General features: G+C 29.7%; 10 protein-coding genes across 17 annotated transcripts; 1 reads left to right on the forward strand and 9 right to left on the reverse strand.

The window, feature by feature from the left end:
* Positions 1-64,411: 64,411 nt before the first annotated feature.
* LOC119599558 (ras-interacting protein RIP3) lies at positions 64,412-65,510 on the reverse strand. Its single transcript, XM_037949359.1, has one exon. The coding sequence runs from the start codon at positions 65,508-65,510 to the stop codon at positions 64,440-64,442; it is 1,071 nt and encodes a 356-aa protein (XP_037805287.1). The 3' UTR covers positions 64,412-64,439.
* Positions 65,511-118,020: 52,510 nt separating this feature from the next.
* Positions 118,021-136,305, forward strand: LOC119599583 (bromodomain-containing protein DDB_G0280777). Its single transcript, XM_037949395.1, has 2 exons — positions 118,021-118,202; positions 134,598-136,305. The coding sequence occupies exon 2, from the start codon at positions 134,680-134,682 to the stop codon at positions 136,063-136,065; it is 1,386 nt and encodes a 461-aa protein (XP_037805323.1). The 5' UTR covers positions 118,021-118,202; positions 134,598-134,679; the 3' UTR covers positions 136,066-136,305.
* A 1,523-nt stretch (positions 136,306-137,828) lies between these two features.
* Positions 137,829-147,377, reverse strand: LOC119599574 (beta-mannosidase). The gene is made up of 11 exons (XM_037949384.1): positions 146,983-147,377; positions 142,143-142,280; positions 141,572-142,085; positions 141,422-141,506; positions 141,178-141,358; positions 140,999-141,109; positions 139,321-139,800; positions 138,846-139,267; positions 138,592-138,789; positions 138,355-138,531; positions 137,829-138,290 (listed from the first exon to the last, which is right to left on the reverse strand). Exons 1-11 carry the CDS (start codon positions 147,125-147,127, stop codon positions 138,015-138,017), a joined length of 2,727 nt encoding a protein of 908 aa, XP_037805312.1. The 5' UTR covers positions 147,128-147,377; the 3' UTR covers positions 137,829-138,014.
* Positions 147,378-150,882: 3,505 nt separating this feature from the next.
* On the reverse strand, positions 150,883-158,078 carry LOC119599578 (beta-mannosidase-like). Its single transcript, XM_037949389.1, has 11 exons — positions 157,776-158,078; positions 154,296-154,439; positions 153,728-154,232; positions 153,581-153,665; positions 153,309-153,483; positions 152,961-153,246; positions 152,591-152,901; positions 152,105-152,523; positions 151,827-152,033; positions 151,588-151,767; positions 150,883-151,516 (listed from the first exon to the last, which is right to left on the reverse strand). Exons 1-11 carry the CDS (start codon positions 157,894-157,896, stop codon positions 151,079-151,081), a joined length of 2,871 nt encoding a protein of 956 aa, XP_037805317.1. The 5' UTR covers positions 157,897-158,078; the 3' UTR covers positions 150,883-151,078.
* A 2,073-nt stretch (positions 158,079-160,151) lies between these two features.
* On the reverse strand, positions 160,152-160,845 carry LOC119599573. The gene is made up of 2 exons (XM_037949383.1): positions 160,578-160,845; positions 160,152-160,509 (listed from the first exon to the last, which is right to left on the reverse strand). Exons 1-2 carry the CDS (start codon positions 160,789-160,791, stop codon positions 160,259-160,261), a joined length of 465 nt encoding a protein of 154 aa, XP_037805311.1. The 5' UTR covers positions 160,792-160,845; the 3' UTR covers positions 160,152-160,258.
* Positions 160,846-161,460: 615 nt separating this feature from the next.
* On the reverse strand, positions 161,461-162,165 carry LOC119599584. The gene is made up of 2 exons (XM_037949396.1): positions 161,873-162,165; positions 161,461-161,803 (listed from the first exon to the last, which is right to left on the reverse strand). The coding sequence occupies exons 1-2, from the start codon at positions 162,087-162,089 to the stop codon at positions 161,553-161,555; spliced, it is 468 nt and encodes a 155-aa protein (XP_037805324.1). The 5' UTR covers positions 162,090-162,165; the 3' UTR covers positions 161,461-161,552.
* Positions 162,166-170,541: 8,376 nt separating this feature from the next.
* LOC119599559 lies at positions 170,542-171,053 on the reverse strand. Its single transcript, XM_037949360.1, has one exon. The coding sequence runs from the start codon at positions 171,051-171,053 to the stop codon at positions 170,760-170,762; it is 294 nt and encodes a 97-aa protein (XP_037805288.1). The 3' UTR covers positions 170,542-170,759.
* Positions 171,054-172,502: 1,449 nt separating this feature from the next.
* Positions 172,503-173,346, reverse strand: LOC119599567. Its single transcript, XM_037949374.1, has 2 exons — positions 173,050-173,346; positions 172,503-172,980 (listed from the first exon to the last, which is right to left on the reverse strand). The coding sequence occupies exons 1-2, from the start codon at positions 173,264-173,266 to the stop codon at positions 172,721-172,723; spliced, it is 477 nt and encodes a 158-aa protein (XP_037805302.1). The 5' UTR covers positions 173,267-173,346; the 3' UTR covers positions 172,503-172,720.
* A 1,274-nt stretch (positions 173,347-174,620) lies between these two features.
* On the reverse strand, positions 174,621-194,014 carry LOC119599566 (xaa-Pro aminopeptidase 2). 5 transcript variants are annotated; one of them, XM_037949369.1, is made up of 11 exons: positions 193,829-194,014; positions 184,210-184,612; positions 178,979-179,052; positions 178,584-178,907; positions 178,171-178,518; positions 177,988-178,100; positions 176,277-176,544; positions 175,763-176,207; positions 175,629-175,697; positions 175,392-175,564; positions 174,621-175,325 (listed from the first exon to the last, which is right to left on the reverse strand). In XM_037949369.1, exons 2-11 carry the CDS (start codon positions 184,253-184,255, stop codon positions 175,074-175,076), a joined length of 2,112 nt encoding a protein of 703 aa, XP_037805297.1. In that variant the 5' UTR covers positions 184,256-184,612; positions 193,829-194,014; the 3' UTR covers positions 174,621-175,073. The 5 variants fall into 5 exon arrangements, with proteins under 5 accessions (XP_037805297.1, XP_037805301.1, XP_037805299.1 ...); XM_037949373.1 differs by having other exon boundaries at positions 174,650-175,325; positions 184,210-184,567; XM_037949371.1 differs by having other exon boundaries at positions 174,650-175,325; positions 193,969-193,987.
* A 12,086-nt stretch (positions 194,015-206,100) lies between these two features.
* Positions 206,101-240,806, reverse strand: LOC119599585 (DEP domain-containing protein DDB_G0279099). 4 transcript variants are annotated; one of them, XM_037949400.1, is made up of 8 exons: positions 239,867-240,804; positions 220,493-221,682; positions 214,277-215,238; positions 213,595-214,123; positions 213,344-213,515; positions 208,298-211,150; positions 206,995-207,342; positions 206,101-206,929 (listed from the first exon to the last, which is right to left on the reverse strand). In XM_037949400.1, the coding sequence occupies exons 2-8, from the start codon at positions 221,178-221,180 to the stop codon at positions 206,908-206,910; spliced, it is 5,574 nt and encodes a 1,857-aa protein (XP_037805328.1). In that variant the 5' UTR covers positions 221,181-221,682; positions 239,867-240,804; the 3' UTR covers positions 206,101-206,907. The 4 variants fall into 4 exon arrangements, with proteins under 4 accessions (XP_037805328.1, XP_037805325.1, XP_037805326.1 ...); XM_037949397.1 differs by having other exon boundaries at positions 213,595-215,238; positions 239,867-240,806; XM_037949398.1 differs by having other exon boundaries at positions 208,298-211,117; positions 213,595-215,238; positions 239,867-240,805.
* Positions 240,807-255,339: the final 14,533 nt, after the last annotated feature.

Genomic DNA, 255,339 nt, shown 5'->3' on the forward strand with positions numbered 1-255,339 from the left:
TCTTTTAATTTTATACATTTTTCCATTTCATTTGTAAATTAAGGATGTCTTATATGTATGTAAGTAATTTGCCAGGCTGTTTGGCCTGGCCAACCCCAGCATCTAACTCATCCAACCGTAAATCTAACAACAATGGCAACTCATTAAAATCAAATCATTTTTGGTATTTTTTTTATGAAGCAAATTATACGTTTTTACTGACAGTATAAAAGTATTTCATTATTTCTGTTTCTACTTCATGTACAAGTATTTACAGCTTATAATTAATCTTATTAATTACAGTTTCGTTTTGCCGTTTCTCTTATACATATTTACATTTACAGTTATTTCTTTTAGAAGTATTTATGTATTGAGTTGTATTTATTAATTATACCAAAAGTATGCTATGAAAATATGTTTGTTGTTCAATGAAAATTTATGCAAAATCTCTTAAGAAATACAAAACATAAATTAAAAACAACCAAAATTAATAGATTTAATTTAACATTTGTATAATATTTGTTCAAAATTTCATAGGAAAGTAAAAAAAAGTATGTATATAAATTATTGCAGTGGTTTTGGCATTGTTTCGATAAGTACATATCGATCATTTACTACAAAACTGTCATAACTTAAAATTTGCGTATTGTAATTGTTTATAAAATATAGAAAACATGGATTGTTTTAAAGTATTTCATATAATTTTATCGATTTTCAAAATAGTAAAATGTAAAATAGTAAAATGTGTTAAGCGATTTCACAGTATTGTAGATGGACAATATAGTAGAGAAACATTTTAAACTATTTTAGGCAGACACTTTACAAAGTCACAAAAAAACTTTCCAGCGCATTAAGAAAATAATGGACTAAGTTGGTGCTATACAAAGTCCTAAAAAGAAACCACAGCGGAATATACTTTACAGCGTCTTAAAAGGACATATTACAGCTTTTTATAGGGACATTTTACAGCATCTTAAGACGACACTGCACCCTAAGAGGCACCGCGTTATTATACCTTGATGAACCTCCCCATCATCTTGATGTGACAGGAAACCGACTAGAACCTCTAATTTGCAGGGACTATAAAACGGGTGGTGTCAAATTTATCCTCTGCTTTTCCTTGGAATGTTCTGATCTGGGGTCGAACCAAAGAACCTACCTTTTCTGCCACCACGGAGACCGGTAGCTCGTTAGGCAGAGTTTTAGACCTTGTCTTGTCCCGGTTATTGGAGAGGTCCCTCCGGGGTGCACGTGGTGGCAGTGGTTTAAACCCAATAGCGCGGGATGTTAATTTTGATTAAAAGACTGATACATAGTGAAATCTATATTTCTGGATAAATTATCGGTGCTGTTGCTGAAAATTGAACAGATATCCCTTAGAGAACTGACTGTAGGGCTAAGCGTTAGGAATGGGACAAATTATATAAATAAATACGGAATGGATGAAGGTGTATGAGGGCCTCACTCCACCAACGAATCTTATACAAGTAACATCGGGATATGTTCAGAGTTTACTTTGTTCATACCAGACATACCTCAGTGTGTTCACTTGACTTGTCTTTGGATTATTAAACCTATTACGTCTCTAGGTGCTGTTGCCGAATCAACAGAGACCATCTCAACTGTGTGGTTGTAAGTGGAAGTAATGTTTTCGCATTTCGGTAGTTAAGTACCTGGAAAGTAATGGTAAGAGATTAGACCGTGGTCAGAGATCTGATCGTGGACCGGTGGAGCCATGTACAAAAATTGCCACCTGCGTGAGTCACCCTTTGGTTGAAAATGTAACATCGGGAAATATAGCGTCTGTCAAGTGTTCTCGTAGAGAACTCTACTTATACTTCTGATTTGTTTTACTGAGTCTTCAAAAGGTACTTTAGCGTTCTAAGAAGACAATTTAAAACATATTAGTAAAACATTAAAGAGTTTTAGGTGAGCTGTTTATAGCTTCTTGGAAAGAAGTATTAGAATACAGTTTATACTTAAAATTATACTTTTTAGCGTTCTAAGAAGACACTTTACACAGCCATAGGAAGAAAATTTACAGTGTCTTAAGGCACTGTACATTTTAATTGATACAAATGTAAAATCTCCATAAATGTTTAATAACTATAAAAATTAGATATTTTTTGCCCTAAATAATAATATTCATTTGTTTTTATTTCAGGTATGTTTCTCAACTTATTAACTTGCATACATTTTGGGGTAAGTGATCACTAAATAATTTTGCACCAGTTAAAATACAAATAATGCTCTTAATATTTAATATATAAAACATTATACTGTAATTAACAATATATTTATTGCACTATTACACATTTTCATCTAATAATTATAATGAATCAAATGGGTCCAGGTGTTTTAAATCTATTCTAAATTGACCATAGATAAAAGTACATAAAATATAATATAACATTAAATTATAAGCACAACCTATGCTTAAAAAAAAAACTTTTCGAAATTTGTCCAAAACCTTTTTAGTCAGAAAAAAATAGCAAAAACTTTCAATTGTTGAAAATTTCCAAAAACAAAAGCACATACATATTAGTACCAAATACTTATACAAAAATATAATAAAAGATTAGATATATTCAGCAGAACTTTTTACCTACACAACACCCTTACAACACTGCTTCCTCTTCTAATTCTGCAGGCAATTTAGGAAGCAAACACTAACCTACAGATTATATTCACTCTACACTTAAATATAAAACGAAAGGATTTTAAACAAACACAAACATAGTAGTATATATACATGTACTTATGTAAGTGTTTGCTAATACATGTGAACCATTAAAAATATTTGTTCATTTGGGTTGTATGTAGTAAAAATAATGATAATGTTTTTTCTGCTTTTGTCACTATTTGTATAAGCAGGATCCATACTACTCCCACATTTTTATACATACATACTTACAAATATTTAAAATTTACTTAAAACTAGACATACATACATATAATCATATGTATGTATGAGCATGTTTTTGAGAGCACAGAAATTGCTTAGTAACACTTTAAGATTCTCTTTTCCTTTTTTTGCCCAAAACTGAAACCACTTTAATGGCAATTATACGCTTGAATACTTGTTCATGTGAAGTTGAAAACAACAAAATTAAAAAAGAAAAATATGAAAAAATTAAAACTGATCCTGCATGCTGCCCCTGCATTAAGTTTAGCAAATTTTATTAAATCTCATGTTTTTTACTAAAAACAGCCACCATCAATTCAAAAAATCCTTGTATCACTATAACTTTCTAAACTGAGGTAGCCTTTTTCATATTTTGTTTTCTTTTTTTTTTTTAATTTGGCAAACTAAGGCTGGTATACATACTATGTGATTGTTGAAAAATAAGAGAGGTATTCCCAGTATTTGGATGAGAATTAAAAAAAAAGTTATTAAAAAAATTAAATTAAAAAATAAAATTAAATTAAATTAAATTAATTTCTTTTTGGAAACATAGAAGAAATAGCTATCTAAAGTCCTTTGGACATTTTTTTCTAGGACCAATAGGTGAAAAATTACACTCATTTCAATAAAACCCTGTATGACTAAAATGTCCAACTTTGACCCCATCCAACTCCGATAGCACTAAATTATACCCAAGTCGATGTAACATATGTTACAAAAGTTTTGGAGATGTTAAAGTCTATTTTTGGAATTTTTTAGGAAGGAGTATTAAGGGACTTAAAGTAAAATCTAATAGTTTCCCATATACACGAAATATTGTATTTAATTCATATGGGAGGTGCCAAGCCCCCCATTGAAAGTGTGCCCGTTATCTCTAAATGTTCTCAGATATACGAATTTTTCTATTTAAATTATATGGCGGCTCCAAGCCCCCAGATGAATGTCCGCCCTGTTTTCTACAAAATATTCAGATGAATATTAAAGTTTTTCATGCAAAATTTTAAGAATTTAGTTCTAAAAGTTTCCCGATTAACGAATTTTTGAATTTAATTCATATGGAAGGTGCCGCTTCCCTCATTGTTTCATGGATGTTAAAGTTCTTTGTGCAAAATTTTAAGATTCTTACTGCAATAGTTTTCAAAATAAACGAATTTTTTTATTTGATTTATATGGATGGTGCCACGTCCTCTGCTGCTAGTCCGCCTACTTTTTGTCATAAATAATCATATTGATACTAAAGTGGCTCCGACAAAATTTTCCCTTAATATGGGCGTGGCTCCTCGCCCACTTGAAATTTCAAATAAAAAGTAGACTGAAAATTTCAAGAAAGTTGGTTCAGCCGTTTAGTAGTCTATAAACTTCAAATATACAAACATACAAACACACATTCTTTTTACATACATAAATGAACAAAAATTCTTAATATGAAGGGTTTTGCGATAAGCTTATGTTGATCTTAAAATCACGCAAAGTGGGCGGGAGTCAAAAAATTACAACTGTATTTCAACCTCAAATACTAAAATTTGTATATCTGGGACACTACATATATCAATAAATCACGAAAATTTAGTGGAACTAAACAAAAACCGCTTATAGGACGGTAGTTTAAAATTAAACAATTGCCATCAAATCGGATAACTTCTCTTCCAAAAGTACATATTTGTTCATCATCAACATCATCATATAAAGGCTTATTCATTTTTAGATATATTAAAGGTAACATTAGACATACACATTCACACTTACCAAAGTAAATACTTAAAAATTCTCACAGACAAAAACTTAAGCATAAAGGGTATCCCAAAATTTACAGAAGTTTTAAAGTTGCCTAGAGCTGTGCAGAAAAGTATTGATAAAAATATTCAATAACTGAAAATTTATAATCAAAAATAATGTCCCAAATAAAGTCAGTGAGATAAATGGAATGGTCATAACTTTAATATAGCATCGAATGTTGAAAATTCTCCTATAAAAATTTTGATAATTTGATGCCAAATTATCAAATACAGCGCAATGGTGTTTTCAGTCATAAATTCTTTTAATTCTGTGGTACCCTTTTATTGTACACAAGCAAAAAGACTTATGCCTGTATGTGTATGGGGTAAACGGATACTATTCCATCTTTTATGGTTTAAGCTTTCATATTATAACTATGACTTGCCATAAATCTCTGTAACTTTTCTTCACATAAAAGTGAAATTATACATGACTCACAATTTCCCCAAACTCTCTACCGCCACCACCATCACTTCATAATTGTAACTATTTTCACTAACACTATTCTACAACATTTTCCTATAATAATTTTTTTATTAGATTTTATAGTCTGTTTTATATACATATGTATGTATATAACATACACATATTTTGACTTGACTATGGCTTCCTGCATGTGTTCGTTCCAAATACTCCTTCAAATGCTGGGAAAAGATATCAACATTTTAGGATTTTATTTTCAAAAAAAAAAAAATGTTTCATATGACAAACATTACTTTGATTAAATAAGTGTGTATGTGTGCGTGTGTTTATTTACAGGTGTTTGTAATTGTTATAGTCAAGCCTTTTATACAGATTACTGAAATATAATATATGTATAATACTTCTAGTATTTATGTTTGTTTATAGTAAAAATTATCAGCAAATAGTTTATGCCATAAACTATTATCATAAAAATTGTTGAAAATCTTTCTAAATACGTTTAGTTTGTTTATTTCCCTACCCCTGCTTCTGTATTTAATGTCCTCAAGTTTTATGAGAACCAATTTATGTAAAGACTTTAGAAACATTTAGACATTAGACAGAAAAACAATAAAGAAAAAATCTCTTGGAAGTTTTAGATTTACTGCAATTTTATTCATTATACTCGTATATAAAGATTTATCCATAAAATGGAAAAGATTATTTAAGGATTTTATGCAAAAAAAAAACTTGTATGTAATTAAATAATTTTACTAAAATTTTTGGAGAAAGTGTATATAAAACCAAGTAAGAATGTATAGTCGACCATGGTCGACCACATGATACCCCACACCTGTGATTATGTTAAAAATTTGGATTATTTTTTTAGTAAAATGGAAAAGATTATTTAAGGATTTTATGTAAAAAAAACGTGTATGTAATTAAATATTTTTTCTAAAATCTTTGGAGAAAGTGAAAAAAAAAACACATGTAAGAATGTATAGTCGAGCATGGCCGACCATATGATACTCTACACCTGTGATTATGTTAAGAATGTGGATTATTTTTTTAATAATAAAGCATTAGTTTAGAATTTTATCTTAATTCAGATATATTATAACAATTTTCCTTCCTAAACGAGGGGTTATATGGGCCTATACCTATAAATTTCGGTAGAGGGACTTACGTTTGCATTAAAGTTATTTATGCAGAATTTCATCATAATTTTTATGGAATAAATGAATCCCGATCATTAAGAAAATTGGAAGTATCATTTATATTTATGTAGAACTTTGCCGAAAAATACAAGAACATTTATGAGCACGAAAGCGCTATTCGGGAGATACGGTAGTATGGGTTAGTTAGTTAGTTGGTTAGTTAGTAGTTAGTTAGTTAGTTAGTTAGTTAGTAGTAGTTAGTTAGTTAGTTAGTTAGTTAGTTAGTTAGTAGTTAGTTAGTTAGTTAGTTAGTTAGTTAGTTAGTTAGTAGTTAGTTAGTTAGTTAGTAGTTAGTTAGTTAGTTAGTTAGTTAGTTAGTAGTTAGTTTAGTTAGTTAGTTAGTTAGTTAGTTAGTAGTTAGTTAGTTAGTTAGTTAGTTAGTAGTTAGTAGTTAGTTAGTTAGGTTAGTTAGTTAGTTAGTTAGTTAGTTAGTTAGTTAGTTAGTTAGTAGTTAGTTAGTTAGTTAGTTAGTTAGTTAGTTAGTTAGTTAGTGTTAGTTAGTTAGTTAGTTAGTTAGTTAGTTAGTTAGTTAGTTAGTTAGTTAGTAGTTAGTTAGTTAGTTAGTTAGTTAGTTAGTTAGTTAGTTAGTTAGTTAGTTAGTTAGTAGTTAGTTAGTAGTTAGTTAGTTAGTTAGTTAGTTAGTTAGTTAGTTAGTAGTTAGTTAGTTAGTTAGTTAGTTAGTTAGTTAGTTAGTTAGTTCGTTAGTTAGTAGTTAGTTAGTTAGTTAGTTAGTTAGTTAGTTAGTTAGTTAGTAGTTAGTTAGTTAGTTAGTTAGTTAGTTAGTTAGTTAGTTAGTAGTTAGTTAGTAGTTAGTTAGTTAGTTAGTTAGTTAGTTAGTTAGTAGTTAGTTAGTTAGTTAGTTAGTTAGTTAGTTAGTTAGTTAGTTAGTTAGTTAGTTAGTTAGTTAGTAGTTAGTTAGTTAGTAGTTAGTTAGTAGTTAGTTAGTTAGTTAGTTAGTTAGTTAGTTAGTTAGTTAGTTAGTTAGTTAGTTAGTAGTTAGTTAGTTAGTTAGTTAGTAGTAGTTAGTTAGTTAGTAGTAGTTAGTTAGTTAGTTAGTTAGTTAGTTAGTTAGTTAGTTAGTAGTTAGTTAGTTAGTTAGTTAGTTAGTTAGTAGTTAGTTAGTTAGTTAGTTAGTTAGTTAGTAGTTAGTAGTTAGTTAGTAGTTAGTTAGTTAGTTAGTTAGTTAGTTAGTTAGTTAGTTAGTTAGTTAGTTAGTAGTTAGTTAGTTAGTTAGTTAGTTAGTTCGTTAGTTAGTTAGTAGTTAGTTAGTTAGTTAGTTAGTTAGTTAGTTAGTTAGTTAGTTAGTTAGTTAGTTAGTTAGTAGTTAGTTAGTTAGTTAGTTAGTTAGTTAGTTAGTTAGTTAGTTAGTTAGTTAGTTAGTTAGTTAGTTAGTTAGTTAGTTAGTAGTTAGTTAGTTAGTTAGTTAGTTAGTTAGTTAGTTAGTTAGTTAGTTAGTTAGTTAGTTAGTTAGTTAGTTAGTTAGTTAGTTAGTTAGTTAGTTAGTTAGTTAGTTAGTTAGTTAGTTAGTTAGTTAGTTAGTAGTTAGTTAGTTAGTTAGTTAGTTAGTTAGTTAGTTAGTGAGTTAGTTAGTTAGTTAGTTAGTTCGTTAAGTTAGTTATTAGTTAGTTAGTTAGTTAGTGTTAGTTAGTTAGTTAGTTAGTTAGTTTAGTTAGTAGTAGTTCGTTAGTTAGTTAGTTTAGTTAGTTAGTTAGTTAGTTAGTTCGTTAGTTAGTTAGTTAGTTAGTTAGTTAGTGTTAGTTAGTTAGTTAGTTAGTTCGTTAGTTAGTTAGACCTTAGTTAGTTTAGTAGTTAGTTAGTTAGTTATGTTAGTTAGTTAGTAGTTAGTTAGTTAGTTAGTTAGTTAGTTAGTTAGTTAGTTAGTTAGTTAGTTGAGTTAGTTAAGTTAGTTAGTTAGTTAGTTAGTTAGTTTAGTTAGTTAGTTAGTTAGTTAGTTTAGTTAGTTAGTTAGTTAGTTAGTTAGTTAGTTTAGTTAGTTTAGTTAGTTTAGTTAGTTAATTAATTCAAGTATGTTTCAGCGTTCACTACAGTACTTTTAAGCATTTATAATAAATACTTACTTACCACCAAATTTACGTAATATTGTAGAAGCCCAAAAATTAATAATTTTATTTCATCAAATTGTATCTTAATAAGCAAATTCAGCATTTAAACTATTTACTAAAAAATCAAGCAAACTTTCAAACCAAACTAATAAGCAGCTAAATGGAAATGTTGACATTTTCAAAAATAAACAGTTTTCCCCTTTTTTTACTGATGTTTAGTTACATGTGGTTTTGATAGAAAAACCTACAATTATATAATTAAAATATAGAAAAAAGTACAGTGATTTATATTTATACAATTATTTTATTTTTTTTTACGAAAGAACCGCTTGTTTAAAAACATCAACATGACTAAAAATGTTCGCTTTTTATTGCGCTAATGACATTTGAAATGTATATGATTTTTGCATTGTAATTTATTATTTGATATAATGACTCCTTGTTTGTTTTAATAAAATATGCTTCCCTTACAAAACTAACAATTTAATTTAATTTTTATATTTTTTCATAACAATTTTTTAAGTTTTTTATAACTGCACTTTTTTTAAGTTGGCATAAAAAGCGTACTTTGTAAAAATTTAAATAGTTTATACAACGCATACATTTGCCATACACAATAATAACAAAGTCAGCAAATTTTGAATAGTTACCATTAGCATTAATTGAATATGGTAATAATAATTTAGTTAATTAAATTTTCTCCGATTTTAGATCAAAGCTTTGAACTTCTAGTGTCGATATCCACTGGAAGAGGTTTATGGCTCTGATTAATATATATTTGACTCCAAAATGTGAAAATTCTGACAAGAATGCAGGTTCATGTATTTTTCTCTTTTTAGGAAGAATAGGTCATTAATAGGTGTGTTAATTTTCCCATTAGGTAGCAACAATCAAACATTCAGTCAAAAGAAAAAAATCTCAATTAAAATTGTTTCCGCACACCTGTTATCAGTTTCTTTTGCTGTCTAAATATTTTGTTATTAATTATATTTTTCTGAGTGTATTTTGCCATAAACATGTGCAGACAGAAAAAAGAAAAAAAATTTGCAATATTTTTTTTTATAAATAGAATAACACGCACATACATACAAATGTATATAGATAGATACAGACAGACACATTAATACATAGATAGATCTACACAATAAGGTATAAAAATAACAGTAGTAAAATGTAATGAAATTTAAATTGTCTGTCGACAATAAACTAACAACCTGTTAAAATTCCCATTGCAGCCGCAGTAAGTTAAACAATACCACAATTATGCAATTAAATGCCATGGAACGCACACCGGCAGATATACACACGTGTTAAAATATTATTTTAGATATAGGTATGTACATTAGGATTGTCCCTTTTTGTATGAAAAAAAAATAAGGTATTGATGTTTCCAACGATAACACAGGCCAACAATGAAAAAACTTTTTAAATAATTTTGCACTAATCCCAGTTTCATATGGTGTGCTGATTCAGAATATGGAAATTAAAAAGTCGTATCATCCACATATTTTCTACATTTTCATCTTTTAGTCCTTCTGACGGTATACTTAAGTCCTAAATATTATATTCTGTAATTTTACAGAAGTTGCGAATAGAGGTGGTCTGATTCAGAATATGGAAATTAAAAAGTCGTATCACCCATATATTTTCCACATTTTCATCTTTTAGTCCTTCTGACGGTATACTTAAGTCCTAAATATTGTATTCTGTAATTTTACAGAAGTTGCGAATAGTGGTGGTCTCTGCCTCTTGACTTATACTTAAAGTTATAGAAATGTATTCTGGAACAATTTAGGACCACGTTAACTGATGGCATCACGGCTCTGAAGGGAAAAATGATTTTTACAAACATTTTACAAAAAACTTTTAAAGAATATATAATTTAAGATAATAGGAAACATATGTACGTACATCTGAAGTTTTAGTAAAATCGAATAATATTAACCCATAAACTGTGAGGGTCAAACTCAAGCTATACAATATTGGGAAATTCTCTTTCTTGTGAACATCAGCTACTTCTATTTTAGGGCGACCCTAATGTATGTATATTTTCTCATATATAATGTACATATGAATTTATAATGTCCTAGCAGTACGGTATGTTCCAAACTACTGATTTTCACTATTTTTTATTTCGTTCCGATTAGAAATACACAATTGGAACTGTAATAGATTACTTGTAATGGGATGAATGGCTACTTTCGATGTAAATGCACATTTTCTGATTATTTTTTCACTCAAGCCTCCAGATTATCTGAGAAGTTTATATTACCATATGTAAAATCGAATTAACCAAATAATTGGAAACATTTGAAATAAATACTCTCTAAAAGGAATACATTGGCGTCGTCTAAAACTGCAAGGCTATGAAATTATGTATATACAACATTTTATAAATTCCACTTTTATATCTGCGTGCTTGTGTAATTTAGCAAACATTAATTTAGTTTTATTATTATTATTATTTTTTTTATTTCATACGAAGTATTTATTTTAAATTTGCATTAGTATTTGTTGAATACCATTAACAAATAAATGGTGATAATATTGCTGAACTTTGTGTGTCCTTATAGTTTTGCCGAGTTTTTATTTCCTCCATCTGTTCGGTATGTGCATTATTTTAACAATATTATTTTAATACGCACACACATTCAGGTATAAAATAAATTCTATTTAGCAACTTGCAATGAGGGTTTGTTTTTAAATATAAATTTTATTTAAATAAATATTTGCAGTTTGCAAAATTTTACATCTACAAAATAAATATTGTAGAAATATTATTTTGAACATGCAAAACACGACAGCATTGAAAAGTTTCAGAGTGTTTAACTGATTTTCTATTTATGCAATAGTATTGCGGATACATATAACAAGGTGTGACAAAATTACAAAAAGTGTATATACTCTCCACATGACCTAGTGCAGTTTGTATGTACTAGAGTAGTTCACAACATCATATTTTTGATATAACCTCGAAAATCGGGAGTACCTATATTAAGCACTTCTATATTCTGTACGAACATAAGTGAGTAATTAGGAACTGAATCCAAATTTTATATATTTTCTACCCATTTTTTAACTTTGACAGATATTTCTCCCGTATAACTTATAATACCTAATCCAGCATACCTCTCTTTTTAAGGCTGAAATTTCATCCTAGAGGATGACGAGTAAGTCTTCTTTAATAGATAAATCATTTGTTAATGCAAAATTGTGGAATTGATGCCTCTCAAGACGACTTGACCAAATTTTCCATGAACTGGCAGTGTTCTGCCTAGGTGGATTTGTCAAGAACCCTCCATCGGACAAGCGATCCATACTTTAGAATAGGCTTGGTTGATGACTTGTTAAAAAGCCAGTTCTAGTTTGGTTTTCCCAGGATTGACTTATATTAGAGCGCCACAGACTTAATTGGTTAACAACTAGTCCTTCCAGAGATGATTAGATGGTCTTCGATAAAACATTGTTGAAGGGCCCCTCAATATTTTAAAAGACCACTGTTGCATAATCATTGTGAAAAAAAGAGAAAACGAATTTATTGCGCATTATGTATGAAAACTTTTTCTTTTTTACTACCAAATAATTTAATGATTTTTTAGTTTTTACTTTAACAATTCACCGTTACAAACTTTTGTTAATTCTACCCCTTGTAATTGCTACTACTCACAGTAACTATTCGAAAGTTTTTACGTTAATTCCCATTAACTGTAGTCATCATCTTTAGTAATACCTAGAAAATAGGCTTTTCAATAACATCATAAAAAAAGTAACTACTATTTTCTTTGTTTCCATTCCTTTGCTCTTTTTCTTACCAAAAAGAAACTTTAACACTTTCACAATTGTCTACACCTCATTTCGGTGAGTGATTAACACCTGCTACTTAAATAATCAGCAACTTACATCAAGTAAAGCTAAGGCAACCCTTTTAGTTGCTTTTTATTCTCGTTTTTGCCTTTTTGTGCTCTTGAAAGCAAATTAACACTTTAAAAAAATGTTCAAAGTTTAGTTAATCTTAACTACTTTTACCAATTACGCACAGACACACTCTCAAACAGTTTTTACGAGGATTTAAGAGAAAACTGGTCATAAAGTATTTAAACCCCTTCCTTTGTTAATGAAAAAATGAAACTTTAAACTTTTTTTTTTGAGGGGTACTTAGCTCAGGTGACTAACATGATGGACATTTTGGTATGTTTAACAAAAAAAAAAAATGGAAGAAAAAAGTTTCAAATAATGGTTTCAACTAAATGACGTTTGTGTTTTTTTAGGGAGTGTTTCCTTTTTTTAATGTAATGATTAAATTTTAATTTTTATTACTTTAAACCCTAAAATAAATATTAACTGAAAATTAGTTTGTTTAAGTTTCAACTAATTTACATTTATAGCTCATTGTTAGCAATTATTTACTGTTCCCTCTATTTTATTTATTTTTCTTTTTTGTCACATTATCATTATCACAAACAGAATTTTGAAAGAGCTCAGTTGTTTAATACCTAATAATGATTTTGTTTTACTTATATTATATGAAAATAATGTTGTGGATAAAAGGATACGGTAATTAAGAGAAACATTTATTTTGATTAAAAAACTTGTCACAATGTGTATGGATATGATTATGGATGTTTTCAACACGGTCTCAATTTTATTTCATAATTCACGTATCATTCTCTTACATCACTTCAGTGCTATTGAACAATTCAGAACTATATTCGAAATGATTTCCAGAAAATTCAGTAAAAAAAAGCTGGTTTAAATAGACAACTAAAGGCCATATAAAATTGTATTAGTTTCACAATTAGTCCATACTCCACATGATTCTACCCCTTACTCGTTCTACTTTGGAGTTAATACTAATAATGTTTTTCGAACTTGTCACCTTTGAGACTGGTTCTGCGGATGCTTTGTGGATTCGATACCCGGCTTATGGATCGTTTCTAAGCCAGTTATTAAGTCAATTACCTATTTTTGTTCCCGAATTTGTTACCTTTAGAACTAATTCTCGGGAAGTTATAGAGAGCATATACAACTTCTTTAGAAGAGTTCTGAAAATAGAATACAAAGAAAAATATACATAACTGGAATAAATTTTTTATAAATAGTATGAATAGGATATGATTTTCTTGGTCTCATATATTGCAAATCGTTCGGAATTTTGATTTACTCTCTGAGGCAAAGTTCAAAATTAACTGAAGAGGACTTTATATGAGAAATTGGGTTAATAATTGACCGTTTTTCATAAATTTTTTTTTAGACCAATTTTGGTTCATACAAAACATATTTACATTGAATATCACTTCCCGACACTTTCCGCATTAAATTCGGTGGGAAGATTTACGTTCCTATAAATGTTTCTTATATAAAATTTCGTAACTGTTCACGTATTTTTAGTCAGCAAAGATCGTCAAAGTAATTTTCTTATGGACCGATCCTCAATACATTTCGTAGAGAGGTTTTAACTCGTATAAAAAATATGTGTGTCGAATTTCATCGCTTTTCTGCATTTTTAAGCCATTAATGATCGTTTAAGTAATTTTTTGAATCCAATAATGAGCGTTAAAGTCATATTCTAAGAGGGACCTTATATGGGGGGTAGGGTCAATTATGGATCGATCAACATAAAATTTGGTAGAGAGGTTTTGGATCATAAGAGACTTACTTATGTCAAATTTCATATTTTTAAGCCAGTAATGAGCGTTGAGCTAATTTTCTGAATGGGGCCTTATATGGAGGGTAGGGTCAATTATGGACCGATCCATATAAAATTTAGTAGGGTGATTTTGGATCATATGAAACTTATTTATGTCGAATTTCATCGTTGTACTCGTACTTTTGAAACAGATATGCCCATTAAAGCATATGGGGACTATCCGAAAACGTGGACCGATATTGCCCATTTTCAATACCAAATAAACCTTACCTATCGAGAATATTTGTGGAAAAGTTCAATCCACTATCGCGTTCCGTTCGGACTCAATCGTGCTTTCAACAGACAGACGGACGGACAGACATAGCTAGATCGTCTTAGAATTTAATAAGGACCAAGAATATATAGACTTTTGTGGGTCTATGACCAATATTTCGATGTGTTACAAACGGAATGACAAAATCAATATACCCCCCATCTTTTTTGATGGTGGGTATAAAAATATTTCAAGTGCTTCCTCAACTAGGCGTATACTTAATATTTGTAATATATCAATAAATCATTAACACTTATACGTACAGGTGTCGTTATTAAAAGCAGTGCAATTTCACAATGTAAAACTTTCCGTTTGATATGTAAAAGTGAAGATGAAGTTTTTTTTTATTTTTAGTCTTTATGACAAGATCTGTAACTATGCGTCAGAAAGAAAATCAAACGGTTTGCAAAACGACACCGATGCCCAAATCTGAAGACCTTGCATGACATGAGCAAAATTGGGAGACACGGTGTCAATACGTAAAGGCTAGTAAGTTCGAATCATAGATGGGCACTTTGCAGTACCAGTAAAAATGCAGTAAAAATAGAATTTTACTAATTACTGAAAAAATTTTCAGTATTCAGTAAAGTTTTACTGATTACTGGAAAAAATTCAGTAATAAGTAAATTTTTACTGAATATATGAAATATAAGTAAATTGTCGATTTTTAGACAATAAGTACATATTTAAATTTCAAATGACAGATATTTTCTTCTAAAAAATAAACGCAAAACATATTTTAGTTTTGTCACCAGCATCAGCAGTATCACTGACATCTCAAATACAAATTTTCCACCAACTAAAACAATCTAGAATTGCTCTTCCTCCTCATTGCATTTTTCCCCTTCGTATTGCTGGCAATTGGCCAAAATTTGTAAATTTTCAATAGTATGTATTTATTGTTTTAGTCGTTGCTGTTACAGTAATTGTTTATTTTCATTTATTGCTCACATTCATATGAAAAAGGAAATTATTAGCGGATTTGATAGACAGCATTATACCCTAAATAGCGTTAGAGTGATTTTGGAATTATTATGTGTAGAATTTAACACTGTGTAATGTACATAAAATGTATAGATATTACTAAGTATATTTATTAATTCACTCATGGAATAATTAGAAGCCAATTCGTACGAAATTCAATACAAATTCTTTGTTGTAGGGTATAACGATACATGTGTATAAGTAAATTGTATATGATGTTTGTTAAAGTATTTGGTCCTTTGTTTACTATTGTTTGCAATAGAGTTAGTTTGTGAATATGTATGTATGTGTATATTTAACACTGAAATCGACACAATGTGCAGGCGTGCCTTTTTGACCTGTTTTTAAGGGGGAAATCAAATTGTGAAAGTTGCCAAAAAATCAATTTTTTTCTATTCATACTCTGTTTGTTTTCAATTTAATGGGTCATCATTGTGTTGCTTTCAGCATAATTTTAAATTCAATATTGTTTATAATTATGCTTAATAGTGTTTCCTTTCCCAACTCCTTTTTTTTGGATCATAAATATAGCAAAAAATCAAATGTTATAAATAATTTCACAGGGAGTAGTTGTAAGGTTTTATAAACTTTAAATAATAGCTATTGCTAACTATGTTTAATGATTTATTAGATTGCTAAAGTACTAAATTCAAAATTTATTTTATCAAATTTAAATTTTTTTTATCTGCTATATAATTATGAAAGATTTATAAATAACACAAGTAAATTTTATATTTTCTGTATCACTTTAAATAATATAACACATAATTTTGTTATTTATCCGATTCAGATAATTTTAAAAAAATTTGCAATATTTTGATTTTTAACAATATACACAATTTTGTTGTTGTTGTGTTGATTTTATAATTTCCGCATTTTATTGAAAACTAAAAAAGCTAAAATGTTTTTCTACAAAATATCCATCAGCACAGTTTTTTACGTATAAAATTCAATTAATATATTCATTGTATTTATTAAATCAAAACATATTATTTTAATTTTTTTGTTATTTTAAACATCTGTTTCTATTTTAATATAATATTTAAAAAAAATCTATAATACAAATACCTAACCTGCAGCGTTTAAGTTAATAACATATTATTTAGTTTATACATTACTAATTAACATTTGATTTTAAATCAAAATATGTATTTTAATAAATTATTGTACAATTGCATATTTTTTATAAAAATATTGTTTTTACAAATAACGATAAAATTATAAATTTAAATAAGCTAGCATAATAAATGAATTAAATAATATTTTAACAATTCATATGGTAAAATTATAATTTTAAACAATTTTACATCCTTTTAAATTTTTTAAATGCCGCAAAATTAATACCTGCATTTATTTAAATTTTTAATTTATAGATATAGTTAAATTTATTTCTTAAATATAAATATATCTGTATATCGATAGAAAGTGGTACTGAGTTTTATACAAACCTTGATGACCTTGCTAAATTTCATAAAGATCGGCCCTCATTTGACCCTAGCTCCCATACAAAGTCCCCTTCAGAAAATTACTTGAATGTCCAAAATTAACTTATAAACATAAATATCGCGATGAAATTCAGCACAAATATATATTATATAAATATAAATATATTCACTAAATTTTATCGGACTTGGCCCATATTCGCCTCCAGCCCCCATATTAAACCTATTTCAGAAAATTAGTTTTTCATCCATAAATTGCTTATATGTATCGGCACAAGGTAATATTAAAGATAAATGACTTATTATGTAAAATAAATCACATTTAATATTAATAAATGGTGTAGGGTATCATATGGTCGGTCACGCCCGACTATACTTTCTTACCTGTTTTTCTTTAATTCATATGAGAGGTTTGAAGCCCCTCTAATTACATTCCGCCCATTTTCACCATAAAGTACAGATGGATGTTAAAGTTCTTCGTGCACACTTTGATTCTAGCTCTAATAGTTGCTCAGATAAACGAATTTATGTATATAATTCATATGGAAGGTTCCACTCCCCCTTTTTGCTAGTCCGCTAATTCGTGCAAAATTTGAAGATTTTAGGTCTATTAGTTTCCTAGACAAAAGAATTTGTGTATTTAATTCACATGGATGTTACTACGCCCTCTATTTCTAGTCCGCCAATGTATTACCCAAATGTTCAGAAGTCAAAGTTTTTCTTACAAAATTTGAGGATTTTAGCTCTAATAGTTTCTCAAATATACGAATTATTCTATGTAACTCGCATGGTGGTGGGTTCCAAGCCCCCCTGATGAAGGTCCGCTCTTTTCCCCCCAAATGTTTAAATGGATGTGAAACTTTTGTTTACATGGATGTTAAATAAATAATAGTTTATAATTCTAATAGTTTCCTTGATAAATTTTTTTTTATTTAATTCATATGGGACGTGCCACGCCTCCTACTGCTAATTCGCCCACTTTTTGTTTTAAATACATACTTATCTTGAGGATAATATTTTAATTTATGATTTAATATTTTTTTCATATCAAAGGTATCACGCCCACTCTAGCCATTCCGCCCATTTTGTCCACAACTATTCTTATGGATGTTAGTTGTTCTTAAACAAATTTAGAACTCTAGCTGTTACAGTTTCTGAGATATACAACGAGTTAAATGTTTAAGAACTTTTTTGGCTAAAGTTAAGAAAAAAGTTAGTATCCGATTTTTGTTTCAGAGTAACTCCTGTATTTTGTATAGGAGTTATTACCCAGCAAAAGCTCGGTAATGGGTTGTACTGCTATGACTTCTTACTTTTCAATGACTACTACTTATCGTCTGCATTACTTAGAAGTACTCTGGTAATGACTTTCTTATAATCTGATATCAAACTCATTTTTATCGGCTTTGTTACTTTGTTTGCACATTTTATTTGATTGCAACTTCAAAATTGTGTTTTACAAAAAAGAAAACAAAATTAAATTTGTATGTGAAAACCATTATTTGACGCTCAATAAAATAGCTAAGCAGTGGTGCAGTGAGTAGAACATTTCACTAACAAACCGAAGTCCCTGGTTCGTATTCTAGCTGGATCTTTTTATTATTAAAAAATAAAACAACTTACTAAACAACTTCTTTGTAAGAGAAATTGCAAGTACTTCTTTAACTCCCTATTTGTAAGCGAGCGTGGAAGTACTTGCCTCCAATGACATCACCGTGTTAAAATAATGACTTAAAATGCTAATAAAGAAGTAGTGAAAAGAGGTTTTATTAGCTTTTTAACTCATTACTTTTCAATATAAGTTTTTCCTGGGTATGTACAATCATATTCGAATATCGTTTTTAACATACATATAAATATAAATAAAGAACTAACTCGTACCCTGCAAAAATTATTGGAGTACATGATCCATTTAGTAGCACTATGTAATGCAGGCATGGATCATGTTCAAGATTCTATTATTTTAATTAAATTGAGTTTATAACAAAATTTCGGTTTTTTTCTGAACCGTTTTGTTTATGGTTTCATTCACTATTTTTAAAGAATGCTAGCAAAACCTGCACTTTGGCTTTTTTATATTTTATCTTAGAAAAATACATGATATAATACACAATCCTTATCTCAAAAAGAAAGGATTGTCACATATTTAAAGGTACTTTTTTGTATACACAATGAAAATCTTTTTTATACTATATTTTTAAATTTTATATTAATTTTAATATTTGTTTCATTATAAATGACTTTTTAAATTAAATTTCAAATAAAACCTTCCTTTCTCAACAGAAAAAAAATAACAAAGGACAAACCAAATTATGTTACTGTCACTTAATTTGACATAATTTTTCATTTTCATAAATTTATTCGCTTGTAACGATGATTTGTTTGTCGTTGTATTGTAAACCACGTCAGTACAGTAACAACTAAAAAACAACAACAATAACAACATCATGAGCAATAAAAATAACAATCATAATTACATAAACCTCAAAAACCACTTATTTAACGTTTTAAAACTACAAGCGTCTGACTGAACTGAACTGGCTTCAACAGAACAACTAAACGTATTAGCAACGTACGAAGGACTATTTGACAACTTCATTTTTATTGCACACAATTTTATAAACATATGTATGTATGTATGTATGTATCTGCGTTATGCCACAAAAACATATCAGTCTGCGTATGTTTGTTATGTGACAAGTAAAGAGTGAGGGTTTGTTTTTGTAAAAACTTGTATTCATATGATTATGAACTCATAATGTCACATTCAAATTCAAAATTATTACTTTTTTTATTAATGAAAATTTATTTATAAAAATAAATTAATTTTTATATTAATTATGATGTATGTATGTTAATTTGTGTTTGTAGTATTTAAAACAAATATGACAAACAAAATATCACGTATTTTCGTTTTTTGACTCTATTCTAGACTATTTTAGGTTTTCTTTCAAAAGACATATTTGTCGTAGGTAATATACCCCTATGGCGTGTGAATATACCCCTATGGCGTGTGATCATCTACCCTGTACCCAGCAAAAATAAAACGAAGTATGTACTTCCAAAAGAATAACATTTATCACCACTTCAAAAGTAGTACTAAGTGAAGTTTTTTACCTTCAGAGGAAGTAATGTTTAAAGGCTTCCGAAGAAGCGAAAATAATTTTATTTTTTCAATGCTGAAGATATATTTTTTGTTCTCACATTTTTATGAGATAATAAATGTTACTCTTATCTATATATATCAAAGAGTAGCGTTACTGACTGACTGATTCATCATCGCACAGTCCAAACGGCTGAACAAAAATGAAATTTGTACAAAAAAACGGGTAAAACAGGTTTTCTTAATTATCTTACCAAATATTAGTCATAAAAGAAAAATTTTAAATGCACATGTATCTACTCTTAAAATAAGCAGATGTGTGTCTGGCACTTTTTTGAAATTCGTACTTTTAAGGGGTGAAAATGTGTAACTAAGATGATTTTGGTACCTTTTTTGGCCCTTTATAACTTTTTAAATAATAAACAAAATAACATTTTTCTAAATATTTTGAATATATCCCCAAAATTAGGAGACACCTGTTTCGTACTTTTTTAAAATTCAGCCCTTTTTTGGTGTAAAAGGGAGAAAACTGTATTTTTGGTACTTTTTTTTAGCACATTTTGAAGTATTTTTTTATTGAAGTATTCCTATTAAATTACGGACTAACTCTGCAATATTTATTGAAACATAATGTTTGCTATTTCACAGGGGAAAAAGTACCAAAAAGGGAAAAAAACGGGAAATTTAATTTTATTCAAACTCATTGAGCCAATTTTTATAAAATTTTAAAAAGTAGTTTATTTACTCACATAAAATAAGCTATTGGTATATTATTTTGGAATTCGAGTACCAAGGCCCATATAGGACCGAATTCGAGTAAATTGTTTGGTACCTTTTTGAAAGCACAATTTTTCTGGAACAAAAGAATGCGGATTTGAATCGTTAGAGTTTTATCTGTGAAATATAGATTTAAATACGGAACATTTTGTAATCTTAATTCTCAAAAAAGTATATTTCTTAGCGAAAAGGGGAAAAATTGTACTATTTTTATTAGAACTTTCCACTAAGGTAGAATTTATTCCACTTTTGGTACTTTTTCTTTCTTTAAATGATACTCTGTATGTTTTATAATATGAATTCAAAACACATGATTATTAAACATACACGGTCCTCATTGAATAAGATTCTATAAGAGAGAACATTTTAGTACTTTTTATCTCATAAATGGCACTTTTTGAATATTCTAAAGTATTCAACCTAGGAACATAAATATTAACATACATGGGCTTGACTGAATAATATTCTGTAAGTGGGTACTCTTTGGTACTTTTCCATTCTTCAAATGGTACCTTTTGGTTTCTCTATAATGGTTAACCGGAACACATCCTTATTAAATGTGAATTTATTGTACTTTTTCGTTTTTCCGATGGTACTTTTTGATATTTTTACGATATTGAACATAGAAATATAAAATTTAAAATATAGGGACCTTAGTGAATGAGAATCTACTTAAAGGGACTTTTGGTACTTTTTCATTCATCAAATTATATTTTTTGAATTGTCTATAATATTGAACAAAGAAACATAAAATTTTTTATTGAAATAGTAATTTCGAAATTTTTTATAATGTGGGAGCTAAACGATATATATACAGAATTCGACATAAATAAAGTTATTTTTATTTATAATCCTATGTTCAACAAAGTATGAAGAACATCGGACCATATTTTACCTTAGCCTCCATATTTTTGAGGTATTAAGAATACTTTTAAACTTCTTTAAATTACAAAGCATAGAAATTATACTCGTATTTATCACAAAGCAATACAAAAGTCAAAAATTTTCAAATAGTCATAAATACAAACTTCCCCTGTTTATAAAGGACCTCAAAAGTAGGTAACAACTGCAAAAAAAAAATCCACTGCCACACAACCACTACCAATGTTGCAATTTAAACTTGTTGTTATGAAAAATGAACTACAAAACAGAAGTAAAAGAAGAAAACTTCAACATGCAATTACACCTAAACATTGACACAAGTTAAGAATTGGATAAAAAAACAAGTTAGAATGCTATATTCGGCTACGCCGAATCTTAAATACCCTCCACCAGCAAGCTACATTTTATTGAAACCCATTTAACTTTCTAATTTTTAGATAACTTGGCAAAATTTTTGTTTGCTTATTGATGGTACTAACATTTATGCATATGTCAAACTAATTTTAATTAGGTCGAGAAAAATGTATATTAATAGGCCAGTTTGAAAACACTTTAATATAATGGTTTATCTGTACACAGAACATACTCATTTTGAGTTTTATATGGATATAATTATTTAATTACGAATTAAGTGGTATTGAGTGATTTTCAGAAGTATACCTTATATGGGAGCTAAGACAACCTATGGACCGATCCGGAAGAAAAAATCCGTAGAATGATTTATATATACAAAATACACATTTATGTCGAACTTTATCCCGATAACGTTGATTGTTAATGTGCATTTGAGCAATTTTCAGAAATGAAATGATTTAAATGTACACAAAACGTATTTTTGTCGAATTTTATCCCAATAGCTTTAGAATTCAATGAAATATATGTGTATAAGTGATTTTCGGAAGTGGACCTTATATGGGAGCTAAGACCAATTATGGGCCTATCCGGAAAAAATTTTGTAGAATAATTCATATTTATACGAAATATATTTATGTTGAATTTTATCACGATAGCTTTATTTGACAATGAAATATGTGTTTTTAAGTGATTTTCGGAAGTGGGCCTTATATGGGAGCTATGACCAATAATGGACCGATCCGTAAAAAAATTGTAAAATGATTTGTACGTATTCAAAACATATTTGTGTCGAATTTTATCCCAATAGCTTTATAATTCATTGAAATATATGCGTTTAAGTGATTTTCGGAAGTGGACTTTATATGGGAGCTATGACCAATTATTGGCCTATCCGGAAAAAATTTCGTAGAGTGATTCATATTTAAACTAAACATATTTGTGTCGAATTTTATCAATATAGCTTTGTTTGACAATGATATATGAGCTTTTAAATGATTTTCGGAAGTGGGCCTTATATGGGAGCTATGACCAATAATGCACCGATCCGTAAAAAATTTGGTAGAATGATTTATATGTACACAAAACATATTTAACTCGACTTTTATCACAATAGCTTTACTAATCAAAGAAATATGTGCGTTTAGGTGATTTTCGGAAGTGGACCTTATATGAGAGCTATGACCAATTGTGGACCGACTGAGATCTACGTTGATAGTATGATTTCTGTTCATATTATATTTGCATGTACAAAATTTTGTGTTGATACCGATATATTTGAGGGAGTTATTAACGATAAACTAATTTCCGGGAATATATACCTTTGTATGGGGGCTATGGGAAATACTGGATCGATTGTAAAGATTTTGAACATAATTAATTACTGCCCTGAAAAAATAATGTGTGACAAAATTTATCGAAATATCTTTGATAGTTTCCGAGAAAACTTCAAAAGAATTATGAAAAAACCGTAATTTTTTTCGAGGTAGTCTGAAATTTTTACTTATAACTTTTTACATTGTGAACCGATTTTGCTGATTTTCAATACCAAACTGCTTAGGACAATAATAAATATTCTTAGTGAATTTGGCTGATTTCTTTTGCTTAGTGTTAACTTGAGCGTGTTTTAACCAGACAGACAGACAGACAGACAGACGGACAGACGGACATAGCTAAATCGACTCAGAATTTCATAGGGACCCAGAATATATATACTTTGTTGGGTCTCAGATGAATATTTCTTGGTGTTACACACGGAATGACAAACTTATATATACCCTCTATCACCACTGATGGTGGTGGAGGGTATAAAAACAAGAAAACTTTAAATATGAGATACTACAATGAGAAACGAACAAAATACTGTTTTATATGTATTTGTATTGCAGTAGGACCGAGTACAACTGCAGCAAACATTAATGATTGCTTGTTATATTCGGTTACTTACTGCCAGTTACTTAACAAAATGAAGAAAAAGAACTAAATAGAATCGAGTGCAGGTGTATTCTAAGAATGAATAATAAAAGTTGGTTAGAAAAACTATTGAGTTCTGTAGGTGGCCCACAAAATATCAATTTTTGTATGAAGTTGTGTCTGTAGTTTATAGACACAAAAACACGTTCAAGGCATAAATGTACAACACGAACGGAAAAACTGCATGCGTACGTGTTTTATGAAATTCATGTCTTTTAACTTACATACATACATTCATATACTTATACATTAATACATACATATACATATATATGCATGTATAAAAACCGACTTACTAACTGAACAAAATATGTGACTTTAAATTCGGGCTAAACAGTGAAACGGATTTCTAGTGGGCCACTTGCATGGGAGGTATGTAAAGTCGTGAACCGATATAGCATCAAAGAATGTAAAATATTAAATTTATCCCAAAATGGGCTTGATTTGAGCTCGATTTTTGAATTCAGAACATTTCAACAAAAAAGTTCATTATAAAAAATTTGTTAAATTAATTAAAAATTAAATATGGTGATAGTTATCACTTTGGTGATTTATGTAATAATTAGCAAATATGAATATATAAAATCAATTTGTTGTGGGCTACAGATATTTGCTTCAATATCGTTATATATTTCTCTCTCAGTGTTTATCAACTTTCACGTACATATGCATTTTTGTATGCGTTAAAATAGTGTATGTATGTATACATGTATTTATACAGCTACTTAACTTTGGCAAGTTTAAGTTTAAATTGTATAAAGTTCGTTGAACACACATAAACTACATAAAACTGTAGAAAACAGGAAAAATCCCACACAGTCATACAAAATAAAGAAAACTCGCATACATACATATGTATACAAATGTGTAAAATACACTTACTTACATATCCATAAAATTGATGCAGGCTCTATCCTTTATATAGAGAAAAAATTATATTATCCTCCCAGCAAAAATTTAAAACGGACTTTCAATTTGTTTACACTAACCTAAAAAATACCGTCTTCATTATATGGAAGTAGTGTAATAATGCCTTATTAAATATGTTATTTAATAACGATTTCCTTTATGCCACGATAAAGCAGAGGACAGTGATTTCCACTAACCACCTGGTTGGCTCTAATTCGTCACGAAGCAGTACGTTCGTAAACGAGAAGTTTCTCACTTTAATGCCCCATTTGTAAGCGAGAGCTGAGATAATTGCCACTTGATTGTCCCCAAGTATTCTAAAGAGTAAACACTTAAAATAACCTTAAGCGAAAATTCCACCTTCTTTGGCTAGCTTTCCGGCTAAGTTGTTCTGGAAATTTTGCATTTTAACACCTAACATTATAATGAAAATATTTACTGGGTTACTATCCACACATACAAACTTTTTATATATGGATATGCCTTTAAGACACATAGGTAAACGACAGACCAACATTTTTGACTTTAACTGACGACAGTAGCACTTCAACGGAAGTGCGGTGCATATAAACAGTTGCAAATATGAATGAATGCAAACAAACAAAATTTAAGTAAACAGTGGGATACTGATCGATTATTAGATCTTTCGGAAAATTTGACATTCTAAAATCAAAATAATGAAAAACTATGATCACTATTAAAAATGTATCTCATCCTACAAAAGCCTAGACAGAAATTTAGGAAAAACTATTAGTATAAAAGCCTTAAGTTAAGTTAATAAATATGAACTATTTTGAAACAGCTTAGACCCACAGTGACAAATAAAGTATATCAAACATATATATGGACTCGTTATTAACTCACATACTACAAAACAGTAAAGATCGAACTTTTTCTTCATGTGTTCATGGCGTGTTGGTGGTTGTTTCGTGTTACTTGTTTTATACACCTTTCTTCATATATTGTTGCAAAACTTTGCTGTATATTTATTACTTTGTATGTGTATGTCGTCGTTGTGTTAGAGTGTTTGCATTTTTCTGCTTCTGCCGTGTCCTACTCGTATGCAACCTAATTTATTAATAACGGAAATTTCTTCGTTCATGTTTATGTACAGGTACATGTATGACAACTAACTGCCGTAACCAGTGTTGCCAGTTTAGCCTTTTGGGGCTTAATTAGGACTTTATCTTTATTCTTTTTTATTTGGGGAGGATATATATTGTCTTTTAACTCCTGTGCAATACTAGTTGTAGCTGCTAACATAAGTGTACATACTGTACGTTTCGAGTAGCTATCCCAAACTGGTGATCAGCAGTTTAAGAAATCCTATATTTGGCCCTTTGTTGAATATCATCCACATCCTCTTTTTCAATTGGTTTAAACTGTTTTCTTTCTAGATTACTTAGTGACCCTGTATCCTTATAAAACTTCTGGAATGTAAAATGTGCATTTGTAGCGTTTTTTATTTCTTTTACAATGTGATTTTCAAGGAATTCTTTTGTTGGGGTGTGCGTGGCTTGTTGAGTTCTTCTTAAATAATTCATTTGATGAGAAAAAAAAACCTGTTTAAAGTTAAACATATTCACAAGGTATTTTTTCGTGCGTATATTTTTCTTACTTTCCAGCAGTTGCCATTAATGCCTTTAACCACCGGGTTTACTCTTACTCATATATATTATATCATTCAGCACTAATGAACTTCTTATAATATAGACAGTCGTCACTTTAGTGTCTCCAGATAATGCAAAGCCACGATAGTTGTAACTTTACTGTATAGTAGTATAACTTTACTGTCCCCTAAAGAGATTGGATTTTTAAAATAAATTAGTCGAATATATTGTCAGTTGTCCGTCTGTAGTCGAAGAAAAGCGTAATTACTGTCCAAAGAGTCAATTCACTTTATCATAAGACAAGTCCATGTTAAAATTACTAGTCACTTAGCTCATTCTGTAGCTATGTCGTAGTAAACCGAAATAGTATGTTAATTTACTAGTTCCGGGATGCCACACCATACTGCAGGGGATTTAATAAATAAATATTATTTTGTAAATGTGTACGTAAAGGCATTTCTATGTGTACATATGTATGTATGTATCTGTATGTTTGTGTAATTCTGATATTTAACGGTTAAGTGATTTCCTTGAATGTTGATTTCATTATGTTTAAAAAAAAACTCCACCTCTGCAAATAATTATAATGCAATTTAATACAAAGTAAATATGTTTGTAGGTTTAAATAAATTTAAAAAGAATTCATAAATATTTTAATGATTTCTGAGTAATTCTAGATATTATGTTTTAATAATTATACTTGTGTTTTATGTTCTTTCTTATTAAATGGGTCATTGATACAAATATGAAGTAGGATTTTAAATTAGTTTTTTTTTTTTAAATTAAGTGAAATAGGAAATTAAATATTTTTTTAAGCGAAATTTTACAAATTGTTCTCACAACTCATGGAATTAATATTTATACAACTAGAATGATTATTAGAACATGCAAGTCTAAATATAGACCCAGAAATTTAAGAAATGAAACATGTGCATATTCCACTAAACACTAAAACCTCAATGAAATAAAACTTTCTCAAAGGAGAAATAGAAAAAAACAAAAACTAAAAACATAAACCAATGACCAGTCAGTTCATTCTCATCTCTCAATGTAACATCTGTTCATACACAATCCAATATTGTAGACTTTTGGGCCTAAATGTTTAAAAACAATTTACACAACAATACACCACACCGAACTAAATCAAAATGACCCACTAAATTTTTCCTATCGACATGCCAGTACAGAATATGAAAACATATAAGAATTATGGTATCACTTTGATTTTTGACTGAAAACATAAAAGACAATTTTCTGGCTAAACGGGAAACTTTTGTTTCCCACCAAAATTCGATTTTTTAGCGAAAATATAAAATTATTAAAATAAAATGATTAAAATATGTGATCACTTTTGTTTCCCATCAAAATTCAATCTTTTAGTGAAAATATAAAAGTCCATTTTCTAGCTAAACGGAAGGACCTAGGGCAAAAAGGATTAAAATCTGTGATCACTTTTATTTCCTACCAACATAAAAGCCAATTTTCTGGCCAAACGGAAGGCACTAGGGCAAAAAGGATTAAAATCTGTAATCACTTTTGTTTCCCACATAAAATAAATTTTTAGTGAAATCATAAAAGTCCATTTTCAGGCTAAACGGAAGGCCCTAGGGCAAAAAGGACTAAAATCTGTGATCACTTTTGTTTCCCACCAATATTCGATTTTTTAGTGAAAACATAAAAGTCCATTTTCTGGCTAAACGGAAGGCCCTAGGGCAAAAAGGATTAAAATCTGTGATCACTTTTGTTTCCCACCAATATTCGATTTTTTAGTGAAAACATAAAAGTCCATTTTCTGGCTAAACGGAAGGCCCTAGGGCAGAAAGGATTAAAATCTGTGATCACTTTTGTTCCTCACCAAAATTCAATTTTTTAGTGAAATTATAAAAGTCAATTTTCTGGCTAAACGGAAGGCCCTAGGGCAAAAAGGATTATAATCTGTGATCACTTTTGTTTTTCACCAAAATTCGATTTTTTAGTGAAAACATAAAAGTCAATTTTCTGGCTAAACGGAAGGCCCTAGGGCAAAAAGGATTAAAATCTGTGATTACTTTTGTTTCCCACCAAAATTCAGTTTTTTAGTGAAATCATAAAAGTCAATTTTCTGGCTAAACGGAAGGCCCTAGGGCAAAAAGGATTAAAATCTGTGATCACTTTTGTTTCCATTTCCCCACAAAAAATGGAAGGCCCTAGGGCAAAAAGGATTAAAATATGTGATCACTTTTGTTTCCATTTCCCCACAAATATTCAATTTTTTTGTGAAATCATAAAAGTCCATTTTCTGGCTAAACGGGCCTTCTGTGATCTGTGATCACTTTTGTTTCCCACCAATATTCGATTTTTTAGTGAAAACATAAAGCTCCATTTTCTGGCTAAACGGAAGGCCCTAGGGCAAAAAGGATTAAAATCTGTGATCACTTTTGTTTCTCACCAAAATTTGCTTTTTTATTGAAAACATAAAAGTCCATTTTCTAGCTAAACGGAAGGCCCTAGGGCAGAAAGGATTAAAATCTGTGATCACTTTTGTTTCTCACCAAAATTCAAAGGCCCTAGGGCAGAAAGGATTAAAATCTGTGATCACTTTTGTTTCTCACCAAAATTCAATTTTTTAGTGAAATCATAAAAGTCTATTTTCTGGCTAAACGGAAGGCCCTAGGGCAAAAAGGATTATAATCTGTGATCACTTTTGTTTTTCACCAAAATTCGATTTTTTAGTGAAAACATAAAAGTCAATTTTCTGGCTAAACGGAAGGCCCTAGGGCAAAAAGGATTAAAATCTGTGATTACTTTTGTTTCCCACCAAAATTCAATTTTTTAGTGAAATCATAAAAGTCAATTTTCTGGCTAAACGGAAGGCCCTAGGGCAAAAAGGATTATAATCTGTGATCACTTTTGTTTTTCACCAAAATTCGATTTTTTAGTGAAAACATAAAAGTCAATTTTCTGGCTAAACGGAAGGCCCTAGGGCAAAAAGGATTAAAATCTGTGATTACTTTTGTTTCCCACCAAAATTCAATTTTTTAGTGAAATCATAAAAGTCAATTTTCTGGCTAAACGGAAGGCCCTAGGGCAAAAAGGATTAAAATCTGTGATCACTTTTGTTTCCGTTTCCCCACAAAAAATGGAACGGAAGGCCCTAGGGCAAAAAGGATTAAAATCTGTGATCACTTTTGTTTCCCACCAAAATTCAATTTTTTAGTGAAAACATAAAAGTCCATTTTCTGGTTAAACGGAAGGACCTAGGGCAAAAAGGATTAAAATCTGTGATCACTTTTGTTTCTCACCAAAATTAAATTTTTTAGTGAAAACATAAAAGTCCATTTTCTGGCTAAACGGAAGGACCTAGGGCAAAAAGGATTAAAATCTGTGATCTCTTTTGTTTCTCACCAAGATTCGATTTTTTAGTGAAAACATAAAAGTCCATTTTCTGGCTAAACGGAAGGTCCTAGGGCAAAAAGGATTAAAATCTGTGATTACTTTTGTTTCTCACCAAAATTCAGTTTTTTAGTGAAATTTTTTAGCTGAACGGAGGGACCTAGGGCAAAAAGGATTAAAATCTGTGATCACTTTTGTTTCTCACCAAAATTAAATTTTTTAGTGAAAACATAAAAGTCCATTTTCTGGCTAAACGGAAGGACCTAGAGCAAAAAGGATTAAAATCTGTGATTACTTTTGTTTCTCACCAAAATTCAGTTTTTTAGTGAAATTTTTTAGCTGAACGGAGGGACCTAGGGCAAAAAGGATTAAAATCTGTGATCACTTTTGTTTCTCACCAAAATTAAATTTTTTAGTGAAAACATAAAAGTCCATTTTCTGGCTAAACGGAAGGACCTAGAGCAAAAAGGATTAAAATCTGTGATCACTTTTGTTTCTCACCAAAATTCAATTTTTTGGTGAAATCATAAAAGTCCATTTTCTGGCTAAACGGAAGGCCCTAGGGCAAAAAGGATTAAAATCTGTGATCACTTTTGTTTCTCAATAAAATTCGGTTTTTTAGTGAAAACAAAAGTCCATTTTCTGGCTAAACGGAAGGCCCTAGGGCAAAAAGGATTAAAATCTGTGATCACTTTTGTTTCTCTCCAAAATTCAATTTTTTAGTGAAATCATAAAAGTCCATTTTCTGGCTAAACGGAAGGACCTAGGGCAAAAAGGATTAAAATCTGTGATCACTTTTGTTTCTCTCCAAAATTCAATTTTTTAGTGAAATCATAAAAGTCCATTTTCTGGCTAAACGGAAGGCCCTAGGGCAAAAAGGATTAAAATCTGTGATCACTTTTGTTTCTCTCCAAAATTCCATTTTTTAGTGAAATCATAAAAGTCCATTTTCTGGCTAAACGGAAGGACCTAGGGCAAAAAGGATTAAAATCTGTGATCACTTTTGTTTCTCTCCAAAATTCAATTTTTTAGTGAAATCATAAAGGTCCATTTTTTGGCTGAACGGAAGCACCTAGGGAAAAAAGGATTAAAATCTGTGATCACTTTTGTTTCCCACCAAAATTAGATTTTTAAGTGAAAACATAAAAGTCCATTTTCTGGCTAAATGGAACCCCCCGGGGGCAAAAAGGATTAAAATCTGTGATCACTTTTGTTTCCCACCAAAATTCAATTTTTTAGTGAAATCATAAAAGTTAATTTTCTGGCTAAACGGAAGGCCCTAGGGCACAAAAGATTAAAATCTGGCCTTCTGTGATCTGTGATCTGGCCTTCTGTGATCTGTGATCACTTTTGTTTCCCACCAATATTCGATTTTTTAGTGAAAGCATGAAGCTCCATTTTGTGGCTAAACGGAAGGCCCTAGGGCAAAAGGATTAAAATCTGTGATCACTTTTGTTTCCCACCAAAATTTTATTTTTTTAGTGAAAACATAAAAGTCCATTTTGTGGCTAAACGGAAGGACCTAGGACAAAAAGGATTATAATCTGTGATTACTTTTGTTTCCCACCAAATTTTAATTTTTAAGTGAAAACATAAAAGTCCATTTTCTAGCCAAACGGAAGGCACTGGGGCCTTCAATATTTTATTTTTTAGTGAAAACATTAAAGTCCATTTTCTGTTTAAACGGAAAGCCCTAGGACAAAAAGGATTAAAATCTGTGATCACTTTTGTTTCCCACCAAAATTAGATTTTTAAGTGAAAACATAAAAGTCCATTTTCTGGCTAAACGGAAGGACCTAGGGCAAAAAGGATTAAAATCTGTGATCACTTTTTTTTCTCACCAAAATTCGATTTTTTAGTGAAAACATAAAAGTCCATTTTCTGGCTAAACGGAAGTCGCTAGGGCAAAATGGATTAAAATCTGTGATCACTTTTGTTTCCCACCAAAATTCGATTTTTTAGTGAAGACATAAAAGTCCATTTTCTGGCTTAACGGAAGGCCCTAGGGCAAAAAGGATTAAAATCTGTAATCACTTTGTTTCCCACCAAAATTAAATTTTTAAGTGAAAACATAAAAGTCCATTTTCTGGCTAAACGGAAGGACCTAGGGTAAAAAGGATTAAAATCTGTGATCACTTTTGTTTCCCACCAAAATTAAATTTTTAAGTGAAAACATAAAAATCATTCTCTGGCTAAACGGAAGGCCCTAGGGCAAAAAGGATTAAAATCTGTGATCACTTTTGTTTTTTACCAAAATTAAATTTTTAAGTGAAAACATAAATGTCAATTTTCTGGCTAAACGGAAGGACCTAGGGTAAAAGGGATTAAAATCTGTGATCACTTTTGCTTCCCACCAATATTCGATTGTTTAGTGAAAACAAAAAAGTCCATTTTCTGGATAAACGGAAGGCCCTAGGGCAAAAAGGATTAAAATCTGTGATCACTTTTGTTTCTCACCAAAATTAAATTTTTAAGTGAGAACATAAAAGTAAATTCTCTGGCTAAACGGAAGACCCTAGTGCAAAAAGGATTAAAATCTGTGATCACTTTTGTTTCCCACCAAAATTCGATTTTTTAGTGAAAACATAAAAGTAAATTTTCTGGCTAAACGGAAGGACCTAGGGGAAAAAGGATTAAAATCTGTGATCACTTTTGTTTCCCACCAAAATTCGATTTTTTAGTGAAAACATGAAAGTAAATTTTCTGGCTAAACGGAAGGCCCTAGGGCAAAAAGGATTAAAATCTGTGATCACTTTTGTTTCTCACCAAAATTCAATTTTTTAGTGAAAACATAAAAGTCCATTTTCTGGCTAAACGGAAGGACCTAGGGCAAAAAGGATTAAAATCTGTGATCACTTTTGTTTCTCACCAAAATTCAATTTTTTAGTGAGATCATAAAAGTCCATTTTCTGGCTAAACGGAAGGCCCTAGAGCAAAAAGGATTAAAATCTGTGATCACCTTTATTTTCCCACCAAAATTTGCTTTTTTAGTGAAAACATAAAAGTCCATTTTCTGGCTAAACAGAAGGCCCTAGGGCAAAAAGGATTAAAATCTGTGATCACTTTTGTTTCTCACCAAAATTCGATTTTTTAGTGAAAACATAAATGTCCATTTTCTGGCTAAACGGAAGGCCCTAGGGCAAAAAGGATTAAAATCTGTGATCACTTTTGTTTCTCACCAAAATTCGATTTTTTATTGAAAACATAAATGTCCATTTTCTGGCTAAACGGAAGGCCCTAGGGCAAAAAGGATTAAAATCTGTGATCACTTTTGTTTCCCACCAAAATAAATTTTTTTTGTGAAATCATAAAAGTCCATTATCTGTGATCACTTTGTTTCATACCAATATTCGATTTTTTAGTGAAAACATAAAGCTCCATTTTCTAGCTAAACGGAAAGACCTAGGGCAAAAAGGATTAAAATCTGTGATCACTTTTGTTTCCCACCAAAATTCAATTTTTAAGTGAAAACATAAAAGTCCATTTTCTGGCTAAACGGAAGGCCCTAGGACAACAAGGATCAAAATCTGTGATCACTTTTGTTTCTCACCAAAATTCGATTTTTTAGTGAAAACTTAAAAGTCCATTTTCTGGCTAAACGGAAGGCCCTATGGCAAAAAGGATTAAAATCTGTGATCACTTTTGTTTCTCACCAAAATTCGATTTTTTAGTGAAAACTTAAAAGTCCATTTTCTGGCTAAACGGAAGGACCTAGGGCAAAAAGGATTAAAATCTGTGATCACTTGTGTTTCTCACCAAAATTCAATTTTTTACTGAAAACATAAAAGTCCATTTTCTGGCTAAACGGAAGGACCTAGGGCAAAAAGGATTAAAATCTGTGATCACTTTTGTTTCTAACCAAATTTAAATTTTTTAGTGAAAACATAAAAGTCCATTTTCTGGCGAAACGGAAGGCCCTAGGGCAAAAAGGATTAAAATCTGTGATCATTTTTGTTTCTCACCAAAATTCAATTTTTTAGTGAGATCATAAAAGTCCATTTTCTGGCTAAACGGAAGGACCTAGGGCAAAAAGGATTAAAATCTGTGATCACTTTTGTTTCTCACCAAAATTAAATTTTTTAGTGAAATCATAAAAGTCCATTTTCTGGCTAAACGGAAGGACCTAGGGCAAAAAGGATTAAAATCTGTGATCACTTTTGTTTCTCACCAAAATTCGATTTTTTAGTGAAATCATAAAAGTCCATTTTCTGGCTAAACGGAAGGTCCTAGGGCAAAAAGGATTAAAATATGTGATCACTTTTGTTTCTCACCAAAATTCAATTTTTTAGTGAGATCACAAAAGTCAACGGAAGGCCCTAGGGCAAAAAGGATTAAAATCTGTGATCACTTTTATTTCACACCAAAATTTGCTTTTTTAGTGAAAACATAAAAGTCCATTTTCTGGCTAAACGGAAGGACCTAGGGCAAAAAGGATTAAAATCTGTGATCACTTTTGTTTCTCACTAAAATTCAATTTGTTAGTGAAATCATAAAAGTCCATTTTCTGGCTAAACGGAAGGCCCTAGGGCAAAAAGGATTAAAATCTGTGATCACTTTTGTTTCTCACCAAAATTCGATTTTTTAGTGAAATCATAAAAGTCCATTTTCTGGCTAAACGGAAGGCCCTAGGGCAAAAGGAATTAAAATCTGTGATCACTTTTATTTCCCACCAAAATTTGCTTTTTTAGTGAAAACATAAAGGTCCATTTTCTGGCTAAACGGAAGCACCTAGGGCAAAAAGGATTAAAATCTGTGATCACTTTTGTTTCCCACCAAAATTCAATTTTTTCGTGAAAACATAAAAGTCCATTTTCTGGCTAAACGGAAGGACCTAGGGCAAAAAGGATTAAAATCTGTTATCACTTTTGTTTCTCACCAAAATTCAATTTTTTAGTGAAATCATAAAAGTCCATTTTCTGGCTAAACGGAAGGCCCTAGGGCAAAAGGGATTAAAATCTGTGATCACTTTTGTTTCTCACCAAAATTCAATTTTTTAGTGAAATCCTAAAAGTCCATTTTCTGGCTAAACGGAAGGCCCTAGGGCAAAAAGGATTAAAATCTGTGATCACTTTTATTTCACACCAAAATTTGCTTTTTTAGTGAAAACATAAAAGTCCATTTTCTGGCTAAACGGAAGGCCCTAGGGCAAAAAGGATTAAAATCTGTGATCACTTTTATTTCCCACCAAAATTTGCTTTTTTAGTGAAAACATAAAAGTCCATTTTCTGGCTAAACGGAAGGCCCTAGGGCAAAAAGGATTAAAATCTGTGATCACTTTTGTTTCTCACCAAAATACGATTTTTTAGTGAAATCATAAAAGTCCATTTTCTGGCTAAACGGAAGGCCCTAGGGCAAAAGGAATTAAAATCTGTGATCACTTTTATTTCCCACCAAAATTTGCTTTTTTAGTGAAAACATAAAGGTCCATTTTCTGGCTAAACGGAAGCACCTAGGGCAAAAAGGATTAAAATCTGCGATCACTTTTGTTTCCCACCAAAATCACTTTTGTTTCTCACCAAAACTCAATTTTTTAGTGAAATCATAAAAGTCCATTTTCTGGCTAAACGGAAGGCCCTAGGGCAAAAGGGATTAAAATATGTGATCACTTTTGTTTCTCACCAAAATTCAATTTTTTACTGAAAACATAAAAGTCCATTTTCTGGCTAAACGGAAGGACCTAGGGCAAAAAGGATTAAAATCTGTGATCACTTTTGTTTCTCACCAAAATTCATTTTTTTAGTGAAAGCATAAAAGTCCATTTTCTGGCTAAACGGAAGGCCCTAGGGCAAAAAGGATTAAAATCTGTGATCACTTTTGTTTCTCACCAAAATTCAATTTTTTAGTGAAATCCTAAAAGTTAATTTTCTGGCTAAACGGAAGGCCCTAGGGCAAAAAGGATTAAAATCTGTGATCACTTTTGTTTCTCACCAAAATTCAATTTTTTAGTGAAATCATAAAAGTCCATTTTGTGGCTAAACGGAAGGCCCGAGGGCAAAAAGGGTTAAAATCTGTGATCACTTTTATTTCACACCAAAATTTGCTTTTTTAGTGAAAACATAAAAGTCCATTTTCTGGCTAAACGGAAGGCCCTAGGGCAAAAAGGATTAAAATCTGTGATCACTTTTATTTCCCACCAAAATTTTCTTTTTTAGTGAAAACATAAAAGTCCATTTTCTGGCTAAACGGAAGGACCTAGGGCAAAAAGGATTAAAATCTGTGATCACTTTTGTTTCCCACCAAAATCACTTTTATTTCTCACCAAAATTCAAATTTTTAGTGAATTCATAAAAGTCCATTTTCTGGCTAAACGGAAGGCCCTAGGGCAAAAGGGATTAAAATCTGTGATCACTTTTATTTCCCACCAAAATTGGTTTTTTTAGTGAAAACATAAAGGTCCATTTTCTGGCTAAACGGAAGGACCTAGGGCAAAAAGGATTAAAATCTGTGATCACTTTTGTTTCTCACCAAAATTCGATTTTTTAGTGAAAACATAAAAGTCCATTTTCTGGCTAAACGGAAGGCCCTAGGGCAAAAAGGATTAAAATCTGTGATCACTTTTGTTTCTCACCAAAATTCAATTTTTTTGTGAAATCATAAAAGTCCATTTTCTGGCTAAACGGAAGGCCCTAGGGCAAAAAGGATTAAAATCTGTGATCACTTTTGTTTCTCATCAAAATTCAATTTTTTAGTGAAAACATAAAAGTCCATTTTCTGGCTAAACGGAAGGACTTAGGGCAAAAAGGATTAAAATCTGTGATCACTTTTGTTTCTCACCAAAATTCAATTTTTTAGTGAAATCATAAGAGTCTATTTTCTGGCTAAACGGAAGGCCCTAGGGCAAAAAGGATTAAAATCTGTGATCACTTTTGTTTCTCACCAAAATTAAATTTTTTAGTGAAATCATAAAAGTCCATTTTCTGGCGAAACGGAAGGCCCTAGGGCAAAAAGGATTAAAATCTGTGATCACTTTTGTTTCTCACCAAAATTCAATTTTTTAGTGAAATCATAAAAATCCATTTTCTGGCTAAACGGAAGGACCTAGGGCAAAAAGGAATAAAATCTGTGATCACTTTTGTTTCTCATCAAAATTAAATTTTTTAGTGAAATCATAAAAGTCTATTTTCTGGCTAAACGGAAGGACCTAGGGCAAAAAGGATTAAAATCTGTGATCACTTTTGTTTCCCACCAAAATCACTTTTATTTCTCACCAAAATTCAAATTTTTAGTGAATTCATAAAAGTCCATTTTCTGGCTAAACGGAAGGCCCTAGGGCAAAAGGGATTAAAATCTGTGATCACTTTTATTTCCCACCAAAATTGGTTTTTTTAATGAAAACATAAAGGTCCATTTTCTGGCTAAACGGAAGGACCTAGGGCAAAAAGGATTAAAATCTGTGATCACTTTTGTTTCTCATCAAAATTCAATTTTTTAGTGAAAACATAAAAGTCCATTTTCTGGCTAAACGGAAGGACTTAGGGCAAAAAGGATTAAAATCTGTGATCACTTTTGTTTCTCACCAAAATTCAATTTTTTAGTGAAATCATAAAAGTCCATTTTCTGGCTAAACGGAAGGACCTAGGGCAAAAAGGATTAAAATCTGTGATCACTTTTGTTTCTCACCAAAATTAGATTTTTTATTGAAAACATAAAAGTCCATTTTCTGGCGAAACGGAAGGCCCTAGGGCAAAAAGGATTAAAATCTGTGATCACTTTTGTTTCTCACCAAAATTCAATTTTTTAGTGAAATCATAAGTGTCTATTTTCTGGCTAAACGGAAGGCCCTAGGGCAAAAAGGATTAAAATCTGTGATCACTTTTGTTTCTCACCAAAATTAAATTTTTTAGTGAAATCATAAAAGTCTATTTTCTGGCTAAACGGAAGGCCCTAGGGCAAAAAGGATTAAAATCTGTGATCACTTTTGTTTCTCACCAAAATTCAATTTTTTAGTGAAAACATAAAAGTCCATTTTCTGGCTAAACGGAAGGACCTAGGGCAAAAAGGATTAAAATCTGTGATCACTTTTGCTTCTCACCAAAATCACTTTTGTTTCTCACCAAAATTGAATTTTTTAGTGAAAACATAAAAGTCCTTTTCCTGCTAAACGGAAGGACCTAGGACAAAAAGGAATAAAATCTGTGATCACTTTTATTTCCCACCAAAATTTGCTTTTTTTAGTGAAAATATAAAAGTCCATTTTCTGGCTAAACGGAAGGACCTAGGGCAAAAAGGATTAAAAAAATACTTTTGTTTCCCACCAAAATTCAATTTTTTAGTGAAAACATAAAAGTCCATTTTCTGGCTAAACGGAAGGCCCTAGGGCAAAAAGGATTAAAGTCTGTGATCGCTTTTATTTCCCACCAAAATTTGCTTTTTCTGGCTAAACGGAAGGCCCTAGGGCAAAAAGGATTAAAATCTGTGATCACTTTTGTTTCTCACCAAAATTAAATTTTTTAGTGAAATCATAAAAGTCCATTTTCTGGCTAAACGGAAGGACCTAGGGCAAAAAGGATTAAAATCTTTGATCACTTTTATTTCCCACCAAAACTTGCTTTTTTAGTGAAAACATTAAAGTCCATTTTCTGGCTAAACGGAAGGACCTAGGGCAAAAAGGATTAAAATCTGTGATCACTTTTGTTTCCCACCAAAATCACTTTTGTTTCTCACCAAAATTAAATTTTTAGTGAAATCATAAAAGTCCATTTTCTGGCTAAACGGAAGGACCTAGGGCAAAAAGGATTAAAATCTGTGATCACTTGTATTTCCCACCAAAATTTGCTTTTTTTAGTGAAATCATTAAAGACCATTTTCTGACTAAACGGAAGGCCCTAGGGCAAAAAGGATTAAAATCTGTGATCACTTTTGTTTCTCACCAAAATCACTTTTGTTTCTCACCAAAATTGAATTTTTTAGTGAAAACATAAAAGTCCATTTGCTGGCTAAACGGAAGGACCTAGGGCAAAAAGGATTAAAATCTATGATCACTTTTATTTCCCGCCAAAATTTGCTTTTTTTAGTGAAAATATAAAAGTCCATTTTCTGGCTAAACGGAAGGACCTAGGGCAAAAAGGATTAAAAAAAAAACTTTTGTTTCCCACCAAAATTGAACTTTTTAGTGAAAACATAAAAGTCCGTTTTCTGGCTAAACGGAAGGCCCTAGGGCAAAAAGGATTAAAATCTGTGATCACTTTTGTTTCTCACCAAAATCACTTTTGTTTCTCACCAAAATTGAATTTTTTAGTGAAAACATAAAAGTCCATTTTCTGGCTAAACGGAAGGCCCTAGGGCAAAAGGGATTAAAGTCTGTGATCACTTTTATTTCCCACCAAAATTTGCTTTTTTAGTGAAAACATAAAGGTCCATTTTCTGGCTAAACGGAAGGACCTAGGGCAAAAAGGACTAAAATCTGTGATCACTTTTGTTTCTCACCAAAATTCGATTTTTAGTGAAAACATAAAAGTCCATTTTCTGGCTAAACGGAAGGACCTAGGGCAAAAAGGATTAAAATCTGTGATCACTTTTATTTCCCACCAAAAATTGCTTTTTTTAGTGAAAATATAAAAGTCCATTTTCTGGCTACACGGAAGGACCTAGGGCAAAAAGGATTAAAAAAAAAAAAAACTTTTGTTTCCCACCAAAATTCAATTTTTTAGTGAAATCATAAAAGTCCATTTTCTGGCTAAACGGAAGGCCCTATGGCAAAAAGGATTAAAATCTGTGATCACTTTTGTTTCCCACCAAAATTCGATTGTTTAGTGAAAACAAAAAAGTCCATTTTCTGGATAAACGGAAGGCCCTAGGGCAAAAAGGATTAAAATCTGTAATCACTTTGTTTCCCACCAAAACTAAATTTTTAAGTGAAAACATAAAAGTCAATTTTCTGGCTAAACGGAAGGACCTAGGGCAAAAAGGATTAAAATCTGTGATCACTTTTGTTTCCCACCAAAATTAAATTTTTAAGTGAAACATAAAAGTCCATTTTCTGGCTAAACGGAAGGACCTAGGACAAAAAGATTAAAATCTGTGATCACTTTTGTTTCCCACCAAGATAAAATTTTTAAATGAAATTATAAAAGTCCATTTTCTGGCTAAACGGAAGGACCTAGGGTAAAAAGGATTAAAATCTGTGATCACTTTTGTTTCTCACCAAAATTAAATTTTTTAGTGAAAGCATAAAAGTCCATTTTCTGGCTAAACGGAAGGCCCTAGGGCAAAAAGGATTAAAATCTGTGATCACTTTTGTTTCTCACCAAAATTTGCTTTTTTTAATGAAAACAGAAAAGTCCATTTTCTGGCTAAACGGAAGGACCTGGGGCAAAAAGGATTAAAATCTGTGATCACCAACACACCATGGTCCGAGTCTTTATGAATAAGTCCTTCCTTCCTACTACTACTACTGAATTTAATTATGATATGCCAATATGTAGATGAATATCGGGGTGATTGTCAGAATAGGATCTGTAATGAGGGCTTGGGTTCACTATAGCACGATCTCTTTGGAATTCAAAATATGTATTAATTTCATAAAATAAAATTATTTTGGTCAAATTTAATAATATGTAATACCAACATTTTGGAGTGACGCATAATATGATTTTCTCAATTATAGACCGATTTTCATAAAATTTGGAATTAAGATTTTGGTTTGTCATTTAGCTTTAATATCAATTCCTAAAGAAGACCTTGTGTTCAATTACGGATGGATCCTCGCTAAATTCAGTAGAGAAGTTTTTCTTCCTATAAAACTTGTTTATGTCGAAATTTATATTAGCTCTTTTTGGAGGCTATTGCACGATGTCTGCCATACTTTACTATATTGTACAAAATTTCTCTTGTAAGTGGATTGGGTAAAAACGTGGACCAATATTTCCCATGGTGTGTATAAAAAATTATTCAAAACTTTCAAAGATTGTTCAGTTTTCAATAGATTCAAAAATGGATGATCAGACAAAGGCATAAGAAACCTTGTCAACAACCATTTGTACACATTTCCAGGCCATCTCGGTATATGATCATATTCAGCAAAAAATGTTCTACGGGTAACTTAAATAAAATACCAATACATTCAGATGATGGCAATTTTTGTTAAGGCATTTATTCAGTTGACTGTTTTTATGGTGTGTAATATTTATAACTGAAAAACTAACAGAAAAAAATCGAAAGAAAAAATATATAACTCATAAAACAGAGATAGAAATGGCAAAACATGCACAGTAGGGTGGTTCAAATATACCTTTTTTCCTCGAATTTTATTCAATTAAGATAACGCTTACTCATTTTAGTATGTGGTCAAAAAAGGAACATTTTGTTAAATTAATTTAGAAACAAATAAAATTTCTATAACGAATTTTATAAATAATTAAATTTAAAATTTGGTTAGAATGGTGCACCTTAATGCACAGTCTGACACAATATTAATGTTTTTCAAATGGCAAGTGACTTGACATGAGCGTCACATTGCATAAAACTATAATACAACTACTACTACTGACTACAGCAGGCTGAGATTCAAGGATGTTGAAATGATTTTTATTTATGACCAACAACAATTGCAACAACAACATTACAATAACAAAATGTATAACATTTAAAATAATAAAATAGAAACAGAGTCTGAGATTTAAAAATACCTAAAGATTTTTTAAAACAACATACAGGCAATTATAAGTAATTGAAACAATTGGTTATGCACTCACAAACGCATACATATGTTCATACATACAAATATCGAGATCTAGTCCTGTCAAATACATAAACAAATAAATATATAAAATTTGTTTATAAACAACACTTATACATCTATATATACATACATACATATAAGGACATCTTAAAGAGTGTTTATATTTAGTCATACAATTAATATTTAGTATTAATAGAATATTTAATTTGTTTAAATAAAATTTATTAATTCATTTGTTTTTATGTCAATTGGGAAGCAAATATTAACAATAAAATATAACAATAATATTTGTATTTATTAATATTTATTTGATTATTTCCTGAAGAGCCTATAAGAGCATGTTTTAAGAATGAAATTTTTAGAAAAGTCATGTCAAGACAAAATTGATTTTGTTAGAAGTTAATCTATATATATAAAAATGAATGTGTGTTTGTTTGTATATTTGAACGTTATAGACTACTAAACGGCTAAACCGATTTTATTCAAATTTTCACAGCGTATTCCTGAATGTCTAGAATAGGTAATAGGCTACTTTTTATTTTGAAATTCCAAGTGGGTGCGGAGCCACGTCTATATTAAGAAAATATTAAATCCGTATATTTTAGATAATATAACAGTTAGAGTCCTCAAATTTTGTCGGAGCAACTTTAGTGTCAATATAATTATATAGGACAAAAAGTAGGCGGACTATCATTAGGGGGCGTGGCACCTCCCATATAAATTAAATACAAAAATTCGTTTATCTTGGAAACTATTACATTTAGAATCTTCAAATTTTTCACGAAACATTTTGGGTAATAAATTGGCGGACTACCCATGAGGGGAGCGGCACCTCCCATATTAATTAAAGACAAAAATTCGTTTAACTGGAAAACTAATGGAACTAAATTCTTCAAATTTCGCAAGAACTTAAATATTCATCTGAACATTTTGGGGGAAAAAAAGGGACTTTCAGCTGGGGGGTCTTGAAGCCCCCACATGAATCAAATAGAAAAATTCGTAAATCTGAGAAACTATTAGAGCTAGAATCTTCAAATTTTACATGGAAAACTTTGAAATTCATGTGAACATTTAGAGCATAACGAGCGGACTTTCAATGGGTGGCTTGGCACAACATATATGAATTAAATACAAAATTTCATGCATCTTGGAAACTCTTTTATTATTCAAATGTTTTATAGATAGATAGAAATTGGCGATAGAAACTGGCGAACTTGCAATAATTTGCTTGACATCTTTCATATGTAACATATAATAAATCTGGTATTTATTTATACATATTCCTTTTAGAGTAGCAAAGCACACTGGGTATAGCTAGTATTTATATAAATATTATATATATGTATATATACATATGTAATATTTATACATACATAACTAACTTGTGCTAATATGTATTATAAAATTATATGCAAGATATTTTTGTTAAAATAAATTAGAATGAATAAAATTGAATAGAACGGGGGAACATGCAAGTAACTCAGACGGTATGTAGTAGCCACTGAAAAGTAAGTTGCTGAGTAAGTACCAGTCATTAACATGTTTTAGCTGGATGGTGGGTGAACCTATAACTTCCTAATTATTTAGAGATTTCTAAGGATGTGTTACTACTTGTATTGGTGCATAAATTGAAGTTATTTTGTATAAACATCATTTGCATACTTTTTATAAATGTTACAGAAAAAAAAACTTAAAAATATAAATGTTGTTGTCATTAGCAGACACATATTCCTGCATTTATCCTCATTACTTCACTTTTAGTTATATTTTTAAAAGAAAATACTATCTATTAAAACGTTATATTTAGCATATGAGACCCAACTAATACTTAAAACTTATAAAATAGAGAAATGCTCATAAACTACGAGGGTTGACCAGGATTTATAGAAAGGATATTCCACAGCTACATATTAAATATTTAATTATCAACGAAACTTTGCTAACAACTCTCGTTAATTTGCACATAGAAACATATGAAATAAATGTATATACATACGTATGTATATGACTGTCTGAGTCTCCAATACTCCCAATGTGACAGGTTCCCTTGTTTTTGTGCATTTGGGTGTACGAATGAATGAGTATTTATTTGGAGAAAAACTTAAAACATAAATGTGTTTCGTTCTTTCAATTTATTTTTCATAATGCATTCTTAGTACAAAGTTGCTTAAGTGAAAAATATTTCTATTAATTAAAAGCTTATGCATTACTTATGATATGTAATCCATGGAAACACACTAATAAATGAAGTAAAAGATGTTAAAAATAAATAATGAAAGGAATTTAGAGTTTCTGAAAGCAATTATTGCTTTTAAAGATTTTACAAAAAATTATACATATATGTATATATTTGTATTCCTTAGACTGCAGCGGAAATAAAATGTTAAATTTTAAAGAATGTTAAAATTTATTTTTAAATTTAATTTTGATTCATATATTAAATTAAAAACCTGAGTTTATGGGATATTCCTCTTCAATGCATACCCTACACTACTATAGTGAGGACGATTTCCAATTTGATCTTTTTTGCTTATAATATGCAATTATCTCTGTAGAGTAGGCGTGGCACCTCTCATATAAACAAATCTTAAATTAGTATATCTGGAAAAATATAACAACTAGAGTCCTTAATTTTTTTCGGAGCCATTTTAGTATCGACATGAATATTTAGGACAAACATTTGGCGGACTATCAATAGGGGGCGTGGCACCTCCCATAGGAATTACATACTAAAATTAGTTTATCTGGGAAGCTATTGGAGTTAGAATCTTTACTTTTTGCAGGATGACTTTTAACATACATGTGAATATTTGTGTGTGAAATGGGCGGACTTTCACATGGGGCCCATGGCATCTCCCATATGAATTAAATACAAAAATTCGTTTATTTCAGAAACTATTGGAGCCAGAATCTTCAAATTTTGTACGAAGAACTTTGATATCCATGTCAACATTTTGTGATAAATTAGTGGACATGATTTTAAGGGCGGGAGGTACCATATAAATTAAATACAAAAATTCGTTTTTTTAGAAAACTATTGGAGCTAGAATCTTCAAATTTTGTACGAAGAACTTTAACATCCATGTGAACATTTCTGAGAAAAATGGGCGGTCTATCATTAGGGAGGATTGGCATCTCACATATGAATTATGTACAAAAAATCTTATATCTGGGAAACTGTTAGAACTAGAATCATCAAATTTTGCATGAAGAAGTCTGACATCCATGTAAATATTTGGGTAATAAATTGGTGGACTTTCAATAAGGGGATCCCACACAAAAATTCGTATATCTGGGAAACTCCCTATTTAATTTATATTTATTTTTGGGTAACAAAGCACACAGGTATATATTAGTTAAAATCAAATTTAGCTATTTCCTTGCTAAAGTTTTCCAAATTAAGTACAAATCAAGCTGAAATCATATTCGTTTTGGGATTAATTCAATCCCTTATATTCATAAATCAATCCTATTTTTAACTCAAATTAAATAAGCATTTATCAAACCTAAAATTCTCCATATAAGTGACCAAAAAAGTCTTAATTAGTGTTTTCGTACTTATCGGATCCGTACTTGAATCAAGTATATTTTACTTGATTTAAAGAAAATCGTACTTATTGATTTAAGTACGAATTACTCATTTAAGTCCTAACAGACAGACGGACGAACATAATCATCTTATAAATGGAAACAAGAAATGATACAAACGGAATAACAAAATCAATATGGGTATAAAAATTCTCGAAAGCATGTCTTATAGAATAATCTGATACAACAAATATGCAGTCAGTATGTCAGACATTTAGTACGAGAGATAGTTTGTTCCGCGATAGCCACATATTAAAAATTGACCTCTTTTCGGTTATACAAGACCAACATAGTGCTCATATTTAATTAATTAAACGTATCAACATATTAGCATAAAAATAATTCAAACAATCATTTCAATCTGAAGCTTCATAATTTTGTTGCGGTCTACTAAAAATATGTAATTTACTATGTCTATAATTTGTAACTTTTTAGCATTAAATTCATTAATTTTCTTAAATATAAATGATATGAATAAGTCAATAAATTTGAATTAGTAATGAACATTTAATTGAATTAAATAAGTATTGGGAGAAAAATATATATTGTTTAATAACATTAAGTAAATATTTGAAAGTGACATTTATTTAAAATTATTTTAATTTTGAGATGAAACTAAAAATAAAAAAATAGCTAGGAAAAAATCTAAAATTTTGGTAATGGCTATTTCATACATTACTTGGCAATGAGTGTTCATTATCGACCACATTATTTCATTTGAATAGGTAATTACTGGTAAATAGCGAAACAATTTAGATTTGTTATAGTCCAATTGTCTAGGGCGTCAAACAGGAAGTTAATGGTTTGAGCCAATTTATCTTTCAAAATGACATCTATCTATATATATACATATATATAATGAATTTGATGCCACGCCCACATAGAAAATAGATATTAAAATTACCATATCTCAGAAATTGCAATAGCTAGAGTCCTTAAATTTTATATCGACGGTTTTGACATCTATGTGAATATTTAGGGACAAAATGGACGGACAGGATGTGGTACCTCCCATATAAAGAAATTATGTCAGTACATCTGAGAAAATATAACTGTTATAATCCTAACGAAGCCACTTTAGTATCATTATGATTGTTTAAGACAAAATGGGAGGACTAAAAATAGGGGAGCGTGGCACCCCCCCACTGAACTAAATACGAAAACTATCAGAATTCTCAACAGGGTCAACATTAACATTAATTCATATGAACAATTTGGGGGATAATTGCAGAACTAGAAATAGGGGCGTGGCACCTCCCATATGAATTAAAAACAAAACCCCTTATATTTGGGAACCTATTGGAGCTACATATAATCCCCAAATTTTGCACGAAGAACTTTGACATCTATGTTAACATTTGGGTGCTAAATTGACGGACTAGTAATAGGGGGCGTGGTGCATCCCATATGAATTAAATATAAACATTTGCATGTCTAAAGTTTGAATTCTCAAATTTTGCACTAAGAACTTTGACATCCATGTAAACACTTGAGTAATAAAGTGGCGGACTAGAATTAGAGGCGGGATACCTCCCTTCTACAATTCGTATAGATGGGAAACTATTAGAGCTATAATCCTGGCGGGGAAATCCCCATATGTAATAAATACAAGAAACAGTTATTAGAATCTTAAAAAATAGTAAAGTGGGTTTTTTTTATTTATATTGTTTAGGGTAGCAAAGCACACTGGGTAAAGCTAGTTCATTAATATTTCTTGTAAAACCCCGCTCTTAAATTCACAAAACGAATAAGCAGCTAAAGTGAGAAACAAAGGAACCATCTGTACGCCTGGTTTTAAATCCCAGCAGAGATTTTTTTTTTTTTTTGCCTTCTACATAAAAAATCGTTTTAAAATAATTAGCTATTACATTACTTATTTGTAGATTATTTCTTGAAACTCGTTGAACAAGAATACGTAGTAATTCACCCTAAATATAAGTAGTCTTCACTTAGATCCCACATTACTTTGATACTTACCCGGTAAGAAAAATTTTTACTGGGTTGTTCACAAGAAAAAACCTTTGGTTTTTTTCGGATTAGAATATTTTGTACAGATTTAGCTCAAAAAAATCGTATTTCGTTTAATTTTAGATGTAATACTTAAAGATTATTTATCACATGCCTCAAACAAAGTGGAGAATTAATTGTAAATGATTGATCCAAAATATGCTATAGAACCCTTTTCAGCCGTAAAATAACTTATTTACATAACTACCCAGTAAAAACTTTCATTACCATGTAAGAAGTTAAAATGCTCAAATTTACTTACACAATAGCATTTTAAGTCATTATTTTAACACGGTGATGTCATTGGAGGCAAGTACTTACCACAAACGATTACAAGTAACTAGAAAAAGTAGTCATTGTAAATGGCATGAAAAAACGTACACAGGTTCTATATCTTCATAGGAAAGATGACTAATGAATTAGAAAGTATTTATATAACGCATTATGCGTAAGACCTTATTAGACTACTTCTATGTAATCCAGACAATATGTGGTAGTCATTGAAAAGTATGTTGTTAGGTAAGTAATTACAATTGAAAGTCATTACCCAGTTTTTGGTGGCTAGATGTAATAAATCACTAAAACTTTATAAATATTCTATATCTTATTACTTGCAGTAAATGAATTTAAACTCATACGAGTTCAAAACTTTCTAACTATATTTTTGGTACCAAATTATAAATCTTCATTTAATTTTAGTCACATATTAAATAATAAACATAAACATAAAACATGTACCATAACTTTGTTTTTATTCAGACATATTTTTGCATAATTAAATTGGTCTCATTTATTTTGTGGCATGATAGAAAGAAACAATTCATGGTTGTGCTGGTGCTGCTGCTGCTGCTGCTCGTATTAGTGTAAACATGCTTATGAATATGAATGTGAATAGTAGTAAAATAACTCTAGCATTCTTAGACAATTTATGTGCATTTATTCCAAGTGCTGTTGATATATTTCGTTGTTCATTTTTTTCTATATCTTTTTTCGGGTTGGGTCTGGGTTTTAAAGTTGCACGGCTGCTGCTGCTATGTTATGCACTGTGACTGATCCATATAAAAGCAAAATATGTTGATGATAAATTACTAAAGTTAACCACGACATTCATATGTCAAACTCAAAAGCGAAAAACCCTTAAATACGAGACACTATTAAATACTACAGATGCCACAAGGGAATGAATTACAACCAAATTTAGTAAACCCAGCAAGCAAATCTTTTCAGTTACTATTTTCAAATATCAATGAATCATTATTCAGATCTCATCTGTGGGTTTCAAGTTTTATTTTTGATAGAAATTTCAGTTCTATACTGTCTTCTGTATCTATTGCACTTATTCGAAAATCTTTTGACCCTCCTGAATCGAACAGCAATATATCTAAGTGTGTTTATCATGTTTATACCGATCATTTCGTCAGTTGTTTACAGTACCTATATTAAAAATGTTATCATGATATAAACAAACATACACCTAAAAGTCCTCTTTTTCATGCACTTTAAAACAATATTATTTTCTAGGCGTTTTTAACATACATACACACATTTTAACATTCACACATAAATCTACAAAACCAAAGAAATATGCATTTAAACCAGTGGTGGGCAGTAAACAACAACCTACTGTTTGTGTATAGAAAATCACACAATCATATGATATTGTGAACAGTTTTAAAAATCACATTTTGCAACAAAAAAATTTAAAAACTCCCCATAACTGTTAAGTTTAGACTCATATGAATTCTAAACGAGACATCGTCATTACTGTCTTTATTCTATTATGTTTGTGTGTGAGTAGATGGTTGTATTTTCATGATAAATTTCTAGGAGTGAATGTGTCTCTGTATAAGTTTTTACAAAAGATACGTTTGTTGCAACTTTAAAAGTAACGACTACTACCATCAAAAGTGATGAAGATGTTTGAGTTAAAATGTAAGCAAGTATTTTTTTTTTTTTTTATTTTTCACTTTTATTTAATTTTTCTTTTAATTTTTTTTTAGAAATAAAATCACAGCAATGATTTTATTTCTAAAGGATACGATATAATATTGTGGCTTTAGCTAAAAAGAAAGTGTGTAACGTATTTTGTAATGTCTAAATTGTATTTTATTTTATTGAATTTTATTCTATCACTTTTTCTCTTTATATATTTTGCAACATATTTAATATATTCTGATTTAATATGACGTCTTTAGTGGACTTTTTTCTCACGAGTTAATACGAAACCTCATTTGCTTACCTTTTGCTATTTATTCCTTGTTCGATTTAACTACGATAAATGACTATTTTAATTAAATATTAATATTTTGATCTGAAATAATCTATCTACTAAATTTTATGAGGATCGGTCTATAATTGAGCCTAACCGCCATATAAGGTTCCTTTCAGTAAATTACTGTAACGATCATTACTGGCTTAAAAATACGATGAAATTCGACTCAATTGAGTTCCTTGCGAGCTAATATGTCTTAACCAATTTTTATGTGGATCGGTCCATAATTGACCATATCCCTCATATAAGGTCCCCTTCAGAAAATTATTATAACGCTCATTACTGGCTTAAAAATATGAATGTAGCGATGAAATTCGACATATAAGTTTTATGCGAGCCAAAATCTCTCTACTAAATTTTATGTGGATGGGTCCATAATTGACCCTACCCCCACGTAAAAACCATTTCAGAAAATTGCTTTAACGCTCATTACTGGCTTCAAAATACGAGTATAACAGTGAAATTCGACTCAAGTAAGTTCCTTACGAGCCAAAATCTCTTAAACAAATTTTATGTGGATCGGTCTAAAATTAATAGCTGTGAAATTCGACTCAAGTAAGTCCATAATTGACCCTGCAGCCCATATATGTATGTTCACGGTTTAAAAATTAAACAAAAATATTTGGTTTTTAAAAATAAATATTTTGTTAATTCAAAAGAGCTTGGTCCATAATTTACTTAATATATATTCCAAATATCACCCTGACGTTTATAGGGGAGCATTCCTTTTTCGGCATATGGTTTGATGGTGGGTATATAAGATTCGGCATAGCCGAATATTCTTGTATATTTTTTTAAAATTTTTCAACATAATTTTTTTATAAATTTTTTTAATGATTTTTTCTCAATATGATAATAGCGTCAATAAATGATTATGTCGAATTTTATTGCTATATTGACTTTTTAAATCAATTGTGAACTTTTAAGCAATTTTCTGAAACTGAACTTATACGTGGACTAGGATCAAATGTGACATGATATTTTGTCTTTTTTCTGTTTAAACATATTTTTACCCACAGATTAAATACATACATTTGTATGTGTATGTATATTGTATATATATAGTGAGTCTATATTCAAAAATTGACAACTCATCTTTTGATAAAATTTCGTATTCCGAACTAATTTCCCATGTTTGGTATAAATTTTAAATAAAAAAACCCAATTATGGGCTTTTAACACCGATTGGTGTTAAAATAATATAATATTATATCTCTTTTAAATACAGCAATTTAGAATATAAAATAATAAAAATATATTTTTATTTTCAACAAAAAAGTGCTATCTTAAAAAAGTTCGCTAAAATATCAAAATTTTTGCATAAATAGGAATTAGTAAGATTATTGTAAATATATAAAGAAAGAGACTTTTTTCTTTTTGTGAAATATTTCTCGATTTAAACAGGTTTTTGCTCTTCTGAAAACTATAATTTACTGAGTTGGAACTTTTTGAATATAAGCTAACGATATGTATGTATATACATATAACTGAATGTACTAAATGAGTATCTGATGAATGGCCATCTGAGTTTCTGAATGTGTATCTGTCTCCTTAACCGGCATGAATGAATGTGAAATGTTAAAATAATCTTTAAACGTTCTGCATGGATATAAAATTTTGTTACTTGATGGTTTTTTTTTTATTCATCTCAATAATAAAATTTTTCCATTAATTTGATTTTACTTAATTGGGGTTGTTACTCTTTTAAAATCGAATAAATTTTGTTCATTTTATGAGTCTGTGTGTGGTTTAATTTTAATTTAACACGACTCAGGAATATTAAAAATTTAATGCAGTTTTTGGTTGGTGTTTTATTTTCAACATATACGTGAATATTTTTTATTATTTTTTTTTTAAAGAGTTGAAAGTTTATCAAGTTGTTTTTAAATAACTTAAATGCATCAATTAAGTTTTCTATACAAAATCAAGTTAGTTTTAATCGAGGATGTATGTGTGTTACATAAGATCGAAAGAAAACACTTGAGTCTCTGGTAGGATTCGACTTGCAGACAGACAGGCAAAGTAAAATATTACAATTTAATAGCTTCTCTAATATTAGAAAATTCTTATCATATTTTTGGTGATTTTTATTTAAAAAAATATTTAAATTTTTATTAATAAAAACACACAGCTCGTAATTATTTTTAATACTTAAGCATATTTAATATAAAATATAAATAATTTTCTATTTATAAATAAATTAAATTTATACCAAACTCATTTGAAAACTTCTTACACTTTCACTGCCTTTATGATGGTAACCCATTAATTTCTTGGAAATTTTATGAATACAATAAAGCAAAAAAAAAAACATATATTATGCTGTTGTTATATTTGTTTATTTTCGAAAACTTTAATAATAATAAAAACCATTCAAAACTAATTTTAATTTCAACTAAACACTGCACAATGAGAATAATTAATGCATTAACAAAAATTTAATAGGTTTTTTACTTTGATATTCTTTTGTAAACCCAAAACAAAATGTCAAGGCTAAAAAGTAAGCACTTACGTATATAGTTATTTGTAAGTCATTACTAGACTCCTTTTAAGTAATGCAGATGGTATGGAGTAGTCATTGAAAAGTAAGTTTTGCTGAAATTTTTTTTAGTTTTTAATATTCTCAATACAAATTTGTTCTACTACGACAATCAATGACACTAGTGATTAGACTATTTAGATTAATTTATTGTACGTCATAACGGAGTAATGATTTCAACCTTTTTCTAGGCCACAAATTTCATCAAAAACGAAATTATTTTCAGCCCATAGTGCTGGTGTTTCAACGTATGCATAATGTTTGTTCCTCGTGTGGTTCCTCTTTCATATTTGTTGCCATAATTTCCGAGAATAGAAATATAAAAAAAAAACACCAAACAACTAGAAAGTTTTTTAATAAAATGTAAACACAATGTGCAAAATAAAAAATAAGAAGAATAAAACAATAACAGAACAAAATAAGCAAAATTGTATTATAAAATAAGTTTAAATAATAAAAATAGCAACAAAAATTGCATTTAACTACATTTTAAAGGGTTAAAACCAACAACAGTTTAACATACATTTGTTTAAAAATTTAATATACATAAAACAACTAAGAGCCTTATATTCGACTATGCTGGATCTTATGTAGCCAGAATCAAAACAAACGGTCCTATATAAGGACTTTATGGATCAATCGTTTATTTATTATCAGAATTTTATTATCATATATTGATATTAACCCATAAAACACAACAACTTATATTTACACATTTGAATGACTACTATATACCAACTGAATTACTTTTAAGTACTCCAGTAATGACTTGCAAACTATCTGATACGTATGTATGTAAGTACATTTTTTCGTTTGCCATTTTGTGCAAGCGGACTAATATGTATGATATGACAGTTTTTACCATGTGTAGGCAATTTTATTTTTCTTGATTAAAATAAAACAACTTTTTAATGACTTACTGAAGTCCTTCTTTGTAAGCGGGCATGGTAAGTACTTGCCTCCAATGTCATCGCCGTGGTAAAATAATGAGTTAAAATTTTAATCAGTAAGTTTAACGGGCAGAATTTCGTATTTATTTTCAGATTTATTGTAATTAACTAATTTGAACAGATTTTCCGGACTGGGCCTTAAAGGGGGAGTTCAATCAATTAAGGGTAGACTTATATAGGACTTAAAAGAGTTATTAATTTATTAAAATAAATAAAAATATTGGTCCTACACCCACCATAAAGTATACCAACCGGCTCAGAATTACTTTCTGAGTCGATCTGTCCGTCCATCCGTCCGTATATCTGTCTGTTTGTCCGTCTGTGTGTACGAAATTTTGACCCAAAAACGAAGTCTATTAAAAAATGGTCAATTATTTCGCCAAGGCCCCATACAACCGTACCCCCGAATAAATCTTTTGACTTATGTAAAATATTCTAGTATCTCTATAAAAATTGGCAAAACTTAGTTTAATATATGTAAGTTCTTTAGAAAATATCTTGAAATTTTCTTTTAAGTAAATTATTGATGTTAACCTCTTTTGAAAATAAGACTTATTTGATTCAGCGATATCCATGAAATTTTGTAGATAGATTTTGATTTTTTTAAAGTCAAATATTGTAAAGTGAAAGTTATATAGGGGTTAGAATCAAATTTTGGCCATACAATAAAGCTGATTGCTTCCATATTTATGGGAGCTAGGAGAAATCGTGCAACTATATTGCCCATTTTCAGTACCAAACAAACTTTATCAATAAATATGTATATTAGTTAAAAATTTTAACTTTCTGGGTCTACGACCAATATTGTAGTGTGTAACAAACGATGTATCAAAATTAACATATTCCCCTCTCTTTGATGGAGGTTGTAACGAATGAATGAATATTTATAAACTTTTTAAAATAATTATATATTTTTTAAACAAAAAATAACTAACAAATGAATAAGCCATAAACTTGATCATAAATATTTGTGTATATAATAAAATAATTTAAATTTAAATAATATGTATATGGAATTTCTTGCTTTTTTAATAATCCTTTAGTTCATTATTTTTAGTTAAGTATGTGTAATTTTTGTTTGGTTTTCATGTTTCTTTTTTAACCTTTTGTTGTTTGTCTTTCTTTCTCCAAAATGAACATCTCGGGAATTGTTAATTTACTTAATAATGCCTTCAGGGAACTCTATGTTCATACATCTAAAATATTTACTTTGTTCAGTTAATTTAATGTGTTGTTATATTCATTTAACATTTAAACATTTAATCTAATCTAAATTTTTTGTGTTTAACAAAATATTACCACAACTACAACATGATAAATAGATGGAAATATGTATTTAAATTTATTTGTTAGTTTCGTTTTAATAGTACATACAACAATGGTAGTTTAACCCTTAAGTGATAGTAGGTGTGACATATGTAATTGAAATATTCGTTTGACATTCTTTTCAAATCGAAAATCTATAATTTTTCTTAAGAGCAGGTGTAAGGGAAATAACTTTATTTTATTTATTTTCCATAGCCTACCCTACAGGCCATAATCGTTTACAAGTTTCTACTTAAAGAAGCTCTAAAAGGTTAATATAAATGAGAAAGTTTTTCAGCATCGATTGTTGTAATTTAAGAATCTAGAGTAAAAACTAGATGACAGGTTTCCATAACAAAGATGAGATTGTTGTAATTTAAGAATCTAGAGGAAAAACTAGATGACAGGTTTGCCATAACTAAGATGAAAGCCGGAAAAATTACTTAGCTCAAAAGCTGTAAGATTTTTTTCCGTGTACGAATGTTTTCACCTAGATTACTTAAGTATTGCAATATTACAAATCAACATTAGTACTTAATGGGTTAATAGTAAGAATTTACCATGTTTTTATTTAACATTTTCCAATTCTTTGAAAACTTTAACGAACACAATACAAACAAACTAAATTTGCGTGTTTTTTTATTAATACAAATTGTTAATTAAGATAAGTGTGGAGGATTTACATTTTAATAAGTAATACAAACTTACAAATCCATATACATATGTATGTATGTATGTAGTATATATAGAACACTAGCTTTACCCAGTGTGCTTTGCTACCCTAAAAGCAGTATAAATAAAAAACCCACTTAACGATTTTGAAGATTCTAACTGCAATAGTTCTCTAGATTTACAATATGTTACATATTAGAGATGCAAAGCAAATTACTGAAAGTTCGCCAATTTCTATATATCTATGGGGACTCCACGCCCCCCGCTCGTTTTCCCCCAAAATGTTCAGTTGAATATTAAAGTAATTTATGCAAAATTTGAAGAATCTAGTTCTATTAGTTTCCCAGATAAATTAATTTTTGTATTTAATTAATATGGGAAGTGCCAAGTCCCCCATTTAAAGTCCGCCAATTATTCCCTAAATGTTCACATTAATGTCAAAGTACTTCATGTAATATTTAAATATTCTACATCTAATAGTTTCTCAGATATAAAAATTGTTCTATTAAATTCATGTGGGGGTTTCAAGCCCCCAAGATAAAAGCCCGCCCTTTATTCTCCAAAATGTTTAGATGAATATTAAAGTAATTTGTGCAAAATTTGAAGAATCTAGTTCTATTAGTTTCCCAGATAAACGAAATTTTGTATGTAATTAAAATGGGAGGTACAAAGTCCCCCATTGAAAGTCCGCCCGTTATACTCTAATTGTTCAGATGAATGTCAAAGTTCTTCAAGTAAAATTTGAAGATTCTAGCTCTAATAGTTTCTCAGATATACGATTTTTTCTATTTAATTCATATGGGGGCTCCAAGCCCCCCCCCCTAGATGGAAGTCCGATCTTTTTCATCCAAAATGTTCAGACTCTTAGTGCAAAAGTTGAAGAATTTAGTTCTATTAGTTTCCCAGATAAACGAATTTTTGCATTTAAATAATATGGGAAGTGCCGCTCCCCCATTTATTTCCCAAAATGTTAACATGGATGTTAAAGTTATTTGTGCAAAATTTTAAGATTCTAACTGTAATTGTTTCTAAGATAAACGAATTTTTGTTTTTAATTTATATGGGAGCTGCCACGCCCCCAATGCTAGTCCGTCTACTTTTTGTCCTAAATAATTATATTGACACTAAAGTGGCTCCGACAAAATTTGAGGACTCTAACTGTTATATTATCTTAAATATACGGATTTAATATTTTCTAATATGGGCGTGGCACCTCGCCCACTTGAAATTTCAAAATAAAAAGCAGCCTATTACCTATTCCAGACATACAGGAATACGCTGTGAAAATCGGTCGAATTTTTGCATTTAAATAATATGGGAGGTGCCGCTCCCCAATTTATTTCCCAAAATGTTAACATGGATGTTAAAGTTATTTGTGCAAAATTTTAAGATTCTAACTGTAATTGTTTCTAAGATAAACGAATTTTTGTTTTTAATTTATATGGGAGCTGCCACGCCCCCTAATGCTATTCCGCCTACTTTTTGTCCTAAATAATCATATTGACACTAAAGTGGCTCCGACAAAATTTGAAGACTCTAACTGTTATATTATCTCAAATATACGGATTTAATATTTTCTAATATGGGCGTGGCACCTCGCCCACTTGAAATTTCAAAATAAAAAGTAGCCTATTACCTACTCCAGACATACAGGAATACGCTGTGAAAATCGGTTCAGCAGTTTTGTAGTCTATAACGTTCAAACATACAAACAAACACACATTCATTTTTATATATATAGATTTGCATACAAGGCTCATTTAAATACACAACGTTACGTTCACATTTATCAAATATTTTACAAAATACATAACCACTATTTTTGTAAATGTTCTTTTGATCTTACATGATTTTTGTAATTACAAATTATGTTGAAACAAATAATGAAATATATTTAGTCTAGATAGATATTTAGTCTAGATACATATATATTAAATGAAAATCAAAGCGTTGATTTTTAAAAATAGCGCTATTTTTGTCAACTATTTGATAGGTATGAACGCACTTTTTAAGCCTGACAAAACTCTGGAATGCTGAGTAAAACAAAAACGATTACAAAGTACTCTACATCCATTAAAGTAGTTAAAGAATTAAAATTTTTATTTGTAAAATACAAATATATAATATAATTGTTAATGAAAGGTATAACTGTAAATGTTTTGATTACCATTGCATTTTTAACTATTATTTAAAATAGTTAATTAAAAAACACGTCCACTATTTGCAATAGTGGTTATTAAAACTTAGGTTTTAAGTTAAAACTACATGAACATTAGTTAAAATAAAATCCTCAATACTACGCACATACATACATATTTATAATCCTAATGAAAAATACATTTACATATATTACTTATACGTCATGTATAACTAAAGGTTATAAAAGTATTTATGTAAGTACATACATACATATGTATACTTATAAAAATAATATACATATTAACATCGTACAATAGATTTAAATTTTATTCTATAGTAGGTATAGTAATTGCTAAGTTAAAAATACCAACATCAACATACTTACCTTTTTAAATAAGTTCCCTGAGAAAATAGCAAAATAAAAATATATTTAATTGTAACAAAAACCTACAACACAAAAAGGTTGGCCAAGTTAGTAAGACTAGACGCGTTGGCAGTAGTTGTAGTAGTAACACTTTAACAAGTACTTATTTTAAATCTTACAACCTATGACGAATTATAAGACTAAAAATTGGGAGATCATTACATAGATTTAGTTGTCAGGGGAATGGTATTTTGTTTAATTATATCCAACATAACAATAGTCCTACACCCAATTTAAAGTATGCGATCGACTCAGAATCACTTTTTGACGCGATTAAGGCATGTTTGTCTGTCCGGCTGGCTGTTCATGTAAACTTTGTACGCGAGGTGCAGGCAGCAGCTTTCCAGATTATGTTGAAATTTGAACCACAGATGTTTTGTTCGTCCCTAGGTCGAAGCTTATTGAATGTAGCTATGATCCATTATTTCTATAGCCTCCATAAAGGCGAACTTTCCGAGTTGGGTTTTTTTGCTCACAGTCACGTCAAATGTACTACATAGTCTCTCTTTAGAAATCGGTTTAATTAAGTTTTATAAAAGCTTAAATAACATTCTAGCATTATTTAGTTAGTTAGTTAGTTAGTAAGTTTTTTAGTTATTTAGTTAGTTAGTTATTTAGTTATTTAGTTATTTAGTTAGTTTAGTTAGTTAGTTAGTTAGTTAGTTAGTTAGTTAGTTAGTTAGTTAGTTAGTTAGTTAGTTAGTTAGTTAGTTAGTTAGTTAGTTAGTAGTTAGTTAGTTAGTTAGTTAGTTAGTTAGTTAGTTAGTTAGTTATGTAGTTAGTTAGTTAGTTAGTAGTAGTTAGTTAGTTATGTTAGTTTAGTAGTTAGTTTTAGTTAGTAGATAGTTAGTTAGTTAGTTAGTTCAGTTAGTTAGTTTAGGTAGTTCGTTAGTTATGTTAGTTAGTGTAGTTAGGTAGTTAGTTAGTTATGTTATTAGTTTAGTTAGGTTAGTTAGTTAGTTAAGATTAGTTAGTTAGTTAGTTAGTTAGTTAGTTAGTCGTTCGTTAGTTCGTAGTTTAGTTAGTTAGTTAGTTAGTTAGTAGTTAGTAGTTAGTTAGTTAGTTAGTTAGTTAGTTAGTAGTTAGTTAGTTAGTTAGTTAGTTAGTAGTTAGTTAGTTAGAGTTAGTTAGTTAGTAGTTAGTTAGTTAGTTAGTTAGTAGTAGTTGTTAGTTAGTTAGTTAGTTAGTTAGTTAGTTAGTTAGTTAGTTAGTTAGTTAGTTAGTTAGTTAGTTAGTTAGTTAGTTAGTTAGTTAGTTAGTTAGTTAGTTAGTTAGTTAGTTAGTTAGTAGTTAGTAGTTAGTTAGTTAGTTAGTTAGTTAGTTTGTTAGTTAGTTAGTTAGTTAGTTAGTTAGTTAGTTAGTTAGTTAGTTAGTTAGTTAGTTAGTTAGTTAGTTAGTTAGTTAGTTAGTTAGTTAGTTAGTAGTTAGTTAGTTAGTTAGTTAGTTAGTTAGTTAGTAGTTAGTAGTTAGTTAGTTAGTAGTTAGTAGTTAGTTAGTTAGTTAGTTAGTTAGTTAGTTAGTAGTTAGTTAGTTAGTTAGTTAGTTAGTAGTTAGTAGTTAGTTAGTTAGTTAGTTAGTTAGTTAGTTAGTTAGTAGTTAGTTAGTTAGTTAGTTAGTAGTTAGTAGTTAGTAGTTAGTTAGAGTAGTTGTTAGTTAGTTAGTTAGTTAGTTAGTTAGTTAGTTAGTTAGTTAGTTAGTTAGTTAGTTAGTGTTAGTTAGTTAGTTAGTTAGTTAGTAGTTAGTTAGTTAGTTAGTTAGTTAGTTAGTTAGTTAGTTAGTTAGTTAGTTAGTTAGTTAGTTAGTTAGTTAGTTAGTTAGTAGGTAGTTAGTTAGTTAGTTAGTAGTTAGTAGTAGTTAGTTAGTTAGTTAGTTAGTTAGTTAGTTAGTTAGTTAGTTAGTTAGTTAGTTAGTTAGTAGTAGTTAGTTAGTTAGTTAGTTAGTTAGTTAGTTAGTTAGTTAGTTAGTTAGTTATTGTTAGTTAGTTAGTTAGTTAGTTTAGTTAGTTAGTAGTTAGTTAGTTAGTTAGTAGTTAGTTAGTTAGTTAGTTAGTTAGTTAGTTAGTTAGTTAGTTAGTTAGTTAGTTAGTTAGTTAGTAGTTAGTTAGTTAGTTAGTTAGTTAGTTAGTTAGTTAGTTAGTTAGTTAGTTAGTTAGTTAGTTAGTTAGTTAGTTAGTTAGTTAGTTAGTTAGTTAGTTAGTTAGTTAGTTAGTAGTTAGTTAGTAGTTAGTTAGTTAGTTAGTTAGTTAGTTAGTTAGTTAGTTAGTTAGTTAGTTAGTTAGTTAGTTAGTTAGTTAGTTAGTTAGTTAGTTAGTTAGTTAGTTAGTTAGTTAGTTAGTTAGTTAGTTAGTTAGTTAGTTAGTTAGTTAGTTAGTAGTTAGTTAGTTAGTTAGTTAGTTAGTTAGTTAGTTAGTTAGTTAGTTAGTTAGTTAGTTAGTTAGTTAGTTAGTTAGTTAGTTAGTTAGTTAGTTAGTTAGTTAGTTAGTTAGTTAGTTAGTTAGTTAGTAGTTAGTTAGTTAGTTAGTTAGTTAGTTAGTTAGTTAGTTAGTTAGTAGTTAGTAGTTAGTTAGTTAGTTAGTTAGTTAGTTAGTTAGTACCAACCGAACAGACTTTCTCTATCGCTGATTGTAAAAAAGTTCCTTTCAAGTTGATATATACGGTGGTTTGAAGGTGCACTTCATCTAATTGATCTTAGTGTATGTATGAGTAAATGTATATTTCGTTATTTTGTGCCTTTTTTGTTGTTTCGGTTAACCATCAAATGTTTGTTTCATTTACTTAACTAAAGTTTGTAGTTTATTTTTAGTGTTACATTTAACTGAGTTTTTTATTTTAATTTATTTCCATGCAGGATTTCTTTAGCGCACGTCTAGTACAAAACCCACTTCCTCTTAAAGTTGGCGTTTTTTTGTTGGCAGTTCAAGTTGCTGCCTCGCTTGTATAGAAGGTTAGTTTTTTGTATGTCTATGTGTTTTATAGTTTTGCCTAATTAAATATGCGTGTTTAGCCCACCACTTATGATGGAGTGAAAAAATACAACAAATTACCAAGAGAAAAAAAAAAACAAAAGCTCAGTGGTTAAGTCGTTGGCCATTTGAAATGAAAGTTACATAAGTTAAATAGAAAAAAACATAGTTTCTAACACATATAAAATTAACTACAGACATTCATAATGTTGATTTGTTAGTTTTTTTTTTTCTGTTATAGTTCGAATCGTGTTAAGTGGCACGCATTAAAGGATGAAATATTTTGTGTAATAAATTTTCTATGAAAAATATTAGATTTTGAGAGTATAACTATTTGCTACTACTATGCATAAATATATTTCACAACTAATTAAACAATCTGAATTTAAAATAAGCATTTTCTTTACTTTCATATTTCTTTTGTTGGACTTATTGTAATTTAAACTTGTTGTAAAAGTTACATTTTTCTCTTACCAATTCTTGCCATCTTGTTTAAGATAATTAAAATAAAAAAATCTATAAATATCTACAAAACTTCTACATACATATGTATACAGAAATATAAAACATACTACAATTTACTGAATTTACAATCATGTTCAACATGCAATCATTTTCTGGTTTCCTTTTTGTATAAAACAAAACTAACAAAAAAGAATGTAACAACAATACTTTTACTTACATTTTATTTGAATTTCGAAATTTAACTTTATTTTAGATATCAGGAATGGTGAGTCGAGTGATTTGACATTTACATTTTACTTTGGCTCCAAAAAATTACATTTATTCTATACATATGTTTGTAGTATGTGTATTTTATTTCTCCATCCCTGGTTATTGTGAATATTTTCATTACAAATTTGTGAAATGTGTTTGTATGTTTGGAAAAATTTGTATGCGGATGTGTTTGCTGTTGTGTTTTAATCATTTGACAACATGTAAAATGACATGTTTTTGTTAATTCCTTTAACCTTTAAGATACGAATATCAGAACTATACCTGACCAACAAAACGAATGAAAATCATGCATACATACATATATATATATGTACGTACATATAACAGTACCCTGTGTAATGTGGAATCACATTCGAATTGACGAATTTGTGGACTTTTTGAAGAAGGACCAAAAACGTTTGGAATAAAAGAATATATAAAATTTAGCAAGAAATGGCTTTACTATGGCTTTAAACATATTTTTGTTGGCTAAGGTTTTGATGCTCAAGAGATTGATTTAATATGACCAAGGACACATATAGGCCAAGAGATGAAGTTCCAGATGCAAGTAAGCATTATAAAGAAACACAGCGCAAATTTGACATGTTTACAACCTTTAAAACAGCAAGGTTTTAATAACTGTCATCCATTACAACGCACACGTATGAGTGAGTGTATATCCGGATTAAAACATTTACCTAAATGTTGTTTTGTCGTCATGAATTCCATGTTTCGTTTTTATTTTTGTCCCTTAAATAGATGGGTGTGTCTTTGGTTTTGTTTTTTACTGTTTCCGTATAATTTGATTTTTATAATAATTTTGTTTTTTTTAATTGTTAGTTTTGTTTTTCCGTATTATTTTTATTGCATTTTGTTTTATTATTTTACGATTTGTTTGCTACTTATTATTATTTTTTCACATTCCTGGTGTTGTTTTTATTGTTTCTTTTTCTGGTTTTTATGATAGTGTTTTTTTACGTTCATTATAATTTTGTTATTCTAGAGACCGCAAAACATTTTGTTACAATAATTTCTGTTCGTTCTTTCACATCTACCACCTAGATGTTTGGGTGGTGTTTCTTTCATGTAATTAAATGTTTTACTTAAAAAATAAATAAAATACTTATAAAAGAAAAACGAAACAAAATGAATTATATTTATTTTTATGTCTTCATTAATGCTGCATAAAAACAGTGTTTGTCATAATTTACCTTATTATCTTGATTAAACAGTTTGTCCATAAATTTGCCTGTCAGGTTGAGAAAGAGTTTTTTTGTTTTTAAAGCAAATTTAAGCATATTAAATTATATATTCAAAAATTTGTTCTTAAAAAATACTTTGCAAATACTTTTATAGCTTATGCATGTGTTGCAAGTACAATGAGATTATTCGGAAACTTTCAAAATCTTTGATATACATTTAAATGTCTAACTTCCTAAAACAAAATATCTGATATGAAAATCGATTGAAAACTACCAAATTTATGTTTTTTAAATTTTTAAATCTTCAAAAGTGACTCTTTTTTCGCATCTTTTGTTCTTAAATAGTAAGTTAACGAAGGGAAAACTAAGAAGTAAAAGTGTTTCGGCTATGCCGAATCTTATTATAAATATGTATATCCACCATCAAATCATGTGTCATATATTGCAGGTCAATTTCTGAAAGTTCCGATAAAACTTGTTTATGTCGAATTTTGTTGCTTTACTGGCATTTTAAAGCAAGTTATGAACGTTATAGTAATTTTTCGAAAGGGACCTTATATGTCAGTTAGATTTTAGTTTTGATAACAGTTGTTCATTTCGAATTTTGTTGCTTTACTGGCATTTTAAAGCAAGTTATGAGCGTTATAGTCATTTTCTGAAGGGGATCTCATCTGGGGGGTAGGGTCAATTATAGACCGATCCTTATAAACTTAAATGGGGAGATTTTTGTTCCGATAAAAGTAGTTTATGTAAAATTTTGTTGATTTACTAGCAGTTCGAAGTTAGTTAGGGAGGCCTTATAAGGCGGTAGGGTCAATTATGGCCCGGTCCATATAAAATTATAAAACTGCTTTATGTAGAATATCGTTACTGGCATATATTGTTGGTAGGGCCAATTATGGTCCGATCCCTATAAAATTAAAGTGGGAGATTTTTGTTCCCATGAAACTTGTTTATGTCGAATTTTATTGCTATATATGTTATTTTACGCAAGTTATATGTGTTATACTAATATTCTGAAGAGAACCTCATATGGGGGCTAGGTGAAATTGTGGTCCGATATTGCCTATTTACAATACAAAACAAACTGCATCAACTAAAAATATTTGTGGAAAATTTTAGCTCCCTACCTTATTACGTTTGGACTCTATACTGTTCAACAGACAGAGAGATAGAAGGACAGACAGACGGACAGACATGCCTAGATCGTCTTAGAATCTAATAAGAACTCAGAATATATATAATTTTATGGGTCTGTGGCCAATATTTCGATGTGTTACAAGCGGAATGACAAAACAATATACTCCTCATCTTTTCTGATGGTGGGTATAAAAATATATTCGTACTACTTATATGGACTACAATGAAATGTAATTGGTACATATTTTAGAACCCCTGCATTAATTTTTCTTCGCTTTTGTATCACAGTGTAACTGTACATATATCTGAAAGGTATATGCATATTGCACTTACAGTGTTTTAAATTTGATCAATATTTTTTATAAAAATTTCCACTTTTGGAATCATATTGTAAAATCCCAATGCTGGGATCGCAAAACGGGAAACAGTTTCGGAAACCTTTATGTGTTCCTTATTTATTCCGAGGTATTTTTCCAGACCTCAAAGGGATGTGAACCTATGGACAAAATTATAAAAATTCCATTTTTGGGATTTTCGTTTATGTTTTTGGGAATTGCTTGATTTCCTTTTACCTTTTGTCAGTTTAAAAAACGTTAAAAATTTAATTGCTTTTTGAGATTGTGAAACTAAAATTTCTATCTAAAGTTTCCTATTAGGGATACCCCTGAAGCATTTGTGGGGTCCATTTTCAAATCTTAATATTCGTATGCTTTTTGGATACAGACTAGCCCTTTAGAAAGGGCAGATTTAATTCCAAAAAAATTCGATTCTGCCCCAATGTGCTTTGTGCAAAATCTGTCGATTCTATAGCTTTCCGTCAGATGGAAATTTTTAGAAGAAATACTTCTTATAGGGGTTTCAACTTTGATTTAGTTTCCATTTATGTATGTCTTGTTAAAAAATAAGAACACAACATATTTATAAGTAATTATTTATTAAAATAAAAAGGAAACATAACAAAACTTTAAATAAACATTATACCTAAAAAATACCTAAACTTATAGTAACAGAACATGAGATTGAGAGAAAAAGCAAAATACCTCAAATTAAACAACAAATACATAATAGTTTTAAACTAAAAATACTGCATTTCATGCTAATTGCCCTCAAGTTGACCTCTTTTCCTCTCACATAATTTACCACCAACCTTTAACTTTATGTAAGACAGTCTTAAAAACCGGTACCTTTACGGGAAAGGGACGTGGAATCTTAATGGGGACATACTTCACCACCGGATATGGTACACGTTTCTCCACTGGTACGGGTACATGCTTCTCCACCGGGTAAGGAACAACACGTTCAACAGGTATTTTCAATTCCTTTTCCACTGGTACTTGAACATTTTGTGTAACTGGTATATGAATAGGAACTGGCTTACTAACGGGTATAATGACTGCATGTGAGATGGGTATTTGTACAGGTTCACGAACTGGTACATGCTGTTTCTTGACTACAGGATATGGAACATAGTTGATGACATCGGGTTGTTTCTCCTGCTGCTGCTGTTGTTCATAGTCATGCTGTTGATAGTTGGAAAAGTGGCCAGCTGAGGCAGAGGGTGGATAGTTGGTGCTATCATGTTCATGCTCATCGCCATATGATGAGGAGGTATCGGCTTGCGTATGTTCCACACTGTTGTAAAAGTTTTCATGTTGTGGTAGTTGTTGCTGTTGCAGCTGTTGCTGCTGGTATGATGGTTGATATTCATGTTGGGGTGTGTATTCATTAAAGGCGGAAGCTGAATCGTAATGATGCAGAAAATTGCCTTCAGAGATTTTATCGTTATTATTGGTAGTAGTGGAGGCACTATGGCTGCCACTGCTACTGGCATAAGGTGTTGATGCTGACTGTGAAGCAATAAATGATGTTGAAAGTTTACCAAAGTTCCATGATGGCAGGAAACCATCACTTCCGCCATTACTTGCACTACTACTACTACTACTTGAACCCACAGCTGCATTATGCGTTCCAGCAGTTTGTAAATTATATATAGCCGAGTGTAAAGCTGCTGCATTAGCAACACTTGCACTAGAATGTACCCCAGCTCCACCACCAGCTCCTCTGCCAGCATAATCGTTTTCTTGTTGTTCTTCATAAATGGGTTTTGCCTCTGTATACTGTTGTTGATATTGCTGATTTGACTGTTGTTGTTGTTGTGGTGTTGCATCATAACTAGTTCTAAAGCTGTGCTGTTGTGATGAACCCATGAGCCCTGCGAGTCCATTAAAGTTAGCAGTTCCCCAGCCACCACCGTTAGAAAAACTTCTTTTTATTTTTGAATTTACGGATGATGCTAGTGATGATGATGATGATGATGATGGATCTTCAATTTGTTGTTTTTGTTCATTCATTTGCTCCATCTGCTTTAGACCTTGAACTGTATGACGTGGCATTCGATTAACCATTCCAGTATTCATCATTGAGGGCTTATTTATGTGGGTAAAACTGTTAACATCCATTTCCGTTACTTTTAACGATGACGATGAAGTTGCATCAACAGCAACAGCCATTGCATATCGTGATGATGTTGCTCTTGTTGTTGTTAATGATAATTCATAGACAATTAACAACGTTGCCACCATGTACAACATTTGCTGATGCATTTGCAAAATATGAATTTGAAAAAATACCAAAAAAAAGAAGAAAAAAAAGAAGATTATGTTTCATAATGATAATGATGATGTTGCATTTGTTGTTGTTAGTTAAATGTAAATTTATGTTTTCATATCATGATGTAAAATTGTGCACATTTATAACAGGCAAAAATAGTTTTGGGGAAGTAACAATAAGGAAAGTTTTATAAATGACATCTCAATTGTTTTGCAATGTTTATATTATTTATTATATTAAATACAATGTTTTTGTTTTTAAAACATTATTATAAATTCGTATCTATGTATGCATCCTGTTGAAAGTTATTATGATTTTGTTATTATGAAATGTTCGTATTTTTTTAGAAGAGAAAGGTATACATTTATTTTGCTTTTGATGTAAAACCTTCTTCATTTCGTTGAAATAATCCTAAAACTTGGTGAATAGATGTCAGGTTTATCTCTAATAAGCTCAATATTATGGAAGTTTTGCGACCCATTTTGAAAAGGTTGCAGACAATTTTTATGTAATTGAGGTCCCTTTAAAAAAAACAAGTAAGAAAATATAGTCGGGCGGTCGGTCACGCCGACCGCCAGTTATGAATATTAAATGTGATTTATTTTTCATAATTTATCTTCAATATTACCTTGTTCCGATACATTTAAGCAATTTATGGATGAAAAACTAATACATATTCTGAAATAGGCTTAATATGGGGGCTAGCGGCAAATATGGACCAAACCCGATAAAATTTTGTGAACAATTATATAATATTTATTTGTTAATTTTGGACATTCAAGTAATTTTCTGAAGGGGACTTTGTTTTGTATGGGAGCTAGGGTCAAATGAGGTCCGATCTTTATGAAATTTGGCAAGGCTATCAATACTTGTACAAAACTTAGTTGTGGCGCTTTTTATCCATATACAGGTATACTTAACATAATTATGAGCTCAGAAGCCCTTTTCGGGGGTTCTGTTGTATTGGGGCTAGGTGAAATAATGGACCGATTTCAACCATTTTGGTCCTTGGACCAATAAAAGAGTGTGTGCCAAATTTCATACAATTATCTTGAAAATTGCGACCTGCACCTTGCGCACAAGGTTTACATGGACAGCCAGCCAGACGGTCGGACGGACTTAGCTTAATCGACTCAGAAAACGATTCTATAAAACGAATATACCCTTCCCACTACAAGTGGTGTAGGTTATAAAAATATTTTTAATTTTTATTGTACATAGTGTTGTGTGTTCTTTTACCAGTGTGTCTGGTATGAATCGAACCCACAACCTTAGGAATGATATATTAAAACACTATCAACTAACCTAGCGGAGGTAGTCATTCAAAAAAGTGATTGTCTTAGAATTTTACAAAGATCTAGAACATACTGTTTTGGATCAGCGGCAAATAAATAATGACCCTAATATTCATAAAGTTACCAATGGATTACTTTTGGTTTAAAAAACAATTTTTCCATACAAAATTTCTGTAATAAACCAGCAATAACTTTAGTGTAATTTTTAATAGAGTTCTCTGAAGATGGTTTAAATGATTTAAGTCTGTTAACTAAGCATTCTTCTCTTTGATTCTGCTCTTAATAGGTTCTTTTTTCAACATTTGTTTTATTTTCTTGCATTTTTTTACACATTTTTATAACGTTTCAATACCATTTTGCAATTTGGATTTAATATACTGCCATAAACACTTTTCTATTATTTTCAACTCCTCACCATAAACTCACTCATAAATACATACTCCATAGAAAGGCAGCAGCAACACTAAATAATAAGCAGTCAGTCAGTCAGTTAGTGAGCCAGACACTAGGTATGTATATGTGTATAGCTAAATCCATAGATTCCTAATGTTGCAGAGATCTACTCCTGCTTTAGTTATTGTCTATTATCATCGCTCGTATCTTCTGTTGAATGTGTGCTGTGAGCCCATCGTCATCTGTTTAAAGCTAAAGTTTATGTTGGCTTATGTTTGCTTAGTTGATTGATTTAAGTTTGGAGCTTATGTGGTTTGTGATTTGTTACACACTCCCCTTTCATTCATTCATTCACTCACTGAAACTATGTATTCATGCAACACCAGTGAATCCATGATGATGATAATGGTAAAAGTGATGGCAGTGGTGCTGATGATGATAATTTTGAGAGTAATGTCATGTATTCAATAGTTACATCTAAACACGTAAACACATATGACGTTGTGCATGACGTTTAAATCAAGATTTATTTATGCTCACATTTTCTAGATTTTTTTTTCATATTTTAAAAATATTTATTTTATAATTTTTTTTTTTTTTTTTTTTTTGAATTATTTTTTTATAATTTTATTAAATTATTTTCTATCAATGCCGATTTATTTTTTAATTAATTGTTTATTTTTGCAATTTTTTCTTTCTTACCAAATTTCCCAATCCCATTATATATAAATTTATTTAACACTGTTTTTTAGTTTAAAACTTTTTATTTATTGAAAATGTAACTTTATCCCTTTTGTGGTTTCCAAGTAAATGCTGGTTAATGTAAATTTTGCATTTGAATTTATATGATTTGGAAATATTATTTTAAGGAGGAAAACATTTCATTTCATTTTTAACATTTCATTTTGTTTTCGATTGCCTGTCTCTTACTCCAAAGCCAAAATCAAATGAAGCATAACCAAATGCTCACTGTTGTTTATTTGTATGTATGTCAGTTGTTTTAGTTTGTATATAAAACTATGCTATTGGTATTGGTTAGACAATTGCTCTCAATTTTTCCTTTTTGTTTTAAAATATATGAATTTGTATTTATTTCTTGTACGAGAATTACTAAGTTTGTTACTTCGCCAATTTTAGGAGTTTGGCGCCATAGGATGAACGGATGTAAGTTTACCAAAATTATTACACAATTCATTCATTTACTCATTGAGAGCCAAGTTTGATGTACACTAAGCAAAGTTTAGATGCACACACACACACACAAGCAGGCTAAGAGAAAATACTTTTCAAAAACCAGAAACAAAAGAAAGGAAACAAGGCAGACATGGAGTTAGACATTAAGTCGTTCAATGAAAACACGAGCTATTTTAGTCTGTTAGAAGCGATCATGTAATAACGACTCTACTTAGTGAAATAGTTAATTGGCTGAGTGAAATCGGTACCAAAATAGCCGCATATATAGCCTAGGAAAATTAGTTGAAAAATTATTTAACTGGGGAATTTGAGATAAATGAAAGTTGACACAAGGCTTCGTCTTAGGATCTTATTTAAGGAGATTTAAACTATATCGACAATTTCCAATAGACAGACATTGCTTTAACGGTCAATATCTTGAATATCGACCACGATGTTTATACACAGAAAGAAAAAATGTACACGCCTGGTACCAAATTGATATCAAATTTTTTAATAACATCCGTTGTCAACTATATACATAGGTACGACAACACTATGTAATGTTGACAACGAAAAGTTGTCTAAAAGTTAACAAACGTTGTTAACTATATACTTGACAATGGATGTTATTGAAAAATTTGGTGTCAAAAAAATATACACGCCTGGTACCAAGTCGTGTATATTTGTTCCCCTCTGTGTACTGATTTTTAACCCTAACATTATTTATAATGTTAAGGAAAAGCTGTGTGCAGATTTTCATTTAACTATCTAAAATTCCTGGGCTAATATAAAAAGACCCATAATTTTTACCACATTAGCTGAAGTTTCCAAGGTAAGCTAAATATTCTGCCATAATTTTAGAGATAGAGTCTTAAATCTTACATTATGCACTATATGTACATAAGATCTATCCTAACATATGGTTTACTACTTTGGACGAAATTCTATATATACCTGTACTTGACACCTATGTATATCCATATATAGTACAAATTTCTGCTATATTTATTCAATCAATTGCACTAAAATTTGTTATCAATCAAAGAGTATTTAAAAATACCTTTGCTCAATTTGTTTAGATGAAGAAGAATCGGTACAAACCCTTTTATGCATATGTATTTGATCTGGAGTATGTCAAGAATGTCACTATCCAATGTTATCAAGAGCAGAATGATTTCCATAGTTTTAAGTCGTAGTTTGACCTTTTTCCAATTGCCTGAATATCCATATTTGTTCAGAAAACAATAAATATTAAAAAATAAAATTCGACCCTTTGTAGGTCCGCCACATCTAAAAACTAAAAAAATTTCGGGAAATTGTAAACAAAATGTAAACCTAAATATCTCTTGAATCAAGAGAGATAAGCAACACATGTACGTGTTTTTGTAGGCCTTCTTAAGAAGTAGATATATTTTAGAGTTTACCTTATATGAATCATAAATTAATTTTTGGCCATCACATTTTTGGATAACCAACACATGTACGTATTTTTTGTAGGTCTTCTTAAGGAGTAGTTATATCTGAAAGTTCAGTTTATTTGGATCATAAATGGATTTTTGGCGGTTTAAAAAAAATGGTACCCTAGGTTACAAAGTTTGATTGTCTACCCACTGGCTCCCATTCCGCCTACGATCACCTACAACTGTCAATTAAATACAACGATGTGAAATTTTTTACTATATCTCCTATAGTTTCTTTAGATTTCTAATTATTTACTCAAAATAAAAGACTCTGAACCACTGTGCCACGTTGAAGTATACCAATCGTCAAGGAATCACCATCTGAGTCAATTTAGTGAAATATGTATGTACTATGTGCTACATGGTACATGGCACTGCTTGAAAATGAGCGCAATTAATATGTTCATATCATGTGTTTGCCTATAAAAGGAATAAATAAAGAGAGATAATAAAACCCCGTGTAATGTGTCCTAATTAAGATTGAATTAAATCAATTAACGATTTCAAAAACTAACGATTTCAATTATGTGCTTTTGAACCTTTACAGTTTTCTTGTGGATTCTTTCTAAGAGCAGGATTTAATATCTCATCGATTGGGTAAATTTAAATTCAGATTTCTCCAATTTAACCTTCAAATGATCTATAAGCACTTTTTTAATATTTCTCTTAATTGCTTTACATGAACATCCTGTTTAAAAATTTACAATTAATCCCTTTTCCTTAACAACAAAGTACTTATCATTCCATAACTTTCTAAATAAATCTGACAAAAAATCACTTTTGTTGCCGATGACACATTTTCAAACACTTAGTTTTTCACACTTTAAAATAAATAAATGAAAAATGAAAAAGCAGTTTAGTTCCTTCCTTCTTTCACCTAAATTACAAAATTGAAAATACTAAAATAGAAAAAAAAACGTATTACAGCACACTCCTTTTACACTCATTCAATCATAATCTTTATTCATAATAAACTGTTTCTAAGAAACTGCAACAGGCCAAAGTGTTTAAAGAGAACTACAAACGAAAAAAATAAATACTGAAAACCAGTTAAAATTTAATGTTACCAATAAAAGTGGCGCGCTGGCTGTCCACATACAAATTATTTTTGCTGTTGCAAGTTAATGGCGCATGCGCAGTGCTCTGGTTGCCAACTATCGCTGGAGATATGACTTAAGAGTAGCAGTACTTGAAACTTTGGAAGTTCAAAGTCATAAAAAGAGCATGAGCCATAAATAATTGAAGACAATAATGGTAACAGCAATGAAAAAAAAAACAAATAATCATCGTAATACCGCAATATGTAATACAATTGCACAAATAATGTTTGTGCCATTCATAAGTAAAATAGTGTTTTGGAAAAAGACCTTCACTTATCTCATAAATACTTTTTCTACTGTTCAACGGACTCAAGGTAATTTTACTTACTATTTTCGTTGCTGTAATATCATAAAGAATCAGCATTTTTGTTTTTTGGAAGAAAAAAAGCGTAACAAACTTAAATTACGTAGTTAAAATCTATTTAAAACAATGGTTTGTATTTTCGAAGTAATTTTTTTTTTTTTTTTGTTTTATTCGATTAAATACTCTTGCACTTTAAAGAAAGTACAAATTTGTATTTAGTTTTATTTTAATCAAGGATTTGTGTGGTTTACACTAAGAGAAATTGCTGATGTTTATAATGCATAAATATACTGGTCATACACCTGAGTCGATTTTGTGCGTCGCACAGTTGGAAATAATTTGGTGTCTCTGGATCTATTGGAGATAACGTTACAAAATTTCAAATGAGCTGTTTTCAAGTTGATTGACAGTTGTAGGTAATGGGGGCTAGTAAGTATGATACGAATAAAGAACTTAATGCATAAATATTTAAAATAAAATTTTGAACATTTAGGCTGGTACTGACCCCACCAGACTCATTTAAACTCATTTAAATTTTGAAAATGAAAACTGTCTTTGAGTAAAAAATTCTAAAAACTTTTTAACAATTTTAAAGCTTTACCGGTCCCGGCTTTGTCGGTATTATAGTATAGCTTTATATGTTCCTTAAATATATCGAAAGTCTATCATCATACGGTAAATAAGGTCACAGTTATTTACCGTTTTTGGAACACGTTATTTTAGAAAGATTTGGATCTTTAAGAAATCGAATTTTGAATTTGCACTTAGGTTAGTACTATTGGATAGTAGGTCAGACAGCTCTATCGGTTAAGAACTGCCGGAGTTAGAGGGGATCAAAGTTGGACATTTTGGTCATATGAGGTTTTATTCAAATGAGTGTAACTTTTCACCTAATGGTCCTAGCAAAAATTGTCCAAAGGAGATCAGATAGCTATTTCTTCATTCTTTCCAAAAAAATTTTGTTTTAAAAAAATATTTTGTTTATACCCACCATCAAAAAAGTATATTGATTTTGTCATTCCGTTTGTAACACATCGAAACATTGGTCATAGACTCGCAAAAGTATATAAATTCGATCTATCCATGTCCGTCTGTCTGTCTGTTAAAAGCACGATAGAGTCCGAATGGAACGAGATTATTTGGTATTGAAAATGGGCAATATCGGTCCACGATTTCGGATAGCCCCAATACAAGAGGACCCCCGAAAAACAGCTTTAATATGCATATCTGTTTCAAAAGTACGAGTATGGCGATGAAATTCGACACACATAAGTTTCAATGATGCCAAAATCTCTCTATCAAACTTTATGTGGATCGGTCCATAATTGACCCCACACCCCATATAAGGTGCCGTTCAGAATATGACTTTAACGCTCATTACTGGCTTAAAAATACGAATATAGTGATAAAATTTAACACACATAAGTTTCATATGTCCCTACCTAATTTTATGTTGATCGTAGGGACCGATATAAGGTCCCCTTCAGAATATGACTTTAACGCTCATTACAGGCTTAAAAATACAAGTATAGTGATGTAATTCGACACACATAAGTTTCAACGAAGCCAAAATCTCTCTATCAAACTTTATGTGGATCGGTCCATAATTGACCCCACTCCCCATATAAGATGCCCTTCAAAAATTACTTAAACGATCATTATTGGCTTAAAAATACAGAATACAGAAAAGCGATGAAATTCGACACACATACACGCAGAGAAAAAACATGGTTGTGGTAACCATGTTCCAAGAGCAACATATTATGGTTAAAATTATGATTGTAGTCTTAACATAATATCGTTATTGTAACAAATTTAAAATATCATATTATGATTAAATACCGTTAAAATTATTTCATCATAATATTTTTCTATTTATCATAATAATATTGTTATACATGATCATATTATGATCCAATGTGTTCAAAATTTCGTTCAAAACTATGTATCGAAATCAAAATAAATTTTACTGAAGCAGTAAAATTACAGTTTCTAAAAAAAGTAAAAAAAAAATATATATATATAAATAAAGATTACATACTTACAATACTTAGCACACTTCGCAAATTTCAATTTGATTCACAAAAACATAACTACATTATTCTATGCAAACTGAAATACTTATACATTTAATGCTATAAACCAAATGAGAATTATTCATTTTATTGTCGCGTAAAAAACACACACGAAAAAGTAATCTCTGTGAGCAAAAGTTCTTTTGTTGTTGTATTAATTTGTTGATGTAACAGCAGACATATAACAACATAACATATAATGGTTTTTTATAACAACATAACATACAATGGTTATATAACATAACATATTATGGTTATTTGCAAGTTTAAATGGTTGTTAATAACAGAATATGTTTTCCTTGTTATCAGTATTTAGTTGTTGTAAAAGTAATTATGATTCAGTGAATTATACTCAAATTTATAATTGCCTGGAACATGAAAATGTTTACAGTAACTTAAATATTGTTAAAATCTAATTAAAATAACAATTATATGTTTTTGAAAACAATATATTGTTACAGTAAACAAGGGATAGTTGCAGTAACCATTTTGAACCATGTTTTTTCTCTGCGTGTATTTTAACTGGTTTAAAACCTCTCTACGAAATGTATTGAGGATCGGTCCATAAGAAAATTACTTTAAAGATCTTTTCTGACTTAAAAATACGTGAACAGTGAAATTTTATATGAGAAACATTGATAGGAATGTAAATTGTCCTACCGAATTTCATGCGGAAAGTGTCGGGAATTGATATTCGATGTAAAGATGTTTTGTATGAACCAAAATTGGTAAAAAAAATTATGAACAAGTAAGAGTGTAATATTCGGCTGTGCCGAATCTCATATACCCACCATCAAACCGTATGCCGTAAAAGGAATGCTCCCGTGATGTTTGGAATATAGCTTAAGACAATTATGGACCGAGATTTTTGGAACTAACAAAATATTAATTTTTAATATTTTGTACTGTACTTGTAATTATCAGAGTTTTCTTCATCAAATTTTCTAAAGAGGATCTCATATGTGGTGTATGGTCAATTGTTGACCTATCCTCATAACTTTTTGTAGACTGATTTTGGTTCATATAAAACTTGTTTACATTCGCTGTTCTCGCATTTTTATGCCAGCAATTAGCGTTCATGTAATTTTATAAAGTGGCTTATATGGGGGGTAGGGTGAATTACCGACACATTCCGCATGAAATTCGGAGCGAATTTCATAACCGTATTTCATAACTCATATTTTTAAGACAGTAATGATCGTTTAAGAAATTTTCTAAAGGGGACCTTGTATGGGCGGTAGGGTAAATTATGGACCGATCCTCCCTAAATTTAGTGGAGAGATTTTGGCACGCATTAAACTTATGTGCGTCAATTTTCGTCACTACATTCATATTTTTAAGCCAGTAATGAGCAGTATAGTTATTTGCAGAGGGGGCCTTATATGGGGGAAGGGTCATTTATGGGCCGATCCAAAAAAAAATTGGTACCGAGATTTTGGCTCGTAAGAAACTTACGTGTGTAGCATTTCATCGCTTTACTCTTATTTTTAAGACAGTAATGAGCGTTAAAGCTATTTCCTGAAGTGGACCCAATAGGGGGAGAAGGGCCAATTATGGACCTATCCATATTAAAGTTATTAAAAAGATTTTGGCTCGCGAGGAACTTAATTGTGTAAAATTTTATTGCTATATTTGTATTTTTTAGCCAATAATGAGCGTTAAAGTCATTTTCAGAAGGGGACCTTATATGGGGGGTAGGGTCATTTATGGGTCGATCTTAAAAAAAAATTCGTAGAGCGATTTCGGTTCGTAAGAAACTTATTTATACCGAATTTCATCGCTATACTCGCATTTTTGGACCAGTAATGAGTGTTAAAGTAATTTTCTAAATGGGACCTTATATGAGGGGTAGGGTCAATTATGGACCGATCCTCAAAAAATTTGGTAAAAAGATTTTGGCTCACATGAAACTTATTTATGTCGAATTTCATCGCTATACTTGCATTTTGTGGCCAGTAATGAGTGTTAAAGTCATTTTCAGAAGGGGACCTTATATGGGGGGTAGGGTCATTTATGGGCCGATCCTCAAAAAATTTGGTAGAAAGATTTTGGCTCATATGGAACTTATTTATGTCGAATTTCATCGCTATACTTGTACTTCTGAAGCAGTTATGCCCGTTGAAGCTGTTTTTTGGAGGTCCACTTGTATGGGGGCTATCCGAAAAAGTGGACCGATATTGCCCAATTTCAATACCAAACAAACCTTAACAATAGAGCATATTTATGCAAAATTTCAACTGCCTAGATCCTCTCGTGTGGTCCCTATCGTGATTTCAACAGACAGACGGACAGACGGACGGACGGACGGACAGACGGACGGACATGGCTAGATCGTCTTAGAATTTAATAAGGACCCGGAATATATATACTTTTATGGGTCTATGAGCAATATTTCGATGTGTTACAAACGGAATGACAAAATCAATATACCCCCCATCTTTTTTGATGGTGGGTATAAAAACGGTCCTCTTCAATTAATATGATGAGTAATATCACCCTGATGTTTATAGGGAAGCATTCCTTTTAAGGCATAAGGTTTGATGGTGGGTATATGAGATTCGGCACAGCCGAATATAACACTCTCCCTTTTTTTGCTTAAAACAAAGCTTATACAATTTCCTTGAAGGGGATGTGAGTGGGATATCTATAAAAAAAATCTTTTTGTACTCAAGAATAAATTATTTTTTAAAAAATGGACGTTTTTGTTGTATTTTTTTTTCTCATTGCCTTTAAGAGCTTTATGATTACTTAGCGGGATGCGAGTGGCATAATTTCGTGTCAAGTGACCCAACTTTTAAAATCGATGTCTTCGGATGAATTTGCAAAAATGTTAGTACTACTTTTGACATTTTCAATGCTTTTTTGATTATTTGCAAGCAGATTTCACTTATTAGTCCTGTCTCTGAAAAGGTAATTTGTTTTTGGTAAATCGGAACGTAGTTGACCCACCATATATAAGCACTTTTAGGAAAATCAGGGTTTCTCCAAGTAAACCGGGATTTAGGCAAAATTCTACTTAAGTGTTTTTACGAAAAATATTTTTATTTATCCTCTTATTTCCTCCAAGATAAACAGTAAGATACATTCGAACATGTTAAGCTCAGAGAAAGACTACATAATTATTTCATTTCCGGAATTATAAGATCACAACATCAAACATTTTATTAAAGCTTAACTTCCGTTTTCCTTAACATTTCCAGCAATATTTCTTCAGGTGTTTCTATATTTAATTCCTAATAAAAACTAAATTTCCTTATAACAATTTTGAAAACAATTTGCTAAATAATTTTGGCAGGTTTGTTTTTCTTATGTTTTTTTATTACAAACAATTTGGGACTATTGTTTTCAGTTAATTTCTTTTGGCCTTTAACAAAACATACTACAATAACAAGTTTGATTTAATTCTGTTGTTTTTTTTTTTTTTTTTTTTGCTGACATGAAAAGCATTATTTGGTCTACAAACCATTGAATTTCGGTTGATTTATAAAGAAAGAAAAGTGAACGCCTTTTTTCTAGCGTTAGTGCACCTGCAGCATGATTTTAATGGAGGTTTTTTTAACGTTGAATTTTTAACAAAAATGCATTTACCATCATAGCATGCATGCATGTGAATGAATAAACGAAGAAGTAAGTGACTGAACTAAATTGAATTGAATTCGTAGGTAATTGAAATTGAATGGGATGAAGGTAAAATTTTAAAAAATAAAACTACATAGTTCAAGTACATAATCCTTTTTTGTTGAAAATCATGATTTTAGCTAATGATTAGAGTGTCGTTTTTTTTATTAAATAAAGGTACTTGATATTTAATTTCATGTAATTTCTAACATAAATTTAATATATTTAAGGCTAAATATTGCATTATGAAGTTTGTTTTATTTTTGGCTTAATTTTACAGGGAAATAAAGTATATTTAATTTAATTTGCCTTATTTTTGTTCACATTATTGCTATTTTGTTTTTACGTTCATTGTTTTTTTTTTATCTAGACTAAACCAAATAATTGTTTCCTCTTTAGTAAAAGTGTTTTGTAATACAAGGGAAAGTAAAATTTATGAAGAAAAAAAATTTACCAGAATAATAATGGTAAAACATTTTAATTTAACAACGTCTACGTTTTATAATTTAAAATATTTTTCGGATTGTTTAAATGATGAAATAATAAATTTAATTTTAAATAATTATATATTAAGAAAATAGCATTTTCGTGACATACTTTTATAAACAAAGTAAATAGTATTGTAATCTGTCAGTACGAAGGTAGTGAGGTCGAGTCCTACCAATGCACAGTGCCACATTCTGATACGGTGTAATTTAAGAAGTATGGACTTCATATTAAGTATATAAGTTAACAATAAGAGTTAGAACAACCTTACCAAAAAAGGGGCGGTTATATCATGTCCACGCCCACTTCTTATGTTAGTGCTAATTTTGGCATTCTTGACTACAATACAAAGCAATAACTTAAGAACAGACAAACTGTATCTTATCTCCCTTATAAAATCAGAATGCATTAAATAAGTAGGCGTAATTATAAAACGAACACGCCTACTTTTTATATAGAATAGTGACAAATGTATTCAAATTTATACCATAATTTCATATAATTTTTATGATATCCATGCCCACAAACAACCATTTCGCCCACTTTTCGCTATTATGTTCTTAATTATTTAGTAAAAACGTTTAATGTTTAGAAATATTTAAAACTTTAATGATAACAGTTGATTATTTTTAATATTATAGTATATTTTTAAAATTTATTATTAAATTTTATGGTCAATAAAAATAATTTAGTTATATTTCTTAAGTTGTAATCAAAAGCAGAAAATAAAGTGGGCGTGGCAATGATATTACCGCCCATATTTTTTGTATGGCTATAACTAAGTTTATGTCAAGCATGTGCATTAGATTTAAGATAATATCTTTAAAATTGTAATGATATTTAACCTATAAAGTCTGAAAATGTCCTTCTAGACGATTGTAATAATAACTCTAAAATTATCGGGTACGCAAAAGTTAGCTTTTGAAAAACATACTACAGATATTAGCGAATGCATCTTATATAGTCCGACGACCATATCGGACCAATTTCAAAAGATGCGTTCCATTAAAAATTAAGGTTTTTTTACTTTAAGGATATATAAGTAGTGTCATAAAAATATAAGAAAAATATCACTTGACAAAAATATTAAAAACATTTTATAATTATTAATCCTTGTTTAATACATTTTTATATGTAATTTAAATTTTGTAAATATCTAATTCCCTATAGAAGTTATTCACTTTTGTACACATCATATTATTTGACCTATATTAGTAATGATAAAATTTTAATTTTGAAAGTGGAACTTTGGACTAAAATTTCTCCATGGGCAAACACTTTATCGGATTTTTTCCGATGTTCCCATGCTACTGGAAATCTTAGGTCACATAATAAAATCGCGAAAATTTAACAACTTTTTTATTGTGACTTTTGTCGTTCTTGATTGGAAAACTGTGGCACTGTGCAGTGGCTCTAATAAAGTGGCGTACAACAGAAAACAACCTTCTTTCAAAAATATTAAAAAATCTCATATATTCTTTATGTTCTAATACATACATATGTATGTATGTTGCACCAATTTTACATCATTTACCCTTTTCCTTCCTTTCTTTTGAAATTACAAAATATTTATGTATATATTTTATAATAAAACAAAACAGTTATTTGAACAAATATTCTTTCCGTCATGAGTCCATAGTATTTTATTGAGTTCACAGTAAAAAAATTATTTTTTTATTAATATCATCAAATGCCTATATATGTATGTATTTGTACAAATTTCGTTAGAAAAACAAGCACATCGTTAAAAATGTTCACTCATTTTTTTGGGAATGAATGTTATTTAAATGCCAAAGGCAATTACTTTTAATATTTTTTTTCAATTGTCATGATGGCAATGATAACAATCAACCCAAAAAAGCACAAAACACCAGTAAAGTGCTGAAAGAGCTCATCATTGTCATCATCATCATGATTCCTTCGAGAGTAGAAGATAAAGAGAAACAAAAGGCAGACTGACAGACAGACATATTTATACTAAAAATGTATGCAAGTGTTTTGTTTTTAATATTTTTTTAATATTTAGTTTTAATTTTTAAAACTTTTCATTTTTATTTGAAACATAAATGTGCGTATGCATTTTAAGTTTCTTATACTGGTTGCTTCTGTTTGTTTGTATTGACTGCCCAGCAAAAACTTGCATTGAAAAGTAATGAGTTAAATGTTTGTTCTTGAGTCCACTGTTGCACCAGTAAACTTGCTTAATTCTTTTATTGTTCGTCAAAAAATGTTAAAACTGAAAATAAGTACTTATATGATCACATATAAGTCTTTATTAGAGTACTGAAAAGTAATAAAGAAGGTATATAACAGTCATTGAAAAGTATATTTTTGAGTAAGCACAAGTCATTAGAAAGTTTTTGCTGGGTATCTATGTTTTTAGGATAATTCCAATATATTTAATTGGATTTTTGTTTCGAAAAGTTTACTCTAGAGATCGCATATACATTTAAAGGGTTGTCGCAAAAGACTGTGGATTATCTTTATGTGTGAAAGATAAATAAACCAATAAACATTTTTATATATTTATAAATGTATGTTGGCTACCATTTTTAAGTTAAAATTTTACATTTTTTAAACTATTGCTTACTGTGTTATTTTATTTCGAATTTTTGCTTTACTTCATATTGGTTGTTTAAACATTCAATTCATTTTTATTCTAATGTTTCAACTCTAAGCTGTAGTTAAATTTCTTCAATACATGTAATAATAATTTTTTATGTCCCTCTATTATACCATGGATTTGACAATGTGTTTTAACTTGTTAACTTTACTTAATGAAATATGTTTTTTAAAGGTTATGAATAAGCTTTTCACTTTAAATATTAATTAAAAGGTCAAAGTTCTTAGCAATCTTAATGCCGTTAATATAACTCTCGTTATTACATATCTCTTTTTAGATTCAAAAGCTATAGTCCGTTCCAGTACATACAATGGACTAAGTCCTAGTCCAGTTTATAGACTTGTATTTACCCCAGACTATAGACTACCCTAAAGTCCATACTATAGACTAGCTGTAGACTGGGCAATAGTATAAACTAGTCTATAGTCTGAACCAAGGGAAATTATATATTGTGGACTATAACTAAGCTATAGTCCAGACTATAGATTTTAGGTTTTGATCTAGTCCATAGTTCAGGCAATAGAGAGAACTATTGCTCAGGATATAAACTAGGATATAACTGAACTATATTACCCGGACTAGGCTATTGTACATAATATAGACATAATATAATAGGTTATAGTCCATCCTATAGAGTAGGATATAGGTCAGGCTATAGTCCAGATTATAAAATCGAATTTAGTGCACACTAGATAGTCCCAAGGAATAGCCTTTTTTAGAATCTCATGTAGGAATACCTCTCAATCGATTGGTGTTAATATACTGAACAAGAGTCCAGAATGGACTAGGCTATAATCCATATATCGATATAATCGAGACTATGAACTAGGCTATAGCAATCTTATTGCAGTTAAAATAACTCTCGTTATTACATTTCTCTTTATATTCTAAAGCTATAGTCCGTTCCAGTACAATGGACTAAATCCTAGTCCAAATTATAGACTTGGATTTATCCCATACTATAGACTACCCTAAAGTCTATACTATAGACTAGCAGTAGACTAGACTATAGTATAATATAGTGTATAGTCTGAACTAAAGGTAATTATATATTGTGGACTATAACTAAGCTATAGTCTAGACTATGGACTTTAGGTTTTGATCTAGTCCATAGTTCAGGCAATAGAAAGAACTATTGCTCATGATATAAACTAGGATATAACCCAAACTATAGATTACCCTATAGATCTAAACTTTCCATTTTAAGCAAATCACAATTCCTTACAAATTCCTCTTTGTATTTCTTGAAAGAAATTATTAAATTTTTAATGCTACATACTTATTTACTAACTACTAATCAACCGTTGACAGAAAAAAAAAAAAAAACTTATAACGAACAATTTCTATAGCCCTTTTAGCAAAACTAACATTTTCTTTATTATCATAGATCCTCCCACAATTTTTTCTCTTTTCTGCACGGAAATTGTTAACAATTGAAAAGACCACAAAATGCCAACAAAATAACAACTTTTATGAAAATTTGCAAAATAACAAGTGTTTAAACTTCTTGGAAAACAATCAATTTAACAATTATAGTTCATGAAAATACAATGTACATTATCCTTAGAAACACACATACTGACTTACACACACTCTCGGCCATGTAAATGACACATATTCCAAAATGTCATAAACTATGGATGGGTAAAATAACTATTTGGTTGATGGTGGTGTTTGGTAGGAGATGTCATAGTCATGCCTTAAAGGCAATTCATGTGAAATAAATGTATGAATGAAAGTTTTTTTACATTTGTGTATGTTGAGGCAGTGTAGGTGTATGCATTTGTGTATGGTGAGATTATCAGTGTTTTTTCCTAGTATATCGATTGGTATTAGAAGTTGTTTAACAGTTAATACCTATCGATAACTAGCAATCAGTTTAATGTATATTACAATTATTATTGGTTAAACTGTTCTTGGGGTTTCTCTACTTTTCTAAATTTTTTTCTTCGTTTGAGTATGCAGTAAAATCGGCTATTACAAACAGTATTATCTAGGGAAAATTGTGCAGTTTATGCCTTTGATTGTCTAGGGGTGTTGTCATCCATGCACTTGAGAGAATATGCATTTAAACACACACACTCGCTCAGTGATATAATATTACATACACAGATATTTTAGAAACATAAATGTACTCTCTATACTTATAACAAAAGTAATAATGTAAGTACACGTTAAAAAAATAATTATGTTTTATCATGGTGAATCTATGCCATAAATAATGACAAGTTTCCATTTATTTTCTTATAACTATGTACTTTCTTTGGGGTCTTAATGTTAAAATAGCAAACATTTAAAACTATTAAAAACCTTTTTTTTCTATGTGTACATCATCTGTGTAAAGTTACTAGCATTAAAGAGAAAAACAAATGAAAAAAATTGGAATCTCATATGCAATTTTCTTTCATTATTTTGTGTAATGTTGTTGAAGTTTTTTGTTCTTTATAGTTTTTGATGTTGTAAACTTTTCACCTACAAGTTGTGTATTTTCATAAGTTTTTTTTTTTTTTTCTTCCTTTACTTTTTGTCTTGTTCCCCCTGTAATTTTAAGTTGTGTAACTTTTAATTAAAAATACTTCAATCGTTTTGAACTAAAACTTACAATAATTGCAAAATATCAATTATGTTGCATAAGAAAAATGGTTAAATAAGATTTTAATTTATTTCAATACTTTATACTTATTATAACGAGCAATTGGAAAATGTTTAATAGTAAACATGACGTTGTTAATTTAATGATATTTAGCAATTTTTGCAAATGGCACGTTCTATAGACAATTATTTTGAAATAATGAAATAATATTGCACATTTTTACAAAGTTTTAGATTTTTATAAAAACTTTTTGGATGCATTCGATTTTAGCAAATTATGGTCGCAGATTTATAACAGCTGAGCCCAGTAACTGAAATTTAAAAATGTGTCTTCGTTACAAACTTGCGAAGAGAAAATAATTTAATTTAATTTTAATTCGATCTTTAAAAGTACAATGATACACCAATCTAATAAGACTAAACTAGTCTCTACACTAATCTATAATATAATAAGTCTTAGACTAGCACCAAATTAAATTCTGAATCATGATTTGAATACTTATACCTTTTCAAAAAAATGTATGAATTACGATTTTGGCATTGCTAACAATGACCATATATGGTATTTGTACATTTTTATATTATTGTGTTCTTATAGGTAACCATGACATACTTTGTACATTAATTAATTACATTTAATTTTGAAGCGAAAGTGCCAACATATACTTGTTTGTGAAAAATTTCATATTTATCCCAGCAGTTCGGTCGGAAAGTCCCCAACTACCTATTTAACCTATCACTTAGGGTTTCCCCTAGCCACCGACTGCCCAGGTGACTAGTTAGTTAGTTAGTTAGTTAGTTAGTTAGTTAGTTAGTTAGTTAGTTAGTTAGTTAGTTAGTTAGTTAGTTAGTTAGTTAGTTAGTTAGTTCGTTAGTTAGTTGTTCGTTTTTCGTTAGTTCGTTAGTTCGTTAGTTAGTTCGTTAGTTCGTTCTTAGTTCGTCGTGTTAGTTCGTTCGTTCGTTTCGTTCGTTCGTTCGTTAGTTCGTTCGTTCGTTCGTTCGTTCGTTCGTTAGTTCGTTCGTTCGTTCGTTCGTTCGTTCGTTTAGTTTCTTCGTTCGTTCGTTCGTTCGTTCGTTCGTTCGTTCGTTCGTTCGTTCTCGTTTCGTTCGTTCGTTCGTTCGTTCGTTCGTTCTTCGTTCGTTCGTTCGTTCGTTCGTTTTTCGTTCGTTCGTTCGTTCGTTCGTTCGTTCGTTCGTTCGTTCGTTCGTTCGTTCGTTTCTTCGTTCGTTCGTTCGTTCGTTCGTTCGTTCGTTCGTTCGTTCGTTCGTTTCGTTCGTTCGTTCGTTCGTTCGTTCGTTCGTTCGTTCGTTGTTCGTTCGTTCGTTCGTTCGTTCGTTCGTTCGTTCGTTCGTTCGTTCGTTCGTTCGTTCGTTCGTTTCGTTCGTTCGTTCGTTCGTTCGTTCGTTCGTTCGTTCGTTCGTTCGTTCGTTCGTTCGTTCGTTCGTTCGTTCGTTCGTTCTTCGTTCGTTCGTTCGTTCGTTCGTTCGTTCGTTCGTTCGTTCGTTCTTTCGTTCGTTCGTTCGTTCTTAGTTCGTTCGTTCGTTCGTTCGTTCGTTTCGTTCGTTCGTTCGTTCGTTCGTTCGTTCGTTCGTTCGTTCTTCGTTGTTCGTTCGTTTCGTTCGTTCGTTCGTTTTCGTTCGTTCGTTCGTTCGTTCGTTCGTTCGTTCGTTCGTTTCGTTCGTTCGTTCGTTCGTTCGTTCGTTCTTTCGTTCGTTCGTTCGTTCGTTCGTTCGTTCGTTCGTTCGTTCGTTCGTTCTTCGTTTCGTTCGTTCGTTCGTTCGTTCGTTCGTTCGTTCGTTCGTTCGTTCTTTCGTTCGTTCGTTCGTTCGTTCGTTCGTTCTTCGTTCGTTCGTTCGTTCGTTCGTTCGTTAGTTCGTTCGTTCGTTAGTTCGTTCGTTCGTTCGTTTCGTTCGTTCGTTCGTTCGTTCGTTTCGTTCGTTCGTTCGTTCGTTTGTTCGTTCGTTCGTTCGTTCGTTCGTTCGTTCGTTCGTTCGTTCGTTCGTTCGTTCGTTCGTTCGTTCGTTCGTTAGTTCGTTCGTTCGTTCGTTCGTTCGTTCGTTCGTTCGTTCGTTCGTTCGTTTCGTTTCGTTCGTTCGTTCGTTCGTTCGTTCGTTCGTTCGTTCTTCGTTCGTTCGTTCGTTCGTTCGTTTCGTTCGTTCGTTCTTCGTTCGTTCGTTCGTTCGTTCGTTCGTTCGTTCGTTCGTTCGTTCGTTCGTTCGTTCGTTCGTTCGTTCGTTCGTTCGTTCGTTCGTTCGTTCGTTCGTTCTTCGTTCGTTCGTTCGTTCGTTCGTTCGTTCGTTCGTTCGTTCGTTCGTTTCGTTCGTTCGTTCGTTCGTTCGTTCGTTCGTTTGTTCGTTCGTTCGTTCGTTCGTTCGTTCGTTCGTTCGTTCGTTCGTTCGTTCGTTCGTTCGTTCGTTCGTTCGTTAGTTCGTTCGTTCGTTTCGTTCGTTCGTTCGTTCGTTCGTTCGTTCGTTCGTTCGTTCGTTCGTTCGTTCGTTCGTTCGTTGTTCGTTCGTTCGTTCGTTCGTTCGTTTCGTTCGTTCGTTCTTCGTTCGTTCGTTCGTTTCGTTCGTTCGTTCGTTCGTTCGTTCGTTCGTTTTCGTTCGTTCGTTCGTTCGTTCGTTCGTTCGTTCGTTCGTTCGTTCGTTCGTTCGTTCGTTCGTTCGTTCGTTCGTTCGTTCGTTCGTTCGTTCGTTCTTCGTTCGTTCGTTCGTTCGTTCGTTCGTTCGTTTTTCGTTCGTTCGTTCGTTCGTTCGTTCGTTCGTTCGTTCGTTCGTTCGTTCGTTCTTCGTTCGTTCGTTCGTTCGTTTCGTTCGTTCGTTCGTTCGTTCGTTCGTTCGTTTCGTTCGTTTTTCGCCCCCCCGGTCCCTGCCAGGTACAAAGAGTCAGTGCTATTTACTGTGTTCTGAGGAAACACACAAACCTGCACACATATTTGTCATTACTATTATGATGATGATTGTTGTCATCCATAACCCATCCTCATAATGATCATCATTCCCATCAACATTTTCGTCATAAAAGTTGTACTCGTAGTGGCACGCATTTAAGCTTCAATGTCACATTTTCCTTTAACAACAACAAAACTTTGTCTGAGTTTCGGGGTTTTTTATATGGTCTCTACTCTATCACTCTCATTCCTTTTTAGATATTTTCTCATACTGTGACGTTATAGTAACACATACATACATGGCTGTAACGTATGTACATATGTATAGTATGTGATTTATAAACGTCCTTGTTGAGCATGAACACACACTCCCACACACATATTTAAACACTCTTATGAATGTTGTAATAGAACGGAGTTTAATCTCACACTTCCTTTGGTTTTAGCCTTTTGTATCTATTTTTATAAGCATTTTTTCCTGCTGTTTATATATTTTTTATTATTATTATTTTTCATTCCTTCCATTTTTTTTTTTTTGCTTTCCTTCGTCTTCTTTTTTGGTGAAATATTATTGTGTTTGTGTATGTGCTCGAGTTGAGCTTTAATGCAATTTTATTTATATTATTTGCTCCATTATTATTAATAATAATAAATAAATATATTTTTTGTTGCTTTCATACTTTTGTAGCTTCTTTTCATTCTCTTCTTCTTGTTTGATATGTGACCATTTTATTAGTCTTTATTAAGTGTCAAGTGTTTGGATCCGTTGGACTGACATTGAGCACTTTGCTTGTGTTTATCTTAATTTTTTTGTTGTATTCTGTAATAATTGTTGTAAATATGGATGACAATAGGATCATATACTTACTTTTCTATATACATACATACATATATGTATGTATGTATGTTTTTATTAAAGCATTTACAAAAGTTATTAAATATTTATACATATTTATTAAATTACAATATAATGAACATACTTGTAAGTGAACTCTATTGTGAAAATAATTAATTTCATATTGAATGCATGATTTTAGCTTGAGACATTCGTTGCTCGAGGCGTTATTAAATTATTTGAATGTTTGGTTATATTTCAATTATTTAGCCTTCAATTAATGGCTTTTGATAGCTTGAGAAATTAATGAATCTTAAGGAAAAGTTTGAGAATATATTGAATAGTATTTTACTAAATACATACATAGAATTCAATAGGTACAAACCATTTCTTTAATTAAGAGCTACGTTTTTTTAATATAGTCGTATTAATATCATCGTATTGATCAACTCTTAAAAAATCATAAAGTTTTTCAAACAAATACAATTTATCAATTTCAGAATAACAATCTATAAAAAAAATACTTGGAATAATTGCAAAAATATGATACTACAGTACTAAACAATTTGGTGATTCAAGACAATTTTTCAAAAGACAAGATTTGTTTTGCCATTTTTAATATTATAAGATTTATAACTACAAAAAATCTAAATTCGACAAACGTTCATACATATTTATTTTAATTGTAAAGTTTTTTAACAGCATAAACAATAGCTACATAATTAAATAGGTAACTACACGCGACTTATGACGATAAGTCGTAAAGTTTATTGTATTTAATACTTAAAAAATATAACCTTAACTAAGAATGCAAAAAAAATATAACTAGAAAATAAATATACCTTAACCACGAGAACATGCTGGGTGAATAATAGTTGTTAATATACTATTATATATTTCCTCAAAACAAAAAAAAATTAAAAAAAAGGAAAGAAAGTATAGTCGGTCAAGGCCGACCATATTATGTCCTACACCAGTGAGTATGTTAAAACAAAGCATTCAAACAAAGTTTGTATGGACACACAGATGGGCTCAGCATAATCGACTTAGAAAGTGATTCTGAGCTGACTGGTATACTTTAAAGTGTAGTAGAATGTAAGACCAATATTTTTATGCGTTACAAACATCTCATAAACGCATAATACCTTCCCCACTATAGTGGTGTATGGTATAAAACAGGAGTTTATTTTATTAAAAATAATATAGTAGTTTTTAAAAAATGAGTTAAGACTTACATATGTTTTGGTGATATCTATCTATCTATCTATCTATCTATCTATCTATCTATCTATCTATCTATCTATCTATCTATCTATCTATCTATCTATCTATCTATCTATCTATCTATCTATCTATCTATCTATCTATCTATCTATCTATCTATCTATCTATCTATCTATCTATCTATCTATCTATCTATCTATCTATCTATCTATCTATCTATCTATCTATCTATCTATCTATCTATCTATCTATCTATCTATCTATTTATCTATCTATCTATCTATCTATCTATCTATCTATCTATCTATCTATCTATCTATCTATCTATCTATCTATCTATCTATCTATCTATCTATCTATCTATCTATCTATCTATCTATCTATCTATCTATCTATCTATCTATCTATCTATCTATCTATCTATCTATCTATCTATCTATCTATCTATCTATCTATCATCTGATGGTTATTTCCAAAGAAAAACAAGTTATTTTTAAGGATAATAACCTGCGAAACACATTTTCCATTTTTCATCAAAAATTATCAATATACTTCAAAATAAAGTTTGTGGTAAAGTCGGGTCCACAAAAAGTCCTGCGGTTTAGTTTTGTGAGTGAAAGGGTTAGAACCACCAGTAATGCAGTTCAATTTTGTCGACTTGTGTAATTTTTTATGAAAATTTAAATTTCATGAAAACATTTTTTAATAATAAATTTCTTAATTATTGTTTATATTTGTTTTACTTAAATGCTGTTCTTTTTTGCTTAAAAATAATACGTAAAATAAAGAATAGATATTTAGTTCACTGAACTCTTTTTATTGCATTTACTAAATGAGAGTTACCAATGAAAATTTGCTGACCAACTGTAATTCAATTGCATTAAAACTTTTCTCAATACTTCGGAATTTTTAAGTTTATAGCTTGAAAATTACTTCATATTTAAATAATTCTTCAAAAAAATTAATATATTATGTTTTTTGCCGAAATTGTGGAAATACTTTTTTTTAAAGCTTTCCTTCTCCCATATTCTTATGTTATAAGTAAACATCATGGTCACTCTGTTTTAATATGTTTTTAATTGAAAATTGTTTTCAATCTTTCATTCTTCTATTTAGGTGCAGGTATCCTTACTATACACAGTATCTAAGCCATGCATAAACAATAAAAAAAGTACGAACAACAACATATTTTCATTCTTCCTTTTTCCTTTCTTTTTAATATCATACTTTTAGTTAGAAAATTCAAACATATTTTTTTATTTATTTTCATATTTTGTGTTGTTAGTTCTTATACGAGAGTTTCTGTGTATTTTTTTTACAAGTTTTGTGTGTAATTTAAGCTATTTGTAAATTTCCGCTTAACTAAACAATTTACTATTTTTTACACATAAACTAGCAAAAACTAAATATGCAACAATATATTTAACAAACAAAAAAATAAATAAAAAACAATAGTTAATCCTTTAATTGTGGTAGTAATTTTTTTAATTTTTGTATATTTTCAGGTAAGTTTGGCACATTTTTCAATGTAATAAATGAGTGGAAAAATATAATTTTAAAAATTTTATTCAATGGTGAGTTTTTGTACAAATCTAGTATTTATTATAAGTATTTTTATTTATATAAAATTACACTGTGCTGCAATGAAATCATCCTTTAAGATAAAATAAAATATAATAGAATAGCAGATATTAGGTTAGGGTAACTAACTAACAAACTATGTACGCCGAAAAGTGTTGTCTAGTGTAGATTTTATACTTTAAAAAATGTAATTCACGCCACCGAGTTTGTACAAAATAAATTTATTTAATATAACAAACTCAACTGCCAATAAATACAATTTTTTCCAACACACAATAGTTGAACTATTGTTATAATTTTTTTATGTAGTTGTTCATGTAATAATATTATTTTGTTAGAGTGTTTTATTTTGTTGTTGCATTTTTTTCAATAATCGTATGTTTAACACAAAATTCTTAGAAAAAGTTTTCCGTTTCATTTTATTTTTTTCCCTATACACTTTTTAAATCATTTTTGTTCTATTTTTTTCGTATACTTTAGCCGGAAATTGAAAAATAAAATTACCACTAATGTGGTTTAAGTGCGAAGTTTGTTTTTCTTCAATTGTTATTTAATTGTAATTGAAATAATATTGTTTAACAAAAGATGTGTGTTAGAGTGTTTCACTTTTTATATGATTTTTACATTTATTTCTTGTTGTACACCTAGAGAAAAATAAGGTTGAAAACTAACTGTCATACAAATGAGAGACGCAATCACATATACGATAACTATAAACTATTATTTTATGATTGCAGAAGCTTTTAAAGATAGCATTCACAATAAAAAAATTGTTGTAGCAAACATATTATGTTTTCCTTTTATTATATACATATACAAACTTATATGTATATGATTGCAACAACTAAACTAACTACTATGACTTAGTTGTAACCATGTCCATAAATATTTTTTCTCTACGTGCAGGTATTTGAAATTGTGTATTTTTTGTAACTTCTGTTCACACTAAGTTAATTTAAAGTTATTGACCAAAACGTTTTCAAGTAATTTAGATTAATGTTGCTGAACAGTTTTAAGCTTTTTTCACCTTACTTTCGAATGCTTTTAATGGAAAATTTTTGTACATTACAAAAAGCGAAATAATTAATTTGAGAATATTCGAAACACAATTCATTAAGAAGGAAATTTAAGACATAAATTAAAAAAAAAAAAAAAAACAGAGCAAAACTAAACTAAACTAAATTGAATCTTCCAAAATACTTCTGGAGAAATTTATTACAATTATTGTAAAACCTTTTTCAGTAATAAAATTTTTTCTCAAAAATTTAAATATGTTTGTATGAATTTACTATAAGAAAGCTAATTAAACCAAACCAACAAATAGATTAATAAAATTTCCTATTCGCAATATCTTTAAGTTATTTTTTCAATTGTCTATTTCCCCTTAAATACATACTAGGATGATCAACTCGATTTTTCAACCGGTTTTAAAACCGGTTTTTTCTACTTTACCAGTGTCGGCTTTTTCTTAATGTTGATTTTTCGAATATCGAATAACCCGGTTTTTTCACTTTTTAAAAACCGGTTTCGAATACTTTTATTTGCTTTGTATTCAAAGATTATTTAAATGAAATTTTTAAGTAAATAATAATACAGCCCGCCTAAACTTTTTTGATTTTCCTAATTAATTAAAAAAAATTTATTTGTTAAATTGATAACTGTTTGATAAAATTTTATCAATCTTAAGATTATATTCCAATTACAATAATTAATTTACGGCTGAAATTTTATGGAAGTGTTGGAATGCCTATGCAAATTTCCTTTTAAAATAAGCTAGAATTACTTTTTTCCTAATTTTTTTTATATTAAAGAAATAATGTAAATCAGACTAGATCTAAAGTTATAATCTTTTAAACTGTTAAAAATCATTTCGGGCCATGTTTTATTAATCAAATTTAAACATAAACATTAAGTTTTTCAAATTAAAATATATTTTTTTATTTATAATGAAAAACCGGTTAACCGTTTTTTTCTCAATTTGAAAAATATCAACCGGTTTTTTTAAATGTCAACTATTCGAACTATTCGAAAACCGGTTTTTGGAAAATGTCGAATAATCGATCACCTTAATACATACATGCAACATACATATTTACACATTTAACCGTTTTTTTCTCAATTTGAAAAATATCAACCGGTTTTTTTAAATGTCAACTATTCGAACTATTCGAAAACCGGTTTTTGGAAAATGTCGAATAATCGATCACCTTAATACATACATGCAACATACATATTTACACTTTAATTAGAATATCCTAACAACAAAAACCCTCTACAAATATGGCATTTATGAATACAATTTCTAGACATGTACATACATGTATTTCAAAACATACATACTCTCATGTATTGCAAATAAAATCCATATACAAATCAAACAAAAATTTCTGCAGAAAACAAGAATGGGAAATAATAAACATCAAAAATTCATCTAAAAAAAATTTAAATTATAAATGTTCCCATAGTGTTTATAGAACATGTAATCCAACAAACTAAAAATCATTCATAAACTTGTGATAATACCTTTCAACAATGAATACCAACGTACTTAGTATGTAATATGAAAATGAGCCTATTTGCCTAACAAACCAAAACATGAATGTTTGTTATATCCACATTTTCTTAAATATCAGTTTTCATCTCCATAAGATAACGTAATCCCATTCGGCGGTAGTTACTAAATTGTAAACTTTTTCAGGCTTCAATTTTAAACCTTACAAGATTTTGTCAAACAAATTTTAAGATTTTTTGAAAATGGGCTTTAATACAATTCAATAAATTTATGGATTTTACCTGTACCTGATATTTAATTTTTAAAAATGTTGTCAAAATCTACCTTTTTGTGACAATCCCCATAGACAGAATCCGAAATATCTCAGGGTCCTATTTGACTGGAAGGAACAATATTCCATTTTATACCCGCCATCAAAAATGATGATTTTTGCCATTCTGTTTGCAACACATCGAAATATAGGTCATAGACCCACATAAGATTCTAAGACGATCTAGCCATGTCCGTCTGTCTGTGTATCCGTCCGTTCTTTTGTCTGTCTGTTGAAGGTAGAAAATTTTCCCAAATATTATCTATAGAGAAGGGTTGTTTGGCGTTGAAAACGGGAAATACTGGTCCAAGTTTTCGCATAGCCCTATACAAGTTTCAGCAGTCATAACTGTATTAAAAATGAAAGTATTGCGATGAAATAAACTGGTTTTATACCAAATTTTATGAGGATCGATCTATAATTGACCCTACTCCCCATCAGAAAATGCAAGAAAATACCTCCATTATTTTATTAGAATCGGTCCATAATTGACCCATCCCCCTAAAACCCTCTTACAAAAAAACAGTTTGTGGTTATTCATTCGACTCATAAATATCAATGATTTATAGGGGAGCCTACCTATTACTACATAACAGTTGATGGCGGGTATACAACACATTCATACTTGTTTTAATTTTATTTGGTTGGGATACCAGGCCCTCTTACGTGTGAATATTTGTGGATAAATGGACCAGTGCAACTCCCTAAAATATGAATTAAATTATCAAATATATGGTAAACTACAACAGCTGAAGGTTAGGTTAGGTTGATAGGGGGATGTATAGGGAGAGGAGAGGCCACTTTTGGGCCTGTTGTACGCTGCTTTTCATGAAAAAAATTGTTCACTGAGTATATTATTTTTCAATGTTCAAAAATTCAGTTTCCTCGACGTAATCCCTAAGAATTTTCCAATCAGTCTTAGTCATGAATGTTGTTTCCGAAATAACATCACTTTCAAGATTCTTGGATCTAACTTTGAGTAATGCCCGACAGTGGCAAAGAACGTGCTCCAGATTTACACTGTCCTACATACGTCTGAAGCGGCACGGCCAATTATGTATAGATGTGTTCGTAATCCTGTGTGTCCACTCATAATACGTAACATCATACTAACTTCAGACGTGCTCATTTTGAGAAGATTTCTCGTCTTGTTCTCATCAGGGTCACCCCATAGGTGTGTCTTTGTGGTTCTACCCACTGTTTCATTAGTTAAATACCGTTTCATTATGTTAAATATAGTCAGTGAAGACTAAACTGATTTCCACCTCAAATAACAAGATCGGATGCAAACACTAGTTCCATACTTGTATAACTTGTATAAGTATATGAATGAAGAAAGATTTTTTGAAATAAAAATCTGTATATTGAATGTGTCGAAACTCTTAAAGCCCAAATATACGAACACCACTAGCTGCATATTTCATGAGGGGTTTAAATCTGTGTATATACACACATGCATCTGAATATGTTTGAATAGTAGCAGCAGAAAGTTAAAGTAGGTCAGGTCTTTTACACGGTTTGTGGTGACAAACAAATTTTTGGCAAGAAAATTCGCCGTAAATTAACAAAAACAAAAATTAAACTCTTTCTCTATATAACAATAAAAGAACAGAAAGCTACGAAATAAATCTCTTCTTTATGTTGAGGATAACAAGAGGAAAATAAAAACAAATTTGATAAAATTTGTATGCTAAAGAAAATGTGTCTTTAAAAAAACGTACGAATGTGGTGAGTTTGCGCCATGAAGTAGGCAATATGTTGTTAGAATTTATTGATGGTTCAAAGTATGCCGTACAAATTCGGAGTTTCTTTGGATTTCAACTTGTTTTATTAAAGAGTATATTTTTATTTTGGGAGTTTAAATCGCGTGAAGGTTTTATAAATCATCTTTTTAAATATTAAAATACTGAAAGCAATACGTTTGTTTGAAAACTTTACAGCAGGCTGGACATATTTTATATTTCTCTTTTTTTCGTCTTATTGTTTTATAGTGTTAGTGTTGTTTTAGACATAAATATAATTTATGTTTTATTTTTTTTTTTTTTTTTTTGAATTGTATTTCTTAATTTCTTCTTTTTTTCCCCTCATAATTCATAAATACTCGTTTGAGTCTAAAATAAAACAACATCGCGTGTAAATGGCTTCTTTAAGTTTGGTGCCTTGTAGTTGAATGATTGAGTTTTCTGTTTAATAAAACTATCCAAATTCATGTTTTTTTTTATATTTTATATTTATTTTCACTTGCTCACCTTATGATGCCACTTGCAACAAAAGAATCAGCACTGAATTTGATTTGTATTTTTGTATCCTTTCTTTTCTGTTCTATGCTATGCCACACTTCATTACGTGTCTGAAGGCATATAAAGAGAGAGAGAAAAAAACAATGCTTTTAAATTGTTGCTAATTTTTGCGATTAAGCAAGTTGGGGATCTATAATCGGTTGTAGGAACTTATTGGGCACTTTGTCAGACATTCCAAAGATATTCCTACAGTTGGTCGGTAAGAGAATTTCCATTTGGAAATGTTATCATCCAAGTTTTTAATTAATCGTCGTTGCCATGGCCCTATAGCAATATAAAGAGACCCGTTTTGATTATAATTTCACTTTATTACTGTTGAGTGCAATTTATGTGAAATTCTTTACTGATGTTACATTTCTTTAACACAACTAATAAAGCCAACCTTTTCATCGCAGTTTAGCTTTATAAATTTAATACAACTTTGCGTGTTTTTCTCATTGTGTCTGTAATTATGTCATATAATTTATATTTTAGAAATTTTAATATATATACATCAGTAAAATAATAGCTTTATGGCTTAAAATTTATTTCATACAAATTTCTTTCAAGGCTTAATTTAAACAAGTTTATGTGTTATATTCGGTAATATCGAATCTTATTTCAACATCAGAGCGAAGGTGTAATAAACTTGGAAACCAAAATGTAGAAATGCATTTTGGCATAGATTTGTTAGAGCATATTTTTGCATATCTTACCCATTAGAGCATATATAATTTTGATGATTTCACTTTATAGCATATTTTAGGCATTTTTCGAGTTTTTAGAGCATATGTATTTTCCTTTAGTGCATATTTTGATGTTTGTGCGTTATTTTTTCATTCTTGTATATTTTTAAAAGCATTTTTCAAAACTTTATTCTTCACAATTAAAAAAAAAAATATTTAATTTTTTTAAATTTTACTGCCTGTTTTGCAATTTTGAAAAACATGTTCATTTGTAGAGCTTGAACACAGCAAAAAACCAATATTATAGTTTTTTATTCGATAAAAATATTTTTATGAAAAATATTTTTTTAAGACATATTTTTCTACAAAAAATGTGGGCAGTAATAAGATTGCCACGCCCAGTTTATTTGCTGGTTTTGATTTACATGATTTGAAAATTCCCTTCTGATCACTGTTTAAAGCAAAGTTTTACTAAAATTAACATATAACTTAAGAAATATAACTAAATTATTTTTATTAACCACGCCCACTTCAAAAAATTTCTAAAATATACTATAATGTTAAAAATAATCATTATCATTAAAGTTTTAAATATTTGTATACATAAACGGTTTTACTAAATAATTAACAAAATAATAGCAAAAAGTGGGCGAAATGTTTCATAAAAATTATATTAAATTATGTTATAAATTTTAATACACAATTTTAATACACAAAAATAATTTGTAAAATTTATTCGCATTTTTTCACGTACTTGCATAATTAGTCTGTTTTTAAGTTACTGCTTTTTATACCCTCCACCACCATCAGTGGTGATAGAGGGTATATATAAGTTTGGCATTCTGTGTGTAACACCAAGAAATATTCATCTGAGATCCAACAAAGTACATATATTCCGGGTCCTTATTAAATTCTGCCTGTCTGTGTAAAACACGCTAATTAATAAAAACAATGCTAAATAAATTAATGAAATTCGGCCAAAAGATTCACTATTGTTCTAGGCAGTTTGGTATTGAAACTGAGCAAAATCGGTTTACATCGGAAAGAGTTATGAATCAAAATTAAAAAAAAAAAAACTCTGAAAAAATTAAGCTTTTTTAACACATTCACAAAAACTATGCGATATAATTTCATAAAAATTAGCACACAATTGTTTCTATATGAAAGCTTGATTCCTGTTAAAAATGGGCTGAATCGGTCTACAATTTCATATACCTCCCATACAAATGCATTAATTGTTAATAACTTCCGGTAGAATGACAATATCTTCACAAACTTTTATAAGTAAAAGTTTTATGTCAATTGAGTTTATATAGAGGAAAAATTTTCTAAATCGGTCCATAATTGGCCGAAATCACTTAAGCGCACATTACACATTACTAAATAATGATATCCATACAAACTTTTGCACAAATATTACTTATATATACAGAAATGATACTGTAAAATTTTTTCACGACCGGTCCATATTTAGTCATATCTCCCATACAAGATCACCTCCCGAAAATCACTTAAACACACTTAACTCATTACCAAATCACTTAGACGCATATCACTTAGCATATATTTCTTTGAATAATAATGCTATCGGGATAAAGTACGACTTGAATATGTTTTGTGAGCATATAAATAACTCTACCAAATTCTTTCCGGATCGGTCCATATTTTGAAATAGCTCCTACATAAGGTCCACTTCAAAAAATCACTTAAACGCATATATGTACACAAATATGTTTTGTGTACATATATATTACCGGAAAGACCCGTAATTGGTCATACTACCTATATAAAGTCCACTTCCGAAAATCACCTAAACGCACATACTTCGATCCTTAATTGGCCACAACTCCCATATAAGGACCATTTCCGAAAATTACTTAAATGCACATTGATAATCAAAGTAATCGGGATAAAATTCGACATAAATGTGTACTTTGTATATATAAATCATTCTACGGAAATTTTTCCAGATCGGTCCATAAATTGTCTTAACTCCCATAAAAGGTTAACTTATAAAAATCACTTAATATCACTTAATTCGTTATTAAATGATTATATCCGGAAACAATTCGACATAATTATTTTCTGTGTATAGATAAATCATTCTATTAAAATGGACCTAATCAAAATTAGTTCGACATATGCATAAATGTTAGTATCCTCAATACGGAAACAAAAATTTTGTCAAGTTATCTAAAAATTATATAATTAAATGGGTTTTAATAAAAATTAACTTGCTGGTGAATTGTATTTAAGATTCGGCATAGCCGAATATAGCACTCTAACTTGTTTAGTAAATTAAATTTGGTATAAACAAATTCTGAACAACGGTACATATATCTAAATTTCCTTAAATATTTCACACAATGCATACCTGGAAGTTATTACATATCTTTAAAGCATATTTTAAGGCGCTATAAAATATTATAGAAACAGATTTAAAATATTTAAATCTTTGTTTGTTCTATTAGAAAAGATGAGAAACACCAATATTTGATTAACTAAAAGGTTATTAATGTAAAAGTAGCTGGTGGAGGGTATTTAAGATTAGGCTCACATACCAAATTAGCACTAACATAAGAAGATCGGGGAAATTAAAAAAAAAAATTAAGCTGTCACTTGCAAGAATAGTTATATATCATCTCAAATAAAATTTCGTTATGACATCTCCAATAGTTCCCGAGATACCGAATTATTTCCAAAAATAAAAGTTTATAAACATCTGTGCGCATGAAAACTGCCTAAACATATTTTTATAAAAATCTTAAGATTTAAAACAGAAACTAGGTTAATTCTATATTCCCTAAAAACTATTCATTTTTACATTTATTATAAAATTATACATTATTTTACTTTAACTCTTTTCACTCTTACCACTTTATGGCTAGTTAATTTACTTTAAAGTAACATTTGTTTTTAGTTTTTTGTTCTTGACTCCAAGAAAAAGCTTTATCATGTTTATTTTATGGGTTTCATATAAAATTTATATTTACGATAGTATTACTTACTTATTTAGTTTTTCTTTTTTTTTTCAACTAAAACCAAAACAAAATTTATTTTTGGTAAATTTCGTTTTCTACTCTATTCATAAATAATTTAATATTTATGGTTAAATATAAATGTTTGTAGTACGTGTAGTGTTTTTTAGTGAAAAATAAAAAAACACCAAGAACTATTGTTTTGTTTTTTTTTTAGCTTTTAGTATAAAATTTATAGGTTTTCTAACACCAAATTTGAATTTGTATTTTAGAAAAAAATATAAACTCAAAAAATGAAAATAGAAAAGAAATTTGTGTCATAATAACAAAATATGTACATTGTACAAGATTCTTATCTTAAACATGGCAACATGAAAAGTTGGCACAAAAAATTATTTTCTATTTATACTATAAGTATGAAAAGCAAATTATTAGAGATCACGATTTTAGTTTGAATAGGTTAAGTAACAAAACCTAAAAGGCAATTTTTAGAGTAACTGTGTATAATTTTGGCTAATTTATTTATTATTTATTTTGTTTTTGTAATTTAATAAATATTTTTATGAATTTTAATGAAAATGTATTTTTGATGAAACTTAAAATGTAATTGCACTTGTTTTACAACAATAAAAATTAAGTATACGCTTAGTAGGAAATGTAAGACATTCGTTCGTGTAATGAACACGATCATAGAAAGTTATTTTTTAGTATATTTTTTATTAAATCTGCAAGAAATTAATATTTTGATAGAAATTTAAAATGGTCAAAATGTTTAGCTCTGATTTTCAGAATGTTCTATAAGATTATTTTAAGATTTTCGAAATTAAATTATATAGTTAGTAAAAAAAGTAAAAAAACACCCACATACTTATTCACATATTTTATTAAAACTCGGTAATTTTTCCCCTTTTCTGTTTTGTTATTCTTATTAATGAAACAACTTTTCTAATTGAGTTTTTCTTCTTTATTTGAGTTATGGCAAATTGAAACAATTTTATTAAAACAAGAAAAAGAAAAACTCAGAAAAAAAAAACAGTTTAAGTGTTTTAATAACACAAACAACATCTGTATGCAAATTAATAATAAATTTTTAATGCCAATTGTATAAATAAATACAAAACATACTCAGCGCTTAGGCATAAACAGTCACACATTTTTTCTTAATTAAGAATATATTTACATACATTCAAAATCTCTAACTCAATTTAAATAATTTGCAAAATTTAAAAATTTTTAAATCAGAACATTATTTAACATCTAAAAGTATAAAATCTAAATATAAAAGGCTTTTACTTTTTCTATCAGTGTATTTCCCAACAAATATAATATTTAAAATTGCAGTTTTCACAACTTTATAGATAGAAAATTTATTAGATATTTTTTTAAATTAAATTTTTTTATAAATTGAGAAATTATCTAAAAAAAATTTATTTATTGAGCATTTATAAAATATATTCTGTAAATTTAGAATTTATCTGTAAATTTAAACTTAATCGAAAATAAAATTATATAAATTGAGAATTTTTCGATTTTTTTATAAATTAAAATAAATAAAATTATAAATTAAAATACCCATACCTAAATAGAAAATGACTAACACTCATTACTAGCTTAAAAATACTAGTACAGCGACGAAACTCCTATTCCCCCTATATAAGGTTCCCTTCAGAGAATTACTTTAATGTTTACGACTTACTTTAAAACGCCAATATATCAATGAATTATAGCATGATCTATTTTAATATCAAGTGAAATCTGCCAAATTGTAAAACTATCGGTTCATTATTGACTCTACTCCCTATGGCTTCAACGCTCATATATAGCTTAAAAATCCAATTATAGCAACAAATTTGCCATAAATATAATTGGAATTTGGTACACGCGCTTTTCTTGGTCTATGGATGCCTATTAAAAATTGTTAAAAGCGGTCCATTATTCACCTAGACCCCATACAACATAACCCCCCGAAAAAGGGCCTTTGAGCTCATAATTATAATAAATATACCTGTATCTCGATAAAAATAAGTCTTGATGACCTTGCCAAATTTCATAAAGATCAAGCATCATTTAGCCCTAGGTCTCATACAAAGTCCCCTTCATAAAATGATTTAAATGTCCAAAATTCACATATAAATACTAATATTACGATGGTTTTTAGCACAAATAAATATTATATAAGGTATAATGTATCGGAAACAAGGTTATATTGAAGATAAATAAAATAAAATATATTTAATATTCATAACTGATGTAGGGTATCATATGGTCGGACACGACCGACTATACTTTCTTACTTGTTTTAGAATAGTTCCTATTCAGTGTCGAAAAGTTTTTATATGCGTAAAACTAAAACACTTTTTAACTCCCTATTTGTAATGTCTAATTTAAGAACTTATTTGTAAGTACTTGCTTAAAAAGCCCATAAATAAGTAGTGAAAAGTAATTTTAGTAACTTTTTAACACATTACTTGTCAATATAAGTTTTTTAAACTAGGGAGCTAGTTATTGCTATAAAAAAACGTGTTATTATTAAATTCAGATCGTTTAACTATGCACTGGGTCATATTTGTCCAGTTTAAGCTATATAACTCTTATTTGTTAGCTGGGTTAATATACAGTATTACTACTTTAAGTTTAGAAAGTTTACATATGTAAATAATTATGTGTGTAGACTTTCTACAACTTACATTTTATATTTTAAAGAAGACCCTGCAGAATCTAAACTTTGTTTACATGTATATTGTAAACATATGTATATAAAATACTTGACATCAAATACTGCAGGGTATAAATATTTACCGTATGTTAGCGAAAAAGAACAATAATAAGAATAATTGGTTAAAAACAAAGACATACAATTATTTGCTTAAATAAGTTGTATGTTTGTATTACAAAAAAATATGCACCAAGTTGTTTTTTAAGTAAAAATTTTAATATTCAAAAAATACTTGATGAAATATTTTCAATACAGTGGGCCGCAATTAGTTCATAATTGAGGAAAATATAAGGTTATAGAAAAAAGCTTTGATATTAAAATTGTTTCTGGAGCCACTTTTTTATTATATAAATTCGGATACAAGTGTGATCGCCTCTACAGAATCTTTCAATTTGTTTAAATCCTAAGAGTTTGTTTCATTCTAAGAGTTTTACAATACTACTTTTTTAAAAAACTCATATCAAATGTATTAAAAGAAATCAAATTATCAAACCTCTTTTGAAAACAACCTCCCACTGTTAAAAATTCGAAAGTTAAGAATTTTGTATTCTCTTACATTTACATACATATGTACATCCAAGAAAAATATGTTTTGTTTTTTTAATTTTGCATAAAAATTTAAATATTAAATACATATACAATAACTTTTTTACATACTCAAATGCTTTCACCCAAACACACATGGTTTCATGTACGAGTTTAGAATTTAATTGTTATTTTTTGTCGTCCTTGGTATTTGCGTTTTATGCGTTAATATTTATATTTGTAAATTAATTTTTTTTGTTTTGTTTCTTTCTGTATTATTTAATTAGTTAAATGTATGCGTGTAAACACTTTAACGTTGTATTGTAATTAAAAATTTGATTTTTATTATTGTTTACACCCATGAAACAACAATATCCCACAAACAAACACATAAGCATTCGTATTCAAATACGAGTACTTTAAATTTGGTAAAAGAAAAAGTATGTTTTAATAAAAAAATACAAACATTTTATATTCAGCTGTAGTTTTTTCTTCTTTTGCAAATAAACCAAACATACATATTTGTTAAACAAAAAAAAAATACATAGAATTTATTAAAAAGGGTGCTGCAAGTAATCAAATTCACTTGTAGTCTCACAAAAGCCCAAAAAATATTAAACGAAATATTATTCTACCACCTAAGGATCCCTTAGATAGAATAGGAATAGTTCTGATGATTTTTTAGTAGGGAAAGTATCTAATTTTCTCTCATGAGATTTTTGAGATAATAAATTTTTAATGAAAAATAATATTGAGCAGTCTCGATTATTTCCTGCTCAAATTTAATTTCTTTAAGTAAAAATTTCTTGTATTTAAACAATTAACATTAATTTTTGTAATTCCCTATTTATGAATATGCTTAAATATAGAAAAGTATTTTGAAAATTTTTCTTTTTCTGTCATTGTATTATGCTAAACATGTGTTGGTAATTATTTCAATAAATTTATTTTGTTTTCATTTCATTATTTACCATAAAAATAAAAAGTAATTAAAAAAATATTTTTTCTATAAATTTAAGAACATATTAGATTAAGTAGTGAATAGAAATATTGAAAATTTATATGAATAATCTTTAGAAATTTTTTAACGGTAATTCTTTGACGACAGTTACTTTGGAGATACCGGTGACAGACAAAGTTAAGTACTTAGGTGTAATTCCAGATAGAATGTCTGGGTCAAGCGAAACATTAGAGCAAATACCAGTAGGAATCCGATGTTATACGGATGGCTCTAAATTGGGGGATAAAGTGGGACTGGGGTTCAATATTGAAGACCCAGAAACAGTAATATACCACCGTTTACCTAATCATAACACAAGCTTCCAGGCAGAAGTCCGAGCAATAACGGAATGTGTAAATTGGATTAGAATAAATATGGCGCCCGACAGCCAGAAGGCAATTAGGGCGATATCAGGAGATAAATTTAAATCTAAGACCGTATTGAATTGTAAGAAAACTTTAACTGAATACTCTCCCAGAGGTAAGGTTTACATCATATGGGTACCAGGACACTCGGGAGTAGTCGTCAACGAAAGGGCGAATGTAATAGCTTTAAAGGGAAGGGAGCTCGAGGTAGTTAACCTGACGAACGCAAAACAATTCGACGCAACAAAATCTGAATTAAAAATATGGGTGAGAAAATCCCATAAGGCCTCTTGGAATAATGAAACGGTGGTAAGAACCACAAAGATCCTATGGGGTGACCCTGATGAGAACAAGACAAGAAATCTCCTCAAAATGAGCAAGTCTGATGTTAGTATGATGGTACATATTCTGCGTGGACGTGCGGATTCAGGCGAATGTAGAGCATGTGGAGAGGACAGTGAAGCTCTGGAGCACTTTCTTTGCCACTGTCAAGTGATGTTATTCCCGAAATAACATTTCTGACTAACACTGATTGGAAAATTCTTCGGAATTACGTTCAGGAAACTGACTTTCTGAACACTGAAAAATAATATACTCAGTGAACAAATTTGTTTTTAAGTTTTCAAATCAACAAAAAATAATAAAGAGTTACCAAAGTGACAGCGCTTTGTTGTCAAACAGAACGTTGCGTTGCCGACATGACAACGATTCGTTATCAAAATCATGCTAATTGTCAATGCATTGCCGAAATGGCACAAAGCGTAATCGAAGTGACAACAATGCGTTGATGCAATAACAACGATGCGTTGTCAAATTACAACCGTGGTTGTCAAAATTATAGCTGGGTGTAATTTAAATTTCATACACATCCACTGTCAAAATGTTAAAAAACGTGATAATCTTACTTTTGACAACGGATTGTATCAATTTCGGTACTTTTCTACCGGGGTTTTCCTTCTGTGTTATTGATAAAACGATACGTTTATCTAGATTGACAATATCTTTTTTAAATACAATTTCAATAAGAATTATCTAATCAATCTAATCTAATCTAATTCAATAAAAATATCCACCATCTATTATAAAATTGACATAAATTAACAATCTGTAAATAAATGTCAGTAAATTAAAATATTTTTTGTGTCTGGGCAATTTTTACTTTAACAAATGTTCTCCTATGATGATTTAAATCAACACAAAAATTTTTGTATTTATTTTAATAGTTTTTTTTTCGGTTTTACACTGAAAATGTTTGTTTTATTTTATCCCTTTTTCAGTTCTCAGAAATATTGAAATAAAATTCTATTTATTTAAACATATACGTTACTTTTACATGTAGTTTTATTTTTTTTATTCTCTATATTTGTCAACGAACAAGTGATAGAGAATCATCATCACTTGATATTAATATTGATAAATGTATCTGTTTGTCCATTTGTTTGTCTCCTTTTTTTATGTCGATATCAGCCGATAGTATTTTTTTCAATGAATGTATAATGGGTGGGTGAGTCAGACAGACGCAGTTTTAGTAATAAAGACCGCCTTTTGTTTGTAAAATAAAAGTAACGCATCAAACAACTGAACAACTGAGTGATTGTAACTGAATCGCACTTTGATGACTGTTAGCCAACCATAAATGTGGATATAAGCCTTAATAGACAAGCTATTGGTGTACGAGAATATTGCAAATAAAACAGATCTACCGGCAAAAAAGAAACAATAAAACATGTTAAAATTGTATGATAGTTTTTCTTTTATATGTATTTAGTGAATAGTAAGTAATACATATTTATTTTCCAGAGGGTCTTTATAAAAAAACATGTTTTAATTAAATTTTGTAACTACATTTTTATTGAATACCAACACGTTATTTTCATAAAAGTGTCAAAAGAAAGATTTATTAAAATAAATTTTAATTACATACATATGTATGTTAATCTAAAATACATACATATGAGGGAATAAAAATGTTAGTTGAATACTCAGATTTGAGTAAAAATATAATCAGACACTCTCCAGAAAAAGGATCCAAATATTATTTGAAAACCTCAAAATAGTTTTTAGTCTGTAATAAAATATATTTCCAAGTAAAGACTATTTTCATATTCCTTAACTTCTAGTCATTATCAAGTTTGTCAATCAATATCCAAGTAGTAAGAAAGAAATTTTTCTCGAAACGACCTTCTATTACTTTATCTTTATTTTATTTTATTACATATGCTTTTAGTAAATAAGCGACATATATACATAAGTCCGTATGTCTATTAATAATGATTTAAAATATATGAAAACATAAAAGTCCATTTTTAAAAAGAATGAAAATCTGTGATCACTTTTATTTTCCACTAAAAATCGGTTTTTGAATGAAAACATAAAAGTCTATTTTCTGGCTAAACAAGAGCCCCCAGGGCAAAAAGAATGATAATCTGTGATCACTTTTATTTCCCACTAAAAACCGGTTTTTGCATGAAACATAAAAGTCCATTTTCTGGCTAAACAAGACGCCCAGGGCAAAAAGAACGAAAATCTGTAATCACTTTTATTTCCCACTAAAAATCGGATTTTGTGTGAACACATAAAACTTGAGCCCCCCAAAAAGAATAAAAATCTGTGATCACTTTTATTTCCCACTAAAAATCAGATTTCGTGTGAAAACATAAAGGTCCATTTTCTGGCTAAACTAGAGCCCCCCAGGGCAAAAAGAATGACGATCTGTGATTACTTTTATTTCCCACTAAAAATCAGATTTCGTGTGAAAACATAAAGGTCCATTTCCTGGCTAAACAAGGACCCCCAGGGCCAAAAGAATGAAAAATCTGTGATCACTTTTATTTCCTGTCAAAAATCGGTTTTTGCGTGAAAACATAAAAGTGAATTTTCTGGCTAAACTAGAGCCCCCAGGGCAAAAAGAATGAAAGTTTGTGATCCCACTAAAAATCAGTTTTTGCTTGAAAACATAAAAGTCCATTTTCTGACTAAACTTAAAGACCCAGGGCAAAAAGAATGAAAATCTGTGATCACTTTAATTTCCCACTAAAAAGTCCATTTTCTGGCTAAACTAAATACCCCAGGCCAAAAGGAATGAAAATCTGTGATCACTTTTATTTCCAACTAAAAATCGGTTATTGTGTGAAAACATAAAAGTCCATTTGCTGGCTAAACAAGCGGCACCACGGCAAAAAGAAAGAAAATCTCTGTTCCCTGATAAACGAATTTTTGTATATTAATCATATAGGAGGTGCCACGCCCCCCACTCATTTTGGTTTAAAATTTATACTGAAGTGGTTCCGACAAAAAATTAGGACTCTATTGTCAAAGATATACTAATCTAATATTTTTTTGTACAGGAACACACATTAATTTTTATATATGTATGTATGTATTTAGAAATACACTGGATTCCCGGTTTAACGAATACTCAGTTTAACGAACGGGCAAATTGTTTCCATTGAGTTCCTTGAGTATGTTTTGAGTAAATTTTGTACTCAATATATCAAATTTCAAAAAAAAAAATTCTATTAAAAATAATACGGAGAGATGGAATTTATTATAATGAAAATTACCGTAAAATACTTAGAATTCACATCGATTAAAATGGGAATCGAATTCCAAATTTGTTTTTTTTTTATAAGAAAGGAATTTATTTTCGAAATGAAACAACTTTACTTTCATTAAACAAAAAAATATAGTTTTTTACATAATTTCAATCAACTTTTTCATGAAATCTTTAATTTTGTTTCGATTCTAAATTTATAAAAATGCAAGAAAATTGTCAAAAACTTTATGTGTGCATTTAAAAAGATTAAAAAAAATTTACTTCCTACCTTCCATTACCCTATTTTACCATTAAATCATAGGAAAGTTGTTATTCGGTTTAACGAACTTGTCGTTTCGTTAGTGGTTTCCCGGTTTCTTTCGTCAAACCGGGAAACCACTGTAATTAGAGATAGATAAAATTAGGTATGCACGACAACTATGGTTTACTAGTACGTTGTTTCATTAAAACAGTCATGGGCAAACACATACCACCATGTGTATATTTGTGTGCGTTAAGCAGCAGAGAGATGACTGCACGTTATAACAAAATGGTGGTACACTGAGAAAAGTTTTGAAATTTGTTTTCTATTGCAAATACTTTTTACGACGAGAAAAACTCATGAACTTTTGGGCATTTTAAACAAAAATGGAATAAAGGGAAAGAGTTTTTCATTTAAGAAAAGTAGTAGTATTTTTAAAAAGTAGTATTAAATAAAACTACTGAAATATCATTAAGAAAATCACGACTTTCTATTCGATTTCGAACTTTTAAGGGATATTACCGAGATATTAACTGAACTTAATTTAAAGTTCAACTAATCTATCCAAATCAATGTTTCCTTTATATTTCTTAATACGCAATAAGTCACCAATGTGTTGATCGGTTAACCTTTTAATTGCAACAACTTTACTTTTCTGTCATGTCCCCTAAGGTCATTTAAGGGTCCATGGCAAGTTTCATAATGCCTTTTCAAAAAAAATAAAGCTTTTCTACATATAATTTTATAACATACGACGCATTGTGCCTCACCGTCCATGTTTTCTATAAAAAAGAAATCATTTTCCCAATTTATATCAAACATTTTGCTAGGTGTAATAAAAGAGAAAAAATCATAAGCATAAAAAAATCCGCAACGTGATCTTGCTTCTACAAAAGCTGAACAGCAACTGATTTGATTTTGATCCCTGAGATCGTAACAAAGCAACAAACAAGTGGTCATTTTAGTAAAACACAGACACACTAATACACACAAGCTTATAGTGTAGGTGTGTCAACAAAGCGTCATCAGAATTTCTTGGCCTATGCACGCGTGCATTAGAATTTCAGTTTTGTTCGTGACTGCATTAAAACAAAATGTAAAAAATCATATTACTGTGAATGATTTGTTTAGCATAGACATTCGTATAACAGTTTGTTACACTTAAATTTGTTTTAGCGGTTTAAAACTCTACTAAATAATATAGCCGAGACACTAATCTCATAACCTTAAAGTAAACGGTTATAAACCGTTTCCACAAATTGTTCACAATTTAAACTCTTCTCAAGCATAAACATGTAGTAAAGTTTCTTTTAAAATATAACACTTTCTTATAAATATGAAAGTGAATGTTTTAAATTTGTATAAAAACATTTTTTCTTCACATACATATGTATATTCACGCCTGGGAAATAATGATTTTATGTCTTATAAACTGTTGTAATTGTGTTTTTTATATAAAAGTCTAAAATGATGTCAATTATTTGTAATATTATTTAACTAACATTCGCATTTAAATTATTATGTCAGTTACAAAAACAATTTCAACCACGTTTTACAATAAAACTGTTACACATTTTATTTTAAAAATTTATTTATTATTTTATGTTAAATGACACATTCCGTCAGTCTATATGCAGTCCATGTGTATATGTACGTCTGTATGTATGTAACTTTTTTGTACAATTTTGTGTAAAAAATATTATTTTCTACTGTATATTATTATTTTTTTAATTTGCACTATTTGTTGTTTTAAATGTGCTTCAGTTATGGTTTATTATAATGGCATTCGCACCATAATAAGTGTCTGCCGTTGTGAATGTCTGTCTAAACGTCATTTTTGAGTTTATTTCAAGTTAATGACACACTTCAATAAAATGTTTAAATCACATTTTCTTTAATTTTGTTTGAATTTTTGTAAAAAAAGTAAACAAAATTAGTGCAAACAATAAAAAATTTAACGATTGAATTTTGTACAAACAAAACAAACAAGAAAAAATATACTACATATCATGAATGATTTAAATGTAACGATTTTTTGCAACCGTTTTGTTTATGGCCCCATTTAAATGTTTTTTTTTTTTTATTTATTGTAAATATGTGTAAATTTTCATTAAAAATGTCACATTTGTAATGTTTGGTTGGATTTTTTATATAATATTGATTTAGTATGCTTTTGAGGTTTTTAAAATTTTTTAACTATATCTGTAATTAGTTTCATATTTGTATTGGAATACTTACACTCGTAAATATTTGCACATGCCAATTATATTTGTTTATTTCTTTGTTAATTTAGAACATTTTTATGATAACAGTTGTGTTTTTTTTTAAAAACAATTAGGGTTAAGGTCTTTTTCTGCTGTTAATTGTTTTTGTTATCTTTTTGTAAATAATTTGCTTAAATGCCATTTTTATTTATTTATTAATTTTATATTTGATTAATAACGGTGGCAGGTTATTTAAACAGAAAACAGATGTGACCTTTTTTAAATTTTCATAAATATTAGATAATTTTTATTAGCAAACCCATTAATATTATATTTTGACTTTTACCAATCAAAATATAGTTTATATCCCCCCGAAAGGTTATAATAGAATAAATTTAAATATTTATTTTAATTTAACCTTTGTTTTCAAATATGTATTTATAATACCTTTTATATAGTATCTAGACAATTCATGTGACATAAGTTTGTCAAAATTTTAATAAATGTTTTTTAATCTGTTTTAACTGTTTACAAATTAAGGTCAATATTTTCAGACATTGAGCAAAAATTATATCAAATAGTATAACATTAAAATCAAAGAAAAATAATATAACTTTTGTAACAAAAGCTTTTGTAAAGCTTTCTTAAATAATACCCTTAGTAAAGCTTTTTGCATAAAATCCTTGTAAGGATTTGTAATATTGTTAAGTTTTTTATACATAAACTCCTTTGTAAAGCTTTTAGCAAAAACGCTTTTGAGAAGTTTCTACTAAAAGTTTTGTTAAGCTTTATAATAAAAACAAGTAAGAAAGTATAGTCGGGTGTGGCCGACCATATGATACACTACACCAGTTATGAATATTAAATGTGATTTATTTTTCATAATAAAGAATTTATCTTCAATATTCCCTTGTTCCGATACATTTAAGCAATTTATGGATGAAAAACTAATTTTCTGAAAGAGGCTTTATATGGGGGCTAGGGACAAATATGGACCAAGCCCGATAAAATTTTGTGAATATATTTATATTTACATAATATTTTATTGTGCTGAATTTCATCGCGATATTTGTGTTTATAAGTTAATTTGGGACATTCAAGAAATTTTCTGAAGGGGACTTTGTATGGGAGCTAAGGTCAAAAGGTGCCCGATCTTTATAAAATTTGGCAGGGTTATCAAGACTTCTATAAAACTTAGTTGTGCCGTATTTTATCCATATATCTGTATATTTAATATAATTAAGAGCTCAGAAGCCCTTTTCGGGGGTTTCTGTTCTATGGGGGCTAGGAGAAATAATGGACTGATTTTAACCATTTTCAATAGGCTTCGTCCTTGGGTCAAATAAAAAATGCGTGCCAAATTTCATCCAATTATCTTGAAAATTGCCACTTGTACCTTGCCCACAAGGTTTACATGGACAGCCAGCCAGACGGACGGACGGACATAGCATAATCGACTCAGAAAACAATTCTAAGCCGATTGGTATACTTTAAGGTGGGTCTAGGACGAATATTTTAGTATGTTACAAACATCAGCACAAATCCAATACCCTCCCCACTAAAGTGGTGTAGGGTATAAAAAACTTTTGTAAAGCTTTTTACAAAAACAAGTTTTAAAATTTTATAAAAAAGTTAACAGAATTTAAATAAATTAAATGTAGTTATATAAATAGGCCTTTAAATATCATAATTTTTAAAAATTACCATATTATCAACGTATTTTTATAACCTATGCCACTTTAGTGGGGAGTTTTCTAAGCTTTGTAACGCACAATAATATTGGTCCAATACCCACCTCAAAGTATACCAATCGGATTAAAATAATTTTCTGAGTAGATTTAGCTATATCCGACCTTGTAATCAAACTACAGGTCGCAATTTAAAAGATAATTCATTGAAATTTGGTAAATTAGACCCAGAGGCAATGCTTATTGAAAATGGTTAAGATCGGTCTATTATTTCACCTAACCCCCATATAACTGAACCCCCGAATAGGGCTTGTAAACTTTATAATCAAACTACACCTCGCAATTTTGAAGATAATTCAATTTGGCACATGATCTTCTATAGTGCTAGAGACGAAGTCTATTGAAAATGGTTAATATCGGTCCACTATTTCACCTAGCCCCCATACAACTGAACCCGACGAATAGGGATTTTAAGTTCATAATTATGTTTAATATACTCGTATCTCGACAAAAAGCTGCAAAACCAAGTTCTATACTAGCCTTTATGATCCTCATGAATTTTATAATTATAGGGCCTCATTTGACCACTATACAAAGCCTTCAAAACTTGACTTAAATGTCCATAACTTTTTTCAACAATAAATGGTATATAAGTGTATCTGAGGCAAGGTACAATTCAACTTAACTGCTTTATTATGAAAACTAAATAACATTTTATTTATGTAACTGGTGCATTTTTTTGGGCATTCAAGTCATTTTCTGAAGGGAGCTTTGTATGGGAGCTAGGGTGAAATGAGTCCCGATCTTTATGAAATTTGGCAAGGTCATTAAGGTTTGTACAAAACTGATTTGTTCTGCTTATTATCGAGATACATAATAATGAGCTCAAAGGGGTTCTGTTGTATGGGGCTAGGTAAAATAATGGACTGATTTAACCCATTTTCAATAGGCGTCGTCCTTGTACCAAATGTAATCGAATTATATTGAAAATTGCGACCTTTACCTTGCGCACAAGGTTTACATGAACGGATGGACGGTCATAGCTTAATCGACTCAGAAAATGATTCTAAGCCGATTGTTATACTTTAAGGTGTGTATAGGATGAATATTTTTGTGTGTTACAAACATCAGCTCAATATACCCTCCCCACTAAAGTGGTGTAGGATATAAAAATCTATTCAAAACATGTATAACATTAGGCTTATGTTATGCAAAGTAATGGACCAGGAAGATAAAATGCAAATACTTGAACCAGAATTTAAAAATAATTATCTTGGCAACAATTTATAATGATTCAATAATTATTCAATCAATAATCGCATATTATTCAATCAATAACGACATGATGATATTCCAATCATAATAAAAATCTAAAAAATAGATTCGCATTTCACTGAATCAATACTTATAAGTATGTGGAACACAACCCTTCCAAAATGTGTAATACCTCTTCGTTGATCATCTCTGGGGTAAAGGATAACAGATTTGAAGTACTTTCTTACCTCAAGTGGCATCGGCGTATAGTTTGGTATTTCAATTTCATCATTTCCAAACTCTGTGCTTAGCGTTCTATAAGCCCTCTTTAATAGATAATCTCTGTATGATATGCTCACAACTTGAATGTTTAATGTTATAGGCAAAATTTGAAACCGTGACCAGAGATCTGAATATATTTAAGATATCTGCACAATAGTCGCTCTATGAGCATGTAGAACCACAGATAAACATTAGCGAAAATCTCCTCCTAGCAGTAATACCTAACCTCCAAATGGGTTATCATTTTGTAATAATGTTTTAAATAAGTATAAGTGCGTAACTGGCTGCCATAATTGCCTCGACCCAAATAATAAATTTTGTTTTCTTAATCAGGTTTTCATCAATTAAATTTGCTCGCATAATCAAGTTGGAAGTTTCGGTTAAAGGCATTGGAAGTTTGAACAGAGATGATAAGTACAACCTCCTTTCACTTTCCAGGCCTTTTTTCTTTTGCCTCTCCGCACTAAGAGCGGATATCAAAATTCAGTTCAGTGTTCATCTTATCCTTGATTCGTGCATGCCAGTTTTCATATTCTTAGGTCATTAATATGTAAAAAGATAACATTATTCCACGCTAAGTTTTCCAATTAATTATCCGTCCATAGTCCAAAAATTGTAACTCTAACTATTTTAAGGTAAGCCCCAACGTCAGCACAATATGCTTAGAAATTCTTAGCTTCATTGGTCTTTAGAGGACTTCAAAATTAGCTGAAATGTAAATAAACACAAGTTTGCCACGTCAATTTTTCTCCCAATTGTTAGGACTTTGAAAGGCAATTTTCAGCTTCCTATGTCATTAGGTAAGGTAAAAATATGGTAAAATGTTCCTTTTTCCTCTTAATTCTCCGCCCACAGGCCATGAATCCATACGATGTACCATAAAAAACATGCATTTGCATATTTTGGTTTCCCTGGTTACAAGTCAATTATGGACGTTTAAGACATTTTCTGAAGGGGAATTTGTATGGGAGCTAGGGTCAAAGAGGTTTCGATAATTATATAAAAATTAGTTGTACCGAAGTGGAGATACTATTATGTTTAACTTAGTTATGAGCTAAAAAGCCTAAATCGGAAGGTTGGATTATATGGTGGCTAGGTAAAAAGAGAGTTATTTAAGGTGGGGAGGATCCTCTTTTGTAGATTTGACTCAATATGGACCGAACTTTACAGTATTCAACAAAGTGATTAATTTCGAATAAGAAATAATTTCTTCGAATTTTGTAAATAATTTATTGAAAATAAAGTGATTTTCTGCAATAGGGATTACATGTGGTGTAGGAGGGTCAATTACGAGCTCATTCTAATGAAATTTGATATAGATATCAGACTAATTGTAATTTTCAATTACAATTACATTTGAAATTATTGTAATTGAAGCTTCACCCATTACAATTACTTGAAGTTTTAGCATTTACAATTATTTGTAATTGAAACTTACAATTACTTGTAATTGAAACTTACAACTACTTGTAATTGAAGTTTTAATTTCAACTAAAATTGTTATTGGTCAATTACGCATTACAAATAGTAATTGTAATTGGAAAAACTTCAAATAAAAGTACAAATAATTGTAATTGTTTAATGCTCAATTACAAATTACAAGTAATTGTAATTGATCATAACATTTTCGATTCATTACCCCCCAATTAATTAATATTTTATGAAACTTTCTTACCAAATATTGATTTTTAATAAGAAGTAAAAGTGGTTATTTATCACCTTTGAAGACTTGTATCAAAACTTAGTTTTACCTGCAATATATGGCTACGTCACTGTAAAACTAATGTGAGATGATTTTTTCTTTTGTATTTTAACTAGGCGCGTGTTCGCAAACAATAAAATGTATAAATATAATTTCATTTATGGCTAATGCTAATTTAAAATAATAATGCCAAATGTTTATTATCAAATATAAATTTTTTTAAACATTTTATATAATTAAAAATCAATGTATTACAGTAATCATAAATACCATAAAATTTATTTATCAATTCCAATTAAATTTTTTGCACTCCCTGTGTGCGTGAGTGCCTAAATATATTTTTTTAATGAAAATGCAATTAATTAAGTTTGAAAGATAGATAGATATATTTAGTTTTGTTGAAACACGTGTAAACCCCTACTAACTTCCAACTTCCGTCACTTTTCTAAGTTTGTTTTAAAACGAAAAGAAAAATTGTTAAAAATCAACAAGATTTAATGAAAACAATGAGAAAAAAAGTAGCGATTTACTTGTATAATTGAAGACACACATGCAATTAAGTCTTGGTCTAATGAACCCAACAACCGATATTACCGACACACAAACACTCTCTTTCTCCTAATCAGAGCCACTTGAATTTAAAAAAATTTCACTTATTGCAAACTAAAAGATGTGATTTGGATAAAAACATATTAATATTTTTTGTTTAAACTTTTTAAAAATAAAGATTAATTTAATTTAAAAAATATAAAAAATTTCACTTTTATCTAATTACCGAAAATAAAATATGGTAAAGGTTTTGTTTTCTGGTGTGAATTATTACAAAATTGCAAAAAATATAAAAATAGCAATAAAAAGTATTTATAAACCTAGAGATGAATATAAAAAAAAAGTTGAAAAGAAACATTAATTTTACATAAAAAAAAAATATTTGTAATGCTCCACCTAGCACCAGAAGAAACAAAAAAAAAAACAAAACAAAAGCACTGACAACAAATACAGCATGAAAATGAAAATAAAGTAGTTGTGAACCATGTGGTATGATAAGGGGCCTTAAGCAAAAATAATACATTCACGTGTAGTGATTTAAATAGTTATGAAACTGTTTTGTGATAAAATGCTGTTTAAAGAATAAAAAGTTTAAACAGGAGGCTTAATTCATTCATAGTGTGGGACATTTCACGATTGTAGGCCTATTTAAGATCGCCATATAAACGTAATTCATGTTCATACATCCACTTCAAAAGAAATCCCCAACTTGATCTCCAATGGGTTAATTAAACCGGCAACAGTGTTTTGTGCATTTCATTGAGCAAATTTTTTTTGTAAACGCGCATGCGTTAAAGTTCATAACATTTTGCTTTAGCTTCGCTTTGATAACTGATTTTATTATGTATTTCCTTAAACTCACACACAAACAAAACCTACCACACACCTACATTTACAGCCACTTCAAAAATCTTGGCTTTTTTCATTTAAGCCACATTTAAAAGCTTTTTGTTTTTTTATTATTACAATTGCGCAACAATAAGCATTATACACACATAGTTTTTTGGGGAGTTTTTAAATAACAACAACAACAAGACGATTGTAATAATCATCATTATATTTGTACCATATGTTACCTCGACTTTGTTTGTTGTTGTTTGGGTTTGTTGTTTGTTGAGACAACAAAAAAGCTAAACAAACAGATAAATTCGAGCCAAAAAGATACAACAAATTTTAAACTCTTGCATACACATAGATACCATTTATTCACACACATACATATGTACATATCTATGTGCACAATACTAATGCATTGTCATTCTTCTTATATACACACTCATTTCCATTGTTTTCGTTAAAGTTTTGCATGTTTTGCTTTTAAGCACCCTACAGTTGATAAATACCAATTCCTTTTCCATAAAAATCATTAATTTGGTAGTTTTCAACAGATTTTCAAATCTGATATTCTCTTTTGAAGATATGTACATGATTAAGGCATGTCCGTCTGTCTCTCGTCCGTCTTGGTACTTTTGGTCCAAGTACTAACCGTATTGATTTTGATTAAAATCGGTCCATTATTTCTCCTCTCCCCCATACAACCGGTCCGGAAAACTCGATATTTTTTCGATTCGTCCTCGGTTAGTTTATGTTATTTAAGAGCCGATTTCGAATAAAGGTAAAATATCCAAGGGATATCCTGTATAAAGGCGTAATAAGGATAAGAGCAATTTTTGAAAAAAATTACGGTGGATATTGAGGCTATTGACAGTCCGAATTAATAATAATTTAAAACCTTAACAGTTTTGGCAAAATTTTTCTTTAAATGTCAAGTTTTCTCATAAATGTACACCCATTTTTTGGTCTAAGCTTAAAAGGAATTAAAAAAGTATATATATTCGGGGTCCTTATTGAATTCTAAGACGAACTAGCCATGTCCGTCTGTCTGTCAGTTGAAAACACGATCGAGTCCGAACTTAAAGAGCTAGTGGGTTAAAATTTTACACAAATATTCCCTATAGTTAAGGTTTGTTTCGTATTAAAAATGGACAATATTGATCCAAGTTTTCGCAAAGCCCCCATACAAGTGTCCTCCCGAAAAACTGCTTTAACAGTCATAATTGTTAATTATGTCCAGCCAAAATCTCTGTAGCACATTTTATGAGGATCGGTTCATAATTGACCCTAGCCCCATACATATAAGGTCCATTCCAAATATCATCGAAGAGACGGATATATCCATTTAGATATATGTATCTGTCTCTCCGAGTGTTTGTTGAAAGTTTAAAAAGACCCCAAATATAATGAATAATTGCTTTGGACATACTTCCACGAAAATTGCTATTTAAAATCAGTAAAATCGGTCCATAAATAACGAAGATATATAAAAATAAGGCCGATTAACACATAAATAATGATTTGAAGGAAGACCAAACATCCATAGAAAAAATATATTCTAAATCGACTATAATATGGCGTTTCTAGGTAAACTAAGTACATTAGAAATAATTCAGGAAGGAATCATCTGTATCAATATAGAACTAACATCTTTGGACTGTAATCTGACGTATAGGCCTTAACATAAGGAATAGACCCTGAAAAGTTCGGCTATGTTCCCTAAAAACAGAGTCTTAGCTATCGGCCTACCCTATATCATACCCTAGAAAAGGCCGATTAACACATAAATAATGATTTGAAGGAAAACCAAAAATCCGTAGAAAAAATATATACTAAATCGAATATAATATGGCGTTTCTAGGTAAACTAAGTCCATTAGAAATAATTCGGGAAGGAAACATCTGTATCAATGTAGAACTAACATCTTTGGACTGTAATCTTAGGTATAGGCCTATTAAAGTTCATTGACTTGATGACAGTGATAGTAATTTTATATTCGATTCAATGAAACTTTAAAAACATTAATACAGCTCTTAAAATGTTTAAACAAACCCAATAGTTGCCGAGATTTATTCTAATCTAAACCAAAAGCTTTGAAAGCTTTTTTCACACAAAGTGTAGTGTATCATATTATTCGTTTTAGCATATACACAATACATTTGTTTATTTTCATTCAATATAAAATTTATCTACAGCTTTTTAATAATATTTTCTGTATTTTGTTTTGTTAAACATCAAGCACATTGTTGGGAGCTCAACAACCAACAAAGATGCCTACATAGTAAACAAAAAATAAATGTTTTTATTTAACAATTTCAGCTGTAGTTGTAATATTATTTTGTATCTCAAAGCCCTCTCCCGGTTGTTAATCTCTTCGGTTTATTTTTCGACATTTCGACAAAGTTTCTGCAAGTTTTTATTTATTTTTTTAATATTTATTCATACAATTGTTGTAGTTGGTGGATTTATTTCTTCAATGTTGTTGTATTTTTTGTGTAAGTTATTTTCCACAAAACTTTTGCACTTTTCATATTATTGTTGTTATTGGTGTTGATGTTGTAGTTATTATTACTGTTGTTGTTGTTATACTGTTAACGTTTATATCCGTTGTTGGTTTACTCAACCATATTTCATCTAACTTTTGCTGTATTTTCGCTGCCTTTTCAATTTCAGCAGTATTTATTTTTTGTTTTTGTTTATTTTTTATTTATTTATTTTTTTTTAGTTACAAGCCACCAACAAATTTCAATTTCATTCAGTTACCTTACGGTACGGGTACTGAACTGTTGTATATTAATTCGTATTCAATAAAATATAAAATATTGAACGAAAATTTTAATTTTTATTTATCGATTTAAAATTTCGACAAGTTAAATACAAAATTGTATTTTATTGAGTGTTTATCCTGTTTTGAAAAAAAAAAACTGAAAATTAAGTGGTTTTGAAGTGTATAAAGTGAGTTTGAAAAATAATGAAACTCTATGTAACATAGTGATAGAGAAAGCTTTTAGAGTTAATTGTTTCAGCTATAATTTAAAGTTTGAAATAATTAGTTCTTTCTAATTCTAAAATACTTAGATTAGTATTTAGAACTTTTAAAAATTATTTCTTAAAAAAAAAAATAATTTAAAATTAAGTGCTTGGATTGTAAAAAGTCGAATTTTTAAAATGAATATTTAACTAAATTTTTATGATTTGTCTTCAAAATATTGGTAAATTATATAGTTTTAAGTTTACTTTGGTATATTTTGTTGTGTTTTATTTATCCTTAATTAGTTTAAGAATTTTTAAAATTTAAAAGATTTTTAATATCAGTTAAAATACAAATTTAATATTCAAAGTAATATTATGAAGAACAACATACCTTTATTCGATTAATTCCAAAATAAGTACATTGTACATATGTATGTAGCTGTTAAATGGTGATCCTAAATGTTGACCACCATTTTTATACCTTCCACCACCATCAGTGATAGTAGAGGGTATATACATATATGTATATTCCGGGTCCTTATCAAATTCTGAGTTTAAAACTAAGCAAATGAAGTCAACCAAATTCACCAAAAATATTCATTATTTGGTATTGAAAATCAGCAAAATCGGTTCACAACATAAAAAGTTATCAGTAAAATTTTCAGACTACATCGAAAAAATCAAATTTCTCGGCAATTGATTTATCGTTAATAACTTCGTCAAAAATATTTGTATATTTGCAGATAAGTATATCATATAAACAGAAACCATATTACCGACTTAGATCTGTATCGGTCCTTAATTGGCCATATAAGGTATACTTCCGAAAATCACTTAAATGCTTAACTTAAATTAAGAAATAAAGATATTGGAATAATATTTTACATAAATATTTTTTGTGTATACATATATCACTCTAAAAAATAGTTTTCGGATCGGGCCATAATTTGGCATAGCTCCCATATAAGGTACAATTCCGATAACCACGTACACGAACATATTTCATTACTGAATGAAGATATCGTCATGAATGTATTTAAGGTACATAAACCCCACCCTAAGAAATATTTTCCGGTTCGGTCCATAATTGGTCATAGCTCCCATATAAAGTCCACTTTCGAAATTCACTTAAATGCACATAACTACATAATTAAGAAATAAAGATATTGGAATAATATTCGACATAAATATGTTTTATGTATATATATGACTCTACCAAATTTTTTTCCGGATCGGTGCATAATTGGTCATAGGTACTATATAAGACCCACTTCCGATAACCACGTAAACGGATATACATATTTCATTACGAAATGAAGATATCGGTATAGAATTCGTAATGAATGTATTTAAAGTAGACATAAAAAACCCTGAAAAATATTTTCCGGATCCTTCCATAATTGTTCATAGCTCCCATATAGGATCCACTTCCAAAAATAGCATTTTTCACTGAAAAATAAAGATATCGGACTAAAATTTCACATTAAAAAAGTTTTTTCCAGATAGGACCATAATTTTCCAGCCTGTGATATACGGTATTAAGCGCACATATTTCATTGACAAAAAGAGTTATCGCTATAAAAGTTGACATGAGTCTATTTTTTGTATATACATATAAATCATTCTGAAAAAAGCCCTCATAAGTTACACTTTCTTAAGTCACTTTTTCCCATATATTTCATTTATATATGAGTATATATAAATAAAATCCTTCTCATTTATGTAGGTCACATGGGTTAGATTGAAAGCAAAATCTTCATCTAGGCCTTTATGGGTCAAAAACATATTCAAAACATATTTTCGAGAAAACATTTCAAAAACATATTTTCGAGAACGTAGTTTCATAAAATTTTCCTATCAATGTTTCAAAGGTATGTAAAATCTGCAATAACATAGATATAATGCCAGAGGTCTCTCAATAGGTTTTCAGTGGTCCTACCCACCGTTCCAGTTTTCCAAGTGACCGAACGGGATTCTCTCGCCCATGTTTTTAATTCTGCTCTTTGTGGGTCAGATTCATTTCCCCAAGCTTATACTCGTTATACGGTATCGGTCCTATCGGCTCTCTAACAGTCCAATAGGGTCTTAGGTTTTACATTATCATCATCTCCCTTCACACTAGCTGAAAACATGTAAAGCTCTGCGCGATATTTAATCCATTCTATTTCAATATTCCATCATAGCAAGGCCTTTTCCTTCCAAAAGACTGTCGGACAGACTCCCCCCGGGGGCATGTTACCTTGGTGAAAGCTACACCTTGGTGTTATTGCAATATCCCGGGGAAAAGAGGTGCTACCAATACCTCTAGTCTGCCGGGACTATAAACTGGTGATGATCAGATGTATCCTCGGCCTTTCCTTGGAATGATCTGGCATGGGGTCGAACCAGAGCGCCAGATAATCTGGTACTACGGGTGGCCAGTTGCCCGTAGGACTTGTCCTGGCTGGTCAGTTGGTTGAGGTTCCTTCGGGATCCACGTAGTGGCTGTGGTTTAATACCCAAAATCGCGGGAAGGGACAGTTGGTTTGGTTTGATTCACGGTGAAGTAATATCTTTTCAAGATAAGTTTCTGTTATCGACGGTTAGGTCGGTACAAACCACAGGGTAGGCTGTGGAATAAAATGTTGGGAATGAGCTGATAATGCATGGATTGATCATTAAAAATGATGTGTTGACTGTTGGATACGATGTATCTGATGGAAGAGATGGAAGTGTCGGAAGATATGGAAGTGTCGGAAGAGATGGAAGTGTCGGAAGAGACGGAAGTCGTACAGGACGGAAGTGTCGGAAGAGACGGAAGTGTCAGAAGAGACGGAAGTGTTGGTAGAGGTGGAAGCGTTGGAGAAGGTTTGATGGGTTGGAGTTTTGCTGCATACTTAAGTATGATTGATGTTTTTTGAGCGGTTTGGTGATGATGTTTAATCCTTGTTTTATCGGCAATTTTCCTTCATGGTTGGGTGTGTTTGGAGTTTACTCTAATCATGCTTAACACAAAGCAGTAGGTCCTAATGGCCACTGAAATAAGTCTTGTCAAGTTATTATGAATCTGTGATTCGGTCTGCCAATTTGTCCCTAGGTGCTGTTGCCGAAGCAACAGAGCCTTGTGATGTGGTTGCGCGACTAATGGTTTTTAATACTACCTGTGCGGATCGTTAGAGGATGGGGACGCTACGGCGTCGCTCATGGCTGTGCATATACCTGTTGATCTATCTCGGTGTTGATCCCGAGATTATAGATTCAATGGGTGCGATGTTGGGGTCTTCGTTGACCTCTCTCTTTCGATTCGTCTGGTACTTTTCAGCCTGTCGGGGTAGCTTGCTACCTGTCTTTCCGCAACGTGATCACTTGGCAAGAGATTAGATAGCTCGAGCTCTTCAGCAAAGTGCTTGTACATGGACCGGCTCATCCATGTACAAAAATTGCCACCTGAGTGGTCCTTCTCTTTCCGGGAAGCTGCTCAGGGGCGAGTGGTGAACCGTCCCAAGTTCACCCAGTGGTTGAAACAGACCACCGTGAAATAAAGCCATCATGGCAGGTGTTCACGTAAAGCACTCGACATTCGTGTCGGACAGACTATTTTATCAAATATAGTGTGTACTATTAGGTTTTAAATGACAAAAATTCTTTGTCTAAATGTTAATAAACGTGGTAAGCTCACTATTGGCAACGGATTGTTTGTCTTACCACGTTTGTTAACATTTAGACAACGGATGTGTATACAATTTAGATTTCGACAACGAATTGTTGCAATGTTGTCAACATTACACAGTGTTGTCGTACGTATGTATATATTTTGACAACGGATGGTATTGAAAAATTATAAACAGTTAGATGTCAATTTGGTACCAGGCGTGTATATTTATTTTTCCCTCTGTGTACATTTAATTTTATATCTTAGTTAATTCAATCACATTTCTTACTTAATTCAAAAATTTATTCATTCGCATCATAACAATCGTAATTCTTCTTTAGTTAAGAATATTTTTGCAAAATTTATTTGTTGTTATGAAATTTAAATTTTTTTGTAATTAACTTTTTTGCTGCAATGTCCTACATTTTGAAACCAAACATAAATATAGCTCAAATCAAGCCCATGTTGGATTGGGATTAATTCAAACTTTTACATTCTTAAATCAATCTTATTTGTGTCTCAAATTAAGTTTGCATTTGAAAACCAAAAATTCTAAAAAAAAGACTTTGACCCAAAAACATCTTCAATATTAAAAATTCAACATTACATTCTTTACCACCACTGATCATTCATAAATATTTTTTTCTTAACATTAACATATTTTACTTTTGAAAAGACCTGTTTAACGATAAACACATAAAAATTACATAATTGTCTCAATTCATTGAAAAACCCCACAATGATTTATTAAAATCACTTTGGTGTCGGCGTTTTTGGTTAAACATTAAAAAGAAGAAAAATAATAAATACTTACCAAAATGGTCAAGAAAAACTAAATGCAAATGCAACAAACTAAACTTACTTAACAAACAACCAACTAATAATAAACACTTATTTTGTAATTGTCACATTCGTACATGAATATATAAATAGAGAAATAAAACAAATGAACATTAATGCATTCAAATTAAAATAAAATTTGAAATTATTTTATTAAAGTAACAGCAACGTGAGTAGACAGATTGATGGGCGGCGGCAAGTGTTCAGATAAATAAATAGAAAAAAAACCCAATCTATTACAATCCCGTCTGTCTAATGGCTAAAACTGAAAACTACAAAAATACAATTCAACCATAAATAAATCGAAAAATGTAACTAACATTTATTTATTTATTATTGATAAAGGTTAATAACACTTTCTTTTTCCAATTGATTTTTTCTTCTTTTTGTCGTTTTTTTACTTGTCTTTAAGGAAAATAGTATGTGTGTAAGTAATATTGAAATGAAAAATGTAACGACAATATATGACCACTGATACCGCCACGCCACCACGATGAAATCCAAAGACGAAGTAAAAACCAATAACAAAAGAAAGACAGTTATACATAAGGTAATGGTCATAATATGGATACTTCATATTCACATTTAAAATTTACATACATACATACTACTTACAAATAAATGAACGATTGCATACGACATTTTATTAAGTAATCGAAATTCAATGCAACACTTTGATTACTTATTTTACTTACACTCAAAAATATTCATTCGTTTGTATCTACAAATGAATGAATCTACATAAAACATACATAAGCGGTGGTGGCGGTAGGAATGTTGTAAGATTGGGTTTGTCGTCTGTGTTTCTATATGCATTTAATCTGCAATATCAAATTCAAAATGTCAAAGAAATAACGTTGATAATGACAAAAGTTTTATATGCATACATTCATACTTCCAAGAGTCATTAATATGACATTTTATATCAGGGTTGAATGAGATTGATTTGAATTGTATGATGGCTTCATGATTATTATTTTTTTTTCCATCGTTGTTGTAGGTAAAATAATAGCGAAAAGTATAACACTATTTCCGGAGAGATTATTAGATATTATGATATGAAAGCAGTTTTTCTTAAATTAAACGTGTAAATATTTCAAAACTTTGAAGGTGAGTTACAGTTTCTATTGACAGGCTTTCATTATCGGAGGAGTAACATTGAGTTCAAGACTTTCATTGTGATAGGTGCAACATGTGATAAAGACAATAATGTCGAAGTGCTTCACATGAACACCTTCCTTGACAGCCTAATTTCATGGTGGTATTTTTCATCCTTTTGTATCTCTCCATCCGGTGACAATTATTGTACATGGTTCTGCTGGTCCATGTACAAGCAGTTTGCTCAAGTAGTCGAGCCATCTAATCTCGCATTGCACAATGATAGGTATCATGAGACATAGCCCGACAAGAAAAAGGTAATAATTGATTTAGAGCCAATAGAAGGGGCAATCAGGTGTAAACACCCTATTGATGCTAAAACATTCTCGTCATCTAAAGACCCCTCTTAAAGTCACACAACAACACTATATATAATTTCATCAATATTTTAACCAATCAAATTTTGGTTTACACCACAGCCTCTACGTGAATCCCGAAGGAACCTCAAACTTTTAACTGATCAGAACTGACCACACGTAGTACCAGATTGTCTGGTGCTGTGGTTCGTGCCTATATCAAATCATTCCATTTTAACCAAGCGAATTTTGGTTTACACCACAGCCTCTACGTGAATACCGAAGGAACTTCAATCCCCTGACTGATCAGAACTGACCACCCGTAGTACCAGATTGTCTGGTGCTCTGGTTCGTGCCTATATCAAATCATTCAAAAAAAAAAAAAAAAAAGACCGAGGGACATTTGATCATTACCCGTTAGAACCGGCAAACTAGAGGAGCTTTTCCCAGGGATTCCAATAACACCAATGGAAAATGCGCGCGGCGGTGTTATAACAGACAGTTACATTTTGCTTTCGTACAAATATTTGTATATAACTGTCTTTAATAACATCCTGGGGGCATGTTTCCTAGATGAACTTCCCCCTCTTGGTGTTATTGCAATCCCGGGGAAAAATCCTCTAGTCTGCCGGTACTATAAACTGATGATGGCCTTTTCTTGGAATCCCAAATAGCTATTAAGAAGTATATCTTCTGATTGCTAGTCAGAGAAAATGCAGGTTTCCGAGAATTAATTTACCTAAGACATAGATTCGAAATGGAAAGCATTTACATACACATCGGTATAGTCTCTAATAGCAAATTTTTGAACTAACTTAACTCGCAATGGCTATTTATTAAACTTATTTTACACCAACTTTATTCTAATCAAATAATCAGTAGACCGATGGTCGATATAGTTATGTAATCGTGATACTTGAGTTAAATCTTCGCTGACTCAAACGTTAGGCTCAAAGAGAAATGATCAAAATAAGGTTAAAGTTCTTACATATAAAAAAAACTAAGTTGTGCCTATTTTTGTAGAGATACTAGAACATTAAGCATAATTATGAAATCAAAGGACGTATTCGAGGGGTACGGTTGTATGGGGGCCTGGTGAAATAATGGACTGACTTCAATTAGACAGACATATAGACAGACGGACCTACTATAGTGGTGTAGGGTGCAAAAATTATTAAAAAGTTGAACATTCCGAGATGTTACAATCAGCTGTTCAAAAGTTTTTTTAAACGTTTTCACGGTAGAGTTTGAATTTCTGTTAGCATTCTGTATACATCTAGGACATTATGTGCAAGATATTAAGCAAGTTATTAATTTAAGAATATCTCTTAACATCCCAGAAACAATTTTACTTACCGGGTAAACATGAAAGTAATGTGGGATCTAAGTAAAGACTACTTACTTTTGGAGAGAATTACTAGTTATTTTTGTTTGACTAGGTTCGCGAAATAATTACTTAAAACTAAACCTACAAATAAGTTATGTGATAACTAGTTATTTTTATTATATTGATCTAGTTAACCATGTTAAATGGATGCGCAAAACAATTGGGCTATATCAAATCAAACAAAACTCATTACCAAGTAATGAATGAAATAACTACTGGTCAAATGTGTTGCTAGGACATAAAGCGGATGATCCTAAAAGAAGTATTCTTTAGAATAAGTCAATTCTTCTATCAAATCCATATAGTGTAAACTTACGAATGTTATAACCAAATTCGGAGAAATTATTATTAATTTTAATTAACTTTTCAAACTTTCAATTAGAAATGGTGTAATAAATAACAACATCACAATAGGGATTGTGAAGTGCGATGATGTATTACACAAGTTTAATACACTGGGAGGGAGATTTTTACCAACAACAAAAAGTGTCATTTGAGCCATAAGAGTCTGTGTGTTCGTCCGAACATATACGTATTGTTTCTTATTAACCTTAAGATATTGTGGTGGGTCTTAATTGTGTCTGTTTGCCACTTCTTTACCAGACAATGTGTAAAGTACTTATTTATTATTCGTACACATTTAAATACATATGAATTTGTTGTTTGTGTTTTACTCATATGCTAAATACATTAAATTTACACAAATCTTGTGAGATGTTGACGGTCTTTCAATCTTTTACGGATGATTGTCACTTTTACTTTCAATTTTATGTTTTGTTGACTTTTTTTTCAATTTTTTGTTTTATTTTTTACCTTTTGAGAAATTTTTCACACCATCAAATTATAAAAAAAAAAATTGTTAAAGTTAAAGGTTTTGATTTAAGTACTACTACATATTTCTTAATATATTTTACCCACCATAATAATGTTTTGTTTGTAATTAACATTTTCTATTAAATAAAATTTTAATTAGAAAAATATGTTTAATTTTTAATTACGGGAATTGTGTACTGTAGACGACATAATGTCTACTACTTTTTTCCTTTCATTCCATTTTGTAAAGTGATACTGATGTATTGTTATAAAATTTCACAATATCATTAAAAAGTAATGTTGAATTTTTATTAAATTAGTTGGTAGAAATGCAAAGTACAAAATGTATAAATTTATAGTTTATTAAAGGGCGTGAAAGTCAGTGGGTCAAAAGAGGTAAAATTTATGAAAAATTGGTTCTCATACTTTAATTAAGTTTTATAAAAAATTTTAAATATTTTAAAGTTTTTAAAGTCATTTATGATAACTTAAAGGTATAATGAGTTTAGATAAAAAATTCATATTTAAATAAAAAATACCTTTAGACATAATATCTGCTGCGATGGTCCTACATACTTTTGAATATACATATACATATCTATTAGTCATATTTTTTTCAAATTAATTTTCAACTTCGAAAAATGACCATGACTATTATAATCAATATGTTTTATTTAAATATTTGTTCACTAATACACTAATAATTATTTAATTACATTTACATCTATGACGTTGATCCATTGTTACCATTCACACCAATTAATAATGAGAAAAACACTTTTTCTATTAACACGAAAACAAAACTCCACACAAAACTAATTGTTTTTTAAATTATGTACAATGAAAAGTTAAAATGCAAAATTATTTGTTATGGCCAAAATAGCCATAATTAGGTTTAATAAACTTCATAATTACTGTTAATAATAAGTTACTATAGTACATAATAAAAAAAAAAAATTAAATTATTTTTATAAACAAAACAAAAAAAAAACACAAATATTTCACAAGCAAACTCACGTGTTGATTGAAAAAGAAAGATAATAAGAAAATAAATAAATCTTAGTGATTTTTTTTAAATGATTTAATCTTAAATATAAAACGAAGAGGTTAAAATAACAAATTATAATTATAAATATTAACATTAACATAGGTTAGGGTCATCATAATCAGATTTGTATACAAACTTGTTGACCCGTTTCTGTCTTTCTTTCGTTGGTATTGACCACAGACACGACTAACAGATGGAATAGTGTAACAGCATGTTTGATGTATTTTTAATGAATTCGACCAAAAACTATATTAAAAAACCTGTTAGTGATTAATTTAATGCGATACTACGTAATTTTCACAGATTACAAAAATAAAACTTAATGTGTTTGTGTGAATTACACTTAAAGAAAAACTTATTTTATTTTAAATAGAAAACGTATCGAAAATTTTCCTAAAGAACTTAAAGAAAATTTTATATAAATTGTGTATTTATAGAAAAGTTTATATACATGCATATGTACCAGGCATGGAGGGTAATGATTACACAAAGTAATTTACTACATGGTAAATTACAATTACTTGTAGGGTAGAAGGGGGACCATACGCCACTTTTTTTTGAGGCGGCCTCAAATTAAAACCACAATACATATGCTTTATTCTTTTCTTGGTTCGGATACTTAGATATGTTGGCTTTAGTTTTATTCCTTTCAATCTTTCCTAAGTCATCCTAATGTACATAATTTTTTCACTTTTCCGCACTGACCAAAAACGGCGATACCGCCCCATCCATGGGGTAAATACGCCAAGAGGATGGGGCAGATTTGTCATTAAATTAAAATCAACCAAAAAATTTAAAAAATAAAAACTTATTTCGCTGTTTTATATTTTAATTCATTTAACAAAGTATAATAAACCAGATATTTATTGTTTATTTCACATAACTTAACAAGAAAAAATTAAAACTAATTATTATTGATTTTTTCTATATTTTAACCAAATTTTGTTCTACATCACAAGCATTACATATATTTGGCGAATGTGCCCCACGGGCATTTCTGGGATTTAGTTTCAATTTTTTTCGGGCTTCAGATTATATTATCGAAAAAAATATTATGTCTTATTGTTCACTATTATTGACGTTCTATCACTGATCAATATATTTTTTCTATCACAAAAACTAAAAAAGTTAGCACAAAAAATTCACACAGTGAAATATTTTCACAGCCCTTTGAAAAACAATTAATCTCGTCTGCCTCCCATCATATATAAAGTTAATCTTTCAAACTTTCAGGGATGATAGATAATCGATAAAAGAAAACAAAAATCGATAATGCGATAAAATCGATTACTCGGTTTTCAAGTTATTCGCTATTGGCAGATGTGCCCCTATGGCGTATGATCCCCCTTCTACCCTAATGTGTAATTGACCAATAACCAATTACAATTACATGTAATTGTAATTGAAGTTTTGCCAATTACAATTACTTGTAATTGCAATTGAAGATTCCAATTAAAATTACTTATAATTGTAATTAAGATATTACTTATTACAAAATTACATGTAATTATAAGGAACAAAATTTACAATTACAAGTAATTGTAATTGAAAATGTAGTCATTACCCCCCATGCCAGATATGTACTAACTATACCCAGTGAGCTAGCTACCCTTATTGTAATAAAAGAAAAATTATAAAAATATTTAATAACTCTAACTTTTAAAGTATTCTAGACATATGCATTTTGGTATTTGTCTTGTCTAAGGGGAAACATGCCATCCGCATACAGAGCTCTATATTTTATGGTTTCGAAAATGTATAGGAATGGTACCCGCCCGCTGTTGCAGGTCCGGCTACTTTTCAAACCTCGCCAACTTAAAATTTTAAATGTAATTCTCAAAACTTTTGTAAAAATTTTTTATAAATCGATTATTTATGGATTTTTTTATAAATTAAGAATTCACTGAATATTTTTTTAATTTGGAATTTGCTATATATTAACCCCATTATTCACAAACAAAATTTTTATTTTATAAAAGGTTTATAAAACAAAATTTCCATACAAAATCTAATTTATAAACCGTTTATAAAATAAAAATTTTGTTTGTGAATAAGGGGGTAAGAATTTATTGAAAATTTACTATAAATTGAAAATTTATTGAAATTTTACTATTTATTGAGATTTTTTTTATTTAAAGTAAACATTTTGTCGAAACTTATTTTTATACCCTCCAGCACCATTAAACCCAATTAGCTATGTCCGTCTGTCTGTCAATGAATTCTATCACACGTTATTTATTTTGACCAGGGATCAATTATGTTCAAACTCAAAACAATCGGTCCAAAAATTTCCATAGCCCCCATACAAAGGTACATATTATCGAAAATAGGCTTATCGTTTATAACTTCGTCTAAAATATCGGTATCACAACGAAATTTTCAACATATAATATGAACAGAAATCATATTACCAACGTAAATCTGTATCGGTCCATAAATGGTCATAGTTCCCATATAAGGTTCACTGCCGAAAGTGATTTAAATACACATAACTAATTAAGAAATAAAGATATTGGATTAATATTCGAAATAAATGTTTTGTGTTTACATATATCTCTCTGCAAAATATTTTTCAGATTGGTTCATAATAGGGCACAGCTCCCATATAAAGTCCACTTTCGAAAATCACTTAAATGCACATAACTAATTAAGGAATAAAGATATTGAAATAATATTCGACATAAATATGTTTTGTGTAGACATATATCACTCTGAAAAATATTTTTCGGATCGGTCCATAATTGGGCATAGCTCCCATATAAGGCATATTTCATTACTGAATGAAGATATCGGTATAAAATTCATCGTGAATGTCTTTAAAGTACATATAAAACACCCTGGGAAATTTTTTCCGGATCGATCCATATTTTGTCACAGCTCCCATATAAGGTCCACTTAAAAGCATATAAGTAATTAAGAAATAACTTAATAGAATATTTTCTATTTCTATTCTATATTTTCTTGAGACTTAATTAGAATTCCGAATTTAAACTTATAACCGCTTCACAGTGTCAGATTTTGCAATTTTAGGGGGACTAAACTCTGAATTTTGAAATTATTAAACATAAAGCTATGAAAATGTCAATAGGCTATATCACTTTTTTATCTTGGACCAAAAAAAGGTACAAAAAGGGGGAAAAAAGGGTAAAATTAGTACTTTCTTATATAATGTTAATTTTTTATTCTAACGTGAAAATTTTTGAGATTTATCTCTGAAAACTTTTAAATATATGTATTAGCAAAGTACTTTTGCAACCTTTCAGGGTGTAAAAACGGGCAAAAAAGGGCATTCTACATTCATTTGTAAAAAAGAAATTTATAGAGTCAAAATTTTAAATATGAGTGAAAAATTACTTAAAATAATATCAATTAAATATTAACCTTTAGAAAAATTTAAAACACAAGGGTAAAAACGGGAAAATTTTTGTATTTTTGGTACTTTTTGCACCTTTTGTGCATGTTCCAATTACGCCAGTATATGTTACAAACACAGAAATTTTAAAACATTGATAGATCTACACTAGGAAGCATCAATTGCTATATATTTTTTTCGTAACATGACCCAGAAAGGGGCAAAAGGGGGAAAAACGGGTAAAAATTGGTACTTTTTGCTCATAAAAGTTTTTAAGTAAATTTGTTTTAATTTTCACTGATGTTATCTCGTAAAATAAAATCAAAGAGTTTATTTATGTAAGTTTTAAATGGCACAGCTCAACACCAAACATCAAAAATGTACTAATGCAACTTTTGCGAGTTCATGTTGAACTTTTGAAAAAATGTGTATAATCCCATTAGATTATATATCATTTTATCATATGGGTACAACAGAACCCCAGAATCATGTGGTGTTCTATGTTTTTAAGTCCATGAAAAAATGTCTCACTTTTTAAATATACTTACAAATAACGGTTAACTTTAAAATATGTGGAGACCTTATTCTCAATCATACTTTTAAAAAAGTTATTGCTATTATTAAATATAATAAAAGCTTAAAAAACGACAAAAAAATTAAAAAATCTTCAAAAACAAAAAAGTTATAATAGTTCAAAGTTAGGGAACATGCAGCAGGTAAAAATTAGTTTTAATTTTCTTTAATAAACACGACTTTCGGAGTACTGTTATTATGTTTTGGGTAACATTTCTTTACTTTTAAATACATTTGTTTTCTATATGGACAATTGTCTCTCATATTCAATTCAAACAATGGCAAAAAATAATCAAACATTTTTTGAGTTTTGTTCCCTTAAATTTGCAAAATCCGACACTGTGCGCTGTAGCAATAAAAATATAAGAAAATCTGTAATTTGCAAAAGTTATAAAATTAATTTGGGATCTTTAATAATATAGAAGTAAATTGATTTACTTTTTTAACTAATCTATTTATCATTTTTACTTATATAGAGTATTTTTTCTAATTCATTTCCTTTTTCCACTATAATTAACGTTACGCTTTTTTCACAACATTTTTTCTTAAGGTGTAAATTAAACCATAATTATTGTTATAATTATGAATATGTGTATACATATGTGAGCATATATCGAAATTGCACTTTTATTCTGACAAAAACACTTTCCGTTTTCTAAACGAAAACAAACTTCAATTTGCTTAATTTGGAAATCGAAAAAAAATATATCTTCAAGCATTTGTAACACTTTATGCATCTGTTGTTTTAAATTATATATTCGTGTTGAAATTCATCTCAACTTGTCTCTATTATCAAGCTTCATAAGGCCGAGATTATCATGAAAGAATAACTAACTTTTTTACTAATTAACCAATTTTGTAGGAAAAAAATACTTAGTTTTTTTATAAATGTTGCAACATACACATAAACACACATATGTATGTATGCTCACTTAACAGCATGCAACACAATTAGTTTAGTTGCTTTCAAGGCCTCTTATCATGTTTCTTCTCCATAAATAATTATTAAAAAATATGTATATAAAAAGAAAAATTGAAGCAAAAGTAGGCGTGTGTAAATATTAAAGAAATTTTACTAAGATTGTCAAGCGTATCTTTAACATACTATAGAGAAGAAGATGAAAAAAACAAATGAGAAACCTCACAAACCCACATATTAAATATTAAATTTCCACAAGTCTGAATAAAAATCAAAACAAACCAAAATTCATAGACCTTGGATATGTATGTATGTACCTACTACTCCACAATATGCTAGCCATTAACAGCTGATTGATACTTTCACTTTCATTACTTTTCATCACCTCTCTCAAGAGTCCAACTTCGAAGAGGTGGAGACTGAGAGAAGTCATGTTCGAGAGTAACCAACACCTTTTGTGTTGTTGTAAAGTTAAATGTTGTTGATCTTTTAATGCGAGTACAATGCCAATAAAATACCCAGTAAACCCGATAGTTTGATCCAAAATTAGATGCGATTTGATATCAAATTTCGTTCAAGTATGTAGTGAAAAATATTATAAATTTATTGACATTTTATTTACGATGTATTGAAAAAATTACTTAATACACAACTTACTCAAATTAATTGAGAAATTTAAAATTGGTTAATTTAAGCATAAGTAATAAAAAACCAAATTTAATATGTGTTTGCTGGGTATAATTGCATGTTATGAAATAAAAACAAAAATTACAGGGCCAAAGATCTCAGTAGAGATACAAGGAGTTGCCAGAAACTTAATACTCTAAATTCAATAAAATCTGATAACAATTTTAACAAAACTAATATATGTATGTATGTACATATTTTTAATATATTCGTTTTGCATATAAATTGTTATCTTTGATATCAGAAATTTTGGTTTCCACTGGGTAGACTTGAGAACGGTCTACCACTCTCCCCTGAATTCTTCTATGAAGAAATCAGGTGGCAATCTTTGTACATGGCTGAGCCGGTCCATGTACAAGTACTTTGCTAAAGAGCTTGAGCTATCTAATCTCTTGCAAAGTTATCACGTTGCGGAAAAACAGGAAGCAAGCTACCCCGATAGGCTGAAAAGTACCAGACGAATCGAAAGAGAGGGGTCAACGAAGACCCCAACACCGCACCCATTGAATCTATAATCTCGGTATCAACGCCCTTCCGACACTTCCATCTCTTCCTTCAGATACATCGTATTCAACAGTCACCACATCATTTTAATGATCAATCATTGCATTATCAGATCATTCCCAACAGACGGACGGACATTGCTAGACCTTCTTACCAAGGGAATGATGAGTATAAAAATTTTCCCCTGAACATTAATTAATACGGCAACTCTGCAACAGCTGATAATACAATGGACTCGTCATCTGTAATACAAAAGACTTAAGCAAAAAACTAGTTCATGTTCATTGTAAATTTTACTTTACAATTGTTTTGCTTTTTATTGTTGTTATCTTTCATTCAGTTTTTTTTTTTATTTCCATTTAAAAGTCATTGTTATTTTAACTGTATTTGTAGTTTTTTGTAATCTGCAGTTTTTTTACCACTAAATATGTATGTGGTTGTTGCCGTTTTTTTGTTATTCAGACTGTTTTTGTATTTTATTTTCAATGGGCTTCAATGTCACGGTTTGCTTTTTTTTGTTTTTGGTTAAAAGCTTTGTTTTGTTTGTTTTACCGGTAATTTATTTTTCTCACACTTTTGATTTTTTCTACAAAATTATTCTCAGCTTACACTCTTATAAATTTTTTGTTTGAGTAAAATATTACATCATACTTCAATATTGCAAAAAACGTTTGTTTAATGTTAAACCAAGTTAAACTGGAATTGTTTACACTGAACAAAATTAACGGGAAATGTTGAGATCAAAAGGTTTTTGATAGGCTGAGTATAAACAATTTTGGTTGTCAGTTGAATTTTAAATTTATTTGAAAAAAAAACTGTGGCAAGTTTTGAGCAAAATATCTATGAATTAAAATGGGTCAATTGGGTCCGCTTAATAGTAATTATTTTGATTTCGGTATTAACATAAAATGTTAATTAATTTTCGACTGAGTTCGTTATAAGTTCTTGATAAGGCAAGCTAAAACAAAACATATTACCAAATTCTAAAAGAAATTTAAATTAATTAAAGCACTACATGTAGAGCATGACAATATATACCAAAGTTGCGAAAACCCTCTTTCCTATATAAACAAGAATTTTAAAATTTAAATCTTTTTTAAAGAGACTTACACAATCCAAGCACTTATAAAAAATATCCAAATTAATCAAGAATTTTATTAAATTTTCAGAATACAAGTGTAATAAAATCAATTACATATTTTTGCTATTTAAACAACCGACCCAAAAACCAATAATCCAATCTCCAATAACATGTCTGCTGGGAGAGTTAAACTTCAACTTTTACTATTCCTACTAGGTGTAACACTTAGTCACTTCAGCTATGCCCAAGTTGGCGTAGGTTCATACCAAAGAACTTACGATACTATAGAACCAGCTACAGTTCCTGCTACAGCGAATAGTCCGAAAAAGATTTATACCCCCACCTATGTAACAACCGAGTTAAGATTTGGACGCGGTTTAGATCCCGAGAAAGAAAAAGTGGTTACTGTTCGAGGCAACAAAGGGGAAAATGTTGAATTGGTGGTGGGTAAAAATAGTCGAAAAGCTAAATCTGGTGAATCGAAAAGTTTCTTTGTACGTTCAGCCGGCATGGTAAGAGAACAACCATCTAAGGCTGCACAAAGACCCCAAGATTTAGATCTTAAACATACACAAACTCTACTACATCAAGTCGAAATATCAAGGCAATCCAAGGAGTATAAACAGCGTATGGATGATGCCTTGGCTAGACAACAGCAATTAGAAAAATTGAAATTAATTAAATCTCAAAACTTTAGAGAACAAGAGCAAAATGTTTGGCAACCAAAAATGGCCAGAGCTGGTCGTAGATTGTTATTTGAAGCCGAAGAACCACAGTCCTATCATCCCCAACAATATACAGAAGATATGTATTTTATGCCTCAACAAACCAGATCCAGTAATAGACAACCATCTTATATACCCTTGGGCAGATCAAATCAATTTTCTTTTCCCTCAGAAAGACAAGATTCTAACGACTACAGCCACGAGAGACAATGGCAACCAATGGAAGTTTATGAACTGCGTCATCGTAATCTAAGACAAGCACAACAACAAATGGTACCCGTTTCCTATCCTGCAGAATTTGGCTATACCCAATCTTTTCCCAATGAACGTTTAGACAATCTTTATCGCAGCTCCAAATACGTACAATCTTCTGTTGATTTGAATAATGCTTTTGACGAATATCAGCGCAATAAGCGTCCTGTCAATTTAATCACCAAAAATAACTACACACCCGTTAAAAAACAAACGATTTATGTACCTAAACCGGTTATGATTACTTCTTCGGCTATGGTTCAAGAGACCACTCCTCAACAGCAAAGCGATAGCTACCAGCAGCAAATGCAATTTAAACCCTTAAAATATGAACAAACTGCCAAACCTTACTTCGCACAAGCAGATGCTCCCATTTACACCGAACCTCAGACCTCTTCGCCACAAAGCACTATTGTTGATGGTCCCGCTGTAACCGTGATCGAAGGTATACGTGTGCCCGATACACCTGAAGATAAAGTGAAAACTTGGCGTAATGCTCGTGTTTTAAATAACGAATTGGTGCCATATCCCGAAGGTTATATACCGCCAAAGGTGCAAATACAAACATTCGATAGATAGATATACATGGATAGATGTGACCTGGGGATTTTGATTTCCGAGTTATATTTGCTTATATCTTGTCGATAAACTTCATTAACATTATTGTCACTAACATTTAGTAGAGATAGTTGTTGTAGAAGTATAAGTATGTTTGAGTGTTAATTAATTAGTAATTGTTATTTATTAATCAGTTTAATATAAAAGTTACTATGTAATTTAGTTTGTAATTAAAAAATTGTCGAAATAACTAAAATAAATATTTAAATTATGTTTTTGTGTGATTATTTTTATTATTTACTTTCGGGTAATTCATAGTAGTATTTTTTCGTGAGAATGGTATATACATACATACATACATACATACATACATATAAGTTTGTCATTCCGTTTATATATTCCGAGTTCATATAGATAGCAAAGTTAATTTAGCCATGTCTGTCTGTCTATTCGTATGTATGTAGTTTTCAGAAATTCCCAAGTACCTGCGCGATCCAAGTCTTTAATAATTCTATCAGACATGCCTTTGAGAAGACCGATACTTAAAGTCAGCATAATTGGTCCATAAATAACTGAGATATGATCAAAATTCCGAAATAACTCATGAAGATATTAAATTAGTTTTTTCCTGCTTGATTTCAACATATTTTTTCACAAGTCTTTTCTTTCGATCAGGGATTAATTAAATTAATTAAAATTATTAGAATCGGTTCTAAATTTCATATAGCTCACATACAAATTTACATACTTCCGGAAAATAAATTTATCGTTAATAACTCCTTCTAGAGCTTTGGTATTACCAAAAAATTTGGCAGATTTAAATGTAATATAGACATTGTATTACTAAATAAAACCTGGATGGGTCCAAAATTGTCCACAGCTCCCCTTCCGAAAATCAATTGAACGGACATAATTCAACTTCAGAAAATATCTTGATCGCAAATAACTCATGAATTATTAACGATATCATGGTAAGATTCGACACGAATATGTTAAGTATATATGTAAAACCTCTGAGGCATCCGTACTCTTCTACACAAAATTTTGACGGCTTATTCCAGCAAAAACTAGGTAATGTAATTACTTACCTAACAACATACTTCTCAATGACTACTACATATTGTCTGGATTACATAGAAGTAGTCTTATAAGGTCTTACTAATAATGTGCTGTTGAAATACTTTATAATTCATTAATCATTTTGCCAGTGAAGATATAGAAGCTGTGTACGTTTTTCATACGATTTACAATTACTACTTTTTCCAAATACTTGTAATAGTTTGTGGTAAGTGCTTGCCTCCAATGACATTACCGTGTTAAAATAGTGACTTAAAATGCTATTGTGTAAGTAAAGTTTACCATTTTAACTCCTTACATGGTAATGAAAGTAATTATTTCACACATTACTTGGCAATCAATGATCATTCTCAAGCACATTATTTCGTTTATCTAAATAGGTAATTACTGGTAAAGAAGGAGACAATTTAGATTTCTTATAACCCAATTGTCTAGGGCTTCCGTTTAACAAACATGAGGTATGTGGTTTGAGCCCTGGATATCAATTATTTTCCTCAAAATGACATTACCCGGTAAGCATAACTTATGCTGGGAATAAACCGACGAACAGACCGCATCAAATGTTTATGGATCCTTAGTCAATTTCTGGCTTAAGAAGCTGTATGTATTCTTAATCATCGAAAATGCATTAACTTTATAAATAACAACGTCCTAAAAAAATAAATCCAAAATTGAATACAGTGTTGTATTAATAAATTTCTACACAATTTTATAAAATTTTATTATATATTTGGTAGAATATACTATAAACTATAAAATTATTCTAAAATATCTGTAATATTTAGTTTAAAATATCTCATTAAAATATTTGAGATATTGAGCTAAGTCCCTTTGAGAATAAGTTTGTAAATATTTAAAGGAAAAATAAACATATAAATCATCTTATACTACTATTATAACCTAAATTGATTAACTGTTAATATTTTAATATCATTCTTATTTAATTTATCAATACACTGTTTAGCTTCGATCTCCAAATATAAAACCATTATAGGAGACACCAGCATAAAACCATTATGTGAAAATGAATATTTTGTAATATTATACTGATTCGGTATAAGATCCAGGTAAACGAAAGCTGCAGGATATTTTGTAGTTAAAGTTAAACTGTAACTGTTCACTTTAAGACTTTGTGTAGTCTTACACAAATTTGTGTGAGTAACTTTAAGCTAAACGGAATAATAATAATAAAAATTAATGTTTAAAAATGAAATTTGTATTTAACTCTCAAACCTCTAAACCGGGATCCTTAACCAATTGTGTGAAAGTACCCGGGAAATAAAACGTGCGGGCCAGATGTTCATTATTTTGTTGCAATATGAATTCTAAAAAGCAATTGCTGCTATCAAAAGGATGCTTAATGACATCGGTAATGGGTATAACTTTGTCATAATGGACACCATTGGGTTTCTATTAATAGGGTTCCATATATTATTTATTAATTGAATTTATACGTGAATAAGGTCTTACCAAAATAGCTGGCCATTGTAGTGTTTCCTTGGGAAACAATTCCGTCCATTTGTAAATGTTCAAGGTAACTAGTAAATCCTTAGTATCTACCTCAAAGTAGTCGCATATCAGTGAAACATTTAAGGATTGAGTATCGGAATCGAACAAGGCCACTATAGCTATAGGAGCCAAGAATTCTTTAGACCAGTAATGCAATATCTAAAAGAAACTGTTTAAGTTAAAAAAATAATTGTTTGAAATAATTTCAACTTTACCTTATAATTTCCATAATAATCTATCGAAGACCAAGAAGGTGCCACCCATACATCATTTAATTGCCAATATAAGGCACCCATAGTTCTGTGTTGAGTATCACGTAAACTACGATACATTTCAGTTTCGATTTTTGTAGCCATAGCTTGCGAAATTTGACTGAAATATACTAGAGCTTCTATATAATCGGGATCTTCTGGCAAGGGCAGAGGAAAATGACGTCTAACTAAACCGGTTATGGCCAACATGCCCAACGGATGATGTTGCCTATGTTGCACCAAATTCTCTAAATTATCTGAATCATTTAATGTTTTAAGCCAAGATGGCATAGAAGGTAAAGATTGAAAACCATATTCAGATGCAAATCTAGGACGGGGATATATGTTAGGACTCCAGGCGTCTTTGAAAATGTCATAAAAGTGAACTGCAAGGAACAAAATTGAAATTATTGTTATTGTGTGTACGATATTTACTTACCATCACCATAATTAGGATTTTGTGGATCCGCTGAAATATAATTATCTTTTACCTCTTCTTTACCATTTGAAGGGGATGATACTAGAGGTCTTGGCCTGGTGGGATAATCCAATACTTTGAGTTCATGTATCACGGTAGCCAAATACAATTGTCTATAATCTGCTTTATATTTGTCTAAATGAAAAAGGGTTTGATACCAATTTTGTGCTAAGGCAACTTCATTTTCATTATTTGCTGCAAAAATGGCCACACTTGCATGATGTCCAATTCTTTTGGCGTTTTGTAAGACCTCTTCTCTTACGGAAGCTAAAAATTCTTCAGTAGCTGGATACATAGCACAAGCAAACATCATATCTTGCCATATTAAAATACCCAATGTATCGGCTATATCATAGAATTCATCTGATTCGTATATACCACCTCCCCAGACACGTATCATATTTTGATGTGTATCTTTGGCTGCTTGAAGGAGGTGTTTGACTGAAAAGTGAAATTAAAGAACAACAAGTTAGAATGTTATATTTGGCTATTTTAAATAACCTTCAGCTATAAGTTTTTTTTGAAAAGATAGCTAAAATTTGGTTTCCTAATGACAATTGCGATTTTCGGAATTGGTCCTTGTATGGAAGCTATGATCAATTATAAACAGATCCGAAAATTTCTCTATATGTCCCTATACGGTTATTTCTTAATGAATTATGTACGTTTAACTTATTTTCGGAGATGGTCCTTATATGGATGCTATTATCAATTGTGATGCGATCCAAATTTTCTAAATTTATTACCCAAACTTGTAGATTATTCTATTAAAATTCTATTATATTAAATATTATAGGGCCTTGTGATAAAATGTGTTGAATTAGCTGCCATAGTTTCTGAAATATTGAGAAGATTGAGAATTGAGAATAAAACAAAATGCTTTTATGGGTGGTTTCTGAATTTTGGTCATACATACATTTATGGACCAATTTCGCTGAGTTTAAATATAAAACTTTTCGAAAGCATTTTTAATAGTATTATTGAAGATACGGATAACGATGATGTCTGGGGTATTCAGAAAATTGATTTGAACAAACTTGCAAACAAACAGACAGATCGACGGTCATATTCGACTGCGCTTAAAGTATGCAAATAGGCTGAGAATCGAATAAGCCATTTCCGTCCGTCTGCGTGTCCATGAGAGCACGCTACAGGACGCAATTTTCAAGATAATTCAATAAAGTTTGGCATGTACTTATCTCCTGACCCAATGAATCAATTATTTCACCTAGTCCCCATTAGATACTTTTATATAAGTAGAAATTATACTGATGATTTTCGTAATGCTCGGTGCTTACTTCGCCCTAGTCCCCATACAAAGGCCCCTTCAAAAAATTTTCAAGTCATTAAGATGAAAAACTTTATCCTCATAAATCACTTTTTTGTCATCAAATTGTTAAAATATTTCGGAATTAAGGGAAAGAACAACTTGAATTCTTTATTATAAAAAATAATGCACATACTCACTAGTGTAGGGTATCACATCGACTATAGATTCTAACTTGTATTTTATATAATTTTGTTTTTCTTGTAAAACTATAAAAATCAAATCTTAATACTATAAGTAGATAACAGCAACTTATTAACTTTAATTTAATTTACAACTTTAGAGAAGAAAACAATATTAATAATTACTCACTTCTAGTCTTATCGCTGCTGAATTCTGGTAATATATGACTCGGTATATAATTACTGCCCTTCATAAATATTTCTTTTCCATTGACTTTAAATAGAAATGTATTGCCAGTACCTAGGAAAACAAATAAATCAAATATTTATATGCATTAAAAAAAAAACTTTTCTAAAAAAAAATCATACCCCCAGCCACAGGTTCCTCTACTAGCTCTATTGTTCTAAAACCAATTCTTATAGATTTTTGTGAAATAATCTTATCACGTAAGCTAGAATTGGCTTTATTCCACCAGGCTTTCAGGGTGAAATGTAAGGGATAGAGTTTTTGATCACCAAAACCATTAGGCCACCAAAGAGTTATTTGTTCCTGGTTAAATATTTGAACTTAAAGGTAATACAAATGTAATACAAATTGCGATGGTAAACTTACTATAGGTATAGCCACATCAAACATTATCATTGGAGCTTTATAACTTATTACTTTATTGATTACCAAAGCTTCTTTTAGTAATTCACTGTCATCATCAAAAGGAACATAAAACAACATTAATTTACCTCTATTTTTATTAACAATACTCACACTGCATAAAATGTCAACTCAGCTATGAAATCTTTCTGGCCATTACAATCAATAAACACTCTGACATTCATATTCCAATGTGTTTGATTATGTCTTAAGGCCACATCAACATCACGCATTATAGCCATATCATAATATTCCATTACCACAGATTTCCATATACCCATTGAAGGCGCCGCCAAACCCCAATCCCAAGCAAAACTGGCCTGCATTTTGCGCAACATATTCATGTGACACTCCCCATGGTAACGTTGATTTGGACAATTCGGTGGTATAGTAATATTTTTCTCTTTAAACTCATTGGCTTTCTGTAGAGCAGCATAAATAGGTGATTTTATTTCCACCTCTAGAAAATTTTCGGCCCTTAAGATTTTTGTTATATCATAGCTATAGCGCACAAACATATTATCCGTTCTACCCAATAGATAATGATTTAAACGTATCTCAGCCACAGTATCAATGCCATGAAATGTTAGATTTACAAATCGCAAGGATTTCAATTCAGTGGGATGTACTGCAGTTAAAAAAGTTTGATGGTGAGAAATATGTTAATTTAGTTTCTAAAACTTACTTGCAAAAGTATTGGTGTAGGTCCAATTATCATATGAAATCCATCTTAATTTAACATCATTGTAGGAATCCAATACTTGTTCTCCATATAGAGCAGAATAGACACCAGAAGGCACGGTAATATCGGTTTTTATTATGGCTAAAAATATAGTGAAATTAAAAACTCATTATGTTTTACATTTAAATCAACTCCAAACCCTAGGATTTTTATAAGTATTTTAAGAAATATTAGATATTTTTGAGTTTGAACAATTTTAGCTGTAAAGTAAATAAATAACATTTACTTGAAAGTGAATAGTGTTACATAATGTTTTAAGTTCATTGGCATATAGATATCTAAAGAGACATATATAGTAATTGAAATTTTCCCCTTTTAATGAATATTATATGGTACAAATCATACAAAATTTATAATAATTCCGATATACATACCTAAATAGCATGACTAAATGGAACTTTTGCTAGCCAAAGGTATGTGATACAGAATTAATTATTAATATTTAAATTTGAACTTTTATGAACATATCAACGGTTATTAAAAAATGTTTTGAATAACTGAGGTAATTCAGTACCGGTTACACTCAAAAAAATGATTTAAGTAAATCCATACTCAAATCAATCCGGAGCGGTGACAATTTTACCTCTTATTTATAATTTTTGGAACTGGAATTGATCTCAGAATTTTCGGTTTAATTATTTATTAAATTGAGTTTAAAATGAGATTGATTTAAGTTTCATTCAGATTGAAATAATACCAAAGTTTGAGCTCGATTTCTATTTGATTTCAGAATCAAGGATTATATATACTTATTATACCCACCATCAAAGAAAACGACAATAACGCTCATAACTTGCTTCAAAATGATAGCAATGCAACGAAATTCGACATAAAAAAAAATCTCTCAGAAAATTTTATGGAAATCGGCCTATAATTGACCCTATCCCCCATAGAAGGTTCCCCTCAGGAAATTACTTTAGGTATAGCTCATAACTTGCTTCAATATTGCAGTAAATCAACGAAAGTCAGCATAAACAAGTTTTAGAGGAACATAAATTTTATGATGATCGGTCCATAATTGACCCTACCCCCTATATAAGCTCCCCTTCAGAAAATTACTTTAACGCTTATAACTTGCTTAAAAATGGTAGTTAAGCACCGAAATTCTACGTAAATAAGTTTTAGGGGAACTAGAATATCTCTCCTATATTTTATGGAGATCGGCCCATAATTGACCCTACCCCCATATAAGGTTCCACTCAAAAAATTACTTTAAAGCTCATAACTTTCTTCAAAATCTCAGTAAATCATCGAAAGTCAACATAAACAGGTTTTAGAGGAACTAAAATCTCTCTGACAAAATTTATGAGGATAGGTTCATAATTGACCCTACCGCCGATATAAGGTCCCCTCATAAAATTAATATAACGCTCATAACTTGCTGCAAAATAATAGTAAAGCTACGAAATTCGACGTAAACAAGTTTTCGGGGTACCAAAAATCTATGTGCCAAAATTTATGGAGATCGGCCCATAATTGACCCTACCCCACACATAAGGTTCTTCTCAGAAAATTACTTAAAAGTTCATAATTTGCTTCAAAATTCCAGCATATCAACGAAATTGACATAAACATGTTATTTAGAAACTAAAATATCTGCCAGATATTAAGAAGCTCGGTCCGTTATTGATTCTACCACCATAAAAGGTCCTTCTCATAAAATGGCTTTAACGCTCATAACTATAACTTGATTCAACATAAACAAGTAAGAAAGTATAGTCGGGCGTGGCCGACCATATGATACCCTACACCAGTTATGAATATTAAATGTGATTTATTTTCCGATACATTTAAGCAATTTATGGATGAAAAACTAATTTTCTGAAAGAGGCTTTATATGGGGGCTAGGGGCAAATATGGACCAAGCCCGATAAAATTTTGTGAATATATTTATATTTACATAATATTTTATTGTGCTGAATTTCATCGCGATATTTGTGTTTATAAGTTAATTTGGGACATTCAAGTAATTTTCTGAAGGGGACTTTGTATGGGAGCTAGCGTCAAATGGGCCCGATCTTTATGAAATTTGGCAGGGTTATCAAGACTTCTATAAAACTTAGTTATGCCGTATTTTATCGATATATCTGCATATTTAACATAATTATGAGCTCAGAAGCCCTTTTCGGGGGGTTCTGTTCTATGGGGGCTAGGTGAAATAATGGACCGATTTTAACCATTTTCAATAGGCTTCGTCCTTGGGTCAAATAAAACGTGCGTGCCAAATTTCATCCAATTATCTTGAAAAATGCGACCTGTAGCTTGCGACTCAGAAAACGATTCTAAGCCGATTGGTATACTTTAAGGTGGGTCTAGGACGAATATTTTTATATGTTACAAACATCAGCACAAATCCAATATACCCTCCCCACTAAAGTGGTGTAGGGTATAAAAACAACTTCTTCAAAATTATAGTAAAGCATAGAAGTTCGACATAAACAAGTTTTATAGGAACATAATTCTAATTGTATTTTTAAGAATCGGTCCATAATTTACCTTATCCCTTTTAAATGGCATTTTTTATAGAATGACAACACCCATATGTGACGATAAAATTCATCATGAACTAGTTTTGTAGGATAAAAAATCTTGCTGTCAAATATTATGAGCATCGGGTCATATAGGATCAAATTCTTCATAAAAGGCTTAGAAAGCATTAACATAACAAGTTTTATTGAAACCAAAATCTTAGAAGGATTGGTGCAAATCTTATTAGCCGATCCCATAATGATCGGGCCACATTTAACCCAAGCCCGATAATGATATCGCTATGAAATTGAGAACAAATACTTTTTATTTAATCATAAATTCATCCACAAAATTTTATGGGGATAGGTCCATATTTGCCCCTTGCTCACATAGCCTCATTAAGAAAATCAGTTTTTCGGAATATTATGAAAAATAAATCACATTTTTCATTCATAACTGGTGTAGGGTGTCATATGGCCTGGCATGGCCGACGATATATTTATACCCTACACCACTATAGTGGGGAGGGTATTATGCGTTTGTACTGATGAGCCACCTTAATGTATACCAATCAGCACAGAATCACTTCCTGAGTCGTCTTAGCTATGTATGTCAGTCTATCGGACCATTATTTCTCCTATCCCCGGACCCCCGACTAGATCTTTTGACCCCATTATTATGTTAAATGATATACTATCTCTACAAAAATTGGCAAAACTTATTTTTATATAAATCGGGCATTATTTGACCCTATCCCCCATACAAAGTCCACTTCAGCAAAAGACTTGATTGTCCACAATTCACTTATAAACACTAGAATCACGATAAAATTTGGCACAAATAAGATATGGGCCTTTAGCTCATAACTACGTCAAATATACTACCATCTTTCCAAAAATTGGCACAACTACGTTTGATATAATTATAAATAACACTGTCGATTTTCATAATAATCGGGCCTCAAATGATATACTATCTCTACAAAAATTGACAAAACTTAGTTTTATATAAGTCTTAATAATTCCAGCGATTTTCGTAAAGATCGGACATTATTTGACCCTAACCCCTATACAAAGTTCCCTTCAGAAAATTACTTGAATGTCAACAATTCACCTATAAACATTATTATCACGATGAAATTTGGCTCCAATAAATTTTATAAGGATCGGCTTAATTTCTGTCCTAGGCCCCATACAACCGGACCTTCAGATTTGGGCCTTTTATCTCTTAACTACGTCTAATATACTAATATCTATCCAAAAATCGGCACAATGTGCTGATCTTTGTAACACTCAAAAATATTTGTCCTTAAGTTTACCTGTCGGTTCAAAATCACTTTTTGATTCGATTAAGCTATGTCCGTCTTTGTGCCCGTGTAAACTTTGTGTGCACGCTACAGTTCGCAATTTTCAATATAATTTGTTAAAATGTGTCACATACTATTCTCTGAATCCACTGGGTGTTGAAAATTATTGAAATCGGTCTTTTATTTCTCCCAGTCAGCGTACAACCGTACATTATTTGAAGCCTATGTAAGATTCAACATAAATGCTTTATTATTGAAAATGAATCACAATTAATATTCGCAATTGGTGTAGGGTATCATATGGTCGGCCACGCCCGATTATAGTTTGTTACTTTATGTTAAAATAATTAAGGACAAACATAATCCGGAATAGGCCCTTTAATATCAGCAGTGTTCAATTATGGTCCGATCAGATATATATTTTTTTTTCTTACAAGAATTTGTGTCGAATTTGATCTGTATTCTGTTATTATTAAGCCAGTTATGAGCGCTAAAGTCATTTTCTAAGGTAATCTTATATGGGGGAAGGGTCAATTAGAAACCGATTTTTACAAAATTTTGTAGAGATATTTTTGTTATGAATATGTCCTTTATTCCCCAGTTATATTTGTTAAAACAAATTTTTTCCAGTGTCTCGAACTATATTTGGTTTGAAATCGTAATAATGTGCTCTATAATAATATCTTTGCTAATTGATAAAAAAAACTATAACATTATTCTTTCTTTTATTAACAAATAATAGATAATTTTATATAGCAACCAAAGCCTTTTTTAATTGTATTTATTTTATTATTAATATATTTGCAGGCAAATTTTATTAAAAAATGCAACAAATTCTAAGGTAAGTACAAACAAACATATACAATTTATCTGATAAACTATATAAATAATGAATTAACTCAATCGGAAATAACGCTAGTTCAATTATATTTATTATAATACATATATTATTGAATTAAACATTTTACAAAAAACACATAAGTACTTATTTACAATAAAAAAACTTACAATGATTTTGATTTGTTAATGTCCAATTTTGATTTAAATACACATAATTTACCGAATCCATGAAACATTCATTGGGTAAACATATTAAAAGAATCACTGCGTAAACAATGCCGTAAATTTGAATAAATTTATTTTTTAATTCCATTTTTCCTAATTTAAATTGTTTTTCTATTTCTATTTTTATTTTTACTTAACACTTCTTGTGCAATTTGTATACAAATTTATCATGTTTCGAAATTAATTTATTAAATTGACTTTTTTGTTATTTGTTTGTTGAACATGCTACATATTAAAATTGTTTTTTTTTTTTATTTTTATTTTATTTTACAAATTTTATCACTTGAGCTTTTTTTAAATCACATTTCGTATGACTGCGATAAACAGCGAGTAGCGGCCGACTGACTGTTTGTATTTTTATTTGTTTAAAATTAAAGTAACATTTATAAAAATTTGCAAAATGTTTATTTGTGGCGGCATTATAAGAATAAGAATTTAATTATTAGAGTTGAATACGACGAGTATAAGAGAAATTGAAAAAAGAGATAAAAAGAGAAAGTTTTTTATATTTCAAGAGAAGAACAATTATTGACCAGTTTAGTGTTTTTGATTTGGGCACTCATAGTGGCTAATCGAATAAAAAATTTTTTATTGCTTTGCTCTATTTAGGGTTTCTTTGGGATACTTTTAATAGGATTTATAATTCCGTCTGTAATTTATACATATTTTTTATAATTTTTCATGTTTTTGACTGATCTGAACAAATGAAAAAAAGATCGATTTCTTAAAGCTTAAAAAACTCATTAATATAGAATAAGGCTTAAAAATAATAAGGGGAAATATAGGGCATTAAAGATTCGACACACACGAATATAAATTTTTAACTACATAAGTTTGTATAATTCTTTCATTCTCTCACTTTTACTGAATTTATTCTAAGTATGGGTAGAATGTATTCTCTCATTTAAATACAGTAAGGTGTGCAACTTTATTAATGTTTGTTATATAGGGCCGGTCCGCGTTGCAGGCCCTCAATTAGACATGTGGATTTTACACGTAAAGAAATATGTACCACTCTAATTTTAAAATAATTTAGCGGTTTAGGTGTAATTGACTGAAATTTAAAACTTCGTCGCCATCTGTCGGAGAAAGTTAAAACTTTACAGGAATACTTCTCACGATCCCCTAAACATACATATATTTGAAATTTTGTCCTATCAGGTGCCGTAGTTATCGATTATGAACAAACATTACTCTTTTATTTATATAGATAGATATAATTGTGTTTATAAACTATTAAAGAACTTTAGATATCGATCGAAATATAATAGAATAGAAAATTCGATAGTTCGATTCGGCCTCTAATTTTTTCTTATAGAAATACATATTCAGAATTAAGTTTTGAATATTCAAGTTTATCCAAAAGTCTCCCATGTTATTTTCTCCCAGTCCTGAAAACGAATTGTTATTGCATCTAATATTTTCAAAAAAACAAAAATATTTACTTAACTCCTTATTTAGAGGGTATCGTAGTAAGTACTTACCTAACTCCCTACTTATAAGCGAGCATAATAAGTACTTGCCTTCAATGTCATCACCGTGTTAAAATGACTTATAATTCGATTGTGTCAGTAAATTTAAGTATTTTAATCCCTAAGCTGTATGTATGTTTAAATATTTTGCAATAATTTTATGCGTTTTCAACATTATCCAATCAAATAATCATAATTACTTTAACCTTGAACATAATTAGTGTTGTGTCAATGACAATCAACTACAGAACTTATTTTACATATAAGAAGTCTTACTTACAATAATTAAATTCAGAAGATTTGCATGCAAACATACATACGTACGTACATACATATGTAGATATTTGAAAATACTACATAGTTATAATCGCAACATAAATTCGAGTATAATATTGGAAACTTAGGTGTTATATTGAAGAACATTGGCACATAAACAATAGATTTATTGCTTTAGTACTTTTTATTACATAAAAGGTCATAAACAGGGAAACAAAAAAACCATAAAAAAAGTGTTTCTTAAAAGTATGAAATATGCTCCAACAAAGTTTTCATTATTTTTTTTTAAATGTCTGATTGTTTGAAGAACACAGTTTATAATCATTAGAGATTTTACATAAATATTTTTGTATCCACCATCATTTTTATATTGATTTTGTCATTCCGTTTGTAACACACCGAAATATTTAATGTCCTTATTAAATTCTAAGACGATCTAGACATGTCCGTCTGTCTGTCTGTTGAATGTACGATAGAGTCCGAACGGAATGAGCTAGAGTGTTGAAAATTTCCACAAATATTGAAATATTGAAAATGGGTTATATCGGTCCACGTTTTCGTAAGCCCTCATACAAGTGGACCCCCGAAAAACAACTCTAATGGGCATATCTGTCTTAAAAGATGAAATTCGACACATATAAGTTTCATGCAAGCCAAAATCTCTGTATTAAATTTTACATGGATCGGTTCATAATTGTCCGATTAATTAATTAATGTCCCCTTCAGATAATTATTGAAAGTACGAGTATAGAGATGAAATATAACATAAGTAAGGTTCTTGCGTAAATCTTTCCACCGAATTTCCTGTGGAAATGTTCGGAAAGTGATATTTGTTATAAACATGTTTTATATGAACCAAAATCGGTCTAAAAATATTGATGAATAATTTTATGAAAAACAGTAAATAATTCACCCTACCTCTGATATAAGGCCCTCTTCAGTAAATTTGATGAGTAATATCACCCTGATGTTTATAGGGGACTATTCCTTTTACGGCATACGGTTTGATGCGGGATATATACGAATTTTATTGCATATTTCGTATAAGGGCTTGGTACCTCTCCCATTTAATATTTCAAATTAAATGTTTCTTTTAGTTCCTTCCTGACTGTAGGAAAAAAAGTAAGAAATTATAGTCGGGCGAGGCCGACCATATAATACCCTACACCTGTTACAAAAATAAAATGTGATTTAGTTTTCATAATAAAGCATTTAAGCTGAATTGTACCTTGTTTTGAATTATACTTAAGCCATTTATCGTTGAACAAAATTGTGGTCATTTAAGTCAAATTTTGAAGGGGGATTTGAATAGGGGCTATGGTGAGAAATGTGACCCTATAATTATAAAATTCAGGAAAGCCATCAAGGCTAGTATAGAACTTGGTTTTGTAGCTTTTTGTCGAGATACAAGTATATTAAACATAATTATGAACTTAAAATCCCTATTCGTCGGGTTCAGTTGTATGGGGGCTAGGTGAAATAATGGACCGATGTTACCATTTTCAATAGGCTTTGTCTCCGATACCATAGAAGATCATGTGCCAAATTTCATTGAATTATCTTTAAAATTGCGACTTGTAGTTTGATTACAAGGTTTACATGGACGGGCAGACGGACGGACAGGCGGACGGACATAGCTAAATCGACTCAGAAAATGATTCTAAGCCACTAATACCCACTAAAGTGGTGTAGGGTATAAAAAGAGACGCACCATTAAAAACATAAATTTGAATAATTTGGTTTCCCTGATCATAAATATGCACTATTGCTGTTTTTAAAGTTGCGAATTCTTCAATTTATTGCAATGATACCACCATTATTTGAAAGTAATGTAAACTCCCTAATATAGAATAACTAAAGCCAGTAACAATAGTTTTTAAATTTTTAATTTAATAATATATAATTTTTTATTTGCAGAAGTAATGGTTTTGTTTTAGCACCGTTATTAATATAACGTAACAAATATTAGTCAAATGGTATTTGAAATTTCATTTCTTTCATAATTTGCAGTATAATGCAAATCACTATTTTCCAGTCACTGAATTTCATACGTTCTAATTTATTAATAAAATATATAAAAGAAATGTTATTGGGTTTTTGTTAGTTTATTGACTTCATAGCCCTGATAATGAAAAACATATATGTATATAAGTTTAGTTTTGGTATATGATTTATAATAATAGAAACATACATTCTATTGTATACATGTATAATTTTGCCATACTGAAGTTTTAATTTATAAATACATATTTAATGCGAGATAAAATAATATTAATTTAATTATATATAGTTTATACTTGATTTAAATCGATCTCAAAATCAGCAACATCACTTTTAACCTCAACCATTATATCATTATTATTCACCCTTAAGGGGTTTTCATCCGTTGTACTTGTATCCATTGTCTCCATTGTTGGTGTAACGTTGTTATCGTTATTATTATTACTACCGGGTGAATCTCCTAATATCAAATCATTAATTGTCATAATACGTATGTTTTCTTTGGTAAGAGTAACACATGGTGCTGCTTTCAATTGAAATTCTAGGTGAATCACCTTAATGGGTGCCGTTATTATAACACCATTTTCCGAAAGTTTATATTTCTCGACAGCAGGATGATAAAGTTCCAAATAAACAAATACAGCGGGTTTTTTAACAGTTATTGTAATGGTATAGTATTGTATATAATCAATATTAGTATTTAAACAAAACGTCGAAGATAGACCGTACTACATACAAGAGAAAAAAAGTTTAATTGCAAAACTTAAACCTTAAAATTGTCTTAATCACCAATGCTTACCTTTAACTGAGGATCTGACAAACCATTGGTGGCAGTAATCTTGCTTGGTATTATAAAAGTACTGGATATAGTTCTATTATTTTGAGATAACACAAACTTCAAAAAACAATTTTGACGTGTAAAGGGCTGACTGAATACGGTACTCATATCCAAGTAATCAGTATTAATACCATTAGAAGTCTATAAAAAGATTTTAAATTAAAAACGGAAATATTTCGGAAAACTTTGTAAATAAATACCAATGAAACTTCCCATGTTATAGATCTTCTATGATATAATTCAGACCATAGGAATGTAAACATTGTTATATTAAACTTTTCAGGTTTTTCAATATCGTTAACTGTTTCTTCTTTAGTAACGGTGACATTGATGCGAGAATTTTTTACATCCATTAAGGCTATAATAGCGGTGGGAGCCATGAATTTTTTAGACCAATTCCAAACCATCTATTTTAGGAAGGAAATATATTTTTAATGATAACTCTACTTAATGCATTACAACTACTTTATGTTCTAACCTTATAGTTACCAAAATAATCGATATTAGACCAAGAGGGTGCCACCCAATTATCATTTAGTTGCCAGTAAATAGCGCCCATTGTTCTCTTATGAGCTCTGTGAGATCTAAATACCTCAGTGGCAGTTTTAGTGGCCATGGCTTGTGTCAATTGTGATAGATAGATTAAAGACTCCACATTCTTTTCCCAGTCCATTGCTGGCAATGCAAAATGTCTTAATACTAATTGTAATATTGGTATAAAGGCCTTGGGATCATGTTGTCTATGCTGTACAATATCAGACAAATTATCTTCTTTATTAATAGTACGATTCCATGCTGTCAGAGCTGGTAAACTCTGAAACCCATATTCCGATATGAAACGGGCTCGCGGGTAAATATCTGGATCCATGCCATCTTTTTCATCTTCCCAGAAATGAACTAAATAAAATAAAAATTAAAGTGTACATTATCTGGACGTAATAAAACAACGTTATTATTTACTCACCATCACCATAATTTGGATTTTGCGGATCTATTGATATTTCCTTCTTACTCTCTTCCACTCCCATTGAAGGTGACGAAATCATTGGACCTGCCCTAGGATTAAAATCATTACGTGATATAACATTGAGCTCATGACGTATAGTGCCCATAAACATTTGCTTATATTCCTCCTCTAGACGTGCCGAGTCCGCGCCCAATTCTGTTTTATTCTTTGTCAAATACAATTCAATTTCATCGTTAGTCACAAACATACATAAGCTGGGATGGAAAGCTAAACGTCTAGCATTTTGTGAAGTCTCCAAACGAACAGATCTGAAATAAAAAATAAGTTCTATAATTTCTAATATCAAAATTAACTATAAAACTCTTACTCTACAAATGAATCGGTAAAGGGATAAGTGGAAGCAGTGAATGCCAAATCTTGCCACACCAAAATACCATAGAAATCGGTTAAATTGTAAAATGTATCCGATTCATAGAAACCACCACCCCAAACTCTTAACATATTCAAATGGGTTTCTTTGGCTGATTTTATAAGATGTAATAATTTACTTTCTCTGTACGAATATTCGGGTAAGATATGGGAGGGCATAAAATTGGCACCCTTAATAAAAATTGGCTGATCGTTAACTTTAAAATAAAAAGTGCGTCCGAAATCTGAAAAATTATTTAAAAATTATTATTATATTTATATAAGGGAAGTTGAAAGTTTAAGGTACCATCTAAATCCTCTTCCAGTTCTATGGTGCGAAAACCTACATCTATGGTTTTTTGAGATTTTGTTCTCGATTTCAGTCTAGGTCCGGCGGGATTTAAATAACAATTACTTTCAAAATATAAAGGATACAATTTCTGTTCTCCATAACCATTGGGCCACCATAATTTGATTTTGGTCTAGAAACAAAAAAACAATAAATTTCCAAAATTATATTACAATAGTCTTAAAAATGTGTGTAAAACTAGGTTTACGATTTGAATAAAAACTACTCACCTTTGGTATATCCACTTTAAATTCTATTTTAAGAGAGTTGTAAGAAATTTCGCGTTTAAAAACTATAGGATTATCTAGAAGTTCTCTAAAAAAATAATTAAAAACAATAATTTTAATATTTTCACGCAAAATTCATTCACTACTTACACTGCTATAAACTTGACATCGCAGAAAAACTTCTGACGTATATCGGTACTAAGAAACAATCTCATATCCATAGTCCAATGTGTATCGTTATGACGTAGCGCCACATCGACATCTCTCATTATGGCCACTTCATAGTATTCTAAATCTACCGGTTTCCATATTCCCATCGATGGTGCAGCTAAATTCCAATCTCCACCAAAACTTGCCTGCATTTTTCTCAACATATTACGATGACACTCACCATTTGTACGAACATGCGGACAATCGGGAGGTACATTGATTCCATTTTCCTTGAGATTTTCCGCACGCTCCTTTGCCGTCAAGACGGGTGATTTTATTTTGATTTCCAAAATATTGTTAGACTTTAAATAGGTACTAATATCAAAGGAATAGCGTATAAACATATTTTCAGTTTTACCAATTTCATAACCATTTAAATGTACTGTGGACACTGTATCTATACCATGTAGAGTGAGATTAACTCGTTGTCCCTTGTCAATAGTGACTGAAAAATTATAATTGTATTATTAGCTAAGGTTTTAAGTAATTTTTTCGTTATTGAACTTACCACCGAAGACTGTGGAAAACGTCCAATTGTCATATGCAATCCAGCGTAAGCTGTCGTCATTCTTCGACTCCAAAATACAACCATATTCCTCTTTTAAAGCTGTATATACCCCAATGGGACTTTTTAAATTATTTATGTGAATAGCTAAAAAAATATAAATATTAGAAATTAAAGCTTTTAATAGAAATACAAGTTTTTAGACACAATATCCTATGTTAGGTTAAGTCGGGTAGAATTTTCGCTATTTAGCGAAAAAAAAACCTGAGGCAATATAACCTCAGATTACTTTTACTACTAACCTTGATTTAGAATCGTTAATAATAGTGGACCATATAAGTTTTTAGTCTCCTATTCCCATTCGTCGATTATGGTGGCCATTTAGCCTATTGCGATAGTTTTAAACGACCCCTCCCTTTTTATGCTATTTTGCGACACATTTGATTTGATTTTCTTACCGCCACCCATTTATCGATCATGTTTGATACCACACATGGCCAAGGCAAACCAATTTAGGTTTTTGCAATTTTGTAATTTACCAATCAACAGCTAGACTAGACTATAGACATGGCTAAACTATAACTAGATTATAGATTAGACTATAGACTAGACTAGTCTATAGACTAGACTATAGACTAGACTATAGACTAGACTATAGACTAGACTATAGACTAGACTATAGACTAGACTATAGACTAGACTATAGACTAGACTATAGACTAGACTATAGACTAGACTATAGACTAGACTATAGACTAGACTATAGACTAGACTATAGACTAGACTATAGACTAGACTATAGACTAGACTATAGACTAGACTATAGACTAGACTATAGACTAGACTATAGACTAGACTATAGACTAGACTATAGACTAGACTATAGACTAGACTATAGACTAGACTATAGACTAGACTATAGACTAGACTATAGACTAGACTATAGACTAGACTATAGACTAGACTATAGACTAGACTATAGACTAGACTATAGACTAGACTATAGACTAGACTATAGACTAGACTATAGACTAGACTATAGACTAGACTATAGACTAGACTATAGACTAGACTATAGACTAGACTATAGACTAGACTATAGACTAGACTATAGACTAGACTATAGACTAGACTATAGACTAGACTATAGACTAGACTATAGACTAGACTATAGACTAGACTATAGACTAGACTATAGACTAGACTATAGACTAGACTATAGACTAGACTATAGACTAGACATAGACTAGACTATAGACTAGACTATAGACTAGACTATAGACTAGACTATAGACTAGACTATAGACTAGACTATAGACTAGACTATAGACTAGACTATAGACTAGACTATAGACTAGACTAGACTATAGACTAGACTATAGACTAGACTATAGACTAGACTATAGACTAGACTAGACTATAGACTAGACTATAGACTAGACTATAGACTAGACTATAGACTAGACTATAGACTAGACTATAGACTAGACTATAGACTAGACTATAGACTAGACTGTAAACTAGACTATAGACTAGACTATAGACTAGACTAGACTACAGACTAGACTATAGACTAGACTATAGACTAGACTATAGACTAGACTATAGACTAGACTATAGACTAGACTATAGACTAGACTATAGACTAGACTATAGACTAGACTATAGACTAGACTATAGACTAGACTATAGACTAGACTATAGACTAGACTATAGACTAGACTATAGACTGGACTATAGACTAGACTATAGACTAGACTATAGACTAGACTATAGACTAGACTATAGACTAGACTATAGACTAGACTATAGACTAGACTATAGACTAGACTATAGACTAGACTATAGACTAGACTATAGACTAGACTATAGACTAGACTATAGACTAGACTATAGACTAGACTATAGACTAGTCTATAGACTAGACTATAGACTAGACTATAGACTAGACTATAGACTAGACTATAGACTAGACTATAGACTAGACTATAGACTAGACTATAGACTAGACTATAGACTAGACTATAGACTAGACTATAGACTAGACTATAGACTAGACTATAGACTAGACTATAGACTAGACTATAGACTAGACTATAGACTAGACTATAGACTAGACTATAGACTAGACTATAGACTAGACTATAGACTAGACTATAGACTAGACTATAGACTAGACTATAGACTAGACTATAGACTAGACTATAGACTAGACTATAGACTAGACTATAGACTATACTAGACTATAGACTAGACTATAGACTAGACTATAGACTAGACTATAGACTAGACTATAGACTAGACTATAGACTAGACTATAGACTAGACTATAGACTAGACTATAGACTAGACTATAGACTAGTCTATAGACTAGACTATAGACTAGACTATAGACTAGATATTCCAAAATTTGAATTTATCCCAATAGAATCTAGATATCAAATTTTGACCAATTTACAAACTTCACTATCAACGCGAATTTTAAGTATGTTAAACCTATGGTCACCCTCTTACGAATATTGTCCCCTATTAGTCTAGTGTATTTTTCTTAAAAATGTAGATTTCTAAATTTAATTTTTATTTTATTATTACTCTCAGAATAAAGTTGTGTAAAGATTGCTACTGCACCTTAAGGTTATTAATTGTATATAAACAGTCAATAAAAAAAAACTAACAAATACCTAATTTTGCACGCTAAAATTGATTAATAATTGTTAGAGTTACAATTTCTTATCTTATCGCCGAGAGCGTTTGTGTTCATCACATTGATATAAAATTAAATTTTTGAATTGTTATTGATTACACTTTGTACTTCTCTTTTTATGTTCTAAATAAAAAAGAGTTAAACCAAAGAGAGTGATGTTATTAAATTAACCCATTTTAATCAAAATTTATGTAACGTCTTTTAATAAGTTGTATATCCATTGTTAATAAACAAATTCTTGAGATCATAAGACACCAAATCGAGAAAAGTATTGAAAAAAGAGCCAAACGATTAAAGTTAGACCTGTCATTTAAAAACTACAAAAAAACTGTTTTATGTCTAAAGAAAATTATATTTCAATAGTTTATTTAGTATAATTCAGTTTCTCTTTATTTAAAATATTTAAAGAACCAACCATTATATTTATTCCATTATCCCTGGAGACCAGGCAATTTAACTATTATTTATTTCACTATTCCCTATTGTTTATAATTTTTCCCCTTAACAGGTTAAATGATAGATAAAACGAAAGTTATTTTAATTTTCTCTCTATCTCCCGCACTCTCTCCCTATATTGAAGTGTCAATTGACATTGATAAATATATTAAGACTTTATTTTCAATATGTTTTATATTTAACTTTGATAATTATAAATAATATTTTAAGAACACTGTCTTAATTACGATTTAATAATAAATTTTTATGTTAAAATATTTTTAAATATTGATTTATAACAGTTTCTTTTTATTTATTTGTCATTAAATTGTTTTGAAACTTACTTCCATTTTCATTTGACAAATTCCAGGCATTTAAACTGACAATTTTAATTTTATCACCTTTTATTTCACAGCATATTTGACAGATAATTATTAATATTAAATAAATTTTAGCATATTTCATTATGATTTTAGGGATAATTTCATATTATATTTGAATTTTTTTAGTAATTTCCCGATATTCTATGATTTTGTTTCGTTATCACGAGTACTTGTTTTCTTGAAAACAAAAATATTTCCTCGACAGGTGTAGCCGTGACTGATAATATTTTTATTTTGGTTAACAGCCGTTCTGTTCGTTTCAAGACTTTGTCGAAAACTGTTTGAACAGAAATTTATTTACCAAAAGTTCTCGTCTACTATTTACACTCAATTTAATTGTTATTATTTATGTTTAATAAACTTATCAGTAGAAATTTAGAAGGAACTGATTTTTAGTGTGTGTATATCTTTAAAATGCAATAACAAACAGGGTGTTTAGATTTTTTTTTAATGATGATATAATTAAAATTTTAATTGTAGTCAGTTACACATATATGGTTTTGTCGATATATTATTATGCCACGCCCACTATTCAGACCCCACCCAATTGTATACTATACTGTAAGTTCAATATTTGTCGAAATAGTCGATAATAAAAGGTGCAACGTCCACCCATTTTAATTACAAACACACATCATTGTAATATGTACTATAATAATTACAAAGATTTTAAAATTTATATTAGTTGCTATGGAAATTTCGAAAAGGCACAAAAAAACGTAATGCTTAAAATATATTTATTAACTAGTTTTACAGTCGATAATAATAATTTAGTATTGTTAGTTATAAATAAAAATTCGATTATTAATATTGGTGTAAGGGTTTGTGCTGATGTTTGTAACATACAAAAATATTCGTCCTATACCCACCTTAAAGTATACCAATCGGCTTAGAATCGTTTTCTGAGTCGATTAAGCTATGTCCGTCTGTCCGTCCGTCCGTCTGGCTGGCTGTCCATGTAAACCTTGTGCGCAAGGTACAATTGGATGAAATTTGGCACACACTCTTTTTTTTGGCCCAAGGACGAAGCCTCTTGAAAATGGTTAAAATCGGTCCATTAGTTCACCTAGCCCCCATACAACAGAACGCCCCGAAAAGGGCTTCTGAGCTCATAATTATTTAAAAAATACCTGTATATTGATAAAAAGCGGCACAACTAAGTTTTATACGAGCCTTTTATACGATAATACGAGTCTTGATGACCTTGCCAAATTTCATAGAGATCGGTTCTCATTTGACCCTAGCTCCCATACAAAGTCCCCTTCAGAAAATTTCTTGAATGTCCAAAATTAACTTATAAACACAAATATCGCGATGAAATTCAGCACAATAAAATATTATGTACATATAAATATATTCACAAAATTTTATCAGGGTTGGTCCATATTTGCCCCTAGCCCCCATATAAAGCCTCTTTCAAAAAATTTGTTTTTCATCCATAAATTGCTTAAATGTATCGGAACAAGGTAATAAAAGATAAATGCTTTATTATGAAAAATAAATCACATTTAATATTCATAACTGGTGTAGGATATCATATGGTCGGTCACGCCCGACTATACTTTCTTAATTATTTATTTATCAAAATTTTGTAGAACAAATTTTATATTACAATTTTAAAAAATATGATTTTTAGCATACTTTTAGGCAGAGTGTATTTCATAAATATTTAAAATTGTTTAATGAAAATTCAAAATTGGCTGTATTATATACATACCTTCATAAATGGAAAAAGTGTATAGTTAGTGGTTACATAGTGAATCTTATCTTATTAAAAGCATATATTTGTCTAGAATTTTTAACATCGGATTTATTTTAACAAATCTAACTTTCGGTTTATCTAAATGAAATGTTTTAGCTTAGTCAGATGTGTACAATTGTACATACATATGTATGTACACACATGGTAATGACATGTACTTACTGACTAGAACTTACTTTTGAATAATTAATAAATACCGCCTGTATTACCAAGAAGTAGTCTAGTAATGACTTACAAATAACTATATATGCAAGTACTTACGTTTTTTCCTTGGCATTTTGTTATTGAATGTTGTTTTTTACAAAAACGAAAACAAGTCAAAACTAATAGTAATCGCAGTGGACTTGCTATTAGAACTTGGATTTTTTTTCTTATTAAAAACAAAACTACTTACTTAAGTCCTTATTTGCCAATGTTCGTTGTAAGTACTTACCGAACTCCATATTTATAAGCGAACGTGGTAAGTTGTTGCCTCAACTGTCTTCAACGTCTAAGAATAATGACTTAAAATGCTATTATGTAAGCATTTTACTCCCTTACTGTGTTACCTTATCAGAAAATCAGGTTGAAACCTATTCGGCCTTGATAATTTGTAATATATTATTTAAATACATATATAAAAAGCTATTAGCATTATCACATTTCTTATAAATCGAGATTAAATATTAAGATTCTTAAATTTTTAAAAGGTATAAAAATACGCCCAGTAATTAAACATCAAAGTATTCCAAGCATTAACAGTTACGCCAATGTAACGCAAACCAACAGCACCCTCATTAACATAACACTTTACATTGGGGTATGTTACAGAGTAAAGAATCTCAACATAAGACAAAACTACGCCACTTCCAACTTTGGGACAACGTAATTTTAATTCAGCATCATGAGGAGAGTTCCATGAAGTGTTATTATTCGCTATACAAGCCAAACGACCTAAAGTTATAGTATAATTTAAATAGGTAACTAATATAAAAAACGTATTGCATATTATCAAAAATCACCTGATTGATATGTACCAACGGTACATTTATATGTGTATATGACAGCTCCGGCATCTGATTCAGTTACATTCAACAGTTTTAAGACAGCAGTCTCTGCTGGACTGTCTGTAACATTATTTTCGACATCTATTACCTCGATATTATCAGTTTTGCAGGGGACTATGACTAATGAAACAATCAAAGTTGTCACAAAAAATTGTTTTAATTTAAACATTTTTCTTGATTCATTATTAGATTTAAATACTTGATGTTTACATTTAAGACTGTGCCGGACTTATTTAATGGAATTCGTATTTATTTGTTTAATAAATTGAAATTATTTTCTTATCGCAATTTCTTAATCAACAAACAATATTTAGATTCATTTGTGAATCATATTTGAAATGACATTAATTGTTGTTTGTTTTGACAGACATTTTCATCAATATTCTGTACTGTGAATGGCTAAAGAAAATCTAACAATTATTTATCCTATATAAGTTTTCACAGAAGTCCTTAGAGTTGTCATCCAAAAATTATTTTAATTGGAAATATACATATCAATCGGTTAAACCATAATCAGGGGTTGAGTTATTGGGCCCTATCTGTACGATTAAATAAATAAATATATTTACTATTGTTATTTGTTTTGTTTAAATTTGTTTTATTCAAATTGATAAAGTAACTCTCAGAATTACAATGTATTGCTATTGATTAAATTGGGTGACTGTTCATATTAGATAAAAATATTTGCCCAATGTATGAATGAAAACCTTACAAAATGTTATTGACTCCATATGAATTTCTTAACTATTTTCGAAAAATCCCAGGAACCAATAATTTAAAAATATTATTTAATAATCAACTTTAAAATAAAACGTATTAACTTTAAACCCCTACGGAATTAGTTTACATTCATGAAATATACATAATCTTACTATATAGTATTATCACTTTTATTTGAAAACGAGATTAATTATTTAAATCCTTAAACATTTAGTAGGTATAAAAATTTGCAGAGTAATTAAATATCAGAGTATTCCAAGCATTAACAGTTACGCCTATGTAACCCAGACCAACTGCTCCCTCATTAACAAAACAATTTACACTTGGAGATGAGACCGAATAAATGATTTCAACATAGGACAAAGTAAGGCCACTTCCACTTCTGGGACAACGTAATTTTAATTCAACATTGTGTAGAGAGTTCCATGAAGTGCTATCATGAGCAGTACAAGCCAAACGATCTAAAATTAGAATTGTTTTATATATTAAAACCTATACTAAAGATAAAACATATTATTTTCCCAACTTACTTGATTGATAAGTACCAATGGTACATTTGTATGTATAGATGGCAGCACCAGAATCCGATTCAATCACTTTCAACTGTGTTAAGACAGCAGTCTCTGCTGGACTTGTGTCTTTAACATTCTTTTCAACTTCGGTTACCTCGATAGCATCAGTTTTACAAGAAACGATGGCAATGAAGGCTATTAATGTTGCTACAAAAAGTTTATTGACTTTAAACATTTTTCTTGAATTATTTTTAGATATAAACGCTTGATGTTTCTTTTTCAGACTGTGGTGGACTTACAGAAGTACTTTCGTATTTATAGGTCCGTTTTGTTTGTTAAATAGCTTTCTTATCGCACTTTTTAATCAACAAAGAATATTTAGATTCGATTGTGAATCATATTTAGTTTTAACCGCAAACAGTATTTTATTGCTGTTTGTTTTGACCGACTTTTTTGTCAATATTTCTACCATAAATTGATAAAGAAAATCTGAGAAGTACAATCTACATTTCTTTTTTTTTTTTGTTTATCTGATAATAGTTTTCTGAGAAAATTTTGGATCTATTAATATTTCTATTGGTGTATTTAGGAGATTAAATAAACAAATATGTTTTCTAATGTTCTTTGTTTTGTCTACAACTTTTTATATAAATTGATAAAGGAAATCTCAGAATTACAATGTATACTTGATAATGGTTTTGAAAAGGAAATTGAAAATTTATAACTATTAATTAATTTAACAGTACTACATTGGAGGCAAGTTCTTCCCACGATCGGTTCTAATAAGACTTACAAATAGGGAGTTAAAAAGTTGCTCTGTTGTGGTCATTGAAAAGTAAGTTGTTGTGTAAGTAAAAGTCATTGTGGAGTAATTGCAGGTTGGGTCTATTTGAATAAAACCTAGTATTATATATACATATGTGTGTAACTGGTTTCGTTGGAAAGGTTCTCTAGATTTTTAATATGTATTTTCAAAATTTTAAAAACAAAAATAGTGAAATTATGTGATGACATATATTTTCCATGTTGATCATTAAATGCAGTCCAATTGAGAAAGTTTTAAAATCCATTTTTTTATTCGAAAAACCTTAATCGTAGTTCCTTAAATATCACTCCAAAAGAAAATATGTGAACACTCATATTTCCGACCAAAAATCAATTCGTATATGACCAAGTAAGATTTCTTACCGAATCTTATATACTAGAGTGTTCAATTACTCGGGTTTTTGTATTATTCGGCTTATTCGACAAATAATTATTTGAGGTTTTATGTTAGCCGGTTAATAATCGGATAATTCAAAATTATTCGGTTAACCAAATAAATAAAAAGAAGGAAACTGGATCTTTCTTATGGCCTTTTTACAATATTTTATAATTTTTAACATATTTGAGTTCAATTCTATGTCAATTTTTTATGTTTTTTTCTTCTCATGTGAATCCTTTTTCTATATAAAAAATTATGTTAATTAATTTTAATTTTTTGAGATTTGTTCAACTAGTTCCAGAATTCATACGTTCCAATGAACCAGTGTTCATTGTGAACCCATTCTAGAAGTAGGTAAATCAGAACAAATTCTTAAAATGTTTCTGAAGAATTGATTTAAAATCATCAAATAAATTTAAGGAGATATTGAATTTTATATGAAATATATATCAATGTTACAATGTTAAAAAGTGATTTTTTATTAATCGGTTAATTGATAGAAATTATTCGGTTTATTCGTTATTCAAAATTTGGCATTTTTCATTTATTCGAGCGATTAATCGACAAAAATTCATCGATTAACCGATCACCGTTATATTTCGGAATTAAGGTAAACAACTTAAATGCTTTGTTATTAAATATAATCCAAATTTATAACATACTCAGTGGTGTAGGGTATCATATGGCGGCCATGCCCGACTTTCCTACTTGTTTTTAAATGGGAACTTATCTCATTTTAAAATTAGGGATTTGTTTTATATGAAATAAATCCCCAAAAATGGGGTGTAATTTCATTATAAGTTAGGAAGTTATTTCATTTCGTTAGGGCTTTTTTATAGATCAATAAATAACGCTCTAATGGAGAAAATAGTGAAAATCTAAGATGACGAAAACATAAAAGTCAATTTTCTGGCCAAAAGGAAGGTCCTAGGGCAAAAAGGATTAAAATCTGTGATCACTTTTATCTCCCACCAAAATTAAAGGCTGAACGGAAGGCCCTAGGGCAAAAAGGATTAAAATCTATGATCACTTTTATTTCCCACCAAAATTAAATTTTTGAGTGAGCACATAAAAGTCCATTTTCCAAAATTCAATTTTTTTGTGAAAACATAAAAGTCAATTTTTTGGCTAAACGGAAGGCGCTACGGCAAAAAGGATTTAAATCTGTGATCACTTTTATTTCCCAAAAAATTCGGTTAAACGGAAGGCCCTAGGACTGTGATCTCTTTTATTTCCCACATTTTGTGGCTAAACGGAAGGCCCTAGGACAAAAAGGATTTAAATCTGTGATCACTTTTATTTCCCAACAAAATTCAATTTGTTAGCGAATACATAAAAGTCCATTTTCTGGCTAAACGGAAGGCCCTAGGGTAAAAAGGATTAAAATCTGTGATCACTTTTATTTCCCACAAAAATTAGATTTTTTAGTGAAAACATAAAAGTCCATTTTCTGGCTAACGGAAGGCCCTAGGACAAATGGGATTAAAATCTGTGATCACTTTTATTTCCCACAAAAATTAGATTTTTTAGTGAAAACATAAAAGTCCATTTTCTGGCTAAACGGAAGGCCCTAGGACAAAAGGGATTAAAATCTGTGATCACTTTTATTTCCCACAAAAATTCGATTTTTTAGTGAAAACATAAAAGTCCATTTTCTGACTAAACGGAAGGCCCTAGCGTAAAAAGGATTAAAATCTGTAATCACTTTTATTTCCCATCAAAATTCGATTTCTTAGTGAAAACATAAAAGTCCATTTTCTGGCTAAACGGAAGGCCCTAGGACAAAAAGGATTAAAATCTGTGATCACTTTTATTTTCCAACAAAATTCAATTTTTTAGTGAAAACATAAAAGTCCATTTTCTGGCTAAACGGAAGGCCCTAGGGCAAAAGGGATTAAAATCTGTGATCACTTTTATTTCCCACAAAAATTCGATTTTTTAGTGAAAACATAAAAGTCCATTTTCTGCCTAAACGGAAGGCCCTAGGGCAAAAAGGGTTAAAATCTGTGATCACTTTTATTTCCCAACAAAATTCGATTTTTTAGTGAAAACATAAAAGTCCATTTTCTGGCTAAACGGAAGGCCCTAGGACAAAAAGGCTTAAAATCTGTGATCACTTTTATTTTCCAACAAAATTCGATTTTTTAGTGAAAACATAAAAGTCCATTTTCTGCCTAAACGGAAGGCCCTAGGACAAAAAGGATTAAAATCTGTGATCACTTTTATTTTCCAACAAAATTCGATTTTTTAGTGAAAACATAAAAATCTATTTTCTAGCTAAACGGAAAGCCCTAAGACAAAAAGGATTAAAATCTGTGATCACTTTTATTTCCCAACAAAATTCGATTTTTTAGTGAAAACATAAAAGTCCATTTTCTGGCTAAACGGAAGGCCCTAGGACAAAAAGGCTTAAAATCTGTGATCACTTTTATTTCCCAACAAAATTCGATTTTTTAGTGAAAACATAAAAGTCCATTTTCTGCCTAAACGGAAGGCCCTAGGACAAAAAGGCTTAAAATCTGTGATCACTTTTATTTTCCAACAAAATTCGATTTTTTAGTGAAAACATAAAAGTCCATTTTCTGGCTAAACGGAAGGCCCTAGGACAAAAAGGCTTAAAATCTGTGATCACTTTTATTTCCCAACAAAATTCGATTTTTTAGTGAAAACATAAAAGTCCATTTTCTGCCTAAACGGAAGGCCCTAGGACAAAAAGGCTTAAAATCTGTGATCACTTTTATTTTCCAACAAAATTCGATTTTTTAGTGAAAACATAAAAGTCCATTTTCTGGCTCGATATTTTAGTGAAAACATAAAAATCCATTTTCTAACTAAACGGAAAGCCCTAGGACAAAAAGGATTAAAATCTGTGATCACTTTTATTTTCCAACAAAATTCGATTTTTTTGTGAAAACATAAAAGTCAATTTTCTGGCTAAACGGAAGGCCCTAGGACAAAAAGGCTTAAAATCTGTGATCACTTTTATTTTCCAACAAAATTCGATTTTTTAGTGAAAACATAAAAGTCCATTTTCTGCCTAAACGGAAGGCCCTAGGACAAAAGGGATTAAAATCTGTGATCACTTTTATTTTCCAACAAAATTCGATTTTTTAGTGAAAACATAAAAGTCCATTTTCTGGCTAAACGGAAGGCCCTAGGACAAAAAGAATTAAAATCTGTGATCACTTTTATTTCCCACATAAATAAAATTTTTTAGTGAGAACATAAAAGTCCATTTTCTGGCTAAACGGAAGGCCGTAGGACAAAGAGGATTAAAATCTGTGATCACTTTTATTTCCCACCAAAATTCGATTTTTTAGTGAAACCATAAAAGTCCATTTTCTGGATAAACGGAAGGCCCTAGGACAAAAGGGATTAAAATCTGTGATCACTTTTATTTCCCACAAAAATTAGATTTTTTAGTGAAAACACAAAAGTCCATTTTCTGGCTAAACGGAAGGCCCTAGGGCAAAAAGGATTAAAATCTGTGATCACTTTTATTTCCCACCAAAATTCAATTTTTAGTGAAAACATAAAAGTCAATTTTCTGGCTAAACGGAAGGCCCGAGGGTAAAAAGGATTAAAATCTGTGATCACTTTTGATTCTCACCAAAATTCAATTTTTTAGTGAAAACATAAAAGTCCATTTTCTGGCTAAACGGAAGGCCCTAGGACAAAAAGGATTAAAATCTGTGATCACTTTTATTTCCCACAAAAATTAGATTTTTTAGTAAAAACATGAAAGTCCATTTTCTGGCTAAACTGAAGGCCCTAGGACAAAAAGGATTAAAATCCGTGATCACAGGATTAAAATCTGTGATCATTTTTATTTCCCACAAAAATTCGATTTTTTTGTAAAAACATAAAAGTCCATTTTCTGGCTAAACGGAAGGCCCTAGGGTAAAAAGGATTAAAATCTGTGATCACTTTTGTTTGCCACCGAAATTCAATTTTTGAGTGAGAACATAAAAGTCCATTTTCTGGTTAAACGGAAGGCCCTAGGACAAAAAGGATTAAAATCTGTGATCACTTTTATTTCCTAACAAAATTAGATTTTTTAGTGAAAACATAAAAGTCCATTTTCTGGCTAAACGGAAGGCCCTAGGGCAAAAAGGATTAAAATCTGTGATCACTTTTATTCAATTTCTGAGTGAGAACATAAGAGTCCATTTTCTGGCTAAACGGAAGGCCCTAGAACAAAAAGGATTAAAATCTGTGATCACTTTTATTTCCCACAAAAATTCAATTTTTTAGTGAAAATACAAAAGTCCATTTTCTGGCTAAACGGAAGGCCCGAGGGTAAAAAGGATTAAAATCTGTGATCACTTTTATTTCCCACAAAAATTCGATTTTTTAGTGAAAACATAAAAGTCCATTTTCTGGCTAAACGGAAGGCCCTAGGACAAAAAGGATTTTCCATTTCTGGCTAAACGAAAGGCCCTAGGGCAAAAAGGATTAAAATCTGTGATCACTTTTATTCAATTTCTGAGTGAGAACATAAAAGTCCATTTTCTGGCTAAACGGAAGGCCCTAGGACAAAAAGGATTAAAATCTGTGATCACTTTTATTTCTCACAAAAACTCAATTTTTAGTGAAAACATAAAAGTCCATTCTCTGGCTAAACGGAAGGCTCTAGGTCAAAAAGGATTAAAATCTGTGATCACTTTTATTTCCCAACAAAATTCCATTTTTTAATGAAAACATAAAAGTCCATTTTCTGGCTAAACGGAAGGCCCTAGGACAAAAAGGATTAAAATTTGTGATCACTTTTATTTCCCACAAAAATTAGATTTTTTAGTGAAAACATGAAAGTCCATTTTCTGTCTAAACGGAAGGCCCTAGGACAAAAAGGATTAAAATCTGTGAACACAGGATTAAAATCTGTGATCATTTTTATTTCCCACAAAAATTCGATTTTTTTGTAAAAACATAAAAGTCCATTTTCTGGCTAAACGGAAGGCCCTAGGTCAAAAAGGATTAAAATCTGTGATCACTTTTATTTCCCACAAAAATTAGATTTTTTTGTGAAAACATAAAAGTCCATTTTCTGGCTAAACGGAAGGCCCTAGGACAAAAAGGATTAAAATCTGTGATCACTTTTATTTCTCACAAAAATTCAATTTTTTAGTGAAAACATAAAAGTCCATTTTCTGGCTAAACGGAAGGCCATAGGACAAAAAGGATTAAAATTTGTGATCACTTTTATTTCCCAACAAAATTCAATTTTTTAGTGAAAACATAAAATTCCATTCTCTGGCTAAACAGAAGGCCCTAGGACAAAAAGGATTAAAATCTGTGATCACTTTTATTTCCCACAAAAATTAGATTTTTTAGTAAAAACATGAAAGTCCATTTTCTGGCTAAACTGAAGGCCCTAGGACAAAAAGGCTTAAAATCTGTGATCACAGGATTAAAATCTGTGATCATTTTTATTTCCCACAAAAATTCGATTTTTTTGTAAAAACATAAAAGTCCATTTTCTGGCTAAACGTGATCACTTTTGTTTGCCACCGAAATTCAATTTTTGAGTGAGAACATAAAAGTCCATTTTCTGGTTAAACGGAAGGCCCTAGGACAAAAAGGATTAAAATCTGTGATCACTTTTATTTCCTAACAAAATTAGATTTTTTAGTGAAAACATAAAAGTCCATTTTCTGGCTAAACGGAAGGCCCTAGGGCAAAAAGGATTAAAATCTGTGATCACTTTTATTCAATTTCTGAGTGAGAACATAAGAGTCCATTTTCTGGCTAAACGGAAGGCCCTAGAACAAAAAGGATTAAAATCTGTGATCACTTTTATTTCCCACAAAAATTAGATTTTTTAGTGAAAACATGAAAGTCCATTTTCTGGCTAAACGGAAGGCCCTAGGACAAAAAGGATTAAAATCTGTGAACACAGGATTAAAATCTGTGATCATTTTTATTTCCCACAAAAATTCGATTTTTTTGTAAAACGGAAGGCTAAACGGAAGGCCCTAGGTCAAAAAGGATTAAAATCTGTGATCACTTTTATTTCCCACAAAAATTAGATTTTTTTGTGAAAACATAAAAGTCCATTTTCTGGCTAAACGGAAGGCCCTAGGACAAAAAGGATTAAAATCTGTGATCACTTTTATTTCTCACAAAAATTCAATTTTTTAGTGAAAACATAAAAGTCCATTTTCTGGCTAAACGGAAGGCCATAGGACAAAAAGGATTAAAATTTGTGATCACTTTTATTTCCCAACAAAATTCAATTTTTTAGTGAAAACATAAAATTCCATTCTCTGGCTAAACAGAAGGCCCTAGGACAAAAAGGATTAAAATCTGTGATCACTTTTATTTCCCACAAAAATTCTATTTTTTAGTGAAAACATAAAAGTCCATTTTCTGGCTAAACGGAAGGCCCTAGGACAAAAAGGATTAAAATCTGTGATCACTTTTATTTCCCACCAAAATTCAATTTTTTAGTGAAAACATAAAAGTCCATTTTCTGGCTAAACGGAAGGCCATAGGACAAAAAGGATTAAAATTTGTGATCACTTTTATTTCCCAACAAAATTCAATTTTTTAGTGAAAACATAAAATTCCATTCTCTGGCTAAACAGAAGGCCCTAGGACAAAAAGGATTAAAATCTGTGATCACTTTTATTTCCCACAAAAATTCTATTTTTTAGTGAAAACATAAAAGTCCATTTTCTGGCTAAACGGAAGGCCCTAGGACAAAAAGGATTAAAATCTGTGATCACTTTTATTTCCCAACAAAATTCAATTTTTTAGTGAAAACATAAAATTCCATTTTCTGGCTAAACAGAAGGCCCTAGGACAAAAAGGTTTAAAATCTGTGATCACTTTTATTTTCCACAAAAATTCGATTTTTTTGTGAAAACATAAAAGTCCATTTTCTGGCTAAACAGAAGGCCCTAGGACAAAAAGGATTAAAATCTGTGATCACTTTTATTTCCCAACAAAATTAGATTTTTTAATGAAAACATAAAAGTCCATTTTCTGGCTAAACGGAAGGCCCTAGGACAAAAAGCATTGAAATCTGTGATCACTTTTATTTCCCACCAAAATTCAATATTTGAGTGTAAACATAAAAATCAACATTCTGGCTAAACGGAATGCCCTAGGGCAAAAAGGATTAAAATCTGTGATCACTTTTATTTCCCACCAAAATTCGATTTTTTAGTGAAAACATAAAAGTCAATTTTCTGGCTAAGCGGAAGGCCCTATGGTAAAAAGGATTAAAATCTGTGATCACTTTTATTTCTTAACAAAATTCGATTTTTTAGTGAAAACATAAAAGTCCATTTTCTGGCTCGCAACGTCTGTAAATTTAAAACTTTAATATTTGGATCTTATATATAAGATCCAAATGTAAAAATTTGATGGGCGTTCGGCCTACGCTACGGGAACTGGTAGAAAATTCAGTAACAAACTAACAAGGTTAAATAATGCTTTAAAAAGTACCTTTTCAAAAAAAAAAAAAAGTCGATTTATCAATTATTGAAAATTTTTATTATTTTTAAGAATCCTAATTAGGACATAAAAATCTTAGTTAATCAATTTTAAAATATATTAAGGATTTTTAATAATAGTAATAATATATATTTAATGCAATTCTGAGAATTGTGTGCAATCATCACAAATCGTTCACCATATCAACAATTGAAAAAAGATGTTAAAAAATCGAATTGCCTTATTTTCCATATTAAAATCCTAAACCGATTGGTAGGTATAAAAATTTGCCAAATAATTAAATATCAAAGTACTCCAAGCATTAACGGTTACACCAATGTAACCCAAACCAATAGCTCCCTCATGAACATAACAATTTACACTTGGAGATGATACCGAAAAATTGATTTCAACATAAGACACTGTCGGACCACTGCCATTTTTGGGACAGCGTAATTTTAATTCAACATTTTGTGCAGAGTTCCAAGAATTGTTATCAGAAGCAGTACAAATCAATCGATCTAAAATTATAGGTTTTTTAATATTAACTCGCATACAAAACGTAATAAGGAAGGCCCTAGGACAAAAAGGATTAAAATCTGTGAACACAGGATTAAAATCTGTGATCATTTTTATTTCCCACAAAAATTCGATTTTTTTGTAAAAACATAAAAGTCCATTTTCTGGCTAAACGGAAGGCCCTAGGTCAAAAAGGATTAAAATCTGTGATCACTTTTATTTCCCACAAAAATTAGATTTTTTTGTGAAAACATAAAAGTCCATTTTCTGGCTAAACGGAAGGCCCTAGGACAAAAAGGATTAAAATCTGTGATCACTTTTATTTCTCACAAAAATTCAATTTTTTAGTGAAAACATAAAAGTCCATTTTCTGGCTAAACGGAAGGCCATAGGACAAAAAGGATTAAAATTTGTGATCACTTTTATTTCCCAACAAAATTCAATTTTTTAGTGAAAACATAAAATTCCATTCTCTGGCTAAACAGAAGGCCCTAGGACAAAAAGGATTAAAATCTGTGATCACTTTTATTTCCCACAAAAATTCTATTTTTTAGTGAAAACATAAAAGTCCATTTTCTGGCTAAACGGAAGGCCCTAGGACAAAAAGGATTAAAATCTGTGATCACTTTTATTTCCCAACAAAATTCAATTTTTTAGTGAAAACATAAAATTCCATTTTCTGGCTAAACAGAAGGCCCTAGGACAAAAAGGATTAAAATCTGTGATCACTTTTATTTTCCACAAAAATTCGATTTTTTTGTGAAAACATAAAAGTCCATTTTCTGGCTAAACAGAAGGCCCTAGGACAAAAAGGATTAAAATCTGTGATCACTTTTATTTCCCAACAAAATTAGATTTTTTAATGAAAACATAAAAGTCCATTTTCTGGCTAAACGGAAGGCCCTAGGACAAAAAGCATTGAAATCTGTGATCACTTTTATTTCCCAACAAAATTCAATATTTAAGTGAAAACATAGAAGTCAATTTTCTGGCTAAACGGAAGACCCTAGGGCAAAAAGGATTAAAATCTGTGATCACTTTTATTTCCCACCAAAATTCAATATTTGAGTGTAAACATAAAAATCAACATTCTGGCTAAACGGAATGCCCTAGGGCAAAAAGGATTAAAATCTGTGATCACTTTTATTTGCCACCAAAATTCGATTTTTTAGTGAAAACATAAAAGTCAATTTTCTGGCTAAGCGGAAGGCCCTATGGTAAAAAGGATTAAAATCTGTGATCACTTTTATTTCTTAACAAAATTCGATTTTTTAGTGAAAACATAAAAGTCCATTTTCTGGCTCGCAACGTCTGTAAATTTAAAACTTTAATATTTGGATCTTATATATAAGATCCAAATGTAAAAATTTGATGGGCGTTCGGCCTACGCTACGGGAACTGGTAGAAAATTCAGTAACAAACTAACAAGGTTAAATAATGCTTTAAAAAGTACCTTTTCAAAAAAAAAAAAAAAGTCGATTTATCAATTATTGAAAATTTTTATTATTTTTAAGAATCCTAATTAGGACATAAAAATCTTAGTTAATCAATTTTAAAATATATTAAGGATTTTTAATAATAGTAATAATATATATTTAATGCAATTCTGAGAATTGTGTGCAATCATCACAAATCGTTCACCATATCAACAATTGAAAAAAGATGTTAAAAAATCGAATTGCCTTATTTTCCATATTAAAATCCTAAACCGATTGGTAGGTATAAAAATTTGCCAAATAATTAAATATCAAAGTACTCCAAGCATTAACGGTTACACCAATGTAACCCAAACCAATAGCTCCCTCATGAACATAACAATTTACACTTGGAGATGATACCGAAAAATTGATTTCAACATAAGACACTGTCGGACCACTGCCATTTTTGGGACAGCGTAATTTTAATTCAACATTTTGTGCAGAGTTCCAAGAATTGTTATCAGAAGCAGTACAAATCAATCGATCTAAAATTATAGGTTTTTTAATATTAACTCGCATACAAAACGTAATAAGGTATAATTTCCAAAACTTACTTGATAGGTTAGTACCAACAGTACATTTATAGTTGTAAATGGCATTATCAGATTTAGATTGTATTACTTTCAGCTGTGTTAAGACAGCAGCCTCAGCTGGTCTTGTGTCTTTAACACTCTTTTCAACATCGGTTAACTCGATAGCATTAGTTTTGGAAGTGACGATGGCTATCGCTGCAATTAAAATTACCACAAAAAGTTTATTGAATTTAAACATTTTTCTTGTATTATTTTTTGGATATAAATATAAACGCTTAATGCTGCTTTTTAAGACTGCGATAGAATTAATAAAATGCATTCGTATATATAGTCTATTTCTTATCGCACTGTTCTTTTGTGAAAAATAAATATATATATAACATGTTACATACAGCATTAAGTGTCAGAAAGGAAATCGTCATTAGAATCGTTTGTGAGTCATATATAATTTTTAACCACAAACAGTTTTCCGTTTGTTTTGGCCGACTTTTTCATTAACTCTACCATAAATTATAACAGAAATCTGAGATTCTACTTTTAATTTTTTGTTTGTGTGATAATAGTTTTCCGGTTAAATAATATATTTCCTACTGTTCAAGATATTGTTTGCAATTTTTATGACTTTTAATTCGGTGAGAAGGAAAACTATGTCTTCTGATGAAACCCGGGATGAAATTTGCACCAATGATAATCCTATTTAAAAGTATGTTAGACACAATTTTTCTACAATATCGGCAAAGAACTTTCTAAATATTGAAGAAATAGCCATCTAAGCTATGTATTTGGAACAACTTTTGCTAAGATAGGCAAAACTTCAAACTTTGACTGATTGTAACTCAGAGGGTTATCGACCGATCATGTTGTGTCTAAACTACTCCGATCGGATAACATCGCCATCCAAGCTATGTATTTGGAACAACTTTTGCTAAGAACAATAGGCAATAAGTTACATAAATGAAAATAAATACATGCTTGTCAAAAATTTCAAACTTTGACCGATTGTAACTCAGAGGGTTCTCGACCGATTTTGTTGTGTCTAAACTACTCCGATCAGATAACATCGCTCTCAAAAGAAATAGCCATCTATTTGGAACAACTTTTACTAAGAACAATTGGCAATAAGTTACATAAATGGAAAGAAATACATGTTTGTCAAAAATGTCAAACTTTGAACGATTGTAACACCGATCATCTTGTGTCTAAACTACTCCGATCGGATAACATCGCTTTCAAAAGTTGGGTCACTTGACATGAATTTAGAGATGCCTGTATGCTTGTTGAAATCAATCAAAAATATACCTACCAAAAATTAAAAAAATATTATTTAATTATTAAAATTAAATAACTATGGTGAAGGGAATTAAAGCATCGACACTGCCGCATGTAGAACTTTTACTGGTTTTATAGAAATTGATAAAGAAAATCTCGGAATTACAAGTTTTTTTCTTTTGACAATTTGATAACTGTTTTAAAAAGGAAATTAACAATTAATTAATATTGATTAATTTAACAACACTGTCCATCCAAATTTTTGCAAAGTATAACTGCAAGCATTCGAGGTTTGCTTTAAAATTTAATATAATTTCCAACTTATTTCTGATAATTTATTTTAAAATAAAACTCAATAATTTCAATATTTTTTTTCTTTCTGAAATAATAATACATTTTAAGTAATTCGCAAAACTTAATTACAAAATTAATTACTAAATTTACATTACAAAAATAAAAATTATAAACTTATGCATACAATTCGTTTATCGTAAAAATGGTTTATTCTAACTAACATTATTATTAAGATTATTAGAATTATTATAATCTAATTTACATTAGTAACAGATTCTTCAGTTTTAAATTCCCAGCTTAGTTGGTCCCAATTTTACATAATTAAGTAATTTTCTAAGTCTCACAATTAAGCTACCTTAGCTTAATATTAATTTTATTCACTTTCATTTAAAATGTTTAAAACAAATGAAATTTGAAATAATCATTATGCTAAATATTTAAACTACATTAAATAAAAAAGAAAACTAATTAAAAAACTTATTCTAAAGTAGCCAACGTAAAAAACTACCAAATACCGTTAATCCCAATAGTATGGCCGGTACAGTAATGGTTAAAAAGGCACGAGTACGTGTACCAGATCCTGTGGCAGCTCGATATTCTTCTTCGGGTAAATATTCACGTATATGACGAGTTTTATTCATCATCCAGTAAAAGGCCTGCATATTACCCTGACGCTTTAGTTCATCGCCAACATATTGGCGAATTTTGGCATTGTACTCATTAAGCCAACGTTTCTGGAAAAAAAAAAAACGGAATCAGTAGAATACAGTTTTATATAGCTTATTTTAAAATATATTTACCTCTAAGGCACTTAACATTGTACTATCAATTAGTTTTGGTTCGTAAGGTACCAGTGTTACATCATGGAATGCTAAAAATTCTGCTCCGGAAGGATGTTTGCGGCCAGTATCTTTAACTTCTAAAACGTTCTTCAAACGTACACCATATTCACCATTTTTATAATAACCAGATTCTAATAATAGCCAATAAAATATTAGCAATCTATCCAAGAATACTGTCACTAACATAATACTTACCACTTGAAAAGAAATAACCTTCTTTAAAATGAAAACGACTATCATGTCCATAGGCTACAGCAATAGGAGCTATAAGAAATAATACAAAAAATGAAAGCCATTTCAGAAAAATTTCAATTCATTTCTCTACTTACGTTCTTGTACAGCACCATAAGCTCCAATACCATGACCTGTAGCCTGTGGATAATCATTCATTGATGACCACACTGGACCTCTTACCAGAGCATCAATTTCGGATAATTTCAAATCGGAGGGAATCTTTAAGTGTGCTAATCTTAAAATACCGGCCAAAACATTTGTATAGGCTTGTTTCATATCCGCCGTTGGTTCACCAAATATAAATGTTCTTGAAACATCGGTAGTGCCATCATAATACTGACTGCCTGATTCTATAACTAACAAATTTTGATCGGTTACCTCGATATCGGTAACATTACTGGAAATATAATAAGGATAAGAAGAATGTTCACCAAAGGCCACCACAGAGCGTAGAGATAAACCTTTGACAGATTTTTGCGATAAACGAGAACGTTCTATTTCGTATTTGATTTTTTCCTCGGTCCATGGTTCGCTAAAGAACTGGAAATTGTATAATGTTTAATAATTTTATAATAAATAAATGTATGTATGTATTGCTTTCTTTCTTACTCTTAATTCTAAATTACTCATGGCTTCACAGAGAGCAGCACCATCTCTAATATGAGCCGTGCGCATGCCCTTTTGTTCCACTGAGTTCTTTTGGGCTCTCATCATAATTATGGGGGATATATGTTCGAAAACTATTTTTAAGGGAAATGAGGAAAATACAGCTTCTGAGGATCCGGGCTCTTGTACACATGGAGCTGGTACTAATACACGCTTCCATACTTGCGAATAAGTACGTATATCATTCCAAACTTGATGATATTCTTTTATTCTGGAATAAAAAGATATGTATATATCATTCGTCTCCAGAAAGTGTGGTGTCTGTCATTTGTGATAGTTAAAAAATTAAGCAACAGTATTGTTAATATAGACCATAAATTCTATCTTAGGACGCAAAGTGGACCATTCTACGAGATGGCGGTGGCGGTCAAAAATGCATAACTAAAAGTTTTCCAGATAACCGAATTTTTGAATCTTTTTCATATGGAATAAGTAACCCCCACAACAAATTTTGGTGACTCTAGCTGTTATAGTATCCCAGATATATGAATTTTAGTATTTAATTTATCTGATTTATCTTATTCACCCATTTTTACCCTAATTGTTCATATCAATGTCAAAGTTGAAATGGCAAAAATTTGAGGACTATAGCTGTTATACTTTCTAACATATGCAGATTTTAGAATTTTATTAATATGAGAGATATCACACCCACTGATTCTGCACCGCCCATTTTCCCCTAAAAATTCATATTAATACTTAAGTTACAAGTACAATATTTGGTCACTCTAGCTGTTATAGTTCCCAAATATACGATTTTTAATTTTGATTTGATTTATATGGGAGTTGCCAGGCCCACTAATGCTAGTATGCCAATTTTTTCTAAAAAGTTTATACGGATGTCAAAGTTGACAAAATTTCAGGACGGCAGCTGTTATTCCTAGATATACCAAATTTAGTATTTGACTAATATGGGAGATGCCACGTCCGCTAATGCTAGTCCGTCTACTTTTTCCTTAAAATGTTTATGCACATAGATGTCGAAGTTGTCAGTACTAGCTGAAGTTTCGCATATATTGTAATTTTAACGAGTATTTCGTATATGGGTGTGGCACACCGCCACGGAGTTACGGTCTATTAACTACCAAATTTTTGGGAAATTTTTACCTTTTTTGTAAAAAAAAGGTTCAAAATGTTTTTAAAGATATAAAGGCTTATGTCCAAAAGTAATAGTTTGGAAGTCAAATAATTTTACAAAATTTATTACACTTTAAAATCTTTTAAAATTAAAAAAGTTATAACAATGAAAAATTAGGAAGAAAGAAATTAAAAATTGGAAAAATTCTAAATTACGACAATATTGTCAATATCGTGCATTAATCCTATCTTAGGACGGATGCCGAAACCATTCCCTAAAATTCAAGCAATTCTTGGCAAATCTATCAAATTAGGTCAGATGAATACCTGAATAATTGACTCTAATCCAAAAATTAAAACAGTAATAATATCACTCAAGTTATCTTCGTGAACTCGGCTAGACATAAATGGTGCAATCTTTTAAATAACAATAATGTCGCTAAATTATATAATTGGTCTTAGTCACAACCATACCCACTTATCAGCAAATATTGAGTAAATAAGAAGTAATTTCACACATTGAAATCTTATGTGTAAATAATTTTTCGTAAAAAAAGAATAACGTTTAAATACTTACTTAACACACATTTCGTTGAAACAATCGGTATGTAGATGCAAGTCTATACCCAAACTGATTTTATAACGATCCACATAAAAGAATATATCCTGATGGCTGACAATCAAGTATGACTAAAATTTAAAAAAAAAAAAGAAACTGTTAAACGAATTTTAATTTTTAATTATAAATGAGTAATATAACCTTAACTACTGGTGTATAGGGTATATCTGTGCCTCTGATATTAAGCAAATAGGCAATTTCTGTCAATGACGTTACAATCATGGCATCACAATTATGATGATGTAAACGTTTTCTTAACTCGTTGACTTTATCCTCCCATTTCTCGCCAGCAAATGATTTCTCTTGTACTTGTATGGTTACCAGAAATGGTTCGGGTCTTTCGGCCTTCCATATTAAATCAATTAAGTTATTATTGATCTTGGTTAGTTCTAACAATTTGCCGGTAATTTGATTTTCCCATTTCATCCATAAATGATGGGGCACTAAGTGGGGATCGGCACCAATACGTTGATTGGGATATAGTTGAGACTGAAATTTTATCAATAACATAATTTTACCTAAAATTGTTTTTCTTATAAGACCCTAATACTTACATCTAACCAATCGGCTATTGTAATAGTATCATTTAAACGATAGATTTCCCAATCACAATCCAATTCACCATCGGCTTGTTGCACATAACGATTTTCCACCCATAGGGCAGCACCTTTATTGGTAATAACGGCAAAAGCATTTGTACCCGTAAAACCCGTTAAATATTTTAAACGCTGATCCCTTAAAGCAACTTCTTGATTTAAATGCTCATCGTAAGAGGGTAAAATGTAAGCATCTATTTCCGGACCCTGTAAAGAGGCTCTAATTTGCATTTGCTCACGCACTGCAAATAAACGACGACGATGATCACTAACAGGTTGTAGCTTTAAGACAAGAACATTTTCTTTTTATTAATAATTATATCCACATAAAACTAAATTGTATTTTTTATTACCAATTTTCTATATTTGCAAACTTCTCTAACAAATCCTTTAGGTGTTTCAGCATTTACTTTTAACGCCAGCAAAGCTGCAAGTATTAAAAAAAAAAAACAAACATATAAATAAGATTTAATTATAATTTATGTGTGTGCTTAGAAAATTTAATTTTATTTTTAATTTCTTAATAACTAAACTATTAACATTTTAACAAATTATTTAAATCATTTCAACGATTTCATTTCTGTTTTTAAATCATCCATTAATTTACAAAGACAAATGTTGTTTTGTGCAAAATGAAACTAAAGCAAAAACAATAATAGACAAAAAAAAAACTTTGTAGTTTTCTTTTTTTATATTTTTAGAAAAAAATAATAAAATAATCTACAAAAATAATATTAAACACTAGTGAATAAAAATAAATTTAATGCGTCACAAATAAATATTTAAGCACAATGTGTTCAAATTTTTAACTATATGTATTTGATCGTTAAATACCCTACAATAGAAATGTTGGATTATAATTCCACAAGTTTATAAATAAATCGTTGCTAATTTATAACAAGTAATAAAGTATATTCGGGCTTGGCCGACCATATGATACCCTACACCAGTTATGAATATTAAATATGATTTGTTTTTCATAATAAAGCATTTATCTTGAATATTACCTTGATTCTGATTTATTTAAGCAATTTATTGACGAAAAACTTATTTTCTAAAAGAGGCTTTATATGGGGGATAGGAGCAAATGTGGACCGATCCCGATAATAAAGCATTTATCTTGAATATTACCTTGATTCTGATTTATTAAGGCAATTTATTGACGAAAAACTTATTTTCTAAAAGAGGCTTTATATGGGGGATAGGAGCAAATGTGGACCGATCCCGATAAAATGGTCTGGATAGATTTGTATTTATATAATATTTGTCTGTGATAAATTTCATTGCAATAAAAGTGCTAATAAATGAATAGCGGATATTCAAGTCACTTCGTGAAGGTGGCTTTGTATGGGGGCTAGGGTCAAATGAAGTCCGATCATTTCGAAATTCATCATTGTCATCAAGGCTTGTATAAAACTTAGTTGTGCGTACTTTCATCGAGATACATTTATATTATACATAATTATGAGATCAAAAGCCCTTTTCTGGGGGTTCAGTTGTATGGGGGCTAGGTGAAATAATGGACCGATTTTTTTAACAATAGGCATCGTTCTTAGGTCAAAACGAACGTGTATTCCAAATTTCATCAAATTATCTTGAAAATTGCGACCTGTACTTTGATAAATCCTGTTAAACCGACTCAGAAAGTGATTCTGAGTCGATCGGTATACTTTAAGGTGGGTATAGTACTAATATTTTAATGCGTTATAAACATCAGCACAAACGCATAATACCCTTCCCACTATAGTGGCGTAGGGTATAAAAAATTGTTTACTCTGGCAATTATGAAACTAAACATTCATTGACTAAATGTTAGGTTGATAGTAGGATGTATACCACCGATGATACACGTCTGAAACTAGAGATTAAATGAAGCAAAACTGCGTTCACAGTTTTTTATTTCGTGATCCTGTTTCCTTGTAAAAAAAAAAAACTTCAAAATATCATAGGAGATCATTAGAAAATTATAAATACTTCTGCTTACCCAACTGTGCCAAATTTAGTGTCGAATGACCAAGAAGTGTTGTAAAATATTTTGTGTAATTTTTAGTTTATTCTGTCAGGGTCAAATTATACTTGTTAAAAACGTTGATTGAAAAATGCACTTTTTAAAAACTTTGAAGTCCTTTTTTTCACGAAATGAAAAACCAAAAACCGTTTTTTTTTATTAAATTTATAGTTTCAGACGTATATCATCCGGTTTATTTCTAGCCACTATCGGGACTGTTGTGCGTTCCTTTTCAAGGATATATATGTTGGTAAAAAAAAGCTGAATGTATTATCGTCCGATGTTCAGAAACTAAGTTTCCTGGGCGTAATTCCAAAGAATTCCAAAGATATGCCAAGATATTTGTATTTAATTTCGATGAAAGCCTGACAACGAAAAAGAAAGAGCTCTGGAGCTTCACCTCTACATGCTCCACATTCATCTGAATCCGCACGTCCAATTTAATATAGCTGTGCTCACAATCCTGTTTGTCCACTCTCGTTAGGTACTACCCACCGTTTCATTTCACCATTCCAAGAGGCTTTATGCGATTCGCATATTTTTAAATCAGCACTCTTTGTGTCGAATGGTTTTGCGTTCGTCAGTTTAACTACCTCGATCTTCCTTCTCTTCAAAGCTATTACATTCGCTCTTTCGTTGCCGACTACTCCCGAGTGGCCTGGCATCCATATGATGTAAATCTTACTTCTGGGAGAGTATTTGCAATCAAATATGGTCTTAGAATTAACTTTATCACCCGATATCGTCCTAATTGACTTCTGGCAGTTGGTAAATGTGGTAATCCCTGTTGGTGCTATATTTATTCTAACCCAAATTACACTATCCGTTATTGCTCGGACTTCTACCTTGAAGCTAGAGTTATGATTAGGTAAACGGTGTTTCTAGGTCTTCCATATAGAACCCCAGGTCCGCTTTCGCCCCCAATTTAGAGGCATGAGATTGCAGCGAAACAACGGATTCATACGGGTATTTGCTCTAATGTTCTAATGTTTCAAAGTTATCGATTTATTCTGTAACTGGTATGCGATCAGGCACGTGTCCTGGTCTGTTCACATAAAGTAATGAGACGGTCGGCTGTAAGTGCATACATATACATGTCTCATATATGTACTTATACACACATACATATACGTATGTATGTTACAATGAGTCGAATATTAGCAAGGTTTCGAGAGCCTTGGTTGACGTAGTGCTCATGCTCAGCATGTACGCAATGTTATGTTTTTACAATTTTATATCCCCAGAGAGGTTAAAATTTTTCTTTCAATTGAGATATAAAAAATGCCTTAGCTTGAAAAATATTAAAGTTTTATGGAAATGTTAAACATTGTATGATTTTGTTGCTTTTTACGCGAGTTATATGGCATCGAAAAGTGTTAAATAAATGATGTCATCGACTCGTAACCCAAAAGAATCCTTTAGTCTAAAGTTTAGACTCTAAAATTTATTTAGATTTTAGGATGTTATAAGTTTTTTTTTTTAATTGATAATATATATAGTTTTTCCTATTTTCAGACCTGAGTTTTCGAAAATTACGAAAATTTTTGCATAAAAATATGTATGTGAAAATATACTATATATTATTTCTAATATCAGCTGTTTCATTTAGTCCAACAAATGTTGTATTTAAAACATTTAACTTGTTAACACATATTACGGAGCATTGCCAAAAAAATCTTTAATAGAAAAATATATTTAGTTCGCAAGAAAAATGTCATTTTCCATTTCAAATCAAGCATTAAAAAACTACATATTTAAACAAAATAAGTTTAAAAAAAGCTTGACATGTTCTTTTTTGCAAATAATTTATAATATGTATGTATTATGAGAAGAAAATGACATATTTTGATGGTCATGGATATGTTGAGCTAAATGTAGTATTTCAAAATGTCCACATATTTATATACTTAGGAATGCTCATACATAATTGTTTAAAATCACTCTTATTATTGAAAATTATTTTTTAAATGTTTTCTTTTTTTTCTAAAATATTGTTTTTCTTTGGAAATGAAAATTAATTTTCACTTTCAAAAATGATGTCCAATTTTTCATGAGAATTAGCCAAAGTTCAAAAATAAACAAATGTGAATCATTCGTTATAAACTTTTGTTGTGTCTGCCGACTTCCAGCAGTTTTTGAATCATTTTAGTAAAAATATTAATATTAAATCAACTGAATTTATTAAAAAATCTCGAAATAAGACATTTTATTTTTGACCAACGCTTGGTAATAAGATTTGTGACATATTTATATAATTTTTGACAGTTTTCTAAAGGTATTAAAAGGTGCTATGATAGATTTTGTTTGTTACATTATGTGTAAAATATGACATTTTTTTGAGCAGTAACACTATATATCCATGATCTTATGCGATCGTAGTTGAGCGATAAATACTAGTGACACATGTTGCTGTCATCGGCGAAAAAGTAGATAGGATTGGAAGTTTGACAAGAAAAGAAGAAAAAGGGTAGAAAAGTAGGCCCTTGCGGGGCCTACTGAGATGCGATCTCTGAGAAAGATCAGCTTGTTCCTCTACAAAACTTAAAGATTTTTACTAAATATAGATAAACAGATATGGTAAAATTAGTTAGTGTACGGCTCCAGCTGTTATGGTGTATTATGGTATTTATTTTTTGTGGGAGACACCACGCCCACCAATACAAACAGAAAAGTTACTAGTTACAAGATTCATGTAGATATTGCTTAACAATTTATTATTTATTTATTTTATTTCTAAAACAAAATTGTTTATGTTCCTTTTAATTAAACAGCACCCTTCAACATAAAACATGCCCAAAAAATATGTCTGTATTAATTAATTAATAAAACAAAATTTTTCCAATTTCTCTTAATAAAAATAAATCAATAAAAAAAATATTTAAAATTTATTTAAAACTTTCAAGCCTAAAATACATAAATATTTTATTAAAAAATCTTTCATCAATAATAAAATTGATTGATCAACAACATTTGAATTGAGTTAATTCAATGGCAGCATTCGACGACCCAGACAACATAATTATCGCAATAGGCTCCCTTGAGAAGAACTCTTTCGTTTTCTTTGTTGTAGTAGTTCTTCTTTGACGTTCATTGCCAAAGATAAATAAACTCACGCACAAAAATAGACAAATTACATGCCAATTTTTCAATTTAACAAAAAAAAAAAAAAAAATAAATAAAAGAAGGAAAATAAACTTTTAATTGTTTGATTTACGTTCAATCAAAAGATAAATTTGGGACAAATTATGACATGGAAATAAACCAAAGAATGTGGCAACAAAATTCATCTATTTTAAATTTAGGATATCTACAGACATACGGAAGAAATACCCGCATCATATGGTAGAGAATTTTAATGTTAAAAATAAAAAATAATCATACGCCATGTATGACGTCTTTGATTTTTATATTTAACATTTTAAATAATTTACGTATAATTTTGGGACGGAAATTTTAATGTTTTGCTATTAATTTTTCTTTATTTATTAAGTCATGCCAGTTATGCTAATACTTTTTTGTAATAAAATGTTTTTTATTGGAATTTAAATTTTAAAGTTCTATATTGTTTATACTCACCGAATATTGTTAGTGCTAAATACCAAATCCATTTAGCTGTCGTCATGGCCTGCAATTTTGTTGCTTACAGTCAATATCTTTTAAGTTTTATTCCCTCTACTAGAGTTTTTCCTATTTATTTATTTTATTTCAATTTGTTTTTCAATTCTTTACTTTTTTCCACAATTTAATTTCTAATTTTGATTTTTTTCACGCCTTGTCGTTTTCTTTTTGAATTTTATTTACACTTTTGCACATTTGCTGCCCGTGGCATTTGTTGTATTTTGCAGCCGCTGCTGCAGTCAAAAATCTTTTTATTTGTAGTGTGTGGTTTTTTTCTCAAACACTTCCGCAATTGCATTCAGTTCTTTTTTGATTTCTAGTGTATTTTTTTTTTGTTATTAAGGTGTGTTTTTGTTTTGCTCTATAAACAAATTTGTTGTTAATGATCTTAATACGATTAATGTAAACTTATTCGAGTTTAATATTAAAAAAAAAATAATTAAGCAATAAAAGTATGAATTGAGGTCGATTTGTAGTTATGTATAATTGTTTTTTCTTGTATTTAAGGTTTTTACCTAAAAGATCAAGAATAACTTTATATAAATAAAAAGTGGCAAAGGTAAAGCATAACTTGGGGATGAATAAAAATATTTGATATCAACGAATAAGATTAACTAATTTAAATAAAATTCCAGAAATATTTAATAAAACCTTTAAAACACAATACATTTCTTTCAGGTTTTTAATAAAAATGTCAATTGGTTGGGCCGGTAGGCTAGTTGGAAGTGTGTTAGCATGTCAGTCTGAGGGTTGTGAGTTCGAATCATACCAAAAACTCTGCTCTGCTGCACTACAACGGGAGTAAGATCATCGTGTTACTCAGCTCGGAATTAGGTTACAATATAACACAAGTGCTCATGGAATGAAACATATATGTGTTGGAAAGTGCTATGTCCGGTGGGTAGAGTAAATTATGAACCGATTTCCATTAAATTCGGTACAGAGATTTTTGCTTGTAAGAAACTTACTTCTGTATATCGGATTTAATCGCTATACTCATATTTTTAAGCCAGTAATGAAAGTTAAAGTCATTCTCTAAAGGGTATCGAGTGAATTATGGACCGATCCTCATAAAATTCGGTAGATAGTTTTTTTTTCTCGTAAGGAACTTACTTATGTCGAATTTCGGTGCTGTACTCGTATTTTGAAGCCAGTAATGGGCGTTAAAGTAATTTTCTGAAGGGGAACTTATATGGGAGATAGGATCAATTATGGACCGATCTTCATAAAATTTGTTAGAATGATATTTGAAATATTAAACTTATAAATAAAAAATTTCATCGCTATACATACATGGACCGATATTTTCCATTTTCAATACCAAACATACCTTATCTATAGGAAATATTTGTTGAAAATTTCAAACCTCCACACAGAGTGAAAAAGAAATATACACGCCTGGTACCAAATTTACACCAAACGTTTATAATTTTTCAATACCATCCGTTGTCAAAGTATATACATACATACGACAACACTATGTAATATTGACAACATCCGTTGTCTAAATGTTAACAAACGTGGTAAGCTCACTATTGACAAACAATCCGTTGCCTATAGAGAGCTTACCACGTACATAGTGTTGTATGTATATATTTTGAAAACGGATGTTATTGAAAAATTATAAACTCTTTGGTGTCAATTTGGTACCAGGCGTGTATATTTCTTTTTCCTCTGTGTAGTTATTTCCGTTCGGACTCTATTGTGCTTTCAACATATAAACGGACAGACATGGCTAGATTGTCTTAGAATTTAATAAGGAATATATATACTTTTGTAGGTCTATGACCAATATTTCTATGTGTTACAAACGTATGGTATAAAATCAGAGTTGAGCTATTTCGGTAAAAATACATCCATATTTAACAAAATTATTTTAACAAAAATAGAATGATAAATTTTAAAAATAATGATATCTTCTAGTTTTCTCAACAATATAAGAAAAAACGTTTATGTTTCTGAATTTAAAATACGTTTACACTTATCAAATATTTAACAAAACTTTTTTGTTATTGCAAAAAAAGTCGAAACAAATAATAAAGACGTGTGTACTATAAATATGTAAATACACTGAAAAAAATCCATGCCTAATATATACGAAAAATGTCGTACATTGTACGAATCCTTCGTTGTTTCGCACCAAGAAATTCTTTCGTAATATATACGAAATTGTACGAAATATTTTAGTATAATGCAAAATAATCTTGGAAAAATTAATTTACATAAATTGAAAAAAGAGAATTTTTAATAAATACGGTAAAAATTATGAAATATTAATTTATGCAAACATTTTTGCTAATTTTAAAATAATTTTTCTAATTTTAGTTCAAAATTATTCTTCACACGAATTTTTATTTTTTTTTATGAAAATAGTTCGTCAATTATATTATACTTTTTCTTAAATTTTATAAAAATGTTGTAGTTTTATCTAATGATAATATACTTAATATCATTATGTTTAATTTCGCTAAAATTTAAGAAAAAATATTACGAAAGGTTTTCGTACTTTCCTAAAAATAGAAAATGGTTTTATTATGTAATATTTCGTATTATACACGAAATTTTTGTAAATATTACGAAAATATAAGTTACGAAATTTTTTTTCGTAAAGTTGAGCATGGATTATTTTCAGTGTATTTAAATGGAATAAAAATGTCGGCATTTTAGGTGTCACATCATTTTCGAAGAATATTTATTGGTATGAACTTAAGACTTTTTGCTTATTACTATTATTTATTATAAAAATTTAGTCAAAATTTGTTTAAATAAAAATTTTTATCGACTGCTAAAATATCAAAAAAATTACATCTGACGAAGTCAATGCAAAACTATAATTAACTTGTTAACATCTATATTAAAAGCTAAAATATCTAATTTAATTGCATTTGGCGCCAAAAAAAAACTTTATATTTTTGCAATTTTCCAATATACAATTTCCTAGAATATTTCAATAATTTTTAAAACGTTTTTGCTTTTTTCAATAATCGTTTAAAAAAAAAATGCCCACAATTTCGTGTCTAACGACTTTTAAGTTCAATCATATTCTGATCGCGTGTCATTGTCATCAATTTAAATTTGATATCCAAATTTGTAAATTTGCAATACATTCAGGCGCAAAAGATGCATTTTACGAAAGTGGAGGCAAAAGTTTTCATAAAGAAAAACCAAAACTTTAAAGTTTTTTTTCTTTTTGTAATCTAATGTTTAAATTTGTTGTTTATAGTTCAAAATTTTCAAAATTTAAATTTTAGTTAGAATTTGGTTTATATTGCAATCCGCAAAACCTAATTTGCATTCCAATTAAATTCAAAATACGAAACTAATGAATTCTGAAGTATGTTTTGAAAATACCAGAAGCATCTACATATATTCTTTAAAAGTAAGTATATGGGTAATTTCGTGTCAAGTGACCCAACTTTTAAAATTGATGTCTTTTTGGAAACAATGAAGAAATAGCCATCTGAACTCCTTTGGACAATTTTTGCTAGGACCTATAGCTTAAAAGTTACACACATTTGAATAAAACCCTGTATGACCAAAATGTCCAACTTTGACCCCCTCTAAATCCGGCAGTTCTTGACCGATAGAGCTGAAAATGTGTGTCTGTCCTACTATCCAATAGTACTAACCTTAGTGTAAATTTCATCAAAATATATTTTTTGAGTTGTTTCACTTGACATGAAATTGCCCATATATATTATTGGAAATGGTATAATTTTTATTACACCTATGGTAAAAATAGCTTTATGGAAGTCTTTTTTGGGTTATTATTACATTAAATGATTCATTACAGAGTGAATTGCTATTAATTGTAATATGTATTTGAGCAATAACCAATTACAGATTAATTGTAATGTGTAATTAAACAATAACCAATTACAAATTACTTGTAATTAAGCAATAATTTGAAATTTTAATTGAAGTATTACTAATTATAAGTCGATATAATTGTAACTTAATTTTACCAATTACAATTATTTAAACTTCCATTACAATTACTTCTAAAGTAATTTTAATTGAAAATGTAATTGAAATCCCTAAATCCTTTATTATATGCCTTCATAACCATTTCAAATTCAAATATTCTACAAATTTCCACATTCAAATCACACTTAGAACAACACCCTCAGTTCAGAAAATGTTGCTGTTGCATATTAAAATATTTTTTTTATTTATTCTTCATATATAAACTTTAGTAGTATTTTTTTCTAAAATTAACTGCAACTACAAGTTGGAGTGTTTGTAAAATATGATAATGACAAGTGCAATATTCATGCAATATTTATTGCAATTATAACAAACGCCCTTAAATGGCTGTGAAAACAAGTTAAAATAACAAAAAACTAAATTCTATTAGAATTCAAGACAACAGTCAGTAAGTAGTACCACCAACATTTGCATATAAATAATGACGTATTTGCTTAATACATAGTTGGGCGCCCACCACTTGAAACACATAAATTTTATTGTAAATAATATTTTTGTTTTTTGGTTTTAAATAGGAAAAATAAATACAATATTTCCTACAATTTGACATTGGCATTATGTGAGTTTGTTTTTGGAAACTGTAATTTATTTTATTCGAGGTTTTTTTTTAAAGAAAAAAATTAATATAATAATTTTATTTAATTGAAATTTTCTAGAGGCGAATCTGTTAGTTTTTATACCCTGCACCACTTTAGTGGGGAGGGTATATTGGATTTGTGCTGATGTTTGTAACATACAAAAATATTCGTCCTAGACCCACCTTAAAGTATACCAATCGGCTTAGAATCGTTTTCTAAGTCGATTAAGCTATGTCCGTCCGTCCGTCCGGCTGGCTGGCTGGCTTTCCATGTAAACCTTGTGCGCAAGGTACAGGTCGCAATTTTCAAGATAATTGGATGAAATTTGGCACGCATTTATTTGACCCAAGGACGAAGCCTATTGAAAATGGTTAAAATCGGTCCATTATTTCACCTAGCCCCCATAGAACAGAACCCCCCGAAAAGGGCTTCTGAGCTCATAATTATGTTAAATACACAGATATATCGATAAAATACGGCACAACTAAGTTTTATAGAAGTCTTGATGACCCTGCCAAATTTCATAAAGATCGGGCTCTATTTGACCCTAGCTCCCATACAAAGTCCCCTTCAGAAAATTACTTGAATGTCCCAAATTAACTTATAAACACAAAAATCGCGATGAAATTCAGCACAATAAAATATTATGTATATATAAATATATTCACAAAATTGTATCGGTCTTGGTCCATATTTGCCCCTAGCCCCCATATAAAGCCTCTTTCAGAAAATCGGAACAAGGGAATATTGAAGATAAATGCTTTATTATGAAAAATAAATCACATTTAATATTCATGACTGGTGTAGGGTATCATATCGGTCGGCCACGCCCGACAATACTTTCTTACTTGTTTTTCATAATAATTGTTGGGGTTTGTGAAAAACCTACGCTAATTGCTGTTGCTCGTAGTATGAATGATTTTTAATTGAGAGAGCGAAAAGATCAATGAATTTAGCTTTTTTGCAGTTTAACTTTTTATAATATAATTATTTTAAATTGTTGTTAGATTAATTAATTCAAGCTGTTTTTATGGAAAATAAATTGTTTAAACTGCAAATATAATTTCTAATCTTATAAATCAATAAAAATTCCTAGAAACTAGAAATAATGCAAACGGCATTGTTAGATGATCAAGCTGTTGATCGATAGTAACTATTTAATATGGCAGAATAATATGATCTATTTCCTTCATTATTTTTCTGAAAATAAAATTTTTTTATAAACTCTTAAGAAAAATTCTAAACAGATGTTTATTTTAATATATGTAAATATTTTTTAACTTTTTTTTAATGTTGATCATTTCAATAGCCCTTAACTGCTAACTTAACATTTTGCCAAATTTTGTTTAATTTATAGCTAATAAATGTTTACCTTATACGTTTATGGCAGTAATTAAAAAAACATTTATAATGATTTTATTTTTTTTTTTTTTTTTTTAATTTAATTCAAAAATGTATTCTTCAGCTGCCTTTTTTAGTCAGTTGATTAATTATTAGAAAAAATATATACGCTACAAATATTTATATTATTTGTATTATTACAGTTTTATGCTAATTTACATGCCAAAGAGAACACACACAAACTTTTAATTCATTTTGTAGTGTATTATGAGTAATTTTTATATACTAAATCGTAATAGATCAGAACTTTTTGTAAAATATGTCTGTTCAAATATTCATGTTGTCTGTTTTTTTATTAAAGAAAAAATTAACGGAAGTTGTGATACGTTTTTCCGCTTCAACTAAATTTATTATGCTGTAATCGATAAATAAGATTTCCGAAGTTAATTTCTTTTAGCAATATGTTTATTTTCAATAATATTTTGCAGAAAATTTTTACACTGTGCTACTGTAAAATTTGACGCACGTAATACTTTTGGCCCTAGAACTAACCCTATTGATTTTGATAGGATCTCCCATACAATGGGACCTTACTAATATGGCGAACTCAGATACACTGAAAATAATCCATGCTCAACTTTACGAAAAAAAATTTCGTAACTTCTATTTTAGTAATATTTACAAAAATTAATAAAACCCTTTTCTATTTTTGCGAAAGTACGAAAACCTTTCGTAATATTTCTTTCTTAAATTTTAGAGAAATTAAACATAATGATATTAATTATATTATCATTAAATAAAACTACAACATTTTTATAAAATTTAAGAAAGTATAACATAATTCACGAACTATTTTCATAAAAAATAATTAAAAATTCGTGTGGAGAATAATTTTGAACTAAAATTAGAAAAATTATTTTAAAATGAACAAAAATGTTTGCATAAATTAATATTTGGTAAATTTTACCATATTTATTCAAAATTCACTTTTTTCAATTTATGTAAATTAATTTTTCCAAGATTATTTTGCATTATACAAAAATATTTCGTTCGATTTCGTATATATTACGAAAGAATTTCGTGGTGTGAAACAACAAAAGATTCCTACAATGTACGACATTTTTCGTATATATAAGGCATGGATTTTTTTTCAACAGATTTATTAAATGCACAATGAGTTTGCTCAAGTTTGCCAGTCTAAATAGTCGCTCAAACTTATAAGGGTTGTGCAAATCAACTTTCATACAATTTAATTGCGAGAATGGAAACATGCACAGGTTGCACAGTTTACGAGTGTTTTGAACGTTTAAATGAAAACCCTTATTGTATTTATTTAGGTCATCTTTAGAACCTATCCATTTTCTTCCAATTAGTTAGTATTTGATTTAGTATTAGTATTTGAGGAAATTTCAGAACTAGCCAACTGACAGTTTGAAGTTAGAAAAAACTAATGAAAATTCTGTGCTTTATATATCATTCAAACGTTTCCAAAATTAGGGGAAACCCTATTTTCTCTTTACCAAAAAATTAACCAAAGAATCATAAAATGAATGGGACTACATGAACGTACTGAGAAACAACTTCAGAAGCAATAAATATATCACAAGTTTGTCATAGAAAGGCTGCTATTTTATTTCATTCCGATTCCTTATTTCGTAATGACTTCCATAGAAAGTAAGGAAAAGAAAAAAAATTCACTTTTTAAAGAAGAATGTAATGTTAGGCATGGCCGACCATAAGATTCCGATAATGGACCGATTTCTAACATTATCCTTGGGCCAAGAGATAAGTATATGCCAAATATTATCAAATTATCTTAAAAATTGCAACCTGTACTTTTATAACAAGGTTTACATGGACATGACTCAATCGACGCATAAAATTAATCCAACCCGATTGATATACATTCAGGTGGGTATAAGACCAATATTTTTGCGCAAACATCAGCACAAACCCAATATATTATCAAAATATTATGAATGTTTACCAAAGGTTCGATACACATTAGTCTGTGACTACTGATCTGAATTTGATTAAAAAGTATTAAAATAATACAAAGAAGAGATAATTACATCACTTCCAGAGAAGTTAAAAATTAGTTGTTATGACCTTCCATTGAAAGTTCTTCATAATTTTTTCTGGGTATCCAAATTTCTTGTCGTTATTCCCGTAAACATATATAAGGCTCATATATGGTAAACACGCCTACTATCAACATGAAGCATCCCAGTTGACCAAGTTTTGCTTCATTTCATTGTCTTCGTAGATAGTTATTATTGTTTCTTCTTTAGAAATATCAGTGTCTATTACAATATAATATTATTTAATTTTAGTGATCCATAGCGCACATAGCGTATGTTGGTTAGTTGACAGTGCTCTAGTCTGCTAATAAGGAGGTAGAGGGTTCGAATCCCGCTAGAGACTGTAGTAAAAGAGCGCACAGTAACTTCGAACCTGATGTAACATACATTCTCTTTTCAAACTAATTAACTATGTTCACTAATTATCTGCCAAATTGGGAGAGAGTTGTTTTTAAACCATAAATCTCTGTACCGTGCGTTCGGCAACATTCAGTTAGCTTGAAAGGAGGATCTATATAATAATATATCTATATACATCAAATCCAAAGAAATACACCTAGCCTCAATCGGGTCCGTTCACTCATAGCTGTGATTTCTCATAAATATATATGATATATAAAATATTATTAAAAAAAAATAATTTTGATTTCCAACTAAAGAATTATTTTTATCATATTTGCTTGTAATTTAGATAAAAAATATACTAAACCAGCAACCTTTTTTGAAATCTTATATTTAAATAAACAACTTTTTTTTAAAAAGAAATTTAAAAGATAAGATTATTATTAGCAAAGTTTATGCAAAAAAAAAATCAAGACAATATAAGCAGTGGGTTTTTAATAAATTATATTAAAATATAAATTATTGCATTAATAATTTTTCTTTTGCTTGAAATAAACAAAAAAAATACTAAACACAAACTGAATTATTTAAACGTTTATTATACAATATATTTTTGTGTTTTTTTGGAACAAGTAGAAAACAAAAATTAAATTAAAATTTTCAATTTCATCTGATGATAAAAATAAAATGTTTACACACTGTTTATATGTAAAACAAACAAAAAATTTGAGAAAATTATAAAATTTTATATAGTTAAATAAAGAGATAAAGATAAACATATGTTTTTCAAATAAATTAATAATTTTTTCTTCTATCTTAAGTTTGTCATGAACTTTAAGGTTTGTTTATGAGATTTTCATTTTATTTTAATAAAAAATATTCGCGTACATTATTTACATTTGGCTGTAAATAAAAATGTAACATCAATGAAAATTTTCTCTTTAAAAAAAACACAATTTTCGTCACAATCTTAGACATTGATGTGTAGTTTTCTACTATATTTTTGTATGAATGATGCTGATAATGATGCTTGTTATAATGAGTCATATGTTTTTTGTTTTGACCCACTGTGCCAAATTTTAGAACTATAAATTAGTATATCAAATTAGATTTTGGGACATTCACTCGAAATATATTTTAGTTGTTGTTTATTTTTTTTATTTATTAAAACTTTTTTTTTTTATTTTATAACTTTTTCAAGATCACTTTCTATGTTAAAATCATTTTCTTTTTTAAAATTTTACCGACCGTTATTTATTAGCAAAATAATATTCTATATATTTTCGTTCATTCAAAAATGTTCAATTGAAAACTTTTTATTATTTTCTCGTTTTATTTAAAATTTATTTAAATATTTTTTTATATAAAATAAATAAAATCTTTTGTACTTTCGTTGTGTTCACGAACATAGCACCCAAACAACTAAAAAATTGTTTTGCTATTTTTCTTTTCTCGCCACATTGTTTTTTCTTGGCGTAATTTTTTTTTTTTTTTTTGAAATTTTCTAATTCATTTTCAAATCGAATCGTTTCAAATGAGGCGGCATTCTGCTTATGAGTTTGTCTGTATTTAAGTAGTTGTACAACACTTTTCCAATACATATGTAAATGTTTCTGTATTTGTATCTGTGTGTACGTATTTGTTTTGTTTGGTATTAGCGGTGGCGGTATTTGAGATTCTGAGCAACACAATAGATACCAAACGAGAACGTAACCAACCAAACAAATAGAAAAAAATATCAAATACATTCAACAACCAACAGTCAACATATGTTTACATTTCTGCGAGCAAAATATCAACAACAACTTGAGAAGCCTTTAACAATTTAGCTTTTTTTCAAGCTACATTTTGCGCCAATTTAAAGTGGGCCAAAAAATATCAATAATTAACGATATCATCAGTATAGAGCTTTTTATAACAGACTTTTATGCTTAAAGTTTAATAAAGCTTTACGTAGGTTACTACTTATGTTTGAAGATATATTTGTGTCAAAACCATATCCACTGTTCTAGCGAACATAAAAGAGTTTCCAATAAGCTCAAGATATCATCAGTATAGAGCTTTTATAACAGACTTTTATGCTTAAATTTTAATAAAGCTTTACGTAGGTTACTACTTATGTTTGAAGATATAGTTGCGTCGAAATCATATCCACTGTTCTAGCGAACATAAGAGAGTTTCCAATAAGCTCAAGATATTGGTTACAGCATATAACGAATGGTTCGGTATTAGGTCTTAAAAATGTGGATAATTTATAATTTTTTCGTAAAGCACCCACAAGAAAAAAACCCAAAGTCAAAAGCAGTTAAATAGCAGCTTGAGTTGTTGAGATCAATGCTCTCAGATTATTTGTGTGATTAGATCTATGAAATGATGAGCATATTATCGATGTTCTTATCTTCCATTCCAGCCTACAAAAAGTCTATAATTATGGCTTTGTGGCGATTGGGCTGTTGATAGTACAGAGTCGATGTTCTTAGATTTTGACCACCTTCTCGTCGGCACCACCACCACTCGACGACGGTGACCATAAGTATTATCCACTAGCAAGGCATTGATTTTATTTCATCAAACACGTAGTTCATTGCTTGGTATAGAATTTGGTCCTCAGGCAACGCTGGAACGACAATTTTCGAAAACGCCATATGCGATGGGAATCGGACACCCCAGTATTAAAACTTACGATTACATACATTTCAAATTTCTTTCAAATTCATTTGCGGTTGAAGTATTATTGAAAAGTGTACATATTTTTTTTTCAAAACTGAGGACGTCCTGTAATTCGATCGCTCAATACTAATTTGGAAATACAGTTATATCCCTCAATATGTAAATTGATCATCAAGATCACGGTTGAACTTTTCTAGATTAAGTATTTTCGAAGTATCAGATTTGATCAAATCTGACAAGCTTGAGCTATCTCTAATTACATACATATTTATAAAGAATTTATGTTCAAGATCAGATAGAGCATAGACTTTAAACAAATTCAGACAAGCTCTATCTACATACATGCATTTATGACCAATCGAAAACGTATGCTAAACATCTTCAAGATAGAGCTAATTATAAAGGAGGGCAAAGGATTGCGCTCTTCTAACTAATACAGGTATTTAAAGTCTTTTCAAAATCTTATAGATTTTCTTTAAAAATAGTCGTAGTCTTCTTTAGACTAGAGAGTTTAATTTTTCAATCATTCGACGCGGCATCCAGTCGTCGTCCAAAATCTCAACGCAACATATGTACATAAAACAAAAATTAAAAGTGTCCAGTTTCAGATCGTCAGTATTCCCACATCCACCTAAATTATGTATGCCGATCGATTAAGACATGTCCGTCCGCCAATTTTCAAGATATTTTGGACCATACATGTTTTTCGGCCCAAGGAAGAGGCCTATTGAAAATGGCTTAACTTCGTCCATTATTTCAATTAGCTTCCTACAACCGGACCTTCCGATTTGGGCTTATTAGCTCAGAACTACTACAAATATACTAGTATATCTATATATATAAGCATAAAAAACACTATCCATTTTTTTAATGATCAGCTCTCAATTGACCCTAGCCCTCATACAAACTCCTCTTTAATTGACTTATAACCATTAGTTCTAATTATTGACTTATAGGCATTGTATCGCGATGAATTTCAGCATAACTTTAATATATGATAAATGAAATCCTTCTTCAAATTTTGTGAGGATCGGCCTATATTTGACCCTAACTCCCATATAATGTCTCTTTTAGAAAATTAGTTTCTCATCCATAAATGACATAAATACATCGGAATTTAGGAAAAATTCAACATAAATAACTTTCTTAATAAAAGCTTTTTAGAACCGCCTAACATTCAGAATTGTTTTAATAAGAAACAACCATAATTCCACTAAAAATGGGTTAAAACAAAGTGTCGATAAAATCGGACAGTTCCACAAAGCGTTGAGAGCTACTGTTGCTCTCATAAGTGCCAACACACGCACTCACACACTTATTGTTTACATATTTTAATTGTTGTCTATTAGAACACGAGTACCATGATTTGTTTACTTGTTGGTCTGTTCTGTTCGCCAATCTTGTACTAAATAGTATATTGATGAAGTTTAAATACGAGAGATTTTTATTATTGTCTCAATAATTGAGAGATAGCGAATGGTGAAAATGTATATCATGTGTGTAATTATGTAAAATTGTAATTGTAAAATGAAAAATGTTAAATAACCGCAAAAATAAACATACATACGTTGCACTATACATAGATAAATACATACATATTAGTATGTTTATAGGTAAAATATACATATTTGAGGTTTTTTTAGCCATTGCCTAAGAGTAGAAAATTATAGGTGACATGTATTGTTTACAATGGGAATTGAATTACTTTTGTTTAAGTACATTTATCATTAAAACCATGACAAGTCGGTAAAGCTGTCATTTAATTTCTAATATTCATGGAGATAGGTTGGGTTGAAGGTTGGTTTGCTAATACATTGTTTAAGAATTTTTATTGAATATATCCTTCAACTGTATGTTATTGGTTATCTATTTAAATTACTTACATATACCTTTTAGAAAAGCCTTGGGTTTCAATTACTTGGGAAAAAAATATTAAATAAATTATTAATATTTTTTAACAATAAATTGTTTAAGATAAATAAATGAAAAAATGTAGGTTAAGGCGAGAACATTACATTTTCAAACCATATTTAGCTGATGAAATTACAGCCGCAATGGAAAGCAAAATAATTTAATTATTATTAATTAATATTGAAATTCTTGCTTTCTTTAATAGAGTAAAATACCCTCATTCACTGTTTTATTATTTATGGTTTTATTTATTAAATTTATTAATTTATTTTTCCCTAAATAATTAAGAACTATGAAAACATTTTGAGATTGCATAATTTTCATCATCAATGTTTATAAACATACATAATTTTTCATTCTTTATTTTCGGTTAATTTTTTTTATCGAATGAAAATATAAACATAAACACACAAAAAAGCTTATATTAATTGCATAGATACTTACATATACACAAACAAATAAAAATAAATATTTGAGAAAGTAAAGTGTGACAAGCTCGACTATATAATACTCTACACCAGTTATGGAAAATTTAAGTGGTATTAACTTTTACCAAAAAGTTAAAAGATCGTTTCGGCTTTTATATCTGATCGTTAAATTTAAAGGTCTTTCAAGTGCAATTTAGTCAATATAGACCAGACCACAGACGACTAGTCTAGTAGGCTAATCTATTGATTATTGTATTTACCTGTTTATGACAAAAGTTTATGAAGTTTGATGAAGTTCTTGATATGACGTGAGACTTGTTTATGAACTACACCAATTACTAGTCTGTGGGCAAGTACATTGACTAATCTACAGTCTAGTCTATAGACTAAGCAATTGACAGAATTATTGTCTAGTTAAGGAACTAGTCCATTTATACTAATATATGGACAATTCTACTCACAAGTCTGTTGACTACTATGTGGACTACTCTGTTAACTGTCATTGAACTAAGTAGGGTAGAAGGGGGACCATAGCCACTTTTTTTTGAGGCGGCCTCAAATTAAAACCACAATACATATTCTTAATTTTTTTCTTGGTTCGGATACTTTGATATGCTGGCTTTAGTTTTATTCCTTTCAATCTTTCCTAAGTCATCCTCATGTACATATTTTTTTAACTTTTCCGCACTGACCAAAAACGGCGATACCGCCCCATCCATGGGGTAAATGCGCCAAGGGGATGGGGCAGATTTGTCATTAGTAAAATAAAAGAAAAAATTACAAAAATAAAAACTTATTTTTCTGTTTTATACTTTAATTCATTAAACAAAGTATAATAAACCAGATATTTATTGTTTATTTCACAAAACTTAACAAAAAATTAAAACAAATTATTACAGATTTTTTCTATATTTTAACCAAATTTTGTTCTACATCACAAGCATTACATATATTTGCCGAATGTGCCCCACGGGCAGTTCTGGGGTTTAGTTTCAATTTTTTTGGGCTTATGTTACCGAAAATATTATGTCTTATTGTTCACTATTATTGACGTTCTAATACTGACCAATATATTTTTTCTATCACAAAAACTAAACAAGTTTGCACAAAAAGTTCACACAGTGAAATATTTTCACAGCCCTTTGAAAAACAATTAATCATGTCTGCCTCCCATCATATGTAAAGTTAATGTTTCAAATTTTCAGGGATGATAGATAATCGATAAACGAAAACAAAATTTGATAATGCGATAAAATCGATTACTCAGTTTTCAAGTTATTCGCTATTGGCAGATGTGCCCCTATGGCGTATGATCCCCCTTCTACCCTACTCTTTAGTCTAGACTATTAAATAATTAATTGATAGAATTAATGACTGGTCTGTGGATAATTCTATTGACTAATTTGTGGATAAGTCTATTGACCAGGCTGTGGTCTAGTCTATTGACTGAACTATGAACTGACACATTGACCTGTTATCAGGCATGGGAGTTAATGATTACACAAAGATTTTAATTACAAGGTCAATTACAATTACTTAAATTGGGTAATTGAACAATAACCAATTACAATTACTTGTAATTGATCAACAACCAATTACAATTATATGTAATTGTTTGTTTTACCAATTACAATTACTTGTAAGTATAATTATAATTTTATTACTTGTAATTGTAATTTAGGTATTACTATTTACAAATTACATACATGTAATTATAAGGAACAAAATTCACTATTACAAGTAATTGTAATTGGAAATTCATCAATTACAATTACAAGTAATTGGCAAAACTTACATGTAATTGTAATTGGTAATGCTACAATTACTTCAAATGTAATTGTAATTGAATATGTAGCCATTACCTCCCAAAGCCTGCCTGTTATGCACTATTTAGCAAATGTTCACTTGATATGTTGTAATGGTATTTCGGTATTTTGCTATTGTCAAAAAGAGTTATGTATATAAAGGTTTTAGGGTAAAATATGTACTGATCCTCATAAAATTCTATTATTTTTGAGTATCAAAAACATCCGTGTAAAACCAGTCTCCCTACCCTAAAGTAGGTATCAAAATATTTGAATAATTCTTGTAAAATGGTGAGTGAAATCTTGCATTTAAAAAAATATATTTCGATAATTATTTATAAATGGGATTCAGTTCACATATTTAGATTAAAATACCAGTGCATTAAATGTTCGGTTATGATTTGAATTTATACATAATAATTTTACAAACAATGGAATCAAATCAAATATCGGTTAATAATATAGAAATAACTAGATTTTTTCTTAAAACAAATAATTTTTTAAAGAATTTTATTACAGTATCTATCTTGGAGAAAGATAGGTTAGGATCAACTATGGACCGATCTTCATAAAATTAGCTAGAAAGTTTTTTGTATTAAACTTGTTGAAATCAAATTACTGGACTTTTAAAGCTTTTTATGGGCATTAAAGCCATTTCATGAAAGGGACCTTACTGGGGTTTAGGGTCAAATATGACTCGACTGTAATGGTTTCAAAATTTTATATTTTATAAAAATAATAAATTAAAACATTGAATTATCGAATTCAATTTCGAAATATTTGCATGATAATATAAGTATGTATTCATGTTTTTATAAAGAACAATGACTTTGTTAGCTTTGCTTTAAATAACTTTGTATACCCCTATGTTCTCTCAATAATCACAACAACAATAAAATCTATTAATTTAATTGTTTTCAATGATCAAAACTTCTCTGCTAATGAACTCATGTACTTTCATATTTACTTTTATTACAAATTTTCAATCTTTTTCCAAGTATAAAAAATCGACAACAAAAAATACATACGTAAAGTAAACAAACTTAATAAAACGGCGATGCACTCAATTTATTTTCTAATTACCACTGTATTGTAAAGACCATCGAGTACATGGATCATTGAATACCATGGAATTACAAACATATACACAGCTATATACATATCTACACACACATACATAAATTTTGAATACCATTGATCTTGTGTGAGGGCAACAAAGCTTTTTTATTAACTTTTCAGTTTATTGATTTTCTAAGAACTTTTTATGAGAAATTTCATGGTGTGAATTAGAATTATAGATTTACAATTTACAACAACTTTTGCATCTAGTATTTAGAAAAATGAACTCGTACGAGCGTTTAAAACAACAATTCTATTGTTTAATATTCTTGGTACTTATTGTAAGTACACATACATACATACATACATACATACATATGGGCGCATTAGAGTGCCCCGTTTGTATGGAGAAAAAATAAGGTACTGATGTTCCCTCCAAAAATGAAAGCTTTGTTCATTTTAAGATTTTTATACCCTACACCACTTTAGTGGTCGCAATTTTCAAGATAATTGAATGAAATTTGGCACGCACGTTTTATTTGATCCAAGGACGAAGCCTATTGAAAATGGTTAAAATCGGTCCATTATTTCACCCAGCCCCCATAGAACAGAACCCCCAGAAAAGGGCTTTTGAGCTCATAATTGTGTTAAATATACAGATATTTCGATAAAATGCGGCACAACTAAGTTTTATAGAAGTCTGGATGACCCTGCCAAATTTCATAAAGATCGGGCCCAAGATTTGACCCTAGCTCCCATACAAAGTCCCCTTCAGAAAATTACTTGAATGTCCCAAATTAACTTATAAACACAAATATCGCGATGAAATTTAGCACAATAAAATATTATGTAAATATAAATATATTCACAAAATTTTATCGGGCTTGGTCCATATTTGCCCCTAGCCCCCATATAAAGCCTCTTTCAGAAAATTAGTTTTTCATCCATAAATTGCTTAAATGTATCGGAACAAGGGAATATTGAAGATAAATGCTTTATTATGAAAAATAAATCACATTTAATATTCATAACTGGTGTAGGGTATCATATGGTCGGCCACGCCCGACTATACTTTCTTACTTGTTTTTAAGAAATTTTTGTCTTGGGGGGGTCAATATTTATTGAGCTAAGTCAATAGATAAAAAATAGTTTATCCAAAGGAATGATATGGAATTTAGACATCATATGAAAGGTCTTTGAGAGTTGCTTGCAATCGCTTTTAAATTCTGGAAAAAATCATGAGAACCTCAAAGAAGAACATGTTTATTCCTTGATCCAACTTAAGAAATATTTACGTCAGAACAATAAATTTTAGAAAATCATAGAATAAACTTCCATTTTGGAGTCATCCTAATGTAAAAAAAAACACAAAAGTTTTACGTTAAGATCAATCATTGACATGCCTATAAGAGTGTAAAATGCGGAGAGAAAAACCTCTAACGATCAAAAGATACAAGTACATACATATATACATATGTACAAATTTTTCTTTGCATACCGTTCTATGCAGTTTGCATATTAATTTTTTTTAAATAAAATATACAAATCTTTATAGTTGCATTATGAAATCTAAATTCCAGATTACCGATAATCTTTATAACAAATAAATATGAATTTAAAAATGTTTATGGCAAGAATAATGTAAAAATTTATTAAGTTAAAAATAAATGTATTTATTATTGAAAATGAAAAAATAAATAATTTATCACAATTTTCAAAAAATATTAATAGGCCGTTTTCGGGTAAGACATTATAAAAAATGTACATATTTTAATAATATTATAAATTTTACATATGCATACCCTTTACTTTTAATAAAATTTATGCACTCGCTAATGCATTTGATAGCTCTCTCCCCCTTTTTTTGGTTTTGTTATACAATTTTTATTGTAACACAATATTAAAAAGTTTATTAAAAACTGTTTCATTTATCCACTTAAAATATCTTTAAACAATTATTTTTTTTTTTCATATGATCCGATTGTGTGGCATTTTCAGTTCATTAAATCGATTTCTTAACTACTTGATTGTTTTCAATATATCAATAATTTTTAAATGCTCCATTCATAATACATACTTACAATATTTCATAAAAAAGCCACTGTATAGAGTTGATTGTTCTTTACGTAGAAATTGTTAAATAATTTCATTGTCGGTGGTCGAAATCGAAAACTTTATTCATGATCAAAAAACAGTGGTGTAGATTAGGGAGTTTATCAAGATTATTTTTCAAATTTCAATATAGGCAAGACATACATATTTCGGTAAAATTTTTTTGTTCTAATGTAAAGAATTCGGTCTTCCAACTATAGCATTTTTAATGCCACCTTGCCACGCCCACTTAGACCAATATTATATTTGAGCAATATTATTCTATATAACTGCGGTATTGATGGCGTCTGTATGAATGTCGTTCAAAGCTGCTGTATAGGAACTCCGATCCAAGGGATCCTGCACATATCTTCGTATGCTCTCCTCGTACACACAAAGGTCCTTCCTGACATGCCTCGGGGGAGAAGATGTAGAAGTTGGGATGACTCCTTCGGTGACATCCCAGGAGGAACTGTTTAGTCAGCATGACATTATGTTCCTTGACAGGAAGGACTTTCGTTTTCTCGTGTAGGTGGTGCTCCGAGGTTATTTACATGCAGGCCGTTATAGTCCGTAGGGCGGCAGCATTTTGAGAGCCTTGAATATTTCTCCAATGGGTATCACTCAGCGAAGGAGACCATACTGAAGCAGCATTATTGACCACTGACCGGCCAATTGTTTTATAGGTAGCCAACAAGGTTTCTTTGTCCATTCCCCAAGTGCTGCCGGCTAGCGCTTTGAGGACCTTGTTTCTACTTCGCAATCTTTGCGTAATTGCAGTGGCATGAGCTGAGGAGGTAAACAGGCTGTCAAAGGTGACCCCCAAAATCTTTGGGTAGTTCACAGACGGTATTTGGGATCCATCGACTAAGACGCCTAAATTCCTTCGTCCAGGTGGTGCAAAGTGTTGCTGAAGACTTCGTTGGTGATAGTTTCAGGTTACGTCCAGTGAAGAAGTTGTGTATTTTTCCGAGATAACCAATCACTCGATCGCATAACTCATCAACGTTTTGGCCCGTCGCCATAATGGTACAGTCGTCCGCATAAGATAGAACTTCCACACCTTGTGAAGGTGTGGGGAGTTTAGAGAGGTAGAAGTCAAACAGTAGGGGGGGTAGGATACCGCCCTGTGGTACACCCTGTTTAACTCTACAGGTTTTGGAACACTTGTCTCTAAACTCTACGAACGACTGATGGCCATTCAGATAATTCACAATCCATCTCTTCAAGTTGTTGGGCATGTTGTAGTAACAACTACTACAAAAGTTTGTCATTCCCAACAAAGTATATAGTATATTTCGGGCTGAGCCAATTAAGCTATGTCCTTCTGTTTGTCTGCCTAAAATACGCTCACGTTAAAACTAAGTAAAATAAATCAAGCAGTTTGGTATTGAAAATCAGCAAAATCGGTTCACGACGTAAAAAATTATGAATAAAAATGTCAGATTACCTGTAAAAATATTACTGTATTTTCCTAATTATTGAGCATATTAGGTATTTGATAAAATTTGTCACATGTCTAGAGTTCAATTACAATCACAACAATAGATCCAAAGTTTCCCATAGCCCCCATACTAAGGTACATATTCTCGTTGGATTTATAGTTAATAACTTCCTCAAATATATCGGCATCATCACAAAATTTTGCAGATATGTTACATATGTATATAATATGAACAGATATCATATTACTAACGTAAATCAATATTGGTCCACAATTGGTCATAACTCCCATATACCGAAAATCACTTAAATGCTCATTAGAACATATTACGAAATAAGGATACAGGAATAATATTCGACATAAATATCAATGTTACTTTATCGGCATTATAACTATATAGCAATTTCGTATCAACTGACCCAACGCACAAAAAAACGATTTGGATGAAATTTTCACCAAGATTAGTACTATTGTAGGCCAGACACAAATTCTTAGCTCTATCGGTCAAGAACTGTCGGAGTTAGAGGGGTTCAAAGTTGGACATTTTGGTAACATGGAGTCATAAACTCCATGGATCTCAAAGAGTCCATCTATACAAAAAAGGTATTCGAAATAGCCCAGAGTTTAAACCACAATTTAACCCAATACAATTTAATCTTTAAATTAAGATTACAATTAAAAAATAAAATATATTTTCTATTATTACAAAACTGCAATTGCTTTATAATTACAAAAAAGAAAACACATTTGTTTTTCTTAATACTTTTTTTTATTTTTTATTTATTTTATTAATATTTTTAATATGTATAATATTTTTTTTCTGTTTGTTTTTAAATTAAAATTGTTGGGTTTTTTATACATTTTTAATGATTTTTATTTAGTTTTTCTTGTTTTTACTTGTTTAGATAGAGAGTAAAGGAAAATACATGTATTTTTTTTTGTTGGTTGATGATAAATTCTTCTGCAAATATTATTTTTTATGTTTTTGCGATTCCTTTTGTTTATTATTTTTTTTTTAAATACATTATTATTAATTTAATATTTTTATAATAATTATAAAGAATTGTGGTTTGTTTTCTTTTAGTTTTGTTTTATAATAATACAATGATTTTTGTTTAAGATAAGATAGTGAAGAGAGAGTGAGTAAGTAAATAGGAAAAATTTGTTTATAACTAAAAGAAATAAAAAAGAGCAAAAAAGATACAAAATAAAACAATTACAATTAAATATAATTATGTATATATGTATAAAGAAATAATTATTTAATTAAAACTAAAGTTATGTTATGTAAACGGAAGAACGGTTAATATAATTAGAAATGAAAATATGTATATTGTGGGTATATAAATTTATAATTATAAAAAATAATAAAGAAAATAAAAATAAAATTAATCACTTTGTGTTAAAAATAAAAAAAACTGAAATTAAATTAAAAAAACTTGAGAAAATTAAATTTTCCAATTTTACATAAAAAAAATAAAATAATAACAAAGTAAAATAATAAAGTGTTCAATAATAAAATACAAATTTATAAATATTTTATAAGACTGTTGTTAAACTAACCAAAAACAAAAAAATCAATAAAGAGCATGATTTCTATATAGTTTTTTTAGTTTTTGTATTTGTACTTAATTAATAAAGTACGAATTTACTATTTCTTGTAAGATGTTTTACTTTTTTTGTTTTCGAAGGCATTTTCTCTATAAATTGTTTATAAATTTATTGGTATTTCTTGGTTCTATATATAAAAATCAATCATATCGTTTAAACGATAATTGTTTGATAAGTTTGAGAAAAAACAAAAAATGATTATGTTCTTTGTTTATTTCGGGGACGCAGGAAAAGAGGACATAACGAAATTATACCTCACTAAAAGATCATAAAAATGTCTCTTCTTTTTCTTGTTGTTTTCATGGTAATTTTTAATTATATATTTTTTAATATCTTTTTATTTAGTTTTACTTTTTATATTTTGTTTAATTTTTAAGCAAATATGGGGGGAATTGCTTTATTTCAATATGACTTGAGCTTGTTTGGAAAATACTAAATTTGTATTGTATTTTAGCATTTAAATAATTAGATGCATTTTTGTTTTATTTCGTATATGTATAATATATAGATTATTACTTTACAAATATGATACCATTTTAATAATGTATTATTTTTTTAATTTTTTTTTTTTTTTCTTTAAATATATGTATACTATTTTATATTGCAACAAAAAACATTTACAAAGCTTTTACTTTTCACCTTTTTTTCCTTACTTAAAATATAAATTTATAAGTTATTTTTTTATTTTATAGAAAAATAAAAAAAAATAATCTTTTCTTTTTTTCTGTTTGTTAATAAATCAGAAGAAGTCTTGTTTTTGTTATTCTTTTTTGTTTTTTCTCTGAGCCCTAGTTCAAAATCATTATAATCATAATGAATAAAATTCAACTAAATTAAACTTCTGATTTTTTCTATAATATCACTGGAGAGAACTTAAGATGTTGAAAAAAACATAATCAACTGGTCTGGGGGGTACGTACTAGGGTACACAAAGTTTAGGAATATTTTGCTTGAGGCTAATCTTGTGTGTTTAAGGGCAGGATTTTTAAACTAATTTACAAATAGCAAAATATTTCTGATTGGGGGGGGGGGAAGAGGAGGAGTTCTCTGTTTGAATGTCTTCTTTGCAGCCTATAAATAATTTATAAATAGTTTACAATTTGTTTCTGTTAATACTTATAAATTTAATTCTATAAGCATGTTTGTTTTTAATCCTTTTTGTGAGTAATTATATATAGAATTGCTTAACTAATATATAAACTCTAGTGCATGATGAAGAGGAATCCATGTTAAAAAAAAAAAGAAAACACAGGAGGGGAATGTGTTTACTTTTTTTTTTTCATTTACTGCTTTAACAATCTTTCAAATTTATCGCACTCTGGGAATTGTTCTAAAAAGATGGAATGATAAAAAAGGGATTAATAAATAAAAATATTCTTAAAATTATCAACCCACCTGGGTGATTGGACTCGTTTCTTTGGAGTATTTGGTGCAGTTACTGCCACCCTACTATTAGGTGTACGAGCTCTTGTTGTAGTACCTGCCGATGATGTTGGTGTTGTTATTGGTGACGGTGTTGCTGCAGCAGCTGCTGTCATACTATAACGTTTCGGTGGCTGTATACGACTTGGTGATCTTGTTGTTTTTGAGGGATCTGCTTGATTTGTTATTCTAGCAAGTTGTGGAGAGATAGCACATGAAGGTGGTTTAGGTATTTTTGTATTATTTGCAATGTTATTAATTTTATGAGGGGATTCAATCGGTGTTGTAGATGTTCTTGGAATTTTACTTTTATCAGTTCTTCTACGAGAGTATTGTGTTGTGTGTATGTTTTATATGTATAGAGGTGTTTTGATATATAAAATCATGCATAAATAAAACCATGATTATAAACATAAGAGGGGGAGGTATAATCAAATTAAAACCCAAAATAAAATTTTGATGATAGTTAAGCAGGAGGGGAGAGTGCAGGTAATATATATATAAAGAAATAAATAAAAAAAAAACAAAACAAATAATTTTGATGAGAACATAAACAAAGATTATTAAATAGAAAAAACAAAATCACAAAATTGTTACAAAACAGTTAACTATTTAAATAATAATGTATTTTGAATCCCATTATTAATAGTAAAAGTTAAACTACATACATACTTATAAACCAATAATAAAGTACATAAAGTATTACGGTAAGTACCAGGTAAGTGTTACTATTTTTCTGATAGGTGTTATCATGTACAACAAGAATCTGTCAAACACCATCAAAATCTTGAAATATAGGTAAAAACGTATTTTCGTACCTCTAAGCACTTATAAGTCGAGTATTCCCCATATAAAATATCTTTCAGAAAATCAGTTATTGAACAATTAAGAAAAAGATTAATAACAGTCAATTGTACGGTTTTCCAAAGACAAAGTTCCGTTTTACTTACGATTTGTCATAATTTTCTGATATATTAATAAACAGTAAGATTCTTTAAGAATATACTGTATAAAAACATCTTCAAATTTAGACAACAAATTCTCCAGGTTACAAGAACTCGGCTTCTTCTTTTTTCTAAATCCATTGAAAAACTGAAAATTGGTTGATACTACCCTTAAATTTCTATATAGTTACGATTTTCTAAGTATTTAGAAAATGTAAAAAACTGATTCTTCTTATACTCGAAGACACCTTGCAGGAAAAAATTGTAACACTTCCCAGGTATATATTTTTGTCACATACTATTATTAATATTAAATTAATTAAGTTACTTACTTTCCAGCGGGATAGCTAACTGGACGAGGTATGCGTGACTTTTGAGCCGCAGCGGCAGCAGCAGCATTAGCAGCAGCTAGTGCTGAGGTAGGAGTAGAACCACCACTCTTTGTTTGTTCCGCTTGTGCCAGTTCCTTAAGCATACTCGAATCTTTGCTCATTAATTCCCATTGAATTTGTAAACGTTTAAAGCGATTACTTTCCAATTTTTGTTTTTCCAATTCATCACGCTTCGAACAACGCCTGGTAGCAACAGGAGGTGCAATTGCTCCGGCAGCAGTAGCTGTTTGCCGTAATGTTGTATTATTAGTAGTGGTAGCAGCTGTGGCGTTGGTAGCCATTGAAATATTTGGTGAATTTGGTGGTGTTGAAAACCTTTGCCGAGTTTCTGTAGGCAAGTGGACCAAATTGTTTTGTGTGCTGTCGGCCTCTTCTTTGTCATTAAACGACACCTTTTTCTGTTGGCTCAATGCTCGTGAAACTTCCTTCTTCAATGCAGCCGCATCATACTGAACTTGTTGTTCGGAAGACTCTAATATTGAAGCTATTTCGGCGTAATATTTCAATTCATTGCGTGGCAAAGAAGACAAGAAGTTTTCGGCCCTAGCCCTGGCATCCAAATCCTTACGTGATAATCTCTCTGTACGTGGTTGTGGCGTTGCGTATATTTCGGCACCTGAGGGTTCCTCTTCGAATACCTCAGCCAATTCTTCGGCCGAGCCAATGTGATAATTGTATGGTGGCTCTTGGAGTGATCGCCGTTTTTCTAATTTTGTTAATTTAGCATCTTGCTCAATCATCGAGTTGCGTTTGCTTCTCACAGCCGAAGAACTCTTGCGCAATATACCCCTTGGCATGGGTATGGGTGTAGACTGCACTTTGGGACTCATTTCTACACCCGAATCCATGCGCTGTTGTTCGTATTGATAAACATACATCTGTTTAAGATTATCACCGCCTCCAGTGGCGTTATTATTGGCATTTTCAAATTCCGAATCGGTAAGCAACGTAGAAGAGCCTCTGTAACCAGACGAAGGTTGTTGACTAGATCCTGAACTTGAAGATCCACCTGCGGCTTCTGTCTGTTGCTCACCGCGTTGGAAATATTGATTGCAGTCGCAAATATGTGAGCGATTACGTCTCACTGGAGGCGTTAAACAGAAGAGAGGTTTTTGTGCCAGTTCTCTTTCTAAATGACTGAGAATGCCATTTACTTCTGGAATGTGTTTTAATCTACGTCTATAGTCACCAGGCAATAAAGTCGCCAATGAATGCCAATCTACCACATGTTTGTAATCCATAGTCTTTAGAATTTCGTCTTCATCGCTGCCCGACATTAGACTGAAACGTTTCTTGATAGATGCACATGATGAAGCTGTCGAGGCGTTACCACCCATATTCATTTTATAGTTGAATGGAGAGAAGATAACATCTGGCGTAGCTGAGGTCTTTACAAAGCCCAAATCGGGTAACGCATAGTTGGGATAGATGACGTAGATGGGTGCTTGATTTTCTTCGCCCAAATTGTTGAGTTTTTCCAGAAATGAGGGTGGCACAAAACGGAATCGATCACTTAAACTGCTACGGGTACTTAAGGAACCACAGGATGTTTGCATAGATCTGGTAATCATCTCGGAAGATGAAGCATTTGAAATGGGTCGGGACGCATCACGAGATCTTCTTTGCTTATTACGTTCTGCCGCCTTGGCCGAGGAGGAAGAGGACTCCTGTCCGCCAGATAGCTGCACCTGGGTCAATTGTTCAGAGGTATTATCCGAGGATAAGAGACTAGCTGATGAATTGTTATTGCCATTTAGCTGCAGAGCCAATTGATTTAATGCGGGATTACGTAAAGGCATACTTCTACGTCTATGGGCTGGAGAATTAGTGGCGGTCAATGAACCCGTCGAACTTGAACTGGGATCTTCCTCGTAGAACACCGAAGAACGTCCTGGGTGTTGCTTTTTGGGTGTAGAAGCCGAAGCATCCATTTGGAATGTGGATGTTGTAGTATCAGCTTCTTCGTCATGTCTACTTAAAGCTGAACCTTTGCCCGAATCATTCATACTCTTCTTCCTCAAGCGTTGCTCCAACGACGAACTCGAACTTGAGTTGTTGGCATCACTTGAAGGCCAGCAACCCGAGGAAATATCCATACAAGTATGAGCACTCGGCTGATCTTCGAGAGAACAATTTGTGCTCTTCTGTTTGATAAACAATTTGACTAGATTAAAAGCTGGTGGATTCGAAGAACCCGATGAAGTGGAGCCCGTAATATGATGACCCTTATTTGAATGATGAGAAGTGATTGTAGCTGAACCATTATTACTGCCCATTGAGGCATTCGAATGGTTACTTAAGTTGCTACCAATTGCTCCAACACCACCGCTAACACCACTACCACAACAACATCTATGCTTTGGCTGTCGGGTGTGACATTGCTGCTGTTGCTGCTGCTGTTGTTGTAGGCTAAAAACATTCAATCTTTCCTCAATCGAAGCCGCTGTGGAATTACATGATATTGGTATCTGGCACATGGGTAATAAATTGCGCGATTTAGTTTGTTGCAAATTTTGTTCTATATGTGACGTGGTTATCGCTGTTGATACATTCAACGGTTGCTGATTATGCTTCTGTTGCTGCTGCTGCTGTTTTTGTGGCGTTTGTTGCTGAGTTTGACTTAAGTTAATTTGCTCTAGTGTTTCGTCTCGCAAATTTGGCAAACTACTACATTTACGTACACAACCTGTGCTCAGATGAATGGGTGGACGTATAATTGTGATAGTTTCTGGAGTATTGTTGTTATTACCCGATGGATATCTACGCGCAGGAGAAGAAATTAAAGCATATAAACTGTGTTTTTATGCATGATCAAGTCCATAAACATACACACATATTTATAAACATACATAAATGTTTAGAATGGGGTTTTTGGGTGTTTGTTTGTGTGTTATGTGTTGAAAAAAAGGGAAGAAAAATATATAAATTAAATTTTTTTTTGGGGAAAATTATAAAACGGAAATATGTTAAGTTGTAAACAAAGAAATAAGAAATTAGTTACATATTTATATAAATAGCTTTTTTCATATAAAAAATGTTTGCTATATCTCATTTTTATGAAAATGAAACAACCCCTAATTGGGACATTATTTAAGATAGACCTTTTTGAATACATATTGTCTCTCGATATACAATTTATAACAAATTTAAAAATCTGTGCTTTCGCTGTAAAAGAAACATTGTGCTGTAACCTAATTAAAACAATTTTTAAATTGAATATGTTTTCTAAAATAAATTCTTATAAAATTAAGCTAAACTGAAATATATGTACAAATAAATCCATAAATGTTCATAAAAACTTAAATGGTCGCTCGTTTACAGTTGATCCTCAACGTCATACACATCAAATTTAATAAATTTAAATTAAAGACAATTGAAATGACCTCATAGAAATTGCACAAATGTAAGAAAAAAAAATAAACTGAAATACCAAAAATTAAAACAATATTCATGTTTATCATATAAAATATTTAAACGATAAAACGTTAAACGGAAATTGACTTGAATTGCTATAAAACAGTAGGACAGACCAACCAAACCGACAGTTATACGAAAACAGCACGAAACTGAATCATAAATTTGATGTGCAAATAAAAGAAGAAATAAATATGTACATTAGGGTGGTCCAAAATGAAAGTTGCTGATGTTTACCTCGAAAATTACAATTTTGTTCCATCTCTAATTAGTGTTTATTTTCATTTTTTATACCCTTCACCTTCGTGAGAAGGGTATATATAAGTTTGTCATTCCGTTTGTAATTTCTATAATATAATTTTCCGACCCTATAAAGTATATATATTCTGGATCCTTATAGATAGCGGAGTCGATTAAGCCATGTCCGTCTGTCTGTATGTCCGTCTGTCTGTATGTCCGTCTGTCTGTCTGTCTGTTAAAATCAGTTTTTAGAGGACCCCAGATATCGGCGAGATCCGAATCTTCAATAATTGTGTTAGACATGCTTTCGAGAAGATCGCTATTTAAAATCAGCAAAATCGGTCCATAAATGACGGAGATATAAGCAAAAATCCGAGACAACCTCTGAAAATTTCAATAAAAAAGACAATTTTTTCATGCTTTGATTAATAAGCAGCAACAACACTGCTTATTCATTGAGTATTTCGTTTCACATGTTTGGATGGCTGTGTGTTTCATTGACATGTGTATATTGTTTTTGTTTCTTGGTGTATTCAGTTTCGTATGTTTGGATGTCTGTTGGTTTGATTGCGTTGTGTATTTTGTTTTTTTTTTCGAGTATTTCGTTTCGTATGTTTGGATGGCTGTGTGTTTCAGTGCCTTGTGTATATTGTTTTTGTTTCTTGGTGTATTCAGTTTTGTATGTTTGGATGGCTGTGTGTTTCATTGCCTTGTGTATATTGTTTTTGTTTGTTGGTGTACAGTTTCGTATGTTTGATGTCTGTTGGTTTTACTGCCTTGTGTATTTTGTTTTTTGTGTGTTTATTTCGTTTAGCGTTGTTGTTGTTCATTTTGTTTTGCTATTGCTATAATAATGATATAATCGGGAAAATTAAATAGGTACATAAATTTAAATTTTATAAAATTTATATTTTTTAAATACACTATGGTGAAGGGTTTATAAGATTCGGCACAGCCGAATATAGCACTCTTACTTGTTAGAACTCATTTTCTATCCGAATTTGTATTAGCTATTTGATGAAAATGTTCTTAATACATAATTCCATAAGCTTTTCAATGATATATAAAACTTTATGATTTCGTGGGATTATAGAAGAAATATATCCATACAAACGGGGCCATCCTAATATAGATATATACAATACTTTGTCTAAAACTTATTTCTTTGTTTATTTCTTTAAATTGAACAAAAATACGAAAATTTAAAAACTTATAAAATAATTTTTTATAAGAGGGAAAAACAAACAGCTATAAAATTCTTTTTACTTCTAAATTAAATAATTTAATAATAAAAAAAAAATAACTGTATGTGTGTGTTCTTATAGCAATTACCTTTGAAGTTGTGTGGTATGACTCTTTTGCAATTTATTACGCAAACTGCATTGCTGAGGTTGTTCGGAACGTGACATTGAAACTTCTAAGGATTTGCGTTTAACAATATCATCCAAATTGCTGTGTAGATTTATGAAATTCTGCTTATTCTTCATGGCAATCTCATTGGGTTCTAGAGAAATTATAGTTTAAAAATTAAATATATAAAAAATAATGAACATTTAATAAATGCTATCCAAGAAAACACTCACCATAAAAACTTTCATCTGAATATAAAACACTACCCTCAAATGCAATTGTATAATTATCCTTATTGGCTTTACATGTCAATATTATATCACCCTCATCTGGGTAAGCATCCATATCTAAGGAATCCACTGAAATATGTGATTCTTTAACGGGTGAAAAGAGCAATTCCGATTTACAGAAGGAATTATCTATTAGATCATTTGTTGATGTTGTTGATGTTTGAGACATGTTGTGAGCCATCTGATGTTGACAATTGTTAGAGGGTAGCATGTGTTGTTGTTGCAACATTAATGACTGTTGCAAACGATTACCTCCCAGGCTTTTACAATACGAGGGTAATTGTGAGAGTAATGAGTGTATATCTTCGGCCCGAAAACTTTCCATATCGACTTCGGCCAAATTGGCATCGAGATTTTTAGCTAAATCCTCATAGATCAAATCGCCCAATCCATTGTAGGAAGCCGAAAGTGAGGATAAAACACTGCGTTGCATACCGCCGCAACCATCTCGATAACCATAGTCCAAAAACCACTGATAATCAGAATTGTCATGAGTAAAATCGTGAGATGAAGCGAGAGAACAATTTAAATTGTTGCCCATATAACCAACACCACAAGCATTATTCAATACACCACCACCACTATTAACACCACCACCACCCGTAGTTGTGTTTGAAAAACCTACCAAATGTTGATGTGGCTGTTGTTGATTATGTGGCAACATATTGCCGCTGGACTCATAAGGCAACATGTTGCTGCGTGATCCAGGCGTTGTTGCATTGCTGTTGTAATCGGATTCTGGCGTTATAGCTGTAGCCATTGTGGATAGTTGATGTTGATGTTGCAAATTAACACTATTGTTGTTGCCACCAGTAAAGAAATTCAAATCACTTTCGTCGTAAAACACACTACTGTTGGTATTGACCTGTTCATTCAAAATAATACTGCGCAGAGCGTTATTGTAACGATCCAAATTATTCAGAACAATGGCCACATTTTGTTTTAAACTCTCTTCGCTCAGTTCACTCTCATCAGAGGCGTCTTTGCTTTGCAACAGTTGTTGTTGCTGTTGTTGCAATAGCTGCTGTTGTGAGAGCAAATCATTCAAATGTTGCTGATACTGAGTGTGTGTTAAAAACGGTAATTTACCGCTATTGCGCCTCTGTTGTTGCAACAGCTGCTGTTGTTGGTGTTGCTGATTCCCACCGCCGCCACAGTATGCGAATGGTGAATTATTTGGCGAATTAAAGGGCTTACGATAGTGATGATGCGTAGGGGAATGTGTTACTGACGATCCATTCGACGATGGAGTGCGTGCAGCATTTGCAGAAGAATTATTATAAGGAAGTGTTTGTTGGTTATTCTTGTTATTGTTAATAAGTTGTTGTTTTAGTGTTTGTGTAAATTGTTGCTTATTAAATTGTGCATTAGATGATTGTGTATTTGTGTTATGAATGGGATAATTATTGGTTAAGGATGTAAGATGTTGTGTTGTTGTGATATTTGATGATGATGATGGATTAGAAGTAGGATATGGTGTGAAATGATGGCGTGGTGAATTTTGAAGCGGTTGAGATGATAAATGAGTTTTATTGTTGATGTCGTTGTTTGTAGAGAATTCTGTCATGCCACGACAGGATTTTTGTCCTGTAATGATAAGAAGGTAATAAAATGTTGTTTAGTAAACTATAGTTTCAAACTATTTTTTGCAGTAAATTTGTTCACAGTAATTAGGGGTAAGTTTGCGCCAAAGTTACAAAAATTCTTTGCAACATTCAAAATGTTTATAAACATGTTTGCAACAACATTATTATATCAGATTATTTTGTATCAATTGTTAAATTATGTATTTAAAATGTTGATAAATATTTGGATATTAAACTTTCCTAAATACCTCCGAAATATTTTCTCTTATTTCCATATAAAGTATTTATAATTTTTATTACACTTAAATTAATGAACTTGATTTTTATTATCGAAATTAATAATGTAACACATAAATTTCGGTTAAAAATAATCCTAATTTTATGATTTTTTCTAAACATTTCAATTATTCAAAATGATTTTTGTTTCAGAGGTAAATCATTTAAAAAATAAATATAAAATTACTTAAAATACCAATATAAAAATTATGTGGAATTAAAAATTCTTGGGATTTTTTGTCCTAAACACTAAATAACCATGTATGTATTTCAACAACTATTTAAAGTAGTTTTTGTGATAAAAATTAAGGAAACTCAATTAAATTTTATGACTTTTACTTTTAAAAAATCGTAAAAAATTTTATGATTAAAGTAAATAATAGAGAGAGAGTGATCACATTGTCATCATCATAGAAGATCGTCAGCAATAAATTTTATGAAAATGTAGAAAATATTTAAAACAAAAAAAGTAACACAATAGAGGTGTGGATAGAAATTTAAAAGAAAAAAATTTAGAGCATTTAGCATGAATAGAAGTTTTAAGTAATGTAGATTTTTTTTTAAACACCGACAACTATTAATTTTATGATTTGTCTTAAGAGTGACAAATTTTCTTGGTAAAAAAAATGAAAATTGAAATTAATTATTAAACAAGAGTAAAAGATACATGTCAATAGTTTTTCAAATAATTTAATTGAAATATTAGTTTATGCTTTATAAAATAAGATAAATTGTTAAGTTATTTGTTGTTCTAACCCCAAATAGGTTTCCCCCATTATGAAAATCTTTAACGATTTCAATCTGTTGATCTCTCCCCTTTTTTTGTCTAACAACTAATCTTCTTAGTCAGTTGGGGATTGTTTGCTTTCTTTAAACTATCAATAGCAAGTGTTTTTATAATTAACTTGGAAGTTTTAGATTATGTGTTTAATATACTCCAGTTTCTAAAGTTTGTTGTATTTCAAAAAACAAGTGTGTGGTAAAAACTTGGTTTTGTAAATATTAGAATGAGAATATTTTTAAGGGGGAAAGTATATTTATATAGTTTTTACAAACATGTTAGTTGACAAGTGTTAATTATCAAGTGTTGCTTTTAAATAGAGCAAATAGTAAAAAATAGAAATGGAAAAAAATATTTAAAAGGGGAGGGGGCTTGTTTTGTTTGTAAGATGTTGCACATATGTTTTATATAAATTTTTATAATAAATTACAAATATTATTAGTATCATTATTTATAACAAAGACAAGTAAGGCAAATAGTTCACGGGAAATATAAAAACCCAGCAAAAACTCGGTAATGACTTGTACTTATATAACCACTTACATTTCAGTGACTACTAAATACCGTTTGTATTACTTTTAAGTATACTCTTATTATGACTCTTATAATGACATATAATCAGATATGTAAGTACTTTATCATTTATTTTATAACTAAGCAGTGGTGTTGTGAGTAAGAGAACGAACAAGAAACCCGCTTTCGTATTCTAAGTACTTATTTAAGTAGTGATTTGAAGGCGAGCGTAAGTTCTTGCATTCAAGTTAAATTTAAGTCATTACTTTTCAATATAAGTTTTTGTTGGGAAAGTCTAAGTGAATCATTTGTTTAGTGGTAAATATTACAGTTTATCAATCAAAATATAAAAATTGATAAAAAATAGTTAAAATACTGAAAACGTTAGTGTGTAATCAGTAGGAAAATAAAATTGTTATTAAATCAGCTTTAAAAAAATTATATATGTATAATAACCTTTGCAACATGTTGTGAAACATTTGTTAAAAATGTGTCAAACTGTTCTGACAAATCCTTTTTAATGTTTTATAATGTAAACTTTTTTCATAATCAGCAACATGTTGTTAAGAATTTTTCCTATAATAAAAATAACAATTACTTCATTGTTTGTATAAAGCCAGAAAAGAAAAATCCCCACTTCAAATTGTTTGCACAAAAAAAAAACTTAAAAGAAAATATACTTAAATGTGAATTACTTTTATAAAAAATTATACATAATACTTGAAAAAGTGAAGCAAATCTTTATATAAATTGTTTACAATTAAATTTGTATAAAAGATGTCATAAGTCCCTCAAACACTTAGAAAATAACATTTATATACCCCATGAATTCTATATACATTTCTACTTATACGCAATTAAATAAAATTCAAGATAAGAGTAGAAGTAGAAATCAGCAATCGTGATACAAAAAAAATTTAAAGAAAGAACATTTAAGCAAAATGTCAAGCTTTAATAATGAAAAATAAATGTAGCGATGAAGGCATAAAAACTTGGGGTTGCATTCAAGTCAAAAAAAAAAAAAAATGTAAATTTGTAGACATTTGATTTCATTATAATAAAAATTCAAGAAATGCAATAATGTTATCGACCGAGGGGTGTTTCTTTATATGTATTATTGCAACATTCATTGACCGAACGGATGTATTGGTTGTCAACTTTTTCAAGTCATAATGGCTGACAAGAATTATAAATACTGAAATAAATATTTAATAGGGGAAAAATTACAGGTGTTAAAAGTTGAATTCAGATATATAAATCTAATTTTTAATAAGTAAATACAATAATAAAATAAATTTTGAAAAATGGACTAATAACTTTAAATTTTAAATAAATGATGGAACAAAGTTTTTCGGAAACATCCACAATTTGACCCTACAATTTCCGTTCTACCACAGCAAAAACTTGGTAATGACTTGTACTTATATAACGACTAGTGTCCGACCGAACGTTCGGGTACGGGTTCGGAGTTCGGTAAAAAGTGAGGTTCGGTCAATGTTCGATGTTCGGCGAAATTTTGACCGAACACCGAACGCCGAACTTTTTATAAAATGTTTTTTTATCATAATTTTATATAATCAAAAAGTTTTAAAAATGATGAAAATCTGTTTACAGAAGTTATCATACATCCTGGCTGTACAATAAATTTCGGATATACATAGGTACAAAACGCCTTTTTAACCGCTCGTTTTTTCGGCTGATTTGAAAAACTGTTAAGCAGAAACTGATTAAAAAGCTAAGAAAAATGAAACATTTAATTTTAATTATCTAGTTTCGATTATAAATCTTTGATTTCATTTGTAACATAACAAAATTTCATATAAATTGGCAAATTGAAATTTGCGAATTGTGTTAAGTATTGTATATATATTATTTATTTTTTTAAAAAAGTATTATTTTTCTTTTAAAAAAAGTTCGTGTTCACCGAACTTTGAAAACCGAACAAGTTCGGCCGAACTTTCAAATTTACCGAAGTTCGGGTTCGGTGTTCGGTACCGAACGAAATTTTGAGTTCGGTCGGACTCTAATAACGACTTACTTTTCAATAGCTACACGGTATGTAGTTATTAATTACTGTTAAGTACGCTTATAATGACTTACATATAATCAGATACGTAATTACTTGAGTTTTGTGATTGTAAGCAAGCGAGGTAAGTACTTGCCTCTAATCTCATCTAAACTCAACATTTTTTCGATTCTTTTTTGCCTTTGTTTGAATTCAATATGAGAGACAATTGTCCAAATAGTAAACAACTGTGTTTAAAAGTAAAGAAATGTGACCCATAACAGAATAACGGTACTACATTTTTTCAAAAGTTCAACATGAACTCGAAAAAGTTGCATTAGTACATTTTTGATGTTTGGCGTTCAGCTGTGCCATTTAAAACATAAAGTCTTGGATTTATTTTACGATATAATATCAATGGAAAGTAAAAAGAAATTCTGAAAAAAACACTAAAATATTAGCAAAAGCAACAAATTTTACTTCGGAAAAAAATATTTATTATTTATGAGCAAAAAGTTACAAGTTTTACCCGTTTTTCCCCTTTTGTCCCATTCTGGGTCATGTTACGAAAAAAGAGCCATTGATGTTTCGTACTGTAGATCTATCCAGTTTTTAAAATTGGTGTGGTTGTAACATGTACTGCCGTATTTGGAACGTGCACGAAAGGTGCAAAAGGTACCAACAATACAAATATTTTTCCGTTTTTACCCCCTGTGTTTTATAAGTTTCTAAAGATTAATATTTAATTTATATTATTTTAAGTAATTTTTAACTCATATTTAAAATTTTGACTGCATAAATATCTTTTTTACAAATGAATCAATAATTTCATAATTTCAAAATTCGGAGTTTAGTCCTCCCAAAATTGCAAAATCTGACACTGTACACCGTGTTAAAATGAGAATAAGTAGTGAAAGCGGCTTTTCAATTCATTACTTTTCAATGTAAGATTTGCTGGGATTCTATTAAAAAAAAAAAAACCTATTATTAGTGAGTTTGAATGGAGTAAGTATGTTACATCACATCCGAAGAAATATATATATTAATATTTAACAAACTCTCTGGTGGGAATTAAACCTATGACCTCCGGTTTTATAGACAAGAACACTGCTATTAAATTTTGTTTATAAAAGTTTATTATTTCTGAAAGCAAATATTTAAACATATTTTTTTTTTTAAATTGAAATTTAATTTAATTCCTATAAGAAATGCCCTGGTTTTTTCAATATGTATTTTATTATTTCATCTGGTGTTGGCAAATATTTATACAAGTGATAAATTGTTTATATTTTTTAAAGAATTAATTTCTCATTTTCTCTCTTATTTGTTTAAAAAAAGTGTTTTCAATTCTAAAAAAAAAACAACCAAAAAATAAGGAGGTTAATAAACGAGAAAATATAATATATATGTTTTTAAATATAAATAGAAGATTAATAAATATAAAATGTGTACAAGAAAATACAATTTGGCCAGTAGTCAAAAAAATAACAATATGCATTAATGTACAATATTGAAAAGATTTGAAGGTGATATTTTTAAAAGAAGCAGGGTAAATTATAATTAGAAATATGGAAAAATATTACCAAAAAAAAAGGAAAATTACTAATACAAAAAATATGCAATTAAAAAGATTTTGCAAATTATTTTTGAATACTAAACAAAAATATAAAAAAATCCCACCTTTAAATAACATACGACCACCACCATTACTTAGATGTTGTAATTCGGGAGGCAGATTATTGTTATTGTTATTATTTAAAATATCATTTAGATTACGATTTTTATTATGAAACATAAAATTATCAACATGTTGCGGCTGTTGATGTTGCTGAGGCAATCTCATATTATACAAATGATGTTGCTGCTGCTGTTGTTGTTGCTGTAATCTTAATTGTTTCAAATATTGTTGATTACACGTTAAAGTAGCTGCTGTTGAGCTGGTGGGAGGTCTTTTAATTTCTACTCCCTGTTCACGTAGCTGTTGTTGCAAACGTTTTCTTTGCAACAATTGTTGATGCAACAATTGTAACTGTTGCTGTTGTAATTGTTGATAGTGACGCAATTGCTGCACTTGTTGAGGTGTTAAAGAATGATGTTGCTGATGCTGTTGTTGTTGTTGCTGTTGATAGTTTTCTTTAGATGATGAGGAAGCTGAACTATCACAGCCTGAACTAGTGCTGCTAGAATTTGAATTTGTTTTATTAGCATTTTGTTGCTGCCATCGTTTTTGTGACATGATGCTAGTATGGTTGTTGTTGTTGTTGTTATTCTGGTTATTAGTATTATTATTGTTGTTAATACAGCGTTTACTCTGCATTTTGGAAATGTCAGCGAATTTCATTAAAAATGCTAAGATTATTAAGAACATTTAGTTTTTAGCTCAACAATCTTTTAGTTGAATATTTTTATTTAAATTATTGTTTATGAAGTTATAGATTTTTGTTTGTTTGACTATTTCCAAAACATTTTGTTTCTGATTGTATTGTTGCTAGTCAATGTTGGGCAACAATGTTGCTGGTGTATTGGTTTTATTTTCAGTTTTTTGTTGTTTATTTTTAGTATTATTTTTAATATTATATATCAATATGTTTTTTCCATACTTTTGAAGACCAATGCAAAGTTTTGTTTTTATCTCTTTAGGTTTATTTTGTTGGTTTTGAACGCGGGAAGACTTTTTTTTAATTATTTTGTTGCTATGCACTTTTTAGTGGTATTTTTAGGATTTGTGTTTTTATTTTTATAGATTTTTTTTATTCATTGAATGTTTTTATTGTTTTGTTTGTTTCTTTTTTGTTCAGTCTTTGATTAATTTTATGTTTTCTATTATTGAGTGTTTTAAACACTTTTCTTTATGTAGTTTCTTAAAAATTCTGCATATATGGAATTAAAACAAAAGAAATAAATACTTGATACCACAACCGAGCTATAAAAGAAATGCATGCTAAATGATACTTTTGAGTTTTCTTTAGTCATTTGAGAAAAAAAATTGTATTAAAAATAGTTTTACATAAGTCTTTTGTAAGCTTTTTTGGGATTTAAAAGAATATGATATTTTTTTTATAGATTGCAGCGAATGCTTAATAAAAAACGGCCAGAAATTGCATTAAATATGTAAAAGAATCGTTTGAATTTGAACAATCCTACATAGCAAAAACCACTATTTCGACATGAGAGATACGATATCTATAGCAATCAAACTAAAATATTTCAGTTCGAGAGACTCTAATAAACTTAGAGCAAAACTCAAATGTGTAAAGAAATCTATATATATAAAAGAGTAGCGTTACTGACTGATTGATTCATCATCGCACAGTCCAAACGGCTGAACCTAGAATTATGAAATTTTGACAGTAGATGTGTTTTTGGTTATGTAGACCCATAAGAAAGCATTTTTGGAAATTTGTACATTTAGGGTTAAAAGAAGTAAAAAAATGGGTAAAACAGGTTTTCTTAATTATCTTATCTAATATTAGTGATACGAAAAAAAATTGAAATGCACCTCTATCTACTCTTAAAATAAGCAGATGGGTGTCTGCTACTTTTTTGAAATTTGTACTTTTAAGGGATGAAAATGTGTAACAAAGGTGATTTTGGTACCTTTTTTGGACCTTTAAAACTTTTTAACTAATAAACAAAATAATATATTTGTAAATATTTTGGATATATCTACCAAAATTAGGAGACACCTGTTTCGTACTTTTTTGAAATTCAGTTCTTTTTGAGTGTAAAAGGGAGAAAACTGTATTTTTGGTACTTTTTTAGCACATTAAGAAAACTTTTTCGATTTATTGAAGTATTTCTATTAAATTACGGACAAACTCTGTAATATTTGTTGAAACAAAATGTTTGCTATTTCACTGGGGAAAAAAGTACCAAAAAGGGGAAAAACGGGAAATTTAATTTTATTCAAACTTATTGAGCCAATTTTTATAAAATTTGAAAAAGTATTTTATTTACTCACACAAAATAGCTATTGGTATATTATTTTGGAATTCGAGTACTAAGGCCAATATAGAACCAAATTCGAGTAAATTGTTTGGTACTTTTTGAAAGCACAATTTTTCTGGAACAAATGAAAGTGGATTTGAATCGTTTGAGTTTTATCTGTGATATAGAGATTTAAACACGGAATATTTTGTAAACTTAATTCCAAAAAAAAGAATATTTCTAAGCGGAAAGTGGAAAAATTGTACTATTTTTATTAGTACTTTCCACTAAGATAGAATTTATTCCACTTTTGGTACTTTCTCTTTCTTCAAATGATACTCTTTGTATGTTCTATAATATGAATTCAAAGCACATGATAATTAAACATAGACGGTCCTCATTGAATAAGATTCTTTAAGAGAGAACTTTTTAGTACTTTTTATATCATAAATGGTACTTTTTGAATTTTCTAAAATATTCAACCTAGGAACATAAATTTTAACATAAATGGTCTTGACTGAATAATATTCTGTAAGTGGAAACTGTTTGGTACTTTTCCATTCTCAAATGATACCTTTTGGATTATCTATATTGGTTAACCGAAACACATGACACACGGTCCTTGTTAAACGAGAATTTATTGAGAGAGATTTTTGTACTTTTTCGTTTTTCCGATGGTACTTTTTGATATTGAACATAAAAATATAAAATTTAAAATGTAGGGACCTTAGTGAATGATAATCTACTGAAAGGGACTTTTGGTACTTTTTCATTCATCAAATTATATATTTTGAATTGTATATAACATTGAACACAGAAAAATAAAATTTTTGATTAAATGAGAATCTATAAGAGGTATTTTATAGTACTTTTTTCAAATAGTACTTTCGAAATTTTCTATAATGTGAAAGCTAAACGAATGAAACTAAAAATACAAACTCTTACTGAATGCGAATTTATTAACGTGATATTGAACGTAAAAAATGAAATATTAAAAAAATGTTATCAATTTTAATTTTCTATAAAAGTAAACAAAATTTTATATGTATTTAATTTTGTTTAGGGTAGCGAAGCACCCAGGGTATGCTAGTTAAACATAAACAAGTAAGAGTGTTATATTCGACTATGCTGAATCTTATATACCCACCATCAAACCGTATGCCGTAAATGGAATAGTCCCGTATAAACATTAGGTTGATATTTGAAATTAAATTCTAGATCGTCTTAGAATTTAATAAGGACCCAGAATATATATACATTTGTAGTTCTTTGATCAATATTTCGATGTGTTACAAACGGAAAGACAAAAGCAAAAATGATCCTTCGAACTACAAACTATTTTAAAGTTACTTATTACACAAAAAAACAAACATATAAATCCTAAATAATAAAACGAAGGACCATATATTTAAGTCATTATAAATCATTTAGCTAATCCCTTTTCCTTCAAAAAATATATATTATTTCAATTAACCAAGTTTTTCTCATAAATATTAGTAATTTTTTTAATCACAAACACTTTGAAGTGTTAGACATTAAGGAAGACCTTTTAAGTTTCATTAAATCATCAACTCTAATTATAATGCTTGGAAAAATAAAAACAAAAAGTTAATTTTAGTTTGAAAAAAAAAACATTTAAATTTTGTGGAAAATTTATGGCTTTTATATTTGATTTTCAAGTCTTCAAGTCAAGTACCGAACTTTTCATGCAAAATTTATGAGAATTTTTGCAATTTTTATATAGATTTTTTTTCTAGTTTTGCTTTCCTTAAGCAAATGTAAAACAATTTGGAGCACAGCAAACTAACATTTCCTGTTTGGCGTGTGGTTGGCTGTATTTTTTTGCTTTTTTGAAGTCTAGTATTAAATTTAACCTTTTCGTTAGTTGTTCTCAAACATAAACAAAGTGAAAAGTGTAGTTTTTAGCGTATTTAGCGCATATAATAAATTTTAAAATTAAAAAAAAAAACTAAATAAAAAACAAGAACAACATTACACAACTCTTAAAAAAAAAGAATTTTTTCGTTTTGTAAGGTAATTTATGGTATCGAGATACTCAAAGGTTGGGCCATGGTAATTATTTCTAAAAACACGCCAAATAAAAATTTAACATGAAAATAACAGAATGACAAAACGACTGACAGACAGACTAGCAGAAAATTAGTAGATTACAGAAAATAATCCAACAAAATTTTAATTTGTTTATAAACAAATCATTTAATTTTCCCAGAAATATTTATATAATTTAAAAAAAATTGCCAAAAAAATGTAGAGCAATCTAATAAATATTTCTTTTTAAAAAATTAAAAAAAATTTTTTATACATTTCGCGTGCACAGTAAATAAATTTGAAAAAAATATATATATTTTCTCTATTTAGTTTTAGTTCAAGTTTATCATTTGTGTCTTTGTCAGACACAAGTCTAAAAAGAAAAAACATTTTTATTTGATTTTATTTCTTTAGAAAATTTTAAGATTTTTTTCTGAAAATCAAATTGAGAACAAACATTGTCATCTCGAAAAATGTGTTCGGGGTTTGCGATTTGTTTGTTTTTTTCTTTATATTTTGCTTGTGTTTTTAGATTAAAAAAAAATCATTTTTCTCATATGTGTATCTTAAAGGCAGGTGTTGTTCTTAATAGAAAATCAAACATATACTTATTGTTTATATATAAATATAGATACTTTATTAAAAATGCTTTAGGAAAAATTCTTAAAATATGAGATCATTTTCCTAAGCACTGCAAAAATGATTTATTTAGACAGTTTTGAAATTCTTAAGAAAAGCAATAAGCAAATAAAGTGTTTAAGTTTTAGTTATAAAAGTAAAATATTTTTAAAAAACTTTAAAAATACTTATAAAAATGATTTGTTATCATTTCCTTCGTTTTAACAGGAAATTTTTAAATCTTTTGAAAATTTGAATATTTATTTACTTGTTGTTTTGAAATTTTGTTGTAAATTAAGAAACACCAATAACATGTTTTTATTTAATGTTTATTTGAAGTAAACAAAATAATAAATTTGAATTATAAATAAAACTGACCGCCAGTGTGGCGAGGCTGTGATAAACCCGCCATGTTTGCGTGTAATATTTTTTGAATGCATTTTATTATTTAGTTAATTTACATAAATTCAATCAACATTATTATTTATTTAAAATCTAAAAATAAAAATTTTATAATAAAAAATAAATTTTATAATAAGATTTGTTAATTTATTAATTGATTAAAATCAAACATTAGGTTCGAAGGACCATTTTAGCTCCAAGACCAATAAACGCTCTATTAGATTTGGAAGTACTTTAGAGGGTATTTAAAAAGAATACACAGAGGAAAAAAATATACCTGCCTGTTACCAAATTAACACCAAATTTTTTAATAACATCCATTGTCAAGTATATACATACACACAACAACAACATGTAATATAGACCACGCAACTTTGTCAACATTGCAACAATTCGTTGTCGCAATCTAAACTTTATGCACATCCGTTGTCTATAAGTTAACAAACATGGTAAGCTCAAAATGCGTTGTAAATAGTGAGCTTACCACGTTTGTTAACATTTAAACAACGGGTGTGCATAAAGTTTACATTGCGACAACGAATTTTTGCAATGTTGAAAAAGTTGCGTGCTTTACATTGTATGTTGTTGTTGTATGTATGTATGTATATACTTGACAATAGATGTTATTGAAAAATTTGGTGTCAATTTGGTAACAGGCGTGTATATTTTTTTTCCTCAGTGTAGGGGAAACGTTTCTAATAGAACGGTTTTTGTTCCCTAAGCGTAAGGTTCGAAGGACCATATTAATAAGAGCACTGAACGTGTTTATTGTTTATCTAAATTAGAGTATTTCATACTCAATCTTCTAACAAAGAATGGTTTTTACATTATCCATTTTCTCTCAAGAAACTAAATTTTAAAAACAACAAACCCCTTAAATTTGGCACCAATTTTCTTTTCACCTAAACCAGACAATTCAGCTTTAATGCAGAATATTTCAAAATACACAGAACATGTAAGTGCTTTTGTTTTCTTAAGAAGTTTCTTTAAGAAGTTTTTAAAGCAAATTTTAAAGGATCAAAACAAGTGTTTTTCTTTTCAAGAAAACAGGAAAATGCGCATTTTATATAAAAAATAAATAAATATGAAAATGACAACAAACAACAACAAAGTTATGTACATATGTATAAATTTCATGTAATTTTTTTTTTTTTTGTTGTCTGCAAAAGAATATAAAAAATAAAAGCAGGAGCTAAACGACTTGAGATAAATGAAATGAATGAAGAAAATACACCAGCAGACATGTAATATTCCTTCTTTTTTCTATTTTTTCTTCAAAAAAGTTAAAATAAAGAGAACAAGAAAAAATTTTTCCAAAAATGTATCGTGCAAGGATATTAAAAATGAAAGTGAAAGTTTTGCCATATAAAATAAATGAAAAAACATAAAATACATAAATTGTTTTTATATAAAAAGGACTTTGAAAGAAAATTAAACGAGCAAAGTTTAAAGGCGATTACACACATTCTATATGGACTAAAATGTTGAGAAGTATGTGTGTGTGGGATGTGAAAGCAAATACTCATGCTTAAATATTGACAATAATTTGAGAAAATGTTAATAAAAAAATGGATAAAAAAATAGAAGAAAATAGCTAAAAAATTAAAAATACAGACACAAGGACTTAACGACATGTAAGGAATACAATATTAGAGTTGTTGTTTGAAAAGAATGAAATAATAATGGTCGAAATTTTCTCGTTATTGTAATGTGCTCTGGTATACGTAGCAGATTTTAAATATTAAAGTGTTAAATCAAATTTTAAAATTTCGTATAAATAGTGAATTTGCTCAAAACTTTCATTTCACGAAATTTCGAATAAATAGAAAATTAAAAAAAAGGTTTTATATGAAAAATGTGAATAATATTATATTTTGTATTTAATTCATATGGAAAGTACTAAGCCCCCATTGAAATTCCGCCCATTTATTTCTAAATGTTCACATGAATGTCAAAATTCTTCATGTAAAATTTGAAGATTCTAGCTATCTCAGATATACGAATTTTTCTATTTAATTCGTATGGGGGTTCCAAGCCAACCCCTAATGAAAGTCCGCCTTTTTTCCTAAAATGTTCAGATGAATATTTAAGTTCTTCGTGCCAAATATTAAAAATATAGTTCTATTAGTTTTGCAGATAAACGAATTTTTGTATTTAATTCATATGGGAGGTTCCGTTCCCCCCATTGGTAGTCCGCCAATTTATTACCAAAAATGTTTGCACGAATGTTAAAGTTCCTCGTGCAAAATTTGAAAATTCTAACTCCCATAGTTTTCAAGATAAATGAATTTTTGAATTTTATTTATATGGGAGGTGCCTCGCCCCCTGCTGCTAGCCCGTCTACTTTTTGCCTCATTGACCCTAAAGTGGCTCCGACTCCACTCCGCCCATTTTGTCCAAAAATATTCATATGGATGTCAAAGTTGTCAGTAAAAAAATTTAGGACTCTAGCTGTTGCAGTTTCTGAGATATACAACTTTTAATACTTATTTTGTATGTGGGCGTGTCTCCTCCTATAGTTCCTTCCAGACATACAGGAAGACACTGTGAAAATTTCAGATAAATTTTGAAAAATTTTGTATAATTTTGAATTTTGGAAAAATTTCATATAAATGGTAAATTTTTTAAAAATGAGCACACAAAAAATATTAAATTTTTTTACTTGAAAAATTTCATTAATTTAAGCACTCTTTGTAAACTCTGTAAAAGTACATCTATTTGCAGAAAAATCAGAAAAACGCCATTTTCATAAAAACAAACAACATCAACAACAAAAAAAAAACTTTTGTTTTGACGCAATATTTTCTTGTTAAAATAAAACAGCAACAAAAAAGTAATAGAAGAATAAAGAAACCAGTCATATGTTAAAGTTTAGATGGTTAAAGAAAATTTCATAAACACACTTGCAACCAACAAGCAAGAAAAAAAACATTAAGTATACACGACGCACTGTCACGGTGGGTGGTTGTTGGTTGCTGGTAAAAGGGGTTAGAGAACGAGTAGACTGACTATCTTTCTAGCTGTAGTTGTCATTAGAACTTGTTAAGAAAGACACGTTTACTTAAAAGGAATAAACCGAGGTTTATTTTTTATTCTATTTTATCTTCTTTGCTGTATTAACAAAACAACTATTGTCTAGAAGTTTTTTTGCTGCATATTTTTATTATAAAGAAAAATATAAAATATTCAGACTATAAGGGTTTGAGTAGAAACATTTTTATGTGCTGGCAGAGTACGATAATGGCAAATGGCAACCGAAATAAAATTTACGACATTATTAGCAAGGATACAAATATCAACGCTACGGGTAGCAGTAGTTTTTTGTTTGTGATTTAAGGTGTTGGGGTTAAGGATAAAATAAGAAAATTATTTTTTTGTAGTTTCTGTTGAATATCTAGCCAATTTTGGGAAATTGTGTGCAGAATAATTTGTTTGTGAAATTTAAGTAAAACTATTAAATTTTTATTTCTTATATGTAGTAAAATCTTGCATAAAAACAGAGACCAGGAGAAATCAGTTGGAGTTTAATATAAAATGAAAATTTAGGTTTTGTTTAAAACAAATGTTTGGTTTGTAATTGAAATAAAATTATATTACCAGTCTAGGGACAAATTAGATCTAAATTAAATATAATCGTTATGGTTCTGTTTTGACAAGCTGCTAGTTCCAATGAGGACGATAATCTATATTAAAGAGAAACTAACTCTGGATTCTATAAACCATATTTCATGATATAATCTATTTTAAAACAAAGATTAATGTAATCCAAAACCTGTTTCTTTGGAACCGAAATACGGAACAAGACTCCTGGAATTCCATATCTTAGATCAGCCCAGCAAACATTTTACTTAATTTACTTTTGGGGTTAGTGCCCTCCGGTAGGTTAGTGTTCTAGTCTGAGAAACTGGAGGTAGTGGGTTCGATTGCCACCTAAGGCATTGGTTAAGGAACATACTACAGGCCTGATAGAGTCCTAGGTGTATTAATTCGGATTTGATGTATATACAAATGTACATCCTCCTTTGAAACTAACTAACTTAATTTTGGGGGGAGAATAACTAAAAAATTAAACATTTCCTCAGTCGGAATTTGAACCCAGGTGTTCAGTTGCTCAGGTTCCAGCTGCTAACTCAATGCTTCATTAATTTTATTGTGATTTTGGGAAAATTTTCTTATATAAATATTAATCAAAGTCATTTTGAAAAACAAAATTAGTATCCAAAATAGGCTTCTGTTTGTTAAATGGTCGTCCTAGACAACCGGACCATAACAAATCCAAATTACCTATTCAGCTAAATGAAATAATGTGGTTAATAATGACCATTCATTACCAAGTAATGTATGAAATAACTACTGGTTATTACCAAAAATTCAAAAACATTTTCTGGAAGTGTTAAGCCTGAAAAAGAGCCATTTAACACTGCCTCCAGTAGTGTTCTAGTGTGAACGTCATAGGTACGATTCTCCCCAGAAAGGAGCTGAGAAAGGAGCGCACAACACTGACCAGGGATGTATTTCTTGGAAACTGATATAACATACATGTGGACATTTCGAAACATGTTACTTTTTTTAGCATGACCTTATTTAAAAAAGTATAAAAAGATTATTTCATTGGAACTTTCTTCAAAGATTACACATATCTTATTCATTTACTTTTTAATAAACTTTACAATAAAATTATATCATGCTATTTTCACTTAAGTAATTAGAATTCTCATAGACTAGTTTTATGAAATATTGATTACAATTCAATAACTATTGAAATCACTTTATAAAAAAAAGCTTAATAATCATGATAACAAAATAAACAATCTTAACTGGAAATAAATAAAATATAGATTTCTCGTAATAAACAAATGGCAAAAAGAGAAACACACACAACTGTACTCCCAACTCAAGTTAATAATAAACAAAAATTTTATCTAATGGAAAATGAAAAATGATAAAAAATAAAGACAAGTGCAAACATTTGAAATGCGTATTGCATGAATGCAATTTACTTTTTTTTAGTGCAAAAAAAAAGTAAGAGAAAAAAACTAAAATGATAAAGAAACAAAACTTGTAGTATAAAATGTATAGAGTACTAAACAGCTCATATAGTTTACGAGTTCCTGACTAAGTGTTGAAAATTTAAATTATGAAAATACACAATACACATGCAAAAAGTATAGAAAGATACACGTACGCAGTCATTTGTTCAGTAATAACAATCAGTATATAGATGAGTATGTCATGCATTTATGCATTTGCACTATTAAAAATAATATAGTGTAATAGAAAATTGAATATACAGATACAAATTTATTCAAGTATCAGATGTATATAGAAATTAATAACTGAAGTGTATGTAAAATTGTTTAACTCACTGTACTTCAAATATAGCTTAAGAAAATAGAAAAAAACAAGTAAACATTTCAATCGTGTGCATGAGATCATTTTTGTATGTAAACAAAATCTTACCCATGCTAAGAAACAAACCAAATCGAAAACAAAAACAACAAGAAATGTTGCAGAACAATATATTTATTGATTTGCAAACTGCTACATGTGGTAGGTAGTATGGTATAAGTAGCAAAGTACATACATTTCCACATCCAGCAATTGCAAGAATTGTGGTATGTATTCGTCGTCATCATCATCGAAGTCGTCTTCGCCATACTATGAACCATTGAAAATGAGAACATTGTAAAAATTTCAACAAATCATTACGACATGCATTTGCGGCATTAGTACTTGGATATGTTTATGTAAAAAGCTTTTTTATTTTTCTTGATTTTTAGACATCTCGCATTGATTTAGTGTGTTGACTAAATTGTTGCAACATTTTACTTTAGAATTGCGATCACTTTGTTATTAAGTGATGGTGGCAAAGAGTAGAAGAAGGCAAGGTAAAGATAGGGACAGAGTGAGCGAGAGAGTGTGAGAGAGAAAGACTGAACACGAACGTATTTGCTACAACACCCATTTGCATAAACGAACAAATAAACATTGACAGCTAAATCGTGAATGTTATATTTTTAAGAGCGAAAAGGTAACAATTTGCATAAAGATTATAAAATTAGTGAATTGAAGAAAACAGTGGACCGAACGAAGATTTGAGTGAAACATAATTTAAAAATGAATTGTTAATCTTCGCTTAAAATGATCACAGAGATGCATATATCACCGATTTCACATATTTGTTTTCTGTCAAAAAATGTTATTATTCATAAAGTACATGATCTTGGAAGCTCTCTAAGATAATATACAACGGATACGTGAGAGCTTTTTTACTCTAAGATCTTCCACAGTTAATAAAAATACATAAAAGTCGTCGAATATCGTTGCACAATCTTCAAATAAATCTTGTGCGCAACGTACAGCCTGCAATTTTTGATATATTATTATTTTTGGCCCAAGGACGAAGCCTGTTGAAAATTGTTTAAATCGGTCCACTATCTATCTAGTCCCCAAATAACGGGACCTTCCGATTTGACCTTTTTAGTTCATAGTAAATCTTCAGGAATCGGCACAACTAAAATTCATATAAGCATAAATAACAGTAACGATTTTTTTACCAATCGGCCCTCAATTTCCCACGCCCGCACACAAACAAATTCCCCATTAGAAAATTACTTAAACATCTATAATTGACTTTAAATATTAATAACACGATGAAATTGAGCATAATTTAGGAATCCAACTAAATCCAACACGTGATCCGAATAAAGATCGAACTCCTTCTATTCATAATTTTTGAACAGAGGTCTATAGCATAAAGTCAGTATTTCGTTATAAGGCAAGAATCAGAACATGCTTAAGATTATCTCATTTAAATTGAAAATCTAGTTTGGAAACTAGATCAAAAACAGATAGTGCAGATTTCTTTCCACCGACCAATCCACTGTGCCACTTTTGGAATAAATAAGGTGAAGAAAATCCATTACAAAAGCAAAACAAAATAGGCCGTATAATGAAAATAAACACAACGCAATTCTATAGTATATACACGTACGATTCCATACGTTTATCATTTGCATGAGCATGCATAATTTTAGAATAGAAAAAAAAAAAATTGGTAAAAGCATAAAAAACATAAAACAAATTAGAATGAAACCAAAAATCATTAGATATAGAGCCGTGAAGAAATAAAAAATAAACAAGTTCAATCACATTTTGAACTTTTGATTTTTAGAGGTAAAGAATACGATACAAACATAAATACACAACTGCATTTATTAATACAGGAATAAAAATTGGTACAGTTGTCGATAAGTGATAAAGATTTCTAAGAGATTATCTAGGATTGTAAGCTATTTAGGCAAGAATGAAGATAAATATATGATTGTTTTTATGACAGTAGTTATTTTTTTTAATCTAAGTTTAGCCTGATTCTATTGTTGCAATTTTTTTTTTAATATTTTGGGTAAATATTGCTGCAGAAAGCGATGATGTTAAGGGTTTATTGTGAAAGAATAGAAGGGAAGGTTACCGAATACATTAAATAAATGAAAAACAAAAAGTTTCAAATTTCTCTTAAACTATGTTAAAGATTTTAACTAGCTTGAACAACTTGAGTAAAATAGGAAGTGTTTTAAGTAGTCTCCCAAATCCTTGTTACTTGTTTTCGCCTACTTCCCCTTTAACAAATCTGATTATATCGGTTATAAAAAATACAATTTGAAATTTAGTGTTTTCTTAGTGGACTTTTTTCATTAAAAATGTTTCTTTTATATATACAAAGAAAATAAAATAGAAATGTTTCAGTTCAATGTACTTGTTGGCCTATATTGCGTATAGCAACCACTACATACTACATAAACTGATGTTGCAACATCTTGCAACAATAACTATAAAAATAAAGAAATATACTATGTACTATAAGAAACATAAAAGAATGGAGTGCAATACAACTTTTTTTTTCTAAAAAAAAAATTTCGACAACCCTCCACTTGCACTTACTCAGTAGTGACTTCTTGCTTGCATGCATAATGGGAAAAGATGGAACATGTAGATGTGTTATGGGAAAAGGATGGAGGCAGGCAGCTAGCTATTGCTATGAAGTTGCCAAGATTTTGTTTTTATTTTCCTTTTATTTATGTAAATGTTATGTTGCCAAATGTTGCACATTTGCACAAAAATACAAAATAAACAAAAATTTAATAACATAAGGTAAGTTGAAAGAAAAAAAATCTAAACCTACTAAAAATAGATTAGCGCGCCAAAATTCAACTAAATACCACATACAACTCCTTCATGAAAAAGAAGAAGAAAAAAAACTAAAACAAAAATATACATTTAGAAGTATCTAGTAGTTGTGGGCCTCTCAACATGATCACATTTGTTAAATGTATATAAAATTCTATGTTGCATGTTGTTGTTGTTCTTATACAACATATTGAAGAAAGTGAAATGTTGTTTTTTATCGATGCAATCAAATTTGTTTAGTGGTGCAGCAGGCTGACTGAGTGAGTGAGTGTTGACTGGCAGTAGCAGTTTTATACTTATATGTTGTAAGTAGAGTACTTTGTGCCTGGGTTTTCTTTTAAATTGCTACAAATTACATGATATTTTTTAATAATAATAAAAGCAATTTAAAGCAATTAAACTTAAAAAGCAAAAGTAATTTGAACATTAAAAACATTCTGTACTTAAGATATTAAGAGCTGCCATTTGAATGGGGAATTTTTTTTTATCATAAGTATATAAAGGAAGAAACTAGTAAATTTTAATGTTTATAGTCTTTAAGAATCATCTAACAGTAAAATATTTAATGGCTAAATAGCGAGTTACATGTAATCGCACAAAAGCAAAGCTAAACTGACACATTCCGATATCGAAAACTGACTGACCATTTGACTTCTTTTGGTTTGCAAAATATAAGAATGTAGTGAAAACAAGGAATTCTAACGCTTCTTCTAATCAAATCAATACCTTTTCAGAACTTTAAATTCAAAAATAAACTTAATTTGTATCATTCCCCAGAATAGTTTTGTTTCAACTCTGAAGAGTTGGGATACTCTTAATTATATGTAAGCCATTACAAAACTAGTTCTAAGTAATAGAAACGTAAGTAATGGAAATGCATCACTATTATTGGTTTGAGTTAAATAATATGTATAATACTAGCCTTACCCAGTGTGCTTTGCTACCCTAAAAGCAGTATAAATAAAAAAACCCACTTAACGATTTTGAAGATTCTTACTGCAATAGTTCTCTAGATTTACAATATGTTACATATTAGAGATGCCAAGCAAATTACTGAAAGCTCGCCAATTTCTATCTATCTATGAAAAATTTTAATAATATAATAGTTTCCAAGATATACGAAATTTTGTATTTAATTCATTTATGTAGTGCCAAGCCCCCAATTGAAAGCTCGCCCGTTATTCTCTAAATGTTCACATGAATGTCAGAGTTTTTTATGTAAAATTTTAAGATTCTAGCTCTAGTAGTTTCCAGATATACAATTATTCTATTTCATTAATGTGGGGGCTTCAAGCTCCCCAGATGAAAGTCCGATCTTTTTCCTCCAAAATATTCAGATGATTATTGAAGTAATTTCTGCAAAATTTGAAGAATCTAGTTCTATTAGTTTCCCAGATAAACGAAATTTTATATTTAAGTCATATGGGAGTTGTCAAGTTCTCCATAGAAAGTCCGCCCGTTATACTCTAATTATTCAGATGAATGTCAAAGTTTTTCAAGTAAAATTTGAAGATTCTAGGTCTAATAGTTTCTAAGATATACGAGTTTTTCTAATTAATTCATATGGGGGCTCCACGCTCCCCATATGAAAGTCTGCTCGTTTTCCCCCAAAATGTTCAGTTGAATATTAAAGTAATTTATGCAAAATTTGAAGAATATAGTTCTATTAGTTTCCCAGATAAATGAATTTTTGTATTTAATTAATATGGGAAGTGACAAGTCCCCCATTTAAAGTCCGCCAATTTATTCCCAAAATATTAACATGGATGTTAAAGTTATTTGTGCAAAATTTTAAGATTCTAACTGTAATTGTTTCTAAGATAAACGAGTTTTTGTTTTTAATTTATATGGGAGGTGCCACGCCCCCTAATGCTAGTCCGCCTACTTTTTGTCCTAAATAATCATATTGACACTAAAGGGGCTCCGACAAATTTTGAGGAATCTAACTGTTATATTATCTCAAATATACGGATTTAATATTTTCTAATATAGGCTTGGCACCTCGCCCACTTGAAATTTCAAAATAAAAAGTAGCCTATTACCTATTCCAGACATACTGGAATACGCTGTGAAAATTTCAAGAAAATCGGTTCAGCAGTTTTGTAGTCTATAACGTTCAAACATACAAACATGCAAACATACAAACAAACACACATTCATTTTTATATATATGTATATATATAGATATAGATAGATTTATATAGTCGTAAGGCAATCTTAAATAATGGTTCTAAAATGTTTTGAAAATATTTGCAAAAACCTTTGGCAACTCATAATTTTTCTTTTTTTCTAAACAACATGCGTAATTTTTCTACAATTACGAAATCAATTTATTTTAAAAAGCTAATTTCTTTATTTATTTTTTTCTAAATCTAAATATTGATTAAGTTTCTTCTACATTTACATATATCTGTATCTTATAGTTGTTTTCGAAAAAAAATTAAAGAGAGAAAATGAATCAAACGTAAGAAGAAAAAAAAAAGTTCAAATGTTATTTTCAGTATCTCTGTTGTCGGTTTGGCTATCATTTTCCGACAGCAAACCGAAACACCAATCATTCTCTATTATTTTACATGCAATGCGGAAATTTTACAGATGCTGTAACTGAAAAAAAAAGAATTAAAGTTTTCTTTTTTTGTTTAAATATTTGTTTTGTTTTATAGCCTTAACAAATTGAAAAAGAAAAGAGTAAAATTGTTCAGATGAAAAACTGTAAAGGCTAAATACACATCAAAGTCCAAATAGACCATTTACTCATGTCGATTGTACGAGGCAGAAAAGTTTATAAAAATTTAATTTTATTTGGTCGAGTAGCAGAAAATCGAACAGAGTTTTGTTTACTTTAAGGAGTGAGTATATTTTGTGCATTTTTATAAAGAACCCCAACGATTCACCACTTCGAACACACACGAAAAAGCTTTAAAATTAAAAAAAAAAAAAACTTAAATTGTTCTAGTTTTTTTATATTTATTTCGTTTAATTTAATCGTTAAAATATTTCTAAAGGAAATTTGTACAGAGACTTTGTTTATGTAAAAGTTTATGGAATTATGTATATATGTATACAATAGGCAATATAAATACATATGTACATAAGCAATTAAATAGTTTCTGTTTATTATACTTGGAGGTCTTTTTTTAACGATACCAGGGGTCACTTTTTGTATTAAAAATAAATTTGAATTGAAAAAAAACACACTCCAGTATTATGTATTTTAATGAAGGGCCAGTTGTTGAATGTGTATACGATTACTAATACTAGTTTATGAAAAAATTAAAATGTCTCAAGATGCATTAATGTAAACGACACTTCCGTTTAACTTGTTCTCATTTCTAATAGCGGATATTTATTTATATTTACAACTTTTTGTTATCGCAACCTAAGCTATCAAATTGTAAATTTAATTTTTGTAATAACGACCGTTTTAGTGCACAACAGATCTGAATCCCTGGTGGGAATTGAATCCCGACTAGTAGACTAGCATACTACCAGATATTAATTTTATTCAAAATTCTTTGAAAGTTATTTACTCTACTTAAGAGTTTTGTTGTATATTTGTATTAATAAATGACATATCTTTAAATTTTAAATAAATATTTGCAATTTTAAAAAAATTGTATAAATATTTGCAAATTTCTTATTTTTTAAATGTATTTATTATTTTTAATTTAATAAATGCATTGTTATTTTTAATACAATTAACAAACTTATCTTGAAAAAAAATTCCTGAACTTTATCAGTAAATTATTTCTTATCATAATTTAATTATACATTACAGTCGAGTGTGGCTATAATTTACTCCAAAGTCCATGGAAATGGAAGAACATATATGCTTTACATTGTAACATAACTTCCCAATCTCTGCATTATATATTTTGTTTTAGACATTCGCATATTTTACTCTGTCGCTATGCGCAAAGCAAATCGAATCAGTTGCTTAACAGCATAGCTTGTAAATAATTCAATATCATTCCAATACTCTTGATCATTAGTGATACAACTACTTCTAAGTAAGACAATTGGTATGAACGTTTACATTATGGCAAATTTTAAATTGGATCTAGTTTAGAAACCTATAAATCAATTGTTTAGCAAATTTTACCTTGTGCCCTCAAAGCAAATCGAATCAGTTGCTTTTCAGCATTTTTTTAAAATAATTCAAGATCATTTCAATACTCTTGATCATTAGTGATGCATTATACAACTACTTCTATGTAAAACAATATGTAAGCAGAAGTCATTACGAAATAAATTATGTTACAACCGTTTTCATTATGACAAATTTTTATCTAGTTTAGAAACATATAAATAAATTGAATTCGCATATTTTACATTATCGTTATGCCCTCAAAGCAAATCCAATCAGTTGCTTTTCAGCACTTTCAGAAAATAATTCAAGATCATTCCAATACTCTTGATCATTAGTGATACATTATAAAACCACTTATATGTAAGACAATAGGTAAGCTGAAGTCATTACGAAATAAGTTATGACCGTTTTCATTATAACATATTTTGGATTGGATCTAGTTTAAATACCAATTAAAATAATACAAGATTTAATTAAATTAGGAGTTTAAAGTTATTTCTAAGTTTAGGGCTTGCAAAACCCCCGTCAGAGTGATGAGAGTCAAAAATGGTCTTTTTTTACAGATTTAACTTTATTATTTAGAAAGGTAGTCCTAAATTCAATGACGTCTTTTTTATAAGTATTGGAAAACTGAAAGATCTTGTTTTAAAATCAATAATTCTGCATAGAATACAATCATTTGTGTTTGTCAAAGAATCGGATGTTGACCAAAATTTTTGATTATTTGAAGATATATTGTTCAGAGTAGAAACAAGATTTGGAAGGTCTTTGGAACAGGGACTTATTTAAGTTTAGGTTTGAAGGAGGGCCACACAAGTATGTGTGTATTCACAAGACCAACAGTTGATCCAAAGTGAAAAGTACTATTGTCCGGAACCAATGCCTCTAGTATCATGTAGATTGTTCTGAAAGAAATAAGATTCAAAACAATGAAATCGATACCGCGATAATGCGATATCTTCTTGCTCCTCTTTGCACCATCGGCAAGTGTTATCATTACATAACTTAATTTTCTTATGGAAATATTTAAGCTCTTTATGATTATATATACAGGGACTTGTTACTTCTGAACTGTTTGGAAAAAGTTTTCTTAAAAGATTGTGTAAATTAATGCGCCATTGTTTTCATATACGTAAACTAATACCAAAAATTAAATCTTCTTTAGCTGTTACGAAATGCCCTCCCAGTACCTGTTTTCATTTTAGAAAATGAGGTTTGGCCAAAACTTAACTGAAAAGTTTAAAAAGTAATTTGAAAAGTATTTTATCTTTATTATCAAAATCTATTAAATCCATTCTTTCAAGCTTATATATTTTTGGGTCGATTATGTATTTCCGTTGCCACTTCAGTTGCGTTGCCAGTTGCAGATGTGGGTACTGGACTTGGAAACTTTATGTTTTATTCTAGACTGAAATCATTCTCTTGTTTTGAAGCTGGCAACGCAAGTGAAGTTCGATTGCCAAACACAATCGGCTCATTAATGTCTTTTTGAAATTTGTTATCTCGATTTAAGCTATTACTTTTCATCATAACCTGTTTCTACTGTATTAAAAATATGAAAAAATTATTTCTTTACGAACACAAAACAAACACATTTAATTTTATTAAATTAATAATGTGTCGAAAAGATTTCACCAAATGACTAAAGAAAAACTCATGTTTATTTATAAAGAAAAATAATATAATATTTTAAAGTCACATATATTTTTAAGACTACTAATTTAATTATGCAAGATATTTAAGAAATATGTATAAAATATAAAATATTTAAAAAAAGTTACCAGAAATCTTTAAAAAACATTTTTCATAAATTTTTTTCTAGTTCGTGTTGTGGTTTGGTTTTAATTTAACCAATAGTAGCAGTATAATTTTAATAATCCAGTAGGCAAAAAAACAAATATACCAGGGTAAATTTGGTAAAGATTTATAAAAAATAGTATAATTTTTTGGTGTTTTAGTTGTGGTAAAAGAAATTATCCAAATTAGTTCTTTTATGTAGATTAGAGTAGGAAGAGTTCGCTTTATTATTATTGTCTATTTAAAGTCGTTTTAACAGACACATACACAATTTTATTTTTTCAACAGAAAAAGGGGTTTGTTTTCACAATGAATTAAAGGGTATTTTTTTAAATTTCTTCTTCATATAATTAAAAAAAATAATATTAATTATTTTTTACTTTTTTTTAATATCAATCTTTTTAGTTAATTATCATTGATTAGTTACATTTAATAATTTTCTTAAATTCTTTATAATTTTCATTAAAACGGAAACTGCGTCATTTGAAATATTCGTAAAATTTAACAGACGATACAGATTTCATCTCATAATTTTTTGTTGTTTATTTTATTATGTTTATTATAATTTATATTTTTATTATTAAAAGTTGTTGTTGTTTTTGTTTATTAATATATAATTTTTCTTTCCACTATTACACTCTCAAATTGTTAAAAAAAACAACATTTACAATTCACGGTCAAACAAAGTGTTATCTTTAAGATTTTTTTTTTATTTTTTTACTCTCTTTTTTTAAGAATTAAATTTATTCCACTAATACATTTAACAAGACGTTTGGAGAAATATTTAAATATCATTTAATGTTTAAAACAAAACAAAAAATGTAGAAATGAAAATAAAATAAAATTTATTAAAAAGAAATTCACGAAAAACACGCGACTACGTAACGTCTAAACATTTTTACAGTCAGACATGCTCAAGGAGACTAAATGTGAAAATAAAAGCCGACGAGGAAAATTCACTTGCTCCCGACAATACGAATTACTACAAACCAACAACAATAAGCAAAACAATAACAAAATACACCAAAACACCAACAAAATACCGAACTAACTAGTGGATGGGCAAAGTAGAAGAAGAAAATGAGGAAGCAACAACAACTACAATAATACAAACAACTATATGATGTTGTTGTCGTTGTTTGATTATAATAGAGAAAAAATAATATTCACTCACACATACATATAAATAATTGGACCTGATATTAATGAAATGAATACAAAAGTATCTGAAGAATACGGGTGCCTCAGCTGTGATGTGTTGATTTTTTTTGTTGTACTGAAACGGATACCAATTGAGCGAGAGGGGTTCCACAACAGAAATGTAACAAAACTCCCTGTATGAGCTGTTAAATAAAATTGGTGGTGTTGTTGTTGTTGTTCTGTTATATTTTACAGTGATTAACATTTAATTATGATCAAGAGACATTTTTTACGAATAAGTATGAAAGTCAATATAGTTTAACTAGAGACTTCAATCATCAGCCCATTTCACACTCTAAACAAGCTAAGAGTGGTTCCTTAAATTTCAGTCTAAAGTAATATTTTTGAAAGCTTAATACAAAGTTATCGTTTATACTTCTAAATTATAAACTTTCGCTATAAATAGGCTAGGCAATAGTCTAATCCCTGATCAAACAATATGCTAGTTCATAGATTATAAGACAGTCCATTATAAACTGTCTTCTTCAATATTATAAACCCAATAAACCCAACGATATTATAACGATATCGAAACGATATCACTTAGGTGATAAAAAATATCATAAGTGATAGTCGTTCTCGTATCGAGAACGATAGTATTTACGTACTAAATGGTACCTTTCCTTATGATATCGTTTTTCCATAAAATTATGATATCGTTTTCGCTATCATAATTTCCAAAAATAATGATAGTTAAATCGCCTTTTTCAGTTTTTTTCTGTATGCTCTTTTATTCTTAAAATTTAATTTAAAACGCTATTTAACTTAATATTTCGCTATTATACATATAAAAAAGCCTGAAAAGGGAAGGATTGCATTCATTTGTACATATTTACATACATACATTAATACATATTTTAAAGTAATCATATTTTTCATCACATTATGCATTGTCTTGCAAATACCTGAAACTTTTCAAAATTGCATACATGTCAACTTACCACAAAACTGAAGTATCGAACGAAATTCGCGTATTTATTTGGATTATTTATCAATAATTTAGTTGATTTTATTTTAATATCCTTTTTAGTTTTCTTATGTTCGAAAATTTTTATTGAAATTATTTTTATGTTTGAAGTTTTTTTCAAATGTTTGTATTTTCTTAATTTTTTTATTGGAAACAAAATAATATAAAACGATATTATAATAATATCGCTTTAAATAATGAAATATGATATCATAATCGCCCTTTAAAAGCAATACCGTTTTCGCTATCATATCGTTCTTTGGTTTATTGGGAACTTTTGCTCTTGATAAACAATAAACTAGTCACATGCTAGTGTATAGACTATAGGCCTGTCTAGTCCATACACTACTTAATAGACTTATCTTTTACAATACTATCCTAAGGCTAGTTCAAAGAAAGTATCTAGTCCATATAGTTGTTCATAGATAAGTTCAAAAACTATGCAGGGTAGTCTATATACTAGATAGACTAGTCCCAAGACAAGTCTATATATTAGTCCAATAACGAATCGATAGACTATTTCATATTTGATCCATCACATCAGGTTTTTTTAGATATCGTGTCACGAAGTTTAAAAACCCCGTTCTTGGTCAATATACCTTTATTTATAAAATCTGTTATGTCATCTGAAAGCCCAATCTGCCGACTTCCAAATAAAGTTTTAATCACTGTTATATCTTTTCCTTTCTTTGAGATAACAAAACCCAGTTTCGGATTCAGCCATGTCCAATACTATAGAAAGTTATACATTGGTCTCTGGATTCAAAATTTGTTGCCTGTTTTATCTAATCTATCGCGAATTAGAAAAAAGCGAATCATCTTTGTTTGGAAAGAAAGAAATAATCCGATCTTAATATTTCAAATAATTGTTGCGAATTTATTAATGCCAATAGGAGTTTAAAATTGTAAAGGTTAATTATTAAGACTGTTCAGAATACAGGATGGGGAAAACTTTATTTAATATTAATTAATACAAAGTTTGGACAACTTCAGACTCAGCCTCCTGTATATGAGATCCAAATTCAAAATTTACAGGATATTTTTTGGTCGAAATTTCAGCACTTGCTTCTAATAGTTGCTTCTTATCACAGGACTTTTGTATATCTGTCGTTTAGTTTCAGGAACATTTTGTTTCTTAAGAAATCTATTAAAACTTTTTTTGACAACTTTTGCTAATAATGACCCTTAATCAAATGACCCTTAATGTAAAAACAAAACAAATAAGAGAGAAACCGAATCTAATTGAAAATGCTCACTACAAACACATGCATACAATTGAACTACATATAACAACAAGAATGACAAACGAATAAGAACAATTCTAAAAGTCTAGTAAATACAAACGATTCATCATTTCCAACAAATAGAATAATAAAAAACTACAATTGAAACTGTTAAATATTTCATAGAGGGAGCACTTAACGAGATGAACAGCACGTTCAAAAATTTAACCCCATAAAAATGTTTGGAATTGATAAAAAATATTATCAAACACACAGATACACTCACACAGGCACATATTCTGACAAAGAAACGAAAACATTAATCAAAATGCTATATTCAAGAAGGGTGCAAAAGCACAAAGAATAATAAATTCTTTACAGAACGAAAGAAGAAAAAATATGATAACATAATTTACTCGCATTTAGAAAACGAAGCTAAACAAACTATGCACTAGATAACATAATGTTAAGTAACATAACAATGTTAATTACATGTGTATCCCAAGTGGATCACAATTTTGTTAAATTTTTATACTCAAGAATTTTTTTTATTTTTTTATGTATTCTCTAAATTGTTATCATGTGTTTTTTTTGTGATAACAATTTATAACAATATCTATTGCTATTTTATATTAGTAAAAATTTGAACAAAATTATAACAATAATAAAAAATTAAGTGGGAAAATAAATACAACTGTTTGATTTGTTCGTTATCAGTTCATTTTTGCAAAGCAAATACATACAAATGTAAACAAACTACAATTTGACAATGCTAAATGAAGTTAAATAAAAAATATTTATATATTTAATAATAATAAAAAAAACTGCTCATATTACTGTTATTATTACTCTTATATGTTACAATTTCTTTTTTTTTTGATTTTGTTCATTTTTTATATCAAATGACTCATTTAAATAAATGTCATGGTTAAAGGGGTGGCAGGCAAAAGTTCTAGCAAAATAAGGGAAATACTTGGATATGAATAATTCAAAGTGTCATATTGCACTTTTACTTTCTAGGATTTAGAAATGACTCATAGACAACGCGATTTAAGGAGCTGTGTTAGTAATTTTATATGGAAAGTATGTATGTATTTTTGTAGTACAAAAAAGTTAGCCAACAAACTTACATAATTACTGTAGAGTTTCCTTTAAAAAAGGATGTTGAAAAGGGGAGATAATATCGTAGATAACTTACCTAAAAAGAAAAATGAATAAAAAATATATTAGTTTTTTGGAATATGTATTGTTTATTAAAAATAGCACTTAAAGACTAAAATTACTGAAATATTTTTTGGAAGAAAGGAAGTGGACGTATCCTAGTAAGCTTTTTTCTCAAATGAGTGCGTAATACATTTTTTAACATTTTATTACGCTGGGTTATGCAACACTATTATATTTACAGCGGGCGCGGATCCAGCTCTTATTTTATTATTATTTTTAATTCTTTCCTTTCTTTTCATATTATTTTTAAATTTTTCGTTTGGAGTGGGGAATTTTATATTTTATATTTCCTTGGATCCGCACTTGATTAATTCATAAATGTGAATAAATCGCATATTCTGAAACATTCTGAAAGTATGTAACCTTGATGGTAGACCCTATCTTGGTGGGATTGCAATCCCGGGGAAAAGAGGTGCAACTAGTACCTGTAGTCTGCTGGGACTATAAACTGATGATGATCAAATGTGTCCTCGGCCTTTCCCTGAAATGGTTTGACATGGGATCGAACCAGAGAACCACATAATCTGGTACCACGGGAACCAGTAGCCCGCAGAGCAGAGTTTCGGACTTTGTCTTGTCCCGGTTATTGGAGAGGTGCCTTCGGGTTGCAGGTGGTGACTGTGGTTTAAACCCAAATGTCGGTTAAAATACTGATGAGGAGCGACTGTGAGGCTAAGCGTTGAAAATAAGTTGGTGTTAATTATATATGATACAGGATGAATGCAGGGGTATACCCGCCCGTATACCTAGAGTGAGTGTGTCGGATGTTGTTCTCTATGAGTGTGTCGAATGGTTGAGAAGTGTGCTGGGTTGAATGTTGATGGATGAAAGGTATCATATACAAGTGATAACATTGAATTTTCCTTCCTTGTCCAGGTATGTTCTGTTCATTCCAGATTAACCATTAACCACACAGTGTGAGTAAGAACAAAGTCTTCAGCTTATTTGATGAATTCCTGTTTCGGCCTATCGAATACGCTCTAGGTGCTGTTGCCGACTCAACAGAGGCCATCCCATCTGTGTGGTTGTAAACGGAAGTGATATTTTTGCATCTCGGAAGTCAAGAAAAGTGCTTGTACATGGACCGGCAAAATTATGAACAAAAATTGCCACCTGCGTGCAAGATAAAAAATGGCGTTGGTGAGTCGTCACAAAATCTCACCCTGTGGGTGAAAAAGACACCGTGTTATAATGCCGACACGACAGATTTTCATGTAAAGCACTTCGATATCTTAGCTTGAATGAAATTTCTTCAATACAATGTTGATTAAGTACGATTTATATTAAATTCCGAAAAGGGTTATAAAGATTGTTCTTTATTCAACAAGGAAGGTGTGGAACATTGATTAATTTTTTCTCTGAGTATCTTTTTTTTCTAATCAAACTTTAAAAGCTTGACACTATCAAAAAACTTATTCTAAAGTCGGGTGCTGAGATTGCCAAAACAAAGAACACTATCGCATTTTATCTACCGTTACCGAATCGCATAGTTAACAGATTATAGTATAATTTAATTTTCCAATGTTAATTCCATTTTCTTGTCATTTAAAAATTAAATCACTATAAATTTTCGCACGTTCAACTCCAAAGACGCAATAAAATTTACTAAAATTTTAAATATGAATTCTTAAACCTAAATGACACATAATTAATATTTATAAAGATGGAATATTTTTTCCCCAATTTTTACTTTAATATTAAAAAAAAAATAAAGAGCATTCATATTTACTTTGCACAATGTGCTAATATTTAATATTCATAATATAATCTTCATTAAGAAATTTAAAAAAATATATATATATATTACCCCTAAAAGTGTGCTTACCGATTCAATTGAAACTCATTTATATGCATAAAACAATGTAATTAAGAAATTCTTTAAATTTTACATTTTCTTTTACAATATCTTGAACGTAAGTAAATAAAAACGAAACGTATTGAATAAATTTCATCTTCTTTATCGTCATCATCATAATATTATTTTTAACTCTCAATTACAGTGAGCAACACATGCAAACGTACACAAATACTTTACATAGTACAGTGCATATATGGTATGTTTGTACGTTTTCTTATTGGCTTAAGTCACTTTCATCTTTAATTTTTTTATCTCATTTTTTATAAATTTTTCTTTGTTATAATATTCAATATAATGAAATTTTAATTGATTTTATATTAAAAGAAGAAAAAAAAATGAAAAAGAAGAAAGTAAGTATAGTCAGGCATGGGCGACGATATGATACCCTACACCTAAAATAAATATAATATTTAATATTCATATTATTATTTAATATTTATTTCTATATTGAATTTCATCATCATTTAGATATATAGATGAAAAAGTGATTTTCTGAAAGAGGTTATATACGGTGGCCAGAGTCAAATATGAACCGATTCTAACAAAACTTTGTGGAAGGACTTATGTTTGTTAGTTAGTTAAAAGTTAGTTATTCCAAATTTCATCTTAATACAAATACTTTATAGAGATATTGGTATATTCTACATAATTATGAGCTCCAAAGTCCAATTTGGGTGATCTGGTTGTATGGACCGATATCAAGCAAAACGTTTACATAGACGAATGTTCATGGCTTAATCGACTAACACGGTGTAGGGTATAAAAAGACTTGCAGCAATATATAAATATGAATTTCCACCTACAGAGTAAGGCAGTATGAGGGGCTCGGTTTTAGGTAACGAGTACAAATAATTATAGACCATATTTCCACTTAAGATTTTGTGTTTGAACAAATACATAAATACACTACTTGTGATCATCAACATCGTCGTCATATTGATTGTCATTCAGTCATGTTAAAGCTTCAAGTATCTCACGTGTAATTATTCGAATATGGTTTGTGGGGTGTAGTTCGGTGGTACATCGAATGAGACTCTATATGTGTGCTCGGGTATGTCACTTATTTGTATCAATTAATGTTAATTGAATTGGATTTACAAATAAAATGACCTTCATATTATGCCAATTGTTGGTTTATTTTACTTTTTTGTTGTTGTTCAGTTTTATGTTCGCAATTGAAAGGGGTAGAGAAAATTGAAACTAAAGCGAAATTGATTAGATACAATGTTTATCTGTTGCTTGTTGTTTTTTCTTTTACTTTGAAATCTATTTAATTTTATATTGTACCGTTATTTTTTTAGAAAGTAGGAAATTGTTGATAATAAAAGTGTGGGAGATTATATGATTTAATGAATAATTTCTGGAACATGATAAAAATACTGTTTGAAGAACTAAATGAAATTTTTTTTAATTGGAAAATAACATGTATTAGTGATTCGTTATTATTGTATTTTTATAATGAAAATGTAATTCACAAAGGTAATTCTAACCTAAACAGAACGCAGTATAGTAGACCAGACCATAGACCAAAATAAAGACCTCACTATGGACGAGACTATAGATTATACTATAGATGTGTCTGTAGAACTAACTATGGACATATTCCAGATTATAGACCTTACAATAGACCAGATTATAAACAAGACTAGACCAAACTATAGACCGGAATATAGACCATAGAACCGAAAAATGATAAGATTATATAACAGACCAGACTTTAAATTAGACTGTAGACCAGATAGTATGTTATGTCCACAGATTATATGTAGATATGACTATAGACCGATCCATAATCCACATTATAAACCTTACAATAGACCAGATTATAGACAAGACATTCCAAACTATAGACCGGAATATAAACCATAGAACCGAATAATGATAAGATTATATAACAGACCAGACTTTAAATTAGACTATAGATCAGATAGTATGTTATTTCCATAGATTATAAATATATCAGACTATAGACCAGGCCACAGACCATACTATAAGCCGGACTATAGGGCAGACTATAACCAACTGTAGAGCAGGTCATATCACTATACTAAAAGTCGAACTATAGACCAGGATATATCAAACTCTTATCACCCATCCGTAGAACACACTATAAATCGAACTATTGACCAGACTTTATCAAACTGTAGGCGCTATAGTCCAACATTTAGACCAGACTATAGACCAAACAACAAACCAGACTAAAGATTACTCCTTAGACCTTGTTATAAACCAGACTATACCCAAGCAGATTATAGACAAGACCAGACCAGGTTATAGACTATAGAATATCGACCAGACTATAGATCAGACCATAGAGCAGATTATAGACGAGACAAGACTACACTAGACTATAGACTTGATTATAGACCGTAGATCAGATTATAGAGCTGAACATATAACAGTCCATAGACTAGGATATCGACCAGACTATAGACCATTGCATAGACCAGACTATGAATTAGATTATACCAAATAATGTAGATCGGACTTAAGGCCAGGTTATAAACCAATATATAGACCAGATTAACAGAACATTATATAGATTCAACTGTAGAAAGGATTATTAGATAAGATATAAAGTATACTATAGTCTATATATACACTGAAAAAAATCCATGCCTAATATATACGAAAAATGTCGTACATTGTACGAATCGTTCGTTGTTTCGCACCAAGAAATTCTTTCTTAATATATACGAAATATTTTGGTATAATGCAAAATAATCTTGAAAAAATTAATTTACTTAAATTGAACAAAGAGAATTTTGAATAAATGTGGAAAAATTTACGAAATATTAATTTATGCAAACATTTTTGTTCATTTCAAAATATTTTTTCTAATTTTCGTTCAAAATTATTCTCCACACGAATTTTTAATTTTTTTTATGAAAATAATTCGTGAATAATATTATACTTTTTCTTAAATTTTATAAAAATGTTGTAGTTTTATTTAATGATAATACATTATGTTTAATTTCGCTAAAATTTAAGAAAAAATATTACGAAAGGTTTTCGTACTTTCGTAAAAATAGAAAAGGTTTTTATTAAATAATATTTCGTATTATACACGAAATTTTTGTAAATATTACGAAAATAGAAGTTACTAAATTTTTTTTCGTAAAGTTGAGCATGGATTATTTTCAGTGTAGAGACAATATAATCGATATTCTTAGCTTATAAGAAGTTTCCGATATAAAGTTGTCAATAATATAATTTTAGTAAAATCATTTCAAATCAATTAAAACTCCTTCTAACTCATAAATTTTATCCAACACTAAAAGTATATAAAACTTTTAACGACTTTTAATTATTATCTTAAAATTCTTAAACACATCTGCTCAAATTTTAATAACTAAAAATATTTTTTATATTATTTTTGCTTAAAATATTGAAATATTAATGTTGTATTTTACTTTGCTTAGGCAATAAAACTTTGTCATTTCATTATAAATATTGAAATATTAATGACTATAACAACAAGAAATCGCCTTAAAAATAAACCCATAAAATAATCCTTTATAATATTTTCGAGTTAAATAAAACTCTTTCCCATAGAAAGTCATTAAAAATATATACCAAAAGCAATTAATTATATTTGGTAAATCAGGCATGAATAGATTTATGAATAAAAATTTTAAAAACATTACAACATTTAATTTGGAACAAACTTTGGTAACAATTGACTAATAGTAATTTGAACACATACATGTATGTATGTGGCATCAGAATAAAAATCTAGAAAAAAAATTCACGACATTTGTTAACTTCAAAAGACTTGACACAAGACAAGCACGCATGAGCGGCAGATGCATGAGAATTTAGGGGATGGGAACTAAACACATTAAATTCTTAACACATACTAAAATTGTAATGATATGAAATTTAGCTCACATACGTTGCGTATTAAATAAAACTAAGCAGAGGGAGTTTAGTAATAATAGTGATCACTCTGATCATTTTCCCAGTATCTAAAATAAGTGTGACAATTTTCTTTTTTCACTCTATAACAGCAATATGTTTCTTATTGCTGGATTTCTGGCTACGTAAAGGATCTTTTCATTCATAACACGTTATGCTTGTCTTCTGCGGATCTGCTGTGTCTGGAATTTTAAACATGTTTAAGATATTTTTTTCTCTTTGAGGTCTCTTTGACCTTTTCCGTTTCCTTGTAATGTTTGTTTTAGAAAATATTTTGTTGATTTTGTAATTTAAATCTGATTTCATGTTCAAGTGTTTCCTTTTCTGTTGTAAAATAAAGTAGTACTTTCTTTAGTACTTAAGTCCTTTAGTGTTAAATATTCATTCCCCCACTTTGGTTTACAAGTGTGTTTGCTATATCTTTTATTGATCTTGAGGGTGTTCTTTACTTTAATGTTTCCTTTTTATTTGTTCTGTTTTTATCATAAAAGATCAGTATTCAAAACATGTTGTTTATATTTACAATGTTGTTGTTTGCTTTTTTTGTTGGAAAATAACTAAATAAATATAAAGGATAGGAAACGTATGATTTCCATCAAAACCATATAAATTTTGATTTGTAGCTTTTTTAGATTCTTTATCGATTTTGTGGTTTTGGTTCATTTGTTTTCAAAATAAATCATTGTTATTTTCTTCATTTACTTGTCTAGTCTTTGATATTAATTGATTTCCAAGGGGGTTTTGCTAAATTTAAAGTACATATCTAATAGTTTTAGACTGACTGGCAAGTGAATAAATCAAATTTGATTTAAAGAATTTCAAAATGCTGTACATTTTTATGATGCAGAAACCATACAAGATCATTAATTGAATTTAAAGATGTTACTTATTTAAGAGCAATATTCTTTATAAAAACTTTAATGTAAATGATATTTTCTGATATATCGATTTAATCATCTATTTTAAAGAATTTTCTTAAAATTCTAAATTTACTTTTTCTGCATTAGCGAAACGTTTTCGATTTTAAGGATACCATTGGTTACACAGGCCGACAAAATTTGAACAAAGTCGATACACTGAGACCAAGTTATACTTTTTTTAAGATTTTCACCATCACAACTAGAATTGGATAAATTGTGCCTTAAAGTTTGAATGCTATTTTTGGCCCTTTTTGAGACGTTATAAAGAACGAGTGTCGCCTCCATAAAGCTCTTTAGAACCAGTTCCAAAGGTGACAATTTCGAACAAAAATCATTGGTCTCAACGCAAAACTAGAACGAGCACAGAATAAAATAATGCGTTCTAGAACTAGTTGTGGAACTAATACAACTTTTCCTGAGATATCTCTCAATAAACATTTATCCCTTTCCATAACTTAATCATCCATTAAGGGGAAATCTTTTAAACTACTACATTTTTAACTGATTTTTAAGGTAAAAATTCATACAAAAAAAGATAATAATCTTTATATATAAAAGAGTGGCGTTACTGACTGATCCAAACGGCTGAACTTAGAATCATGAAATTTTGACAGTAGATGTGTTTTTGGTTATGTAGATCCACTAAGGAAAAAGTGGGTAAAACTGGTTTTCTTAATTATCTTACACAATATTAGTGATACATGAAAAATTTTAAATGCACCTGTATCTACTCTTAAAATAAGTAGATGGCTGTCTGGTACTCTTTTGAAATTCGTACTTTTAAGAGGTGAAAATGTGTAACAAAGGTGATTTTGGTACTTTTTTGGGCCTTTATAACTTTGTAATTAATAAGCATAATAACATTTGTGTAAATATTTTAAATATATCTTCCAAAATAATGAGACACCTGTTTCGTACTTTTTAAAATTCAGTCCTTTTTGGTACTTTTTTTTAAGCACATTAAGAAAACTTTTCGATTTATTGATGTAAACCTATTAAATTACGGACTAACTCTGTAATATTTATTGAAAAAAAATGTTTGTTATTTCACTAGGGAAAAAAGTACCAAAAAGGGGAAAAACGGGAAATTTAATTTATTCAAATTGAGCCAATTTTTATAAAATTTGCAAAATAGTTATTATACTCACACAAAATATGTTATTGGTATATTATTTTGGAATTCGGATACTAAGCCCTATATAGGACCACATTCGGATAAATTGTTTGGTACTTTTTGAACGCACAATTTTTTTGGAAGAAATGAATGTAGATTTTAATCGTTTGAGTTTTATCTGTGATAAGTATATAGATTTAAACATTGAATATTTAGTAAACTTAATTCTCGAAAAAGTGTATTCCTAGGCGAAATGGGGCATAATGGTAATTTTTTTATTAGTACTTTTCACAAAGGTAGAATTATTCCACTTTTGGTACTTATTCTTTCTTTAAAAACTCTTTATAGTACTTCTTATCTCTCAAATGGTACTTTTTGAATTTTCTAAAATATTCAAACTAGAAAGATAAATTTGAAGATGCATGGTGGTCCTGACTGAATAATAATCTGTAAGTGGGGACTCTTTGGTACTTTTCCACTCTTCAAATAGTACCTTTTGGATTCCCTATAATGGAGAACCGGAACAAATGACACACGGTCCTTATTAAATGAGAATTTATTAAGGGAGATTTTTGTACTTTTTATACCCTACACCACATTAGTGGTGAGGCAAGGTACAATTCAACTACAATGCTTTATTATGAAAACTAAATCACATTTTATTTTTGTAACAGGTGTAGAGTATTATATGGTCGGCCTCGCCCGACTATAATTTCTTACTTGTTCTTTTTTCAGATGGTACTTTTTGAATTTTTTAAGATATTGAATATAGATATATAAAATTTTATATTTAGGGACCTGAGTGAATGAGAATAATATCATCAAATAATATTTTATGATTTTTCTATAATATTAATATTTCCATAATATTAAACACAGAAACATGCATTTTTTGATTGAATGAGAATCTCTAAGAAGTAGTTTGTAGTACTTTTTCCTTCTTCAAATAGTACTTTCGAAATTTTCTATAACGTGGAAGCTAAACGAATGAAATTTTAATAAATTAAAAATCTTCCATAAATGTAATCGAAATTTTTTATGTATTTCTAGTATTCTATGGTATTCTAGTTACTTAAATAAAAACAAAAAAAAGGTTTCCATATTTTTACTAAAAATTCTATTTTTTACTCAAAATTATATTTTTATTAAAAATTCTCTTATACAAAATACAAAAAATTTTCTTACTCAAAATTCCATATTTCACTAAAAATCTAATTTCTCACCAAAAATCGATTTTTCACTAAAAATTCGATTTTATTAAAAATTTTATCAATAACTACGATTTGAAACGACATATATTTCAAACATATCCTTGGCATAGGAAAAAGGGAGAGCGAAATTTTTCTCGACTCTGAAGTTTCTTGACAAATATTACATCTCAATTGACGTACCTCAACATGTCAATCTATCAACGTTTCCTTTACAATATCCAAACTCTGCATTGAAACAATTTTTTCCATATTTATGACATTTAACCATATTTATTAGTGCATTACAACATTTTAATTGCTAATAACGTGTGTTAAACTTTCTAATTTTTTAAAATATTATGAGATTTTTTCACAACATTAAAACACCATTAAAATATCAAGATAATGTAAAGGAAATTAAACACTTTAAATATCAAAACACCAAATAGCTGTGATCATTTTAAAGGAAAATAAAGAAAATTAAGATGTTACTTGGGTTAAACATTTCCCGTAAAAAAAAACATACACAAAAATAAGCGAAATTTAAATACAAGATGAAAAAAAAAATTATAAAGAAATTCAATAATAATCTTATTATTTACCACAAAATCCATTAAATTTTTGCCTTAGTTGAACTGATTGCATGTAGTTTATATTAAAAACTATAAAAAATTTCAGATATTTGATGTGTACAATAAAAAATTCACTTGTAAATACTGGTATGTACTAGTATAATAAATATGTAACAGGAAGTCTGCATAAATTGTATTGCAAATAAACAAGTATGAGTATTTATTAAATAGTTGTAGAAAATCTGATAAACAAATTAAATCGAAAAAAAAAAATAAATCACTAAACATGTAATAAATTAATTATGAAGATTATAAAATAAATGCAAGAAAATAAACTGGAAACTATTGAGAAAACTCAAACAGAGATCAATTATAAAATAACCAAGAGGTGTGTAATCTAAGACTCATTTATAGATACAACTAAAGATAAGACTACATACGTTAATTTTGAATTAATAGAGGCCATTATAAACATTTTATTCACAATATTTTTTAATTAGATCGTTTTGTATATAAATATTTATAACAGTTATGTGACCTCTATAGTGTCCATTAACATAAAAATGCAAGAAAATTATTTCCAAAGAAAAAACAAAGCATACAGCATTGAAAGCTCTTGTCCTCAGTCTAAAAAAAAAGTTCGGTACCATTCAGATCTTTAGGTCTTATAATAATATCCGTACAATACGCATCACACGAACATAGACAAATTTTTCTAACTTTACAATCGAACCCATACGAACACTATCGTTGAACAAAAGAGTACATATTTAGCGGCATTTATCATTTTAATTCATTTAACCCATAGTGTGGAGTATAAACTTCTCTTTCAAATTCACCACATGCATTTCTATATAATTCCAAGAATAAAATGGCATTAAATGCATTTGTTATAATAAATTTTTGCAATTTATTTTATAAAACTGGCCTCCCACTATCATTTATGGGGAGCTTAAAATAATTTATCTTAGAATCTTTCCACCAACAATGTAAAATTGTATTTATGTTTGTATACGTAACAATATAATATCATTCCTTAATATCCCTTAAGTACAGTTAAGTGCGAAAAAAAAGAAAGAAAAAATTACTTTCAAGAAGTTAAACTACTCCCGCATCTATAAAAAATAAACAAACATAAATTTGTATTGTAGTTGTTTTTAAGTAGTAAAATAAACAATGAAAATCATGATCAAGATCATGATGTTTATGATGATGGTGATGAAGAAATTAGTCTTTTAGCAAGTTTAAGACTCTCCTGCTGTTTCAAGATA

The sequence above is a fragment of the Lucilia sericata genome, unplaced genomic scaffold (assembly GCF_015586225.1).
Source record: "Lucilia sericata isolate MDLA Ls3-8-SP2 unplaced genomic scaffold, ASM1558622v1 Contig000082F_arrow, whole genome shotgun sequence".
In the NCBI taxonomy this organism is placed as follows: domain Eukaryota; kingdom Metazoa; phylum Arthropoda; class Insecta; order Diptera; family Calliphoridae; genus Lucilia; species Lucilia sericata.

What these genes read in the sequence shown, in the direction of transcription:
- LOC119599558 (XM_037949359.1), bottom strand. Translation starts at nt 65,510, where the DNA reads ATGGGTTCATCACAACAGCACAGCTTTAGAACTAGTTATGATGCAACA.
- LOC119599583 (XM_037949395.1), top strand. Translation starts at nt 134,680, where the DNA reads ATGTCTGCTGGGAGAGTTAAACTTCAACTTTTACTATTCCTACTAGGT.
- LOC119599574 (XM_037949384.1), bottom strand. Translation starts at nt 147,127, where the DNA reads ATGGAATTAAAAAATAAATTTATTCAAATTTACGGCATTGTTTACGCA. An exon ending in ATTAACAAATCAAAATCATT is followed by an intron (nt 142,281 to 146,982) that starts GTAAGTTTTTTT and finishes CTATATTTTTAG; the next exon opens with CCATAATAAAAACCGATATT. An exon ending in AAATCCTAATTATGGTGATG is followed by an intron (nt 139,268 to 139,320) that starts GTAAGTAAATAT and finishes TGTTCCTTGCAG; the next exon opens with TTCACTTTTATGACATTTTC.
- LOC119599578 (XM_037949389.1), bottom strand. Translation starts at nt 157,896, where the DNA reads ATGAAATATGCTAAAATTTATTTAATATTAATAATTATCTGTCAAATA. An exon ending in TTTGTCAAATGAAAATGGAA is followed by an intron (nt 154,440 to 157,775) that starts GTAAGTTTCAAA and finishes ATATTTTTTTAG; the next exon opens with CTATTCACATAAATAATTTA. An exon ending in ATTATTTTGGTAACTATAAG is followed by an intron (nt 152,034 to 152,104) that starts GTTAGAACATAA and finishes TTCCTAAAATAG; the next exon opens with ATGGTTTGGAATTGGTCTAA.
- LOC119599573 (XM_037949383.1), bottom strand. Translation starts at nt 160,791, where the DNA reads ATGTTTAAATTAAAACAATTTTTTGTGACAACTTTGATTGTTTCATTA. An exon ending in CGTTGGTACATATCAATCAG is followed by an intron (nt 160,510 to 160,577) that starts GTGATTTTTGAT and finishes CTATAACTTTAG; the next exon opens with GTCGTTTGGCTTGTATAGCG.
- LOC119599584 (XM_037949396.1), bottom strand. Translation starts at nt 162,089, where the DNA reads ATGTTTAAAGTCAATAAACTTTTTGTAGCAACATTAATAGCCTTCATT. An exon ending in CATTGGTACTTATCAATCAA is followed by an intron (nt 161,804 to 161,872) that starts GTAAGTTGGGAA and finishes TTCTAATTTTAG; the next exon opens with ATCGTTTGGCTTGTACTGCT.
- LOC119599559 (XM_037949360.1), bottom strand. Translation starts at nt 171,053, where the DNA reads ATGCGAGTTAATATTAAAAAACCTATAATTTTAGATCGATTGATTTGT.
- LOC119599567 (XM_037949374.1), bottom strand. Translation starts at nt 173,266, where the DNA reads ATGTTTAAATTCAATAAACTTTTTGTGGTAATTTTAATTGCAGCGATA. An exon ending in TGTTGGTACTAACCTATCAA is followed by an intron (nt 172,981 to 173,049) that starts GTAAGTTTTGGA and finishes CTATAATTTTAG; the next exon opens with ATCGATTGATTTGTACTGCT.
- LOC119599566 (XM_037949369.1), bottom strand. Translation starts at nt 184,255, where the DNA reads ATGACGACAGCTAAATGGATTTGGTATTTAGCACTAACAATATTCG. An exon ending in TTCAACGAAATGTGTGTTAA is followed by an intron (nt 176,545 to 177,987) that starts GTAAGTATTTAA and finishes TTTTTATTCCAG; the next exon opens with AATAAAAGAATATCATCAAG. An exon ending in TTATGGTGCTGTACAAGAAC is followed by an intron (nt 175,698 to 175,762) that starts GTAAGTAGAGAA and finishes TATTTCTTATAG; the next exon opens with CTCCTATTGCTGTAGCCTAT.
- LOC119599585 (XM_037949397.1), bottom strand. Translation starts at nt 221,180, where the DNA reads ATGTTCTTAATAATCTTAGCATTTTTAATGAAATTCGCTGACATTTCC. An exon ending in TGGTCGTATGTTATTTAAAG is followed by an intron (nt 215,239 to 220,492) that starts GTGGGATTTTTT and finishes TTATCATTACAG; the next exon opens with GACAAAAATCCTGTCGTGGC. An exon ending in GTTAGCTATCCCGCTGGAAA is followed by an intron (nt 207,343 to 208,297) that starts GTAAGTAACTTA and finishes ATACTCTCGTAG; the next exon opens with AAGAACTGATAAAAGTAAAA.